Source organism: Salmo salar, chromosome ssa10 (assembly GCF_905237065.1).
Source record: "Salmo salar chromosome ssa10, Ssal_v3.1, whole genome shotgun sequence".
Classification (NCBI taxonomy): domain Eukaryota; kingdom Metazoa; phylum Chordata; class Actinopteri; order Salmoniformes; family Salmonidae; genus Salmo; species Salmo salar.
The window spans coordinates 8,628,180-8,916,537 of record NC_059451.1 but is presented as its reverse complement, the minus strand read 5'-3'; the positions used below and the strand labels follow the sequence as shown (position 1 = coordinate 8,916,537).

At 42.5% G+C, this 288,358-nt stretch overlaps 2 long non-coding RNA genes across 6 annotated transcripts; one reads left to right on the top strand and one right to left on the bottom strand.

The window, feature by feature from the left end:
- Nucleotides 1-142,498: 142,498 nt before the first annotated feature.
- LOC106613479 (uncharacterized) lies at nt 142,499-194,167 on the top strand. 5 transcript variants are annotated; one of them, XR_001330488.2, is made up of 6 exons: nt 142,499-142,732; nt 155,816-155,955; nt 183,888-183,978; nt 186,776-186,864; nt 192,945-193,123; nt 193,603-194,167. It is a non-coding gene; the product is annotated as an uncharacterized lncRNA (long non-coding RNA). The 5 variants fall into 5 exon arrangements; XR_001330487.2 differs by having other exon boundaries at nt 142,502-142,732; nt 183,888-183,967; nt 186,776-186,860; XR_001330484.2 differs by having other exon boundaries at nt 142,503-142,732; nt 183,888-183,967; nt 193,603-194,166.
- On the bottom strand, nt 193,035-256,377 carry LOC123724376 (uncharacterized). The gene is made up of 4 exons (XR_006756888.1): nt 256,234-256,377; nt 229,051-229,122; nt 193,583-193,721; nt 193,035-193,164 (listed from the first exon to the last, which is right to left on the bottom strand). It is a non-coding gene; the product is annotated as an uncharacterized lncRNA (long non-coding RNA).
- Between the last annotated feature and the right edge of the window lie 31,981 nt (nt 256,378-288,358).

Genomic DNA, 288,358 nt, shown 5'->3' with positions numbered 1-288,358 from the left:
ACAAACAAAAAAACACAATCGGTTGGGGGCACGTAAAACGTCTGCCTTCTGCTCCGGCGCCATCTTATGCTCTACAGTATTGGATAACACCACAACTTTTGGGCTAGGGCTCATTAAATATCTTTAATGTAGGGCTCATAAAATGTATTTAATGTATGGCTCATCAGGCTCAGGTAGCATCAGACTTGAATTTTCGATCAAAGCTCTAATTAAATCCTGACATAGGCCTATTTAATATGCTTTATAATGCTTTTGAATGACATTACTGGTTACCCGGGAGAAACGTGATTTATTCTCATGATGGAATATTTGTAAAATACACAACCCTAATGTGGACATGAAACTAGGGTCAGGTTTAGGGTTGAGTTTATAGTTTGTCTGCCTGCCTGCCTGCCTCCCATGTCTATCTGTGAGTTTATACACTGAGTGTATAAAACACCTGTTCTTTCCACAGACTGAACAGGTGAATCCAGGTGAAAGCTATGATCCCTTATTGATGTCACCTGTTATATCCACTTTATTCAGTGTAGATGAAAGGGAGAAGACAGGTTAAAGAAGGAATTCTAACCCTTGGGCCAGCATCCCTGTGGAAAACTTTCAACCCCTGTCACGTCCTGACCAGTATAGAGTATTATTTGTTATGGTAGTTTGGTCAGGACGTGGCAGAGGGTATTAGTTTATGTATTCCGGGGTTTTGGGTTTCTTTTCTATGTTTGTGTTTCTATGGGTTTTCTATCTGTTCTGTTTCTATGTTAGTTAATTGGGGTATGGACTCTCAATTGAAGGCAGGTGTTTTCTAGTTGCCTTTGATTGGGAGTCCTATATATTAGGGTGTGTTTGGGCTTGTTGTTTGTGGGTAGTTGTTTTAGCACTGCTATACGTGTGTAGCCTGCTATACTGTTCCTGTCGGTCATTGTTTTCTTGTTTTGTTCGTGGTGTTCACATTATAATAAATGATGATGAGCACGCAATCCGCTGCATATTGGTCCACCTTTTCTGACAGCGATTTCAACATATCTTCTGATGAAGAGGAACGTGACAACCCCTTTTAGTCCATGCCCTGACGAATTGAAGCAATTCTGAAGGCAATATTAGGAAGGTGTTCCTAATGTTTTGTCAACTTACTATACGTCTGTCTTCCTGTCTGTCTGTCTGTGAGTGGATATGTCTGTCTGTCTGTCTGAATCTTTCACCAATTTACCCATTGCATCTATATACAACCAATACCCTTGATGCATATGTATGCGTCAATATCCTGTCTGTGTACGGGGTTGTAAATTGGCCATGGCTGTCCATTGTACCGCAGGAATGGAACATAAATCGCAGCGGATAGATGTTGTCGTGGCAGCTGCAGAGAAGTACATGGGTGTATGAGATTTTACAGCAGAAGAGTTACAAGATGTTTTGAACGATAGTGTCCCATCCTCCCAGGCTGCTGGCCTGGTGTACGATCAGATAGGGCCAACATAGTGGAATAGTGGTGATGTTCAAATAATGGGTGCAGGGTTAAATGGTAGGGGAAAAAAATTCACAAAGTGTAATGAATTCATACTACAGAATAGTAGGCTGATACACATCCAACACAGTAGATGGCGGCATGCATCTATAACATTTGTTTGCAGACCACCATAATACCGAAGAAGGAACGTGGGAGAGAGAGAGAGAGAGAGGGTGTCATGTCTGATGCCGTTCCCTATGTGTCCATATTGTGATGCATATCTTTCCCCATTGAATGCAATGTATTCACTTAGGCAGCAACACTGACACTCATCTTTACCCATTGACTGCAAATATTGGCATAAGATTCAATTGGTTGAAGCTTATCTTTTCCCGTTGACTACTATGTATTTACATAAGCATCAACTTTGTGACACTCATCTCTTTACATTGACTACAATGTATTGATCTAAACATCAACCCTGTGACACTCATCTTTTCCCATTGACTGCAATGTATTGAGAAAAACATCAACCCCTGTGACAATTCTTTTTCCATGGAAAACAATTGAATCTTATGTCAATATTTGCAGTCAATTGGAAAAGATGAGTGTCACAGGGTTGATGCTTATGTCAATACATAGCAGTCAATGGGAAAAGATAAGCATCAACCAATTGAATTTCATTTAAGCATCAACCAATTTAATATTATGTCAACATTTGCATAAATGTTGACATAATATTCAATTGGTTGATGCTTATCTTTTCCCATTGACTGCAAATATTGACTTAAGATTCAATTGTTTTACACTTATTTTCCCATTGACTGCTATGTATTGACATTAGCATCAACCCTGTGTCACTCATCTTCTCCCATTGACTGCAATGTATAGAGATAAACGTCAACCCTGTGACAAATGTTTTCCCAATGACCGCAACGTACGGCGATAAACATTAACCCTGTGACACTCATATTTTCCTATTGACTGGAATGTATTGAGGAAAACATCTGACTTGTGTGGCATTTTACATTTTTGCAAAAAACGTGCCAGGATGAAGTTTTCAGGCTGATAATGGGATGAACATATGTATTATTGATTGAGAGGGGGAGAAAAACATGTTCAAAATAATTTCACTACATTATTTGTGAAATGTTGTTGTTTTTCTCTGGTGGGATGCTAGCTGCCCTTAGGGGCCCTTGCTGGTGTAAGGGGAGGGCCCGGACATAATGGGAGGTCACGCTTCAGGGTCCAATTATGACAGGGCTCCTTTTCTCCGGATGAGACAGTGGAATTACCCTGAGACAAAAAGAGGTGTAAGGAGGCCCTCTCACTTTCACCACAGGGGCAAGTGGTGGCCGATGGAGGGAGGAGGAAGTACAGCCTGGTTTGAATGCTGAAGGAGATCAATATTCCACAGTGGATGTCCCGAACAGGGCCCATTTGGTCCGCAGGAATTAGTCACACATTATAAAGAAGCGATATTTTCTCTGATAATTTGCATTCTTATTTTTGGAGAGAGCTGTCTGACAATAATTTGATACAGCAGCCTGAATTTGTACCCCTTCTTGATGAAAATAGAATGTTTCACAAATTTTTTAAGATTTGTTCGAATATCGTATTTGTTACATCTAGTCCAATCTTTTCAGTATTTTAAAGATGCACTCCTAAACAATGAATACACCCTTTCATGTAATATGACCTTAGTTTAAATGCATAGTTCAGTGATTTTACAGTCTATGGACAAGGAGGGATCTCAATCCAGACTGGTAAATTAAGATAAGGAATTACATTTCCATTTCCATTTTAGTCGTTATCCAGAGTGACTTACAGTTAGTGCATTCATAGGTGAGAACCACATATCACAGTTGCAGCGAGTAAATAAGTCCTCAATAAAGAAGTTATCAGCAAAGTCAGTGCTAGTAGGAAAAGACAAGTGCACAGTTTTTTTGGCGGCTGGGGGGGGGTGTAAGACTGAGATGTCTTATTTAAAACACTCTTTGAAGAGGTAGGGTTTCAGACATTTTCAGAAGATGGAAGATTCTGTCCTAGCATCAGGGGGAAGCTGGCTCCACCATTGCGGTACCAGGTAAGAGAAAAGCTTTGACTGGACTGAGTGGGAGATGATCTCCTCTAGATGTGGGATGGTGAAGAGATCAGATGTGGCAGAATGGAGTGTTCGATTTGGGATGTAGAGTTTGAGCATAGCCTGAAGGTAGGGAGGGGTAGTTCCCCTTGCTGCTCCGTTGGCAAGCACCATGGTCTTGTAGTGGAATCAGATATGTAAATATGTGAAAATACGAACTATCCACTTTCTAGCTACTACTGAACTATCCCTTGTACCAACTATTGATTGTGGTGGTTGATTCACAACCTTTGTTTAGCTGTCGGAGCATAAGAAAATATATATTTTTTGTGGCACACCTGCTTTGGTATGACGTCATTGGAGGTCAGACTTTCTGCAATGCCTGTGTTGTGTTTTTGATGATGCAGAATGCTGGTAATAATTAGGCTCATGTTAGCGGCTAGCCTGATGCTAAGCTCAGTTGTGGTCGGGAACAGGATGCGGTGGAAATCTGAAAATGTGGGGATATAGGGTCGAAGCTTCCCACCTGTCTCCGAAATGTGACTGGGTGTATTTGAGTGGGGACACTGATGCAAAACAACAGCATGATGTAACAAAGTAGATTATGAGTTTCGATTTTGAGTTTGTTTGGCATTCTGCAGAACCACTGACTTCGAACTTTAGCTTCCATTAGTGACTCATGAAATGACAAATCACTTGTTTTGTGAAGGTTCTACCCAGGTTTGAGCCCTAGAACCAGTAATTAGATTTGTGTTAATGTTTGACCAATTAAGCAAAGATTTTAAAGCCTTATCTTCCAGGAAATAATTGTAAAATGGATCATTGTTTTCAAAAAACATGATTGAGTCCGTTTAAAATTGAGGCATTCAATATGAAGGCAATTGTATCTTCCATGTCCTTGAGTTTCAGAAAGGTGCCTCACAAAACATGTATTACTACAACATAAATGATTCATCCATTTTGAATTTAGAGCGTTAATAGCATCCTCTTCTTCTGCACCTCATGTAGCCAAACAAAGACTGACTTTAACAATGTGGCTGGTATGATTCTCATGCAAAATGGGGAGGCCCTCTTTGAGCTCCATGTGGACGAGGGCTGGTGCGTAATTACAGGCAAGGGGCCTCAATAGCATCGTAATTAGGGGCAACGCCCAGCGCAGAAAGGAACTGTTGGTTCTAAATATGAGAATTTTATGGCTATGAGGTTTCTATCCACTACTCCTCCTCATTCCACAATGGGAGTGGGCCTACAACAGAACCTCTTATTGCGGTTGTGTGTTTGAGTAGGCACCTTGAGGAACAGCGCCTATTTTTTTTCTCTGCTCTCCCCAATGGGAGGAAGTGAGGCGTAGAGATCACTGTCCCTAAACTACAGGAAGTTGTAGTCTATTCAGTGACCCCCTCTGGCCGCAGCGGAGAGTTTAATCAAAGATGATCTATTATATTGACAAGATGGTCAACTGACCGCTCTAACAATGGAAATACATTTCCGCAAAGGTGAAAGGTACGCAGGAGAAGGCGAGATCAGGTGGGAACATTCTAGACAATGATCTTTTGTAGAAAACATCAATAAACTCGTAACAACCTAAGCATTATGAAACTTCTATTCAATCAAATAAGCCTCACCTATAAAAAAAACTGTTCTTGTTTGTATTTTTACCCCCAATTTTGTGATATCCAATTGGCGATGCCATTTTGATCTTGTCTCATAGCTGCAGCTCCAACAGTCTCAGGAGAGGCGAAGGTTGAGTCATGCATCATCCGAAACATAACCCACCAAACCACTCTTCTTAACACCCACCCGTTTAACCCGGAAGCTAGCCACACCAATGTGTCGGAGGAAAACCTGTACAACTGACGACCTGCAGGAGCCATGTAAACCCTCCCCTAACCCAGACGATGCTGGTGGGCAAATTGTGCACCATCCTATGGGACTCCCTGTCACGGCTGGTTGTGACACAGCCCAGAACCGAACCCGGGACTGTAGTGATGCCTCAAGCACTGCGATGCAGTGCCTTAGACCCCTGCGCCACTCGGAAGGCCCAGCAGTTAACTTTTATCTTGACCAAATTCAACACTCTCTCATTGCCCCCATACAAAAACTCATCACTTGGTCTGCTTAATGCTATAAGCGACCTTCTCGTTTTGCCTCCTTCTCTCTGGTTTAATCAGTGTTGGCTCTGTTGCGGTTGGAGTGGGAAGGTGTATTGGAGAGGAAGCATGAGAAGTTGTAGGGGTGTTCGACTAGTCATGGTTAGATATGAAAGCCAAACACACTCCTACGAGGAGGAGGAATAGGACGAGTGCACGTGATTTTTGGAATCCGCATTTGAAATCCTGTCATGTTAACACCATAGCTTGGGATTTTTTCTTGACTTTCATATTGTGTTTAACATGTTTCTCTTGACAGCTTCAACATACTGAGTAGATGAAAGGCAAAAACGACCAGTGTTGTTGACAAATATCTGATATTCAAGAGTAACTAAAACATGAATGATACAGTGGTCAATTTTTTTGTCCGTCATTCGTTCATTTGACCACTAAATTCATTTGAGCACTTGAAAACAAATAATTTCTGTGCGTCTACCCATTGAATTTCTAATACAGAAATAATGAACCCTTTTTGCCTCAGACAACTGCAGTAATGTAACAAATAGTTGTAATGAGTGCCGTCCTAGTTGTTCAACTCATTACTGAGGTCTCTAATGGTTTCATCTGCTAGACTGCTTCTTGTATGACTAAACCCACGTCACGTGACCCGGGTGCTTTGGGGCTTGTGCAATTCAACATCATCCACACAACTCCTGCTCACAACTCCTGCTTATCCATCTCTGTGACATTCATCTTTTCAGAGCCCAGCTGCCTTAATTACAACTGTCTGTGTGAGTCAGTGGTGTGCTCATGAAACCACACACAAACATATAAAAACAAACAGTCATCTTCTCAAAAGGAATAAATAACAGTTAGAAGAATTTGCCTGAAGGCAAACTTTCCTTCCCCCTTTCCCTCTGTGGTAGAGGTACAGTAATAGTGTGGGCCAAGTTATGTGGTTGTCGTGTTCAATCGGTGATGTCACTTGCTCTGAGACCTGGAAGTAGTTGTATCCCTTGCTCTGCAAGGGCTGTGGATTTTGTGGAGTGATAGGTAATAAAGCTTTGTGGGTGACAGTTGTTGTGTTCAGAGGGTCCCTGGTTCAAAACCCAGGTTGGGGCAAGGAAAGGGATGGAGGCAACACCGTTACATTTGCCTAGGCAGAGAGCTCTTGTAAATACTTTATTATTTTTATGTTCTTTATTGCATTTTTTTTTTAATAAACTTTTTATTTTGTTAGCTTAGTTATTATTGATTATTTATATATCGACTCAACATTGTCATAAGACAGGCAAGTTGATATGTTTTGTCAAGATAACCCAGTGGGCTAGCTAGCTAGCTTTTGTTTTTATTTGAAACTGGAGATGGCACTGGCTTGAACAACAACAAGGTTTGTTGTAGTTTTGAGTGGATCTCTCGCTCCAAGGTGGACTATCCAAATAATTTATATGTAATGACTAGTGAGCCTTTGGCGCCCTTCCACAATCTACCATACACCGGCTTCACCCAGGTGGGTGCAACATGTTGTTTGAGGAGTAACTACCCATGGAGTCTGCAGAGAAGCTGTAGGTGACAAGGGGTGGCCTGATGAATGTGACCAATGATTCCCCCCTACTCAAGGCTGCTTCAGGGCATCGAAGGAGCTGAGAATGGTGTGGCGGAGAGTTAAGGCTCTTGACTTTCATGAGACTGAGTTGGATGTGACCTAGATGCATCAGCCTCTGTTAAAGACCTTTGTCCAGCGCAAGAATTACATGTGCTTTTGTTTATTGTCCAGCTTCTCAAGTTCCAGCTCAGTGTGCTTCAATTTACACTGAGTGTACAAAACATTAGGAACATCTGCTATTACCCTGACATAGACTGACCAGGGGAATGCAGGTAAAGCTATGATCCCCTATTGATGTCACTTGTTAAATCCACTTCAATCAGTGAAGATAAAGGGGAGGAGACAGGTTAACCACCTAGAGTTGATGTCCCTGCAGAAATCTAATTAGCCTAATAATAACAAATCCTCATAAAAATCCATCAGTTTGCATTGGAGGCATTTCAATCCACCGCATGTCGCACTTCCACATCTGCGGTGACAGAGCTAGAATGGTGTTTGTCAGACCTTGAGACATCCCGAAAATCTGTCTTCTCATAAAATTTTCTGTACCGTCTGAACGGTTTGACGTACAAACTATTATGAGTAGGCCGAGGCAAATAGAGAGTTATAGGAATAACATGTGCTTCAGTAAGTTTTTTTGTTGGCATTCATGTTTGTCAATTGTACCGCAGGAAAGGAATGTAAATCACAAATGATATATGATGTGGTGGCAGATGCAGAGAAGTACATGGGTGTAGGAAATGTTTCTGCAGAACAATTACAAGATGTATTTAACAATAGCGTCCCGTCCTCCCAGACTGCTGGCCTAGAGTAAGATCAGATAGGGTGGAATAGTGGTGAGGTTTTAATAATGGGTGCAATTTATTTTCTCACAAAGTGTAACGAAATCATACTAAAGAATAGAAGGCTGATACACAGCCAACACAGTAGGTGGCGACATGCACCTATAACATTTGTTTGCAGACCGCCATAATACCAAAGAAGAAGAAAAATCTACCCAAATGTAATTTGTCACATGCGCCGAATACAACAAGTAAAATGATTACTTACAAGCCCAACAATGCAGTTTTATGAAAAAAAGTGTTAAGAAAGTATTTACTAAAATGTGACCTGTTTCAGGGAACTAGGCATATGTCGCAAGTCACGACTTCACAGGAGAGACATTTGAATGTATTTTTTTTATTAATCAAAATGCAGTTTTTTTTTGGCAGAAATGCCTTCTGGAACATGTGAACTTACATGTGGCTTAATAACGAACTTGTATGCCATCTGTAAATATAAATAAGATTGTTACATTTTAAGCCTTGTTGGTTAAGCCACAGAAAAAGTAATACAACCTTCCCACTAGCCATGATTGGCTGAGATAATGAGTGGGATGGACATGCTGAGAGAGGAGTTCGGATTGGTCTGAAATATTGAAAGCTTCTGTCTATTTGAGCTGGTCAGTCTGTGTTGGTAATCCTGTCGAACACGGCTTTTAAAAAAAATATATTGTGTAGTGGAGCTGCATAAGTGTTGCTCTCCACTTTCTGGAGGTTTGGGTTTTGCAATCACTGGAATTAGAGTATGATAGCTAAAGAGATGGAGAAAACACCTGTCTCTGGATTACATCTTCAAACTAAGGGCAACTGTAGCAAGGCATCCGTGACAGGGAGATGCGTCCATCATGCATGATGATGTATATGGGTAAGCTAGTCTAGCTAGCTACCTTTTCAGATATTACACATTTCTAATTTTGACAGAAAGTAGTTTCATTTCAAGCTAAAGTGTACTGCTAGCTAACGTTAGCTGGCTGGCTCCTAGCTAACGTTATGTGTATGACATTATTATTCGTATCCCAGAACCGTAATTTAAACTGAAGTAAGAACATTTAAAAAATATATTATAATAAATAAAAGAGAAGGAAAAAAATTAACAAATAAAAAAAATATATATAATTAAATGAGCAACAATAAAATAACAGTAGCAAGGCTATATAGAGGGGGTACCGGTACAGAGTCAATGTGTGGGGGTAATTGAGGTAATATGTACATGTCGGTAGAAGTAAAGTGACTCTGCATGGATAATACACAGAGAGTAGCAGCAGCGTAAAAATGGGGGGTTGGGTGGGGACAATGCAAATAGTCAGGGTAGCCATTTGATTAACTGTTCTGGAGGCCTTGGCATTTTTTGGGGCGCTCCTCTGACACCGCCTGGTAAAGAGGTCCTGGATGACAGGAAGCTTGGCCCAAATGATATACTGGTCCATATGCATTACCCTCTGTCGTAAAGTTGTATTGATTAATGAGACTTTAATGTTGTTCATCGAATGATTAACTGTTTATAATGACGTGATTCAATTATTAACTCATTAACCTGGGGCACCATGGGAAGGTTTTGGCTTTATTGAGTTTCTATTTCCCAAATTAACTCAAAGAATATCGATTTTACAACAGTCGCTAATTAATTAATTTTCTCTACAGTCTCATTCTGAACATCGCATAATCCGGGAATCTGCACAAACCCGAGTCTCACTAAATAAGTCCGTACCACACCAATTGAGTTGATTATTTATTTACTAACAAGCTAAAATGATATTATAAGATACACAAACACACAGTCTAGGCTATTGATTAGAACTTAGTATACTGAAACAGGTCACTAGCGGGCCAACACAATATGACACATGTTACACAAAATGGGGATTTCAAAAGAGAGAGAAAGAGAGTGCACGAGAGAAAAGCACACTTGCGTACATTAATAAACTATGCTTATTTTAACCCTAACCTTGCCCCGAACTGCCGCTCTTATAATGATGTAATTACAGTGAGGGGAAAAAAGTATTTGATCCCCTGCTGATTTTGTACGTTTGCCCAATGACAAAGAAATGATCAGTCAATAATTTTAATGGTAGGTTTATTTCAACAGTGAGAGACAGAATAACAACAAAAAAATCCAGACAAACGCATGTCAAAAATATTATAAATTGATTTGCATTTTAATGAGGGAAATAAGTATTTGACCCCTCTGCAAAACATGACTTAGTACTTGGTGGCAAAATCCTTGTTGGCAATCACAGAGGTCAGACGATTCTTGTAGTTGGCCACCAGGTTTGCACACATCTCAGGAGGGATTTTGTCCCACTCCTCTTTGCAGATCTTCTCCAAGTCATTAAGGTTTCGAGGCTGACGTGTGGCAACTCAAACCTTCAGCTCCCTCCACAGATTTTCTATGGGATCAAGGTCTGGAGACTGGCTAGGCCACTCCAGGACCTTAATGTGCTTCTTCTTGAGCCACTCCTTTGTTGCCTTGGCCGTGTGTTTTGGGTCATTGTCATGCTGGAATACCCATCCACGACCCATTTTCAATGCCCTGGCTGAGGGAAGGAGGTTCTCACCCAAGATTTGACGGTACATGGCCCCGTCCATTGTCCCTTTGATGCGGTGAAGTTGTCCTGTGTCCTTAGCAGAAAAACACCCCCAAAGCATAATGTTTCCACCTCCATGTCTGACAGTGGGGATGGTGTTCTTGGGGTCACAGGCAGCATTCCTCCTCCTCCAAACATGGCGAGTTGAGTTGATGCCAAAGAGCTCCATTTTGGTCTCATTGGACCACAACACTTTCACCCAGTTGTCCTCTGAATCATTCAGATGTTCATTGGCAAACTTCAGACGGGCATGTATATGTGCTTTCTTGAGCAGGGGGACCTTGCGGGCGCTGCAGGATTTCAGTCCTTCACAGCGTAGTGTGTTTTCTTGGTGACTATGTCCCAGCTGCCTTGAGATCATTGACAAGATCCTCCCGTGTAGTTCTGGGCTGATTCCTTACAGTTCTCATGATCATAGCAACTCCCGAGGTGAGATCTTGCATGGAGCCCGAGGGAGATTGACAGTTCTTTTGTGTTTCTTCCATTTGTGAATAATCGCACCAACTGTTGTCACCTTCTCACCAAGCTGCTTGGCGATGGTCTTGTTGCCCATTCCAGCCTTGTATAGGTCTACAATCTTGTCCCTGACATCCTTGGAGAGCTCTTTGGTCTTGGTTATGTGGAGAGTTTGAAATCTGTTTGATTGCTTCTTTTATACAGGTAACAAGCTGAGATTAGGAGCACTCCCTTTAAGAGTGTGCTCCTAATCTCAGCTCGTTACCTGTTTAAAAGACACCTGGGAGCCAGAAACCTTTCTGATTGAGAGGGGGTCAAATACTTATTTCCCTCATTAAAATGCAAATCAATTTATAATTTTTTTTACTGGTGTTTTTCTAGATTTTTTGTTTGTTGTTATTCTGTCTCTAACTGTTCAAATAAACCTACTATTAAAATGATAGATTGATCATTTCTTTGTCAGTGGGCAAAAATCAGCAGGGGATCAAATACTTTTATTCCCTCACTGTATGTGTCGAAGTTTGACGATGGGGTGTCTCTTCGTGGACCGGGTTAGCCTTCTCCGATGACGGCCCGTCTTCGGTTACAGGATGTAACTCTCTGTTTGTCCTCACGATGTCAGTGTCCTTTCTCTTAGTGGTCTATTTCCTCACCCTTGTTCTGAAAAATGGGTCTTCTGAGGATGGCTAATCAGCCGTGTAGATGGTTCCAGTGTGGGAATGAGAGCAGTGTAGACACATGATTTCTTGGAGAGTGGTAACTGGGTGGTCCTGCTTGAATTCACCCTCTTAGACACAGCTACTCATCCGTAGCATAGATTGTTAAAAAGGTTCCTTTGTCTTCTTCAACCTCGTGTTGCGTTTTGGGTTTACAACTAATTCGAACCTTGGCTGCAGCTCGTGGTCACTTTGTCTGATATGTTAATTCTTAATTCACATGTTTTATACCCTCGGTTCAGAAATGGCCATTTCTGCCTTTAGGGCAAGTTCTTTGGGCGTAACTAGTTATGAGGCAAGGTCTGGATTTAACTCAGATCCAATTTAGACAGCTAACTTCACATTTCATCTTTACAAATACATTCTCTTTGATCTGGACATTTTCCACACAACGTACAGTATGCAAACATCAAGTCCATATTGTGAAAACTCTTCAAGTTACAATGTTTTCGTTATAAGTTCATCATTTAACTTTTAATAACATAACAAAAACAACATTAATTTTCATATTCCATCTATCGTCATTACTACCATTTTGGCTGATGAAATATATTGTCCCAAAGTCCATTTATTGCATGTTACTGTTCAGAGGTAGACTCTCCATAGGCCCATCATACTTTCCATTTCTCCATACTGAGAGGACAAAGGGATTTTGTCTGCTGCTTTAAGATTTACAATGGGCGGGAGGTGTCATAAAACCCCCCACCTACATACCTCTCGATCTCTCCCCCACTGGTGGGTGTGAGAGATATCTCTGTAGGATTAGGGTTCACGGTAACCTGGCCCAATCAGTTGCCATACCAGGCAGTGATGCAACCAGTCAGAATGCTCTCAATGGTGCAGCTGTAGAACTTTTTGAGGATCTGTGGACCCATGCCAAATCTGTTCAGTCTCCTGAGGGGGAAAAGGCGTTGTCACGCCCTCTTCACGACTGTCTTGGTGTGTTTTGACCATGATAGTTTGTTGGTGATGTGGACACCAAGGAACTTAAAGCTCTCAATCTGCACCACTACAGCCTCGACGATGAGAATGGGGGCGTGCTCGGCCCTCCTTTTTCTGTAGTCCACAATCATCTCCTTTGTCTTGATCACGTTGAGGGAGAGGTTGATATCCTGGCACCACACTGCCAGGTCTCTGACCTTGTCCCTATAGGCTGTATCATTGTCAGTGATCAGGCCTACCACTGTTGTGTCGACTGCAAACTTAATGACGGCGCAGTCATGGGTGTACAGGGGCCCCTGTGTTGAGGATGAATGTGGCAAATGTGTTGTTACCTACCCTTACCACGTTGGGGCGGCCCATCAGGAAGTCCAGGATCCAGTTGCAGAGGGAGGTGGTTAGTCCAAGGGTCCTTAGCTTAGTGATGAGCTTTGCATAGCATTCTCACATAGGTATTCCTTTTGTCCAGGTGGGAAAGGGCAGTGTGGAGTGCAATAGAGTTCATGATCTTTGGGGCGGTATGCAAATTGGAGTGGGTCTAGAGTTTCTGGGATAATGGTGTTGATGTGAGCCATGACCAGCCTTGCAAAGCACTTCATGGCTACAAACGTGAGTGCTACGGGTCTTTAGTCATTTAGGCAGGTTACCTTGTTGTTCTTGGACACAGGGACTATGGTGGTCTGCTTGAAACATGTTGGTATTACAGACTCGGTCAGGGACAAGTTGATAATATCAGTGAAGACACTTGCCTGTTGGTCAGCACATGCTTGACAACCGTGTGACACTCATCTTATACTATTGACTGCAATGTATTGACATAAGCACCAAGCCTGTGACACTCATCTTTTCCTATTGACTGCAGTTTATTGAAATACTATTCAATTGGTTGATGCTTATCTTATCCCATTGACTGCAATAAACTGAGAAAAACGTCAACCTTGTGACACTCATCTTTTCCTAGTGATTGCAATTTATTGACAAAAACGTCAACCCTGTGACACAATTTTTTTCCCCCCTTTAACTGCAATGTATTGAGTAAAACGTCAGCTACTGTGACATTTTACCTTTTTGCAAAAACGTGCCAGTGTAACCAACTTCACATAGCCCCCCAGAAGAAAGGCACCCGGACACCCACACTTCAGGTTGACTTGGTTTTTATCTGCAGTAAAAGATATCAAACAGTGATGACAGGCATTGACAAGATGGTCACAGCCACAATTTCACTGGTTAGGTAGGACACAAGATATATTTTAGATAGTAGCAACAGTAATGATACATGCCCTCAATGTCAAGTGATATTAATCCATAAATACAGAGCACAAGTACCACCCTTTTCATATAAACCTTTTAAGGTAGTAAGAAAATAAACATTCAGTTAATATTTTGATAAATCATCTGCTAGCAAATCACCTGCTAGCAATAGCTAGTGTGACATTACATTGCATTGACTGACAGTGCTAGTCAGCTCATCATTAACATGGCAAGCTAAGCCAGCAAAAACTTGGTTAACTTGCCGAAATAGGCCTTAAATACATTAGCGGTAAGATAAATATATACATAGTCACATTCACTATTGAATATAAACATGTTTTCCAAAGACACTATTGTGGCAAACAGTTTAAAACAGTTTTTTATGTACAAAGGAAGGAGACACAAACCTGCTCTTAGACAGAAGAGCAGGCAGACCAACTTTCCAAATAGGGGAGAAACACTCTAAACCCACTAGTTGTTCTTTCAAGGAAAATAATACAATGGACCTCTTGTATTGCCAACCTACAATGGCAGCAAATATTTTGATGAACACATAATGAATGGAAAAATAATTTATATCACACCTTTTCCTGATGTGAATGGTTTCACCACTACTCTTCCTGCGAACTAAGATGTTCTTTGATATCTACATTGCGCGCGAGGTTGATAGAAACTCTACATGTTCACTTTGTCAAACCATGATGAAGTTTTCAGGCTGACAATGGGATAAACATTCACCCCCCTCGAAATGCGACATTTCTTGCTATTTAGCACAAATTAAATTCACCTGAGATACAGTTGCAGTCGGACGTTTACATACACTTAGGTTGGAGTCATTAAAACTTGTTTTTCAACCACTCCACAAATTTCTTGATTTAACAAACTATAGTTTTGGCAAGTCAGTTAGGACATCTACTTTGTACATGACACAAGTCATTTTTCCAACAATTGTCTACAGACAAATTATTTCACTTATAATTCACTGTAACACAATTCCAGTGGGTCAGAAGTTTACATACACTAAGTTGACTGTGCCTTTAAACAGCTTGGAAAATTCCAGAAAATCATGTCATGGCTTTAGAAGCTTCTGATAGGCTAATTGACATAATTTGAGTCAATTGGAGGTGTACCTGTGGATGTATTTCAAGGCTTACCTTCAAACTCAGTGCCTCTTTGCTTGACATCATGGGAAAATGAAAATAAATCAGCCAAGACCTCAGAAAAAAATGGTAGACCTCCACAAGTCTGGTTCATCCTTGGGAGCCATTTCCAAACGCCTGAAGGTACCACGTTCATCTGTACAAACAATAGTACGCAAGTATAAACACCATGGGACCATGCAGCCATCATACCGCTCAGGAAGGAGAGGCTTTCTGTCTCCTAGAGCTGAATGTACTTTGGTGCGAAAAAATTAAATCAATCTCAGAACAACAGTAAAGAACCTTGTGAAGATGCTGGAGGAAACAGGTACAAAAGTATCTATGTCCACAGTAAAACGAGTCCTATATCGACATAACCTGAAAGGTCTCTCAGCAAGGAAGAAGCCACTGCTCCAAATCCGCCATAAAAAAGCCAGACTATGGTTTGCAACTGCACATGGGGACAAAGATCGTACTTTTTGGAGAAATGTCCTCTGGCCTGATAAAACAAAAATAAAACTGTTTGGCCATAATGACCATTGTTATGTTTGGAGGAAAAAGGGGGAAGCTTGCAAGCTGAAGAACACCATCCCAACCGTGAAGCATTGGGGTGGCAGCATCATGTTGTGGGGGTGCTTTCCGGCAGAAGGCACTGGTGCAATTCACAAAATAGATGGCATCATGAGGAGGACAATTATGTGGATATATTGAAGCAACATCTCAAGACATCAGTCAGGAAATTAAAGCCTGATCACAACACCCTGACCTCAATCCTATAGAAAATTTGTGGGCAGAACTGAAAACCGTGTGCGAGCAAGGAGGCCTACAAACCTGACTCAGTTACACCAGCTCTGTCAGGAGGAATGGGCCAAAATTCACCCAACTAATTGTGGGAAGTTTGTGGAAGGCTACCCGAAACGTTTGACCCAAGTTAAACAGTTTAAAGGCAACGCTACCAAATACTAATTGAGTGTATGTAAACTTCTGACCCACTGGGAATGTGATGAAAGAAATAAGAGCTGAAATATATAATTCTCTCAACTCTTATTCTGACATTTGACATTCTTAAAATAAAGTGGTCATTCTAACTGACCTAAGACAGGGAATTTTACTCAGATTAAATGGTCAGGAATTGTGAAAAACTGAGTTTAAATGTATTTGGCTAAGGTGTATGTAAACTTCCGACTTCACCTGTATATAAACAAGAACACCCAGATTTCTATATGTATTATATATTGAGAGAGGGAGAATAACATGCTCCAAATAATTTCCCATATATTTGTTGTTTTTCATTGGTGGGATGCTAGCTGCCCTTAGGGGCCCTTGCTGGTGTAAGGGGAGGGCCCGGACATAATGAGGGGTCACGCTTCAGAGGCCCATTGTGAGAGGGCTCCTTTTCTCCGGACGAGACGATGGAATTAGCCTGAGACAAAAGAGGTGTAGGGAAGCCTTCTCACTTGGTTCTCAATGTCATCTACTTTCACCACAGGGGCAATTGGGGGCCGATGGTGGGAGCAGGAGGTAGGGCCTGGTTTGAACACTGAAGGAGATCGATATTCCACAGTGGATGGACCCAGGAATTAGTCACACGTTATGGAGAAACATATTTTTCTCTGATAATTTGTATTCTTATTCTTTGGAGAGAGCTCTCTGACAATTATTTTTGATACAGCAGCCTGAATTTGTACCCTCTCTTGTGGAAAATAGAATGTTCTTGCACTACCCTATGTTTTCACTAATTTGAAAATATTTGTTACAACTGAATATCTTATTTGTTACATCCAGTCCAATCATTTCAGCATTTCTGGGCGGCAGGTAGCCTAGTGGTTAGTGCGTTGGACTAGTAACCGAAAGGTTGCAAGATCAAATCCCTGAGCTGACAAGGTAAAAATCTGTTCTGGCCCTGAACAAGGCAGTTAACCCACTGTTCCTAGGCTGTCATTGAAAATAAGAATTTGTTCTTAACTCACTTGCCTAGTTAAAAAAAGATCAAATTAAAAAAGTAGTATTTGTTTTTTTAAATATACACTCCAAAACAATGAATACACTCTTTCATGTAATATGACCTAAGTTTAAAGGGCTAATTCAGTGATTTTACAATAAATATTTGTTTCCATTTCTTGGAAGCAGTCTATGGACAAGGAGTGATCTCAATCCAGACTGGTAAAGTAAGGTAAGATAAGGAATTACATTTACATTTGAGTCATTTAGCAGATGCTCTTATAGCAACTTAAATTTAGTGCATTCATCTTAAGATAGCTAGAAGAGACAACCACATGTCACAGGAAGTACATTTTCTTCAATAAAGAAGATATCGGCAAAGTCAGTGCTAGTAGGAAAAGACAAGTGCATAGGTATTTTTTTGGGGGGCGGGGAGTTAAGACTGAAATGTCTTTTTTAAGATACTCTTTGAAGAGTACTTGATTTCAGAAGATGGGCAGGGACTCTGTTGTCCTAGTATCAGGGGGAAGCTGGCTCCACCATTTGGTTACCAGGACAGTTAAACGTTTTGACTGGGCTGAGCGGGAGATGATCTCCTGTAGAAGTGGGATGGCCAAGAGACCAGATGTGGCACAATGGAGTGCTCGGGTTGAGATGTAGAATTTGAGCATAGCCTGAAGGTAGGGAGGGACATTTCCCTTGCTGCTCTGTAGACAAGAACTATGGTCTTGTAGCACAGGAGGTTGGTGGCACTTTAATTGGAGAGGGTGGGCTCGTGGTAATGGCTGGAGTGGAATAAATGGAATGATATCAAATACAGTGCATTTGGAACGTATTCAGACCCCTTGACTCTTTCCACGTTTAGTTACGCTACAGCCTTATTTTTAAATGGATGAAATCGTTTTTTCCTTCATCAATCTACATGGGGGGGACTATCAGTTGTTCCATGTAGGGAATTGATTATTCAATGTATTTGTTTGCGGTAATAGCAGTAAGGCCAAATACCATTTTTTTTATCAACATTTTTTGGGTGATACTTCGAGGGGTCTTAAAATTCAAAATAAAGTAGCAAAATAATCCTTGGTTCGACCTTAAAACAATTCCATATAGTTCAGTAGAACCCCTCCCCCAGCATAGATAGGGTTGAAACTGTAATGGATTAACCCTGTGTGGTGTTCGGGCCTATGGGATCCATTTTCAATGTTTACTCAAATAAATAAAAAATTAAACCTGAGACTCATTGGCCTTGACTTATTTTCTGTGAAGAACATGTAAAATAACACATTTTCATTTAGTGCACACTGTGAACCCCCCTTATATTACACATGCGGTGTTCGGGTCCACTGGACCCGAGAGTAATAAAAGTGTGTGTCTAGGTGAAAACAAGTAAAAGTTAAACAAAAAGGTTTGCTGTTTGCCTTCACTCTGTCTTCTTCATCCCTGGGCCTGCTGTTTCAACATAGCACCAAGAACCTGCCTGTCTCCCACTTTTCTTGCAATCTTTACCCTTTGTAGTGTGTGAAACTACACAATGTCTTGCGGGAAACTGCGCAATGTTATTACAATACATTATTTCGATACATTGTAACAAAATCTGTATTTTCCCACCCAGCCAGGTGCAAATTGGTAGAGGGACACAACAAATAAACAGCTTTGTTTGTGTGGCTCCTTACCACAATCAATCAGTATGGAAAAATAATCTCTGCTCAGAGGGCCTTAGAAATAATTTTTGCAGAGAGAGAATCTAGTGTGGAAGGAGCGTCTTCCACTTTGGAAGATTAAGAATTTTCCGAATTTGAAGATCATGTCTCTGTCAATTCGGAGTCTGACAGTGAGTTGGAAGAAAAGGATGAGATTGACCCTCAGCCAGACCCAGGACCAGCCCGTCAGCAGCCAGCCTCTGGACCTGCCTGTCAGAAACCAGCTCATCAGCAGCCTGCAGGAGGAGAAATATGGATGTCAAAAAATTGTGAAATTGAATGATCTTCTTGCCCAAGGAATGAACCACCCCACATGGCTGCCAATGTGATGAGGATGCATCCAGGGTCGATGCGGATGGTGGTTACTCATGTTCAGAACATAGTCTTCTTTTGAACTGTTCATTCCAGACACCATCCAGAAAATCATTCTGCACTGCACTAATTTGGTGTGTTTTTGGAGAGAGATGGAAGGAGCTGGACCAAACTCATTTACATTTTAGTCATTTAGCAGACACTCTTATCCAGAGCGATTTACAGTAGTGAATGCATACATTTCATACATTTTTTCCCCCATACTGGTCCCCCATGGGAATCAAACCCACAACCCAGGCGTTGCAAACACCATGCTCTACCAAGTGAGCCACACGGGACATTACATGCATACTTTGGGGTTCTTATCCTTGCTGGTGTTTTCAGATCCAATGGGGAATCCACAGAATCCCTGTGGGATGCAGAAAATGGCAGAACTTTTCCGTGCAACAACGTCTCTGGAAAACTTCCACATTATTTCCAGGATTATCCACTTCGATAACCGAGACACCAGACCCAGTCGGCGGCAGAGACAAGCTAGCTGCAATCAGTGGGTCGACCACCTTCCCCTGTATTACAACCCTGGGTCCAATGTTACTGTCGATGAGCAGCTTATGCCATTTAGGAGCTGCTGCTCCATAGAATATGTCACGTGCAGAGAAAACATGAAGAATAAGTGAAAAGTGTAATGTATACATTTAATATGATCAACGGGTGGCCAAAAATAACTTACATAAAGCCACACCCTTACCAAGCCACGCCTCCTCAAAAATAACCAATGGATTACATAAAAAAAGACCCAGCTGCTCAATCAACCCAGCATGAAAATGAATAAAACCCCATCGATGGTTAAATTTACCCATGTTTTGGATGCTGGGGTGAGGAGTCGTGCTGTACTTCGCTCCGCGGGTAATATTACATTTATTACATTTCATTAGATTACAACGGAGCGATTTGATTAGTGTAATGTTAGCTGGTAATGTTAGCTAGCTACATAGCTGTCTTTGCTGTCTTTGCATCAAGGATAGAGGTGTAGCGTTGAGAAACTAACAAGGTTAGCTAGCCAGCTGTACTCGTTCGCAGTGACGCCGTTTTACAAACAAAGCCAACACCACAGCCACTGCTAGCTAGCCAGCTTTACCAACTAGCAGTACAGTAGACACGAAATACATTACAACGGAACATTTTGATTACTGTAATGTTAGCTAGCTACATAGTTGTCTTTGCATCAAAGATAGAGGTGTAGCTTTGAGAAACTAACAAGGTTAGCTAGCCAGCTGTACTCGTTCGCAGCGACGCCGTTTTACAAACAAAGCCAACACCACAGCCACTGCTAGCTTTACCAACTAGAAGTACAGTAGAAACTAAATACATTACAACGGAACAATTTGATTAGTGTAATGTTAGCTAGCTACATAGTTGTCTTTGTATCATAGATAAAGGTGTCATACAGAGTAGCTATCGAGGTTAGCTAGCCAGCTACATTTTCAAACAAAGTCAACAACGCGGCCACTGCTAGCTAGCCAACTCTACCAGCGAGCAGTACTGTATCATTTTAGTCAACAAGATTTTTGCAACGTAAGCTTAACTTTCTGAACATGCAAGATGTGTAGTCCACTTGTGTAGCTAGCAGGACTGACTTTGTGTTAGCTAGCTAACGTTTAATCACTTCTGCGTTATGAAAGGTACTAGACACGGACACGAATGATCCATTGGTAGTTTGTTGTAACCAAGTATTGGTGCTAACTGTGTGTTATTGGATGCTAGCATGCTAGTTAGCTACGGCGTCATAGGATACGGTGCACTGGAAGAAGCTGGAAGAATAATGTACCAAGTTATCTAGCTGGATAAACGAAGTTTGAGCCTATTCCTGGTAACATTGAACCACTGGAGCTTACATCAATTATAATTTCTAAAGTGGAAGTTGGAAAGTTATATTTGAGTGTCATTGAGTGTCATTGAGTGTTCATTCCAATCTCCTTTGCATTAGCGTAGCCTCTCCTGTAGCTTGTCAACCATGTGTCTGCCTATCCCTGTTCTCTCCTCTCTGCAAAGGCCACACAAACACTTCACACCGCGTGGCTGCTGCCACTCTAACCTGGTGGTCCCATTGCGCACGACCCACGTGGAGTTCCAGGTCTCCGGCAGCCTCTGGAACTGCCGGTCTGCGGCCAACAAGGCAGAGTTCATCTCAGCCTATGCTACCCTCCAGTCCCTCGACTTCTTGGCACTGACGGAAACATGGATTACCACAGAAAACACTGCTACTCCTACTGCTCTCTCCTCGTCTGACAAAGGTGTTCTCGCATACCCCGAGAGCATCTTGCCAGCGGGGTGGTGGCACTGGAATCCTCATCTCTCCCAAGTGGACATTCTCTCTTTCTCCCCTGACCCATCTGTCTATCTCCTCATTTGAATTCCATGCTGTCACAGTCACTAGCCCATTCAAGCTTAACATCCTTATAATTTATCGCCCTCCAGGATCCCTTGGAGAGTTCATCAATGAGCTTGACGCCTTGATAAGTTCCTTTCCTGAGGATGGCTCACCCCTCACAGTTCTGGGTGACTTTAACCTCCCTACGTCTACCTTTGACTCATTTCTCTCTGCCTCCTTCTTTCCGTCCTCTTTTGATCTCACCCTCTCACCGTCACCCCTACTCACAAGGCAGGCAATACGCTTGACCTCATCTTCACTAGATGCTGTTCTTCTACTAATCTCACTGCAACTCCCCTCCAAGTCTCCGACCACTACCTTGTATCCTTTTCCCTCTCGCTCTCCTCCAACACTACTCACTCTGCCCTACTCAGATGGTATTGCGCCGTCGCAACCTTCGCTCTCTCTCTCCTGCTACTCTCTCCTCTTCCATCCTATCATCTCTTCCCTCTGCTCAATCCTTCTCCAACCAATCTCCTGATTCTGCTTCCTCAACCCTCCTCTCCTCCCTTTCTGCATCCTTTGACTCTCTATGTCCCCTATGCTCCCGGCCGGCTCGGTCCTCCCCTCCTGCTCCGTGGCTTGACGACTCATTGCGAGCTCACAGAACAGGGCTCCGGGCAGCCGAGCGGAAATGGAGGAAAACTAGCCTCCCTGCGGACCTGGCAGCTTTTCACTCCCTCCTCTCTACATTTTCTTCCTCTGTTTCTGCTGCTAAAGCCACTTTCTACCACTCTAAATTTCAAGCATCTGCCTCTAACCCTAGGAAGCTCTTTGCCACCTTCTCCTCCCTCCTGAACCCTCCTGCCCCCCTCCCTCTCTGCGGATGACTTGGTCAACCATTTTGCAAAGAATGTTGACGACATTCGATCCTCGTTTTTTAAGTCAAACGACACCGCTGGTCCTGCTCACGTTGCCCTACCCTATGCTTTGACCTCTTTCTCCCCTCTCTCTCCAGATTAAATCTTGCAACTTGCGACGGCCGGCCGCCCAACAACCTGACCGCTTGACCCTATCCCCTCCTCTCTTCTCCAGACCATTTCCGGAGACCTTCTCCCCTACCTCACCTCGCTCATCAACTCATCCTTGACCGCTGGCTACGTCCCTTCCATCTTCAAGAGAGCGAGAGTTGCACCCCTTCTCAAAAAATCTACACTCGTTCCTCCGATGTCAACAACTACAGACCAGTATCCCTTCTTTCTTTTCTCTCCAAAACTCTTGATCGTGCCGTCCTTGGCCAGCTCTCTTGCTATCTCTCTCAGAATTACCTTCTTGATCCAAATCAGTCAGGTTTCAAGACTGGCCATTCAACTGAGACCGCTCTTCTCTGTGTCACGGAGGCTCTCCGCACTGCTAAAGCTAACTCTCTCTCCTCTGCTCTCATCCTTCTAGACCTATCTGCTGCCTTTGATACTGTGAACCATCAGATCCTCCTCTCCACCCTCTCCGAGTTGGGCATCTCCGGCGCGGCTCACTCTTGGATTGTGTCCTACCTGACAGGTCGCTCCTACCAGGTGGCGTGGCGAGAATCCGTCTCCGCACCACGTGCTCTCACCACTGGTGTCCCCCAGGGCTCTGTTCTAGGCCCTCTCCTATTCTCGCTATACACCAAGTCACTTGGCTCTGTCATATCCTCACATGTTCTCTCCTATCATTGCTACGCAGACGACACACAATTAATCTTCTCCTTTCCCCCTTCTGATAACCAGGTGGCGAATCGCATCTCTGCATGTCTGGCAGACATATCAGTGTGGATGACGGATCACCACCTCAAGCTGAACCTCGGCAAGACGGAGCTGCTCTTCCTCCCGGGGAAGGACTGCCCGTTCCATGATCTCGCCATCACGGTTGACAACTCCATTGTGTCCTCCTCCCAGAGTGCTAAGAGCCTTGGCGTGATCCTGGACAACACCCTGTCGTTCTCAGCTAACATCAAGGCGGTGACCCGATCCTGTAGGTTCATGCTCTACAACATTCGCAGAGTACGACCCTAACTTACACAGGAAGCAGCACAGGTTCTAATCCAGGCACTTGTCATCTCCCGTCTGGATTACTGCAACTCGCTGCTGGCGGGGCTCCGTGCCTGTGCCATTAACCTGTTTAGGATAGGGGGCAGTATTTTCACGGCCAGATAAAAAATGTACCCGATTTAATCTGGTTATTACTCCTGCCCATAAACTAGAATATGCATATAATTGTTTGACTTGGATAGAAAACACCCTAAAGTTTCTAAAACTGTTTGAATGGTGTCTGTGAGTATAACAGAACTCATATGGCAGGCCAAAACCTGAGAAGATTCTATACAGGAAGTGCCCTCTCTGACCATTTCTTGGCCTTCTATAGTCTCTTTATCGAAAACAGAGGATCTCTGCTGTAACGTGACATTGTCTAAGGCTCCCATAGGCTCTCAGAAGTAGCCAGAACGGGGAATGATGACTCTGCAGTCCCTGAGCGAAAAACAGTAGCGCATTTGGATAATGGTGAATCTGAGAACAATGACATGGGCGCGCGCATGCACGTGAAGAGTCCATTTTACATTTTCAGTCTTTGAACGAAAACAACGTCTCCCGGTTGGAATATTATCGCTATTTTATGAGAAAAATCGCATAAAAATTGATTTTAAACAGCGTTTTCCATGCTTCGAAGTACGGTAATGGAAAATTTTGAATTTTTTGTCACGATATGCGCCGGCGCGTCACCCTTTGGATAGTGTCTTGAACGCACGAACAAAACACCGCTATTTGGATATAACTATGGATTATTTGGAACCAAAACAACATTGGGTGTAAAGTAGAAGTCCTGGGAGTGCATTCTGACGAAGAACAGCAAATGTAATCCAATTTATCTTATAGTAAATCTGAGTTTGGTGAGTGTCAAAATAGCTAGCCATGATGGCCGGGCTATCTACTCAGAGTATTGCAAAATGTGCTTTCACCGAAAAGCTATTTTAAAATCTGACATAGCAATTGCATAAAGGAGTTCTGTATCTATAATTCTTAAAATAATTGTTATGTTTTTTTGTGAACGTTTATCATGAGTAATTTAGTAAATTCACCGGAAGTTTCGGTGGGTATGCTAGTTCTGAACGTCACATGCTAATGTAAAAAGCTGGTTTTTGATATGAACTTGATTGAACAAAACATGCATGTATTGTATAACATAATGTCCTAGGAGTGTCATCTGATGAAGATCATCAAAGGTTAGTGCTGCATTTAGCTGTGGTTTTGGGTGTGTGATTATTTCTGGCTGGGTACTCTCCTGACATAATCTAATGTTTTGCTTTTGTTGTAAAGCCTTTTTGAAATCGGACAGTGTGGTTAGATTAACGAGAGTCTTGTCTTTAAAATGGTGTAAAATAGTCATATGTTTGAGAAATTGAAGTAATAGCATTTCTAAGGTATTTGAATATCGAGCCACAGGATTACACTGGCTGTTGAGTAGGTGGGACACAAGCGTCCCACCTAGCCCATAGAGGTTAAATATCTATAAACTAAAATGTATGAAAACATGTTTTTTATGAAAAAGAAATTAATAAAAAAGTGATATTTAACCTAAATTAGGTTATTGTCATTTAGAGTTATTTGAGATTATTTTTATGTAGAGCAGTGATGCAAATGTGTACTCTTTTGTATAATCGACCGCAGTACTTTTTGTTCTTATTCTTGCCGTTACCAGAGCTTATCATTTGTGATACATGAACATAATTGGCTGTGCCAATTATTCTATGAATCATGCATTTGAAACCTAGCAAGTCAGCTGAAAGGAATGAGTAAACCTCCATTAAGATGTATTAAGTCAGTTGCTTGTCGCTGTCAGGGCAAAACACAACGCAGATCAAACGAGGCTGTGCCATAAAATACCATGTCCATTTCTGCCCTGTGCTGAGGTGACTTTTGAAATGTTTTGCTATTTAATACCACTGGCGCTCTATCAATGCTCTAAGTACTGAGAATGGGATTGACTGACCAGGGTTCAAATCAGCATTTCCTATGTCACAAGGCTGTATTAGTCCTCTAAGCTAAAGCCTAGGCATTTAGCCTAACTAATGCAAACCTCTAGGTTACTCATCAGACAAGGTTATTCATCAGGTGAGCGTGGTTTCGAACTACCTCTGTTACACATACTTAAAGGAAAGGGCATTTTGAAAGGTCAGTGCAGTCAAGCAGAATGACTTTTGATGAGGAAATGTCAATGCTGTCCATCAGTGGTTGGATGTGATTGGATCTGGCATCAGCCTGGCAATACAGTGTGGTTTTCTTTGCCTACTTTATAATGCCATATAGAGAGATGTGTAATATTTGTTGTATATATGCTACAAATATATACATTTGATCCAAACACAGTGCATAGACAACATTGTGTATGTGTGATCATTAAATGCAGGTATTTATATACTGCTAAAAAAAATTAAGGGAACACTAAAATAACACATCCTAGATCTGAATGAATGAAATAATCTTATTAAATACTTTTTTCTTTACATAGTTGAATGTGCTGGCAACAAAATCACACAAAATGTCCTTTATAACAAGTCTAAATGAGTCTCAGTAGTGTGTGTGGCCTCCACGTGCCTGTATGACCTCCCTACAACGCCTGGGCATGCTCCTGATGAGGTGGCGGATGGTCTCCTGAGGGATCTCCTCCCAGACCTGGACTAAAGCATCCGCCAACTCCAGGACAGTCTGTGGTGCAACGTGGCGTTGGTGGATGGAGCGAGACATGATGTCCCAGATGTGCTCAATTGGATTCAGGTCTGGGGAACGGGCGGGCCAGTCCATAGCATCAATGCCTTCCTCTTGCAGGAACTGCTGACACACTCCAGCCACATGAGGTCTAGCATTGTCTTGCATTAGGAGGAACCCAGGGCCAACCGCACCAGCATATGGTCTCACAAGGGGTCTGAGGATCTCATCTCGGTACCTAATGGCAGTCAGGCTACCTCTGGCGAGCACATGGAGGGCTGTACGGCCCCCAAAGAAATTCCACCCCACACCATGACTGACCCACCGCCAAACCGGTCATGCTGGAGGATGTTGCAGGCAGCAGAACGTTCTCCACGGCGTCTCCAGACTCTGTCACGTCTGTCACATGTCCTCAGTGTGAACCTGCTTTCATCTGTGAAGAGCACAATCTTGGTGTTCTCTGGCAAATGCCAAACGTCCTGCACGGTGTTGGGCTGTAAGCACAAACCCCACCTGTGGACGTCGGGCCCTCATACCACCCTCATGGAGTCTGTTTCTGACCGTTTGAGCAGACACATGCACATTTGTGGCCTGCTGGAGGTCATTTTGCAGGGCTCTGGCAGTGCTCCTCCTGCTCCTCCTTGCACAAAGGCGGAGGTAGCGGTCCTGCTGCTGGGTTGTTGCCCCCCTACGGCCTCCTCCACGTCTCCTGATGTACTGGCCTGTCTCCTGGTAGCGCCTCCATGCTCTGGACACTACGCTGACAGACACAGCAAACCTTCTTGCCACAGCTCGCATTGATGTGCCATCCTGGATGAGCTGCGCTACCTGAGCCACTTGTGTGGGTTGTAGACTCTGTCTCATGCTACCACTAGAGTGAAAGCACCGCCAGCATTCAAAAGTGACCAAAACATCAGCCAGGAAGCATAGGAACTGAGAAGTGGTCTGTGGTTACCACCTGCAGAACCACTCCTTTATTGGGGGTGTCTTGCTAATTGCCTATAATTTCCACCTATTGTCTATTCCATTTGCACAACAGCATGTGAAATTTATTGTAAATCATTGTTGCTTCCTAAGTGGACAGTTTGATTTCACAGAAGTGTGATTGACTTGGAGTTACATTGTATTGTTTAAGTGTTCCCTTTATTTTTTTGAGCAGTATATATTTCACAAAAAAAGTGAGATCAACATTGGTTTATTCTTTTGAAATCCTGCACATATTTTGTGGTATTTAATCAGTAGAAAAAAAGGAAAGCAATATCAAGTTTTTTAATGGAAAATACTTGTAATTTATTGATCTTTTGCCAGGTCTGATTTGTGTTTTACTCCTCTCTCAAAAATATGTTGACAGTATGAAAATCCTTGAGTCAAGGCAACTCATTATCACTGAGGAATTTCTCAATGTATTTTAACATGTTGCCATCTCCATCCTGTCTTAAAAAAAGAAGGAATATAATATTGATGTCTAATTGTATCAAAGAAAAAAAAATTGCACTGGTGCTAACAGTTGCTAGGCTAATCATACGTAAGGAGTACTACATGAAAGATCCAAAATAAACAAAAACACAAGCACTATGCAGTTGAATCTTTCAGTGTACAAACACTACATGATGTTTTGCAGCATAAATCTGTGGGGATAAATGACAGTCTAAAGTTGAAGAGTCGCTAGTTTGAGGCTGCATTGCCTCACGCTCGAGTGAGCATGTAGACCATACGCCATGGATGCGCGGTACACCCGAAGGGAGGAGAGCCGAGCTATACACACATCAAGCAGGCTTCACTGCATTCTTGTGACACTGCCTCTGCCTGGGAGAGTTCAAGTCAGCCTGCAATGTACCCAACTGAATAAAAACAGCCCTCATATCGGCACGAATAGCTGCATTTATGAATCTGCTGGTAAGATAAGACGGAGAAGAAACAACACATTTGTGTGAGCCAAATGTGTATTAACTTTCTTTTTAGATTGAACATAATCTATTGTATGTTAATAATAATGTATTGTATACCCTTCTTGTCATTGTTTTTAGCTAATTACAGATTGCACTGGGTAGCAGAATAGTTACAATGTTCTATTTCTTAAATTTTAGATTACTCCGAAAAAAGAATGATTATTAGAGCAGAAGCTGTGTATGAAATGACATATCCCTATGATAAGATTCTAAACCTTACCCTTAGCCATTACCCTTATTCTAAACCTAACCCTAAACATAACCTTGGCAAGCAGTTGCATATCAACAGATAATTTGTTAATAGAATGCTATCTTTAGAGCATCAACAGATGGAAAATCTGGGCTATCCAAATAAAGTGTGGAAAAATAGCATATTTAGTGATGGGAAACTGAGGCTTTTTGAACGCTTCTGAGCTTTCACCAAACTGTGCACAAAAATTGTGCATTATTTGGAGCTTCATTATTGGTTTACAATGCACGTTAGTGACATGCACTGCTCAAAAAAAGAAAGGGAACACTAAAATAACACATCCTAGATCTGAATGAATGAAATAATCTTATTAAATACTTTTTTCTTTACATAGTTGAATGTGCTGGCAACAAAATCACACAAAATGTCCTTTATAACAAGTCTAAATGAGTCTCAGTAGTGTGTGTGGCCTCCACGTGCCTGTATGACCTCCCTACAATGCCTGGGCATGCTCCTGATGAGGTGGCGGATGGTCTCCTGAGGGATCTCCTCCCAGACCTGGACTAAAGCATCCGCCAACTCCTGGACAGTCTGTGGTGCAACGGGTTGGTGGATGGAGCGAGACATGATGTCCCAGATGTGCTCAATTGGATTCAGGTCTGGGGAACGGGCGGGCCAGTCCATAGCATCAATGCCTTCCTCTTGCAGGAACTGCTGACACACTCCAGCCACATGAGGTCTAGCATTGTCTTGCATTAGGAGGAACCCAGGGCCAACCGCACCAGCATATGGTCTCACAAGGGGTCTGAGGATCTCATCTCGGTACCTAATGGCAGTCAGGCTACCTCTGGCGAGCACATGGAGGGCTGTACGGCCCCCCAAAGAAATGCCACCCCACACCATGACTGACCCACCGCCAAACCGGTCATGCTGGAGGATGTTGCAGGCAGCAGAACGTTCTCCACGGCGTCTCCAGACTCTGTCACGTCTGTCACATGTCCTCAGTGTGAACCTGCTTTCATCTGTGAAGAGCACAATCTTGGTGTTCTCTGGCAAATGCCAAACGTCCTGCACGGTGTTGGGCTGTAAGCACAAACCCCACCTGTGGACGTCGGGCCCTCATACCACCCTCATGGAGTCTGTTTCTGACCGTTTGAGCAGACACATGCACATTTGTGGCCTGCTGGAGGTCATTTTGCAGGGCTCTGGCAGTGCTCCTCCTGCTCCTCCTTGCACAAAGGCGGAGGTAGCGGTCCTGCTGCTGGGTTGTTGCCCCCCTACGGCCTCCTCCACGTCTCCTGATGTACTGGCCTGTCTCCTGGTAGCGCCTCCATGCTCTGGACACTACGCTGACAGACACAGCAAACCTTCTTGCCACAGCTCGCATTGATGTGCCATCCTGGATGAGCTGCGCTACCTGAGCCACTTGTGTGGGTTGTAGACTCTGTCTCATGCTACCACTAGAGTGAAAGCACCGCCAGCATTCAAAAGTGACCAAAACATCAGCCAGGAAGCATAGGAACTGAGAAGTGGTCTGTGGTTACCACCTGCAGAACCACTCCTTTATTGGGGGTGTCTTGCTAATTGCCTATAATTTCCACCTATTGTCTATTCCATTTGCACAACAGCATGTGAAATTTATTGTCAATCATTGTTGCTTCCTAAGTGGACAGTTTGATTTCACAGAAGTGTGATTGACTTGGAGTTACATTGTATTGTTTAAGTGTTCCCTTTATTTTTTTGAGCAGTATATATTTCACAAAAAAAGTGAGATCAACATTGGTTTATTCTTTTGAAATCCTGCACATATTTTGTGGTATTTAATCAGTAGAAAAAAAGGAAAGCAATATCAAGTTTTTTAATGGAAAATACTTGTAATTTATTGATCTTTTGCCAGGTCTGATTTGTGTTTTACTCCTCTCTCAAAAATATGTTGACAGTATGAAAATCCTTGAGTCAAGGCAACTCATTATCACTGAGGAATTTCTCAATGTATTTTAACATGTTGCCATCTCCATCCTGTCTTAAAAAAGAAGGAATATAATATTGATGTCTAATTGTATCAAAGAAAAAAAATTGCACTGGTGCTAACAGTTGCTAGGCTAATCATACGTAAGGAGTACTACATGAAAGATCCAAAATAAACAAAAACACAAGCACTATGCAGTTGAATCTTTCAGTGTACAAACACTACATGATGTTTTGCAGCATAAATCTGTGGGGATAAATGACAGTCTAAAGTTGAAGAGTCGCTAGTTTGAGGCTGCATTGCCTCACGCTCGAGTGAGCATGTAGACCATACGCCATGGATGCGCGGTACACCCGAAGGGGAGGAGAGCCGAGCTATACACACATCAAGCAGGCTTCACTGCATTCTTGTGACACTGCCTCTGCCTGGGAGAGTTCAAGTCAGCCTGCAATGTACCCAACTGAATAAAAACAGCCCTCATATCGGCACGAATAGCTGCATTTATGAATCTGCTGGTAAGATAAGACGGAGAAGAAACAACACATTTGTGTGAGCCAAATGTGTATTAACTTTCTTTTTAGATTGAACATAATCTATTGTATGTTAATAATAATGTATTGTATACCCTTCTTGTCATTGTTTTTAGCTAATTACAGATTGCACTGGGTAGCAGAATAGTTACAATGTTCTATTTCTTAAATTTTAGATTACTCCGAAAAAAGAATGATTATTAGAGCAGAAGCTGTGTATGAAATGACATATCCCTATGATAAGATTCTAAACCTTACCCTTAGCCATTACCCTTATTCTAAACCTAACCCTAAACATAACCTTGGCAAGCAGTTGCATATCAACAGATAATTTGTTAATAGAATGCTATCTTTAGAGCATCAACAGATGGAAAATCTGGGCTATCCAAATAAAGTGTGGAAAAATAGCATATTTAGTGATGGGAAACTGAGGCTTTTTGAACGCTTCTGAGCTTTCACCAAACTGTGCACAAAAATTGTGCATTATTTGGAGCTTCATTATTGGTTTACAATGCACGTTAGTGACATGCACTGCTCAAAAAAAGAAAGGGAACACTAAAATAACACATCCTAGATCTGAATGAATGAAATAATCTTATTAAATACTTTTTTCTTTACATAGTTGAATGTGCTGACAACAAAATCACACAAAAACAATCAATGGAAATCCAATTTATCAACCCATGGAGGTCTGGATTTGGAGTCACACTCAAAATTAAAGTGGAAAACGACACTACAGGCTGATCCAACGTTGATGTAATGTCCTTAAAAGAAGTCAAAATTAGGCCCAGTAGTGTGTGTGGCCTCCACGTGCTTGTATGACCTCCCTACAATGCCTGGGCATGCTCCTGATGAGGTGGCGGATGGTCTCCTGAGGGATCTCCTCCCAGACCTGGACTAAAGCATCCGCCAACTCCTGGACAGTCTGTGGTGCGATGGAGCGAGACATGATGTCCCAGATGTGCTCAATTGGATTCAGGTCTGGGGAACGGGCGGGCCAGTCCATAGCATCAATGCCTTCCTCTTGCAGGAACTGCTGACACACTCCAGCCAAATGAGGTCTAGCATTTTGTTGCATTAGGAGGAACCCAGGGCCAACCGCACCAGCATATGGTCTCACAAGGGGTCTGAGGATCTCATCTCGGTACCTAATGGCAGTTAGAATACCAAGTTCGCATCTTACGTCATGCGTTTTTGCCTTCAAGTAAATACTGTGTCTAGTAGAGGTTGGTGTTTGAAAGCAGCTTAGAATCAAAGAGAGCACCAGAACCACGTCAAAATCAGTAGGATCTTGCATTTTACAACACACAGTTTGAAAAAGCATGTGAACGACGTACTTCTGATAAAGTGATACATACATCGGCACAGTGCTTTGAAGTTAGCTGCTTAACGATTTTGACGCATGGCTTGGAGCTCTGGTATCAAACATAACATCAATAGCATAATGTGACTTAAAGGTAGGATTGCAAAAGGATTGCAAATTTCCCAGGTTTTCCAGAAATTCCATTTACTCTAATTTTTCAAGTTACTAGACCCCTACAGGGTCACAGTAACTCTATTGGTTTGAGCAGGGGTGTCAGACTCATTCCATGGAGGGGGTAGTATCTGCTGGTTTTTGGTTTCTACTTTCAATTAAGATCTAGACAACCAGGTGACAACAAGTTCCTAACTAATCAGTGACCTTAATTCTTCAATCAATTACAAGGGAGGAGCGAAAACCCACAGACAGTGGAATAAGTTTTAACTCCATGGAATAATTTTAACACGTGGGTTTGAGTAATGACTACACAATCACTTTGTCAGGGTCTGGTGTTGAATGGCCTTCTGCAATCTGTACAGGAGCCTCTCCATAATGTGCCTCCCCTTCACTTGTGAGGACATATGAAAATTGTAATTTGAAATTATCTCAACTAACCAGCTGGTATCAGGCAAGATATAGGGTCTATGGTTCAGGCATTGTTATGGGAATAGCCAGAGTTTTTGCTGTTTTCTCTCTCATTCTCTCACGCACACATACATCCCCCCCACCCACACACACACACTCTGGGCAAACATACCGATAAACCTTTCACTACAGCTGGCAGTGGCTAGCTGTAAAGGCATGCAGTCTTGCGATTCATTCCATTTGGCTAGCTAGTCCGGCAACTAAGACAGTCAACTAAGCTAACGTACTTCAAAATTGTCACAGGTTAATAATGAACAGATATGAGAAGTGTATCTGTCTAATATATGTAATGACAAACCATGTAACTACACTGAACAAAAATAAAAGATGCCCGAAATGTTCCATATGCACAAAACTCTTATTTCCCTAAAATGTTCACAATTTTGTGTACATCCCTGTTTGTGATCATTTCTCCTATGCCAAGATAGTCCATCCACCCGACAGGTGTGGCATATAAAGAAGCTGATTAAACAGCATGATAATTACATAGGTGCACCTTGTGCTGGGGAAAATAAAAGACCACTCTAAAATGTGCAGTAATGTCCAACAGAGCTGTTGCCAGAGAATTTAATGTACATTCCTCTACCATAAGCTGCCTCCAACATAATTTTAGAGAATTTGGCAGTAAGTCCAACCGGCCTCACAACAGCAGACCACGTGTAACCACGCCAGCCCAGGACCTTCACATCTGGTTTCTTCACCTGTGGGACTGTCTGAGATCAGCCACTTGGACAGCTGATGAAACTATGGGTTTGCACAACCTAATCGTTTTTGCACAAACTGTCAGAAACCGTCTCAGGGAAGCTAATCTGCATGGTCGTCGTCCTCACTAGGGTCATGACTTGATTGCAGTTCGGTGTCGTAACCGCGTTCAATGGGAAATTTTTCACCTTCGATGGCCACTGGCACGCTGGAGAAGTGTGCTCTTCTCAGATGAATCCCGGTTTCAACAGTACCGGGCAGATGGCAGACAGCGTAGCGTGTATGGCGTTGTGTGGGCGAGCGGTTTGCTGATGTCAACGTTGTGAACAGAGTGCCCCATGGTGGGCGTGGGGTTATGGTATGGGCAGGCATAAGCTACGGACAATGAACACAAGTGCATTTTATCTATGGCAATTTGAATGCACAGAGATACCATGACGAGATCCTGAGGCCCAATGTCGTGTCATTCATCCACCGCCATCACCTCATGTTTCAGCATGATAATGCATGGCTCCATGTTGCAAGGATCTGTACACAATTCCTGGAAGCTGAAAATGTCCCAGTTCTTCTATGGCCTGCATACTCACCAGCAAGGGAGCGACATTCGCGGGGGACGGGGGTCATGTCCCCCCCACATTCTGAAATTGCATTTTTGTCCCCCTGTTTTATCATTGCAATCTGATACAAAAAAGTGGCAACGGTGTGCTTTAGGACCATGCGGACACCTCAGAGCAGTCGGCTGGATTGAGGACTGGCGTGGACACCACAGAGCGTGCTGTCAGGCTGTGTGAAGGCAAAGCTTCTGGAAGGCTGGCTTTTTAGTTGTTCAGTTTGTCATTCTTTAGTTTTTTTTATCTTATAAATGTTGTGTAATAAATTCTTCAGCTTTTATATTTGTCTTTTCTATGTATTTTCCTGTGAAGCACATTGCGTTGCATTCCATGTCTAAAATGTGCTGTATAAATAAAGCTTGTTTGCTTAGCACAGGAGAGTTGAGCATAGTTCAGTGTGTGTGTTTCACCAAGTTGTAAAAGCAAGCAGAGCAGAAACTGGCTACTCTTTAGTTGACTGATGTAACTAGCAAGGTAACTGCTGTTTAACTTAACAGAAAAAAACTAAACTAGTGTTTATTCGCAGTGCTGAGCGAATATTGTAACTGACATGTACCATTAGCTAATGTTTCATCCCCTCTTGACTGAGGTGAATTATTTAGCTATGCTTAGGTGGTAGCTACCACAGCCAGGTCAGCTCTAGCCTCTAGCTAGCTATTTGTCAGATAGCGATATGAGGTGGTTATTATTACTACTATCTAACAGCTGTTGTTTGCATGGAAATGTTTTGTAGCCTTTGTTTTGTCCCATTTTAAAGGAAATAAATGAACTTGGCTAGCATTTGCCTGTTGATTTACTTTTAAAGAAAGAGCTGGCAAAATTTGGCTAACGTCAGTTATTACTTTTGTCTCAATCACACTAGACCTGAATCAAATGATGAAGACTGATATTCTGACATTTTTTAAGTGCAATGTAAGTTTTTATTAGCCAGTATGGCATGTACCATTATTGATCTGTCAGTTTCCCTAGCTAATACCCTACTTTTCACACTGACACAGTAATAAACAGCTCTAACGTTACAGGCTTCACTGTCATAGTGCACAGTAAAGATCTGCAAGGAACCTATTTCTTCATACCACTCCCGCCCTCACCTGCAGCTTTTCATACCGCACCCTACCAGCACCAACTGGCTTTCTGTCCGACTTCCACCCGCAACAGTCCCACAAAGTCCCACAATGTGACGCAGCTCACTTGCCAGCCATGATCCCAGCAATTTTTTTGCCCAATAGGCAATATCAAATGCACAAAAATAACTTAAGAATAGGTCAAATTTCCAGAGATTCACACATGGCCATTAAATTAGGCTATCTGTATTACCGGGCTACATCAGCCAATATGCTACAGTATATGTACTTTGAAGAGAGCGGAGTTGGAGAGACTTGCACTTTCTCTTGAGCTATTTTTATAGCTTTTAGGAGTGGGCAGATTTTCAGACGGAGAAATATTGGTGATCATTATTTATTTCCAGGCAATGTAGTAAACTAATCATAGGCCTATTTAGGAAGTACATTTCCTTGGAATGATAACTGCCCCGTGCTTCTCCGCCCATTCATAGGCTATAGCCTACTCTCTTTAATTGAGACCACACCTGCACCTGATAGCAAATATGACTACTGAACTTGAAGCAGCAACGATGATGACAGGGACACTTGTTACGTTTTGATTAGGCCCATAGGATACAGCCTAGCTTTTAGGAGGACAATTTGCAGGAAGAGACAAATAAATGGTTAGTCAATACTTATAGAAAATGAAAAGGCACAACGCTCACTCATCATAGCAGCTGTCACACCCTGACCTTAGAGAGCCGTGTTTTTTCTCTATTTGGTTTGGTCAGGGTGTGGGGTGGGCATTCTATGCATTCTATTTCTTTGTTTTGGCTGAGTATGGTTTCCAATCAGAGGCAGCTGTTTCTCGTTGTCTCTGATTGGGAATCATACTTAGGCAGCCTTTTTCCCACCTGTGTTTGTGGGTAGTTGTTTTCTGTTTTGTATTCGTTACCTGACGGATATGTTTGGCTTTTCATTTATTTTTTTAATTTTTGTTCGAGTGTTTCTTTGTTTAATAAATCATGAGCACTTACCACGCTGTGCTTTGGTCCACTTCTTCAGATGAACGCCGTTACAGCAGCATAACATATGATTACATTTTTTGATTGCACTTTGACTCACATTGGTTAAGCACCCTCCAATTCTTTCCATTATTAAAATTTATTTATAGACACAGTAGTAAACTACAGTCTAATCATATTTAACTTAATGTAATATTTAAATTAACTGCCACGTGATTCTCCGCCCATGTAGGCAGCCTACTCTATTTCAAGAAGACAACACATACTAGCCTCACTTAAACTCTCACGCCCAACTAGCAGAGGTAGGCTACTGAAGTTGAAGCAGCATATTCTGAGGGTATGAATTATGCGAGAACTATGTGCTTTTAATATAATAGGTAGGCTAACGCATACAAAGCAGAAAGAGGACCCTTTCCAAATAATCTGTGGGACAGCAAAATTATTTTCAACCCAAAGTTAGTCTTCCCTGGCTGTCTGACCGCCTGTTCCAACCCGCAGATTGAAAACGATAATCTCTGTCAGGACCCACAGGTCCCACAGGCATCCCACAGGAATGCAGCCCTCTAGTGCACAGTCAGTACACAACACTATGCTCATCATGTCTTAGCAGGATCAGATGGTGTCAGGTGTCCCAGCAGGGTCAGACAGCCAGGGAAGAGTCCAGGTGAATTTTGCAGTATATTAACAATGTCAGTGAATGATACAAAGTTTCATTTTGAATTGATTGGTAGACCTACAGTAGCTACAGGACAGCATCTTAAGCGTAAAGCTACAGTCTGGAATCTGGGAATAATTGTCATTTCAATTATTGAACCACTGATTCTATTCTTCGGTAATATAATGTATAAATGTACACCAAGGTAATTCTGTGTCATGCCTAGGAGGATCAGATGGTGACAGGGGTCTCAGCAGGGTCAGGCAGCCAGGGTAAGCCAGTCTGGTGACAGAGCTGAGGTGAATTTTGCAGATACAACAATTTATTATCTCTGTGCAGCAAACACTGGACAAGCCAGATGCTATTTTAAGGCAGTCTGACAAACCTCCAAAGTTGAGGGTTGATAGAGGCTTTTCCCAATGACACAAAACATGTCAAACAAAAACGTGAGGAAGACCTGGTAGAAGCTATTGATGATGTTGAATGGATACAGATATGTTTGAATGCCCAGTCATGTTCATATCCACTCAGACATAAATTACTGCAGCTTAAGACCATCCATAGAACGTACTATATGCCAGTGAAACTGAATTACATGCACTCAGAAATGTCATTCCTCTGCTGGAGGTGTAAATCACGAAAGGGGACGTTTTTGCATGTGTGACTCAACACCTGGATTCAGTCTTATGTAGCAAAATTTGAAATTGGGTTTTATACATTGGTAAAAAGTAGAGACTCAGAGCTACAAAATGGTATATCATACACTGTTTTTTAGGAACAATGGGAAAGTAATTCTGCTTTAAAAGTTGATAAACTTGTAAACTTACTTTTGAGGAAAGGGCCTTTGAATGTTTTGGTACGTACTGGAGAGCTTTCCTTTGTCTACAGCCATTTAGCATTGTTCACACCCTCTTAAGCCAGCCCCACTCATCTCTTTAAGGATCCACATGTGAGGTCATGTGCTAAACAGTGAGTAGTGTAGTAAAGATTAAGACTAAAAGTGGTAGTAGCCTACAATAAGGAACAATTCCAGGTAAACAGAAAGTGTCCAGATAAAAATATTTTATAAATTTGACTCACCACCTGGATTCGGTCTTATGTAGCAAAATGTGAAATGGTGTTTTTTACAATCGATAAAAGTAGAGACTCAGAGCTACAACATCGTATATCATACACTGCATTTCAGGAACAATGGGAAAGTAATTCTGCTTTGAAAGTTGATCAACATGTAAACTCACTTTTGAGAAGATCGTCTTTGAATATTTTGGTATCTAGTGAAGTGCTCTTCTTTGTCTACACCAATTCAGCATAGTTCACACACTCTTAAGCTTTAGCCCCATCCATCTCGTTTTGCTCTCGGAGCGCACACTTGATGCTCTGGCTGATGATTTGATTACCTCTGGAAAACAGTCTAACCAGCTCTGCTGGCAACAATTTCATTACACTTCTTTGTAGACATTTACTGACACTGGCCATACTCAATGGGTGTTGTACACACGTCACGTAACGTTAGCTAACGAGCCAGCCAGCTAATGTCAGCTAGATAAACAACAATGAACAAAGTGCCAACAATGCCTAACATTAGGCTCTAACTAGAAAAGCAAACAGCTCTGAGAAACGAAAATTAACGTCTGCTAGGGAGCCAGCCAGCTAACGTTAGCTAGCTAGCTAGCTAACACTAGACTTTAGCTTAAAACATACACAGTCGAAGTTGGAAGTTTACGTACACCTTAGCCAAATACATTTAACCTCAGTTTTCACAATTCCTGTCATTTAATCCAGGGGTCTTAGGTCAGTTAGGATCACCACTTTATTTTAAGAATGTGAAATGTCAGAATAATAGTAGAGAGAATGATTCATTTCTGCTCTTATGGCTTTCATCACATTCCCAGTGGGTCAAAAGTTTACATAAAAGTTTGCCTTTAAATAGTTTAATTTGGGTCAAACGTTTCAGGTAGCCTTCCACAAGCTTCCCACAATAAGTTGGGTGAATTTTGGCCCATTCCTCCTGACAGAGCTGGTGTAACTCAGTCAGGTTTGTAGGCCTCCTTGCTCACACACACTTTTTCAGTTCTGACCACAAATTTTCTATGGGATTGAGGTCAGGGCTTTGTGATGGCCACTCCAATACCTTGACTTTGTTGTCCTTAAGCCATTTTTTCCACAACTTTGGAAGTATGCTTGGGGTAATTGTCCATTTGGAAGACCCATTTGCAACCAAGCTTTAACTTCCTGACTGATGTCTTGAGATGTTGCTTCAATATATCCACATAATTGTCCTTCCTCATGAAGCCATCTATTTTGTGAAGTGCACCAGTCCCCCCTGCAGCAAAGCACCACCACAACATGATGCTGCCACCCCCATGCTTCACATTTGGGATGGTGTTCTTCGGCTTGCAAGCCTCCCCATTTTCCTCCAAACATAATGATGGTCATTACGACCAAACAGTTCTATTTTTGTTTCATCAGACCAGAGGACATTTCTCCAAAAAGTATGATCTTTGTCCCCATGTGCAGTTGCAAACCGTAGTCTGGCTTTTTTTATGGCAGTTTTGGAGCAGTGGCTTCTTCCTTGCTGAGCGGCCTTTCAGGTTATGTCGATACAGGACTCGCTTTACTGTGGATATAGATACTTTTGTACCTGTTTCCTCCAGCATCTTCACAAGGTCCTTTGCTGTTGTTCTGGGATTGATTTGCACTTTTGGCACCAAAGTACGTTCATCTCTAGGAGACAGAACGCGTCTCCTTCCTGAGCAGTATGACGGCAGCATGGTACCATGGTGTTTATACTTACGTACTATTGTTTGTACAGATGAACGTGGTGTTTGGAAATTCAGGCATTTGGAAATTGCTCCCAAGGATGAACCAGACGTGTGGAGGTCTTGTCTGATTTCTTTTAATTTTCCCATCATGTCAAGCAAAGAGGCACTGAGTTTGAAGGTAGGCCTTGAAATACATCCACAGGAACACCTCCAATTGACTCAAATTATGTCAATTAGACTACCAGAAGCTTCTAAAGCCATGACATCATTTTATGGAATTTTCCAAGCTGTTTAAAGGCACAGTCAACTTAGTGTATGTAAACTTCTGACCCACTGGAATTGTGATACAGTGAATTATAAGTGAAATAATCTGTTTGTAAAAATTGTTGGAAAAAGTACTTGTGTCATGCACAAAGTAGATGTCCTAACCAACTTGCCAAAACTAAAGTATGTAACAAGAAATTTGTGGAGCGGTTGAGAAACGAGTTTTAATGACTCCAAACTAAATGTATATAAACTTCCGACTTCGACTGTATATTCAACAAGCTTTGGACGCACGACCTTTCACGACCTTTCACCTCCAAAGTTCACTAAAAAAGTAAATAGTTCTGAACTAGGATTGATTTAGTTTTTGTTTTAATTATTAACATTTTGTTAATTGTTGTTTAAACTTCCATTGATTAATCTATTGCTCAGTTAGGATGTTTAAAGGGACAATTACATAAGGTCAAAATCCCCATATTGTTCACATTTCTCTCATGCAAATGTTGTAACTACATAAAATGATTAAACAATTAATTTTGCAAATATCCAGTTTTTGCTATTTTCTTCATTACCATACTGAAGATTTCAAGTTGTATTGGATTTATTTTTATTTGTTAGACATTGAATACATGTTGTTGAGTATATTTAATACATTTCGTATGTTTTTTTTTCCCCCGTGAAGTAAGTTAATTTGGGTTATGTAGATACATTACAATGTTTAAACACACAGTAACCCTAATCCTGATCTAATTTGAATATTTATACTGAGTTTGTAGCAAACAGAATGTTCACCACAAGTTTCCCAGAATTGTTTGCCAGAAGTTCACAAGTTGCCCTAAATTACTGCAACAGTTTGCCACAAAACTAATTTGCATGTGAAAATATGAGCTCGCTGCAAATTGGCCAAAGGTTTGCCACAACTGTTTGCCAGAAGCCTGTTTTTTTTTCTTCAGTAAAGCCAGGCCTGCCAGTTGGGGAACCCTGCCATACAGTGTTTAAACAACACCCAAAAACAAGTTACTGTAACAACACAGGTGTTAATTCCCTAACACTGAGAAAGTGTAACAGCATCAGCTATAATGATTTTAATTTCAGTCGGTATTTGCAGTACCTATGGTGTTAGGGACCCAACACTCTTGAAATGTTAGTTTAAAACACTATTTTGGTGGGTCACATACACACTAAGAAAGTGTTTAGGTTTAACCCTGTGGGTGTTAAAATTATGATCTAAAATGTGCTGTGTAGCGTTGAGGCAGAGGATGCTGGTGGGAGGAGCTTTAGGAGGACGGGCTCATTGTAATGGCTGGAATGGAATAAATAGAATGGAGTCAAACGTGGTTTCCATGTGTTTAATGTGTTTGATACCATTCCATTGATTACATTCCAGCCATTGCAATGAGCCATAGGAGGGCTTTCAATGAGCCAGTCCTCCCACCAGCCTCCACTGCAGGGCAATCATTAGTGTGCTTGGGAAGCAACACTCAACTGTTATTTGTTATTATTCCCACCACTACTCCTCCTACAGCTTTTATGCAAAACATACCATTTAACTTTATAAAGTTGCTTACATTTAAATGTTTGATACTCATCATATTTATATAATAAAAATATAATCACTTAAAAATGTAAATTTTAACATGGAGGTCTATCATGACCAAAATATGACATTTTGGACCCTGCTGTTCATACACACTCCAAACCAACTTTAACCTTTTACTGCAGTGTGCTAAATCAGGGTCACACAGAGTGATTAATGGTAGTCTTAAACAAATCTACTTAAAAAAATATGTCAGATATAGAGCTGAAATGTATTACATTTTGAGTTTGCATCCATATATTACACTTTATACACATCATGGAAGACTGAAATATAACAAAACTGTTTAAAAAAAAAAACGTTATTAATTATGAAAAATACAACATTCCAACCATGAGGCCAAAGAGGGCGCTTTTGGTCATTAACTGCAGGAAAGGGCTACAATGTGCAGAAACTCCAAATTACTAAACCTATAAAAATCATTCTAGCTTTTACAGTATTCAACTTTTTCCTACTCCAAAAACTCCCATTAGTTAACATGGTGTTTCAAAGCTAAACTTAATTGCCTAACAACCCAGCAACCAGTTTCATATGAGCAAGTAACTTGTTTTATAAACTGAATTATGCAAATGTCAAAAATAACACTTGTAAAATCAATACCTGATGTTTCCAATAGTCATACAAATGCATTCTCACTGATAAAATAAGCCATTTAGAAGATAGCCAATTTCACTAATGCTTGCGTCAAAGTAGCTTATGCATCTACTTTAATGTATTTTATTAGTATTTAATCTTTATTTAACTAGGCAAGTCAGTTAAGAACAAATTCTTATTTACAATGATGGCCCACCAAAAGGCAAAAGTCCTCCTGCGGTGATGGGGGCTGGGATTAAAAATCAAAAATATAAAAAATATATAAATATAGAACAAAACACAATTCACGACAAGAGAGACAACCCAACAATAAATAAAGACCTAAGACAACAACATAGCGAGGCAGCAACACATGGCAACACAGCATGGTAGCAACACAACATGACAACAACATGGTAGCAACACAACATGGTAGCGGCACAAAACATGGTACAAACATTATTGGGCAGAGACAACAGCACAAAGGGAAAGAAGATAGAGACACCAATACATCACGCAAAGCTGCCACAACTGTCAGTAAGAGTGTCCATGATTGAGTCTTTGAATGAAGAGATTGAGATAAAACTGTCCAGTTTCAGTGTTTGTTGCAGCTCGTTCCAGTCGCTAGCTGCAGTGAACTGAAAAGAGGAGCGACCCAGGGATGTGTGTGCTTTGGGGACCTTTAACAGAATGTGACTGGCAGAACGGGTGTCGTATGTGGAGAATGAGGGGTGCAGTAGATATCTCAGATAGTGGGGAGTGAGGCCTAAGAGGGTTTTATGAATAAGCATCAACCAGTGGGTCTTGCAATGGGTATGCAGAGATGACCAGTTTACAGGGGTGTTGGTGGCAAATCTGATGGCCGAATGGTAAAGAACATCTAGCCGCTCGAGAGCACTCTTACCTGCCGATCTATAAATTATGTCTCCGTAATCCAGCATGGGTAGGATGGTTATCTGAATCAGGGTTAGTTTGGCAGCTGGGGTTAAAGAGGAGCGAATACGATAGAGGAAACAAAGCCTAGACTTAACTTTAGCCTGCAGCTTTGATATGTGTTGAGAGAAGGACAGTGTACCATCTAGCCATAGTCCCAAGTACTTGTATGAGGTGACTACCTCAAGATCTAAACCCTCAGAGGTAGTAATCCTCTGTAATCATCTGTGGGGAGAGGGGCATTCTTCTTACCAAACCACATTACCTTTGTTCAGAACAAGGTTAAGGGTAGAGAAAGCATTGTTGTAGAGCATTTAACACAAAATCAAGGAGGGGCCAGCTGAGTATAAGACTGTATTATCTGCATATACAGTTGAAGTCTGAAGTTTACATACACTTAGGTTGGAGTCATTAAAAGTCGTTTTTCAACCGCTCCACAAATTTCTTGTTAACAAACTATAGTTTTGGCAAGTCGGTTAGGACATCTACTTGGTGCATGACAAGTAATTTATCCAACAATTGTTTACAGACAGATTATTTCACTTATAATTCACTGTATCACAATTCTAGGGGGTCAGAAGTATACATACACTAAATTGACTGTGTCTTTAAACAGCTTGGAAAATTCCAGAAAATTCTGTCATGGCTTTAGAAGCTTCTGATAGGCTAATTGACATCATTTGAGTCAAATGCAGGTGTACCTGTGTATGTATTTCAAGGCCTACCTTCAAACTCAGTGCCTCTTTGCTTGACATCATGGGAAAATCAAAAGAAATCAGCCAAGACCTCAGAAAAAATAGACCTCCACAAGTCTGGTTCATCCTTGGGAGCAATTTCCAAACACCTGAAGGTACCACGTTCATCTTTACAAACAATATCACGCAAGTATAAACACCATGGTACCATGCAGCCATCATACCGCTAAGGAAGGAGATTAGTTCTGTCTCCTAGAGATGAACGTACGTTGGTGCGAAAAGTGCAAATCAATCCCAGAACAACAGCAAAGGACCCTCTGAAGATGCTGGAGTATCTATACCCACAGTAAAACGAGTCCTATATCGACATAACCTGAAAGGCCGCTCAGCAAGGAAGAAGCCACTGTTCCAAAACCGCCATAAATAAAGCCAGACTACGGTTTGCAACTGCACATGGGGACAAAGATTGTACTTTTTGGAGAAATGTCCTCTGGTCTGAGGAAACAAAAATAGATCTGTTTCCCCATAATGACCATCGTTATGTTTGGAGGGAAATTGGGGGATGCTTGCAAGCCGAAGAACACCAACCCAACCATGAAGTACAGGGGTGGCAGCATCATGTTGTGGGAGTGCTTTGCTGCAGAAGGGACTGGTGCACTTCACAAAATAGATGGCTTCATGAGAGAGCAAAATTATTTGGATATATTAAAGCAATATCTCAAGACATCAGTCAGGAAGTTAAAGCTTGGTCGCAAATGGGTCTTCCAAATGGACAATGACCCCAAGCATACTTCCAAAGTTGCGGCAAAATGGCTTAAGGACAACAAAGTCAAGGTATTGGAATGGCCATCACAAAGCCCTTACCTCAATCTTATAGAACTTGTGAGCTGAACTGAAAAAGTGTGTGTGAGCAAGGAGGCCTACAAACCCAACTCAGTTACACCAGCTCTGTCAGTAGGAATGGGCCAAAATTCACCCAACTTATTGTGGGAAGCTTGTGGAAGGCTACCCGAAATATTTGACCCAAGTTAAACAATTTAAAGGCAACGCTACCAAATACTAATTGAGTGTATGTAAACTTCTGACCCACTGGGAATGTGATGAAAGAAATAAAAGCTTAAATAAATCATACTCTCAACTATTATTCTGACATTTGACATTCTTAAAATAAAGTGGTGATCCTAATTGACCTAAAACAGGGAATTTTTACTAGGATTAAATGTCAGGAATTGTGAAAAACTGAGTTTAAATGTATTTGGCTAAGGTGTATGTAAACTTCCGACTTCAACTGTAAATTGATGAGAGAGCTTCCTACTGCCTGAGCTATGTTGTTGATGTAAATTGAGGCAAGCGTGGGGCCTAGGATTGAGCCTTGGGGTACTCCCTTGGTGACAGGCAGTGGCTGAGACAGCACATGTTCTGATTTTACACACTGCACTCTTTGAGAGAGGTAGATAGCAAACCAGGCCAAAGACCCCTCAGAGACACCAATACTCCTTAGCCGGTCCACAAGAATGGAATGGTCTTCCGTATCAAAAGCTTTGGCCAAGTCAATAAAAATAGCAGGACAAAATGGCTTAGAATCAAGGGCAATGGTGACATCATTGAGGACATTTCAGGTTGCAGTGGCACATCCATAACCTGAGCGGAAACCAGATTGCATACCAGAAAGAATACAACCCCTTTGATAAACAGGGCAAAATAGAAATAGGCCTGTAACAGTTAGGATCAGCTTGATATCCCCCTTTAAATAAAGGATGGACCGTGGCTGCCTTCCAAGGAATGGGAACCTCCCCAGAACTGAGAGACAGGTTAAAAAGTTTGGAGATAGGCTTGGCGATGATAGGGGCAACAACCTGAAAGAAGAAAGGGTCTAAACCATCTACCCAAGATGGTTTATTTGTGTCAAGTTTCAGGACCTCCTTTAGCACCTCGGACTCAGTGACTGCCTGCAGGGAGAAACTTTGTAGCGGTGCATGGGAAAAAGAGGGAGAAGCATCGGGGATAGTCGCATTAGAAGGGGTGGGAGATGAGAACTTTGGATGGGCAAAGAGGCATGGCTGAGTCAAATAGGAATCCTGACTTAATGAAGTGGTGATTAAAGAGCTCAGTCATGTGCTTCTTGTCATTAACAACCACATCATCAACATTCATTTTAAGGGACATGGGCAGCTGTGAGGAGGAGGGTTTATTCTACAGGTCTCTAACCGTTTTCCAGAACTTCTTGGGGTTAGACCCACAGAGAGAGAACTGCTCCTTAAAGTAACTAACGTTGGCCTACCGGATAGCCTGAGTGCACTTATTTCTCATTTGCCTGAACGAGAGCCAGTTAGACTCGTATGCGTGTAGCGAGCCTTTCGCCAAATGCAATTCTTGAGGTGGAGAAACTCTGCAAGATCCCGGTCGAACCAGGGGCTGAACCTATTTTTAATTCAAATTTTATTTATGGGGGCGTGTTTGTTAACAATACCACTGAAAATATACTGCTCAAAAAAATAAAGGGAACACTTAAACAACACAATCTAACTCCAAGTCAATCACACTTCTGTGAAATCAAACTGTCCACTTAGGAAGCAACACTGATTGACAATACATTTCACATGCTGTTGTGCAAATGGAATAGACAACAGGTGGAAATTATAGGCAATTAGCAAGACACCCCCAATAAAGGAGTGGTTCTGCAGGTGGTGACCACAGACCACTTCTCAGTTCCTATGCTTCCTGGCTGATGTTTTGGTCACTTTTGAATGCTGGCGGTGCTTTCACTCTAGTGGTAGCATGAGACGGAGTCTACAACCCACACAAGTGGCTCAGGTAGTGCAGCTCATCCAGGATGGCACATCAATGCGAGCTGTGGCAAGAAGGTTTGCTGTATCTGTCAGCGTAGTGTCCAGAGCATGGAGGCGCTACCAGGAGACAGGCCAGTACATCAGGAGACGTGGAGGAGGCCGTAGGAGGGCAACAACCCAGCAGCAGGACCGCTACCTCCGCCTTTGTGCAAGGAGAAGCGGGAGGAGCACTGCCAGAGCCCTGCAAAATGACCTCCAGCAGGCCACAAATGTGCATGTGTCTGCTCAAACGGTCAGAAACAGACTCCATGAGGGTGGTATGAGGGCCCGACGTCCACAGGTGGGGGTTGTGCTTACAGCCCAACACCGTGCAGGACGTTTGGCATTTGCCAGAGAAAACCAAGATTGGCAAATTCGCCACTGGCACCCTGTGCTCTTCACAGATGAAAGCAGGTTCACACTGAGCACCTGTGACAGACGTGACAGAGTCTGGAGACGCTGTGGAGAACGTTCTGCTGCCTGCAACATCCTCCAGCATGACCGGTTTGGCGGTGGGTCAGTCATTGGTGTGGGGTGTCATTTCTTTGGGGGGCCGCACAGCCCTCCATGTGCTCGCCAGAGGTAGCCTGACTGCCATTAGGTACCGAGATGAGATCCTCAGACCCTTTGTGAGACCATATGCTGGTGCGGTTGGCCCTGGGTTCCTCCTAATGCAAGACAATGCTAGACCTCATGTGGCTGGAGTGTGTCAGCAGTTCCTGCAAGAGGAAGGCATTGATGCTATGGACTGGCCCGCCCGTTCCCCAGACCTGAATCCAATTGAGCACACCTGGGACATCATGTCTCGCTCCATCCACCAACGCCACGTTGCACCACAGACTGTCCAGGAGTTGCTGGATGCTTTAGTCCAGGTCTGGGAGGAGATCCCTCAGGAGACCATCCGCCACCTCATCAGGAGCATGCCCAGGCATTGTAGGGAGGTCATACAGGCACGTGGAGGCCACACACACTACTGAGCCTCATGTTGACTTGTTTTAAGGACATTACATCAAAGTTGGATCAGCCTGTAGTATGGTTTTCCACTTTCATTTTGAGTGTGACTCCAAATCCAGACCTCCATGGGTTGATAAATTGGATTTCCATTGATTATTTTTGTGATTTTGTTGTCAGCACATTCAACTATGTAAAGAAAAAAGTATTTAATGAGATTATTTCATTCATTCAGATCTAGGATGTGTTATTTTAGTGTTCCCTTTATTATTTTGAGCAGTGTATAAAAAATTAAGTTCCAAGCATCTATGACAGAGGGGATCAAGCTGATTCGAATACCATTTCACAAAGGCCAGTTCATGAAGGAATGCTTGCTCATTAAAGTTTTTTTAGCAAGCGTCTATGACAAACCAGGGCAGGTCGTTTCACTGAGCAGCCATTATGAACACAGGCTTTAAAACAGTGATCACTAAGGTCATTACAGAAAACACCAGACTGATACTTATCAGGATTATTTGTGAGGATAACATCAAGGAGCGTTGCCTTTTCTGGGTGTTTGGAGTCATACCTCGTGTGATTGGTAATAGTCTGAAAAAAATGTAGGGAGTCCCATTGCTTTAGGATTTGGTCAGGTGGTTTAAGCATGTCCCAGTTTAGGTCACCTAGCAGGACAAATTCAGACTTAGTGTAAGGGGCCAGGAGAGAGGTAAGGGCAGGTAGGGTACAGGCCGGTGCAGATGGAGGATGATAGCACCCAGCAACAGTCAACAAAGAACTATTTGAAAATGTAATGCTTAAAACCAGCAAATCAAACTGTTTGGGAACAGACTTGGTGTAGACAACCGAGCACTAAAGGTGAAGATTGCCACTCCACCACCTTTGGAAGATCTGTCTTGCCGAAAAAGGTTATAACCAGAAAGGTTAACATCAGTATTCAAAACACTCTTCCATAACCACGTCTCAGTAATGACCAACACATCTGGATTGGAGCTCTGAACCCACACTCGCAATTGATCCATTTTAGGTATTAAGCTTCTAGTGTTAACGTTGCAGAACAACCAGGCTTTTACGGGAGCAGAAATCAGTGAAGCAGATATCAGAGCACGTCAGAATTGGGGCTAGCAACAGTAGATGGGCCAGGGTGTACATGCACATATCCAGATATCATGAACAGTAATACAATCAAGGCACGGCATAGCTAGCTAGCTCTGTCTTTTAATAAAACTACTGACCACAACCACAAACTTCTGACCACAACCAAACTACAGTGCCTTCGCAAAGTATTCAGACCCTTTTACTTTCCACATTTTCTTACGTTACAGCCTTATTCTAAAATTGATTAAGTAAATGTTTTTCCTCAGCAATCTACACACAATACGCCATAAGGACAAAGCAAAAACGGGTTTTTAGAAAAAAAACTAAAACAGAAATATCCAGACCCTTTGCTATGAGACTCGAAATTGACCTCAGGTGCACCCTGTTTCCATTGATCATCCTTGAGATGTTTCTACAACTTGATTGGATTCCACCTGTGGTAAATTCAATTGATTGGACATGATTTGGAAGGGACACACCTGTCGATATAAGGTCCCACAGTTGACAGTGCATGTCAGAGCAAAAACCAAGCCATGAGGTCGAAGGAATTGTCCGTAGAGCTCCGAGCCAGGATTGTGTCGAGGCACAGATCTAGGGAAGAGTACCAAAAAATGCCTGCAGCATTGAAGTTTCCCAATAACACAGTGACCACCATCATTCTTAAATGGAAGAAGTTTGGAACCACCAAGACTCTTCCCAGAGCTGGCTGCCCAGCCAAACTGAGCAATCGGGGGAGAAGGGCCTTGGTCAGGGAAGAACCCGATGGTCACTCTGACAAGCCAAGTTATCTGGTCTGATGAAACCAAGATTGAACTCTTCGGCCTGAATGCCAAGCGTCACGTCTGGAGGAAACCTGGCACCATCCCTACAGTGAAGCATGGTTGTGGCAGCATCATGCTGTGGGAATGTTTTTCAGCGGCAGAAACTGGAAGCCTAGTCAGGATCAAGGCAAAGATGAACAGAGCAAAGTACATAGAGTTCATTCATGAAAACCTGCTCCAGAACGCTCAGGTCATCAGACTGGGGGCAAAAGTTCACCATCCAACAGCACAATGACCCTAAGCACACAGCCAAGACAATGCAGGAGTGGTAGCAGTTGTGGTTGGTCGGTGCGGTGTCCAGGGTTGGTGCTGGTGTTGTGGCTGGGACGTGGAACAACCTGGGTTGGTACTGGTGATGGGGCCAGAACTGGAAGTCATGCTGGGACCAGGACTGGAGGCCAGGGGTTGGTGCTGGAGCCCAGGAAAAGAGGAACCAGGAAACAGGGCTGCTTCAGGTTCTGGGTCTGCAGATGGGAGGAAGGACAACATTAGGAGCAAGCCGACACACACGGGAGCTCCATGCCCAGAGGTCAGTGGTACTACTCACCTGTGGCCAGCCCGCTCCGGGTGAGGATCTGGTCCCTCCTCCATGCCTCGTTTGGTGGTCTGGTGCTTGCAAATGGGATCTGGATTGGTGCTGGGTCTGTTGCTGGATCTGCAGAGGGGAGGAAGGACAACCTGAGGAGCAAGCAGGCACACAAGGGAGTCCTAGACCTGAGGGTAATAAAATGTGTAATGTGCAAAAATATTGAAGGAAAATTCAATTTTGCAGTGTACAAACATAATATCATGAACATGCATGACACAGGTGGCTAAAAATAACTATCTGAAAGCCATGCCCCAAATAGGACATGCCTTTGGATTACCCAAACGTGTTATGTTAACCATCAGTTGTGTTTTTATTCACTCTCATGCTGGGTTGACCCAGAAGATGGGTATTTTCAATGTAATCCATAAATTATTTTCAGGAGCCATGTCTTATTGGTGGTGTGGCTTTCAGATAGGTATTTTTAGCCACCTGTGAGAGTAAATATTATTCCTGTTCATGTTATGTTTGTACACTGTGCTGTAGCGTTGACTATCATTAAATGTGAAGAATGTATATTATCAAATAAATTCTCTGTGTAATTATTCGGTAATTCAACGAATCACGGAATAGTAATTAACTAGGAAGTCGGGGCACCACAGAAAAATGTTGTTCATAGAGTTTCAATTTCCCTATTATAACTCTTCCGATGTTTTATTATCTTATCGATCACAGATTTCTATTAATGTACTATTTATTACCTCATCAGTTTCATTACTGAACGTCGCAAACCCTTGGATATCTGCACAAACCCTAAAATTGAGCAATCGTCAGCGATATACACATTTGCTTAATTATTTACTAACTAACTAAATAATCACACAGATTTACATAAATACACACACAACTAGGTCATGCATTGGTTACTGACATGATACACTGAAAAGTCCCTAGTGGGCTAAGCCGATATGATGGCTTGATAGATAAAGGAAAGGGGTGGGGACACTTCAAGAGCGGGAAACTCAGAGGATTCACTGTAATACAGTTGATAACTATACTCATGAAATGCTAATACTTTTAACATGAAGAGCTGCTCAATAGAAAATAAATTGCAATTTACATATTTACGAGTGTATGCCTTTGTTGTCCTCTCCGCGATCGCCGGTCCGTCTGCTGCATAGTCAGTTGACAGAAAGCCTCTGGTTTGTCCACCAGAGATCAAAGTCTGTCGGAGTTGTAGGTTGTTATAATGGAAACTTCAGAGTACCATTTGGAAATGTTTTTAGATCTGAAGCATTTACCAGACTAAAGTATGTAAACAGCTGCAGCCTGCCATGGTAGTAGTTGGGGGAGTGTAACTCACAGCCGTAGGTGACAGAGGGGATGGGGAAAAGGTCACACACAGATGTGGGAGGGGGGGGCAGCCATGAGTCTCTGCTGCTTTAACTGTTGGAGCAAGGGGGTTGTGCGAATGTGACATTGGGGGGGCCATGGTGACTGCCGGCCCTCCCTGGAAGCTCAGTGTGCCCCCATTTAGGTCTAACTGGCAGCCTGTGCTCCTAAGAAAGTCCAACACCAGGGTACAAGGGTCTTGAACAGCTGCCACCCACACAGGATAACACACAGTCCTGCCCTCTACTGTCAGAGTCATTATTCCCGTTCTCTTTCATGGGTACCAGCTCACCTGTGACTGTGCAGAGCTGAACAGTTGTGGGCTCAAACTGAGTCCATCCTGGCACAATATCCGACCTCACCTGGGTTATTGTGAACGCAGTGTCCACCAGGGCAGAGCAAGCCGCCACCTTCACAGTGTCATGACAAAAGTCCCCAACACAGGTCTGGCCCACCACAACAACAGGCTCCATCTGCTTGCACTCGTCTGCTTCCGGGGGAAGTGGAGCCTTGCTCCTTCGTCTGTGCCGGTGGGCTCCTCCTGGCGATGGTGGTGGTTGGGAAAGAGAACCAGGGACCCACACTGCCCCGTCTATGCGGATCCCAAGCCTTTTCCCTGAGCTCTGGGGGATATGGGGAAATTGCGGCGCAGATGGCTTGGCTGGCCACACCCCCAGCAGACCATGGGACCAGGGCGTGTGTTCCGTGCCACCTGTAGCGACACAGCACGAACGAGTTCAGTCATTTCAGCGACCCATGCAGGATTTTCCGGCTCTGGGCTGCTCTGCACCACAGCCCGCACAGTGGGTGTGTCTCCATGCAGGATGATGCACAGTCCTACCACTACTGTCAGAGTCATTATTCCCATTCCCTTTCATGGATGCCAGCTGGGTATGTATGCGCAGCTCCGTAGGAGAGAGCGCCTGTATGAACTGGTCTTGAGCTAGCTCGCTCTGCACGGAGGTGGGGCATGTGAGCATATGCCCGCTGAGAGAGGCTCTCATTGTTATTAGCTAGCACCCGTAGTGGCTCTCCAGGCTGCCTTCGTCTATTAATCAGTTCAGAGCGCAGCAACCCGGGCTCTACACACTGTCCAAAGCGCCTCCTCAGTGCTCCAACTAAAGCCCCATAATCATGTCTGTCCTCGGGGCTAATCAATATCAAACAGGACAGAGCATCATCAGTGAGGCACAAAGCCAGCTGCAGTGCCCTTTCTTCATTACACCACCCCCCAGCATTAGTTCAAACTAAGGATGTAAAGCTTCCCAATCCGCCTTACCGGAGTACTTCGGGGTCTTCACAGATACGGTTGGCATCGGGGACTGGGCACCGCCATGTTTGTTTACATCCTGAGCTCCAGCGTCGATGTCACCCCTTCGGTCCAACCCCCAGAATCTGTGCAAAGCACAGTCGCCATCCTTCTAACGGTCACCCTCCTGCGGCCTCAGTGCTCCGATGTCCTGGCGATCCTCTTGGCCATGCACATGCACCTCCTTGGCCATAATCGTACCCTGCCTCCTCCTTCAATTTCGGATTCCCTCGAAGAATTTTCAACCTCCGTTCTCCATGTAACGTTTGCTAGCCACGGTAGACAGCTAGCTAGCTGGCTAACTTTTACCTACGTTTTTACTTCTGAAACTAATGTATCGACCTGGCTAGATCATAAATTAACAAACGTCCAGACAGAGGATTGGGTTTATGAATTCCCGGTTTATTAACCAAACTCAACACAGGCTACTGTTTGGCCGTAGCCCATGCCAAATAAACCAAGGAAAACAGTATCAAACAACGGTGACCCATCTCTTGTTAAGACGTAAAGAGCGAGAACAATGGCTAAGCATGGTCTTAAACTTGCGGTGCTCCACCCCCCTTCCAAACCCTCCCACCGCTCCACCAACCACAAGGATGCCCGGCACCGGAACATTCCAGGCATTCCCGTGGTTGGCAGATAGCAGGTTGACTGGCATGTCGGACCCCACGAACACTGGGTACTGGTAAGTATAACAAAACAAACTAAAAGCATAACTCATAACCCACAGCTGTCTTTGCAGGTCGCTACAGTATCCTCTCCCTCAGGTGGAGATTACGCCGTCTGACATGACTAACCAACAGTGAAGGTAATGACCATCGTTAAAAAACTGTTGCTGAAAAATAGTTGGTGAGAGAACGAGGGTAAATTGACATATAAATACGTCCCAAGATTTACGCCCATTGGTTGAGAGAGAGGAAGGTGATAATTGCAAGGGTGAGCCCATAGGTTAAACGGCAAGCCTGAGGAATGTGCATTATTGTGCCATTCTTATACAGATGTGGGATCTTCATTTGAGCCAATTTCTTACAACAGGAAAATAATCCTGCAGCAACAGGACATTTTAATTATGATTATGATTATAATTAATAGACATTTCTGAAGCCTTTTTAACCTCTTACATCTAGACGTTCCGCTAGCGGAACACCTGCTCCAATATCCAATGATAGGCGTGGCGCGAAATACAAATTCCTCAAAAATACAAAAACTTCAATTTTTCAAACATATGACTATTTTACAGCATTTTAAAGACAAGACTCTCCTTTATCTAACCACACTGTCCGATTTCAAAAAGGCTTTTACAGCGAAAGCAAAACATTAGATTATGTCAGCAGAGTACCCAGCCAGAAATAATCAGACAATCATTTTTCAAGCTAGCATATAATGTCACAAAAAACAAAACCACAGCTAAATGCAGCACTAACCTTTGATGATCTTCATCAGATGACACGCCTGGGACATTATGTTATCCTGTTAGGGCTAGGGGGCAGTATTGACACGGCTGGATAAAAAACATACCCGATTTAATCTGGTTACCACTCCTACCCAGTAACTAGAATATGCATATACTTATTACATATGGATAGAAAACACCCTAAAGTTTCTAAAACTGTTTGAATGGTGTCTGTGAGTATAACAGAACTCAAATGGCAGGTCAAAACCTGAGAGATTCCTTTACAGGAAGTGGCCTGTCTGACCATTTCTTGAACTTCTTTTCCATCTCTATCTTTTACTAAGGATCTCTGCTCTAACGTGACACTTCCTACGTCGTCCATAGGCGCTCAGAGCCCGGGAAAAACCTGAATGTCGTCATCCCAGCCCCAGGCTGAAACACATTATCGCCTTTCTCAAGTGGCCGATCAAGGGACTCTGGGCTTAGGCGCGTGACCCGACTGCCCCCGCCTTTGTGATTTTTTCCTCTGTTTGCCGAAAAGGAGATTCCCTGTCGGAATATTATCGCTTTTCTACGAGAAAAATGATTTTAAACAGCGGTTGACATGCTTCGAAGTACGGTAATGGAATATTTAGAATTTTTTGGTCACGAATTGCGCCATGCGCACGACCCTTCTTTACCATTTCGGATAGTGTCTGGAACGCACGAACAAAACGCCGCTATTCGGATATAACGATGGATTATTTTGGACCAAACCAACATTTGTTATTGAAGTAGCAGTCCTGGGAGTGCATTCTGACGAAGACAACAAAAGGTAATCAAACTTTTATAATAGTAAATATGATTATGGTGAGTGCTAAACTTGCCGGGTGTCTAAATAGCTAGCCCGTGATGCCTGGGCTATGTACTTAGAATATTGCAAAATGTGCTTTCACCAAAAAGCTATTTTAAAATCGGACATATCGAGTGCATAGAGGAGGTCTGTATCTATAATTCTTAAAATAATTGTTATGCTTTTTGTGAACGTTTATCGTGAGTAATTTAGTAAAATGTTAGCGAATTCCCCGGAAGTTTGCGGGGGGTATGATAGTTCTGAACGTCACATGCTAATGTAAAAAGCTGGTTTTTGATATAAATATGAACTTGATTGAACAAAACATGCATGTATTGTATAACATAATGTCCTAGGGTTGTCATCTGATGAAGATCATCAAAGGTGAGTGCTGCATTTAGCTGTCTTCTGGGTTTTTGTGACATTATATGCTAGCTTGAAAAATGGGTGTCTGATTATTTCTGGCTTGGTACTCTGCTGACATAATCTAATGTTTTGCTTTCGTTGTAAAGCCTTTTTGAAATCGGACAGTGTGGTTAGATTAACGAGAGTCTTGTCTTTAAATAGCTGTAAAATAGTCATATGTTTGAGAAATTGAAGTAATAGGATTTTTAAGGTTTTGAAAATCGCGCCACAGGCTTCAATTGGCTGTTACGTAGGTGGGACGAATTCGTCCCGCCTAGCCCATAGAGGTTAAACAATACATGCATGTTTTGTTCAATCAAGTTCATATTTAAAACCAGCTTTTTACATTAGCATGTGACGTTCAGAACTAGCATTCCCACCGAACACTTCCGGTGAATTTACTAAATTACTCACGATAAACGTTCACAAAAAAAGATAATAATTATTTTAAGAACTATAGATACAGAACTCCTTTGTGCAATCGAGGTGTCCGATTTTAAAAAGCTTTTCGGTGAAAGCACATTTTGCAATATTCTGAGTAGATAGCCCAGCCATCACGGCTAGATATTTTGACACCAACCAAGTTTGACCCTCACCAAACTCCGATTTATTATTAGAAAAGTTTGATTACCTTTGGTGTTCTTCGTCAGAATGCACTCCCAGGACTGCTACTTCAATAACAAATGTTGGTTTGGTTCAAAATAATCCATAGTTATATCCAAATAGCGGCATTTTGTCCGTGCGTTCAAGACACTATCCAAGGGTGACGAAGGGTTACGCGCCCGATGCGTTTCGTGACAAAAAAATTATAAATATTCCATTACCGTACTTCGAAGCATGTCAACCGCTGTTTAAAATCAATTTTTATGCAATTTTCCTCGTAAAAAAGCGATAATATTCCGACCGGGAGTGGTTGTTTTCGTTCAAAGAGAGAGAAAGTAAACATGGAGTCGACTCGTGCACGAGCCTCAGTCTCATAGTACTCTGACCAGCCACTATTCAAACGCGCTAATGTTTTTCAGCCAGGGCCTGCAAAGCCACGATTCAGCTTTTTGCCGCCTTCTGAGACCCCATGGGAGCCGTAGGAAGTGTCACGTAACAGCAGAGATCCCCTGTTTTGGATAGAGATAATCAAGAAGGCCAAGAAATGGTCAGACAGGGTACTTCCTGTACAGAATCTTCTCAGGTTTTGGCCTGCCAAATGAGTTCTGTTATACTCACAGACACCATTCAAACAGTTTTAGAAACTTTGGAGTGTTTTCTATCCAAAGCTAATAATTATATGCATATTCTAGTTTCTGGGCAGGAGTAATAATCAAACAAGACCCTATGCTGATGATGAAACCTTTGTATTCATTCCCATTATGCCAGTACAATAGGAAACAAAATACATTATTTGATGCTTACTGCATGAAGTTAAATGATCACTCAGACCAGCCTTCCTGATTGAATATTCGTAAACTACGTTTGTTCCAGTGAAACGTTGCACACAGAACTGTGTCAGGGGCATTCAAACTGCTTTTCCACCACAGCTTTCTATATTTTTAGTTCTCTGCCTGAATGTCCGGCAGATTCTTTTTTTTGTGATCTGAGGCACAGATCTGGGGAGTTGGTTCAAATAAAAGTCTACTCTCTCTATTTCTCTCTCTCTCTCTCTTTCTTTTTTTTTCTCTTACTGTATCTACAGTGCCTATGTACCTCTCTCTCTTCCTCCTTCTCTCTCCTATCTTCTATCTGTGCTGGGTGATGAATCTCACACCCGCCCCCCTCCCTAACGACTGTTTCCCACCATCCGCCACAGAGGCCTACACCTTCTCGACCACAGCTTTAACGGTTTCTAACCACTTCCACCTCCTCAGCTCTACGCTCAGCCTTGCTGCCTGGTTGGATAGGGTCTACATGCCTGCAACTTGCAGGTGCCAAGCCAGCAGGCAGAACCGATAGCATCACAAACGAAAAACACACTGCCACTTTTTAGCGTGGAAGGGAGGGAGGAGTGGAAGGAGGTAGGGAGAGGGGTCTGGAGCCAAACATGTGTGTCTCGTGGCTGAAGCGCCAGATGTGTACAAGGCATGGGAACTCTCCAAGAACTCTCCAGTCCTCTCCCCCAAGTGATATCCACTTATGAAGGTCAAAGCACCACTAGCTCAGTCTCCTGTGGCACTTCGGTACAGGATTGATAGCTTGCAATTTATAGCTTTTGTAAGTTAAGGCCTTATGAGGATGAGCGAAACTGGAAGTGAGCTCATGTGTCAAGTCATTTTCACAAAGGAGAGAAGAGATCGAGGTTGGTTAGAAAAACTTCACAGTCTGCACAATTGTAGACTTTTTGAAAGACTGCTAAAATGTATATTTTCACCACTGCTTTTGCCACACCATGATGATACACACTTTAGATTAAAAGAAGGGGAACCCTTTCTTTCAGGTCCAGTGTTTGCACGAAACCTCATGAAAATACTTCTCGATGAAAATATTCAGCCATAGTGATCACATGGATTGGTTTATAGATCTGACATCTCTGTTATTGTCCCAATTAATCCAAATAAGCGAGATGCCTTATCTAAATATCAAAATGTTGCCGTCTGGCGCACAAATCAGCTAATCTACTCTATCAGTGAACTTTGTGTCACCCACCTTCTCACTCCACATCTTTAAAGTGCTGTGGAGTAAATCAGTGCCATCGCCGATCGTTCATGAACGCAGCACAGTTAACTCAGCTCCTTCTTCCTCTAAAATACGATGGCCATCTTGGGAGGCCCACTTCTGTTTCCAAACAATTTAGACACAATAACCTGTGATGGTATTTAGATTTTTTTTTCACATTTATTATAGATATAAAAAACAGAAATACCTTATTTACATAAGTATTCAGACCCTTTGCTATGAGACTCGAAATTGACCACAGGTACATCCTGTTTCCATTGATCATCCTTCAGATGTTTCTACAACTTGATTAGAGTCCACCTGTGGTAAATTCAATTGATTGGACATGATTTGGAAAGGCACACACCTGCCTATATAAGGTCCCAGAGTTGACAGTGCATGTCAGAGCAAAAACAAAGCCATGAGGTCCAAGAAATTGCCTGTAGAGCTCCGAGACAGGCTTGTGTTGAGGCACAGATCTGGGGAAGGGTACCAAAAAATGTTTGCAGCATTGAAGGTCCCCAGGGAACACAGTGGTCTCCATCAAACTGAGCAATCGGGGGAGAAGGGCCTTGGTCAGAGAGGTGACCAAGAACCCGATGGTCACTGACAGAGGACAACCGTCTCTGCAACACTCCACCAATCAGGCCTTTATGGTAGTGGCCAGACGGAAGCCACTCCTCAGTTAAAGGCACATGACAGCCCGCTTGGAGTTTGCCAAAAGGCACCTAAAGACTCTCCGGCCATGAGAAACAAGATTCTCTGGTCTGATGAAACCAAGATTGAACTCTTTGGCCTGAACGCCAAACATCACGTCTAGAGGAAACCTAGCACATCCCTATGGTGAAGCATGGTGGTGGCAGGATCATGCTGTGGGGATGTTTTTCAGCGACTGGGAGACTATTTAGAATCGAGGGAAAGGTGAATGGAGCAAAGAGATCCTTGATGAAAACCTGCTCAGGACCTCAAACTGGGGGCGAAGGTTCACCTTCCAACAGGACAACGACTCTAAGCACACAGCCAACTCAATGCAGGAGTGGCTTTGGGACAAGTCTCTGAATGTCCTTGAGTTGCCCAGCCAGAGCCTGGACTTGAACCCGATCGAACATCTCTGGAAATACCTGAAAATAGCTGTGCAGCTACGCTCCCCATCCAACCTGACAGAGCTTGAGAGGATCTTTTTATTTATTTTATTTATTTCACCTTTATTTAACCAGGTAGGCAAGTTGAGAACAAGTTCTCATTTACAATTGCGACCTGGCCAAGATAAAGTAAAGCAGTTCGACACATACAACAACACAGAGTTACACATGGAGTAAAACAAACATAGAGTCAATAATACAGTAGAAAAATAAGTCTATATACAATGTGAGCAAATGAGGTGAGTTAATAATGGAGGTAAAGGCAAAAAAGGCCATGGTGGCAAAGTAAATACAATATAGCAAGTAAAACACTGGAATGGTAGATTTTCAGTGGAAGAAAGTGCAAAGTAGAAATAGAACTAATGGGGTCTGCAGAGAAGAATGGGAGAAACTCCCCAAATACAGCTGTGCCAAGCTTGTAACGTCATACCCAGGAAGACTTGAGGCTGTAATTGCTGTCAAAGGTTCTTCAACAAAGTACTGAGAAAAGGGTCTGAATTCTTATGTAAATGAGATAATTCAGTTTTTTTCCCTTTATTCTTATAAATTAGCAAACATTTCTAAAAACCTGTTTTTTCTAAAAACCTGTTGTCATCTTGGGGTATTGTGTGTAGATTGATGAGGAAAAAAATGATTTAATACATTTTAGAATAAGGCTGTAACGTCACATTAAAATCTGTAACGTCACAAAGTGTGGAAAAGTCAAGGGGTCTGAATACTTTTGGAAGGTAAAAAGAATGTAATATGAGCAAAACATTTTAATGAACCGATTTTCTGACCAATGCATGCTACATTTGGATCGGTTTGGGGTCCACGGATCGATGTACTCCTATCTTAAACATTTGAATCGGGACCGATGAGTATCGGGGAATCGTTTCATCCCTATTAAATGGCAATGCACTCTGGGTGATTGTAGGCGTAAACAGTAAGTGATAGCGCATACCCCGAAAAAACTTTGGTTTAACAGTACATTACTGTAACCACACATCATTGTGTGATTGGCAACTTGCGACTTTTTCAAATAATTTGAGTAAACCAACCAAACAAGGTATGTACAAAATATCACACTGTAATGAAAAGCTGTGATTTATACTGTACATTTTTACATTTATCAGTAAAATAATGTGAAGCATTATACTGCAACATACTGTAAATTATGGTGTATTGTGGAAAAATGTTGTGGGCAGGGAAAGAATTGCTGTATTTCGAAAAGTGCTGTAATTTTACACCACAGAATACAGTACCTTACCGTATTTTTGGAGCGCCATGGCTGCATGGTATTGTTTCTGGCTCATTAACATATCTTGGCCGAGACTTGTAAGAGGCTACATTTGTGCCCCCTGTTAGTAAGGGGACCAAATTCAGGACAACAGGGTGATTTAGTGGGACAATGTCGCCTACATTAAAAACATTTTTGGCAGCACCGACAAATTTAGCCTATTGAATCTCATTATAGAATATGCATAAAGGTCATCCTCCAATTGAAACGTATGCCTATGATGACACGTATTGTCTCAATAATATTTTAAACTTTAATAACCTCAAACACCAAGTTAGGCATACATAATTTGAAATTAGTCCATCATCACTGTCAATGTGAATGAGAATTATTTACATTTTACCGGTGAAATGTCCAAACTGCATCTGCATGCCAGTCATTTGATCTCAATCAGATTCATGGGAATATTCATTTAGATCATACTGAATTACTGTTTTGTGAACAAATTAGAGCAGATGGTGTGAACAAACTATAGCCTATGTATTTTGTTTCAATCCAAGCACATTCTGCCTAGTGGCGCTCGCGGTTTAGATTTGGGCGAATGAGAAAGAAAGTGTGACTATTCAGCTAACCATCCTAAATATTTCATAAAAGATTAGGTGGTGTTTTGCTGTAACAGTATCGTTATACTATGCAATTATATTTGGTTCTGTTATGTAGAATACAAATGAATCACTATGTGATCATGGATCAGCTTTGATCTAACTTCACTAAACAGACACCATTGTGAGAAGTGACTGAGTGCACCACTACACCTCTGATTCCGCTGCACCTAATGAGCTAGTTGAATCATACCTTGCCTACTCTTTTGCCTTGTGCAAAATTTGTTGATGCAAAATGAGAGACTACATGTGTGACTGTTATATTACAATCTGGAAATATTTGTCCAAGGAAACATTTCTGGTTGGTCTCAGAGAATGTAAAACAGTCAGGTAGGGAGACTTTTAAAATGGAATTGGGTGAAGTAGCAGCAAATACAGTACCAGTCAAAAGTTTGAACACCCCTATTGATTCAAGGGTTTTGCTTTATTTTTACTATTTTCTACATTGTAGAATATTAGTGAAGACGTCAAAACTATGAAATAACACACATGGAATCATGTAGTAAACAAAAAGTGTTAAACAAATATATTTATATGAGATTCTTCAAAGTAGCCACCTATAGCATTGATGACAGTTTTGCACACTCTTGGCATTCTCTAAACCAGCTTTCTTGAAGGAATTCCCACATATGCTGAGAACTTGTTGGCTGCTTTTCCTTCACTCTACGGTCCAAATCATCCCAAACCATATGAATTGGGTTCAGTTTAAAAAATTTTGTATTATTATTTCACCTTTATTTAACCAGGTAGGCCAGTTGAGAAGAAGTTCTCATTTACAACGGAGACCTGGCCAAGATAAAGCAAAGCAGTGCGACAAAAACAACAACAGAGTTACACATCGGATAAACAAACATACAGTCAATAACATAATAGAAAAGTCTATGTACATTGTATGCAAATGGAGTAAGATTAGGGAGGTAAGGCAATAAATAGGCCATAGAGGCGAAATAATTACAATTTAGCATTAACACTGGAGTGATAGATGTGCAGATGATGATGTGCAAGTAGAGATACTGGGGTGCAAAAGAGCAACAAAAGAATAGCAATATGGGGATGAGGTAGTTGGTTGTGCTATTTACAGATGGGCTGTGTACAGGTATAGTGATCGGTAAGCTGCTCTGACAGCTGATGCTTAAAGTTAGAGAGGGAGATATAAGTCTCCAGCTTCAGTGATTTTTGCAATTCGTTCTAGTCATTGGCAGCAGAGAACTGGAAGGAAAGGTGGCCAAAGGGGGTGTTGGCTTTGGGGATGACCAGTGAAATATACCTGCTGGAGCGCGTGTTACGGGTGGGTGTTGCAATGGTGACCAGTGAGCTGAGATAAGGCGGGGCTTTACCTAGCAAAGACATATAGATGACCTGGAGCCAGTGGGTTTGGCGACGAATATGTAGCGAGGCACAGCCAATGCGAGCATACAGGTCGCAGTGGTGGGTAGTATATGGGGCTTTGGTGACAAAATGGATGGCACTGTGATAGAGTGTTGGTGGCTATTTTGTAAATGACTATTTTGTAAATGACATCGCCAGGATAGTCAGTTTTACGAGGGTATGTTTGACAGCATGAGTGAAGGAGGCTTTGTTGCGAAATAGGAAGCTGATTCTAGATTTAATTTTGGATTGAAGATGCTTAATGTGAGTCTGGAAGAAGAGTTTAAAGTCTAACCAGACACCTAGGTATTTCTAGTTGTCCACATATTCTAAGTCAGAACCGTCCAGAGTTGTGATGCTAGTCGGGCGGGCTGGTGCAGGCAGCAATCGGTTGAAGAGCATGCATTTAGTTTTACTATAATTTAAAAGCAGTTGGTGGCCATGGAAGGAGGGTTGTATGGCATTGAAGCTCATTTGGAGGTTTGTTAAAACCTGTTACGGCTAGACGTTCCTCATGTTAATCCAGCCACCGTGTCAGATTTCAAAAAAGCTTTACGGCAAAAGCAAACCATGCGATTATCTGAGGACAGCACCCTACCATACAAACACATGAAAATCATATTTCAACCAAGCAGGTGCGACACGAAAGTCAGAATCCAAGGCTATTGAGTCTGCCGATAAGAATGCGGTGATTGACACAGTCGAAAGCCTTGGCCAGGTCGATGAAGACGGCTGCACAGTACTGTCTTTTATCGATGGCGGTTATGATATAGTTTAGGACCTTGAGCGTGGCTGAGGTGCACCCATGACCAGCTCAGAAACCAGATTGCATAGTGGAGAAGGTTCAGTGGAATTCGAAATGGTCGGTGATCTGTTTGTTAACTTGACTTTCGAAGATTTTAGAAAGGCAGGGCAGGATGGATATAGGTCTATAACAGTTTAGGTCTAGCGTGTCTCCCCCTTTGAAGAGGGGGATGACCGCGGCAGCTTTTCAATCTTTAGGGATCTCAGATGATATGAAAGAAAGGTTGAACAGGTTAGTAATAGGGTTTGCAACATTTTCGGCGGATCATTTTAGAAAGAGAGGGTCCAGATTGTCTAGCCAAGCTGATTTGTAGGGATCCAGATTTTGCAGCTCTTTCAGAACATCAGCTGTCTGGATTTGGGTGAAGGAGAAGTGGGGGGGGGGGCTTGGGCAAGTTTCTGCAGGGGGTAGAGAGCCGTTGGCCGGGGTAGGGGTAGCCAAGTGGAAAGCATAGCAGGCCGTAGAAAAATGCTTATTTAAAAGATCGATTATCGTAGATTTATCGGTGGTGACAGTGTTTCCTAGCCTCAGTGCAGTGGGCAGCTGGGAGGAGGTGCTCTTACTCTCCATGGAATTTACAGTGTCCCAAAACCTTTGGGGATTAGTGCTACAGGATGCACATTTCTGTTTGAAAAAGCTAGCCTTAGCTTTCCTAACTGACTGAATATATTGGTTCCTGACTTCCCTGAAAAGTTGCATATCCCGGGGGCAATTCGATGCTAATGCAATACGCCACAGGATGTTTTTGTGCTGGTCAAGGGCAGTCAAGTCTGGGATGAACCAAGGGCTATATCTGTTCTTAGGTCTACATTTTTTGAATGGGGCATGCTTATTTAACCTGTTAGGGCTAGGGGGCAGTATTGACACGGCCGGATAAAAAACGTACCCGATTTAATCTGGTTACTACTCCTGCCCAGTAACTAGAATATGCATATCATTATTGGCTTTGGATAGAAAACACCATAAAGTTTCTAAAACTGTGTTTGAATGGTGTCTGTGAGTATAACAGAACTCAAATGGCAGGCCAAAACCTGAGAAGATTCCATGCAGGAAGTGGCCTGTCTGAGAAGTTGTGTTTCATCTTGGCTCTTTTTATTGAAGACTGAGGATCTTTGCTCTAATGTGACACTTCCTACGGCTCCCATAGGGTCTCAGAGCCCGGGAAAAAGCTGAACGATATCGAGGCAGCCTCTGGCTGAAACACATTATCGCTTTTGGCAAGTGGCCGATCAGAGTACTATGGGCTTAGGCGCGTGCCCGAGTCGACCGAATGCTTTATTTTCTTTCGTCTGTTTACCTAAATGCAGATTCCCGGTCGGAATATTATCGCTTTTTATGAGAAAAATGGCATAAAAATTGATTTTAAACAGCGGTTGACATGCTTCGAAGTACGGTAATGGAACATTTAGAATTTTTTGTCACGAATTGCGCCATGCTCGTCACCCTTATTTACCCTTTCGGATAGTGTCTTGAACGCACGAACAAAACGCCGCTGTTTGGATATAACTATGGATTATTTTGAACCAAACCAACATTTGTTATTGAAGTAGAAGTCCTGGGAGTGCATTCTGACGAAGACAGCAAAGGTAATAACATTTTTCTTATAGTAAATCTGACTTTGGTGAGTGCTAAATTTGCTGGGTGTCTAAATAGCTAGCCCTGTGATGCCGGGCTATCTACTGAGAATATTGCAAAATGTGCTTTCACCGAAAAGCTATTTTAAAATCGGACATATCGAGTGCATAGAGGAGTTCTGTATCTATAATTCTTAAAATAATTGTTATGCTTTTTGTGAACGTTTATCGTGAGTAATTTAGTAAATTCACCGGCAGTGTTCGGTGGGAATGCTAGTCACATGCTAATGTAAAAAGCTGGTTTTTGATATAAATATGAACTTGATTGAACAAAACATGCATGTGTTGTATAACATAATGTCCTAGGGTTGTCATCTGATGAAGATCATCAAAGGTTAGTGCTGCATTTAGCTGTGGTTTGGGATTATGTGACATTATATGCTAGCTTGAAAAATGGGTGTCTGATTATTTCTGGCTGGGTACTCTGCTGACATAATCTAATGTTTTGCTTTCGTTGTAATGCCTTTTTGAAATCGGACAGTGTGGTTAGATTAACGAGAGTCTTGTCTTTAAAATGGTGTAAAATAGTCATATGTTTGAAAAATTGAAGTTTTTGCATTTTTGAGGTTTTTGAATAACGCGCCACGGGATTACACTGGCTGTTACGTAGGTGGGACGATTTGGTGCCACCTACCCTAGAGAGGTTAAGGTGGTGAAGAAAGCACTTTTTAAAGAGCAACTAGGCATCCCCTACTGATAGGATGAGGGCAATTTCCTTCCAGGATACCCGGACCAGGTCGATTAGAAAGGCCTGCTAGCTGAAGTGTTTAAGGGAGCATTTGACAGTGATGAGGGGTGGTCGTTTGACCGCGGACCCATTGTGGATGCAGGCAATGAGGCAGTGATCGCTGAGATCCTGGTTGAAGACAGCATAGGTGTATTTAGAGGGCAAGTTGGTCAGGATGATATCTAAGAGGGTGCCCATGGTTACAGATTTATGGTTGTACCTGGTAGGTTCCTTGATAATTTGTGTGAGATTGAGGGCATCTAGCTTAGATGGGGGGACAATCAATCCACATATGGTGTCCAGGGCGCAGCTGGGGGCTGAGGGGGGTCTATAACAAGCGGCAACCGTAAGAGACTTATTTCTGGAAAGTTATATTTTTTTAAAGTAGAAGCTCAAATTGTTTTTGCACAGATCTGGATAGTGTGACAGAACTATGCAGACTATCTAACTCGGCCCTCTTTGGCAGTTCTAGCTTGTTGGAAAATGTTGTAGTTGGGGGTGAACATTTCCGAATTTTTGGTGGCCTTCCTAAGCCAGGATTCAGACAAGGTTAGGACATCAGGGTTGGCGGAGTGTGCTAAAGCAGTGAATAAAACAAACTTAGGGAGGAGTCTTCTGATGTTAACATGCATGAAATCAAGGCTTTTACGGTTACAGAAGTCAACCAATGAGAGCGCCTGGGGAATAGGTGGGGTGCTGGGGACTACAGGGCCTGGGTTAACCTCTACATCACCAGAGGAACAAAGGAGGATTAGGGTAAGGGTACGGCTAAAGGCTAGAAGAACTGGTCATCTAGTGCGTTGGGAACAGAGAATTAAAGGAGCAGATTTCTGGGCGTGGTAGAATAGATTCAGGGCATAATATACAGACAAGGGTATGGTAGGATATGAGTACAGTGGAGGTAAACTTAGGCATTGAGTGACGATGAGAGCAGTTGCGTCTCTGGAGGCACCAGTTAAGCCAGGTGAGGTCTCCGCATGTGTGGAGGGTGGGACAAAAGAGCTATCTAAGGCATTTAGGGCGTGGCTGGGGAGTCTACAGTGAAATAAAACAATAATAACTAACCTAAACAGCAGTAGACAAGGCATATTGACATTATGGAGAGGCAGGTGTAGCCGAGTGATCATAGGGTCCAATGTGCAGCAATTGGTGTCAGAGAGCCGTTCGGTAGTCGCTACTATGCTAGGCGAGCTGGAGACACGCGTTTCATGAAGATAGCGGGCCGGGGCCAGCAGATGGGCCTTCAGCGACGTCACAACGGAAAATCCTGTTGAAACCACTTCGGACGATTACGTCGGCAGACCAGTTGTCGGCAATAAAAGGTCCAGGCCAATTGGCAAAATAGGTATTCTTGCTCAAGAATTGGCTGGTAGATCTCTTTGGGTGCAATGGTCCAGAGCTTGCGGTAGGAAATTGGAGATGTGGTAGAGAAAAAGCAGTCCGATATGCTCTGGGTTGATATCACAATGTGCAGACTGGCAGGTATTGACCGAACTGAGGCTGGCTGGTGTCCGAGTTAATGGTGAAGACCGCTAGCAGCGGCTAACTGACTACTAGCTAGTAGCAAGTTAGCTGGCTAGCTTCTGATCGGGGTTCCGGTTCTAAGGTATAAAAAAAGAAGATCCATACCACATTGGGTGAGGCGGGTTGCAGGAGAGTATATTCAGTCCGTAGATGGAAAGTGAGATTAAAATATATATGAAATATATACGAAAAAAAACTATTATTTACACGGACATGACAAACACACGTCTGACTGCGACGCCATCTTCGATAATTGTGGATGATTGTGGAGGCCAGGTCATCTGATGCAGCACTCCATCACTCTACTTCTTGGTCAAAAAACCTTTACACAGCCTGGAGATGTGTTGGGTCATTGTCCTGTTGAAAAACAAATCATAGTCCCACTAAGCGCAAACCAGATGGGATGGCGTATCGCTTCAGAATGCTTTGGTAGCCATGTTGGTTAAGTGTGCCTTGAATTCTAAATAAATCACAGACAGTGTCATCACCCCCACACCATCACACCTCCTCCTTCATGCTTCACGGTGGGAACCACACATGCAGAGATCATCCGTTCACCTACTCTGCATCTCACAAAGACACGGCAGTTCATCAGACCAAGGAATGTCCATTGCTTGTGATTCTTGGTCTAAACAAGTCTCTTCCTTTTATTGGTATCCTTTAGTACTGGTTTCTTTGCAGCAATTCGTCCATGAAGGCCTGATTCACACAGTCTCCTCTGAACAGCTGATGTTGAGATGTGTCTGTTACTTGAACTCTGTGAAGCATTTATTTGGGCTGCAATTTCTGAGGCTGGTAACTTTAATTAACTTATCCTCTGCAGCATAGGTAATAGGTAGGTCTTCATATGCAGCATAGGTCTTCCTTTCTTGTGGCGGTCCTCATTGAGAGCCAGTTTCATCATAGTGCTTGTTACAATATTGAATTGTGATCTCCACCGTCCAATATAAAGTGAATGTGTCCGAACGACACTGACAGCAACTTGAGCTTGTTGTCGTAGCAACATACAAAACGTTTTCAGTTGACTGGCAAAATTGATACTTTGTTGCAAAAACTAAAACAGATGAGTGGAACATTTATTTTGATCTTTTCGACATCATGACTATGGATAAATGGGAAAAAGAGATAGCAATACTACCCAGGCATGCAGATTTGGAGGATACAGCATTGAATGGCCTAGAGAAAAGCCGCAATGAAAAAAACTAAGTTAAGAATACAAACTGGGCTGTGCGTTACTTCAAGGGCTGGCTAGCAGAGAAGAAAAAAGTTGTTGACTTCAAAACTGTCACTAAGGGAGAGTGTAACATCCTTCTCCAACAGTTTTATGGAAATGTACGAAATGAGTAGGGGGAGCAGTACTGTATAAGTAATTACCTGGCACTCTAGCGTGCGCTCAACCGGTTTCTAAATGACCCAACCACCCAACAGCTAAGGCGGCAAGGAAAAGATATCACAAACAGCCACCCTCCCATCACCGAGAAGGACATGGCCCAGCTACAAAATTCCCAGGCTCTGAATTCCGGTACACCAAGGAGTCTGGTCCAGAAAGTGTGGTTCGACCTCCAGTTACAGGAAAAGAGGGGAACAGACAACTAAAGCCCAACTTATTCCTTGTAAAAACAGACTAGAACGGTCTGTTTGTGTTATTTCTAAGTTGCACTATTATAACAACGCAATCTCTCAGATACGTCACTCTCGCATATAACGAGGCCACAAAGAATAATCTGGACTCAAGGGAGAGGGGCAGGGAGTCCAAAAGGGGATTCATGTTCGAGCAGCCAGGGAACCCACTATGCCCAGTGGCATCACTGGAGAAATATCTATCGATATGCTGGGAGAACACCCTTGCATTTTATCTCCCCCAAGGAGAGGAGAGTGTATCGGGGACTTGATCTGGTACACGTCAGAGCCGATGAGCGTGAACTATCTTGCAGCACTTCTACCCAAGATCTGCAGGGCAGCGGGAACAACTACATACACAAATCACAACATCAGGACCACGACAGTCCAGAAACTGGCCAATGCTGGTTTAGAAGCGAGGGAGATTATGTCAGTGGGTGGGCATCGGTGCGAAGCTTCACTCCATAGCTACTGGCGTCCGTGACTGGCAGACAGAAAACGCTGGAGCAACATCCTGGCGGAAAACAAAGAGAACACTGCAGCACCATCAACACCCAAAAGGCTGAAGCAAGGCAGCAGAAGTAGTAGCACAGACTCCGACAGATATTTCAACCAATGCATAATCCAGGGGAATGTACAGATAAATGTGCTATAGCTATGTTAGCTGTGGTTGGTAACTAAAATAATGTATGGTTTAATTTATTGAAATCAGCTTAGATTTATGTCATGAATTGCCCTTTTTTTGTCTGAACAGTGTCCTGACAAGAGAGCAATTTGTTTCTGCCAGGCAAAGTCTCACATCATATGGATGTATCCAAATAAATCTGAACTAGAAAACAACTTAAACATATGCAAAATACTTTGCTATTTTTCTGGCTGCACTTTTTGACATGACTGTAAATTAGCCAAAAGTTGGCTAGCTAGCAAGCAAGGGAAAAGAACGTTGCCAGTCAGTATGGTAATGAAACCTTTAGAACAAACGACTGTGTTGCATCTATAGATACAGAACAAAAACAATGAAAACAATTCGGGCAGGATGAAATAGTATGAATAAATTAATAAAACGCTTTTAAAACCTCTTGAGGATACCCTAGGATAGGGGGCGCCACAGCGCATTTGGAAAAAAAATCGTTCCCATTTTCAACGGCCTACTAATCAAACTCAGAAGCTAGGGCATGCATATACTTATTATATATGGATAGAAAACACCCTAAAGTTTCTAAAACTGTTTGAATGGTGTCTGTGAGTATAACAGAACTCAAATGGCAGTCAAAACCCCGAGACCGATTGAAACAGGAAGTGGAATTCAGAATTGTGGACTCGACTTCTCATCTTTCCCTATAAATCACACCGTTAACCATGGTTCAGTGAGCACTTCCTATTGCTTCCACTAGATGTCGCCAGTCTTTTCACAGTGGTTTGAGCCTTATACAGTCGAAACTCAGTGAATGAGACTCATTGGAAATTGGTCACAGGGGATGGGCCATCACCATTATGACGCCGGCGGCCATGTCTACCCCCACCTTTGGAAACGGTTTGAAAGACAATTAAATCATCCCCCTCGAATCTTATTGGCTCTCTTGGTGTTACAGGCCCTGAAGATTAATGTTTTACAACGTTTGACATGTTTGAACGAACCTACAGGCGGGAGAATCATTTTATCCGAAACTTCAGCCCTGCGCACATCGGAGAATTTGGAGAGAGCCCAAGGACGCGCTACCAACAGCAGGCTAATGGAACGTGAAGTATGGACTTTTTCGGCCGAAAATACATCTGTTGTGGACCTGGGATTCTTTCTGATGAAGACAACTAAAGGTAGGCGATTATTGACAATATTATACAAGATGAGATGTGACATGCGATTGTTCCAAGATGGCGCCGAGCTCTGTATATTAGCTCATTTTCTGAGTATCGCATCTCCTTTTATCGCAAAGTGTGATTACCCAGTAAAGTTCATTTAAAATCTGGTATGACAGGTGTTCTCAAGAGATATTCATCTATAAATGTTAGATTGACAATATAAATTTAAAAAATCGTTATAGGATAGTAATTTAGGGAATTGTAGCATTGTTTCCCGGGACGCATTTGAGGGGAAATTCGTTAGTCAACGTCAGACGCCGATGTAAAATGCTGTTTTTATATATAAATATGACCTTTATTGAACAAAAGAATGCATGCATTGTGTAACATGATGTCTTAGGTGTGTCATCTGATGAAGTTTGTAAAAGGTTAGTGCTGCATTTAGCTGTTTTTTGGTTATATGTGATGCAAGTGGTTGGTCGGAAAATGGCTATGTTGCTGCTTTTTACGATGGACTCATCTAACATAATCTAATGATTTGCTTTTCCTGTAAAACCTTTTTGAAATCGGACGACGTGGGTCGATTCAGGAGAGGTGTATCTATAAAAAAATATATATATATTATTTTTTTAATTTTTTATTATGATTTTTTTTAATGCTAATTGGCGATATGATTTTTCGCTGGATTTTGATCCCGCTGACGGGATGAGACGCTGAAGAGGTTTTAATGAAAAATGTTGATCATTATTGAATATGTTGGTAACCCATTGTATAAAAAGTGATAATGCCCGAGAAGCCGGTGTTTGTTGGATATATTGGTACGGTTTGCCGTGCCAATACAGTGGGGGGGGAAAAGTATTTGATCCCCTGCTGATTTTGTACGTTTGCCCACTGACAAAGAGATGATCAGTCTATAATTTTAATGGTAGGTTTATTTGAACAGTGAGAGACAGAATAACAACAAAGAAATCCAGAAAAACACATGTCAAAAATGTTATAAAATGATTTGCATTTTAATGAGGGAAATAACAATTTGACCCCTCTGCAAAACATGACTTAGTATTTGGTGGCAAAATCCTTGTTGGCAATCACAGAGGTCAGACGTTTCTTGTAGTTGGCCACCAGGTTTGCACACATCTCAGGAGTGATTTTGTCACACTCCTTTCTGCAGATCTTCTCCAAGTCATTAAGGTTTCGAGGCTGACGTTTGGCAACTCGAACCTTCAGCTCGCGCCACAGATTTTCTATGGGATTAAGGTCTGGAGACTGGCTAGGCCACTCCAGGACCTTAATGTGCTTCTTCTTGAGCCACTCCTTTGTTGAATTGGCCGTGTGTTTTGGGTCATTGTCATGCTGGAATACCCATCCACGACCCATTTTCAATGCCCTGGCTGAGGGAAGGAGGTTCTCACCCAAGATTTGATGGTACATGGACCCGTCCATCATCCCTTTGATGCGGTGAAGTTGTCCTGTCCCCTAAGCAGAAAAACACCCCCAAAGCAAAATGTTTCCACCTCCATGTTTGATGGTGGGGATGGAGTTCTTGGGGACATAGGCAGCATTGAGAGATCATTGACAAGATCCTCCCATGTAGTTCTGGGCTGATTCCTCGCCGTTCTCATGATCATTGCAACTCCACGAGGTGAGATCTTGCATGGAGCCCAAGGCCGAGGGAGATTGACAGTTCATTTGTGTTTCTTCCATTTGTGAATAATCGCACCAACTGTTGACACCTTCTCACCAAGCTGCTTGGCGATGGTCTTGTAGCTCATTCCAGCCTTGTGTAGGTCTACAATCTTGTCCCCGTCATCCTTGGAGAGCTCTTTGGTCTTGGCCATGATGGAGAGTATGGAATCTGATTGATTGCTTCTGTGGACAGGTGTCTTTTACACAGGTAACAAGCTGAGATTAGGAGCACTCCCTTTAAGAGTGTGCTCCTAATCTCACCTCGTTACCTGTATAAAAGACACCTGGGATGCAGAAATCTTTCTGATTGAGAGGGGGTCAAATACACTGCTCAAAAAAATAAAGGGAACACTTAAACAACACATCCTAGATCTGAATGAAAGAAATAATTTCATGAAATACTTTTTTCTTTACATAGTTGAATGTGCTGACAACAAAATCACACAAAAATAATCAATGGAAATCCAATTTATCAACCCATGGAGGTCTGGATTTGGAGTCACACTCAAAATGAAAGTGGAAAACCACACTACAGGCTGATCCAACTTTGATGTAATGTCCTTAAACAAGTCAAAATGAGGCTCAGTAGTGTGTGTGGCCTCCACGTGCCTGTATGATCTCCCTACAACGCCTGGGCATGCTCCTGATGAGGTGGCGGATGGTCTCCTGAGGGATCTCCTCCCAGACCTGGACTAAAGCATCCAGCAACTCCTGGACAGTCTGTGGTGCAACGTGGCGTTGATGATGCCCCAGATGTGCTCAATTGGATTCAGGTCTGGGGAACGGGTGGGCCAGTCCATAGCATCAATGCCTTCCTCTTGCAGGAACTGCTGACACACTCCAGCCACATGAGGTCTAGCATTGTCTTGCATTAGGAGGAACCCAGGGCCAACCGCACCAGCATATGGTCTCACAAGGGGTCTGAGGATCTCATCTCGGTACCTAATGGCAGTCAGGCTACCTCTGGCAAGCACATGGAGGGCTGTGCTGCCCCCCAAAGAAATGCCACCCCACACCATGACTGACCCACCGCCAAACCGGTCATGCTGGAGGATGTTGCAGGCAGCAGAACATTCTCCACGGCGTCTCCAGACTCTGTCACGTCTGTCACATTTGCTCACTGTCAACCTGCTTTCATCTGTGAAGAGCACAGGGCGCCAGTGGGAAATTTGCCAATCTTGGTGTTCTCTGGCAAATGCCAAACGTCCTGCATGGTGTTGGGCTGTAAACACAACCCCCACCTGTGGACGTCGGGCCCTCATACCACCCTCATGGAGTCTGTTTCTGATCGTTTGAGCAGACACATGCACATTTGTGGCCTGCTGGAGGTCATTTTGCAGGGCTCTGGCAGTGCTCCTCCTGCTCCTCCTTGCACAAAGGCGGAGGTAGCGGTCCTGCTGCTGGGTTGTTGCCCTCCTACGGCCTCCTCCACGTCTCCTGATGTACTGGCCTGTCTCCTGGTAGCGCCTCCATGCTCTGGACACTACACTGACTGACACAGCAAACCTTCTTGCCACAGCTCGCATTGATGTGCCATCCTGGATGAGCTGCACTACCTGAGCCACTTGTGTGGGTTGTAGACTCCGTCTCATGCTACCACTAGAGTGAAAGCACCACCAGCATTCAAAAGTGACCAAAACATCAGCCAGGAAGCATTGGAACTGAGAAGTGGTCTGTGGTCACCACCTGCAGAACCACTACTTTATTGGGTGTGTCTTGCTTATTGCCTATAATTTCCACCTGTTGTCTATTCCATTTGCACAACAGCATGTGAAATTTATTGTCAATCAGTGTTGCTTCCTAAGTGGACAGTTTGATTTCACAGAAGTGTCATTGACTTGGAGTTAGATTGTGTTGTTTAAGTGTTCCCTTTATTTATTTGAGCAGTGTACTTTTTTCCATCATTAAAATGCAAATCAATTTCTAACTTTTTTTACCTACGTTTTTCTGGATTTTTTTGCAGTTATTCTGTCTCTCACTGTTCAAATAAACCTACCATTAAAATTATAGACTGATCATTTCTTTGTCATTTGGCAAATGTACAAAATCAGCAGGGGATCAAATACTTTTTTCCCTCACTGTACAGGACAAAACAACCTTTTTTTCTAAATTAGTGGTGTTTTCATTTTTTTAATCAAATCAAATCATGTTTATTCATATAGCCCTTCTTACATCAGCTGATATCTCAAGGTGCTTTACAGAAACCCAGCCTAAAACCCCAAACAGCAAGCAATGCAGGTGTAGAAGCACAGTGGCTATGAAAAACTCCCTATAAAGGCCAAAACCTAGGAAGAAATCTAGAGAGGAACCAGGCTATGAGGGGTGGCCAGTCCTCTTCCAGCTGTGCCGGGTGGAGATTATAACAGAACATGGCCAAGATGTTCAAATGTACATAAATGACCAGCATGGTCAAATAATAATAATCACAGTAGTTGTCGAGGGTGCAACAGGTCAGCACCTCAGGAGTAAATGTCAGTTGGCTTTTCATAGCCGATCATTCAGAGTATCTCTACCGCTCCTGCTGTCTCTAGAGAGTTGAAAACAGCAGGTCTGCGACAGGTAGCACATCCGGTGAACAGGTCAGGGTTCCATAGCCGCAGGCAGAACAGTTGAAACTGGAGCAGCAGCACGGCCAGGTGGAATGGGGACAGCAAGGAGTCAACATGCCAGGTAGTCCTGAGGCCTGGTCCTAGGGCTTAGGTCCCCCGAGAGAGATAAAGAAAGAAAGAGAAAAATAATTAGAGAGAGCATACTTAAATTCACACAGGACACTGGAGAAATACTCCAGATATAACAGACTGACGCTAGCCCCCCGACACATAAACTACTGCAGCATAAATACTGGAGGCTGAGACAGGAGGGGTCAGGAGACACTGTTGCCCCATCCGATGATACCCCCGGACAGGGCCAAACAGGAAGGATATAACCCCACCCACTTTGCCAAAGCACAGCCCCCACACCACTAGAGGGATATCTTCAACCACCAACTTACCATCCTGAGACAAGGCCGAGTATAGCCCACAAAGATCTCTGCCACAGCACAACCCAGGGGGGGATGCCAACCCAGACAGGAAGACCACGTCAGTGACTCAACCCACTCAAAAGATGCACCCCTCCTAGGGACGGCATGGAAGAGCACCAGTAAGCCAGTCACTCGGCCCCTGTAATAGGGTCAGAGGCAGAGAATACCAGTGGAGAGAGGGGAACCGGCTAGGCAGAGACAGCAAGGGCGGTTCATTGCTCCAGTGCCTTTCCGTTCACCTTCACACTCCTGGGCCAGACTTCACTCAATCATAGGACCTACTGAAGAGATAAGTCTTCAATAAAGACTTAATGGTGAGACCGAGTCTGCGTCTCTCACATGGGTAGGCAGACCATTCCATAAAAATGGAGCTCTATAGGAGAAAGCCCTGCCTCCAGCTGTTTGCTTAGAAATTCTAGGGATAATTATGAGGCATGCGTCTTGTGACCGTCGCGTACGTGTAGGTATGTACGGCAGGACCAAATCGGAAAGATAGGTAGGAGCAAGCTCATGTAATGCTTTGTAGGTTAGCAGTAAAACCTTGAAATCAGCCCTTAATCAAAATTGTTTGATTGTGGGACGTGAGACAAAGGGACAAAATCCGGACAAAATCCGTAACCCTATCCGTTAGTGAGAGTGCTACACCAATTTCACTGATATGTGGTAGTAGTGACCCAACAAACCTTTAATGGTTGAGAATTTGCCATGTCTATTGGTTTGTTTTGCCCTGCAGTCACTGCCAGTTTGGAAGCCTTTGCTCTAGACGTGCAAGTGATATAAAACATTTTGCATTTTATATCACTTGCAATTCTAGAGGCCTTAACAAAGGCTTCTGAACTCGCATTCATCGATATGCTGTAATATGTAGACACGTGAATTAGCGTCCAACCTGCTTGCACCAACCGCTTGCAATTATGGTAAAAGACAAACTCCATCTCCCCTCCAAAAAAATGTCATTAATTAATTCAGGCATTCATTAATTTGTTACAATTACCGTAATAAGATTACAGTAATGTACAGTAACATCTTACTTGACACCTAGCGTCATAACATGTTATAATATGTCATAACAGCTGACATAATATGGTCATAACACTGTCATGACACAAATATTTAGACCTGTGACATATATTGCATTTTTGTAAGGACCGACGCTGGAGTCGAGAAGCAGGTACGGGGAGTCAAACATTTAATGAGGAACGGACAAGGAACAATAACTCATTAGGAATTTGGTGCACCACGGGAAAAGTTGTTTAACGAGTTACTATCTCCCGACTTGAACTCTATGTCACGTCCTGACCAGCAGAGGGAGCAATTGTATTAGTTTTGGTCAGGACGTGGCAGAGATTTTTGTGTTACGTGTGAGTTGGTTGTTGGACTCCCAATTGAAGGCAGGTGTGTTGAGTTGCCTTTGATTGGGAGTCCTATATAGTAGTGTGTGTTTTTCCTTGTGGTTGTGGGTAATTATTTCTGTTCAGTGTGTTATGCTGTCAGTACTGTTGAGCTGTCGGTGTTTTCTTGTTTTGTAGTGTTCCAGTGTTCTTTTTGAATTAAATCATGAACTCCGCTGCACCTTGGTCTTCTTCTCTCCATGACGACAGCCCTTACACTCTAAAGATATACAGATATCTTTTACATCAATAACAGTCAATTATTACCTCATTAGTCTCATTATGAACCTCGCATAATCCTTGGATCAGCAAGAACCCTAATCCCTTTTGAATATTCCAGGCTTGCTAGGACAGACCAGATACAACTTCAATTAGCACTGAGGTGTGAAGTGAAAGGTGTCAATGTCTTTGGCCCCAACATGTGGTAGGAGTCTTTGAAGCTCCCTCCTGCTGTTCAAAGACCATCCACTGGCATTTTCTACAAGAAATCTGCCTCCAGAAATAAAAGCTTCTCCCAAGTGGGTGTGACACCTACTCCCGTTGCCTGCTGCACTGCTGCTTGGATTCCACCTGGCGATCTGTTCACCGTCTGCCCTGGCCTGTCAACCCCTGTCCGGTAAAGGTACCCCCACCACACACCCCCTCTCTCCTGAGTTTTCGCTCACCTCCAGCTCACATGCACTGTTGGGACTCTGAACTTATTATATATTTTTTTCTTGCGCATTTTGCTATTTGCCTCATGACTCCTGCATGCTTTGTTGACTATGCACTTTCTTTACCCAACTGTGGGACAGACTGTTTGTTGCCACACTCGGGACTCTGACTCTATCGGTTACACTGACTTTTGGCCTCCCATCCTATTCTAACCACCTCTCACCGGCTTTGTATTCATGTTACCTGATGAAATTGCTGTACAACATGATCTTGTTGCCATCTGATGCACATTCCGATGTCATAAATTAGCAATGCACTGCACTGCTCTCCCTGTCCTACGCCGTGCCTTGATTGTATTACTGTTGGTGACATCTAGAAATGTGCATGTACACCCCGGCCCATCTACTGTTGCTAGCCCCAATTCTGACTTCTGTTCTGATATCAGATGACCATCCTACCCATGCTGGATTATGGAGACATCATTTATAGATCGGCAGTTAAGGATGCTCTCAAGCAGCTAGATGTTCTTTACCATTCGGCCATCAGATTTGCCACCAATGCTCCTTATAGGACACATCACTGCACTCTATACTCCTCTGTAAACTGGTCATCTCTGTATACCCGTTGCAAGCCGGGTATGCTTATTTATAAAACCTTCTTAGGCCTTACTCCCCCCTATCTGAGTTATCTACTGCTGCCCTCATCCTCCACATACAACACCCGTTCTGCCAGTCATATTCTGTTAAAGGTCCCCAAAGCACACACATCCCTGGGTCGCTCCCCTTTACAGTTTGCTGCAGCTAGCGACTGGAACGAGCTGCAACAAACACTCAAACTGGACAGCTTTATCGCAATCTCTTCATTCAAAGACTTAATCATGGGCACTCTTACTGACAGTTGTGGCTGCTTTGCGTGATGTTGTGTTGCTACCATGCTGTGTTGTCATGCGTTTCCGCCTTGCTATGTTGTTGTCTTAGGTCTCTCTTTATGTTGTCTCTCGTCGTGATGTGTGTTTTGTCCTATATTTATATTTTATTTATTTATTTTGAATCCCCCGTCCCTGCAGGAGGCCTTTTGCCTTTTGGTAGACCATCATTGTAAATAAGAATTTGTTCTTAACTGACTTGCCTAGTTAAATAAAGGTTAAATAAAATGTATTCTGTACTACTCAAATTGATTTAATCATTGATTTATTAACCTCTACCTACTCAACAGCCAGTTGAATCCTGTGGCACGTTATTCAAATACCTTAGAAATGCTATTACTTCAATTTTTCAAAAATATGACTATTTTACACCATTTTAAAGATAAGACTCTCGTTAATCTAACCACACTGTCCGATTTCAAAAAGGCTTTACAACGAAAGCAAAACATTAGATTATGTCAGCAGAGTACCCAGCCAGAAATAATCAGACACCCATTTTTCAAGCTAGCATATAATGTCACATAAACCCAAACCACAGCTAAATGCAGCACTAACCTTTGATGATCTTCATCAGATGACAACCCTAGGACATTATGTTATACAATACAATACAACTTGTCATTTTTCTCATAAAAAAGCGATAATATTCCGACCGGGAATCTGCGTTTAGGTAAACAGACAAAGGAAAAGAAAGCATTCGGTCGACGCGGGCACGCGCCTAAGCCCATAGTACTCTGAGTGGCCACTTGCCAAAAGCGATAAAGTGTTTCAGCCAGAGCCTGCCTCGATATCGTTCAGCTTTTTCCCGGGCTCTGATAGCCTATGGAAGCCGTAGGAAGTGTCACGTTATTGCACAGATCCTGAGTCTTCAATAAAAAGAGCCAAGATGAAACACTACTTCTCAGACAGGCCACTTCCTGCTTGAAATCTTCTCAGGTTTTGGCCTGCCATATGAGTTCTGTTATACTCACAGACACCATTCAAACAGTTTTAGAAACTTTAGGGTGTTTTCTATCCAAAGCCAATAATTATATGCATATTCTAGTTACTGGGCAGGAGAAGTAACCAGATTAAATCGGGTACGTTTTTTATCCGGATGTGTCAATACTGCCCCCTAGCCCTAACAGGTTAACTAACTAAATAAAAACACAGAATAACCATACGCACTTACATGAGATAAAAGTCCCTAGTGGACTGACACGACATGACAGCTTGTTACATATGTTACATAATGGAAAGGGGATGGGGAAAGATGAGGAGAGGGAGAGACAAAGAGAGTCAACTTATTGTACATACATTTGGAAACTATGCTCACAGTAACCAGAATACTTAGCACCTTAACCACCGCTCGTTTGGATTAGAAATGCAATACATATTTATGTGTGGCTGCCTTTCTCTGTCGTCTCTCTGTTTAAACCAATCGATCCGTCGATGGGGAGTGGCTCGATGTAAGGCTCTGGTTGTCCACCGGCTCGTTCTGTACTTTATATTTTGCCGAGCCTTACCTGTTGTTGGCAGTGTTGGATTATTGTATATTAAACGTGTGTTCACAGACCTCAGTCTCCTTCGCCTGACTTCACCCCTCCTGCTGCTTGGAGTCCCCTGACAGAATCACGCACCCCCCTAATGGAGTCAGCAGGAGCAGAAGCGCCAACCCCATCCATGGAGGAAAGGGTTGCCCAACACTCCACCATCCTCCATCGTCTGGGCACCGCCATGGACCAGGTGTTGGCGCGTCTGGAGAGCTGGGAGAGAAGCGCTCCCTCCCACACTAACGCGGCTGCTCAACAGCCTGCGCCCCTACCAGCGACTGTCTGCCCCCCTCCCTCGGGAGAGGAGAGCGTCAGTGTCCTCGTCTCGTGTCTCACGGGTAGAGCCCTGGACTGGGCCAACGCCATTTGGGACGGTCCAGACTCGGCCAGGGACCACTACCCGGAGTTCACCCGCCGCTTCCGTGCAGTATTCGATCATCCACTGGAGGGTAAAGCGGCGGGTGAGCAATTGTTCCACCTGAGACAGGAGACGAGGAGCGCGCAGGACTTTGCGTTGGAGTTCCGGACGCTGGCCGCTGGAGCGGGGGGGAATGAGAGGGCCCTGATAGATCACTACCGCTGTAGTCTGAGGGAGGACGTCCGCCGGGAGCTAGCATGTCAGCATACCACCATCACCCTGGACCAGCTCATTGATCTGTACATCAGACTGGACAACCTGCTGGCTGCCCTGACGGACCTCAGTCTCCTGCGCCTGACTTCACCCCTCCTGCTGCTTGGAGTTCCCTGACAGAAACTTGTCAGTCTATTCTTGTTCTGAGAAATTAAGGCTATTCCAAGCGAAAAAATTGCCAAGAAACTGAAGATCTCGTACAACGCTGAGCACTACTCCCTTCACAGAACAGCGCAAACTGGCTCTAACCAGAATATAAAGAGGAGTGTGAGGCCTCGGTGAACAACTGAGCAAGAGGACAAGTACATTAGAGTGTCTAGTTTGAGAAACAGATGCCTCACAAGTCCTCAACTGGTAGCTTCATTAAATTGTACCTGCAAAACACCAGTCTCAACGTCAACAGTGAATAGGCGACTCCGGGATGCTGGCCTTTTGGCAGGGTTGCAAAGAAAAAGCCAAATCTCAGACTGGCCAATAAAAAGAAAAGATTAAGATGGGCAAAATAACACAGACACTGGACAGAGGAAGGTTGGAATTTTTTTTATGGACAGACGAATCTAAGTTTGAGGTGTTCAGATCACAAAGAAGAACATTCGTGAGAAGCAGAAAAATGAAAAGATGCTGGAGGAGTGCTTGACGCCATCTGTCAAGCATGGTGGAGGCAATGTGATGGTCTGGGGGTGCTTTGGTGGTGGTTAAGTGGGAGATTTGTACAGGGTAAAAGGGATCTTGAGGAAGGAAGGCTTATCACTCCAATTTGGAATGCCATGCCATACTCTGTGGACAGCGCTTAACCTCTATGGGCTAGGTGGGACGCTCACATAAACCCAAACCACAGCTAAATGCAGCACTAACATTTGATAATCTTCATCAGATGACAACCCTAGGACATTATGTTATACAATACATGCATGTTTTGTTCAATCAAGTTCATATTTATATCAAAAACCAGCTTTTTACATTAGCATGTGACTAGCATTCCCACCGAACACTGCCGGTGAATTTACTAAATTACTCACGATAAACGTTCACAAAAAGCATAACAATTATTTTAAGAATTACAGATACAGAACTCCTCTATGCACTCGATATGTCCGATTTTAAAATAGCTTTTCGGTGAAAGCACATTTTGCAATATTTTCAGTAGATAGCCCGGCATGACAGGGCTAGCTATTTAGACACCCAGCAAGTTTAGCACTCACCAAAGTCAGATTTACTATAAGAAAAATGTTATTACCTTTTTTGTCTTCGTCAGAATGCACTCCCAGGACTTCTACTTCGATAACAAATGTTGGTTTGGTCCCAAATAATCCATTCTTATATCCAAATAGCGGCGTTTTGTTTGTGCGTTAAAGACACTATCCGAAAGGGTAAATAAGGGTGACGAGCATGGCGCATTTCGTGACCAAAAAATTCAAAATATTCCATTACCGTACTTCGAAGCATGTCAAGCGCTGTTTAAAATCAATTTTTATGCCATTTTTCTCGTAAAAAAGCGATAATATTCCGACCGGGAATCTGCGTTTAGGTAAAAAGAGGAAAGAAAATAAAGCACGGGGTCGACTCGTGCACGCGCCTAAGCCCATTGTCCTCTGATCGGCCACTTGCCAAACGCGATAATGTGTTTCAGCCAGAGGCTGCCTCGATATCATTCAGCTTTTTCCCGGGCTCTGAGAGCCTATGGGAGCCGTAGGAAGTGTCACGTTACAGCAAAGATCCTCAGTCTTCAATAAAAAGAGCCAAGATGAACAACAACTTGTCAGACAGGCCACTTCCTGTACAGAATTTTCTCAGGTTTTTGCCTGCCATATGAGTTCTGTTATACTCACAGACACCATTCAAACAGTTTTAGAAACTTTAGGGTGTTTTTTATCCAAAGCCAATAATTATATGCATATTCTAGTTACTGGGCAGGAGTAGTAACCAGATTAAATCGGGTACGTTTTTTATCCGGCCGTGTCAATACTGCCCCCTAGCCCTAACAGGTTAATTGGAGCCAATTTCCTCCTACAACAGGACAATGACCCAAAGCACAGCTCCAAGCTATGCAATAACTATTTAGGGAAGAAGCAGTCAGCTGGTATTCTGTCTATAATGGAGTGGCCAGCACAGTCACCGGATCTCAACCTTATTGAGCTGTTGTGGGAGCATCTTGACCGTATGATACGTAAGAAGTGCCCATCAAGTCAATCCAATTTGTGGGAGGTGCTTCAGGAATTATAGGGTGAAATATCTTCAGATTACCTCAACAAATTAACAACTAGAATGCCAAAGGTCTGCAAGGCTGTAATTGCTGCAAATTGAGGATTCTTTGACGGAAGCAAAGTTTGAAGGACACAATTATTTTTTTCAATTAAAAATCATTATTTATAACCTTGTCAACGTCTTGACTATATTTCCTATTCAGTTTGCAACTCATTTCATGTATGTTTTCATGGAAAACAAGGACATTTCTAAGTGTCCTCAAACTTTTGAACGGTATTGTATCGCATTGCTATCTTATTTAATCATATATTGTTAGGACAGTCGATGGAGATGAGAAGCAAGTACAGGGAGTGAACATTTAACCTCTATGGGCTACGTAACAGCCACTGCCAGCCTGTGGCGCGATTTTCAAAACCTTAAAAATCCTATTACTTCAATTTCTCAAACATATGACTATTTTACAGCCATTTAAAGACAAGACTCTCGTTAATCTAACCACACTGTCCGATTTCAAAAAGGCTTTACAACGAAAGCAAAACAATAGATTATGTCAGCAGAGTACCAAGCCAGAAATAATCAGACACCCATTTTTCAAGCCAGCATATAATGTCACCAAAACCCAGAAGACAGCTAAATGCAGCACTCACCTTTGATGATCTTCATCAGATGACAACCCTAGGACATTATGTTATACAATACATGCATGTTTTGTTCAATCAAGTTCATATTTATATCAAAAACCAGCTTTTTACATTAGCATGTGACGTTCAGAACTACCATACCCCCCGCAAACTTCCGGGGAATTCGCTAACATTTTACTAAATTACTCACGATAAACGTTCACAAAAAGCATAACAATTATTTTAAGAATTATAGATACAGACCTCCTCTATGCACTCGATATGTCCGATTTTAAAATAGCTTTTTGGTGAAAGCACATTTTACAATATTCTAAGTACATAGCCCAGGCATCACGGGCTCGCTATTTAGACACCCGGCAAGTTTAGCACTCACCATAATCATATTTACTATTATAAAAGTTTGATTACCTTTTGTTGTCTTCGTCAGAATGCACACCCAGGACTGCTACTTCAATAACAAATGTTGGTTTGGTCCAAAATAATCCATCGTTATATCCGAATAGCGGCGTTTTGTTCGTGCGTTCCAGACACTATCCGAAATAGTAAAGAAGTGTCACGCGCATGGCGCAATTCGTGACAATAAAATTCTAAATATTCCATTACCGTACTTCGAAGCATGTCAACCGCTGTTTAAAATAAATTTTTACGACATTTTTCTCTTAGAAAAGCGATAATATTCCGACAGGGAATCTCCTTTTCGACAAACAGAGGAAAAAATCCCAAAGGCGGGGACGGTCGGGGTCACGCGCATAAGCCCGTGTCCCTTGATCGGCCACTTGAGAAAGGCGATAATGTGTTTCAGCCTGGGGCTGGAATGACGACATTCTGTTTTTCCCCGGGCTCTGAGCGCCTATGGACGACGTGGGAAGTGTCACGTTAGAGCAGAGATCCTTAGTAAATGATAGAGATGGAAAAGAAGTTCAAGAAATGGTCAGACAGGCCACTTCCTGTAAAGGAATCTCTCAGGTTTTGACCTGCCATTTGAGTTCTGTTATACTCACAGACACCATTCAAACAGTTTTAGAAAATTTAGGGTGTTGTCTATCCATATGTAATAAGTATATGCATATTCTAGTTACTGGGTAGGAGTGGTAACCAGATTAAATCGGGTATGTTTTTTATCCAGCCGTGTCAATACTGCCCCCTAGCCCTAACAGGTTAATGAAACACAGACATTAACAGAATACGGACAGAGTCTGGACAGGGGAAAACAAAACAACAATAATGCTGACACTGGGAGCGAACTGAGGAGCAGACAGATATGGAGGGGTAATCAACAAAGTAAAGGAGTCCAGGTGAGTCCAATGAGCGCTGACGCGGATAATGATGGTGACAGGTGTGCATAATGAAGGGCAGCCTGGTGCCCTCGAGCGCCAGAGATGGAAACTTGATACATAGAACGCATACACTTTCAGAGTTAGAGTTCCTTTGTCATACCATCCTTAATGACATCATGAAATAATAAACCATATGACAGGATTATTCTTTAGATCCCCAGGGACCATTAAGAACATTCCTATCTTATGAATATTGTTCCATAGTTCATTCTCTGGTGGCAAAAGTTTCTCTGTAACAAAGGAGTTTCTGTTTTCCAATACTGCAGGGCAAGAAAGAGAAAGTTTCTGCAAACTATTTATGACTGGCTGTTAAGTCATAAAACCATCTCAACTCCCCCCCCGTGAGAGAGGGGGTTGGGGTCTGGCTATCTGTCAGCCATGTGCCTAGCTGATCTGGCACCTTTGATCCTCACCAAGGAGAGAGAGTCATGACAATCTCAAGTAAAGTGTTACCAAAAGGGTACAGTAACAGTGTTGGATACGGTAGGGTAACATACTGTACCTTTTCTTACAGTAATTTACAGGCAAATGGATTCCTGTAAGTTACCGTAAAACAACAGGAAAGGTTTTACAGTGCAGAGTTACAGCTATGATTATGGGTTAGAGATTAATACAGTATTCTACATTTACTGAAAGAATGGAGGCCTTTCTTCACTGTATACCCCAAAGCCTTGACTTCAAGAGAATATTCAAGTTAACCAAGTGATGTCCCCAAAAGGCCACAGCTTCTATTTTTGACCACTTGTTTACTTTAATGTATTTCAAATGTACAGTCCCTGGCTAACCTCAGTCCCCCGAACTCCACCGATGTCCCCCCTTTCGTACCCTCCCTGTGCCCCCACCCCTGTAAACCCCCGCCCTGCCCTCATTTCTGCTACTGGCTGCCTTGCTGCACACTAGCTCCATTCTTCCAGCCCACGGACTGAGAGGGGCTGATGTGTGTATGTGTGTGTGTATGTATGTGTGAGAGAGTGAGTGAGTGAGATCAAGTGTGTGTGTGTGTGTGTGTGTGTCCATGCATGTGTGCGGGCATGCGTGTGCGTGTGTGTGCGTGCCTCTGTAATAAATGTGCCTGCTGTATTCTAGTGTGTGTGAGGGGCCAGTGATTCAAATACAATTTTATTTGTCGCAAGCTTCGTGAACAACAGGTAGACTGACATTGAAATTCTTACTTATGGGCCCATCGCAAAAATGCAGAGAAAAATATAGAACAAATTATAACACAAGGAATAAATACACCATGAGTAACACAACTTGGCTATATACATAGGATAACAGTACCGATTCGATGTGCAGGGGTACGAGGTAATTGAGGTAGATATGTACATATAGGTGGGGTAAAGTGAATAGGCAATAGATACTAAACAGTAGCAGCAGCATATGTGATGAGTCAAAAGAGTTAGTGCAAAGAGGGTCAATGAAGATAGTCCGGGTAGCTATTTGATTAATTATTTAGTAGTCTTATGGTTTGGGGGTAGAAGAGTGCACCAGTGTATGTGAGAGAGTGTGCCAGGGTGGCGTGTAAGAGCATCCAGCCACCGCCCCCTACCCAGCCCTGCACAGACCGGTACACCATTCTCTAGTGAGAAACTCGGCTGTTATTTCCTGGCACAGAATATTGTTAGGTGGATTTGATTGGTATTTGCTTCAATTACCTGCCTGTCTGTTTTGACATCTGAAAATGGAGGGAAAATGAATAAATAGTAATCTGCCCCCACAGGGCCCTCGTTTTGGGATTTCGTTTTTATGCCCACATGATTAATAATTGTTTATGGATTATTCATATTTCTGACATAGCATTTGTCCTGGAGTAGCCTAAGCAAAGTTTGGTGAGGGAGGCCTTTGCTGTTATGATGTCCTATTATCATTCAACCCTGGTCGAGTTCATTAGGGACTAATTGGAAGAAAATGGACAGAAACTGGGAGTGACTATCTGGACCAATAAGAAGCACTAATTTTCATTGCAAAACATTCATATGTTGCAAACCATTTTCGATTGTGTGCAGGATGTCGCATGATGTGTTCCCTCACTGAACTGCTTACAGAACTGATAGTGATAGCAGATGATAGTGTCAATCACAGAATTCTATATTTATTTTGTGAAGAATGTTTGCCATTTACACTGGGTTTGCATATGAGGGGCTAAATGACCGTGACACAAACAGAATGGTAGCTTCCCTTGTCTGCAGTCTGTCTGTACGTCATCACTTTGTTCAATTTGTCTTCTTATGTTGGCCCAGCTATGATGCCACCAGACGCACAGTCTCTCTCTTTTGCTCTCTCTCTCATATCCACCATCTGTTTTAGCAGGGCACACAGAGGTAAGGGTCTATAGCCCCTCCTTCCACCCTCTTTCCAAATCCTTTATCCTCTCTCCCCAAAAAAAGATAATTTACAGAGAATGAATAGTCCCTCTGCAGCTGAATTTATGAACTCCAACTGTAGTCATGGCAACGACTGGCAACTTTGTATTTGAGCAGGGGGGAGAAAAGGGGAGGGGGAAAAACTATGCAGAGGAAGAACATATGCATTGTAGTATTGGTATTCATGGTGTTACCAAACCAGAAAAGTAAATTGCAGGGTCTTCTGGGGGAAAGAGGGAAATGCTTGTTCTGCAATTGCAGACTGCACTAAACACACACACTGTTTATTACTCAAACCAGTAGTTTTTTGCCACTGAGATAGGGGGTCAATCCAATTTGTAAGGGAAAGAAATTAACCTAGAATCTGGTTAAAGCACCAACAGAAGTATTTGCACTTCTAACATGGAGCTGTTAGCTTTGCATAGCATGACTTACGATACAGAATTCTGCATTAAGATTTAAATGTACCTACCTAACATGCTAATGAATTCCAGTTGCTGTCACTTACACCTGTGACGTGCAAATCCTAGAAGGTTAATGCATGTGATGTGTTTACTGTCTCTGTCTGTCTGCATCCGCTAGCTGTTCACTCTAGTGTGTATATATCTGCTTTCAATCTCTTATCAGTGTCTCACAGTGTTCCCTTTTTAAGGATACACACAAACACACACAGACAGGCTCACCCGCTATACTCAACTCCCTCGGTGGAGAGAAAAAGCCCTGACACCATCAGACTTCACTTCACAGCCTCCTGCAGAAAAAAGCAGCGAGTGCTAAGCCTTCCTCCGGCTGCCGCCTGCAAGGTGGAGATATTATAATTCCCATTTTGGAAAGATGTGAGGATTTCGCCACGGCTATTGCACAACACTAACTGTGCTAGCCTTGTTAGTGTGTAGGCTACTGTTTGCAATTTTTGAAATACCTTGAGTCAGGCCTATTTGATTTAGGAAAGGATAGAAAGGCGCTTTTGCAGTTTTTAAAATGTGATATTTTCATAATTGTCTCTGAGAATTGTGAATGTGGCCCTCGCTGCATCTTTTGGAAGTGTTTAGGCTCAACGTGGTTGTTGAGGTAACATTGAGGTAACGTTTTACCCAGGGAGAGCCGGTTGAAATATTGTGGCGAACAATGGCCGTATACAGGGTTTTTATGGATCCCAAATGGTCAATTTAAACCAGCTGTTAAAGGTTTTGTTATGGTCATATTTCAAGATGCACAGCAGTGTGCTTCTTGAGTTTACATTTCGAGCGGCAGAATTATCTGACCACTATACAAGCCAGGCTTTTCACTATGCTGCAAAACAGTATAGTGTTTTCATAAAACTGTTATGAAATGACAAATGCTTTGAGGGCAACTAAGCCAATGATATTAATTGTATCACCACAATAGCATGCCATTATATAACTAACTAAAACATCCTTCCCCTAAAAGTTCAATATTTACTATGTAAGCACATAAACACATTACATTTAAGGGGTGGCAGGTAGCCTAGTGGTTAGAGCGTTGGGCAAATAACTGAAAGGTTGCTGGATGGCATCCCCGAGCTGACAAGGTAAAAATCTGTCCTTCTGCCTCTGAACAAGGAGGTTAACCCACTTTTCCCCGGTAGGCCGTCATTGTAAATAAGAATTTGTTCTTAACTGACTTGCCTGCTTAAATAAAAAAATCATACTACTGATATAATGTGTGGAGCAATCAATATATTTACCCCTCATCTGACTTGTTAAAAAAATACCCATGAAAAATAAATGTGTATTGTGTAGGTCTACCCACATGAAAATGTAGTATTTACTGTAGAATGTTATAGTAAACTGTAGAATGTAGTGTCCCTCGATCATGTGTAGTACTTATTGTAGAATGTTGTAGTATACTAAGGGGGATGCTTGCAAGCCGAAGAACACCATCCCAACCGTGAAGCATGGGGGTGGCAGCATCATGTTGTGGGGGTGCTTTGCTGCAGGAGGGACTGGGGCACTTCACAAAATAGATGGCATTATGAGGAAGGACAATTATGTGGATATATTGAAGCAACATCTCAAGACATCACTCAGAAAGCTAGAGCTTGGTCACAAATGGGTCTTCCAAATGGACAATGACACCAAGCATACTTCCAAAGTTGTGGAAAAATGGCTTGAGGACAACAAAGTCAAGGTATTGGATTGGCCATCATGAAGCCCTGACCTCAATCCTATAGAAAATGTATGGGAAGAACTGAAAAAGCGTGTGCGAGCAAGGAGGCCTAAAAACCTGACTCAGTTACACCAGCTCTGTCAGGAGGAATGGGCCAAAATTCACCCAACTTATTGTGGGAAGCTTGTGGAAGGCCACCTGAAACATTTGACCCAAGTAAAAAAATGTAAAGGCTATGCTACCAAATACTAATTGAGTGTATGTAAACTTCTGATCCACTGGGAATCATTCTCTTCTACTATTATTCTGACATTTCACATTCTTAAAATAAAGTGGTGATCCTAATTGACCTAAGACAGGCAATTAAATGTCAGGATTTGTGAAAAACTGAGTTTAAATGTATTTGGCAAAAGTGTATGTAAACTTCCGTATTCAACTCTACATGCCAAGTACAGTGTAGACCATATTGTGTTCCCTATAGCTTAAAGAATGTTGTGTTGTGGCTATGAGGTGGGGGTAAGATGGTGGACAGGAAAAAAAGGAGAAAAGTGAAATAGTGATGGGGGAAATGAAGCATTGAGTATTTCCAGCCAATTGTGTTGGAAAATAGGTTCATTACGCGAGGCTTTGATCGACACATTCTAAACTAGTGGCACCTGCTGGTCAAAAAAACTTAGAACAGACAAATTATTATAGATGATGTCGTGCACGCAGTAGCGCGGGGTAACATTTTGTCTTCGACCGAAACCAATACCAAACTAATCAGGTGGTTGTTCAACGAAACAAAGCTTTGGACGTCATTGATCAAGTGCTTCTGATAAAGTGATACCTGCATCGGCACACTGTTCAGTGAATTTTACATAATAACGTGGAACATATTATAAGTAAATATGGAATGGGGGAATGCACAATCCCTCTGGAAGATCTGATGAAGGAGAAGATGGCAGACAGGATTTTCTTATGAAAAGTGGAACATGTTTTAAGTGTATATGGAGTGGTGGATCACACAGAACTTTTGGAAGCTACAGAAGAAAACTGAAGGTGGCGAGAGTGAGGATGAATTAATTACAATGGCAGGTGTGGTGAAGACCGCCAAATTTGAACATCGCCCTGATGTTGACAAAGATGTTTCTGGCCCAGTGAGAGTGAGATATTTGGCAGATCCATATGTGTTGTCAGGTTGAATGGAGAAGAGTTTGGCGAATGTTGGGTCGTTGAAAGTCAAAAAGAAATGGAATCGTGTAGATTTTTTACATTTCTGCCATCCAGAGGTATGGGGACAAGAGCTGTGACTTGCTTTCCTCTCCGGATCAGGGAGCCGTTGAAAGGAGTGATAACTGGAGTGGCGTTAAGTGTTAAGGAGGATCAACAGAAGTTGAAGATTCTCAGTAACTGTTACGCCTGCCAGTAACTGTTACGCCTGCCGTTTGGTGCGACACAGACCCTGTGGAGAGCGTGGTGAAACTGAGAATCAAATCAAATTATATTTGTCTCATGCGCCGAATACAACACGTGTAGACCTTACAGTGAAATGCTTACTTACAAGCCCTTAAACAACAGTGCAGTTAAGAAAAATATCAACAAAAAAAGAAATAAATGTAACAAATAATTAAGGAGCAGCAGTAAAATAACAATAGCGAGGCTATATACAAGGGGTACCTGTACAGAGTTAATCGAGGTAATTGAGGTAATATATACACTACAGTTCAAAAGTTTTGGGTCTCTTAGAAAAGTCCTTGTTTTTGAAAGAAGAAAAGCAAAAAAAATTGTCCATAAAATTGATCAGAAATACAGAGTAGACAATGTTACTGTTGTAAATGACTTGTAAATGGAAACGGCACATTTTTTATGGAATATCTACATAGGCATACAGAGGCCCATTATCAGCAACCATCAAACCTGTGTTCCAATGGCACGTTGTGTTAGCTAATCCAAGTTTATAATTTTAAAAGGCTAATTGTTCATGAGAAAACCCTTTTGAAATTATGTTAGCACAGCTGAAAAAAAAATTCTGATTAAAGAAGCAATAAAACTGGCCTTCTTTAGACTAGTTGAGTATCTGGAGCATCAGCATTTGTGGGTTCGATTACAGGCTCAAAATGGCCAGAAACAAAGAACTTTCTCCTAAAACTCGTCAGTCTATTCTTGTTCTGAGAAATGAAGGCTATTCCATGCGAGAAATTGCCAAGAAACTGAAGATTTCGTACAATGCTGTTTACTACTCCCTTCACAGAACAGCGCAAACTGGCTCTAACCAGAATAGAAAGTGGAGTGGGAGGCCCCGGTGCACAACTGAGCAAGAGGACAAATACATTAGAGTGTCTAGTTTGAGAAACAGACGCCTCACAAGTCCTCAAATGGCAGCTTCATTAAATAGTACGCACAAAACACCAGTCTCAATGTCAACAGTGAATAGGCGACTCCGGGATGCTGGCCTTCTAGGCAGAGTTCCTCTGTCCAGTGTCTGTGTTCTTTTGACCATCTTAAAATATTATTTTTATTTGCCAGTCTGAGATATGGCTTTTTCTTCGCAACTCTACCTAGAAGGCCAGCATCCCGGATTCACCCCTTCAATGTTGACGTTGAGACTGGTGTTTTGTGGGTACTATTTAATGAAGCTGCTAGACAATTTGTAGGGCCTTCCTCTGAAACCACTTGGTATAGAGGTCCTGGATGGCAGGAAGCTTGGCCCCAGTGATGTACTGGATTGTATGCACTACCCTCTGTAGTGCCTTGCGGTCGGAGGCCGAGCAGTTGCCATATCAGGCAGTGATGCAACCCGTCAGGATGCTCTCGATGGTGCAGCTGTAAAACCTTTTGAGGATCCGAGGACCCATGCCACATCTTTTCAGTCTCCTGAGGGGGAATAGGTTTTGTCATGCCCTCTTCACAACTGTCTTTGTGTGCTTGGACCATGTTAGTTTGTTGGTGATGTGGACACCAAGGAACTTGAAACTCTCCACCACAGCCCCATCGATGAGAATGGGGGTATGCTCTGTCCCCCACTTACTGTAGACCACAATCATCTCCTTTGTCTTGATCACCTTGAGGGAGAGGTTGCTGTCCTGGTGGCATCACACAGTCAGGTCTCCTACCTCCTCCATATATGCTGTCTTGTCATTGTTGGTGATCAGGCCTACCACTGTTGTGTCATCGGCAAACTTAATGATGGTGTTGGAGTTGTGCCTGGCCATACAGTCATGAGTGAAAAGGGAGTACAGGAGCACGCACCTCTGAGGGGCATCCGCGTTGAGGATCAGCGTGGTGGATGTGTTGTTACATACCCTTACCACCTGGGGGAGGCCTGTCAGGAAGTCCAGTATCCAGTTGCAGAGGGAGGTGTTTAGTCCCAGGGTCCTTAGCTTAGTAATGAGCTTTGAGGGCACAATGGTGTTGAACGCTGAGCTGTAGTCAATGAATAGCATTCTCACATAGGTGTACCTTTTGTCCAGGTGTGAAATGGCAGTGTGGAGTGCAATAGAGATTGTGGATCTGTTGGGGCGGTATGCAAACTTGAGAGGGTCTAGGGTTTCTGTGATCATGGTGTTGATGTGAGCCATGACCAGACTTTCAAAGCACATCCTGGCTACAGACGTGAGTGCTACAGGTCTATAGTCATTTAGGCAGGTTACCTTAGTGTTCTTGGGCACAGGGTCTATTGTGGTCTGCTTAAAACATGTTGGTATTACAGACTCAGACAGGGAGAGGTTGAAAATGTCAGTGAAGACACTTGCCAGTTGATCAGCGCATGCTTGGAGTACACATCCTGGTAGTCCGTCTGGCCCTGCAGCCTTGTGTATGTTGACCTGTTTAAAGGTCTTACTCACATCGGCAACGAAGAGCGTGATCACACAGTCGTCTGGAACAGCTGATGCTCTCATGCATGTTTCAGTGTTAGTTGCCTCGAAGCGAGCATAGAAGTAATTTAGCTCATCCGGTATGCTCGTGTCACCGGGCAGCTCTCGGCTGTGCTTCCCTTTGTAGTCTGTAATAGTTTGCAAGCCCTGCCACATCCGACGAGCGTCCGAGCCGTTGTAGTATGATTCGATCTTAGTCCTGTATTGACGCTTTGCCTGTTTGATGGTTCATCAGAGGGCATAGCGGGATTTCTTATTAGCTTCTGGGTTAGAGTCCGCTCCTTGGAAGCGGCAGCTCTACCCTTTAGCTCAGTGTGGATGTTGCCTATAATCCTTGGCCTCTGGTTGGGGTATGTACGTACAGTCACTGTGGGGACGACATTATCAATGCGCTTATTGATGAAGCCAGTGACTGATGTGGTGTACTCCTCACTGCCATCGGAAGAATCCCTGAACATATTCCAGTTAGTGCTAGCAAAACAGTCCTGTAGCTTAGCATCTGCTTCATCTGAGAAGACACTGTCTTTGAGAAGTGTCCGGTGAGAAGTTGAGGATGCCAGGATCAGAGTAGTAAAGAAGATGTCATATGCTGAGGCAGTGGCGAGAGTAGTAGAGGAAGATGGGTCCAGGGTGAAGGATCCTGAGAGGATCTCTGTGATTAGAGAGTAGAGAGTGATAGGAATAACATGTGCTTCAGTAAGTTTTTTTGTTGTTGGCATTTATGGCCATGGTTGTCAATTGTACCACAGGAATGGAAGGTAAATCACAGAGGATAGATGTTGTGGTGGCAGCTGCAGAAAAGTACTTGGGTGTACGAGATTTTACAGCAGAAGAGTTAAAATGTTTTGTACGATATTGTCCCATCCTCCCAGTCTGCTGGCCTGGAGTAGGATCAGATAGGGCCAAAGTAGTGGAATAGTGGTGAGGTTTTAATGGGTGCAGGGTTAGATGGTAGGGCAATTTTTGTTCACAAAGTGTAATGAATTCATACTACAGAATATATGTGTGTGTGTGTGTGTGTGTGTGTGTGTGTGTGTGTGTGTGTGTGTGTGTGTGTGTACACAGCTGATGATGAATGTGATGATTTTTGCCGGTATGTGTGTGTGTGCCTCGCATTCCATCCAGGAAGTGAGTGGTCTCCTTTGGGAGAGCCATTGTTTACGCTCTGTTTCTCAACCTTTCTGGGCCAGAGCCTAATGGCAGGGTTTCCATCAACAAGCCAAGGCTACACATTCCTACTGCAACCAACTCATTTTCATTTTCACCCTCACCACCGGATTCGCTCACTCCTGTTGGACTACTGTTGAGAGGGATGGGGTGACTAAGGCCGGAGAGAGGGAGAGAGAGCTAGGTAAGAATGAGGGAGAAAGAAAGATAGAGAATGAGGGAAGTGGGTAGAGAGATAATGTTGATACAAAGAGAGGAGAGGAAGAGACAACAGACAGAGAGACCAGTGGAAGAGAGACCAGTGGAAGAGAGCATGAGGAGAGAATGATAAAGAGATGGAGGGAGGGAAAGAAAAAGTGAGAGGGCAGTCACTGTGAGAGAGAGGCAAGAGACAGCAATGTGGGAGGTTAATAACAGACAGAGAGACAGGGAGAGGGAGAGAAAGATGGATGTAACTGAAGCTCCCGGAGTGAATTCCCAGAGTAGGACACGCATGGCTGAGCTGGACTGGCTGACGCAGCCTGGATCTATCTGGGGTGAGGGGTTCCTGCACATCCAGCTAGAAAGAGAGGGATGTATGGAGGGAGGGAGAGAGACAGAGATAGAGAGAAAGAAAGCGGCCCACTGGCACTGACAGGTGTAGCCTCCTCTACTCCAGCTGAGGCCTCACAGCTGACCTGCATACAGTACATCACTGGTAAACTGATATTGAGCAAAGCGCTCAACTGTGTACGTCGTACGGTTAATACTTTCACAGTTTTTATATTTTTCATATTATGTCACAGCTATTGTGTTATTCAGTGAAATGTTACAATAAGCTAAATGAATTACCTCATTTACTTTTTTATATTACACATAAGCTATCATTTGATGTATAAATCCCCTGTATAACTAACTGTATGGTATACATTCAATTATTTGCCATATAAATTGAACAGTCAGTATAGCATATCATATTTTATTAACTAGAATACACTGTACCCTGAACTATCCATGAGCCCAGAATTTATTTGATTCACCTCACAGGTTCATGTAATAAAGTGACCCTTAACTCCTTTGATTGGTAAATTAAAATGTAGATTATACAAGTGGAATGATAATGAAAGAAAAGCAAAGCGCTTGTTCGCTGAGACAGTAAACTGGCTTGATTAAAATCCTATTAAATAAACACTACATTATTAAATCCAATATTAAATTCAATGAACGAGAATGGCTTGATTTGTTTACAGCAAACGAATTAGCGTTAGTAGAAAACTTAGCAGAAGTGTACTCATGAAGGCTAGTGCATTCGCCGTAAAACATTTTCTCTGTGTAAAAATGGTAATGATATACAGTAGTAGAAGTAGTAGCAGTGCAATGGAGGATGGATTATGGCTTCCTTAATGCGTTATAGTCCTGAGCATTGAGCACAGATTAATTGTAATCTTGTTTTCCTAGGCCTCGTTCTCCTGCAGGTCTTTCCTTACCCCAATGGGGTATTCTGATTAAGGCTTTTCACACCCATGTGGATTATTATCAGCAGTCTTCAGCTGAACCCAAAGGCCTGTCCACCATGCCCCCCAGTCCCCTACTGCCATAGTCAGGGTAGGCTGTCTTTATCTTGGCTACAGGACCTGGTCCTCCCTCCCTCACCCCAGCCGTTGGCTCATGGTTTGGGGACAGATGCCATGCCAGTCCCCAATGTGACTTTGGGGCCAAACCTATAGGTCTTTAAAGCTTAAGGGAGATGCAGTTAGACTTGGTCCACAGTGACCCTCAGTGTGTGGACTACACACAACAGATGTGTGTGTGCGTGTTTCCAGGTCCCTCGGGGCCCTCGTCTGAAGCACAGCATTTGGTGGACTTACTCCTGGCTGGCATTTAAGAAACACAACAATCTGTTTTTAAGATAGAGACAAATCTCATTCTGCTTTAGTCACGTTCATTTTGACCGTTGCAATGTACTGTCAAAAGATGCTCTCTGGCGAGGAATTGATTAAAACTGATTAAAACATTCATATCAACATCGTTTTACTGTGGATTTTCCAAGGTGATTCATGTTTTTCTGCTACATTAATCCAGTTTCTAGGGTGTTGACAAAATAACCTGTCAATACAATGTTTTCATAGAGATTCTCTATATAACTTTAAATAGCAGCAGTGCTTGAAGTGGAATGAAATACATGTGGGTGCTTATTTTAGCTGCAGATACCCATTTTACAGTACGGGTGTTCATATTTTAGAGCCAGTATTCTTTAACAGATGAGTACTGGCTCAACTCATGCACTAAATAGCAGCAGTTTAAATTTAAATTGCTCTCAGGCATACACAAATATTTGGAAAAGAAAAGATTCACTGCTAAGTAGAACCATATAGGGTTTTTTGGTTTGTCCCCATAGGGGAACTTTATTGGGGGCTAGGTCTTTGTATATGTAAGGTTCTTCATAGAACCTCCTGTACGTGGTTCTACCTACAACCATTGTTCTCACTAAAGTGTGCGCAGTTGCACAGTAACCCGAGACTGCCTTGCAGCTCCCCAGGACTGCAGTACATAATAAATATCAGCCCACAGAGAGAAGCACAATATTGAACTTCACTCAACTTTCTAGAGCAGTAGTCAACAACAGGTTGATCACATTCCTAGTCGGTCGCTAATCATTTCTGTAAAAAACCCAATGATAAAGCCTTTTTTTTGTTATTCGTCTTGGTGGTACAGTAGGTGCACCCGATTCAGCTGCCATTTTGAACCATTTCATGTGTCTGAAGGTACAAACTCTGCCTCTGGAGAGTGCACAACAGGCCTACCACTGGCCAAAGCTACTGCAAAATGTATACTTTTTGTAACGTGTGCACTGGGAAGCAAGTTCAGGGAGTGAATCATATAATAAATGAAAACATAATACAAAACAAGAACAACGCACAGACAACAAACAGAAACAATAACACCTGGGGAAGGAACCAAAGCGAGTGACATAAATAAGGCAGGTAATCAAGGAGGTGATGGAGTCCGGTTGAGTGTCATTATGCGCTGATGCATGTAACGATGGTGGCAGGTGTGCGCCATAACGAGCAGCCTGCTGACCTAGAGGCCGGAGCGGGAGCACGAGTGACACTTTTTAAAACCATGACTAGAGAGAAACTGTCAACGAGTGAGTTCATGTTTAAGTTCTTACTCAGCATTGTCAACACTTTGTATTCAATGCTTTTATAAGCCATAAAATGCACGTTCTTCCTATTTCCACTCAGCGCTACAACAAGCACTGCAGCAGTAATGAATGAGTAGGAAAGTAGGCTTGCGATGTTGTTATTATTAGCGGCATATGTCTTTTTTAATATCGAGGAATATTTACATTCTCTGTTCATAAGAGTAACAACATGAATTTGTGCATGAGGCAGAAATAATGCGGTGTGACTTGAGTTTCCCCATCAACTGGAAGATGGTGTCACTTTTTGGTCAGTGTCAGTGAAGGAAAGGGAGAACAGAGGGATGTTGTTGAAATATAATTTCAAAACGTTGCCCAAGCAACAATTCATTGGCAGGGCAATTCAAGCAAAGCCAATATGCGGTGATAATGTATTGGGACTATAGCTTACTGCACAAACCTCATTGCAACAGTACTACTTTTAATTGGTTAATGTTGCAAAGGCTTATGTTTTTAAGTTGTAAAAAAATCTGGGTAGATCTCGGCTTGCAAAATGATCTTCACTCAGGAAAGGCTGGTGACCACTGATCTAGGGTTTTCCGTTAACACTTTACTGTGGCAATTGTGATCGAATCAACGCAATATTAGCCACTTTCAATGCAGCATACCGAAACCAAACTAACTATGGAAGAGATTTTGTTGTATGCAGAAAACATCAGAGTAGGATTCTATTGCATTGACACGCACGACTCAGCGCAAACGCAACACAGACCAGTGCGGCATAAACAATCAGAGCTGTAGTAGGCCTATATGCAAATAGACAATTGCCATATATGGATCTGTGCCATTGAGATTGAACTGGACTGTTTACAACATGAGCAGTCGTGAGTAGATGAGCTTGTTTTGAGATCAAAGCGAGAGCTGCATATAGCCTCGTAAGCACATTTTGTTCATATCCTTTGCTAGTTAGTGAGTTATTAGCCCCGTTATAGATACTTTGTAGTCGGCAATATGGGAGTGATTGCTTCCTACAAGAGCACAAAACGTGTACATTTCTAGACTTCTTTGAAAAGTGAGTTAGGTAAAGAGCGTTTCTTGTTCTTAAAGGGGCATTGTTGTATACTGAGACAGGCTTGGATAAGCTAAGTAGCCAATAGGCAGAAGGTAGCATAATTTGTCTGATTCTCTGTAATAATGGTATGGGAATAATTTATGCATTTTATTTTGAAGTGGTTTCTTGTATCAAACAACACAACATTTTCAGTCATCTTGTCTGAAGCAAACAGGAAAACGCTCATCCAGAGGCAGCACTCCTAGTGGCCGGGGACTTTAATGCAGGGAAACTTAAATCAGTTTTAATTAATTTCTATCAGCATTTCTAAAGGAGGAAGCACCAGTGACTTGGTCTATAAAAAAGTGGTCAGATGAAGCAGACAGTAAACTACAGGACTGCTTTGCTAGCACAGACTGGAATATGTTCCGGGATTCTTCCGATGGCATTGAGTACACCACATCAGTCACTGGCTTTATCAATAAGTGCATCGAGGACGTTGGTCCCACAGTTACTGTACGTACATACCCCAACCAGAAGCCATAGATTACAGACAACATTCGCACTGAGCAAAAGGGTAGAGCTGCCGCTCTCAAGGAGTGGGTCTCTAACCCGGAAGCTTATGAGAAATAGCGGGATTTATAATAAACGGGCCACCCCCAGGTGGTAAGGGTAGGTAACAACACATCCTCCACACACGGGCCCCTCAGGGGTGTGTGCTCAGCCCCCTCCTGTACTCCCTGTTCACTCATGACTGCATGGCCAGGCACAACTCCAACACCATCATTACGTTTGCTGATGACACAACAGTGGTAGGCCTGATCACCGACAACGATGAGACAACCAATAGGGAAGAGGTCAGAGACCTGACCGTGTGATGTAAGGACAACAACCTCTCCCTTAACATGATAAAGACAAAGGAGATGACTGTGGACTACAGGAAAAGAAGGACCGAGCACGCCACCATTCTCATCGATGGGGCTGTAGTGGAGCAGGTTGAGAGCTTCAAGGCTTCAAGGCACGACAAAACCTATTCCCCCTCAGAAGATTTGGCATGGGTCCTCGGATCCTCAAAAGGTTTTACAGCTGCACCATTGAGAGCATCCTGACAGGTTGCATCACTGCCTGGTATGGCAACTGCTCGGCCTCCGACTGCAAGGCACTACAGAGGGTAGTGCGTACGGTCCAGTACATCACTGGGGCCAAGCTTCCTCCCATCCAGGACCTCTATACCAGGCGGTTTCAGAGGAAGGCCCTAAAAATTGTCAGACTCCAGCCACCCTAGTAATAGACTGTTCTCTCTGCTACCGCACGGCAAGCGGTACCGGAGCGCCAAGTCTAGGTCCAAGAGGCTCCTGAATAGCTTCTACCCCAAGCCATAAGACTCCTGAACAGCTAATCAAATGTCTACCCAGACTATTTGCATTAGGTGCCCCCGCACATTGAAATTGACTGTATATAGCCCCGCTATTGTTATTTACTGCTGCTCTTTAATCTTTTGTTATTCTTATCTCTTACTTTTTTGTTATGGTATTTTCTTAAAACTGCATTGTTGGTTAATGGTAAGCATTTCACTGTAAGGTCTACACCTGTTGTATTCTGCGCATGTGACAAATACAATTCTATTCGATGTAGATAAACAGGTTACTGTCAAGCCCTGCATGTTTTTTAATCAAAATTCTCATGGAATGTTGGCCTACAATGAACACCACACATTGGCTGCTACTGTAGGTTGAATGACAGAACAGCTATATTATGCCTACATTGTGATCAAATAGCCACAATAGGGAAAGGGGGATACCTAGTGAGTTGTACAACTGAATGCATTCAACTGAAATGTGTCTTCTGCATTTAACCCAACACCTCTGAACCCCCCCTCAGCCTCAATTAGTCGGGGTATGGACTCTACAAGGTGTCGAAAACGTTCCACAAGGATGCTGGCCCATGTTGATTCCAATGCTTTCCAAAGTTTGGCCTAGTTGGCTGGATGTCCTTTGAGTGGTGGACCATTCTTGAGACACACAGGAAACTGGTGGGTGTGGAAAAACCCAGCAGCATTGCAGTTCTTGACACAAACCACTCTCAATGTCTCAATTGTCTCAAAGCTTAAAAATCTTTCTTTAACCTGTCTCCTCCCCTTCATCTACACTGATTGAAGTGGATTTAACAAGTGACATCAATAAGGGAGCATAGCTTTCATCTGGATTCACCTGGTCAGTCTATGTTATGGAAAGAGCAGGTGTCCTTAATGCTTTGTACACTCGGTGTATAAGAAAGCTATGGAAAACAATTAGTTTTTTGGACACATATTCAAAAAAAAATTTGGCTGGGGGAACAAAACTACCTCCATACTTCCATACATTTTTTAAACCAGTACCGGTTATATTCAGATGAGTCGTGTGACACTTGTGGGGGTCGGAAAATACCATTGTGTCTGTGAGAGTCTCACCTTTCCATAGAGTGGTCATATTAGTTTGTAGGACAAACCGTTTGACACTTCAGACATTTTCGTGACAAAACCCATTTTCGGGATGTCTCATTGTCTGACAAACACCGCTGTAGCTCGGCCACCTTCCACCACAGATGCGGAAGGCCGACATAGGTGAATGCAGTGGATTGAGACACAGCCTATGTATGATACTGTATCTCTAGCTTAAACTCACAGATATTGATTGGAATTTTTGTATTATGTTACTTTGATTGATGCACTGGTGTGTCAATAGACTCTTAAATCGCGGTGTCCGATTTTTAAAATAGCTTTTCGGTGAAAGCACATTTTGCAATATTCTGAGTAGATAGCCCGGCTATTATGGCTAGCTATTTTGACACCCACCAAGTTTGGTACTCACCAAACTCAGATTTACTATAAGAAAAATTTGATTACCTTTGCTGTTCTTCGTCAGAATGCACTCCCAGGACTTCTACTTCAACAACAAATGTTGGTTGGGTTCCAAATAATCCATAGTTATATCCAAATAGCGGCGTTTTGTTCATGCGTTCAAGACACTATCTGAAGGGTAACGAAGGGTGACGAGCGCATGCATTTCGTGACAAAAAAACACTACTTTCTGCTCTAATTGTGTAGCTAGTGCTTCTTTGATAAGATGGCCAGTGGTAAGAGTAAGTTAAAAAAAGGATAACCAGCCAAGTTTGAACCTCCAACAGTGCCTTGGGCATGTTGTTTCACAATAAAAATTAAAGATACTCTCGAGTGCTGTCCTGTTGCCTGGGGTGGAAACAAGCTCAGGAGACCTTGGCTCGGACCAGTTCATGTAACCATTGTCTCCGGCTGGGTTAAACTTTTGGGAGTGTTCAGAGTCTGGATTCCAGGGATGATATACTATCCCTGATTGACTTTGGATGGTTTTCAGAGTGTGAATCTGGTGAAATCATTCTGGGGCAGCCGGAAGCACCAGCGTTGAATTTGGCATGGGAGAGTGAACCATTGATGATTGCGACTTTGATGGCCTTTTCTCCCCCGCAGTGGACTTCCTAAAGGTTTTCGGGAATGTATTTACCTCTTGTTCCTGTAACGGTGAAGCATCGATTACCAGTGTTTAAAGATTCCACTGATGTGTGGCTAGTTACTTATCTCCAAAGGCTAACAAGGGTGCTAATCCTAGCACAGTGATTCTGAATAAGTAATTCTGCTTTTGGGAAGGTGGTAAATGACCTTTTAATGGCGTCAGACCGAGGCTCTGCATCTGTCCTCGTGCTCCTAGACCTTAGTGCTGCTTTTGATACCATCGATCACCACATTCTTTTGGAGATTGGAAACCCAAATTGGTCTACACGGACAAGTTCTGGCCTGTTTTAGATCTCATCTGTCGGGAAGATATGTTTGTCTCTGTGGATGGTTTGTCCTCTGACAAATCAACTGTAAATTTTGGTGTCCTTCAAGGTTCCGTTTTAGGACCACTATTGTTTTCACTATATATTTTACCTCTTGGTGATGTCATTCGGAAACATAATGTTAACATTCACTGCTATGCGGATGACACACAGCTGTACATTTCGATGAAACATGGTGAAGCCCCAAAATTTCCCTCGCTGGAAGCCTGTGTTTCAGACATAAGGAAGTGGATGGCTGCAAATGTTTGATAGAGATCAGAAATATTCTGTCCAAAAATGATGCAGAAAAATGTATCCATGCTTTTGTCACTTCTAGGTTAGACATCTGCAATGCTCTACATTCCGGCTACCCGGATAAACACTAAATAAACTTCAGTTAGTGCTAAACACGGCTGCTAGAATCTTGACTAGAACCAATCAATTTGATCATATTACTCCAGTGCTAGCCTCTCTACACTTGTTTCCTGTTAAGGCAAGGGCTGATTTCAAGGTATTACTGCTAACCTACAAAGCATTACATGGGCTTGTTCCTACTCATCTTTCCGATTTGGCCCTGCCGTACATACCTACACGTACGCTATGGTCACAAGACGCAGGCCTCCTAACTGTCCCTAGAATTTCTAAGCAAACAGCTGGAGGCAGTGCTTTCTCCTATAGAGCTCCATTTTTATGGAATGGTCTGCCTACCCATGTGAGAGACGCAGACTTGGTCTCAACCTTTTAAGTCTTTATTGAAGTATATCTTCAGTAGGTCCTATGATTGAGTGTAGTCTGGCCCAGGAGTGTGAAGGTGAACGGAAAGGCACTGGAGCAACGAACCGCCCTTGCTGTCTCTGCCAAGCCGGTTCCCCTCTCTCCACTGGGATTCTCTGCTTCTGACCCTATTACAGGGGCCGAGTCACTGGCTTACTGGTGCTCTTCCATGCCGTCCCTAGGAGGGGTGCGTCACTTGAGTGGGTTGAGTCACTGACGTGATCTTTCTGTCTGGGTTGGCACCCCCCCTTGGGTTGTGCCGTGGCGGAGATCTTTGTGGGTTATACTCGGCCTTGTCTCAGGATGGTAAGTTGGTGGTTGAAGGTATCCCTCTAGTGATGTGTTGGCAGTGCTTTGGCAAAGTGGGTGGGGTTATATCCTGCCTGTTTGGCTCTGTCCGGGGGTATCGTCGGATGGGGCCACAGTGTCTTCCGACCCCTCCTGTCTCAGCCTCCAGTATTTATGCTGCAGTAGTTTGTGTCGGGGGGCTAGGGTCAGTCTGTCATATCTGGAGTATTTCTCCTGTCTTATCCGGTGTCCTGTGTGAACTTAAGTATTCTCTCTCTCTCTCTCTCTTTCTCTGTCTCTGAGGACCTGAGCCCTAGGACCATGCCTCAGGACTGACTTCCTGGCCTGATGACTCTTTGCTGTCCCCAGTCTACCTGGCCGTGCTGCTGCTCCAGTTTCAACTGTTCTGCCTGCGGCTATGGAACCCTGACATGTTCACCGGATGTGCTACCTGTCCCAGACCTACCGTTTTCAACTCTCTAGAGACAGCAGGAGCGGTAGAGATACTCTGAATGATCGGCTATGAAAAGCCAACTGACATTTACTCCTGAGGTGCTGACCTGTTGCGCCCTCGACAACCTCTGTGATTATTATTATTATTTGACCCTGCTGGTCATCTATGAACATTTGAACATCTTGGCCATGTTCTGTTATAATCTCCACCCTGCACAGCCAGAAGAGGACTGGCCACCCCTCATAGCCTGATTCTTCTCTAGGTTTCTTCCTAGGTTTTGGCCTTTCTAGGGAGTTTTTCCTAGCCACCGTGCTTCTAGACCTGCATTGCTTGCCGTTTGGGGTTTTAGGCTGGGTTTTTGTACAGCACTTTGAGATATCAGCTGATGTAAGAAGGGCTATATAAATACATTTGCTTTGCTTTGAAAGTTGATAAACTTGTAAACTCACTTTTGACAAAATGGCCTTTGAATGTTTTGGTACCTACTGGAGAGCTCTCCTTGTCTACACCCATTCAGCATTGTTCACACCCTCTTAAGCCAGCCCCACCCATCTCTTTACGGATTCACGTGAAGTCATGTGCTAAACAGTGAGCAGTGTACTAAAGATTAAGACTACAAGTGGTAAAAGTAGTAGCCTACAATAAGGAACAATTTCAGGTTAACAAAAAGTTTCCAGATAAAAATATTTTATAAATATTAGATGACACTTACCCAGACACACTTGTCTAAATTGATGGGTCATGTGAAAGAAATGCTATACCACCCAGCCACATCATGCCAAGTCGATTGGTCTCTACAGAAGGTGTAAACAGCACAGCCAAATGGTTACTTGCATAGTAGCAATATCAGAAATAGTGTCAACATAAATAAAATAATATACAGTATGTACAATAACAATATCAGTGATAGATAAGGTAGTTAAATGCATACAATCAGGGGCAAAGTGCCTGAGCAGCAGGATAAAATAAAAATGGTAGCAGCAACGTATGTGTTAGGTATGAGTCATTTGAATAGAGGCATTGCAGATAGTGCTGATGACGTGTCTGTCCGAACCACGCATGAACAAGGGTATCTATATTCGGAGAGCCTGTTTCTGTCCTGCCATTGACTTTGGTGCGTGGCATGTGATGTCCATAGCCTCTTCATCGCAAAACTCCCTGATCTTCTCAAAAACATCAGTTTGTCTAGCTGTGTCCAGTCTAGGTGGTGTTTGTACAGGCAGACCATCTATGGGAGGAAGGATGTCAGTGTTGCGCAGCAACTGAAACCTGGTCCCGGCTGAGTCCAAACGCTCCTTGGCGACAACAACACCAGGCTCCAGAGCATCGAAGCTGTAAAACAGGAAATTAAATACAAATTTGAAGACATTACAATTTGCATAACATCAATTCACCAAGTTTAGATGAGAAGAATAACCTCATACAATACAATGAAAATGATACTCATCTGAAGTGCTGGTACTGCTTGAACTGTGGCAGTGGCCTGAATTACGGAGTCGGGTGTTGTTGCCAGCCATAGCTTTCCACCAGGGCTGTACCATCCTCCAGTCCAATCAGCTGTGGGATGTCGACCCCTGTCACAGTGTCCTTCACAACACCAGCAATCTCAGACAAAGAGTTCACTCTGGTCTTTCTGAAGCGCTGCTTGATGAGGCCGAAGCACCAGTCAGGGGCAAACTTGGTGTGGCCTGTGATCAGGAAGTGAAGGTCAAGACTGGTGGAGCTTGTGCATGGTCCGCTAGGCACAGTACCAGTGCACAAACTTGTTCTTGTTTTAGCCACTGCAGTTGCGAGGAGTTAGTAAGTAGATGGGACCTGGCTGCATAGAGTCAGAAGGAAAGTGCACCTGCAAACAACAAAATAACCTTAAGATAAGTTAATGAAAATAAAATGTAATGTAAAACGTAATATCATTTTTTAATGCCTCATTATCAGGTAAGTTTCAATTACCTATAAATGTGCAGAGCAGCAGCACTGTATACAGAAACATCATCTTGGAAACTGGAAGTTAAAATGATAACACAAAGCCCGACTACATGTACCTCTGGAAAATACAGAAATAATGTGAGATCAATAAAAGTATTGCCAATCATGTTGGTCAATTAAATAATCAAAATGTGTTGTTTATGCTTTACATACCAAGTGTTGTCATCGATTCCTTGTAGGAATGCCACACTGCTGCTTTTGTCACATGGCATGGCAGCAGCTTTCCACCAAAGTGTTTGTGTCTTGGGTGTGTCCTGGTAATACTATTGCATTATCCTCTGCGTAGTTGTTGATGAAGTTCACCACTCACTGCAAGTCCTCATGCTTCAGGTGTAACCTGTGCTTGCTTGGACCAGATCTCTTTTTGGTGGGAGGCATTAGACCATTCTCCTCATATGACTGGTGGAGGAGAGTCAGGCATGTTCTACTGATGCTGAAAGACTTCCAGATACAAATATTTTGGCTTTATTATACAATAGATAGCCGTAATCACCGTCAGACACACCTGGCTAAGTTGATGGGTCATGTAATCATCTGGCGAAGTGAAGTCTTGTTTATACATGCTAGCTAAAGAATGAACCATAATCCTAATTCATAGAGTACTAGCAATACAAACTGATTGTCATAGCTAGCTAAAGTTAATAAAATAGGTTCAATGTTAGCTAATTAACTAGCTAACATTAGGCTATAACTAGCAATGTGAAATGGCATTCTGAGATAACATTACTACACACAGATCATAAACGTAATGTTAGCTAGCGAGCCAGCCATCTATCATCAGCTAGCTAAAAGTAAGCTTCAACTTGGGGTCTTTCGTTTATACATGGAGCTAGCTAGCTAGCTAAACAAGGAACCATAATCCCAATCCATAGAGTACTAGCAATACAAACCGATTGTCATAGCTAGCTAAAGTTTACCAAATAGGTTCAATGTTAGCTAACAGTTAGCTTGACATGAAAACAACTTTCTGACAAAATTAGAAACGTATAATATCTGAAACTGTAGCTAGACTCTTACCTTTATACATGGACGAATGCTTCAAGGCAGACTGCATCCCCTTTCATTAAATAAGACGTCTTGTGTCATTTCCGTTTTGTATGTACAGCTTGCTTGGCCCATTGTTGTGTCAAGTCACTCGGGTTCACACTGACCGTGTGCAATTCCATAAGAATCATCTTAAGCTTTAGCCCCCACCCAAACTCTAACCATTTTACTCACCCTAGCAGAGCTGGTTAGGCTGTTTTCATGTTATCCAGAGCGTTGGTAACTGTAACTGTGCTCTTGGCAACAATTTAATTACACTTTTTTGCTGACGTTTACTGACACCGGCCATATTCAACCGGTGTTAAGCATTTGTAAATTCATCCATTATTTTTCACTCTGGTACACTCAGACGTGAGTGCTCTGAAACAGTCGCTGCAGGGACGTTCTATTGAAATGGATACTTGCATACTGAAGTCTTTTTAATACGCGAAACATTTATTTTTAAAAGCAGCATTAGACAGGATTACCCTACACATGCTAACCAGTGCAAATCGACAGAAGCGTGCTATATGGCAGACCAATCCAAACTCATCTCTCGGGATGTCCACCCCACTCATTATCTCAGCCAATCATGGCTAGCTGGAAGGATGCTCTCTTTTTCTGTGGCTTAACCAACTAGGCTCGTAATTTAACAGTTTTATTTTATTCGTATTTACAGATGGCATGCGACTTTGTTATTAAAGCACATGAAAGTTCACATGTTCGAGAAGGCATTTCTGCCCAAAAAACTATTTTGATTAAAAAAAAGTTTATGTTCAAACGGCTCTACTGTGAAGTAGCGACCCGCGACATACGTCAGCTTAGTTAGTAAATTTCATTTCCTTATGGTATAAAATACATTTCACCCAAAAAATAAGAACCTTCAGTTTCTGAGGTGCTCAGTGCAGTATTTCTCTAACAAATCATCAACATTAGGCCTATATACAAAATTGATTTTGTGACGTAATTCATGCTACAACAAAGCACCAAGCACTGTTGACAGTGGTCCCACTTCCTCTCAACTTTTGGAGATTTTTGTAACAGTGGACCTCTTTTAACCTCTCTGGGACATGTGGGACGCTAGCATCCCACCCGCGGGACACATTGCCAACAGCCAGTGAAATAGCAGGGCGGCAAATTCAAATCAACAAAAATCGCATAATTCAGATTTCTCAAACATACAACTATTAGATCCCATTTTAAAGATAATATTCTCGTTAATCCAACCACATTGTCCGATTTCAAGAAGGCTTTACGGCGAAAGCATAGCATTAGATTATGTTAGGACAGCGCCAAAACAAGAAAAACCACACGGCCATTTTCCAAGCAAGGAGAGGCGTCACAAAAACCAGAAATACAGCTAAAATGAATCACTAACCTTTCACGATCTTCATCAGATGACACTCCCAGGACTCCCATGTTTTGTTAGATAAAGTTCATATTTATATCCCAAAAAAAACATTTTACATTGGCTCGTGATGTTCAGAAAATGTTTTGCCTCCAAAACATCCGGTGAATGAGCACATCAATATACAAAAATACTCATCATAAACGTTGATAAAATTTACAACAGTTATTGAAAGAATTATAGATACACTTCTCCTTAATGCAACCGCTGTGTCAGATTTCAAAACAGCTTTACGGCGTAAGCACATTGTTCAATATTCTGAGTACAGAGCTCAGCCATCAAAGCAAGCTATACAGTTACCCACCAAGTTCTGGAGTCAACAAAACTCAGAAATAGTATTATAAATCTTCACTTACCTTTGCTGATCTTCGTCGGAATGCACTCCCAGGACTCCCACTTCCACAAGAAATGTTTGTTTTGTTCGATAAACTCCATATTTATGTCCAAATACCTCCTTTTGTTCGCGCATTCAGATCACTATTCCAAAGGCAAAATGCGCAAGCGTAAAACCCGAGACGAAAACTCAAAAAGTTCCATTACCGTTCGTAGAAACAAGTCAAATTATGTTTACAATCAATCCTTAGGGTCTTTTTATCATAAATCTTCAATAATATTCCAACCGGACAATAGCGTATTCATTACAGAGGAAAAAGAAGGAACGGCGCCCCTGTGCGCAGTAAACAACTCATTGGCCTCAGGCAGTCCACTTGTTGAGTCAGCTCTTATTCTCTCCCCAGTCACAGTAGAAGCAGCATGAAACAAGGTTCTAAAGACTGTTGACATCTAGTGGAAGCCTTAGGAAGTGCAAAATGACCCCACAGACACTGTAGTTTGTATAGGCAATCACTTGAAAAACTACAAACCTCATTTTTCCCACTTACTGGTTGGATTTTTCCCAGGTTTTTGCCTGCCACATGAGTTCTGTTATACTCACAGACATCATTCAGAGTGTTTTATATCCAAATCCACTAATAATATGCAAATATTTGATTCTGGGCTTTTCATCCGAACGTGAAAATACTGCCCAATGTCCCAAACAGGTTTTAAGGTTTCGAGGCTGACGTTTGGCAACTCGAACCTTCAGCTCCATCCACAGATTTTCTATGGGATTAAGGTCTGGAGACTGGCTAGGCCACTCCAGGACCTTAATATGCTTCTTCTTGAGCCACTCCTTTGTTGCCTTGGCCGTGTGTTTTGGGTCATTGTCATGCTGGAATACCCATTCATGACCCACTTTCAATGCCCTGGCTGAGGGAAGGAGGTTCTCAACCAAGATTTGACGGTACATGGCCCCGTCCTTCGTCCCTTTGATGCGGTGAAGTTATCCTGTCCCCTTAGCAGAAAAACACCCCCAAAGCATAATGTTTCCACCTTCATGTTTGACGGTGGGGATGGTGTTCTTGGGGTCATAGGCAGCATTCCTCCTCCTCCAAACACGGCGAGTTGAGCTGATGCCAAAGAGCTCAATTTTGGTCTCATCTGACCACAATACTTTCACCCAGTTGTCCTCTGAATCATTCAGATGTTCATTGGCAAACTTCAGATGGGCATGTATATGTGCTTTCTTCAGCAGGGGGACCTTGCGGGCGCTGCAGGATTCAGTCCTTCACGGCGTAGTGTGTTAGCAATTGTTTTCTTGGTGACTATGGTCCCAGCTGCCTTGAGATCATTGACAAGATCCTCCTGTGTAGTTCTGGGCTGATTTCTTACTGTTCTCATGATCATTGCAACTCCACGAGGTGAGATCTTGCATGGAGCCCCAGGCCGAGGGAGATTGACAGTTCTTTTGTGTTTCTTCCAACTGTTGTCACCTTCTCACCAAGCTGCTTGGCGATGGTCTTGTAGCCCATTCCAGCCTTGTGTAGGTCTACAATCTTGTCCCTGACATCCTTGGAGAGCTCTTTGGTCTTGGCCATGGTGGAGAGTTTGGAATCTGATTGATTGATTGCTTCTGTGGACAGGTGCCTTTTTATACAGGTAACAAACTGAGATTAGGAGCAGTCCCTTTAAGAGTGTGCTCCTAATCTCAGCTCGTTACCTGTATAAAAGACACCTGGGAGCCAGAACTCTTTCTGATTGTGAGGGGGTCAAATACTTATTTCCCTCATTAAAATGCAAATCAATTTATAACATTTTTGACATGCGTTTTTCTGGATTTTTTTGTTGTTATTCTGTCTCTCACTGTTCAAATAAACCTACCATTAAAATTATAAACTAATAATTTCTTTGTCAGTGGGCAAACGTACAAAATCAGCAGGGAATCAAATACTTTTTTCCCTCACTGTAGTTATAGGATAGCCTATACGTCCTAATCAATTATAAATATTGCTTTACAATTGCTTTCCAATTTTTGAATTTAAACATAATATAAGAACAAGCCTAAATGTATAGGTTATAGTTTTATGACTTACAATGAACCCCATGCTTGTCACAAAGCTTAGGCTACAAATTGTCTTGTTTCCGAGAAGCATCTTTCACCCTTAGCGACCACTTTTTATCTCGCACCTCTGTTGATTTTGTTCCCAAAATATTACCAATTCTACAGGGGGAAACAACTATCGGATACGATTTTGACCATTTGTTTTCTGAGATGATTATCTACACAGTGAACATATTCCCAAACCCCTTGGTCAAAAATGTTGTTTTTGATTGGACACCATACTTTTTACATTGAATATGATCTGCGATTGCCAGCGACCCTAAGTCGGCATTCAGTAATAATACAGTCATGCCGCATTTACAGAGAAGAAACGTGTAAGGGAAATGATATAACGAAATACATATAGCCTAGGCAACTGTAAGACTACATCAATGTGGCAGGTAGGCCTAATTGTGGTTATGACTGGGGAAAGTCTATTTATTTAGCTGATACAAAGGATAAAAACATGAGAAAAGTCATGACAGCTTCATTAAAGTGTTACAGAGCTTGTAGACTAGCAGGTTGAATTTGTTGCCACTGTAGGCATATCGAGTGGTTAGATTATGTAATCGTACACACTTCAGCTTGGGGTTAAATCCGTTGCATACAGCTGTGTAAGTATGGTCATTTTATTTGTAAAAAAAAACAAAACAATAATCCATCATTCACAAAATCCTGATTGGCGAGGACAATGGACATCTTCATGTCAGTAGCGTAGCCAGGAGTTTGTATGTGGGTGGGACTATGGAAAATTGGGCTGGCCTGAACTGAAGCACTTCAAATAATACACGCTTTAAAATGCAAATTGTGCATGATGATACATAGACTACTGTACCCGAATGCATCGCCTACACAACACACAGCCAAACGCAATCTTCATTGTGGTCAGTAGTTGTGTGGTTGTGGTCAGTAAGTGACTGTGTGGTTCACTAGATGTGGTAAGTAGTTGTGTGGTTCAGTAGTTGTGGTCAGTAGTTGTATTGTGGTGGTCAGTAGCTGTGGTCAGTAATGTGTCAGTGGTTGTGTGGTTCTGTAGCTGTGGTCAGTAGTTGTGGTATGGTTGTGGCCAGTAGCTATGGTTGGTAATTGTGTGGTTGTGGTTAGTAGTTGTGGTCAATAGTTGTGTGGTTCAGTAGTTGTGGTCGGTAGTTGTGTGGACAGTAGTTGTGTGGTTGTGGTCACCAGTTGTGTGGTTGGGGGCAGTAGTTATGGTAGGTAGTTATGTTGGTGTGGTCAGTAGTTGTGTGGCCAGAAGCTGTGTGGTTGTTGTCAGTAATTGTGTGGTTGTGGTCAGTAGTTTTGTGGTCAGTAGTGTAATCAGTAGTGGTCAGTAGTTTTCTTAACCTCTCTGGGCTAGGTGGCACAAAATCGTCCCACCTACGTAACAGCCAGTTGAATCCTGTGGCGCGATTTTCAAATACCTTAGAAATGCTATTACTTCAATTTCTCAAACATATGACTATTTTACAGCTATTTAAAGACAAGACTCTCGTTAACCTGTTGAGGGTAGGGGGCAGTATTGACACGGCTGGATAAAAAACGTACCCGATTTAATCTGGTTACTACTCCTGCCCAGTAACTAGAATATGCATATAATTATTGGCTTTGGATAGAAAACACTCCAAAGTTTCTAAAACTGTTTGAATGGTGTCTGTGAGTATAACAGAACTCAAATGGCAGGTCAAAACCTGACAGATTCCTTTACAGGAAGTGGCCTGTCTGACCATTTATTGTCTTTCTTTGACATCTCTTTCAAAAACTTAGGATCTCTGCGGTAACGTGACACTTCCCACGGCTCCAATAGGCTCTCAGAGCCCGGGAAAAACCTGAATGTCGTCATTCCAGCCCCAGGTTGAAACACATTATTGCCTTTCTCAAGTGGCCGATCAAGGGACTGTGGGCTTAGGCGCGTGCACTGGCCGCCCCCGTCTTTGTGTTTTTTCCTCTGTTTGCCGAAAAGGAGATTCCCGTTCGGAATATTATCGCTTTTTTACGAGATAAATTGCATAAAAATTGATTTTAAACAGCGGTTGACATGCTTCGAAGTACGGTAATGGAATATTTAGACATTTTTTGTCACGAATTGCGCCATGCGCGTGACCCTGATTTACCATTTCGGATAGTGTCTGGAACGCACGAACAAAACGCCGCTATTTGGATATAACGATGGATTATTTGGGACCAAACCAACATTTGTTATTGAAGTAGAAGTCCTGGGAGTGCATTCTGACGAAGACAACAAAGGTAATAAAATTTTTGTTATAGTAAATCTGATTTTGGTGAAGGCTAAACTTGCCGGGTTTCTAAATAGCTAGCCCGTGATGGCTGGGCTATGTACTTAGAATATTGCAAAATGTGCTTTCACCAAAAAGCTATTTTGATTTTGTGGTATAGAGAAAGTCAAGATATCAGACAGGGGAGGTGAAATTAATAATACTCTGAGCAAAAGAGAATTTTGGGGGATTTTCACCCTCCAGACATTATTTCCTAAAGGACTTAATGATGAAATGCCTATGTATGTTATGTTGTGAATTTAAAATATGTTCCTATTCAAGATTACTTTGTTTTTTCGTGTGATGTACCCAATGATTAATGAAAACTTGCTATGTCCTCGTTGTGATTTTATGGACGTGTTCGGTGCGTCTTGTCTATACACTTTTGTAATATTTGTGAAATGCATATTGTTATGTTTGGTAGCACTTATTTATTTATTTTTCCTTTGCCTCCAACCCCTTTCCATACGTAGAACGGATGTGGGTGGGGCTAGGTCTACAGAGAGGTGCTGTTTTCAGAAAATTCACAAAAGCTCTGACGAAGGCCGTTAGGCCGATACGTAAGCTTATTAAATATCAGTGATACTATCAAGAACAGTGTGCGGTTTCCTTTTTTTCCTTCACCAAAAAACATTGTGTTTACTTGATAGCTACCTACACAAATAGCTAGCTAGAACAAAGTGTTAATAAGATTAAAATTCATTAAAAAGATTTAAGAGCAATACAAATAAGGATGGATTAGACTGGCTGTTGCGTAGGTGGGACGAATTCGTCCCGCCTAGCCCAGAGAGGTTAAAAGCAGTGGTTCGCGCTTTCAGTTTTGCGCGAATGCTGCCATCAATCCACGGTTTCTGGTTGGGGAAGGTTTTAATTATCGCCATGGGTACAACATCACCGATGCACTTGCTAATAAACTCGCTCACCGAGTCAGCGTATACATCAATGTTGTTGTTCGACGCTATCCGGGAACCTATCCCAGTCCACGTGATCGAAGTAATCTTGAAGCGTGGAATCCGATTGGTCGGACCAGCGTTGAACAGACCTGAGCACGGGCGTTTCCTGTTTTAGTTTCTGTCTAAAGGCTGAGAGCATCAAAATGGGGTCGTGGTCAGATTTGCCGAAAGGAGGGCGAGGGAGGGCTTTGTATGCATTGCGGAAGTTAGAGTAACAATGATCCAGAATTTTTCCAGCCCGGGTCGCGCATTCGATATGCTGATAAAATTTAGGGAGCATTGTTTTCAGATTAGCCTTGTTAAAATCCCCAGCTACAATAAATGCAGCCTCAGGATATGTGGTTTCCAGTTTACATAGAGTCCAATGAAGTTCTTTCAGGGCCGTCGAGGTGTCTGCTTGGGGGGATGTACACGACTTTGATTATAATCGAAGAGAATTCTCTTGGTAGATAATGTGGTCGGCATTTGATTGTAAGGAATTTTAGGTCAGATGAACAAAAGGACTTCAGTTCCTGTATGATGTTATGATCACACCACGACTCGTTACTCATAAGGCATACACCCCCGTCCTTCTTCTTACCAGAGAGATGTTTGTTTCTGTCGGCACGGTGCGTGAAGAAACCAGGTGGCTGTACCGACTCTGATAACGTATCCCTAGTGAGCCATGTTTCCGTGAAACAGAGAATGTTACAATCTCTGATGTCTCTCTGGAAGGCAACCCTTGCTCAGATTTTGTCTACCTTGTTGTCAAGAGACTGGACATTGGCTAGTAGTATACTCTGGAGTGGTGGGCGATGTGCCCGTCTACGGAGCCTGACCAGAAGAACGCGCCGTCTGCCCCTTCAGCGGCGCTGTTGTTTTGGGTCGCCTGCTGGGATCCGATCCATTGTCTTGGGTGGGGGACCAAACAGAGGATTCGCTTCGGGAAAGTCGTATTCCTGGTCTTGATGTTGGTCTTATGTCCAATAGTTTCTCCCGGCTGTATGTAATAAGACTTATCTTAGTCTATGCCGCTCTGACATAGCTCGTCCATATATTTATATATTCTTAATTACATTCCTTTACTTAGATTTGTGTGTATTGGGCATATGTTCTGAAATTGTTAGATATTACTGCACTGCTGGGGCTAGTAACACAAGCACTTCGCTACACCTGCAAACACATCTGCTAAAGATGTATATGTGACCAATAAAATTTGATTCAATTTAATCTTAATGGGAGAGAACAGGCTGGTGTTAATGACTGGAGCGGAATAAGTGGAATGATATCAAATACATCAAACACATGGTTTCCAGGTGTTTGATTCCATTCCATTTGCTCCGTTCTGGCCATTATTATGAGCCAATCTCCCCTCAGCAGCCTTCTGTGAGCTAGAGACATAAGAAACTTACTAGCTAGCTAGGTACTTTTTCACTAGCACATGTCACGTCCTGACCAGTATAGGGGTTATTTGTTATTGTAGTTGTCAGGACGTGGCAGAGGGTATTTGTTTTATGTGGTTCAGGGTGGTGGTTTGTTTAGAAGGGTGTTTGATTTATTATTTCCGGGTTTTGGGTTATGTTCTATGTTTTTGTATTTCTATGTTCTTTCTAGTTTAGTATTTCTATGTTTAGGTATTGGGTGTTGGACTCTCAATTGGAGGCAGGTGTTTCCTAGTTGCCTCTGATTGAGAGTCCTATAATTAGGTATGTGTTTGTGTTTGGAGTTGGTGAGAGAATGTTCTGTGTATAGCCTTGTGCCTTACCAGACTGTTATTCGTCGTTGTGTCTTTTTGTGTACGTGTTTATTTTGTTTTTTCCTTCTTTGTCCTATTAATAAAGAAGATGAGTACACATTTCCCCGCTGCGTCTTGGTCCACTTTATCCGACGACAACCGTGACAGAATCTCCCACCCACCAAGGACCAAGCAGCGGGGTAAGGAGCAACGGGAGAATAATATGGACTATCGGGAAAAGTGGACGTGGGAGGAGATTATGGCCAGAGAGGGTCCATGGAGAAAGTGGAGCGAAGACCGGGAATGCTACAGGGGAACACGACTGGCGTTTAAGCCGGAGAGGCACCCCCAATAAAAAAAAATTGGGGGGGGGCACACGGGTACTGTGGCTGGGCCAGGCAGTAGACCTAAGCCAGCTCCCCGTGCTTTTTATGGGAAGCGTTTGGAGTGGAGAGCGCCGAGGTATGCGGAAGTGCTCACGATCTCGCCCATACGCACGCACAGTCCGGTGCGAGTGATCCCAGCCCCTTGCAAGTGCCGTGCTAGAGTGGGCATCCAGCCTGGTAGGAGGATGCCTGCGCAGCGCATCTGGTCACCGGTGTGCCTCCTAGGTCCAGGCTACCCTACGCCCGCTCTACGCACGGCAACCATCAGGCCCCTGCACAGCCCAGTTCGCCCTGTACGGGCACTCCGCTCATACAGGGCTACTAGTTCCATCCAGCCAGGACGGGTTGTGCAGGAGGTGTGATCGAGACCTCCAGTGCGCCTCCACGGCCCGATACCTCCAGTACCAGCACCATGCATCAGGCTTCCAGTGCGTCAGCCCAGTCCAACTCAGCCCGTTCCTGCTCCCCACACTAGCCCTGAAATGCGTGTCCCCAAACTGGCACATCCTGTACCAGCACCACGCATCAGGCTTCCAGTGTGTCAGTCCAGTCCCTAGGTTCCGACAACAGTACTCAGTCCAGAGTATCCGGCAACAGTGTCCAGTCCAGAGTATCCGGCAACAGTGTCCAGTCCAGAGTATCCGGCAACAGTGTCCAGTCCAGAGTATCCGGCAACAGTGTCCAGTCCAGAGTATCCGGCAACAGTGTCCAGTCCGGAACCGAGCGAGTCTGCCTACAGTCTGGAACTGAGCGAGTCTACCTACAGTCCGGAACCGAGCGAGTCTGCCTACAGTCCGGAACCGAGCGAGTCTGCCTATAGTCTGGAGCTAGAGTCGGCATACAGTCCAGAGCCCCCAGAGACGTTATACAGCCCTGAGCATTATGCAGGGGTGGACAGGTTGGGTGGGGGTTGTAGACCGGAACCTGAGCCACCTCCAGTATTAGGTGGGTTGGGGAGGGGGGGTGTTGCACGAGTGCCGTCGATGACGGCAGCCACCCTCCCTTTAGTTTAGGGGGATTATTTTGTTTATTCATGTGAGGTGAATCCGGGGTCTGCACCTTTGGGGGGGGTACTGTCACATCCTGACCAGTATAGGGGTTATTTGTTATTGTAGTTTGGTCAGGACGTGGCAGAGGGTATTTGTTTTATGTGGTTCGGGTTGGTGGTTTGTTTAGAAGGGTGTTTGATTTATTATTTCCGGGTTTTGGGTTATGTTCTATGTTTTTGTATTTCTATGTTCTTTCTAGTTTTGTATTTCTATGTTTAGGTATTGGGTGTTGGACTCTCAATTGGAGGCAGGTGTTGCCTCTGATTGAGAGTCCTATAATTAGGTATGTGTTTGTGTTTGGAGTTGGTGGGAGATTGTTCTGTGTATAGCCTTGTGCCTTACCAGACTGTTATTTGTCGTTGTGTCTTTTTGTGTACGTGTTTTTGGTTTTTCCTTCTTTGTCCTATTAATAAAGAAGATGAGTGCACATTTCCCCGCTGCGTCTTGGTCCACTTTATCCGACGACAACCGTGACAGCACAAATTATTTTGGCTACTTTCTAAATTGATTATTTTATCAGTGAAAAAGCATTTGTAGGACAAAAGGAAACATCAGGAATTGAATTTGCAAGTGTTATTTTGACAAGATTTGCATAATTTATCTTTTAGAATGGGTTACTTGTTCATATAAAACTGGTTGCTGGGTTGCAAGGAAATTTAATTTAATTTTGAAACACAATGTTAACTTATGGGAGTTTTTGGAGTTACAAAAAGTTGAATATTGTGAAAGGTGTAATAGTTATCATAATTATATTTTAGGGTTTGGAATTCTGCACATTTTGAAGTGTTTTTGGGGTTTGTCTCTTAAAAGGTGTGAACAGCTGTCGTAAGGATTGGACCAAGGCGCAGCGGGTAAAGTGCTCATTTTCTTAATTTATTTAAAGAAAACACTTAAACAAAATAAAGAAACGACGAAAAAACAGTTCCATAAGGCTCCCAGGCTATACAGAAAATAACCACCCACCAAACACAAGTGAAACAAACCTCAACTAAATGTGGCCTCCAATTAGAGGCAACGACAACCAGCTGTCTCTAATTGAAGGTCCTACCAAAAACCCAACATAGAAATAGAAAACTAGATTTAAACATAGAACCAAAAACACCGAAACACACAAAACAAACACCCCCTGCCACGCCCTGACCAAACTACAATGACAAATAACCCCTTTTACTGGTCAGGACGTGACAACGGCAGTGTTTCAAAAATATCATATTCTGGTCACCATAGACCTCCATGTCAAAATTAGTATTTTTTGCAAGTTAGACCTCTGCAGGTTATAAAGTGAAAATTGTATGTTTTGCATAAATGCTGTAGGAGGAGTAGAGGTGGGAATAGTAATAAGTAATTGAAGTATGACGAATAACTGTAATGTGTTGCTTCACAATCACACAAATAAGTCAGAAGTATGTTAAAAATGTAAAGTGAGGATTTAAAATGCTTCGCAAGCCCCACTAATAAGAAACATGTCTAATATTTAAAATGGGAACTCTTGCTTCGTGAGCCCCATTAATAAAATGTTATATTTCCTGTAAATACAACCCTTTAAAAAAAAAATGATCTTGCTCCAAGATTATTTTTCACTTTAGAACTACCTATCCAAATTACTTCAACTGGGTTACAAGCAATTACATCAATTCCACGTCAATCAAAATTTTAGGTTAAATGCAATATAACATTTCCTGTAAATTCAACCCATTCTTATTTTGTGCCAAGTAGATTTTAACTTTGGAATTACCTAGAATTTACAGTGCTTCAATGACATGAAACATTCACTCCAAACTGATCTTCACTTAATGTTTTCACATTTATAGCCCACAATAAAGCCAAATAGTGATTTCTCAATGACAGCCTTGACCTGGTTTCTAAATAACACATGCACTTGTGCTAGTGATGGTCGTCCGCGAATGAGTCGGCTCTAAGAGCCGGCTCTTGTAGGTGAACGTTGGGAGCCTGCTCGCATATCAGAAGAGCCGAATCTATTTATAAAAATATAAACAAATTAAGATATGAATATAATTAACAAATTCAAAGAATGAAAAATATATATGAAATAATATAGGCTGCTCAGTCTAACAGCCTCGCCTGTTGTTCCTGTCAATCAGACACGCAGTGTCAACCAATGAACCAAAGATGCGTGAGGGAGGGCCGAGCCAACTCACTCACAGTCATACACTTAGCAGCCGAGGAGAGAGAGGAAGGACAGCTGTGAAAACAACAGCTGGAAAATTAGTTGGAAGCACAGTAGCATTTGGATGCCTTTTAATAATGTAGACAATGTTAGAGCACAGTGTAGAATTTGCCAAAACAAAATCTCATAAAGCCGGTTCTACGCACAACCTACACCAACATATGCGAACTGTGCACCCAACTGTGAAGCTAGCTGTAGCAGAGCTTCGAGAAACTAGCGGGCCTGCTAGTGATAGTGGTGGAGCCAGCACCTCCACACATGGAGATGTATCCACTCAGTCAAGTAGGCCTACTCCGCGACCCACAGCAACGCAGTCTTCTATGGACCAGTTTATGCCAAAGTCTATGTCTGTACCAAAACAAGGCCAAATTGATATTGCATTGGGTAAAATGATTGCCACCGATTTCTAGCCATTTTTGATCGTGGAGGACAGAGGTTTTAGAAATCATAGCAATAGTCTAAATCCAATGTACACAATTCGAAGCAGGAAAACCCTTTCAAAATCACTTATTCCACAACTGTACGAGAGCACACAGGCTTCAGTGCGGGAAGAGTCCAAAAAGCTACTGCAGTTTGCCTTACCACTGACTGCTGGAAATCAAGGGTAACCACTTCTTCCATGTCTGTTACATGTCACTTAATTGAAGATTTTTCGATGTCTAGTTGTCTTCTGGACTGCTTTGAGTTCAGCGACAGACACACCTCAGAAAACTTGGCAGAGTAACTGTTGAGAGTGGCCAGAGAATGGCAAGTAGATGGAAAAGTGGTCTGTTGTGTTAGCGACAACACAGCATGAAAAATGGACCCATCATCCATGTCTTGCCCACACAATCAACCTGATTGTAAGCGATGCTCTGAAGCTGATGAAGCCCACTGTGGACAAAGTGAAAGCAGCTGTGGAATACTTCCACAGGAGCACAATAGGTGCTGAAAAACTAAAGTCTACACAACGCCAGATGGGGATGCCTGAGCTGAGGCCTAAACAAGACTGCACTAGAAGGTGGAATTCAACATTTTATATGTTGAAGTGGTTTCTTGAGTCAAAGGATGCCATCATCTCTACCCTGGCCATTGTCAATGCAGCTGTTGATGCTCTGACCCAAGAGGAATGGGAGGTGGTGGAGGAGGTGTGCAGAGTCCAGGCACCCTTTGAGCAGGTCACTGTGGAGATCAGTGGAGAGAGGTACAGTAAGCAGTTATTACTACATCATTATTTAATCCAGTATTATATATGTATATGAGCAGTAGATGAGAATGTAGTATCAGTAGACAAAACATGAACCTGAACTAATAAGTTACTGTTCTCTCTTTTCAGCTATGTGACAGCCTCAAAAATGATAAGGGTCTGCAGCGAATCACAGCCAGCCGCCAGAGAAAAGCAAATGTAACCACAGGACATGTGACAGAGTTGATGGAAACCCTATGTTCATCAATGGACAGAAAGTTCCACAGAATGGAATATAATCACGTGTAATCAGAAACCGCTGCACTTGACCCCAGGTTTAAGAAGTTAGCCTTCAGTGATGCCAGAGCGATTGATGAGGCTTTTCAAAGAATAACCTCAGCAGCAGGGAGGGACAGCCCCAGAAGTCAGCTGGCTCAGGCACCAGGGCAACAGGAAGAAGAGGGATCAGATGGAGCAGAAGCACCAGCAGTAGTGCCACAGACATCTGCTGCTTGGATGCTGTTTGACGAGAAAGCAATTGGGGATGCAGCACGAAGGAATACCTCAGCAGATGCCATAACGGAGGTCCGATCCTATTTTGGAGGAGTCCCTCCAAAGATCTGCAGATCCTCTGAGCTGGTGGAAGAATAAGGCCTCTGTCTACCCACGGCTTACTAAAGTCATGACAGGGAGACTCTGCATAGTGGCCACATCCGTACCCTCTGAGAGCGTCTTCTCGAAAACGGGACAAATAATTACTGAGAGAAGAAACCACATCAGCCCCTCGAAAGTGAGGCAGCTTGCATTTCTGAATGCAAATCTCTCATAAAAGCAAAATATGGTTAGCATTGCTGTGCGCTGCTGGTTATAACATGGCAATAAATAAGAGAGACAAAAGAGGGACCAGTTTAATGTTTTAAGTGGGATGCTGCAGTTTTGCACATTGTTATTTATTTATCTTTGATATGGTGCAATATTCTATTGTTATATTGGTCAGATTGTATTCGTTTTGAATTGTTACATTTATATGCACTTTGTTTACATACATTAAAAAAGTTATACTTTAAATGCACATGTGTAATAGCATCCTGCTTTTTTACATTTATTTCAATTTGTGGGATGCTGCAGTTTTGCAATTTGTTATTTATTTTTCTTTGATATGGTGCAATATTCTATTATGCTGTTCAGATTGTATTCGATTTGAATGGTTAGATTTATATGCACCTTGTTTATATACATTAAAAAGTTATACTTTAAATGCAAATGTTTAATAGCATTCTTTTTCATAACAAACCAATGCATTTTTAAATACATTGTGGTTAAGGTAGAGTATGATTTCATTTAATAATTTAATTAGAATTGTTTTAACACCAATCATAGTCAAACTATCGCAAACTATTTGACTTGAAAAAATACGAAACATATTTTTTAAAGAGCCGTTTTGGAGCCAAAAGAGCCGTCTCTTTTTGGTGAGCTGAGCCGAACGAGCCGGCTCACTGAAAAGAGCCGGAATGCCCATCACTAACTTATGCAAGTATCATTAGAGATTCAGTGTGTGTAGTATACAAGTAAGAGTCTATGAAAAGAATACCACAGAACATATTCATTTCAATGACATTCACTGTGATGGGTGACTAAAAATAACAACCTTAAAGGCACAGCCCAAATAAGCCACACCTCCATTTCTGATAGGCTGCCACTGCTACACTGCCCCACCACTATGCAATGCGCATTTACTTGTGTTGAAAGCAATTTAGAAACTTCAATTCAGTTAAAAAACACATTGATCTATCAACTTTTTTATTTGATTACAGATAAAATGAATAGAATAGGTTGAACAAACCAAAGCCTCTACAAGTCAGTAAAAACACTTAAGATGTAGAACAGTGCCAACGCGCATTTACACTTTGTCACATGTATTTATGCAAGTATTGAGCAAGTGCAGATACTGGCGGTGTATAAGGTTACGTTTAAATGTTGACAACAATAGACCAAATTAACTAGACTGACGTTCAGTCTGTCGAGTGGGCAAAAAAAACAACCTGAAAGCCACGTCCCCAATAAGCCACGCCTCCAACTCTTATGATAGGCTGCCACCGCTACATCGCACCCACCGATATTGCGTATGCACATGAGGTGTCTAAAGCAATTTAGAAGTTTTAATTAAATTTGAAAACTCACATTGATCTGTCTGATTTGTCATTTGATTTCAGACAAATTAACTAGAAAAGGTTTAACGGACCAAAACGTACTTTTCAATCATTCCAATCAGTAAAAGCACTTTAGATGAACAACAGCATCATCCCACTTTTTACAGTGTAATACAGGTCCTCTTTTCCAATAATCCTTATTTTTCACCCACAGTGTCACGATAGGTTCCCCTTTCCTGCACTTTTGGATGAGCAGAAGAAGCCACTGGCCACCGTCATGTTGGTCTTTCTAATGGTTTGTGAAGTGAGCATGCGACAGTAGTATTTACCAGAAACCAGCATAGCACTTCCTTTCAAGATTTAAGCCATGTCGCACTGCATCATCTAAATGTATGACACTGGTAAGCACAGCCTGCGCACACACACAAATGCAAAAGCATCATTATGAAAGCTAAATTCTGTCTCTGCAAAAATAGGTCATACATCACTGTATCTCAAAGAATGTACCTCTGTATGTCTAGTCATAATGACACTTTGTGTGTGCTTGCGCATATATTACCCCTAAATTCTGATGTCACGCCAGTTTTGCTTTTTACCTAGAGTAAAGGTCAATTTAGGGGCCAGGGCAAACTGGTTCTAGGCCTGCGCTTACCCAACCCCCACATCCAACTTAATATATTTAAGTAACATCTCAGTTTGGATAACACACCCACAAACAGCAAACCACTGCCAGCCGGTGTGGAGACAAAACCAATACCTCTCACAGAGCAAGATGAGAGAAAAACAGTCTTACCGGCAGATCACAGAATAAACTAATCTGCTCTTTGTTATTTCTCCTATATTTAGACTGACAGTTCAGAACATTTAGCATAATTGGCTGATAGGAAATAAGCCTTTGAGAGCCTAGTTAACTTTGATGGTGTTAATGCTCAGTTAGCTTCAGACGCCGGTACTCTGGAAACACCTGTTGTCAGCAATATGAAAGTGCACTCTTAAAAAAAAGGGTTCCCAAAGGGTTATTTGCAGAGGGGTAGGGTTCTACCAAGAAGCATTTTCATTCCTTATTTACTTAAGTAGTCAGACCCTTTGCTATGAGACTCGAAATTGAGCTCAGGTGCATCCTGTTTCCATTGATCATCCTTCAGACGTTTCTACATCTTGATTGAAGTCCACCTGTGGTAAATTCAATAGATTGGACATGATTTGGAAAAGCACACATCTGTCTATATAAGGTAGCACAGTTGACAGTGTATGTCAGTTGACAGTGTATGGAAAAAAGGGTTCTTAGATTATTCTTTGGAAAGCAAGAAGGATTCTTTGGAAGGCAAGAAGGAATCTAGATAAATGTTTTTCTTTAAAATAGTGCCTTGAGCATTAGTGTTTACCTCAGTGTTTAAAATGTAACCTTGCGCGCACACACACGCATGAAGATGTCATGCTCAGTTTAAAAAGATAGGTATGAGAATGTTTTAACTGTAGTTATATGATAATATTTGTTTTTCAGTGTAACAAAGAGGTAAATTAACACTCAGCTGGTCAGGTGTTCAGCAGGCGTTTAGGACACTGTGTGCTAGCTAGCTAAGACTTTGGTACATAGCAGGCGGGCTAGGTAGCTAGCTAGCTAACAATAGCTAGGACACCGGTAGACAGTGTACTTCACCCCTGCCTGTTGGGTACTGCTTTCCCACAGTTCTCTTAATGACAGCGACGGCAGGCAGGAGCGAAGGACACTGTGTGCTAGCTAGTTAGGAGGACTCTACCAGTACACAGCAGGCGGGAGGTGGGGGAGTCAATACTTCGGAAAGTATTCAGACCCCTTGACTTTTTCCACATTTTATTACGTTACAGCCTTATTCTAAAATGTATTAAATCATTTTTTCCCCTCGTCAATCTACACACAATACCCCATAATGACAAGGCAAAAACAGTGATTTAGAAAATTGTGCTAAAAAAACAACAACAACTGAAATATAACATTTACATAAGAATTCAGACCCTTTACTGGGTTCTTTGTTGAAGCACCTTTGGCAGCGATTACAGCCGCGAGTCTTCTTGGGTATGATGATACAAGCTTGGCACACCTGTATTTGGGGAGTTTTTCCCCATTCGTCTCTGCAGATCCTGTCAAGCTCTGTCAGGTTGAATAGGGAGGGTAGCTGCACAGCTGTTTTCAGGTCTCTCCAGAGATGTTTGATCGGGTTCAAGTCCAGGCTCTGGACTCAAGGACATTCAGAGACTTGTCCCGAAGCCACTCCTGTGTTGTCTTGGCTGTGTACTTAGGGTTGTTGTCTTGTTGGAAGGTTGAACCTTCGCCTCAGTCTGAGGTCCTGAGCGCTCTGGAGCAGGTTTTCATCAAGGATCTCTCTGTACTTTGATCCATTCATCTTTCCCTCGATCCTGACGAGTCTCCCAGTCCCTGCCGCTGAAAAACATCCCCACAGCATGATGCTGCCACCATCATGCTTCACCGTAAAAATGGTGCCAGGTTTTCTCCAGATGTGACACTTGGCATTCAAGCAAAAGAGTTTAATCTTGGTTTCATCAGACAAGGGAATCGTGTTTCTCATGGTCTGAGAGTCTTTAGGTGCCTTTTGGCAAACTCCAAGCGGGCTGTCATGTGCCTTTTACTGATGAGTGGCTTCCGTCTGGCCACTCTAACATAAAGGTCTGATAAAGGCCCTGACCTGTTCACCGGACATGCTACCTGCTGTTTTCAACTCTCTAGAGACAGCAGGAGCAGTAGAGATACTCTCAATGATCGGCTATGAAAAGCCAACTGACATTTACTCCTGAGGTGCTGACCTGTTGCACCCTCGACAACTACTGTGATTATTATTATTTGACTATGCTGGTCATTTATGAACATTTGAATTTCCTGGCCATGTTCTGTTATAATCTCCACCCGGCACAGCGAGAAGAGGACTGGCCACCCCTCATAGCCTGGTTCCTCTCTAGGTTTCTTCCTAGGTTTTGGCCTTTCTAGGGAGTTTTTCCAAGCCACCGTGCTTCTACACCTGCATTGCTTGCTGTTTGGGGTTTTAGGCTGGGTTTCTGTACAGCACTTTGAGATATCAGCTGATGTAAGAAGGGCTATATAAATACATTTCATTTGATTGGTGGAGTGCTGCAGAGATGGTTGTCCTTCTGGAAGATTCTCCCATTTCCACACAGGAACTCTGGAGCTCTGTCAGAGTGACCATTGCATTCTTGATCACCTCCCTGACCAAGGCCCTTCTCCCCTCAGTTTGGCCATGCGGACAGCTCTAGGAAGAGTCTTGGGGTTTCCAAACTTCTTCCATTTAAGAATGATAGAGGCCACTGTATTCTTGGGGACCTTCAATGCTGCAGAAATGTTTTGGTACCCTTCCCCAGGTCTGTTCCTTGACACAATCCTGTTTCGGAGCTCTACGGACAATTCCTTCGACCTCATGACTTGGTTTTTGCTCTGACATACACTGTCAACTGTGCTACCTTATATAGACAGATGTGTGCTTTTCCAAATCATGTCCAATCTATTGAATTTACCACAGGTGGACTTCAATCAAGATGTAGAAACGTCTGAAGGATGATCAATGGAAACAGGATGCACCTGAGCTCAATTTCGAGTCTCATAGCAAAGGGTCTGACTACTTAAGTAAATAAGGTATTTCTGTTTTTTAATTTTAGTTAATTTGCTAAAATCTCCTAAAACCTATTGTGTGTAGATTGATGTGGGGAATAAAAAAAAAAATCTATTTTAGAATAAGGCTTTAACGTAACAAAATGTGGAAAAAGTCAAGGGGTTTGAATACTTTCCAAATGCACTGTATATTTATCAGCATTGCTTTAAAAAGTAAAGTAAAATGTTTTAAACTTTTTCCACTACCACAAAAATAGTTTTAAAGACTTAAAGTAAGCCCCACAACTTCATGTAAAGTTACCATCTAGTTCAACTTAATATTTCGATTTACATGGAATTGATGTAATTGCTTGTAACCCAGTTGTGGTAAATTGGATAGGTATTTTCATAGTAAAAAATATAAATGGAGTAAGAAAAAAATAGTTGTGTTTACAGGAAATATTTGGTTGTATTTGTTATTCATTAGAAAGGGAAATTAAGTTAAGTGTTGGGAGAAATAGGTTGCACCAACTGGAAATAGTATTATAGGTTCTCTAATAATCAAATAAAACAGCTGGCATTGAATCCTATGTTTGGTTTCAACAAATGTAGTATTTTCCCTTGAGAAAACCTAACTAATTTACTTGTAACCAGATGTAATTTTAGATTGATCCAAAGACACATTTTTTTAAGTGTAGGTTATATTTCATAATATCCCAAAAAGGGTTCAAAGGCTGGCTTAAGGCTCCCATACTGTCCTCAAAAACCATGATATGTTTAACAACCGTGTGATGCAATAATGACAACGTTTTGTGTTGTGATAACACGTATTTCTCATGACTGCTCTGAGGATGCGGGCAGGGGCGAAAATCTGATATCAACTTTGGAGGGGACAATTACATGAAATTTTCTCAAGAGCAATTCCTGAGGGGGACACCAAAAGTAGTGCTGTAACACATAGCCTACATTGTAATATGGTAAATGTATATTGAGGAACCAAAGAAATAAGGTGTTTGCCGTACTCCTAACTACCGGTACCCAAAACTACACAACTAATCACAACAGCAATACCATTGCCTTTAACAAATCTTAGTTCAGTCACCAGTTTAAGTTGAGAGTGGGGGTATCCATGGCATTTTCCAATTATGTTCCTATTTTACAAGTAAAAAAAATTGAGAACCTTTCATAATGTTGCCAAACAAAGACTCAACAAACTTACCTGAGACTCCCTGTCTCTGCCAGTCTGTCCCTGCATATCTGTCCCCAACTCTGCTGTCTGTGTGCCATCTGTTGCCTGCTCTGCCTAATGACATTATTGTGAAACATTTCCATTAGAATTTAATTTCTTTCTTATGAACATTTTATCAACTAGTCTTTGAGATATTAGGCTACTAGGGTTCTTACTATGCGTTTTGGTGTATTGAAAAATACTCTGATGTCCGTCTTTTATTTTTCTGCCATTTTTCTACCTGGCTGGCTGGCTGGCTACACACACAGTGTGTAGGTTATTTACAGTAGGAGATGGGCTTCTATCATCTTCTATCATTCTATTTGGGCTTCGATCTAAAAGGTAGCTAACAAATGTGAAACGGATTAAAATGACAAGAGTTGACAGCTGTATGAGTTCACCATTTACACAACATATGCTGCAACCTTTTGTAATTTTAATAGTTTGTTTCATATTGGCTGGCTTCCAACAATAGCCGAATTTGCAAAGCTAGCGAGCACCAATTCAGTTTCAGTGGTGTTTGCTATAATCTTTGCTACCCGGGTTAAATAAAGGTGAAATAAAATAAATAAATAAATAAAACTTCACTTGCGACAATTTAGCTTTTGCAACGAGACCATTAAATATATTTAAGACAATGGTAGAAGAGAGTGTAGTTCTGTTCAGTTTGGATTTCAGTTTATCGCTAACCTTATCACAGGGACTTTGAAGCACTAACTTACATCATCTGCATGCTGATTCCATTTTTGACGAGGCCACATAAATGGAATAGGTACTAGCTAGCTTAATAGTTAATATTTGCGCGCTAGCTCTGCATATTCAGCTAGTGTGTGTGCGCGATTGACTAGATTAACCTCACGTCAGTTACGTGCATTGAGTGCCTTTCAGACAGTAGATACGACCTCTACATTACCTAGCAAGCTAAGGAACTGGCAGTGGATCAAACCATTGTGAGGCAAAGGGTGGGGGGGGGTTGCAATCTTTTGAAACTTAAAAACGCGCAATTAAGTGTCTATAATCAGCACAATTGCTTTCATTGCGTATTATTAATATTATTTAAATTACATAGTTATGTTTCAGTAATATATTGGGGGGGACAAATCATATTTTTCCCAGGATGGGGGGGTCGAAAAGAGAGACTGGAAAATGCATGCATCATCTCAAGTGGAAAGTCAAGCTATAGGACAGGGGTAGGCAACCCTGGTCCTGGAGTGCCACAGGCAGGGGTGCAACTATGGTTTTAGAAGTAGGGGACATAATTCTTATTGTTATATATTTTTTTTTTATCCAGTCAGATAAACACTCCAAACAACCTATCCAACCACTCGGAGGCGTCCGCATGGTCTTAAAGCACACCGTTGCCTCGTTTGTTTCACATTCCAATGATAAAACTGGGGGTAACAGAGGGCCCCCTGAGTGGCGCTGCGGTCTAAGGCACTGCATCACAGTGCTAGAGGCGTCACTACAGACCTGGGTTCAGTCCCAGGCTGTATCACAACCGGCCGTGATCGGGAGTCCCATAGGGTGGTCCATAATTGGCCCAGCAATGTCTGGGTTAGAGGAGGGTTTGGCCGGGGGGGACTTTACTTGGCTCATCGCGCTCTAGCGACTCCTTGTGGTAGGACAGGCGCCTGCAGGCGGACCTCGGTTGTCAGTTGAACAATGTTTCCTCTGACACATTGGTGCGGCTGGCTTCCAGGTTAAGCAGGCGGGTGTTAAATCTTCTTACATCTAGCGGTTCCGCTAGCGGAACGCCTCGCCAATATCCAATGGAAGAACGTGGCGCGAAATACAAATACCTCAAAAATGCAATAATTTCAATTTTTCAAACATACGACTATTTTACACCATTTTAAAGACAAGACTCTCGTTAATCTAACCACATTGTCCGATTTAAAAAAGGCTTTACAGCGAAAGCAAAACATTAGATTATGTTAGGAGAGTACATAGCCAAAAACAATCACACAGCCATTTTCCAAGCAAGCATATCTTTTACAAAAACCCAAAACACAGCTAAATGAAGCACTAACCTTTGATGATCTTCATCAGATGACCCTCCTAGGACATTATGTTATACAATACATGTTTTGTTCAATCAAGTTCATATTTATATCCAAAAACAGCTTTTTACACTGGCATGTGATGTTCAAAACATGCATTCCCACCCAAAACTTACGGTGAATTTACTAAATTACTCATCATAAACGTTGACAAAATACAGAACAATTATTTTAAGAATTATAGATGCAGAACTCCTTTATGCAATTGCTATGTCAGATTTTAAAATAGCTTTTCGGCGAAAGCACATTTTGCAATATTCTGAGTACATAGCTCAGCCATCATGGCTAGCTATTTTGACACCCGCCAAGTTCGGGGCTCACTAAACTCAGAATTAGTATTAGAAAAACTGTATTACCTTTGCTGACCTTCGTCAGAATGCACTCCCAGGACTGCTACTTCCACAAGAAATGTTGTTTTTGCTCCTAATAATCCATAGTTATGTCCAAATACCTCTGTTTTGTTCATGTGTTCAGGTCACTAGCCAAAGGGTAACGCGCGAGCACATTTCAAGACAAAAAAAATCAAAATGTTCTATTACATTACGTACTTAGAAGCATGTCAAACGCTGTTTAAAATCAATTTTTATGTTTTTTTTCTCGTAAAATAGCGATAATATTCCAACCGGACAATAGTGTATTCATTCAAAGAGGAAAAAAAAATAGCATGGTCGCGTGAAACGCGCATATCCAATCTCTTTGTCAGCAGGCAGACCACTGACAAACTGAGCTACTATACTCTGCCCAGAGACAGAAGACGCCTCAATCTGCTTTCTGAAGGCTTTAGAGAGCCAATGGAAGCCTTAGAAAGTGCCACGTAACCCCACAGATACAGTAGTTTCGAAAGGGACTAGAAAGAAGAACTACAAATTCTTAGACAGGCCACTTCCTGCTTGGTGTCTTCTCAGGTTTTTGCCTGCCATATGAGTTCTGTTATTCTCACAGACACCATTCAAACTGTTTTAGAAACGTCACAATGTTTTCTATCCAAATCTATTAATAATATGCATATTCTCGTTTCTGGGCAAGAGTAGTAACCAGTTTAAATCGGGTACGTTTTTTCCATCCGGCCGTAAAAATACTGCCCCCTATCCCAAACAGGTTATTAAGAAGAATAGTTTGGCAGGTCATGTTTCGGAGGATGCTTGACCTTCGACCTTCACCTCCAGAGCCCATTGGGGAGTTGGAGCATTGAGAAAAGATCGAAAAAGGGGGTAAAAAAATGCTACTTCAGAATGTGGGGGGATATGCCCCCCATGTCCCCAGTGAAAGTTGTGCCTCTGGCTGCAGGCACTTCAACTGGAAGAGCAGTTGTGTTGAATTTAGACAATCAGCTGGAACAAAATCCTGCAGAACCTGCGGCACTCCAGGAACAGGATTCTCTACCCCTGCCATAGGATATCAAATCTGCCTGAAATAAAGAAATAACAACAAAGAAAAGAGGAAAGCATAAATCAATACAGTATTGTGCTGCAGCATATGAGGTTTGTATCCAAAACATTATACACTGCTCAAAAAAATAAAGGGAACACTTAATTAAACAACACAATGTAACTCCAAGTCAATCACACTTCTGTGAAATCAAACTTTCCACTTAGGAAGCAACACTGATTGACAATACATTTCACATGCTGTTGTGCAAATGGAATAGACAACAGGTGGAAATTATAGGCAATAAGGAAGACACCCCCAATAAAGTAGTGGTTCTGCAGGTGGTGACCACAGACAACTTCTCAGTTCATATGCTTCCTGGCTGATGTTTTGGTCACTTTTGAATGCTGGCGGTGCTTTCACTCTAGTGGTAGCATGAGACGGAGTCTACAACCCACACAAGTGGCTCAGGTAGTGCAGCTCATCCAGGATGGCACATCAACGCGAGCTGTGGCAAGAAGGTTTGCTGTGTCAATCAGCGTAGTGTCCAGAGCATGGAGGCGCTACCAGGAGACAGGCCAGTACATCAGGAGACGTGGAGGAGGCCGTAGGAAGGCAACAACCCAGCAGCAGGACCGCTACCTCCACCTTTGTGCAAGGAGGAGCAGGAGAAGCACTGCCAGAGACCTGCAAAATGACCTCCAGCAGGCCACAAATGTGCATGTGTCTGCTCAAACGGTCAGAAACAGACTCCATGAGGGTGGTATGAGGGCCCGACGTCCACAGGTGGGGGTTGTGCTTACAGCCCAACACCGTGCAGGACGTTTGGCATTTGCCAGAGAACACCAAGATTGGCAAATTCGCCACTGGCGCCCTGTGCTCTTCACAGATGAAAGCAGGTTCACACTGAGTACGTGACAGATGTGACAGAGTCTGGAGACGCCGTGGAGAACGTTCTGCTGCCTGCAACATCCTCCAGCATGACCGGTTTGGCGGTGGGTCAGTCATGGTTTGGGGTGGCATTTCTTTGGGGGGCCGCACAACCCTCCATGTGCTCGCCAGAGGTAGCCTGACTGCCATTAGGTACCGAGATGAGATCCTCAGACCCCTTGTGAGACCATATGCTGGTGCGGTTGGCCCTGGGTTCCTCCAATGCAAGACAATGCTAGACCTCATGTGGCTGGAGTGTGTCAGCAGTTCCTGCAAGAGGAAGGCATTGATGCTATGGACTGGCCCGCCCGTTCCCCAGACCTGAATCCAATTGAGCACATCTGGGACATCATGTCTCACTCCATCCACCAACACCACGTTGCACCACAGACTGTCCAGGAGTTGGCGGATGCTTTAGTCCAGGTCTGGGAGGAGATCCTTCAGGAGACCATCCGCCACCTCATCAGGAGCATGCACAGGCGTTGTAGGGAGGTCATACAGGCACGTGGAGGCCACACACACTACTGAGCCTCATTTTGACTTGTTTTAAGGACTTTTCATCAAAGTTGGATCAGCCTGTAGTGTGGTTTTCCACTTTAATTTTGAGTGTGACTCCAAATCCAGACCTCCATGGGTTGATAAATTGGATTTCCATTGATTATTTTTGTGTGATTTTGTTGTCAGCACATTCAACTATGTAAAGACAAAAGTATTTAATAAGATTATTTCTTTCATTCAGATCTAGGATGTGTTGTTTAAGTGTTCCCTTTATTTTTTTGAGCAGTATGTATACATTTTCAGAAATGTTGTAAAGTAGCTTTTATTGTTTAAATAACTTATGAAAGAGATTGGTGTATTTGTTCACTATCTAATCAAGGCATGTGGTTATTCAATGACATACATGTAGAGTATTTCTTTTGCACCGTCAAAAATATATTTTTACCCTCCTTTTTCGTGACATCCAATTGCAATCGATTACGATCTTGTCTCATCGCTGCAACTTCCCAACAGGCTTGGGAGAGGCGAAAGTCAAGTCATGCGTCCTCCGAAACATGACATGCAAAACGGTACCTCTTAACCCGGAATCCAGCCGCACCAATGTGTCAGAGGAAATGCTGTTCAACTGACAACGGAAGTCAGCCTGCAGGCGCCCGGCTCGCCACAATGAGTCGCTAGAGCACGATGAGCCAAGTAAAGGCCCCCTGCCAAACCCTTCCCTAACCCAGACGACGCTGGGCCAATTCTGCCCCGCCCTATGGGACCCCCAGTCATGGACGGTTGTGACACAGCCTGGAGTCAAACCCAGGTCTGTGGTGACACCAAAAGCACTGTGATGCAGTGCCTTAGACCACTGCGCCACTCAGGAGGCCAAGTTGAAAACTTTAAGAGTTGAATGGGGTACATTGAAACCACCTAGCCATCAGAAGCTAACCAGCTAATTAGCTACAAGCTATTTAGTCATTGTTAGCCACTGCTAGCGGCCTTTACCTTCTGCACAGATACCAGCCCTTTTTTTAGCCTGGATAATACTCGCCAGCCTACCAGTATCGGACTGTCTCTCCACTACAACGCCGGATTCCTGCCGTAATCCCAGGACTCCTGATCTTCACAGCTAGCTAGCACCCACCGAGTTACCTAGTACTGAAGCTATCCCTGAGGCCCACCTCCCGGCCTACTCAGTTGTTCACCCGGACTCCACCCAAACACGGCTAGAACCCACTACTCCACCGGATCCTCCCCGTAAGCTCTGGAACTTGGCAACAGATCACCGCTGCTACCGAGTGGCTATAGTGGCTAATTCCCCTGCCCCGAAGCTAGCACCAGTTATCGGTTGAAAAACATGCATTTAGTTTTACTAGCGTTTAAGAGCAACTGGAGGCCATGGAAGGAGTGTTGTATGGCATTGAAGCTAGTTTGGAGGTTTGTTAACACAGTGTCCAAAGAAGGGCCAGATGTATACAGATATACGGTTATGATATCGTTTAATACCTTGAGCGTGGCTGCGGTGCACCCGTGACCGGCTCGGAAACCGGATTGCATAGCGGAGAAGGTACGGTGGGATTCGAAATGGTCAGTGATCTGTTTATTAACTTGGCTTTTGAAGACTTTAGATAGACAGGGCAGGATGGATATAGGTCTGTAACAGTTTGGGTCTAGAGTGTTACCCCCTTTAAAGAGGGGGATGACCGCGGCAGCTTTCCAATCTTTAGGGATCTCAGACGATACGAAAGAGAGGTTGAACAGACTGGTAATAGGGGTTGCAACAATGGCGGCGGATAATTTTAGAAAGAGAGGGTCCAGATTGTCTAGCCCAGCTGATTTGTACGGGTCCAGATTTTGCAGCTCTTTCAGAACATCTGGTATCTGGATTTGGGTGAAGGAGAAGCTGGGGAGGCTTGGGCAAGTAGCTGCTGTGGGTGCAGAGCTGTTGGTCGGGGTTGGGGTAGACAGGAGGAAAGCATTGCCAGCCGTAGAGAAATGCTTATTGAAATGTTCAATTATCATGGATTTATCGGTGGTGACCGTGTCGCCTTGCCTCAGTGCAGTGGGCAGCTGGGAGGAGGTGCTCTTATTCTCCATGGACTTTACAGTGTCCCAAAACTTTTTGGAGTTAGAGCTACAGGATGCAAATTTCTGTTTGAAAAGGCTAACCTTTGCTTTCCTGACTGACTGTGTGTATTGGTTCCTGACTTCCCTGAAAAGTTGCATATCACGGGGACTATTAGATGCTAGTGCAGTCCGCCACAGGATGTTTTTGTGCTGGTCGAGGGCAGTCAGGTCTGGAGTGAACCAAGGGCTATATCTGTTCTTAGTTCTACATTTTTTGAAAGGGGCTTTCGTATTTAAGGTGGTGAGGAAATTACTTTTAAAGAACGACCAGGCATCCTCCACTGACGGGATGAGGTCAATATCCTTCCAGGATACCCGGGCCAGGTCGCAGAAGTGTTTTAGGGAGCATTTGACAGTGATGAGGGGTGGTCGTTTGACCGCAGATCCATAGCGGATGCAGGCAATGAGGCAATCGCTGAGATCCTGATTGAAAACAGCAGAGGTGTATTTGGAGAGCAAGTTGGTCAGGATAATATATATGAGGGTGCCAATGTTTATGGATTTAGGGTAGTGTCTGGTGGGTTCCTTGATAATTTGTGTGAGATTGAGGGCATCTAGCTTAGATTGTAGGACTGCAGGGGTGTTAAGCATATCCCAGTTTAAGTCACCTAACAGAACGAACTCTCAAGATAGATGGGGGGCAATCAATTCACATATGGTGTCCAGCCACAGCTGGGAGCTGTGGGGGTCTATAACATGTGGCAACAGTGAGAGACTTATTTCTGGAGAGATTAATTTTTAAAATTAGAAGCTCAAACTGGGCATAGACCTGGAAAGTATGACAGAACTGTGCAGGCTATCTCTGCAGTAGATTGCAACTCCTCCCCCTTTGGCAGTTCTACTTGACGGAACGTGTTGTAGTTTGGGATGGAAATCTCAGACTTTTTGGTGGCCTTCCTAAGCCAGGATTCAGACACAGCAAGGACATCAGGGTTGGCGGAGTGTGCTAAAGCAGTCAGTGAAACAAACTTAGGGACTAGGCTTCTGATGTTAACATGCATGAAACCAAGGCTTTTACGGTTACAGAAGTCAAGAAATGAGAGCGCCTGGGGACACGCAGGGCCTGGGTTAACCTCCACATCACCCAAGAAACAGAGGAGGAGTAGGATGAGGGTACGGCTAAAGGCTATCAAAACTGGTCGTCTAGTTCGTTGGGGACAAAGAATAAAAGGAGCAGATTTCTGGGTATGGTAGGGTGTGGATACAGTGGAGCTAAACCTAGGCATTGAGTGACGATAAGAGAGGTTGCATCTCTGGACGCACTAGTTATGCTGGGTGAGGTCACCGCATGTGTGGGAGGTGGGACAAAAGAGGTATCTGAGGCATGTTGAGTGAGACTAGGGGCTCCACAGTAAACTAAAACAATTATAACTATCCTAAACAACAGTATACAAGGCATATTGACATTAGAGAGAGACATAAAGTGAGGCATAAAGCAATCACAGGTATTGATTGGGAGAGCTAGCTAAGACAACACCGGGTAAGACAACAACAGCTATTCAGCTAAGACAACAACAACAGGTATAATGGCGATGAATGGGCAGAGAGGATCAGTTAACTACACACAGTGCCTGAGTTCGAGGCTGGGGCCGACAGATAAACAAAAATAAACAAAATGCAGTACCGTGATTAATAAACAGTCCAGCAGGCATCAGCTATGTAGTCAAGTGATCATAGGGTCCAGTGAACAGCAATAGATGAAACAGGGACGCTGCTGGATAGTTGTTACTACACTAACAAGCGGGAGACATAGCGTTAAAAATATATATATAATTTGCAGGGCGGGGCGAGTAGAAGCGTCTGCTCCGACGTCCGGCAAAGGCTGGTTGAGGGCATAACGGATGGAATTACGTTATGCAGATGAGTCGTAATGGAACGGTGGTGCTCCGTGTCGACAAAGGGTGCAAAGGTCCAGAGCTTACGGCAAGAATCCGGTGGAATAGTGGATTCTAGTCGTGTTAGTGAAGAGTCCGGGAGGCATCAGCTATGTAGCCGAGTGATCACTGAGCAGGCCGGGAGGTGGGTCTGGCTCAAAGCTAGCTAGCTAGCTGTGATGATCAGGAGTAATGGTCCAGGGCTTACGGTAGGAATCCAGTGCTGTAGTGGAGAAAACAGTCCGATACTGGCAGGCTGGCAAGTATTATCTAGGCTAAAAGCGTCTTGGTCTGTGCAAAAGGTAAAGGCCGTTAGTAGTGGCAAACAATGACTAAATAGCTAGTAGCTAATTAGCTGGTTAGCTTCTGATGGCTAGCTTCTGATTGAGGTTCTGGCTATAAGGTCTAAAAATAGCCGATCCGTATCACATTGGCTTAGGCGGGTTGCCGGAAGGTATATTTAATTTAAAAATGGAAAAAGAGATTGAAATAAATAAAAAAATAAAAAAATGTACACGGGAGAACGACAAACAACGGTAACCTGACTAAATGACTACCGACCCGTAGCACTCACGTCTGTAGCCAGGAAGGGCTTTGAAAGGCTGGTCACATCAGCACCATTATCCCAGAAACCCTAGACACACTCCAATTTGCAATCTCTATTGCACTCCACACAGGTAACAACACATCTGCCACGCTGATCCTCAACACGAGGGCCCCTCAGGGGTGCGAGCTCAGTGCCCTCCTGTACTCTCTGTTCACCCATGACTGCATGGCCAAGCACGACTCCAGTACCATTATTAAGTTTCCTGACGACACAACAGTGGTAGGCCTGATCACCAACAACGATGAGACAGCCTAAAGGGAGGAGGTCAGAGACCTGGCAGTGTGATGCCAGGATAACAACCTCTCCCTCAACGTGATCAAGGCAAAGGAGATGATTGTGGACTACAGAAAAAGGCGTACTGAGCACGCCCCCATTCTCATCCCCAGGTCTTTAGTGGAGCAGGTTGAGAGCTTCAAGTTCCTTGGTGTCCACATCACCAACAAACTATCATGGTCAAAACACACCAAGACAGTCGTGAAGAGGGCATGACAATGCCTATTCCCCCTCAGTAGAGATTTGGCATGGGTCCTCAGACTTGGCATGTGTCTTCAGATCCTCAAAAAGGTCTACAGATGCACCATCGAGAGCATCCTGACTGGTTGCATCACCACCTGGTATGGCAACTGCTCTGCCTCTGACTGGCAAGGCACTACAGACGATAGTGTGCACGGCCCAGTACGTCACTAGGGCCAAGCTTCATGCAATCCAGGACCTCTATACCAGGCGGTTTCAGAGAAAGGCCCAATAAATTGCCAAAGACTCCATCCACCCTAGTCATAGACTGTTCTCTCTGCTACCCCATGGCAAGCAGTACCGGAGTGCCAAGTCTAGGTCCAAAATAGTTCTTAACAGCTTCTACCCCCAAGCCATAAGACTCCTGAACAGCTAATTAAATGGCTACCCAGACTATTTGCATTGTCCCCCCACCCCCATTTTTACGCTGCTGCTACTGTCTGTTTAGTCGCTTTACCTCTACGTACATGTACATACTACCTCAATTTCCTCGACTAACCTGTGCCCCCACACATTGACTCTGTACCGGTACCCCCTGTATATAGCCTCGCTACTATTTTATTGTTATTTATTTTATTTTTATTTTATATTTTTTACTTTAGTTTATTTATTTTTTACTTTAATTTATTTTAGTAAATACTTTCTTAACACTTTTTTTTGTTAAGGGTTTGTAAGTAGGCATTTTACTGTAAGGTCTACACCTGTATTCGGCGCATGTGACAAATACAATTTGATTTGATTTTATGCAGATGTTGCAAAGGTGCATTTTTCACTGGCTGTCCACTGGTTTCAATAACAATGATTGATAGGCAGCTTAAACTTCTTCAATTCAACCATTATTGGGTTAAAATACACATTTAGATTTGTGAACAGCCATCCACAACAACCACAATCCGTAACTCGCAAATAGCTAAATGAGAGAGCAGTAGTATGATTCACATCAATGCACTATGTAAATGTCAATAATAAGTGATATCCGTATCGTCGTAGACTACACCACTTCTGTCATCCTTACCTCCAAGCGTTTATTGAAGTAGATGATCTTTGGATTCCGACAGCAGTCGCACCATTGGAAGACATAGCTTGGACTGTAGACTACAAAAGCCTATTCCTGCTCTTTTCCTGCGATCAATCAAACACATTTGGTGTGTCATCATACTAGTCTCTGACTTGTGGTCAGACCCGCTCAGGTGGAACCACCTTAAACCTTCGCCTTTTTCAATGCTGATTTGAATGTCATTGAGAAAACCAATAATTGTGAAAGATTTTTTTCGCGACATCCTTTCTGAATTTAAAAGTAATCCTTGAAGTAATGATCTATTTTTTCAAAAGTATCTGTAATCTGATTATAATATTTTAGCTGGTAACGTAACGAATTACATTTACCGTTTTTTTTGTGATCCCTTACATGCCCATTTCGCCAGTACCTAAATCCGCTACTGATTTATATTAGTCCATAAATAAATCTCTTTGCCAAAATGTGTCATCTCTCTCATGTCTTATTCGACTACTATTTTTGAAAGTGTAAGGATAATATTTCAGCCATAGTTGTTTGAAATGTTTATTGCTTGCTAACATTTTACTCCCTCCTCTATGTTTAATATAACACACATACATTAATTATTCATTTTGGTTGCCTATCCTGACATGAAGTTTATTCTTTAGAAAGAATTTTACTCTGATGTGTGCCACATAAAGTATTTGACTCTAGCCACAAAATTAAGGAAATTAGAAGGGGGAGAGAATTCTGGCAGTGGGGAGATTTTCGGCACAACACCTGTCAATGTTGACTTTTGCCAGGTATTACCAACCAGAATGAATCCTATCTTTGAACCACCCGATCCTCCTGGGGTAGTTGGAAAGGTGGTTGTACTTGGCTGGCAAACCTTAAAAAGCGGTCTCATGTTTTCAAGGTTCGACATGACTTATTCGTTTGTTGGTGATGATGATTGACAAAGTTTTTCATATAGCTGGCTTCACATGCGCCTTATTTGTGATTGGCCAATATTTGCATATAGTTTGCATATTGTTATTTGATGCGTCAAATAGTGCTATTTGATGCGTTGTTAGGTAACATTAGCGTTATATTATGTAGCTACTTTTTTTGCAGCTGTTACACCACTCACTCTCAACAGCTACTTTAGCTACCTAGCTAACATGAAGTTAACATTACCTGGCTATTGATGGTTGAAGTCCATCTCTTCTGTCCGTGAGCAGCAGTCTGGTGCAACCAGAGCTGGTAGAGTTACATTTTTCGAGAAATTGTGCATCCATTGTTAACTAGCTAGATAATTTTACCTCAGAAGAACAGTTAGCTAACTTTACCTCAGAAGAACAGAAAGTTGAGTTATCGTTTTTCATCAGTACCTGAGAATTGGGCGGAGTCCAAACGGCCTTTATGCAAATGAGGATAATCAGTGACAAAACCTATGACTCATAGCATACGTATAGGTGAATCGCTGTGACATATAACACATGAGAGTGTAATAAATGTGTAATAACTACATAAAAAATGTATGAACATGTTAAATTATTATGTGACGTGCAGTCATATTCAGGTCCTGATTGGTCAACAAGCTTATTTGATGCGTCAAATAGTGTTAATTGTGTATATTTTTTTGACAAATAAAGACCCGAACGGCGTTCCATAATTTTTAACCCTTATGCCAAGAGGTCTGTATCTTTTGACAAGGTTGCTTAGTGTTGGCTTAAGGACATTACACAATTATTTACAACTATTTATTGTCACAAGGTCTTATGTAAGCATTTACAAGGACTTCAGAACTCTCAGCAGACATTCTACATTTTTAAAATAATATATAGCAATAATAATTAAGACCACCTAAACAACAGTTCCACTCACAGGTGGCCAAACATAACTACCTGAAAATATATAATTTCCCAGTGTGCCTTGCCTTTTCAAGTGAATTGTAGCTTTACCACCCATGACAATATTTGTTAGTGACAGAGACATTATTATTGAAATACAGTATTTCCTTGAAAAAGGTCTGTGGTGGTCCTAAAGTCAGTACATAGACAAATGTGATTGGAATTAAATTCCATAACAATACATACACTACAGATCAAAAGTTTGGGGTGACTTAGAAATGTCCTTGTTTTGTGAAAGAAAGCACATTTTTTGTCCAATAAAATGACATCAAATTGATCAGAAATACAGAGTAGACATTGTTAATGTTGTAAACTATTGTAGCTGGAAACGGCAGATTTTTTTTATGTAATATCTACATAGGCGTACAGAGGCCCATTATCAGCAACCATCACTCCCGTGTTCCAATGGCACGCTGTGTTAGCTAATCCAAGTTTATCATATTAAAAGGCTAATTGGTCATTAGAAAACCCTTTTGCAATTATGTTAGCACAGCTGAAAACTGTTGTGCTGATTTAAGGAAGCAATAAAACTGGCCTTCTTTAGACTAGTCGGGTATCTGGAGCATCAGCATTTGTGGGTTCAATTACAGGCTCAAAATGGCTAGAAACAAAGATCTTTCTTCTGAAACTCGTCAGTCTATTCTTGTTCTGAGAAATGAAGGCTATTCCATGCGAGAAATTGCAAAGAAACGGAAGATCTCGTACAACACTGTTTACTACTCCCTTCACAGAGCAGCACAAACTGGCTCTAACCAGAATAGAAAGAGGAGTGGGAGGCCCCGGTGCACAACTGAGCAAGAGGACAAGTGTCTAGTTTGAGAAACAGACGCCTCACAAGTCCTCAACTGGCAGCTTCATTAAATAGTACTCACAAAACACCAGTCTCAACGTCAACAGTGAAGATGCGACTCCGGGATGCTGGCCTTCTAGGCAGCATCCCGGAGTCAGAACAACAGTTTTCAGCTGTGCACAAGGGTTTTCTAATGATCAATTAGCCTTTTAAAATTATAAACTTCGATTAGCTAACGCAACGTGCCATTGGAACACAGGAGTGATGGTTGCTGATAATGGGCCTCTGTACGCCTATGTAGATATTTCATAAAAAAATCTGCTGTTTCCAGCTACAATAGTCATTTACAACATTAACAATGTCTACACTATATTTCTGATCAATTTGATGTTATTTTAAAAGACAAAAAATTTGCTTTCTTTCAAAAACAAGGACATTTCTAAGTGACCCCAAACTTTTGAACTGTAGTGTATATCGCAAGGCCTTACTCTGATGGCCTAGTTTTACCCTAATACAGTGGCCTAAAACTCATGGTTTACAGGCCACTTCAGGCCTGCTAGTCACATTATGCTGGCTTGCAAAGTGATGTGTAATTGCTATTGGAATCTTGCTAGAGTTAAAAGTCCTGAACAGTCATTCTGAAAAGTACTTTTTCTCTCATGGCTAACTACCAGGAAGTTTGATAAGTGGCTGAGTGGGCGGGGAGCTTATATTCATGAGCTCGCCTTGACTGGCAGCACTTTTAAACGCCTATGTCAAGCAACTTGGATGCAGTGAGCAGTAAAATCATCTGAAGCAAATTTGGTGATACCTCAAGCAAATTAAACATTGAAATTGTATCAATGATATAATTTGGTATGTCTCTTGTGATGCAGTTCACAGCAGCACTGACATGTGTTGACTTTACAACTGCGTCAGAGTTTTGAATGACCCCCCCCCCAAAAAAAACATAGACATGAAAAACAATCCTTCAAAAATCTACCTGCAGTAGAGCATGCTGGGAAATATTTTAATGATGGGCATGGTTTGATGGAAATGTTTTACTCTCCACAGAGTAAAACTGACAATCACTCTCACGCTCAACACTGGTTGTTAACACCAACAGTGGGGTTCTTTAACACCATTGAGTGTTAATATCACTCTTAAAGCGCTCACACACGGGCTGCGGTAAACAACAATTGAACAGCAAGAAAATCTGTTTACCATGTGTAGAGACCACCGGTCCTGGTTATTGTCAGCTAATTTCATCTTTTGCTGCTTTGGGTGCTGAAGCTGCTCATAGGAGCGAACACCCAGAACTGCGGGGCTTGCAAAACTGTTTGCATTTTGCTGCCTGCCGCCCTACTCCCATTGAAGTCTGAGACCTTTGCAGCTTATCGTGGCCTGTCTGTAAGTGCCTTTACATAGTTAATTTATCTCCTGAATCAACACTAGAATTGTTATACTGAAAAATCTCTACTAGGTAACACTGGCCAATTTGCTGTGTACATTTGTGTTGGCCTATTTCATCTATCGTGCTTTTGTCTTTCTCTGAGATGACTTGTTTCTCAAAATTAGTAGTAGCATAATATTAGACTATTATTTGTCATTCCATTATTTCAGCAATGTGTTACTTTTCCTCTGCTGGAAATTGTGAACACTGCACACATTAAGTGCTATTCGGAATCATTGGGACGTCTCTACCCTAAACCCTTGCCTTAACTCCTACCCTTACACTAACCGTAACTCTTACCTTTAAACCATTTAAATGTCAATAGGGGTATGTATGTCCTAAGGATACCAGATAGCAGATACCCACTGCACAATGCACACACATTCTTGCACACAGACCAACCTCGCGCAGGAGGTGCCTCTCAGTTCTCGTGCTAGTCCAATGGAACAAAGACCAGCCTTATCAATTTATGCTTGCCTAGCCAATGGCGCGAGTCCTCATAGCTCACATGATGGCTTTCTCTCATGCCTTCCCACACAGTGTACAATCGCGGGATTGTGGCATCACTGAAGATCTGAAACCGGCGGGGTAGGACGTCAACAACAGCCAACAAATTACTAGAAATTCAGACAATTTGTAAAATGAAGTTTTTCAGGTTCCTGGCCACATATATTCTCATGTATTTTCGAATGGACTTTCTCTGACTGTTGACCGCGGAAATCCCTGAACGGTAGGTGACTATGCATCATGTTAAAATACTAAAATGAACCGTCAATATTGTTGTTACTTAATTCAGATGGATTTTTTTTATCAGATGCGCGTTTATCAATGGTGGTTCATTTTTTTTCTCCACACCTTGCATCACACGTCCTGTATTTGCACGCTGTGAGTTCAAATGTCTTTATCAAATTGTATTATTGAGGCTTGTACTTGTGAGTTTCACGCATATAGGTGTAGGTCTACCTCCCCTTGGATTTGTTATCAACTGTTGGTAAAAGGTAGCCAATATTCTGTTTTTGATTGGATAGCATATGTGATGTGCAGGGCATGACATACAGCCTAAATAAAGGCACTGCAAACTCGCTGACCCTAAGTGTGTGCAGACACGGCTGAGTGAGGGCTGTTAACCCAACAAGAGGGCTGGAGCACTTGAGGTGCAAAGCTAAGCAACATGGATGGGGGGGGTGGATCATCCATCCTCCCATCTCATTTATTTCATTTCCATGCAAAATGTTTTGACACAGTAGACTAATATGTCACGTGTCTCAATTATAAGAAAATAAGACTGAAGTCAGCAGTAGGCTATCTTACAAGAAAGTCTCTCTCACTACCAAACATGCCTTTGCTTGAGACAGATCACCTTCCAATTAATTTGACAGACACTGTATGAGGTCATGTCATTCTTTTCACCCTATATTGATTACCACAATAATATTTTGCGTCACATTGAAAGGGCTGCTTTTCTTGATTTTAAGCGCAATCAGAAAATAACTGGCCCGGCTGATTTGAAAGGCTTCACATGGTTTTAATTAGGACCTATAAAATCTTTCTGTCCCATTCTCTGGAAAAAAAAAGAAAGTGGGGGGAGAGCAAAAACAACCCAACACAGAAAGTCTTTATTTTTTTTTATTACCCCCAATTTTTTTCTCCCTGTTTGATTCTGGTGGTATGCTCTTTTTTTCTTTGTCTGGCTCCTCTGTTATCTAAACCTCCCCCAACTGGCGCTGGCTGCCGCCCTAGACACCTGAAGGCTAGACATAATGATCAACAGAGTTCCAGTCAGTTTGGAGCACAGCCAGTTGTTTTATTTTATTCTCCCCCCTGCTTCTACCTGCCTGCCTGCCTCTCCTTCCTCCATCCACAATCAAGGAGCCAGCATGCTATGTTTGCATGGGGCCAGTTCCGCTGCCGCTATGTATAGATATGGAGTCTGGCACACGCGCACACACGCACACACACACACACACACACACACACACACACACACACACACACACACACACACACACACACACACACACACACACACACACACACACACACACACACACGAGGAAGGAAACATGAAAGACAACACTGTTCCTGTCGAGTGCGTGCGGGTTTATATGTGTGTGTGTGTTTTCTGCCATGCTATTTTAGCAAGGCTCTGAAAAATTGTTAAATAGCACCTAGTGTTTTCGTCCAAACAGCGCGAGGGCTTATTCACACACAGTATGGCTCATTTTGAAAGCCAGAAGTTTTTTGTTGACTTGGATTATTAGCCTGTATATTCGCTTTTATTCATTCTACAGTACAAAAGTCTGGCATTATTTACCTTTCCGCCTCATGCGGTTGCCTCAGTGAATTGATCATGTTGTTTTAATTGGAACCTGCCCCTGTTTCAGCACCACATTGGTGGTAATGTTCAGGCCTTTGAAGATTTTCTACATGCAGGTTCCTAATGGGAGACATGAACAAAAAGCTGACTTACCTAGGTCTCATTAGGACTAGCGATTTAATGAAAATGCTTCAATAATAAAGATTGTCTTTGGGTGAAAGCAGCTTTTGTGGAGCTAGCCTCAAATACAGACATTTCTTACAAATTCAATTCATCCTGGTTTAATCTGATAATAACAAACCTTTATCTATAATATAAAATATTTTTTCCTCTCGTGGTCAAGTCTTTCTTCGTGGGTCGCCTCAATGCCTTTATTGAGCTGTTTGCAGATTGTACCTCACATACCTCATTTTATAAGGAACAATCTTTGAATTTTTTTTATTTAACCTTTATTTAACTAGGAAAGGCAGTTAAGAACACATTATTATTTACAATGACGGCCTACCCCGGCCAAACCCTTACATGGACGACACTGGGCCAATTGTACGCCGTCCTATGGGACTCCCAATCACAGCCGGTTGTGATACAGCCTGGAGTCGAACCAGGGTCTGTAATGACGCCTCTAGCACTGAGATGCAGTGCCTTAGACTGCTGCGCCACTCGGGAGCCCCTTACATTGATCAAATTGACACTTTTTATGATTTATTCATAATACAATCAAGTTCCATATTCAAACATTTAGCTGATGTATAAGAGTATGTATAATTTATGTGAATTATGTTGATATGTGTTCATCAAATTGTCAAAGTAATGAACATGTCTAATGCATGTAAAATGTGAAGGCAGCTCTAGATGAAAACAACTTGTTCGTTTTTTCAGAGCCTACTTTGAGTAGCATGACATTTAAGAACACACCTAGATCTCTCCTTGGATGCTTCCCAAATGACACCCTAGCCCCCATATAGAGCACTACTTTTGACCAGATTCCTATGGGCCCTGGTCAAAAGCAGTGCACTATATAGGAAATAGGGTGCAATTTGAGATGTAATGATCCTTTGAAGGGGGCCATAAAATAGTGAATGGAAGCCACAAGCTGTTTTTTCCCTCCTGCACTTTGAAGCATTCTACCTGGAGATGAATAGGAGGCCCTCTAAAACGAAGGAGAGAGAAAAGCGTTTATTGAAGGCTAAAGAGGGGGGATGCTACATGGCTTATAGTCATGTTATACTCACAGACTAGATAGTTTTGGTGCAACCAGTAGGCAATGTACCATGTGTGGTAGGTAAGCCATTGAGCTATCGTTCTGTTTGCGCTCACTGTTGAGGAAAATACATTGATTTGCTGTATTAGATGTTCAGTTTATTTGAATTACCTTGTTTGAATTTAGCAAAATGGCAATGAGTAGTGCTTTTTTTTTTGTTTCTTTTGCAAATGTATGTTGCACACTGGATTTTTTTGCCTCACCTTTTCATTTAGCATTCGTCTTAACACAAAATTGCATTAGGGATATTTTTGCCTATAGTTATTTGGGAATGATATGAAAAGTTTTTTAACTCTATCAATAGTTCATAAATCTGTACTGAAATAAATTGCTATCTTATTACACGATAATATAAAACACATGCTGCTAATGTCATTGGACAATCACAGAGCAACAATTTAGGATTTTTGTAGCAAGATTTAAGTGGACTGAAGTCACGGTCAAGAATGTAAATGTAGGATTCATTCAGTTACCAATGTGTTATTTCCTGGGAAAACTCTGCGGCCATGAAGAGGTTAATTGTTTTAGAATTTCCATCCGAGGGGAGAAAATGGGCGAAGGGGAGGATAATTGAGCTGCCGGTTGTTGAGTGTGTTATGGATTACTGCGCTTCTCCAAAGGAGAAAAGAACAAGGAGAGGGGGATCAAGAGAGAAAAAAATGCCTATGTTGTGCAATGGGCACAACATGGGCCAGAAAACCCCGCCGCAGGGGTTTTCTGGCCTTCTCAGGAGAGTGAGCAAGTCCTTTTTAGCCCCCTGACCTCTTGCATGCTCCTCCCTGCTCCAGGTGCAAGCCCTCTCCGCCGGAGCTCACACACACCATTTATTCTTCACACACACTGGAGAACCTGGGGAAAACGCTGTGTGAAAACACGGATCCTTTTCACATTGCTTTTCTCCCTTTTGTGCCATTGTTTTGTCTCGGGGTAAAGATTCAAAGCAGAGAGGGGGAAGCAAAACTCAGATGGTATGACATGGTGTAATAATCACGAGCATAAAATCAAAGGCTTGTCATGTATAATTATTACACTGTTTGATAATGCCAGAGCAAATCAGCCCTGGGCCATAGTGAAGGCTTCCTGATGCTATTAATGTGCTTTATCATAGAACACTAAAGCCCTGATGGACTGAACAGGGAGGGAGTTGATCTTGTAGATCAATCAGACTTTTGGCTTCGTTAAGGTGAAATGTTTCGATATATGAACTTTTGAAATCAACCGTCTGGCAGTTGTCATTCGCTAGCGGTCATAGATATGTGCAGAGGCGTAGATCTACCGTAGGTCATTTTGAACCATCAAACCCATCGTTGCTGGGATTTAAATTGCCAGTCAGTGGCATGTGCCATTGTTCTTTGTGAAGGCACCACTTAAGTGTGGATTACGCCAAAACCTTTCCAAAAGGAGGGGTCTGCTTACCCTTGGGCTATCTGAAACTCAACAGAACCAATGCATCAAAGAAATTCACCACGGAGAGAGAAAAATAAGAATTAGTGTCCAGTCCACTTATGTGTCGCCCCTCATCTTGGAGCTCATGTTACAAATAGATCATTCCCGGTGTTCCTGGTGCGAGGATAGACAAAGTGAAGCCTGCCGGCGATCAATAAGGGGAGCGCAGAGCAGAGGGATGTGCTTTAAGAATCAAAGAGGGCGGGCTATTGGCATGGCCAGTATTGTTCCCCGTCTGCTGGAATCAGATAACGCAGCCGGGGCATTGCAGAAAGGTCCTCCGTGGCCTCGAGCAGCACTATCAGACGGATATCCTTCCGACCGGCAGTATTAGAAGATTGGATCTGCGAGATGGGCAACCCAAAACGTGTTTGGGTTCGGGGGCCCCACTGTGCTCAGTTTTAGACGTGGCAGACCTAAAAGAGTCTTGGTACAGGCGGATGGATGGAGGGGTAGATGGAAGGATCGGGGGGTGAAGGTGGGGTAATCAATGGTGGTAGGCCTACAGAAAAAAGCCCCACTGTGTGCATCGAGAGGATGCGTGGGGTTCGATATCCCACCCTCCCTTTCCCTGTGTCCTCTGGGGAAATGAGGGCCCTGTTCCCTCGCTCTCCTCTTTTACGTGCTAAATAAAATCACCCTGTTTTGAACTTGACAACATTTCAGTTGGCATGAGTGTTTGTCCCAGATTAGCTCCCTGTGCTGTGAGGAGAGGGGGGTAAGAAAATGCAACAATGCCACCACCATCTGAGATGTAAGAAAATGATTTGCACAATTTTATATGAAAGTGGTATTTGTCCTGTTGGGTGGCTCTATCAAAGCAGAACAGCTACCGAGGTACATGATTTAAATGCCGGTTAATTCTTAACTGGACGCTTTCCAGGTAAATGCTGATCATGGCCACTCAACTTCCTCTCTTTTCAAACAAGTCTAATTTCTACAGACGTTTCCGGTCTATAACCCCAACTACTAAAGTTACTTTTCTCCAAATGCAGCGTGTATCACCGTGGCAAAGATTAAAGTTCTGTGGCTGTTACTGTAGTTGAGTGTTGTTCAAATTCAACCTTGAAAGATAGAAAAGAAACCATGGATTTGTTCTCCGTTTGGCCTCTCAAACAGTCATTGACAGATGACTTGACCTCCTGCAGCGAAAAGAGAGATGATTGTGTCACATTTCCTGTAGTGCTGGGCAATACCTACTATAGACCCATGTTCAACTTTTCACACCTTGTCAAAAGAGACAGCAGAGTTTGTGAAGGAAACACTGCCACACTACAGAAGAAAGGAAAGGTGGAGAGGAGAAGAGGAAGTTGGGAAAAGTATGAATTGGTGAAGACATGAGAAAATTCAAGAAAGAGATGTCCAGGTGAGCTCCACACACGCTTATTTACGGCCCAAAATGGGTAATACATTCTACATCACACCCACGGGGGAACACATTCCACATTCCGCTTAGACATAATTTTATCACCTGAAATCTAACACTTTTTCACTTCACCCCTCCCTTCCTCAAACCCTCACTGTTTGCATGTGATACAGTGGCAGTGTAATAAAACAGTTGCGTCTTCTATCAAGCATTGAGAAGAGCCATTACGTGTAATGAAGTCGGGATTCTCAGTGGGACTTCGCCAGATTCGTGATTAGAAACGTTTGTCTCGGCATCTCGCCTTAGCTGTCTAACTCTCTTAATTGCAAATCATATAATGGGACAATGCAGCTGTTTCGGCCATTCCACACTGCTTTATGGTACTTGGTGACGCAGTATAATGGAACGTGCCCGTCCATTACGGTGAAGAGATCAGCACGGCCTCTTGTGTGAGTACGGCTGCTTGTTCAATTTAGAGGAGAGGATGGACAATTAAACTACAGCTCCCAGGAGGCCATTCATTTGGTTAGTGGCCCCCTCTTAAACGCCCCTGGATGTGTCGAGTTGGCTAGGGAAGGAGGGATCTCTGAAGGGTTGTGTGGGCTGATTAGGAGTGTTGAGAGGGTGGAACGGGGCGCGTGGGGGGGGGACTCCCTCGGTGCTTGCCCCAGTCACCTCTCTAATGCGTTCTGAATAAGTCCCCCTCCAAATACATTTGTTCTCGAAGATTACATCTGGCCGCGTTTAAGCTGCGTTTGTCATTTGCCCCCCCCCCCCCGGAAACCCATGCCGCCTCCTTTGTCTTTGTCTGGGCCGTATGGGTTTGTAGCATGTCAGCACAATGTGCCCATGCAATCAGGGCATCTCGGCTAGGGAATTTACATATCTATTAACTTTTTGAGATTTGAGGGGTATACTACAATTTGAAGCTAGATCTATTCAGGATTTTCTAAAGCTAGCCAGCTTCAGTTAACTTCACATTCCAGCTCAGGCTTCATCCGTACTATGATGGTGGATATTGCTCATCTGCCTGCCACTAACTCTAGCAGGCTTGTAACTGCGCGTGCATGTCGCTTGTGGCAAGTCGAACACCAAACTCTTCATTGAGACAATGCTAAAACATCAATCAATGGGCGAGTCAGTGCCACATTTTCATTTGTGCTGAAATCAAAATGAAAGAAAAGAAAATGGGAAATTTAGCAGGCTATGGTGTGAAATAGGCTTGTTGATGTGCCGTCTTTAATTTATTACTTTTCGTTAATGCCATCTTTGCTGTGCTTATCAATGCACAAGCACCTTTTTCCCCACTTCTATCGATAAAATAATTGTATTAAGTCATGCAAGTTTTACTGTGCATGAAGTTTCAAATGCATTCTGTTATTGCTAAATGTGTAATGTGATAGATATTTTGATGAATATGTGTGTGTGTGTGTGTGTGTGTGTGTGTGTGTGTGTGTGTGTGTGTGTGTGTGTGTGTGTATGTATATATAAAACATGAATTAATAAAATATTTAATCAGTCTTCTCCTCAAATGAAGGGCATGATGATGCAATCTTTGCAAGAGGGAGGGAATCTGATTTCATTCACTGGTCCTCAACTCGGCGGCTCAGACACTTCATTCAGGATAAATGGTGTTAACGTTGCATTAGCCTGCGTGGGAGCAGGTTAGTTCTGAAGTATTCATTGCCATAAAAATTTACCTGGCTCAAAGGTGAGCTACTTTCTTGGTACCGGTTATCCTGAGTTAAGTTGGCCAAAGTTACTTAACTAACTCCTCAAACCCTGCATGTAGTATAGGGCTCTGGTGTTGCAAACACTATAGAAAGTCTATGTTGGGTTGTTTATTCTCATCTCTGAACATTTACTGGCAATATCGTTTGTAAATATGATGGTGATGATTGGCTCATTCACTGGACATACAGTCATGTTAAGTCCTGTTTAGTAGAAGAATTGGGACCCTCAAGTTTGAAAGAAAGATATATTACAAACAAAAAGAACATTGATAAATGTTACCAACTAAATTATAAACTTTTTAAACATGCACATAGAAATGAGTAGTCCCCAACTTGGATGTATAAGAGTTCTAAAAGGTGACTACTGAAGAATTGGCCTCTGTGCTGTCGCATCGATTCATGTTGAAGTTGGAATACGAGGAAATGACAATAAAATCAAATTCAAGCTGTGGTAGCGAGATCAGTTGTAGAAGATAAGGGAGTGCACTGTTCCTGCTGCTGAGAAAATCCTTTTAAAAAACATTAACTGGAAATGAAATTATGAGACAGCAATTTTTTTTAAACAACACACTGTAGTCTACCTACTGGAATGAATGGTACTGCACATCTCAACCAAATGCTAATAAAAATATTTCTACAAGAAAAAGTATATTGTTATAAATAACTTGTTGTGTCTAGAATAGATATTACTCATGTTTTTCAGATGGTTTAAGTCATTTTAAAGATAAACACGAGTAATGTTTTCAAGCTCCCTAAGGGGATTACCTTCTGCATACACAGATGAGCAAATATGACAGTCAGATGAGTAATTGTTTTGATGAATCACTTCCGGACGCTTCTTTGTTCTCGGAACAACGTGGCAGTTGAGTCAGGAGAACCCTAAACTCCTCCCCCTTCACACAACGACTCCCTGTTCTGAGATTGACAGTTTGAGGAATCTCAGGCGTTCATGGGAGGCGCCTCCGAATCACCTGTGTACACATTGGCTCGGGTCCTGATCACTAGTTTCTGTCAGAGATGTGGTGTGAGCCTATGAAGAGTAACATGTTACCGACTGAGCAGTCTCAATTTGCTCTCTACCCCTTCCCTGCCCCAGTGGCGATTTTAGCATGTAAAACTTGCACTATAATGGTAACAAACAGTGCCCACAAACTGTTAGGGTCCACATAAAGCTGCCCCAACAGCAGAGTCCCAACTGCAGTCTCAACACCTTACCACTGCTATACCTGGCTATCAGCGGAGCCATGTCTGGCAGCGAAACAGTAAATGCAGCCTCATTGACTGCCTTTTTAGAAAAACATAGCTGATATGTCTGACTTGTTTAAGCAAATGTGGTTTCCACTGAGATGTACAAACTATGGCATAAGGGAAAGACGAGCAGATAAGGGGCAATACATACTTTTGATTAAGACATTAATGAGCGAGCTAGGACAGACATTGTCAATATAACTATTTGTTCTGCACTTTTGAAATTCAGAACATGGGCCGTTCTTACAGTATTCTCCCTGTACACCAAGTCAGAACCGTAGGATAAATAACGAGGCCATATAAGCAAACAATGAAAGCTCTTACAATATTTGATGATTACATTTCTCTAAAACAGGCTATAGGCTACATGTGCACCACCAAGTCAGAACAGTAGGCTAAAGAGGGGGAAAGTTATTTGTGTGAGGCACATGGGCTACTATCAGCTTACTACACAACATACACTTAGTATGACTTTCTTAGCTGCAGTATACATCTCTCCCTGGCATTTTACACTATTTATGCAGTAGCATACAGTACATTTTTGGACTCACCTTGTTCGTGCTGTGCTCACTTCCTTCCAAACCACTCATTGTTGTATTTGTGATTTCCAACTTGTGTAATTTTTATGGCTGATGAGCGCCGATGAGCAGTTGTTTCAGAGTCTCGCAATAAGAGCTAAGACGCTAATGTTCTCTGGGTGTCACTGAGTAGACTGATAGCATGATCTATTCAATTCTGGCATAATTATACTGTTTGTATTCATTAGCATCACTGTCAATTACATTCTTTAATTTTGAAGGCTAACTGCAAAGTCCACTATTGTGGCTAATCCTTATTGTGGCTAGTTTCACATAGATGGGACCGACCACCATTAATCAAATAAGAATTGCCTTATAAATTAGGGTTATTTTAGATGATGGCACCAAACTATATAGTTAGCTAGCCAACTATAGCTACTGGAACAGATTGTCGTTTTGCTATGTTTTTGGGGAAGACCATTGTTTGCATCCATGATGCTGGCTAGCTCTTTTTTATGACCAGCACTGTAGGTGCGCGAAACAACTTTACCAGCATCATAGCATACGTATCGATGAATCGTTCTGACATATGAAATACGAGTGATAGTGTAATAACAACATTAAAAAAATAATGATCGTGTTAAATTATTATGTGAAGTGCAGTCATATTCAGATCCTGAACACGCAAAGACCCAAACAGCGTTCCATAGAAATCCTGGTCTAGAATGAAATGACTGAACAACGGAACAGCACAGCAAGTAAGTGAAAGGAATAGGTTTTGACTATGTTTTACTGGTAATGGGGACATACGTAAATGCCAAACAAAGTAACTTTTTGGTGTGTGTGTGTGTGTGTGTGTGTGTGTGTGTGTGTGTGTGTGTGTGTGTGTGTGTGTGTGTGTGTGTGTGTGTGTGTGTGTGTGTGTGTAACCTTTATATAACTAGGCAAGTCAGTTATGAACAAATTCTTATTTAAAATGACGGCCTACCCCGGCCAATCCCGGACGATGCTGGGCCAATTGTGCGCCACCCTATGGGACTCCCAGTCATGACTGTAGTGACGCCTCTTGCACTGAGATGCAGTGCCTTAGACCGCTGCGTCCATGTGTGTGTTAACTATTTAACTGTACTATAATGATTAATAGGCCGCTAAAATGTTTAATATTGGTTATCGGTATCGTTTTTTTTTGGCAAGGAAAATATTGGATATCGGTATCGGCCAAAAATGTCATATCGGTGCATCACTAGTACTCAGTAATGTGTTGTATTGGATTTGCCCCAAACATACACTTTTTGAACTAAACAGAAGGTGCTACATTTTTTGCAGTATTACTTCAGTGCCTTTTTGCAAACAGGATGGATGTTTTGAAATATTTTTATTCTGTATAGGCTCCATTATTTTCACTCTGTCAATTAGGTTCGTATTGTGGAGTATCTACAATGTTGTTGATCCATCCTCAGTTTTCTCTTATTACTGTATATCCATTCAACTCTAACTGCTTTAAAGTTGGCCTCAAGGTGAAATCCCTAAGCGGTTTTCTTCCTCTCCGGCAACTGAGTTAGGAAGGACCTCGGTATCTGTAGTGACTGGGTGTATTGATACACCATCCAAAGTGTAATTAATAAATTCACCATGCTCAAAGGGATATTCAATGTCTGATAAACAAATGTTTTTCCCATCTACCAATAGGTGCCCTTCTTTGCGAAGCGTTGGAAAACCTCCCTGGTCTTTGTGGTTGAATCAGTGTTTGAAATTCAATGCTCAACTGAGGAACCTTACAGATCGTTGTATGTGTGGGGAACAACACAAAATTATATTAAACACTTATTGAACACAGAGTGAGTCATTGCGACTTGAGCATATTTTTACTCCTGATCTTATTTAAGGCTTGCCATAACAAAGGGATTGAATACTTATTGACTCAAGACATTTCAGCTTTTCAGTTTTTATTAATTTGTAAAAAATTCAAATAACATAATTCCACTTTGACATTATGGTGTATTGTGTGTAGGCTAGTGACACATCTAAATGTTATCAATTTTAAATTCAGGTTTTAACACAACAAAATGTTGAAAAAGTCAAGGGGTGTGACTATACAAATGCGTGTGCGCACACTCGCATGTGTACACTCCATCTCACACACACATAGTGAGTCTCGCACGCTCATATCCTCCAAGTGAATTAGAAAGGCACTTTGGCTGTGCACAGGGCTTAAGCCTCTGAAAGCGTTTTTCTAAACATAATGTTTGTAGATTAGCTGAGGTTAATGATCCGATTGCCTGGGAGGCTAGGCGGCTCTTTAAAGTGAGGTAGGGAAAACAAGTTGTGCTTGGCTGTCCCGTCTCCCTTACTACCACCAGACACATACAGTACTGCAGGCAAAATATAGCATAGAAATAGAATAGCAAAACCTTGACTTGAATGGAAATATCCATTCTAGAAATTGTATTTCTATGATGGCAACACTATTTATGCTATGCAGGCACCATATGGCATAGAAATTATATTACAGAATGTCAACTTGAATGGGAATGACTGTTCCAGTAATTCTATTTCTTCATTTATACTATTTAGAAATCGGTTTGCTAACTGTTTTAAGAGTTGCTAAGAAAATGAACAGTCTAAAATTGTCACACTGACCTCAATGGGCAGACTATTTCCTTTGCGTAAAGGAGAAATTACAAGACGGCACAGAATATCATGCCACATTATTTCTGTGAAAATAAAACATTTTAAGGTAAACGCCAAAACTAGAAACTTTTGTTGTTTTTCTTTTTAAGCCACAGAGCTTCTGTTTATTGTTCTCCCGCTCTCTCCTCATTGTTTAGTTTGAGTTTCTTTATGTTCTTCTATAAAGTCTTTTGAAGAAATAGGGCCCATCTATGAGGTCTGGGTGGCTCGTGATCCTCAGTGGTAGATCATCGTGGTCGGATGACCTACCGCTGCCCCCCTCTCTCAAGAAAAGTGGAGGAATGGGCGAGAGAGAGACTGAAATTATTGTGAGACCCCTCCTCGCCCCTCTTCTGCCTCCCTGGTTCCCCCTCCCTGTGCCTGTCGTGGCATGCCTCCCCTCGCAACTGACGTGAACACAGACAGAGGGCAAGAGGAGAGGTGGGCGAACAAAGAGGCACTGTCACACTGGGGTTTTTGGGGAGGGTTGGCTGGACTGGCGGGGTAAGAGAGGGAGGGTAGTGGGGGGGGTTAGAATAGAGATTAAAATATGGAGAGGGGGACTATTGAGAGAGATAAAGACTACAAGCAGTGAGTTTCTCTCACACACACAAAACAGTAGGGCTCTCTTGCCCGTGTCTCCCGAAGTGAGGCGCGAAGAGTGGAAGGTCCGCTCTGTTTACTCTTCATTGTGCAGTATTTGCTTAACCCTCTTTGCTTTATCTGTGCAGCTGTACATTTGAAAAAAAAGGCTGGGGAGGGGAGGGGGTCTAGCTGGCTGAATGGGAGCACAGCTGTTAGTGATTTCTTGAGTACAATTATAACAGCCATGGATTCCTCTCTAGCTGAACCCCCCTCCCTCTCCACACAAGTTCTCCTTGAGGTATGCGTTGCCGTTTGGCCCAAGCTCAGTTAAGTATTCTGGCTTTGCTGCTTTGCTCACTTTTGAAAACTATGCCTTTTGGGCTTTTAGACACCATCTTGCTCTGGAGTAGAAGTAGGTGCCACTGAAAATATGCTCTCATCCACCGTGGTATTCTGTTACAGGACTTCCTATTACTGTACATCTACATTTTGAAAGATAACCAAATTGCTGATGTTATGAGTGGAGCCAGCAACCTGGGCACGTCTCTCTCGCTCTACTAATTTCGTTTTTAATGGAATGTTCCCTGCCCTCTGCTTCGCCTTGCGAAGACGAGTCCATATACTGGAACAGTTTCTTTATCGTTTTGCCTCTGTCCTTTTACATTTCAGAGGTTATCAGAAAGCTGCGATAAGAGAGGAAAACGGAGAAGAAGAGAAGCAGCCCGACGCGGTGTGAAGGAATGGAATAAACCCCAGAGCAGAACCAGAGGAAGGAGGGATGACTGCCGTGAGATGAAAGAGGGATAGAGGTAAGAGCCCTGAGGTCAAACGGCGCCTTGTGTTAGAGGGGTGGGAGAGGGTGAGGTGTCCTCATTTAACTCCCTTCCACCTGGATGCCTGAGTCACCTGCACACGGGGTGGGGGATAGGTGTGTGTGTGTGAGAGAGTCCTCCTGAGCCCTCTTGTAGTGGAGTGGGTCGAGAGCTTCAAGTTCCTCGTGTCCACATCACTAAGGAATTAACATGGTTCACACACACCATCACAGTCGTGAAGAAGGCATGATAATGCCTATTCCCCCTCAGGAGTCTGATAAGATTTGGAATGGGCCCTCAGATCCTCAAAGTTCTACAGCTGCAGCATTGAGAACATCTTGACTGGCTGCATCACTGCTTGGTATGACAACTTCTTCCACATCTGCAAGGTGTCAGAGGAAGGCCATAAAAATTGTCAGACTCCAGCCACCCAAGTCAGACTGTTTTCTCTGCTATCGCTTGGTAAGCGGTAGCGATGCACCAAGTCTGGAACCAACAGGATAGAGCCCTTCACGGGCACGAATTTTAAGCTTGAGCCCTACCCATGCCCCCGACGATCAGGCCCAACATCCGAAATCAGAAATAACTTTCTCCGTTAGTAAATCCATTAACCTGTTTGGGCTAGGGGGCAGTATTGAGAATTTTGGAAAAAATATGTGCCCATTTTTAACTGCCTCCTACACCAACTCAGAAGCTAGAATATGCATATTATTGTTCAGGTTTGGATAGAAAACACCCTAAAGTTTCTAAAACTGTTTGAATGGTGTCTGTGAGTATAACAGAACTCCTATGGCAGGCAAAAACCTGACAAGGTTTCATGCAGGAAGTGGCCTGTCTGACAAGGAGTCGTGCGTCTTGCATCTGTTTATTGAAGAGTAAGGATCTTAGCTGTAACGTGACAATTCCTAGGGCTCCAATAGGCTCTCAGAACCCGGGAAAAACCTGAACGATGACGAGGCGGCCTCTGGCTGTTTCAGATTATCCCCTTTTCCAAGAGGCCGATCAGAGGACCATTGAATGAGGCGCATGCACGATTCGCCCCCGTGGAGAAATTTCATTCGGCTGTTTAGGCTCATTGCAGATTCCCGGTCGGAATATTATCGCTTTTCTACGAGATAAATGGCATAAAAATTGGTTTTAAACAGCGGTTGACATGCTTCGAAGTACGGTAATGGAATATTTAGACATTATTTGTCACGCCATGCGCCATTAATAACGCACGACCGTTATTTACCATTCGCATAGTGTCTAGAACGCACGAACAAAACAGAGGATATTTGGATATAACGATGGATTATTTGGGACCAAACCTACATTTGTTATTGAAGTAGAAGTCCTGGGAGTGCATTCTGACAAAGAACAGGAAAGGTAAGAACATTTTTCTTATAGGAAATATGATTTTGGTGAAGGCTAATCTTGCCGGGTGTCTAAATAGCTAGCCGTGATGGCTGGGCTATGTACTTAGAATATTGCAAAATGTGCTTCATCCGAAAAGCTATTTTAAAATCGGACATATCGAGTGCATAGAGGAGTAATGTATCTATAATTCTTAAAATAATTGTTATGCTTTTTGTGAACGTTTATCGTGAGTAATTTAGCAAACTGTTAGTAAATTCCCCGGAAGTTTGCTTTTTCTGAACGTCACATGCTAATGTAAAAAGCTGTTTTTTTTATATAAATATGAACTTGATTGAACAGACATGCATGTATTGTATAACATAATGTCCTAGGTGTGTCATCTGATGAAGATCATAAAAGGTTAGTGCTGCATTTAGCTGTGGTTTGGGTTTTTGTGACATTATATGCTAGCTTGAAAAATGGGTGTCTGATTATTTCTGGCTGGGCACTCTCCTGACATAATCTAATGTTTTGCTTTCGTTGTAAAGCCTTTTTGAAATCGGACAGTGTGGTTAGATTAAGGAGAGTCTTGTCTTTAAATAGCTGTAAAATAGTCATATGTTTGAGAAATTGAAGTAATAGTATTTCAAACGATTCAAAAATCGCGCCACTGAATTCAGGTGGCTGTTACGTAGGTGGGACGAATTCGTCCCACCTGCGCCAGAGAGGTTAATTGCTACTCTCTCTGTCACTCGCTCCCTGCACACGGCTTGCTCTGCTCATTGTGGCTCTGAGACTGTGAGTATCCATAGTTTCGCTAGGGCTGCTCTGCTCAATGAAGAGACATGAGAGAGCAGTTACCTGTTAGCTACGTTTCGTCAATATAAACTCAGACAAAACTCAAAACATACATTTCTGTGAAATAATCTCTCCTGTGTTATATTTGATGAGGTTGAAACACTTCTGACACCTTGTTATGCTCTTAGTCACATATGACTGTACTGCGCAGCAGAGCACGAGCAAATGGCTCCACTTCAAAATGTTAGAGATCAATTTAGTGATACCTGAGACCTGCCTGTACCCTAGTTATTGATGAAAAAACAGGCCCTACCTGGCCCTAATCCGATGTATAATGTTGGGGCCCGTCGGGCTTGGGTCGGGTAGCAGAGCTCTACAACAGGACCCTGAACAGCTTCTACCCCCAAGCCATAAGACTGCTAAGTAGTCCAGATAGCTATTTGGTTCTTTATTATCCCCCCTTTTCACTAACTCTTTTAACTCATCACATACACTGCTTCTACTGCTTATTATCTATCCTGTTGCCTAGTCCTTTTACACGGTCCTATATATACATATCTACCTCAATTACCTCATACCCCTCCCTGCACATTGACTCGGTACTAGTACTGTTTGTATATAACTAAGTTATCATAACTCCTTGTGTATTTATTTATTGTGTTATTATCTTTCTATTATTTTTTTATTTTTCTCTGCATTGTTGGGAAGGGCCCATAAGTAAGCATTTCTACACGTGTTGTTTATGAAGCATATGACAAATACGATTTCATTTGTGCGTTCTGAATGTGTCTTTTTGCAAGTGTTTTTGTCTGTCTTCTGAATGTGTTTTTGTGTGTACGGTCGTGCGTGACAGGCACTGAGCCATACGAGGCCAGGTGAGGAACCTTCCGTTCTCTCTCCCAGCACCTGCCTCATCCCTGACTCCTCAACTCCTCCTTTGTCTCCCTCTCTCATCTCACTTTCTTTCCCTCTCTCATCTCTCTATCCCTGATTCAGAGTTAAAAGTCCAGAGTTAATCTGTCCTTCACGTGTTAATTAAGAGGTGTTTCACGTGAAATGCTTTTTTCTTGACTCCAGCCATCAATTGGGCTCAAAGTATCATCCTTTTTTTGCCTTTTAAGTCCAGTTTTACCCATTTAAAAATATGTTTTTGAATCCTAAGATCTGTTATCACATATAGTGCCAGTCAAAATGTTGGACGCCCACTCATTCAAGGGTTTTCTTTACTCTTACTATTTTCTACATTGTAGAATAATAGTGAAGACATCAAACATATATATTTTAATTTAACACTTTTCTGGTTACTACATGATTCCATATGTGTTATTTCATGGTTTTGATGTCTTCACTTTTATTCTACAATGTAGAAAATAGTAAAAATAAATAAAAACCCTTGAATGAGTAGGTGTGTCCAAACTTTTGACTGGTACTGTATATTATGTATCGCCATCTTATCTATCTTCTCTCATGCTATGGTAGTTTTGTACTGAATAATAAGGGGTCTTGATCCAGTATTTGGTCACAGATTGAACCAAGTTTATTTGGATGTTGAACCTTACCTTTCTTAACGATAACACAATTGAATATAAGAAAATTTCTCTCTCAGGGTCTTATATTTCCAAAACAACATATACAGTGCCTTCAGAATGTATTCACATGCTTTGACTTTTTCCAAATGTTTTGTTTTACAGCCTGAATTTAAAATGGATTAAATTGAGATTTGTGACTGCCATACATTGAGATTTGTGACTGCCATACACACACAATATCCCGTAATGTCAAAGGGGAATTATGTTTTCATACATTTTTACAAATTAATTAAAAATGAAAAACTAAAATGTCTTGAGTAAATAAGTATTCAACCCCTTTGTTATGGCAAGCCTAAATAGATCAGGAGTAAAAATCTTCTTAACAAGTTACATAATAAGTTGCATGGAATATGTGTGCAATACTAGTGTTTAACATTATTTTTTTATTGGCTACCTGATCTCTGTACCAAACAAATACAATTATCTGTAAGGTCCCTCTGTCAAGCATTGAATTTAATTGTCTGCTTCTTTTTCTTTCTTGTTTTACACGTTATTAATTACACTTTGGATGGCTTATCAATACACCCCGTCACTATGAATATACAGGTGTCCTGCCTAACTCAGTTGCCGAGAGTAAGGAAACCACTCAGGGATTTCACAATGAGGGGAGTGGTGACATTTAAACAGTTGCAAAGTGTTGTGATAGGAGGAAACTGATGATGGATCCACAATGTTGTAGTTACTCCACAATACTAACCTAATTGACTGAGTGAAAACAATGAAGCCTGTACAGAATAAAAAATATTCAGAAACATGCATCCTGTTTGCAACAAGACAATGAAGTAATACTGCAATTAACTTTTTGTCCTGAATAAAAGTGTTGTTTGGGGCAAGTCCAATAGAACACATTACCGAGTACCACTCTCCATATTTTCAAGTATAGTGGTAGCTGCTTGGAATCGTTAAGGACTGGAGTTTTACAGGATTAAAAAAGTAACGGAATGGAGCTAAGCACAGGCAAAATCCTAGAGGAAAACCTGGTTCAGTCTGCTTTCCACCAGACACTGGGAGATAAATTCATATTTCAGCACGACAATAGCCTAAGACACAATGACAAATCTACACTAGAGTTGCTTACCAAGAAGACAGTGAATGTTCCTGACTGTCCGAGTTACGGATTTGACTTAAATCTGTTTGAAAATGGTTGCCTAGCAATGATCAACAACCAATTTGACAGATCTTGAAGAATTTTGAAAATAATAATGGCCAATTGTTGCACAATCCAGGTGTGGAAAGCTCTTAAGAGACTTACCCAGAAAGACTCACAGCTGTAATTGCTGCCAAAGGTCATTCTAACATGTATTGACTCAGGGGGTTGAAAACTTATCTAATCAAGATACATTTAGTGTTTTAATGTATTATTTTTTTTTACAAATGTTAGAATTTTTCTTCTACTTTGACATTACAGAGTATTTGGTGTAGATTGTTGACAAAAAAATGACAATTCAATCCATTTGAATCCCACTTTGTAATACATTACATTTACATTTACATTACATTTAAGTCATTTAGCAGACGCTCTTATCCAGAGCGACTTACAAATTGGTGCATTCACCTTATGATATCCAGTGGAACAACCACTTTACAATAGTGCATCGAAATCTTTTAAGGGGGGGGGTTAGAAGGATTACTTTATCCTATCCTAGGTATTCCTTAAAGAGGTGGGGTTTCAGGTGTCTCCGGAAGGTGGTGATTGACTCCGCTGTCCTGGCGTCGTGAGGGAGCTTGTTCCACCATTGGGGTGCCAGAGCAGCGAACAGTTTTGACTGGGCTGAGCGGGAATTGTGCTTCCTCAGAGGTAGGGGGGCCAGCAGGCCAGAGGTGGATGAACGCAGTGCCCTTGTTTGGGTGTAGGGCCTGATCAGAGCCTGAAGGTATGGAGGTGCCGTTCCCTTCACAGCTCCGTAGGCAATCACCATGGTCTTGTAGCGGATGCGAGCTTCAACTGGAAGCCAGTGGAGAGAGCGGAGGAGCGGGGTGACGTGAGAGAACTTGGGAAGGTTGAACACCAGGCGGCGTTTTGGATGAGTTGTAGGGGTTTAATGGCACAGGCAGGGAGCCCAGCCAACAGCGAGTTGCAGTAATCCAGACGGGAGATGACAAGTGCCTGGATTAGGACCTGCGCCGCTTCCTGTGTGAGGCAGGGTCGTACTCTGCGAATGTTGTAGAGCATGAACCTACAGGATCGGGTCACCGCCTTGATGTTAGTGGAGAACGACAAGGTGTTGTCCAGGATCACGCCAAGGTTCTTACGGCAATACAGTATTGTTTCTTATCGATGGCGGTTACGATATCGTTTAGGACCTTGAGCGAGGCTGAGGTGCACCCATGACCAGCTCTGAAACCAGATTGCATAGCGGAGAAGGTGCGGTGGGATTCGAAATGGTCGATAATTTGTTTGTTGACTTGGCTTTCGAAGACCTTAGAAAGGCAGGGTAGGATAGATATGTCTGTAGCAGTTTGGGTCAAGAGTGTCCCATCCTTTGAAGAGGGGGATGACAGCAGCTGCTTTCCAATCTTTGGGAATCTCAGACGACACGAAAGAGAGGTTGAACAGGCTAGTAATAGGGGTTGCAACAATTTCGGCAGATAATTTTAGAAAGAAAGGGTCCAGATTGTCTAGCCCGGCTGATTTGTAGGGGTCCAGATTTTGCAGCTCTTTCAGAACATCAGCTGACTGGATTTGGGAAAAGGATAAATGGGGAAGGCTTGGGCGAGTAGCTGTGCTGTTGACCGCGGTAGGGGTAGCCAGGTGGAAAGCATGGCCACCCGTAGAAAAATGCTCATTGAAATTCTCAATTATAGTGGATTTATCGGAGGTGACAGAGTTTCCTATCCTCAGTGCAGTGGGCAGCTGGGAGGAGGTGTTCTTATTCTCTATGGACTTTACAGTGTCCCAGAACTTTTTTGAGTTTGTGTTGCAGGAAGCAAATTTCTGCTTGAAAAGTTCTAACTGCCTGTGTATATAGGTTTCTAACTTCCCTGAAAAGTTGCATATCATGGGGGCTACAATACAACAAAATGTGGACAAATTCAAGGGGTGTGAATATTTTCTGAAGGCACCGTATATGGAAGGGTCATTGTCAGGGCAAAAAGACGAAACACACCTAGAGAACAAACAGATACTGCAATGTGTTGCTGTGTTTTAGTGTTCCCAAGCCAATGTCTGAGCCACTTAGTCTAAGAGCATTCTGTCTTTCCCTCTCCTGGGCTAAAAGCTACAGTAAATCAAATGCTAGTCTGTAGCGTGGTCAGACTGACTGGGGCTCTAAGATTATAGGTTACGCCAAGATATAAAGAGAATGCCGGAAAGCTGTAATTTCTTCCCTCTCTTCTTCTCTTTGCCTGTCTTCTACCACTCTGAGAGCGAGAGAGAGCAAGAGAGAGCAAGAGAGAGAGAGAGAGAGAGAGAGAGAGAGAGAGAGAGAGAGAGATCAAAAGGTGGTAGGAGGTTGAAAAGGTTGACACTAGCTTCCAGCTAGCTGTTGTGGTAGCTTAGTTGCTGTAGCCTTCTTCTGGGAAATATTTTTTCCTAGTCCCTCCCTATCCACAATCACATTAGTGTTCCCCTTGTCTCACTCACTCATTCACTCACACACACATTCCTCAGTTTCATCCTACCAGTCCAACAAAGGCCTCTTGTTTTAAAGGCAGGTGGCGATTAAAAAGTTTAAGGGGATATAGAGAGTAGCTCCTTATTTTTTTTTTTTTTACATTAGGAAACCTGTGAGTGTTTCCAAGCAAACAACCCCCACTTTGCTTTTCCTCCTCCTATTCATTAGGGCAAAACATTTTTCAACTGAAAACAAAACCAAGTTTATTCGACAAGCTCAGGTGTTGCCTTCTGTCTCAAAGCCTGGTTTCAAAGCCAGGATGTCACCTGACTGTTCTTACAATATGACTCGCTGTGATGCCCCCTTGAATAAGGGCTCACGCTGACGGCACAGTGCATTTCAGTTCTTTCTGTATCATTTTAGGACTGCAGAACTACCCATAACTGTCCTGCGTTAGCATGAGGATAGCACTTTACATTCCAGCTCGGTAATAACTTGGTAATAAGATGGTAATCTATGTATTTATTTATTCTTTATTGAAGTACAATAAAGTATAAAGTAAAACACCCTGGTGTTGTTTTACTTTAGCTAACTAAAGAGCAATGTTAAATTGTGTTTTTACACAATACCATGTCATTACCTTTAGTTCGCTAGCTAATATCACAACAACATTAGCAAAGGCTTGATGAAATGTTCATGGAAATTAGTGTTCTATTTTAAACATTTTTTTTTTAACATTATAGCTATCTTGCTAAGTACCTGTTCACAGAAAGCATTCAAAAGAGCAGACTGAGGAGACTGGTAGAGAGACTGTTCATCTGACATTCCTGTAGACCAAATCAATCCATCACAGAGCAATTGTCAACCACAAAAGCCAATGCAGGCATGAAAAATAACAAAGAGCAACGGAAAGGGAATTTTGGTGAACTTCAAGAGGGGTGAATACAACAAATGTAATAATATTGTACTATTGTATTTCACCAAAATCCCTTTTCGATGCTCTTTATTTTTCATGTCTGTTGCTCTGTGACTATGTCAAATGCGTGCATGCACTCTCCATTCTTTCTCCACTGCAGCAAAGATGATATATTATATTGACAAGATAGTCGAGTGACCACTCAAACAATAGCATTATACAGTGCATTCGGAAAGCATTCAGACCCCTTCACTTTTTAGACATTTTGTTACAGTACAGTCTTATTCTAAAATATATTAAATCGTTTTTTTCCATCATCGATCTACACACAATACCCCATAATGACAAAGCAAAAACAATTAAAACATTTTTTTTTGCAAATTTATAAAAAAGATTTAAACAGAAACAGCACATTTTCATAAGTATTCAGACCCTTTACTCAGTACTTTGTTGAAGCACCTTTGGCAGTGATTACAGCCTTGAGTCTTCTTTCGTTTGACGCTATAAGCTTAACAGACATGTATTTGGGGAGTTTCTCCCATTATTCTCTGCAGATCCACTCAAGCTCTGTCAGGTTGGATGGGGAACGTCACTGCACAACTATTTTCTGGTCTCCCCAGAGATGTTCGATCGGGTTTAAGTCTGGGCCCCAGCTGGACCACTCAAGGACATTCAGAGACTTGTCCCGAAGCCACTCCTGCGTTGTCTTGGCAGTGTGCTTAGGGTCGTTGTCCTATTGGAAGGTGAAGCTTTGCCCTAGTCTGAGGTCCTGAGCGCTCTGGAGCAGGTTTTCATCAAGGATCTCTATGTACTTTACTCCGTTCATCTTTCCCTCGATCCTGACGAGTCTCCCAGTACTTGCCGCTGAAAAACATCCCCACAGCATGACGCCATGCTTCACCGTAGGGATGGTGCCAGGTTTCCACCAGATTCTCATGGTCTGAGTCCTTTAGGTGCCTTTTGGCAAACTCCAAGCGGGCTGTCATGTGACTTGAGGAGTGGCTTCCGTCTGGAAGGTTCTCCCATCTCCACAGTCACCTCTCCCCCGATTGCTCAGTTTGGCTGGGTAGCCAGCTCTAGGAAGAGTCTTGGTGGTTCCAAACTTCTTCCATTTAAGAATGATGGAGGCCACTGGGTTGCTGGGGACCTTCAATGCTGCAGACATGTTTTGGTACTCTTCCCCAAATCTGTGCCTCGACGCAATCCTGTCTCGGAGCTCTACGGACAATTCCTTCAACCTAATGGCTTGGTTTTTGCTCTGACATGCACTGTCAACTTTGGGACCTTATATAGACAGGTGTGTTCCTTTCAAAATCATGTCCAACCAATTGAATTTACCACAGGTGGACTCCAATGAAGTTGTAGAAACATCTCAAGGATGATCAATGGAAGCAGAATGCATCTGAGCATTTTTTTTTTTTCTCAAAGCAATTTCGAGTCTCATAGCAAAGAGTCTTAAACATTTTTGTAAAGATTTCTGAAACATGTTTTTGCTTTGTAATTATGGGGTATTGAGTGCAGATTGAGAAAAATAAAATCAATTTTAGAATAAGGCTGTAATGTCACAAAATGTGGAAAAAAATGAAGGGGTCTGAATATTTTTTATTTTTTTGTCTTCAAAGATGGAAGGCAGGCGGGAGGATGCGAGATCAGGTGGGACGTTTTAGCTAAACTCAGCAAAAAAAGAAACGTCCCTTTTTCAGGACCCTGTCTTTCAAAGATAATTCGTAAAAAGCCAAATAACTTCACAGATCTTCATTGTAAAGTGTTTAAACACTGTTTCCCATGCTTGTTCAATGAACCATAAACAATTAATGAACATGCACCTGTGGAGCGGTTGTTAAGATACTAAAAGCATACAGACCGTAGGCAATTAAGGTCACAGTTATGAAAACATAGGACACTAAAGAGCCTTTCTACTGACACTGAAAAACACCAAAAGAAAGATGCCCAGGGTCCCTGCTCATCTGCGTGATCGTGCCTTAGGCATGCTGCAAGGAGGCATGAGGACCGCAGATGTGGCGAGGGCAATCATTTGCAATGTCAGTACTGTGAGACGCCTAAGACAGCGCTACAGGGAGACAGGATGGACAGCTGATCATCCTCGCAGTGGCAGACCACGTGTAACAGCGCCTGCACAGGATCGGTACATCCGAACATCACACCTGCACGACAGGCAACAACAACTGCCCGAGTTACACCAGGAATGCATAATCCCTCCATCAGTGGTCAGACTGTCCGCAATAGGCTGAGAGAGGCTGGACTGAGGGCTTGTAGGCCTGTTGTAAGGCAGGTCCTCACCAGACATCACCGACAACAACCTCGCCTATGGGCACAAAATCACCGTTGCTGGACCAGACAGGACTGGCAAAAAGTGCTCTTCACTGACGAGTCGCGGTTTTGTCTTACCAGGAGTGATGGTTGGATTCGTGTTTATCGTCAAAGGAATGAGCATTACACCGAGGCCTGTACTCTAGAGCAGGATCGATTTGGTCTGGGGTGGTGTGTCACAGCATCATCGGACTGAGCTTGTTGTCATGACAGGCAATCTCAACGCTGTGCGTTACAGGGAAGACCTCCTCCTCCCTCATGTGGTACCCTCCCTGCAGCCTCATCCTGACATGACCCTCCAGCATGACAATGCCACCAGCCATACTGCTCGTTCTGTGCGTGATTTCCTGCAAGACAGGAATGTCAGTGTTCTGCCATGGCCAGCGAACAGCCCGGATCTCAATCCGGGCTAGGGCCATTCCCCACAGAAATGTCTGGGAACTTACAGGTGCCTTGGTGGAAGAGTGGGGTAACATCTCTCAGCAAGAACTGGCAAACCTGGTGCAGTCCATGAGGAGGAGATGCACTGCAGTACTTAATGCAGCTGGTGGCAACACCAGATACTGACTGTTAATTTTGATTTTGACCCCCCAGGGACACATTATTCAATTTCTGTTAGTCACATGTCTGTGGAACTTGTTCAGTTTATTTCTCAGTTGTTGAATCTTATGTTCATACAAATATTTACACATGTTAAGTTTGCTGAAATGAACACAGTTGACAGTGAGAGGACATTTATTTTTTTTACTGAGTTTGAGGGGGCAGAAACAGAGGACTCATCTTCGTATCCGTGCCATTATAGTGTCTGTGACAGAATGGCCAGCGCCATTGAGGTTATCTTTTTTTTCTTAATTTAACCTTTATTTAACTAGGCAAGTCAGTTAAGTACAAATTCTTATTTACAATGACGGCCTAACTCGAACAACGCTGGGCCAATTGTGCGCCGCCCTATGGGACTCCCAATCACGGCCGGTTGTGATACAACCTGGAATCGAACCATTGTCTGTAATGACGCGTTGAAATGCAGTGCCTTAGACTGCTGTGCCATTCGGGAGCCCATAAAAGTAGTACATGATATTCTTCTTCATTGGCTGATTGCTCCCAATTCATAGGAATCCCCACCTAGTTGACTACTTTAAAATGGTGGAACCCATTAAACAACATAACTACTAATTGTAACTAATGGTGATTACTTGCTAATTACCGAGTAAATACATATTTATTACCATCTTATTACCCGGTTATTACCCAGCTTGAATGTAAAGTGGTACCAGCATAAGTTCTTTAGGGCTAATGGTTGCCTTTAGCCTTTTACCCTTTGGCTAAAGACAGACGGCTATCCATCAGCCACAGTTTTGAGCTGCAACTCATTATGGTTGGGAGCCCATGTGGTCTTGTTCTGGAGCGAGAGAGCAAGGTAAAAATATACAAAGAGATAGGGAGGAGCTGTGGACAAGGTCTGTCTTTATATAAGGTCATAAAGTTGTGCGTTTCCTGGCCTTTCTCTGATTGTAGTGTGTGTGCTTGTGCGTGGTATAATAATGCATTCATGTTTGAATGGTCTTCAACAATCATTGAGTAGGCTATATCTGTGCCCAGATTATCCATGCACAGGTTAATACAAGGCAATGCGCAATGAGCAGGTCAAGTCAGAACCATGAATAAATAATTAGGCCTAGGCTACACTTTGTTGTATTTGGACAGTAAACAAAATAACATCAAGTAGACAGCAGTCTACAAAATAAGCAGCAGGCACATACATTTAATATTTCTTTCTGTAGTCAAGCACAAGGAACTGAATCCCATGTGCCTATTAGGCTATAGTTCAACCTAATAATCTAATATAGAACAGACTACTTTTGCTTTCAGATGCCATTTCAAAACAAGTTACAGGGAAGAACACTATAGTAAGCTAATACTCACCAAACAGATGTGTTATGTTGTTGGGTAAAAGTGATACGTAATCATGTAATGGGCAGTGTTAAATATTATTTTCTACTTTGTTATACATTTTATATTGTTACTATAAAATAAGTGGGTCTTCACTGTGATAAGGGCAGGGGAATATAACAGTGTGTTTTCTGCAAAATTAACAAACAATGCTATGCCATTGCAATTGCATATAGCCATAATCACCAGCAGCCAACCAGCAGCACAGCGCCAGTCCCACTCAAGGGGGCCCCTGAATGGGGTATAGCAACAGACACAGCTGTACATTGCTTTATAAAATAAGAAGCACCAGCTCAGGTGTGTGTGTGTGTGTGTGTGTGTGTGTGTGTGTGTGTGTGTGTGTGTGTGTGTGTGTGTGTGTGCGCACACACACTTGAAGTCGGAAGTTTACATACACTTAGGTTGGAGTCATTAAAACTCGTTTTTCAACCACTCCACAAATTTCTTGTTAACAAACTACTGTTTTGGCAAGTCAGTTAGGACATCTACTTTGTGCATGACACAAGTCATTTTTCCAACAATTGTTTACAGACAGATTATTTCACTTATAATTCACTGTATCACAATTCCAGTGGGTCAGAAGTTTACATACACTAAGTTGACTTTGCCTTTAAACAGCATGGACAATTCCAGAAAATTATGTAATGGCTTTAGAAGCTTCTGATAGGCTAATTGACATCATTTGAGTCAATTGGAGGTGTACCTGTGGATGTATTTAAAGGCCTACCTTCAAACTCAGTGCGTCTTTGCTTGACATCATGGGAAAACCAAAAGAAATCAGCCAAGACCTCAGGAAAAAAATTCTGTCTCCTAGAGATGAATGTACTTTGGTGTGAAAACTGCAAATCAATCCCAGAACAACAGCAAAGGACCTTGTGAAGATGCTGGAGGAAACCGGTACAAAAGTATCTATATCCACAGTAAAATGAGTCCTATATCGACATAACCTGAAAGGCCGCTCAGAAAGGAAGAAGCCGCTACTCCAAAACCGCCATAAAATAGCCAGACTACGGTTTGCAGCTGCACATGAGGACAAAGATCGTACTTTTTGGAGAAATGTCCTCTGGTTTGACGAAACAAAAATAGAACTGTTTGGCCATAATGACCATTGTTATGTTTGGAGGAAAAAGGGGGAGGCTTGCAAGCTAAAGAACACCATCCCAACTGTGAAGCACAGGGGTGGCAACATCATGTTGTGGGGCTGCTTTGCTGCAGGAGGGACTGGTGCACTTTACAAAATAGATGGCGTCATGAGGAAGGACAATTATGTGGATATATTGAAGCAACATCTCAAGACATCAGTCAGGAAGTTAAAGCTTGGTCGCAAATGGGTCTTCTAGATGGACAATGACTTCAAGCATACTTCCAAAGTTGGGGCAAAATGGCTTAAGGACAACAAAGTCAAGGTATTGGAATGGCAATCACAAAGCCCTGACCTCAAACCCATAGAATATTTGTGGGCAGATCTGAAAAAGCCTGTGCGAGAAAGGAGTCCTACAAACCTGACTCTGTTACACTAGCTCTGTCAGGAGGAATGGGCCAAAATTCACCCAACTTATTGTGGGAAGTTTGTGGAAGGCTACCTGAAACGTTTGACCCAAATTAAACAATTTAAAGGCAATGCTACCAAATACTAATTGAGTGTATGTAAACTTCTAACCCCCATGGAATGTGATGAAAGAAATAAAAGCTAAAATAAATCATTCTCTCTACGATTAATCTGACATTTCACATTCTTAAAAAAAAGTGGTGATCCTAACTGACCTGAGACAGGGAATTTTTACTCTGATTAAATGTCAGGAATTGTGAAAACTGAGCTTAAATGTACTTGGCTAAGGTGTATGTAAACTTCCGACTTCAAGTGTGTGTGTGTGTGTGTGTGTGTGTGTGTGTGTGTGTGTGTGTGTGTGTGTGTGTGTGTGTGTGTGTGTTTGGAGTCACTTAGAAATGTCCTTGTTTTTGAAAGAAAATCAAATTTTTTGTCCATTTAAAATAACATAAAATGAATCAGAAATACAGTGTTGACATTATTAATGTTGTTAATGATTATTGTAGCTGGAAACGGCTGATTTTTTAAAATGGAATATCTACATAGGCGTACAGAGGCTCATTATCAGCAACCATCACTCCTGTGTTCCAATGGCACGTTGTGTTAGCTAATCCAAGTTTATTATTTTAAAAGTCTAATGGATCATTAGAAAACCCTTTTGCAGTTATGTTAGCACAGCTGAAAACTGTTGTGCTGAGTAGAGCATAAACTATCAAAAAAAGAGAGTCACACACTCCATATATAAACTCCCAGTAATTGATTTGGTATTTACCAATCATTCGGCATCACTGTGCTGCCTTCTTCAGGGTAATGTCATGAATAGTTGAACCAGATTATGTAGACAAACAGTGCAATTAGTGCAACCAATGACAATGGTGAGGGGTGTGTCATAATGATTAAGTTAATTACAATGAATTAGTAAAACTGTTAAAGAATAGTATATGGTGTTTTTAATATATTAGGCTATTGTTATCATATAGAAACATAATTGAATGTTGTGCATAATATTAGCATCAACATAGGGGTCAATGTTTTTAGATAGGATATCCAGTAAGCCTCCCTTTTGTAGAAGTAGGATCTGAATGTTACCTCCTCTCCTTGGTAGAGCAACATGCTCAATGCCTGTGTATTTGAGGGAGGAGATTGAATGGTTAGCTTCAACAAAGTAGGCTGCTACGGGATAGTCAATGTTCTTACACCTGATTGAGCTGCGGTGTTCAGCTATGCGTTGTTTCAATTGTCTTTTTGTTTGTCCTACATAGGCTTTTCCACATGCACAGGTGATGAGAGAGATTACTCCCTTGGTCTTGCTTGAGATGATACCCCTAACAGGGATTTTTAGACCTGTATGTGGGTGTCTGAAGAAAGATGTTTTTATGGTGCTATTGCACTGTGTGCATGAACCACATTTGTAGTTCCCATTTTGGAATGGGTGTCAGGAGTGTCTGAGTGGGCTCAGGGGGCATGTCAGATCTCACCAAGCTATCTCCAATATTGCGACCACGCTTATAGACCACCAGTGGGGATTAAAGAAGCAATACAACTGGCCTTTAGACTAGTTGAGTGTCTGGAGCATCAGCATTTTGGGGTTTGATTACAGGCTGAAAATGTCCAGAAACAAAGAACTTTCTTCTGAAACTCATCAGTTTATTCTTGTTCTGAGAAATGAAAGCCATTCCATGCGAGAAATTGCCAAGAAACTGAACATCTCGTACAACGCTGTTTACTACTCCCTTCACAGAACAGCGCAAACTGGCTCTAACCAGAATAGAAAGAGGAATGGGAGGCCCCGGTGCACAACTGAGCAAGAGGACAAGTACAGTATTGTGTAGTTTGAGAAACAGACGCCTCACAAGTCCTCAACTGGTAGCTTCATTAAATAGTACGCGCAAAACACCTGTCTCAATGTCAACAGGGATGCTGGCCCTCAAGGCAGAGTTCCTCTGTAGAGTGTCTGTGCTCTTTTGCCCATCTTAATCTTTTCTTTTTATTGGCCAGTCTGAGACATGGCTTTTTCTTTGCAACTCTGTCTAGAAGGCCAGCATCTTCACTGTTGATGTTGAGATTGGTGTTTTGCAGGTACTATTTAATGAAGCTGTCAGTTGTCTTGTGAGGTGTATGGAATCATGTAGCAACCAAAAAATATATTTTATATTTGCCATTCTTTAAAGTAGCCACCCTTTCCCTTGATGACAGCTTTGCACACTCTTGGCATTCTCTCAACCAGCTTCATGAGGTAGCGACCTGGAATGCATTTCAATTAACATGTGTGCCTTCTTAAAAGTTAATTTGTGGAATTTCTTTCCTTCTTAATGCGTTTGAGCTAATCAGTTGTGTTGTGACAAGGTGGGGGTGGGAGGGGGGTAAAAGACAAAGTCCATATTAGTGCAAGAACAGCTCAAATAAGTAAAGAGAAACAACAGTCTTTTCAAGTGTAGTCGCAAAACCATCAAGTGCGATGATGAAATTGGCTCTCATGAGGACCGCCACAGGAAAGGAAGACCCAGAGTTACCTTTGCTGCAGATGATACGTTCATTAGAGTTAACTGCACCTCAGATTGCAGCCCAAATAAATGCTTCACAGAGTTCAAGTAACAGACACATCTCAACATCAACTGTTCAGAGGAGACTGCGTGAATCAGGCCTTCATGGTCGAGTTGCTGCAAAGAAACTACTAAATGACACCAATAAGAAGAAGAGACTTGCTTGGTTCAAGAAACATGAGCAATGGGCATTAGACTGGTGGAAATCCGTCCTTTGCTCTGATGAGTCCAAATTTAAAAATGTTGGTTCCAACCACAGTCTTTGTGAGACACACATTAGGTGAACAGGTGATCTCTGCATATGGACATTTCTGCAGTCAGCATGCTAATTGTACGCACCCTCAACTTGAGACATCTGTGGCATTGTTGGGTGACAACATTTTAGAATGGCCTTTTATTGTCCCCAGCACGAGGTGCACATGTGTAATGATTGTGCTGTTTCATCAGTGTCTTGATATACCATCCACCTTACAGGTGTGGCATATCTTGACAAAGGAGAAATGCTCACTAACAGAGATGTAAACAAATTTGTGCACCAAATTTGAGAGAAATAAGGTTTTTGTGTGCATTAAAAATATCTGGGACCGTTTGTTTCAGCTCATGAAATGTGGGACTAACACTTTACATGTTGCGTTCACATTTTTGTTCAGTGTATAATAGACTACGAAATATGCTCCCGAAAGTCTCTTTAGACCCTTGTTTACAATTAGCACCATTTTGTGAGACCGTTTTATATATTTTTCATAGAAACAATACTCCATATTTTCTCTTTGGCTCATGAACTTCCTCAGCTTTCAAAGAGCTACAGTGCTTGGAGTTGACATTGTATGGTGGCTCAACCTCTTCATTGAAATGTCCCAATAATCTCTCCTTTCTCCCGAATTATGCACTTGTTCCCCCCTTGGATTTGAAAGGAAATAACAGATATATAGAAACTTTTTCCAGCCAATGCCTATACCAATCCAATAATTGTACATTTGTGGGGAGAATTGAATAAGTGCACAGTTCAGGAGGAATGAGAGATTATTGGGACTGAATGTAGTTGTGAGATTTTAGTTATGAGGTTTTGCATATCAGCTGGTAAATCAAAGGAAGGCCTTAAGGTGTCCATAATGCCCAAGACTGCAGACAAAGGCTTGTATTCACTGCTGGGTGTCAGAGGTAGCATTATGCTGCCCTTGGAAGCATTATTCCCCCCCCCCCAACACACACACACACACACACATACACACATTCAGTTCCCTGAAGCTGAAATGGCCATCTCCCCCACTGTGTATGAGGATAAGTATCTCTGGGAATGAATGCCTGAGTCATGTTCATTAGGCATCAAACAAAAGAAAACCAACTGAAACGGGGAGGGACCACCTGAACTTGTCCAATAAGAAACGCTTATTTTCATTTTCCATTGCAGAACGTTTTGCTACTGTGTGCTCTAATGGACCTGGGACTAACTGGATGATGTAGCCCCCTCCCACCGGGAATGTATTAGGTTACTTACCTTCTCTTTTCCCGCGGCCTAGGAACTGCTAGCATTGGTTAGGGGTCATTAGCCAAGCTGCCTAGAATAAACAGCCTTTGATAGCATCGGCGCTAACCTCTGACAGAAACAGATTAATACCTCAGGGTTGGAAATTTCTGAACATTTTGGTGCCGAGGAGAAGGAAAGCCGGGAGGGGAACTTCTCTCTCTTATGCTCTCTTGGTTTCCATTTCTGTTCTTTTGTTTTCCCCAGAGTCTTTTTCGGGCACTGTTTAGCGCATCGGAATGTCACCGTACTTTAGCAAAGCATCTAAACTATTTGTTTAGAAACAAAACATTCTGAGCGAGGTGGGCAGATGATCAAAGGGTTTTTGCAGAGAGGCATTGCTACGGGTCCTGCCTACCCCTTGACTCGGCTGCCCCTGATATTAAAATGACAAACCTCTGAAAGGAAATCTAGCAGTGTATTCATAACACTGACACGCCGTTATTACAATGTTTGGGTTCTTTCTGTTCCTTTCCTTCTCTCCTTTCCGGGTCTTCCTCTGTCTGTCTGGCACGGCTTGATATAGAGGTATTTTTTTAAGTCGCGTCTTTCAAGTCAAAAGGATTCGCGAGCAATGTGTTTTCTCAAGTCTGACTACCGCTGTACACTGAGCAGTTAAACTCCAGCAGAGGTTCTGTATTAACGTTGTCGTCAATGGGTAACGTTTACAAGACTTGTTGTTTAGGAGACTTATACAGTCTTATACAGTGCAATTTAAATGGATAATTAGTGCATGCAAAGCTGCATCAATAAGCATGCAAAAGAACAGATTTCTTACTATAATTGGGGACTTGAGTTTTTCCTTACCATATGAATTGACCAGGGAAAACTCTTTTGTACTATTTTAGGCATAAATATATATATTGCTTAAAGCCCTAAAATTCTCCCATGGCTGATGTTTTGTTTGAGGATTGCTGTGGGGCTAGTTTTAGTTTAGATGTGTTGGAAGTAGAAAGGCCCTACCAGAGGATGGAGACAATTAGGACTTGTGAGAGGAGGGGGATTGTTTGGATGACTGCTCTGGGTGGTCTACAGCTAGACAGGCATGTCTCTACTGGTTGCTTTACTGCAGACGCTGTGGTAAAACCATGCATAGACATTTCTATACACACCCTACGGTAAAACCATGCAGAGGGGTTATGGTATGGGGAGGCATAAGCTACGGACAACGAATACAATTGCATTTTATCGATGGCAATTTGAATGCACAGCAATACCGTGATGATCCCGAGGCCCATTTTTTTTTTGAAGTATCTGTGACCAATATCTGTCTGTCATCCCAGTCATGTGAAATCCATAGATTTAGAGTCTAATAAATGTATTTCAATTGACTGATTTCCTCATATGAACTGTAACTCAGGAAAAATCTTAGAAAATTAACTAGATATTTTTAAAAACATGTTTTCACTTTGTCATTATGGGGTATTGTTTGTAGATAGGTAAGATATTAGAATTGTTTCATCCATTTTGAATTTAGCCTGTAACACAACAAAATGTGGAATAAGTCAAGGGGTGTGAATACATTCTGAAGGCACTGTATATTACGCTGTTTTCTTCTGGTGAACATGTACAAAAGTTGCGTTTCCTTGAATGTCCCCCCGTTTTTATTCGTGTGAATTCCCTCGTTTAGTCACCAGAGAGCAGCTCTTTTATTGTGCGTAGTTGTTTGAGAGGGCATAAACGTGTGGGTGGTCCCCATGTTTCTACTGTAGTGAGCAGCACATATATCTGCTAATGAAGGAATAAATTGGCGAGTCGTGCCATATCTGTCCTAATGAAGAATGCCCTTCTTGGTTTTAGCAAGAGGGAGAGAGAGAGATTCAGTCACTGGAATAAAGGCCTAATTTTTCTTTCTGCTCTCAGCTACAGCAGCACTGCCAAACGCATCCCAGTAATATTTAACATCAAAGTGAGGTATTAACAATCAAGGTCAATCATTGCTCCTTCTCTGAGAATGTAGATGCATTGAAATAGTTCAGGTGCTGTATTTCACCATCAAATCCATATTTAGCAGATCACTTTTGGGATGGCCATTTTTTGTCCTTCCGTTTCTACATTTTTATTTAAAAAAAAACATGATTGAAAGAAAGGTTTTGCTGATTTATTCCACCACGTCTATTTTGGATATGGCATAGTTATTCAATAGGCTGTTCTTTACCCTCCATGGTCTACATTAAGGTGGAAAGACATTCTACAGTTAGTATTAGAACCAGCACGGGAAATTAGTGACTGGGGTGCATTTAAAATGTACATCTGGATATTTAACCAGGGGAAAATCTCAGGGGCCACAGTGGTGACCGGTTGGCCTGGCTGGTATTTGCGCTATGGCAGGCACGTGGACATCTCACAGGAAGGGACTGAGTGCTCCCAGCTGCAGCTGGGATCTATTCAGCAAGCCTAGAAATTTCATGAATAGAGCTGACACAGTTCCTTTATGAATAGAGCTGACACGTTTCCCTATTCTACATGACAGACAATCATATCTGTTCTACACAATACATTTCTATCTGAACAGGCTGAAAAGGCCCCTGGGTTCTACTGTGGGCCGACTGGCCAGAGCAATCTCAGTATTTACTATGTACAATAATCACAGATATGACTCCTTGCAATGAGACATACCCCATAGTTCGTAAATCAGGTTTATATATTTTTTTGTTCTCTTTGTCTAACTCTAACAACTGTGTGTGTGTGTGTGCGTGCGTTTGTATCTGTGTGTGTGACTAGTTAGTGACACTGTGTACAGTACACCTGAGTGTATCTCCTTGTTTCTCCTCTGTTTGGTGGCTGTTTGGAGAAATGTCATGATAGCTGCTATCCGGAGAAATGGATAGAGGTCGCACCTCTGATCTTTGCCATTGATTGCTTCTGTGATAGCAAAGCCTATATAGGTCTTTCCCGTCTAATGGCAAGTGTGCCCTCTGCATCTCTATGGGTCCGTGTACATGCAGTCTATAACCAGAAATGGCGGCACGAGAAAGATTTTTAATGAAATGATAGGTATTCTGTATATATGGCTAATTAAGCAGCTCACATACAGTACCAGTCAAAAGTTTGGACACACCTACTCATTAAGGGTTTTTTCTTTATTTGACTACTTTCCACATTGTAGAATAACAGTGACGACATCAACACAATGAAATAACACATATGGAATCATGGGGCGGCACGGTAGCCTAGTGGTTAGAGTGTTGGACTAGTAACCAAAAGGTTGCAAGTTCAAATCCCCGAGCTGACAAGGCACAAATCTGTCGTTCTGCCCCTGAACAGGCAGTTAACCCACTGTTCCAAGGCCGTCATTGAAAATAAGAATTTGTTCTTAACTGACTTGCCTAGTTAAATAAAGGTCAAATAAAAAATAAATTAAATGTAGTAACCAAAAAAGTGTTAAACAAATCAAAATATATTTATATTTCAGATTCTTCAAAGTAGCCACCCTTTGCCCTGATGACAGCTTTGCACACTTTTGGCATTCTCTCATCCAGCTTCACTTGGAATGCTTTTCCAGCAGTTTTGAAGGAGTTCCCACGCTGAGCACTTGTCCAGTTCATCCCAAACCATCTCAATTGGGTTGAGGTCGGGTGATTGTGGAAGGCCGGGTCATCAGATGCAGCACTCATCACGCTCCTTCTTTGGTCATATTGTCCTGTTGAAAAACAAATGACAGTCCCCCTAAGCGCAAACCAGATGGGATGGCGTATCGTTGCAGAATGCTGTGGTAGCCATGTTGGTTAAGTGTGCCTTGAATTATAAATAAATCACAGACCGTGTCACCAGCAAAGCACCCCCATACCATCACACCACCTCCCACCATGCTTCACGGTGGGAACCACGCATGCGGAGATCATCCGTTCACCTACTCTGAATCCCACAAAGACACGGCGGTTGGAATCAAAAATCTCACATTAGGACTCATCAGACCAAAGGACAGATTTCCACGGGTCTAATGTCCGTTGCTTGTGTTTCTTGGTCCAAGCAAGTCTCTTCTTCTTGTTGATGTAGTTGTGGTTTAGTTGTGGTTTCTTTGCAGCAATTCGACCATGAAGGCCTGATTCACACAGTCTCCTCTGAACAGTTGCTGTTGAGATGTATCTGTTACTTGAACTTAGTGAAGCATTTATTTGGGCTGCAATTTCTGAGGCTGGTACCTCTAAAGAACTTATCCTCTGCAGTAGAGTTAACTCTGGGTCTTCCTTTCCTGTGGCCGTCCTCATGAGAGTCAGTTTCATCATAGTGCTTGTTGGTTTTTGCGACTGCACTAGAATAAACTTTCAAAGTTCTTGAAATTTTCCAAATTGACTGACCTTCATGTCATAAAGTAATGATGGTCTGTTGTTTCTCTTTGCTTATTTGAGCTGTTCTTGCCATAATATGGACTTTGTCTTTTACCAAATAGGGCTTTCTTCTGTATGCCACCCCTACCATGTCACAACACAACTGATTGGCTGAAACACATTAAGAAGGAAAGAAATTCCACAAAAATGTACTTTTAATAAGGCACAACTGTTGATTGAAATGCATTCCAGGTGACTTCCTCATGAAGCTGGTTGAGAGAATGCCAATAGTGTGCAAAGCTGTCATCAAGGCAAAGGGTGGCTACTTTGAAGAATCAACAGATCATGTGAATAGAAAGGCCTCATGCGTACATTCAGGTGCTTATTGTGCAGCAAATTTTCTTCACAAGAGACACAGGCCCATTCTGTTTAGAACAACCCAGGGTATGATGCCATATCTTCTTGTGACTGTACATCAAACATAGTGATCATTAACGTTGTCGCTGAATATGACATGACTTTTATGATAGGGGAATGTGAAGTGCACATGTTGGACTCACGGGTGTTTGGCTTGCTTGTGTGACATCAAAGCGGTATTTATTATAATCCTCAACGTCTCATCTTTCAAAATAAATAGAGTCCTCTTAATTTACAGAATTTCTCTCTCTCACAAAACAATCAATTTGCAAATGTTGCCCAATTAGCGGGTGGAATGGGGGTAACCTCTTGTGGCGTGCTGAAGTTCAGAATGGCTGTCAGTCAAAACCCATACGGCACTGTGAATCGCAGAGCCTGAGCTCTGATGTCATTTAGAACATGTTACTGTACAGCCACTGCGTTCCATTTTAGGTGCTTATCAGTGCCCAAATCTGCAATTTTCCACCCATATACGGGTACGAGTATAAAGGGCTACTGTTGCATATTAGTGAATGCAAGTACTTTACAGTAAGAACTTTGTGTGTGTTGCTCCCCTCATACTGGCCTGTGCATCCTCTCTGTCTGACTCTAATGAAACCCTAAGACCCTGATGGCCTTTTACACACAGAGAAGGCAACTGTTACATTTACCCACTATGGAAACATCCCTACTCCACTTACTAACAAGACCAAACACCGGAGCGCTGGGATCAAGGAATGCCACCCTAGGCCTAGTTACTATGGGAAAGCCTCTCTCTTTCTGCCACCCTCCTCCCATCCCTTCTCCTCTTTCTCCCTCTCCAGGGATCTCAATATCTGGTTCCCATTTGAGTCCCAGTCGGATCTTTTTTTATTTTACCTTTATTTAACTAGGCAAGAACAAAGGGGGGAGTCAAAATTAAAAGTCTGTATCTGGTGTGGCCACCAGCTGCGTTAGGTACCGCAGGGCATCTCCTCCTCATGGATTGCACCAGATTTGCCAGTTCTTGCTGAGAGATGTTACCCCACTCTTCCAGCAAGGCACCTGTAAGTTCCTGGACATTTCTGTGGGGAATAGCCCTAGCCCGCACCCTCCAATCCAACAGGTCCCAGACGTGCTCAATGGGATTGAGATCCGGGCTTTTCGCTGGCCATGGCAGAACACTGACATTCCTGTCTTGCAGGAAATCACGCACAGTATGAGCAGTATGGCTGGTGGCATTGTCATGCTGGAGGGTCATGTCAGGATGAGCCTGCAGGAAGGGTACCACGTGAGGGAGGAGGATGTCTTCCCTGTAACGCACAGCATTGAGATTGCCTGCAATGACAACAAGCTCAGTCCGATGATGCTGTGACACACTGCCTCAGACCATGACGAACACTCCACCTCCAAATCGATCACATCTAGAGTACAGGCCTTGGTGTAACGCTCATTCCTTTGATGATAAACGCGAATCCGACCATCACTCCTTGTGAGACAAAACCGCAACTCGTTAGTGAAGAGCACATTTTCCCTGTCCTGTCTGGTCCAGCGACGGTGGGTTTGTGCACATAGGCGGCGTTGTTGTCGGTGATGTCTGGTGAGGACCTGCCTTACAACAGGCCTACAAGCCCTCAGTCCAGCCTCTCTCAGCCTATTGCGGACAGTCTGAACACTGATGGAGGGATTGTGCGTTCCTGGTGTAACTCGGGCAGTTGTTGTTGCCATCCTGTACCTGTCCCGCAGGTGTGATGTTCGGATGTACCGATCCTGTGCAGGTGTTATTACACGTGGTCTGCCACTGCTAGGACAATCAGCTGTCTGTCCTGTCTCCCTGTAGCACTGTCTTAGGCGTCTCTCAGTACGGACATTGCAATTTATTGCCCTCGCCACATCTGCAGTTCTCATGCCTCCTTGCAGCATGCCTAAGGCACGATCATGCAGATGAGCAGGGACCCTGGGCATCTTTCTTTTGGTGTTTTTCAGAGTCAGTAGAAAGGCCTCTTTAGTGTCCTAAGTTTTCATAACTGTGATCTTAATTGCCTACTGTCTGTAAGCTGTTAGTGTCTTAACAACCGTTCCACAGGTGCATGTTCATTAATTGTTCATGGTTCATTGAACAAGCATGGGAAACGGTGTTTAAACCCTTTACAATTAAGATCTGTGAAGTTATTTGGATTTTTACAAATTATTTTTGAAAGACAGGGTCCTGAAAAAGGGATGTTTCTTTTTTTGCTGAGTTTAGCTTCAACATTGACTATGAAAAGCTTGAACTGTATATGTGTCCTATACGTCTTGTTGCAGATTCAGAAATCACAGGAATGTGGTGTATGGACTCTGTTAGCTGGTTAGATGAGCATGGTGTGAACACATACAGACACACATACACACACACAAACAGTGTCGCTATTAAGACCTTCAGAATGAGAGCAGAGAGAGGACGGCACGGCTAATGGATGACTATTGATGTTTTCATCAGCCAATGTAAGGGATACTGGAGTGATTGTGGTTATTATTCACTATTTAACTCTCCACCTATCTTTTTTTCTTTCTCTCTCTGTCTCTGGCGTTCTCTCCCTCTTCATTTCTATCTCAGTCCTCTCTCTCCCTCTCTTCCCTCTCTCCATTTCTATCTCAGTCTCTCTCTTCTCTCTCTGGATTTCTGTGTCCATCCATCTCTCTTTCTCTCAGTTTCTGTCTCTGGCTTTCTATCTCTTTCAGGTTTTCCATCTCTGCTCTCTCTCTCTTTCTGTCATCTCTCTCTCTCTCTTTCTTTCATCTCTCTCTCTCTAACACACACACACGCACGCACAGTGGTGGCTGGTGGGAGGAGCTATAGGAGGACAGGCTCATTGTAATGGCTGGAGTGGAATTAATGGAATGGTATCAAACTCCATTCCATTCATTCCATCCATTTACAATGAGCCCGTCCTCCTACAGCTCCTCCTACCAGCCTGCACTGACACACACACACAAACACTTGGCCTGTCCTGTAGTCAGGTGGGACCCAAATGTACTACCTCATGGTTGTATTCGTTAGGCACCTTTATGAAGAACAAAAACTGGAATTACCTAGACTTGCCCATTTTCAGTTGCATGCCCTAAAGAGCGCAACACAGATCTCTCTCACTGACATGCACGTCAGTGGGCTGACCAGGAGTGGAGATGTGGCCTAGCTGGCCTGACATGTTCTTATCACCTGTGGTCAATCTAATGACTGGCTCCAACGTCCACCCAGTCCACATAACCAAAGGATCAGTGTGCATAGTTGTTGTGTAGAGAAACATCATGTGGTTTAGAAAGAACAGAAAACTGCCCTATTATCCAAATTTATGTGTGGAACACTAAACATTTTATCATGTTTTATATTGGCTTTTGTCAAAGTATTAATGGATTATGTGAATAGGTCGGTAACAAAGGATTAAATAGGGGGCAATAGACGAGGGAATAAGGGCAACCACTAACTTTTGAGTTTAACAGGCCAATTCCTTATTGTAGGCATGAATAAGGCACTATGAAAGTTTGTGTGACCACTACGCTCAGAACAGGTGTGTCGACCAAAATGTAATAGAATTCCAAAATTGTGTAGCTGGTCCATACTCAAAAAGGAGATTCAAGGTTTATTTTTGTATTTTATTTTTAGTATATATTTCATTCAGGGGTAGGTAGATAGACAAAGGTTTCGGCCTAAGCCTTCTTCAGTGTCATGACAATTTAGGAGTGAATAAGGGAACATTTGTTTGCCACTGTCTTGTTGCACGTTATACTTAAAGTGTAGTGCCTTTTGAACAATGGATGAGCAATGGCTTTAATGTGTAGATGGGTTAATGTGTAGCCATAAAGGCACTCTATGAAATACATGGTATTGCGGTGTGTGTGTGTGTGTGTGTGTGTGTGTGTGTGTGTGTGTGTGTGTGTGTGTGTGTGTGTGTGTGTGTGTGTGTGTGCGTGTGAGCTCACCCGTGTTTTGAGAGAGGGAGAGAGCCCAGCGCCCAGTCCTGTCAGCTGTGATCCGGCTGTGTGATAAATATGCCTACAGTCTGCTAGGCTACAGGTCTGCCGGTCTTTCTAGTTAGCAGTAGCGGCAGATTAGCAGCCCAGAGCCCAAATGGAGGATTGCTTTCTTTGTGTGCTATTCACACGAGGCCTGATGCTGGGAAACTGCTGCCATTTTGGTTTTGTCTGAGTAGGGCTTTGGTCTGAGCGAGTCTGTGGTTTGTTCAGTGCTCAGTGGCTGGGCGTCAATACGGTGTCACAACCTGTCCTCTCGTATGTGTGTGTGTGTCCTCACCACTCCATAATGGCCTTCCTGCCACAGGATCACACACACACACACACACACACACACACACACACACACACACACACACACACACACACACACACACACACACACACACACACACACATACTGTAATCAACCCCATCAAACACAGCCTGTCACATGGAGGGTGTGTGTGTTTGAGTGCAGCGAGAGGGTGTGAGGCTTTGTTGTGGTATACTTTGTGTGCTCTTATAATTGTTCTTCAAAAGTAAGTATTTTTCTGGGATTTTTATGCAATTGAAATCCTTGGGCTGGTCCAAAACTTTTTTATTATTAATAATTTTTGTGATGGAAAAATGCTTTCAGTTTAAACTTAAATGACTAAAATCAGATATACAGTATGTAGAAAAGATAATGGACCTATTTTTTTTATTATTATTTAATCTTTGAGAACTAACAATCACCAAAATAAAAGCTAGACAGTCAGGGAGAATAAAAAATAAAATTATTTTATTCATATTGATTTTGTTATTATGTTTAAGCAGAAGAATACTGCATTAGCCATGGCAAAATTAATAGAATTGCAGGAAATTAGCTCTAAAACTGCAACATTTTCTTTCTGCTCCATAGCAAAGTGTGTAGAATTGCAGGAAATGTGCTTTAAAGCAGCAAAGAAATATCTCAGCTCCATAAAGAAATGTGTAGAATTGCAGGAAATTGGCCTAAAATGTTTTACATTTCTCTACACCGCCAAGATGGTGTATAGAGACCATTCAGCTCTATAATTTTCAAGGAAATTATGCTGCGCCAACGGGCAAGGCATGCCCACCCCCCAAGCCCCTTTTTTTGATCCAGAAAAATGGCAAATGTCAAAATAGTAAGTGTATTTTATATATTTTTTGTGTGTGTCCGTGCACGCATGACAGCAGGTCACAGAACAACTCGAGAGACCATTCAGCTGTGAAGAGACAGAAGAAGCCAGAAGATCACACAAACACACCCAAAGGTGAGATGCAGGTGAGCATTAAGATGGAGGTAAACAGATCACATAGTGTGTGAGAGAGAGCTGCAGACGGGCTGAGCTAACCAGTCTGTACCTGCTGGCAGCTTGTAAATCTAACCAAAAAAACAGGAAGGAATTTCCTCCTCAGATAGACAACCTGTCTGCAATGCATTACTTTACCCTAATGCCATTATGTAGATACAACATATAACTACTTTGGTAGCCAGAATGTAACTCCTGCAGATAAGTATGAAAACGTTTTATTATAGTGTAGCCTAATAAAAAATAAACTTACCAAATTCTCTGTTAAATTCCTAACTAGTGTAGTTACAATATAGTCACATGTAACTAATTACACCAAAAGATTCCAAGTTCCCATAACTACAGTGTATGAAGTGTGTCCACTGCCCAACCAGTCTCATATGTCAGTAACACCAAAAAGGGTCATGTTCATTTGGCACCAAATGGATGAAAACAGCCTGAAACTGGGAGGGACTACCTGGACTTGTCCAATTAGAAACTCTCATTTTTGTTGTCCAATCGCTTCCCTAATGAACATGACCCAGTAGCCTGCTGCCCTGCGGGGAACCAGTCTGTCCTGTATTGTATTGTATTGTGTTGCCTGGCTGTCCCTAACCAGTTGTCATAAAATATTCCCTGTGTCATCGCTGCACCCCCTCATGTCTGAAAGGAGCTCTCTGAGTTGTAAAATAGTCTAAAATTCACACACAGCTCCCATTGTTATTTTTACGTAATTTGATTGCGCCAAACGATTTGTCACTGGAGTTTCTGTTGTTTTTAGATAGGGGTCCCAATACAGTGCTTGTAATTTGGCTATCTCTTATGTCTTCTCTTTCTCATTCATCCAAAAATAGATAAAATCGTCTCCATTTCAGCAATGGATACATTTGTAGAGAAGGTTATGTACAACCTTGTTCTGTATGCTTTGGCTATAGGGGAAATCACTTCTAACACAAAACCTTTACATTGAGTCGCACATTCACAGTGGTCTCCAACCGACCATCGTCTTACAACAATGAAGTGGTCAAATGTCAGAGCTGCTCATACCATTAAGACCAGCTTGTCTGAGTAAAAAAGACTACCCCCTCCTCCCCCCCTAGCCCCATATACTGTAGACTTCCTCCTTCCCCACCACCCACCCCGGCCCGTCGGCGGTGATGCCCAGACCCGTCACTCCGATTTGGGCTTGGACGTCAGCTCAGGGTCCATCTCTGTTTCTCTCTGACTCCTGGCCTAACCAGTCTGAGTCATGCTCGTCCTCTGGACATAGAAGACCTTGGAGTACACTGCCACTACCTCTGCTGATCTGCTTCTGTCAATTCGCACAATGTCAATCCAATGGCTTAATAAGTGGCCAGGGGTCAGGGAGTTTGATGTGGCCCTCGAGCAAGGACTGGCTGTACTTTTGGTCATGTTTCTGGAGCAAGCCAATAAAGGCCTGGTTAGGAATTTGTACATTTTTTGCAGTACGAAATAGACAAGAGAATTTAGCTAATGAAGAAGGGTCAACATATAGATAGTCTCCTGTTCACTTTCAGTCCACCCGTGAGAAAAAAACGTCCTTGAAAGACAGTTACATTCTGTTCATTATTACATTTAGATTAAATTAAATGACTGAACACATTTTATTATTACTCACATAAATTATTGAAGAAGCGACACACACATTCCATGAGAGTGCATGCACCGATTTTTGGCGTGGTCACAAATGCAGATGACTGTCTTGCCTTTGAAAGGCCCCCACATCATAGTGAAACTTCAGATGCTATCAATTAGCATGACTCAGCAGGTTGTGTTGATGCTAAGGCCTCTCAGTTGAGGTAGCTAGCAACACATGCCGATAGACTACAACAGAAACCACCCCTAGCGCTCTCACGGTGCGCTGTTTACCAAGACTCAAATGAGTCAGGACTTTCAAGATGACTAAAGCCTCAACCGCTACCGAGAGTGAAAACAAATGTGTTTTCCTGCTCCGCGTACAGTTTAACAAAAAGTGAAGTACATAACCTTGCATTAAATTTGTCTAAGACAAATAAGCAGCTGAACTGAAGGTTAAACTCAGAGCAAAACGATAATGTGTGAAGTGCTTTGAATAATTAATTATATTAGTATTAAAAATATTATATTAGAACATTGTATTATATTATAATACCCCCCCACCCCCACTTTCCTTTTGCCCTCAAAACAGCCTCAATTCGTTGGGGCATGGACTCTACAATGTGTCGAAAGCGTTCCACAGGGATGCTGACCCATTTTGACTCCAATGCTTCCCACAGTTGTATCAAGTTGGCTGGATGTCCCAGCAGCGTTGTAGTTCTTGACACAAACTGGTGCACCTGGCACCTACTTACCATACCCCGTTCAAAGGCACTTAAATATTTTGTCTTGCCTATTCACCCTTCGGAATTGCACACACACACAATCCTTGTCTCAATTGTCTCAAGGCTTAAAAAAATCCTTCTTTAACCTGTCTCCTCCCCTTCATCTACACTGATTTGAAGTGGATTTAACAAGTGACATCAATAAGGGATCACAGCTTTCACCTGTATTCACCTGGTCAGTCTGTGTCATGGAAAGAGAAGGTGTTCATAATGTTTTGTACACTATACATTATAGGGAAAGGGGGTGCCACTCAGTATACAATTGACAATCAGGACATTGAACGGTCTGTGAAACAAATGGGGCTTTATTGGAAATGGACGTGTTAATAAATTCAGGTTTATTAACCCAACCGAAGTGCATATTTGAATTCTTAATGCCTCCCTGTCTTTCTCTCCCTTGCTTTCGCAGCTATGCCAGAGGACGAGACCAAGAGTAAGCAGAGAAGATGTCTGCATTAATATCCAAGCGTTCAGTCTCGCTACATACATTTCAAGTGGGTGAGCAATATGAGATGGTTTCAGTCATTTAAGTAGAATAAAACACTCAAAGTTAAATAGCCATCCTCTTATAACAACGGGTAAATGGAGGCGTCTGAAAAGTGACTTAAGACATGAGGGACAATGGCCATGTCTTTGTGGTGTCATTCTAGCTCTGAGAGAGGGAGAATACAAGAGGGATGAGAGAGGGAGAATAAAAGAGGGACGAGAGAGGGAGAATAAAAGAGGGACGAGAGAGGGAGAATAAAAGAGGGACGAGAGAGGGAGAATAAAAGAGGGACGAGAGAGGGAGAATAAAAGAGGGACGAGAGAGGGAGAATAAAAATGGGACGAGAGAGGGAGAATAAAAATGGGACGAGAGAGGGAGAATAAAAATGGGACGAGAGAGGGAGAATAAAAGAGGGACGAGAGAGGGAGAATAAAAGAGGGACGGGAGAGGGAGAATAAAAGAGGGACGAGAAAGGGAGAATAAAAGAGGGATGAGATGGAGGGATGGAGAGAGAATAAATGAGGGATGAGAGAGAAAGAGGGAGAATAAAAGAGGGATGGAGAGGGAGCAATAGAGAGACCCAGCTGCTCATTGCCATGGCCGGACTACCACGTTTGGGGCCCGGGGCACCGACCTCCAGGCGGGTCTGTTTTGAGAAATTGCATTTCAACACATTTTGTGTTGAAGAAAGGGCAGTTTTGTAATATTATTCTACACATTTCTCTACACAGGAGAAAATGTTAGTTTTTCTGTTTTTATAGCTCATCTCATGCTATTGTTCATATTTTGTCATGAGGCTGAGAGAAAGTTTTGCAGTTTTATAGCTAATTTCCTGCAATTCTACACATTTTGCTATCATATGCTCTCTGGGGGGCCCCCGACCTCCATTCGGTAATCCAGCCCTGCCTATTGCTCTCCTCATCTTTCCTCAACTCGAAGCAGCAAACTGTCAGCCCGACTCACCATCAGGCCCTGTTTTCCCCGGTGAACATTCAACGCTGTCGGTGAGTTTGAGCTAAATTGACAAAAACCATCGACCGTTGAGTGTACCCTGTGGCCAGCCCTTGTCGCTTGACGTACAATGCACACAGCTACTGACTCTCAGTGTGACCAGAGGAAGAAGGAAGATGAACACCATGGTCCTATCTGCCTCTCCACCCCTCTGCATCTACCCCCCTCCTAAACACACACACACACACACACACACACACACACACACACACACACACACACACACACACACACACACACACACACACACACACACACACACACACACACACACACACACACACACACACACACACACACACACACAAACCAATCGTCCAGCCTCGAACCACAGCAAAGGTCACAATCAACATTCATTGCTGTCGGTGGGTTTAACTAAGTGGAAAAGCTCGCTGAACAATGAATGCTACTGTGTCCCAGATTTCCACGCCAACCAAACGACAGAGGGGATATCGTCCGGATTTGCTGCTTATTATGTATATATATTATGTATTTCCCCCACAGGCTTGTATGGAGAATGTAAGTAGACAAAGCATCATATCAAATCTTGATCATGCTTGTTGGAGCTTTCTTATGTGACTATGGGAGAAGGGGGAATAAAATTGATATATCCAACCATCCATATGATTCTGTGGGTAATTCTTTTTGGACTGAGGGTCATAAGGATTTTGAAAGGCATATATTATAGGTCTTGCTTGCTAAATATATATATTTTTAAACTCAATGAGACAAATAATAGCGAAATATACCATAGACAGTTATTGCCAAGGTTTAAAGATGTGAATTTTCCTCTATAGTTTACATAACTTTAACTGAAAATCTGAAGACACGTTTTAGCCCCTCACTCCTTCACAATATGGGCGACTGTCATATTTAGCTCACATGCACATACTGTAAAATTATAGCACTAAGTTTGACAGATCGAGGACAGAATATGTCCTGAAGGCAATAGCCCCACTAATTGTCTTGGAGAAACAGTAAGTGCATCCTAACCCACCCTTAGTGATTACGGTATTTAGTAGGCATTATATAATAAATGTATACACTAAAATATACAGTGAAAACAAAGGAGGAAGGCAGGTCATAGGAATTCTGCCTGGAATTTGATTACTTGAAGTACATTTTATACATTTGTGATTTGTTACAAAGTGTTCTCATACTTTATACATTTCTCCGGTCATTGCAGTATTTTCCATGAAATAACACTTGAATAATATAATCACAGAGGAATTTGTGACCCATTATGCTGTTATGTTTCCATTAGCAATAGTACCAGTGGAGGCTGCTGAAGGGAGGGCGACTCATAATAATGGCTGGAATGGAATGGCATCAAACACATAGAAACGATGTGTTTGATTTATTTGATACCATTCATTTCGCTCCAGCCATTACCACGAGCCCATCCTCCCCAATTAAGGTGAAACCAACCTCCTGTGAATAGTACAATAGATAACCCTCAATTGACTACGGTGGAAGGGTTAGCACGCTGGCACAAACCCTTAGCCTGGGGGCAGTCTGTTTCTGCCATAGAGATCCAATGGGCCAGATTCAATCAAATCCTCTATAGCCGACATCTGCATAGCTGATGTTTTAACTGTCGGAGGTGGAACTGTGTTAAAGCTGTCAAATCCACAAGGCTCCTGGCATTTAACCTAACGTAACAGGTGTTGAAAGACGCTTGAGCTGAGTTCCCACTTCCATTTTACAGGGGAAACTGAAGTTCAGTTGAAAATACTGTACCCTGAAAACCAGATCTTAGCGTTTTCTGGGGACCCCGCATAGGCTACCCGCCATTATGCCTAAAGCGGACGTTGCCATTGGCTGCACAGAGTCACATAAAGATAGCCCAATGGCCGGCAGATGGCAATATTGAGTTGTTTCATCTTACTGTCCAAAGGGAATCTATGCAGCTAGCTTAACACTTGTATCCTCCGTGGACCGGTTCGTACATAAAACATTCTCCATTCAGGCTGCAAAGGTGTCAATTTCTTCCTTAACTCGATTTAATGTCGAGAAGGTGGGAAAAAAAACAGGAAAATATCCATATTTTCTTTATGAAACAAACACCTTTTCCACCACCACCAGTGGCTAATGCTCGTCCCGGATGTTGTGTATCGCATTCAGCTAATCAGACCAGGGTTGAAAAAACATACTGCTGCAACCTGACTGGTGTTTCATAAAAATAGTATGCATATTTCCCCCGCTTTTTTTCTGCTTCCTCACCATTAAATCGCAAAGAGCAACTATTTTGGATTAAAAAAAGAAAAAGCATACACTGAATATCACTTTGAGTATGGTGAATTTATTAATTATGCTTTGGGTGGTGTATCAATACACCCAATCACTATAAAGATACAGGTGTCCTGAACTCAGTTGCTGGCAAGGAAGGGAAGTGCTCAGGGATTTCACCGTGAGGCTAATGGTGACTTTAAAACAGTTACAGAATTTAATGGCTGTTGTAGGAGCAAACAGGATGGATCAACAACATTGTAGTTACTCCACAAGACTAACTAAATGACAGAGTAAAATGTACAGAATATGCAGCATGTTTGCAATAAGGCACTAAAATTATACTAAAAAAAAAATGTGGCAGAGAAATTAACTTTTGCGCCAAAGCATTATGTTTGGTCAAAATCCAACACATCACTGATTACCATTTTTCATATTTTCAAGCATGGTCGTGTCTGCATCATTATAGATGCGCTCGTCATCGGCAAGGACTATGGATATTTTGGGGTGGATAAAAAGAAACTGAATAGAGCTAAGCATAGGTAAAATCCTAGAGGAAAACCTGGTTCAGTCTGCTTTCCAACAGACACTGGGAGACAAATTCACCTTTCAGCAGGACAATAACCTAAAACTCAAGGCCAAATATACACAGTTGCTTACCAAGACAACATTGAATGTTCCCGAGTGGCCTAGTTGAAATTTTGACTTAAATCTGCCTAAAAATCTATGGCAAGACTTGAAAGTGTCTGTCTAGCAATAATCAACAACCTACTTGACAGAGCTTGAAAAGTTAAAAGAATAATAATGGGCAAATATTGTTCAATTTAGGTGTGCAAAGCTCTTAGACTTACTCAAACAGCTGTAACTGCTGCCAAAGGTGATTGTAACATGTATTGAATCAGGAGTTTGAATACTTATCTAATCAAGATTAGTGTTATTTTTCATTAATCTTTAAAAAAATATACAATTTCTTCCACATATTTACCCATATCTGGATGGCTTTGTGACATTTTGGTTTGGGGTAGTTAAACGACAAATGCCTGATGATGATGATGATAATAATAATAATAATAATAATAATAACAATTATGACTCGGGATGGAACAAAGGAAAAAAAATCTTACACTGCCATTTTTCCCATTAAAACGATAAGAACAATTCTTAAAATTCCACGTGCACAGTGGAGAATATGCTCCTATTGGGTATGCCCGCTAGGGGGCAATGAAGTTACATTTACATTTACATTTTAGTCATTTAGCAGACGCTCTTATCCAGAGCGACTTACAGTAGTGAATGCATACATTTCAGTACGGGAAAAAGTTCTATCTACTGCAGTCATAGGCTGAATCTCAAACATTTAAACATTTAACCTGTCTTTTACTGCAGTGGGCCTAAATCAGGGTCACACAGAGTGATTATTAGTAGTCTTAAACAAATCTACTTTGAAACAAATGTATACAACTCATACAGATGGTTATGGGCTTAAAAAAGGATGACACCTGTACCATGCCAGATATAGAGTTGAAATATATTACATTTTGAGTTTGCATCCCAATATTACACTTTATACACATCACAGAAGACTGAAATATAACAAAACTGTTTGACATAGAAACCCCGGATTTTGGTCTGTTTAAATAAATGTTTTATAAATTCTGAAAAATATTAATAACATTCCACCCATGAGGCAAAAGAGGGCGTTTTTGGTCATTAACTGCAGGAAAGGGCTACACATTCACACCCCTAATTACAACTATTATAATAAGAATTATTATTAGTTGTCAGAATCATTATTTTCATCCAAATCTAGCACACCCAGAACTAAAATATCAAATCAAATGTTACTGGTTACATACACATATTAAGTAGATGTTATTGCAGGTGTAGCTAAATGTTTGTGTTTTTTGCTCCAACAGTGCAGTAGTATCTAACTATTCACAACATTACACACATCTAAAAGTAAAGAATGGAATTGAGAAAAATATAAATATTAGGATGAGCAATGACTAAAATACAGTATGTTAACATTATTAAAGTGACTAGTGTACATAGGGCAGCAGCCTCTAAGGGCTAGGGTTGAGTAACTGGGTGGTAGCCAGATGGTAATGGCTATTTAACAGTCTGATGGCTTTGAGATCTGGATGATAGCGGGGTGAACAGGCCGTGGCTCGGGTAGTTGATGCCCTTGATGATCTTTTTGGCCTACCAGTGACAAATATTGCGTATTGCGCCAGATACTCAATTAAGTTCTGGGGGAGACGTGTTTGAAAAGATACTAACTAGACTAGCAAAGTCTCCACCCCTCTAAACAGAAACTCTCGGACAGTTTTGGGTAAGTCTATGGGCCAAATGTCCCCTCCCCTTCCGAAATGTTAAAGATGCGAGCACCTGCGAAATCTTGATTTGTCCAAATGATGTGTCGAAAAATCTGCGTATCGGAACAAAGTTCTTCGTTAGTCGTTGCGTCCCAGTCTGTCGTCAGACACTACTACCGTTTATGTTACGTGCGTCTGCCTAACAGAGATTATCATCATCCATATCATCGCCCAGTAGTGGAGGACAAACCCAGTGTGAGCAGGCTTTTGTTCCAACCCTGCACTAACACACCTATTAAACTCACATACCGTCTTCAATTTAGACACATTTTTGTATAAACAAGTGTATTAAAGATGGACTGGAACAAAAGCCTGTCCAATCCCTGCCATAAAGTCTCTCCCTTCTTGTTTGCAGGTCGTGTTCACTAGTCACGAAACAAAATAAAACAATCCCAAACTAAATGAAACGGGGATGTGCTATCTTGACCTTGTCCAATAAGCAAACATATTTGTCATTTTCTGTTGCATGTTTTAAGATGCAGTACCCAACTCTCACCTCTGGGGGTCACTACTGTCCCGCCTTGATATCAGGAGGCCTGAGCTGCCTTTCCCCTCGGCCAGGATCTGCACGGCCCTGTAGAGCAGGTGTACCTCCAGCCCCCCTTCCTCTTCACCTGCCACATGGTCATCACCCTGTACTTTCCTTTCACTTCTGGTTGGTGAGATTTTGAGCCATGTGTTGGATTATGTTTCCCACTGATATTGGAAATGAAATGCGAGAATTTAATTTAAAAAACAGTTGATTAAAATACCTCTAAATTAGATTTTTTTTAAATGATAAATGAGAGATTAAACACTTAAATTGCAATGTACTTGGGATATTATCTGCATGCTTTTGGTGATTATCACAAGACATCTATCTTAAAACATGGACGTACAACCAGGCTGCATCTCGGTAGTCTAAACTGGTTTCCTCTCCTTGTCTCCCTTTCTCAATCTGCACTGACAGTTAAGAACTACACATGTTAAATAATACTCCCGAAAGCCATCCTTCATATTAATTTGTTTGTGGCCTGTATTTTCATATCAGTAAAAATGAAGGCTAGGAGATAAGGAGAGAATGCCACTTTAGACTATTGAAATGGACCCCAAATATAGTAAAATGGCCACTCACCTATGGCGTCCACCATGCAGGCCTCGCACGTGTATGCCTCCGCCTCCACGGGGATGGCGTTCTGGAAGCAGTGTAAAGAGATGACGCCCTCCTCGGCCTTCCACTCCTGGAAGATGTACTGCACCTTGGAGCACAGTCTCTGTCGCAAAATGGTGGGAAAGACATGGACATACACTTGCTATTGTAATATATTTTATTTGCACATTCATAGTCATTGTCCTTTGCAATACAATACAATAATACAACTTAATTTGTCAACTTAAGGCAATGAGTGTAAGGGCTGCAGTGGTTTATCATATAAACACACAGACAGAAGAAATTATGTAAACATAAATAACAACAGTGTTGTCACAGTGTGATTAGGTTATTTGACTGTCAATTGAGTAAAGACAGTAAAAAACTATTAATCCAACCTCAAACGTCTTATCCCGAATACAGTGGTGATTTTGGCATGTAAATCTTGGTGGGGCAAAAAATATACTGTCACGTCCTGACCAGTATAGGGGTTATTGGTTATGGTAGTTTGGTCAGGACGTGGCAGAGGGTATTTGTTTTATATGGTTCGGGGGTTATGTGTATGTCGAGGGGTATTGTATTTATGTGTTCCGGCGGGTTTTGGTGTATGTTCTTGTTTTGGATTTCTAGGTTTTGTATTTCTTTGTTGGCCTGGTGTGGCTCTCAATCAGGAACAGCTGTACATCGTTGTTCCTGATTGGGAGTCATACTTAGGGAGCTTGTTTTCACCTGTCTCTTTGTGGGTAGTTGTATTTTGCACTGCTGTTATTATTAGCCTGTGAAACTGTCGGTCTTTGTTTATTGTTTTCGTGTTCACTTTAATATAAATAAAATAATGATGAGCACGCAACCCGCTGCGCCTTGGTCCCCTTCTCTCTTCAACGACACCCGTGACAGAATCTCACACCAACCAAGGACCAAACAGCGGGGTAAGGAGCAACGGAACACTAATATGGAGTTTTGGACATGGGAGCAGAATCTGGCTGGAGAGGGCCCATGGAGGAAGTCTGGTGAAGACCGGGAACGCTACCGGGGAACACGGCTGGCAAGAAAGCCGGAGAGGCAACCCCAATAAAAAAATGTTTTTTTTGGGGGGGGGGCACACGGGTAGTTTGGCTGGGCCAAGGGTGAGCCCTAAGCCAGCTCCCCGTGCTTTTTGGGAAGAACGTATGGAGTGGATGGCGCCGAGGTATGCGGAAGTGCGCATGATCTCGTCCATACGCACGCACAGTCCAGTGCGAGTGATCCCAGCCCCTCGCAAGTGCCGTGCTAGAGTGGGTATCCAACCTGGTAGGAGGATGCCTGCGCAGCGCATCTGGTCACCGGTGCGCCTCCTAGGTCCAGGCTACTCTACGCCCGCTCTACGCACGGCAACCATCAGGCCCCTGCACAGCCCAGTTCGCCCTGTGCCAGCACTTCGCTTGTGCAGGGCTACTAGTTCCATCCAGCCAGGACGGGTTGTGCAGGAGGTGCGATCGAGACCGCCAATGCTTCTCCACGGCCCGGTATATCCAGTACCAACACCACGCACCAGGCCTCCAATACGTCAGCCCAGTCCAACTCAGCCTGTTCCCGCTCCTCACACTAGCCTTAAAGTGTGCGTCTCCAGTCTGGTAGCTCCACTACCAGCCCCACGCATTAGGCTTCCAGTGCATCGGCTATGTCCAGAGTGTCCGGCAACAGTGTCCAGTCCGCCTACGGCCCGGCACCGAGTGAGTCGTCCTACAGTCCAGGGTTCAGGGTCATCAATGAATGGCCTCAGGCAGAGGATTTCAGTGGGGGTGGATGGGTCAGGTAGGGGACTGAGGCCTGAGCCGGAGCCACCTCCATTGTAGGAGGTTTGGGGAGGGGGGGTGTAGCACAGGAGCCTTCGTAGGACGGCAGCCACCCTCCCTTCCCTCCCTTTAGATAGGGGTTTATTATTTTAATTTTTTTGTTGAGCTGCATACGGGGTCTGCACCTTTGGGGTGGTACTGTCACGTCCTGACCGGTAATAGGGGTTATTTGTTATTGTAGTTTGGTCAGGACGTGGCAGAGGGTATTTGTTTTATGTGGTTCGGGGTGGTTGGTTGTTTAGAAGGGTGTTTGATTTATTATTTACGGGTTTTGGGCTATGTTATATGTTTTGTATTTCTATGTTCATTCTAGTATTAGTATTTCTTTGTTTAGGTCATTGGGTGTTGGACTCTCAATTGGAGGCAGGTGTTTCCTAGTTGCCTCTGATTGAGAGTCCTATATATAGGTATGTGTTGGTAGTTTGTGGGAGATTGTGATAGGTATAGCTTGTTTGCCTTACCGGCCTGTTATCAGTAGTTGTGTACGTGTTTATTTTGGTTTACCTTTTCCGTTTAAATAAAAAGATGAGTACACATTTCCCCGCTGCGTATTGGTCCGACAATGATTTCTCTTTATCAGACTAAGAAGAATGTGACATAGTTGAAGTTTGCATACACCTTAGCCAAATACATTTTAAATCAGTTTTTCACAATTCCTGACTTTTAATCTGAGTAAAAATGCCCTGTTTTAGGTCAGTTAGGATTAACACTTTATTTTAAGAATGTGAAATGTCAGAATAATAGTAGAGAGAATTATTTATTTCAGCTTTTATTTCTTTCATCACATTCCCAGTGTGTCAGAAGTTTACAGACACTCGATTAGTATTTGGTAGCATGGCCTTTAAATTGTTTAACTTGGGTCAAACATTTTGGGTAGCCTTCCACAAGCTTCCCACAATAAGTTGGGTGAATTTTGGCCCATTCCTCCTGACAGAGCTGGTGTAACTGAGGCAGCTTTGTGGGCCTCAAATGGAAGACCCATTTGTGACCACGCTTTAACTTCCTGACTGATGTCTTGAGATGTTGCTTCAACTTATCCACATAATTGTCCTTCCTCATGATGCCATCTATTTTGTGAAGTGCACTAGTCCCCTTCTGCAGCAAAGCTCCCCCGTGCTTCACAGTTGCGATGGTGCTTGCAAGCCTCCCCCTTTTTCCTCCAAACATAACGATGGTCATTATGGCCAAACAGTTTGTTTCATCAGACCAGAGGACATTTCTCAAAAAGTACGATCTTTGTCTCCATGTGCAGTTGCAAACCGTAATCTGGCTTTTTTTATGGCGGCTTTGGAGCAGTGGCTTCTTCCTTGCTAAGCGGCCTTTCAGGTTATGTCGATATAGGACTCATTTTACTGTGGATATAGATACTGTCATGACGTTGGCCTCTTTGGGTACAGGAAGGACAGTTGACCCCCTCCCCTTCGTACCATCACCCAACCTACCTTCCCCCCCAACCCAGGGTTGTAAAAAACCCTCTGAGGAGAATCTCCTACCCCATGTTTCATAGAGAGACAAAGGAAATTCTTCCAACTCATAGAATTGGAGAACCGAGCGACATGTGTGTGCTGGAGAAGGTATGGAAGATTGTTGAAGAATCCAGCTACGAACTCATCCGCTTGGTACAATTTTGTGATACTCAGAAGAGACAATATTACCATAAAACTGTTTATATAATAGACTCAGTTTAAGACTTGCCTCATATGGGTGTATGGAATGTATTGATAAGGATAAAGGTTTTGTAAGACATTGAGATGCTATGTACTGATGTAATGTGATAGAATTGTATTTCTGTAACCAAATCTAACTCAGTCATAGGCACGCCCCAGGGACATATACAGGACCAGGCGTCATTTGACCAGCCTGTTCGATGGGCACTATAAAACACTCCCTGATTTACATTTCTCGAGACCAGGCCTACACTCCGTTGGCCAAATAGGTTCTACCATCTAATTCCTCTACTGAAAGTGAACCATACCACGTTAACTTTTAGACTATCGATACTGACAGAATAAGAACAAGTCTTTGATATTAATTATTAGTCTGCAGCTAAGTAAATTATATCATTGAACGCGAAGACCAACGAAGCAACCATTCGATGACGACATTAATGAAGGTCGCTCTGAAAGATCCATTCTAACCAAGAGAGAGAGAGAGAACGCGGACAAAACTCCCCAACAGAACTACTCTCCAACAAGAATCAGAACGACACACTGAGTGTAAATATATATATATTGATTGCAATTGTTCCCGAATGAGTGAGCCTTCAATTGTCAATTGTTAATGAACTCTGTGTAAACTTCTCAGCTGACCATTTATGACCCATTGTTCAACAGGCCGACCAGCCTGTTTAGCCCACAAGGGCACATTCCGATACCAATCCTTTGTTGACGATAATTACTGTTTGTATGTTTTTCTGTTAATTACTTAGTGTAGTAAATAAATGATTTTAAGACAATTGATGTATGGATGATTTTAGTAAAGACTGGGTTCGTGCAGATACAACAATTTACGACGTTTTGGTATGAGACTGGACTAGAGGTAAATCCACCATTTAAACTTAGAAGATAATCGACCTATACTATAATATAATATAATATTATAGTACAGGAAAGTTATATTAGGAAAATTATAGCTTTGTAATCTGAATATTCTCCTTGGTGCCCCGACCTCCTAGTTAATTACAACTAAACGATTAATCAGTTTAATTGCGTGATAATAATTACAGGGAGCTAATTGATAAACATATCTTCTGTTTAATGGTACCCCCAAAGACACGACAATACTTTTGTACCTGTTTCCTCCAGCATCTTCATAAAGTCCTTTGGTGTTCTGGGATTGATTTGCACTTTTCGCACCAAGTACGTTCATCTCTAGGAGACAGAATGCGTCTCCTTCCCGAGCGGTATGAAGGCTGCATGGTCCCATGGTGTTTATACTTGCATACTATTGTTTATACAGATGAACGTGGTAACTTCAGGCGTTTGGAAATTGTTCCCAAGGATGAACCAGACTTGTGGAGGTCTACCATTATTTTTTCGGAGGTCTTGGCTGATTTCTTTTGATTTTCCCATGATGTCAAGCAAAGAGGCACTGAGTTTGAAGGTAGGCCTTGAAATACATCCACAGGTACACTTCCAATTGACTCAAATTAAGTTCTCTGCTGCCAATGACTGGAACGAACTGCAAAAATCTCTGAAGCTGGAGACTCTTACCCCCCTCACTAGCTTTAAGCACCAGCTGTCAGAGCAGCTCACATATCACTGCACTTGTATATAGCTCATCGGTAAATAGCACATCCAAGCTACCTCATCCCCATACTGTTATTTATTTATTTATGTATCTTGCTCCTTTACACCCCAGTATCTCAACTTGCACATTCATCCTCTGCACATCCTACCATTCCAGTGTTTAATTGCTATATTGTAATTACTTTGCCACTCTGGCCTATTTATTGCCTTACCTCTCTTATCCTACCTCATTTGCACATGCTTTATATAGATTTTCCTACTGTATTATTGATTGTATGTTTGTTTATTCCATGTGTAACTCTGTGTTGTTGTATGTGTCGAACTGCTTTGCTTTATCTTGGCCAGGTCGCAGTTGCAAATGAGAACTTGTTCTCAACTAGCCTACCTGGTTAAGTAAAGGTGAAATAGGCTCATTTTTATTTTTTACTTATCAGAAGCCATGACATTTTCTGAAATTATCCAAGCTGTTTAAAGGCACAGTCAACTTAGTGTATGTAAACTTCTGACCCACTGGAATTGTGATACAGTGAATTATAAGTGCAATAATCTGTCTGTAAACAATTGTTGGAAAAATGACTTGTGTCATGCACAAAGTAGATGTCCTAACCAACTTGCCAAAACTATAGTTTGTTAACAAGAAATTAGTGGAGTGGTTGAAAAACGAGTTTTAATGACTCCGACCTAAGTGTATGTAAACTTCCGACTTCAACTGTATGCTGATGATTCAACCATATATGCATCAGCAACCACAGCTAATGAAGCCACTGAAACCCTTATTAACAAAGAGTTGCAGTCTGTTTTGGAATGGGTGGCCAGTAATAAACTGGTCCTGAACATCTCTAAAACTAAGAGCATTGTACAGTGGGGGGAAAAAAGTATTTGATCCCCTGCTGATTTTGTACATTTGCCCACTTACAAAGAAATTATCAGTCTATCATTTTAATAGTAGGTTTATTTGAACAGTGAGAGACAGAATAGCAACAAAAAAAAACAGAAAAACGCATGTCAAAAATGTTATAAAATGATTTGCATTTTAATGAGGGAAATAAGTATTTGACCCCTCTGCAAAACATGACTTAGTACTTGGTGGCAAAACCCTTGTTGGCAATCACAGAGGTCAGACTTTTCTTGTAGTTGGCCACCAGGTTTGCACACATCTCAGGAGGGATTTTGTCCCACTCCTCTTTGCAGATCTTCTCCAAGTCATTAACCTCTCTAGGTTCGGCGGGACGAAATCGTCCCACCTACGTAACAGCCAGTGGAATCCTGTAGCGCGTTATTCAAATACCTTAGAAATGCTATTACTTCAATTTCTCAAACATATGACTATTTTACACCATTTTAAAGACAAGACTCTCGTTAATCTAACCACACTGTCCGATTTCAAAAAGGCTTTACAACGAAAGCAAAACATTAGATTATGTCAGCAGAGTACCCAGCCAGAAATAATCAGACACCCATTTTTCAAGCTAGCATATAATGTCACAAAAACCCAGAAGACAGCTAAATGCAGCACTAACCTTTGATGATCTTCATCAGATGACACACCTAGGACATTATGTTATACAATACATGCATGTTTTGTTCAATCAAGTTCATATTTATATCAAAAACCAGCTTTTTACATTAGCATGTGACATTCAGAACTAGCATACTAGCAAACTTCCGGTGAATTTACAAAAAATTTACTAAATTACTCACGATAAACGTTCACAAAAAGCATAACAATTATTTTAAGAATTATAGATACAGAACTCCTCTATGCACTCGAAATGTCCGATTTTAAAATAGATTTTCGGTGAAAGCACATTTTGCAATATTCTAAGTAGATAGCCCGGCATCACAGGGCTAGCTATTTAGACACCCAGCAAATTTAGCACTCACCAAAGTCAGATTTACTATAAGAAAAATGTTATTACCTTTGGTGTTCTTCGTCAGAATGCATTCCCAGGACTTCTACTTCAATAACAAATGTTGGTTTGGTCCCAAATAATCCATAGTTATATCCAAACAGCGGCGTTTTGTTCGTGCGTTCAAGACACTATCCAAAAGGGTAAAGAAGGGTGACGAGCACGACGCATTTCGTGACAAAAGAATTCTAAATATTCCATTACCGTACTTCGAAGCATGTCAACCGCTGTTTAAAATCAATTTCTTATGCCATTTTTCTCGTAAAAAAGCGCTAATATTCCGACCGGGAATCTGCGTTTAGGTAAACAGACAAAAGAAAATAAAGCATGGGGTCGACTCGTGCACGCGCCTAAGCCCATTGTCCTCTGATCGGCTACTTGCCAAAGGCGATAATGTGTTTCAGCCAGAGGCTGCCTCGATATCATTCAGCTTTTTCCTGGGCTCTGAGAGCCTATGGGAGGCGTAGGAAGTGTCACGTTACAGCAAAGATCCTCAGTCTTCAATAAACAGAGACAAGAAGAACAAGATCTTGTCAGAGAGGGTACTTCCTGTAAGGAATCTTCTCAGGTTTTTGCCTGCCATATGACTTCTGTTATACTCACAGACACCATTCAAACAGTTTTAGAAACTTTAGGGTGTTTTCTATCCAAAGCCAATAATTATATGCATATTCTAGTTACTGGGCAGGAGTAGTAACCAGATTAAATCGGGTACGTTTTTTATCCGGCCGTGTCAATACTGCCCCCTGTCCCCAACAGGTTAAGGTTTCGAGGCTGACGTTTGGCAACTCGAACCTTCAGCTCCCTCCACAGATTTTCTATGGGATTAAGGTCTGGAGACTGGCTAGGCCACTCCAGGACCTTAATGTGCTTCTTCTTGAGCCACTCCTTTGTTGCCTTGTCCATGTGATTTAGGTCATTGTCATGCTGGAATACCCATCCGCGACCCATTTTCAATGCCCTGGCTGAGGGAAGGAGGTTCTCACCCAAGATTTGACGGTACATGGCCCCGTCCATCGTCCCTTTGATGCGGTGAAGTTGTCATGTCCCCTTAGCAGAAAAACACCCCCAAAGCATAATGTTTCCACCTCCATGTTTGACGGTGGAGATGGTGTTCTTGGGGTCATAGGCAGCATTCCTCCTCCTCCAAACACGGCGAGTTGAGTTTATGTCAAAGAGCTCCATTTTGGTATCATCTGACCACAACATTTTCACCAGTTGTACTCTGAGTCATTCAGATGTTCATTGGAAAACTTCAGACAGGCATGTATATGTATTCTTGAGCAGGGGGACCTTGCGGGCGCTGCAGGATTTAAGTCTTTCACGGCGTAGTGTGTTACCAATTATTTTTCTTGGTGACTATGGTCGCAGCTGCCTTGAGATCATTGACAAGATCCTCCCGTGTAGTTCTGGGCTGATTCCTCACTGTTCTCATGATCATTGCAACTCCACGAGGTGAGATCTTGCATGGAGCCCCAGGCCGAGGGATATTGACAGTTCTTTTGTGTATCTTCCATTTGCGAATAATCACACCAAATGTTGTCATCTTCTCACCAAGTTGCTTGGCGATTGGTCTTGTAGCCCATTCCAGCCTTGTGTAGGTCTACAATCTTGTCTCTGACAACCTTGGAGAGCTCTTTGGTCTTGGCCATGGTGGAGAGTTAGGAATCTGATTGATTGCTTCTGTGGACAGGTGTCTTTTTTACAGGTAACAAGCTGCGGTTAGGAGCACTCCATTTAAGAGTGTGCTCCTAATCTCAGCTCGTTACCTGTATAAAAGACTCCTGGGAGCCAGAAATCTTTCTGATTGAGAGGGGGTCAAATACTTATTTCCCTCATTAAAATGCAAATCAATTTATAACATTTCTGACATGCGTTTTTCTGTTTTTTTTGTTATTCTGTCTCTCACTGTTCAAATAAACCTACCATTAAAATGATAGACTGATTATTTCTTTGTCAGTGGGCGAACGTACAAAATCAGCAGGGGAACAAATACTTTTTTCCCCCACTGTATATGGTAGACCTCAGCTGAATTTGGTAATGAATGGTATGGCTGTTTAAATTACTTGGCGTTACCTTAGATTGTAAACTGGTGTAAAGATGGGGAGAGGTCTGGCTGTAATAAAGAGATGCTCTGCTTTTTTGACACCACACTCCAAAAAGCAAGTTCTGTAGGCTATTGTTTTGTCTAATCTTGATTATTGTCCAGTCATGTGGTCCAGTGCTGCAAGGAAATACCTAGTTAACCTGTTGGGGCTAGGGGGCAGTATTTTCACGGCTGGATAAAAAAACGTACCCGATTTAATCTGGTTACTAATCCTACCCAGTAACTAGAATATGCATATACTTATTATATATGGATAGAAAACACCCTAAAGTTTCTAAAACTGTTTGAATGGTGTCTGTGAGTATAACAGAACTCATTTGGCAGGCAAAACCCTGAGACATTTTCTGACAGGAAGTGGATACCTGATGTGTTGAATTACCTTTAAGCCTATGCCATTGAAACACACAGGGGTTGATTAATGTTTTGGCACTTCCTATTGCTTCCACTAGATGTCACCAGCCTTTACAAAGTGTTTTGAGTCTTTTACTGTGAGATCTGACCGAACAAGAGCCATGGAACGGTGATGGCCGATTAGACTCTGGCGCGCGAGTTCATGTTGGGTACCCTCGTTCCAATACGTTATAAAAGAGAATGCATTCGTCCACCTTGAATATTATTCATGTTCTGGTTAAAAAAGGCACTAATGATTTATGCTATACAACGTTTGACATGTTTGAACGAACGTAAATATATTTTTTCCCCTCGTTCATGACGAGAAGTCCTGCTGGCTTAGATCATGTGCTAACAACACGGATCTTTTTGGATATAATGATGAGCTTTTTTGAACAAAACTACATTCGTTATGGACCTGGGAATCCGGGAAGTGACATCTGATGAAGAGAATCAAAGGTAATGGATTATTAACATAGTATTTTCGATTTTAGATCTCTCCAACATGGCAGTTTGTCTGTATAGCAAAGCATATTTTTCTGGGCGCAGTGCTCAGATTATTGCAAAGTGTGATTTCCCAGTAAGGTTATTTTTAAATCTGGCAAGTTGATTGCGTTCAAGAGATGTAAATCTATAATTCTTTAAATGACAATATAATATTTTACCAATGTTTTCTAATTTTAATTATTTAATTTGTGGTGCTGACTTGACTGCCGGTTATTGGAGGGAAACGATTTCCTCAACATCAATGCCAAAGTAAAACGCTGTTTTTGGACATAAATATGAACTTGATAGAACTAAAAATGCGTGCATTGTCTAACATAATGTCCTAGGAGTGTCATCTGATGGAGATTGTAAAAGGTTAGTGCATCATTTTAGCTGGTTTTATGGTTTTGGTGACCCTGTCTTTGAATTGACAAAACATTACACACAGCTATTGTCAATGTACTCTCCTAACATAATCTAACTTTATGCTTTCGCCGTAAAACCTTTTTGAAATCGGACAACGTGGTTAGATTAAGGAGATGTTTATCTTTCAAAGGGTGTAAGATAGTTGTATGTTTGAAAAATTTGAATTTTGACATTTATTTGGTTTCAAATTTGCCGCTCTTGAAATGCACCTGCTGTTGATAGGGTGCACCACGGGTGGCACGCTAGCGTCCCACATAGCCCCAAGAAGTTAAGCTGATGCTGGCCCAGAACAGAGCGGCACATACTGCTCTTCATTGTAATCAGAGGGCTGATATAAATACTATGCATGCCAGTCTCTCTTGGCTAAGAGTTGAGGAGAGACTGACTGCATTACTACTTTTTATAAGAAACATTAATGTGTTGAAAATACCAAATTGTTGCATAGTCAACTTACACACAGATATGACACACACTTATCCCATCAGACATGCCACCAGGGGTCTTTTCACAGTCCCCAAATCCAGAACAAATTCAAGAAAGCGTACAGTATTATATGGAGCCCCTATTGCATGGAACTTCCTTCCATCTCATATTGCTCAAATAAACAGCAAACCTGGTTTAAAAAAACAGTTAACCTCTATGGGCTAGGTGGGACGCTAGCGTGCCACCCGTGGTGCACTCCATCAACAGCAGGTGCATTTCAAGAGCGGCAAATTTGAATCCAAATAAATGTCAAAATTCAAATTTTTCAAACATACAACTATTTTACACCCTTTGAAAGATAAACATCTCCTTAATCTAACCACGTTTTACGATTTCAAAAAGGTTTTACGGCGAAAGCATAAATTTAGAGTATGTTAGGACAGTACATTTACAAGAGTTGTGTGTAATGTTTTGTCAAGTCAAAGACAGGGTCACCAAAACCATAAAACCAGCTAAAATGATGCACTAACCTTTTACAATCTCCATCAGATGACACTCCTAGGACATTATGTTAGACAATGCATGCATTTTTAGTTCTATCAAGTTCATATTTATATCCAAAAACAGCGTTTTACTATGGCATTGATGTTGAGGAAATCGTTTCCCTCCAATAACCGGCAGTCAAGTCAGCGTCACAAATTAAATAATTAAAATTAGAAAACATTGGTAAAATATTATATTGTCATTTAAAGAATTATAGATTTACATCTCTTGAACGCAATCAACTTGCCAGATTTAAAAATAACCTTACTGGGAAATCACACTTTGCAATAATCTGAGCACTGCGCCCAGAAAAATACGCGTTGCGATACAGACTAGACGTCATGTTGGGGAGATCTAAAATCGAAAATACTATGTAAATAATCCATTACCTTTGATTCTCTTCATCAGATGTCACTTCCAGGTATCACAGGTCCATAACGAATGTAGTTTTGTTCAAAAAAGCTCATCATTTATGTCCAAAAATCTCCGTCTTGTTAGCACATGATCTAAGCCAGCCGGACTTCTCGTCATGAACGAGGGGAAAAAATATATTTACGTTCGTTCAAACATGTCAAACGTTGTATAGCATAAATCATTAGGGCCTTTTTTAACCAGAACATGAATAATATTCAAGGTGGACGAATGCATACTCTTTTATAACGTATTGGAACGAGGGTACCCAACATGAACTCGCACGCCAGGTGTCTAATGGGACATCATCGTTCCATGGCTCTTGTTCGGTCAGATCTCCCTCCAGAAGACTCAAAACACTTTGTAAAGGCTGGTGACATCTAGTGGAAGCAATAGGAAGTGCCAAAATATTCCTCAGCCCCTGTGTTTTTCAATGGGATAGGTTTAAAGGTAATACAACACATCAGGTATCCACTTCCTGTCAGAAAATGTCTCAGGGTTTTGCCTGCCAAATGAGTTCTGTTATACTCACAGACACCATTCAAACAGTTTTAGAAACTTTAGAGTGTTTTCTATCCATATATAATAAGTATATGCATATTCTAGTTACTGGGTAGGATTAGTAACCAGATTAAATCGGGTACATTTTTTTATCCAGACGTGCAAATGCTGCCCCCTAGCCCTAACAGGTTAAAGCAATGTCTCTCCCCTATTGGACCTAGATAGTTTGTGTGTATGCCATGATATGTAGGCTACGTGTGCCTTTCATTTTTTTATGTAGTTCTGTCCTTGAGCTGTTCCTGTCTATTGATGTTGTGTATTATGTCATTCTGTATTACGTTTCATGTTTTGTGTGGAGCCCAGGAAAAGAAGCTGCCGCTTTTGCAACAGCTAATGGGGATCCAAATAAAATACAAAAAAATCATTGCTGTCGGTGATCATCAAACTTAATGATGGTGTTGGAGTCGTGTTTGGCCACACAGTCGTGGGTGAACAGGGAGTACAGGAGGGACCTAAACATGCACCGCTGAACAATTGTCAAAGACTCCAGGCACCCTAGACATAGACTGTTCTCTCTGCTACCACACGGCAAGCGGTACCGAGCGCCAAGAGGCTTCTAAACAGCTTATACCCCAAGCCATAAGAATCCTGAACATCTAATCAAATCGCTACCCAGACTATTTGCGACACCAGTGCCCCGACACATTGACTCTGTACCGGTACCCCCTGTATATAGCCCCGCTATTGTTATTTTACTGCTGCTCTTTAATTATTTGTTATTTACATCTCTTAATTTTTTAGGTATGTTCTTAAAACTGCATTGTTGGATAAGGGCTTGTAGGTAAACATTTCACTATAAGGTCTACACCTGTTGTATTTGGCACATGTGACAAATACAATTTGATTTGTAGTTGATGATCAGCGTGGCAGACGTGTTGTTGCCTACCCGTACCACCTGCCCCGTCAGGAAGTCCAAGATCCAGTTGCAGAGGGAGGTGTTTAGTCCCAGGGTCCTTAGCTTAGTGATGAGCTTTGTGGGCACTATGGTGTTGAACGCTGAGGTGTAGTCAATGAACAGCATTCTCACATAGGTGTTCCTTTTGTCCAGGTAAGAAAGGGCAGTGTGGAGTGTGATTGAGATTGCGTCATCTGTGGATCTGTGTCTAGGGTACCCGGGATGATGCTGTTGATGTGAGCCATGACCAGCCTTTCAAGCACTTCATGGCTACAGACATGAATGCTATGGGCGGTAATCATTTAGGCAGGTTACCTTCGCTTCCTTGGGCACAGGGACTATGGTGGTCTGCTTGAAACGTGTAGGTATTACAGACACGCTGAGGGAGAAGTTGAAAATGTCAGTGAAGACACTTGCCAGTTGGTCGGCGCGTGCTTTGAGTACACATCCTGGTAATCCAGCCTTGTGAATGTTGACCTGTTTAACCTCTTGACGTTCGCCTAGGATAGGGGGCGCCACAGCGCATTTTGAAAAAAATGTGTGCCCATTTTAAACGGCCTACTACTCAAACTCAGAAGCTAGGATATGCATATAATTAATACTTGTGGATAGAAAACACCCTAAAGTTTCTAAAACTGTTTGAATGGTGTCTGAGTATAACAGAACTCATATGGCAGTCAAAACCCCAAGACAGATCGAAACAGGAAGTGGAATTCTGAATTGCGAACTCAACTTCATCACGTTGCCTATTAATCACACCGTGAGCTATGGTTCATTGAGCACTTCCTATTCCTTCCACTAGATGTCCCCAGTCTATACAAAGTCGTTTGAGCCTTCTACTGTGAAAACTGAATGAATGAGACGCTGTTGAAATTGGTCAAATGAGGAGGGCCATCACCATTATGACGCCGGCGGCCCTGGCTTCTCTCCCCTTTCGAAACGTTTTGAAAGATAATGCAATCATCCTCCTTGAATCTTATTGGCTCTCTTGTTGAAAAACGCCCTGAAGATTTGTTATACAACGTTTGACATGTTTGAACGAACCTAAATGGAAAAAAATGCATATTCTCAATGGCTGTCCTGCGGCCGACGGAGCATTTGGATCAGCCTTCAGACGCGCTAACAAGAACAAGCTCTTGGAACATAAAGGAGTAATTTTTTCGAACTAAAATACATTTGTTGTGGATCTGGGATTCCTGGAAGTGCTTTTTGATGAAGACAACCAAAGGTAAGGGATTATTGACAATAGTATACAAGAATTAGTTAAGATTTTACATTACATGGGCTTGCTCCTACCTATCTCTACGATTTGGTCCTGCCGTACATACCTACACGTACGCTACGGTCACAAGACGCAGGCCTGCATAGTGAACCTAGAATTTCTAAGCAAACAGCTGGAGGCAGGACTTTCTCCTATAGAGCTCAATTTTTATGGAATTGTCTACCTATCCATGTGAGAGACGCAGACTCGGCCTCGATCTTTAAGTCTTTAATGAAGAGTCATCTCTTCAGTAGGTCCTATGATTGAGTTTATTCTGGCCCAGTGGTGTGAAGGTGAACGGCAAGGCACTTTGCTGTCTCTGCCTGGCCGACTCCCCTCTCTCCACTGGGATTATCTGCCTCTGACCCTATTACGGGGTCTGAGTCACTGGCTTACTAGTGCTCTTCCATGCCTTCTCTAGGAGGGGTGCATCAAATAGTAACAGGATTTTTCCGCTATACTCAACTTGAGTGGGTTGAGTCACAGACGTGATCTTCCTGTCCGGTTTTGCGCCCCCTCTGTCTCGTGAGGTGGAGGCGATCTTCATGTACTATACAATAGTCTATGTGCCGGGGGGCTAGGGTCAGTCTGTTTTATCTGGTGTAATTCTTCTGTCTTATCTGGTGTCTTGTGTGAATTTAAGTATGATCTCTCTAATTATCTCTCCCTCTCCCTCCCAGAGGACCTGAGCCCTAGGATCATGCCTCAGGACTACATGGCCTGATGACTCCTGGCTGTCCCAGTCCACCTGGTCATGCTGTTGCTCCAGTTTTAACTGTTCTGCCTGCGGCTATGCAACCCAGACCTGTTCACCATAGGTGCTACCTTGTCCCGGACCTGCTGTTTTCGACTCTCTCTCTCTTTACCGCACCTGCTGTCTCGACCTCTGAATGCTCGGCTATGAAAAGCCAACTGACATTTACTCCTGAGGTACTGACCTGTTTCACCCCCTACAACCACTGTGATTATTATTTGACCCTGCTGGTCATCTATGAACGTTTGAACATCTTGAAGAACAATCTGGCCTTAATGGCCATGTACTCTTATAATCTCCACCCGGCACAGCCAGAAGAGGAACGGCCACCCCTCAGAGCCAGGTTCCCCTCTAGGTTTCTTCCTAGGTTCCGGCCTTTCTAGGGAGATTTTCCTAGCCACCGTGCTTCTACATCTGTATTGCTTGCTGTTTGGGGTTTTAGTCTGGGTTTCTTTATAGCACTTTGTGACATTTGCTGATTGATTAATTGATTGATTGATTGATTGGACTGGAGGTACTGCCAAATTCTCTAAAATTATGTTGGAGGCGGCTTATGGTAGAGAAATTAACATTCAATTATCTGGCAACAGCTCCAGTGGACATTCCTGCAGTCAGCATGCCAAATCCACGCTCTGTCAAAACTTGAGACATCTGTAGGATTGTGTTGTGTGACAAAACAGAACATTGTAGAATGGCCTTTCATTGTCCCCAGTACAAGGTGCACCTGTCTAATGATAATGCTGCTTAATCAGCATCTTGATATGCCACACCTGTCAGGTGGATGGATTGTCTTGGCAAAGGAGAAATGCTCACTAAAAGGGATGTAAACAAATGTGTGCACAACATTTGAGAGAAATAAGCATTTTGTGCATATGAAAACACTTTACATGTTGCATTTATATTTTTGTTCAGTATAAGTTAGGAGCGTTGAACCCTTACTGAAAAAACTGGCTTCTGGCTAACAGTTGTGGTAAATATTTGTAATAATTAACAACAAAAACTAACACCTGAAACCCCACCTCTTTAAGGAATATCTAGGATAGGATAAAGTAATCCTTCTAACCCCCCCCCCCCCCCCTTAAAATATTTAGATGCACTATTGTAAAGTGGTTGTTCCACTGGACATCATAAGGTGAATTCACCAATTTGTAAGTCGCTCTGGATAAGAGCGTCTGCTAAATGACTTAAATGTAAATGTAAAATGTAAATCCAACCCAGTTCAGAACTATTGCCTTTTTGAGTGAACTTTGGAAGTTGTAAGTCCTTCGTCCAAAGCTTGTTGAATGCATGCACTGAAACAATCAGAAAACAAAAAAAAGGTAGAAATTGAGTTATTTCTCACAATTTGAAAGATAAACATCTCCTAAATCCAACCACATTGTCCGATTTCAAAGAGGCTTTACGGCGAAAGCATAAAGTTAGGTTATGTTAGGAGAGTACATTGAAAATAGCTGTGTGTAATGTTTTGTCAATTCAAAGACAGGCGTCACCAAAAGCGGATAACCAGCTAGAATTATGCACCAACCTTTGACAATCTTCCTCAGATGACACTCCTAAGACATTATGTTACACAATACATGCATTTTTTGTTCCATCAAGTTCATATTTATATCCAAAAACAGCATTTTACCGAAGCGGTGAAAATCTGATTTTTTTTTTCTCTCAAATGCTTCCGGTGAACAACGTTACAAATCACAAAATTACTATTCGATAACATTGGTAAATTATAATATTGTCATTCAAATATTCATAGTTTAACATTTCGTAAATGCTACTGCATTGCCAGATTTCAAAATAACTTTACTGGGAAATCACAATTTGCAATAAACCGGGTGCTGTGCTAAGAACAATAGGCTAGGCTATACAGCTTAGCACCATCTTGTAACCATGTAATATCAAAATTACTATTGTCAATATTCCCTTACCTTTGATTATCTTCATCCATTGGCACTTCCAGGAATCCCAGGTTCACTACAAATGCGGTTTCTTTCAACAAAGTTCATAATTGATGTCCAAATAACTCCAAGTTGTTAGCGCTTCGGTAGGCTACTAAAAAGTAGCGCGGGGGGGGGGAAGTCACGGCGAAAAGTAAAAAAAATAATCTATTTACGTTTGTTCAAACATGTCAAACGTTGTTTAGCATCAATCTTTAGAGCCATTTTTAACGTGAAACATCAGTAATGTTTCAACCCGACCTCTCCTGTGTCTTGAAAAACGTCTTTGAAAAATGTATCGCATCACATGATTACGCAGGTGCAGCCAATAATGAAGTGACGACATCCCAGGGAGGTCAACTTCTCTTCCTTGTCATCCGGTCTCTGTTCATCATAGACACTTCAAACAACTTTATAAAGATCGTTGACATCTAGTGGAAGCCGTAGGAGTTGCGAAATGAATCCTTTCTCACTGTGGTATCTAATAACAATGACAAAAAAAAATAGTACAGCCACAAAATTATTATTTTTTCTCAGGTTTTTGCCTGCCATATGAGTTTTGTTATACTTACAGACACCATTCAAACAGTTTTAGAAAATTCAGAGTGTTTTCTATCCAAATCTGGTAATAATATGCATATCCTAGCTTCTGAGTTGGTGTAGGAGGCAGTTAAAAATGGGCACATATTTTTTTCAAAATTCTCAATACTGCCCCCTAGCCCCAACAGGTTAATATGGCAATTCATATAATTTTTCCCAAATAAATTGTTACTACCAAAAAATGCTGGGTTAAAAATAAGCCAATTTGGGTCATTTAGATCAATATTGGACAAACTCAGCATTGGGTTAATTCAACCCAGTGGGTTTGGGTTTTGCTTCTTACCCAGTGCATTGGGTGAGCCCTTTACCCAACTGCTGGGAAAATTAGACTATATTGCTGGGTTAAAACAACCCAGTGTGTTGGGTTGAGACATAAAACCATCACATTGGGTTGGGAGATAATTTTTTTATGTAATACTTCGGTGTCATCCTGCTTGCATATTTTTGCCTTCTCTACCATCCCTTCCCTTTCCTACTGTACACACACAATCAAGACACAATGTTGAACTACAAATAATAAATTATTATTGCCTGCATTTCAGAACATGGCGCCGACAGACATGGAAGCTCTGCTTCTAGCGGCTAAACAATTTAGCAGTATTTTGTTTTTGTGTGTGTTATTGCTTACAGTATTAGCCCAGAACATTTTTTGTTTTGTTACATACAGCCGGAAATAACTTTTGGATATCAGAGCAGCGGTAACTCATCAGCATACCGACCAGAAATACGACTTTCCTGAATTGGGTCCTTTGTTCGTACCCCGCAAGGCAATTGAATTTATCCCAGAGGCTGCTCCAAGACGAATCCGGCGGAGAAGAGGTATTCAGAGTGGACATCTCCGACTCAGGAGGCGTGCACACCATCCACCACTTCTGAGTATATTACTGCTAACGTTCAGTCCCCGGACAATAATGTAGACAAGTTCAGTGCAAGGATCTAGTTCCAGAAAGACATCAGGGACTGTAACACACTCTTGTTTCATGGAATCATGGCTCTCTCCGGATATACTGTCCCCGTCCATACAGACAGGAATAAAGAACTCTTCGGGAAGAAGAAAGGCAGTGGTGGATGTTCCATGACTCATGGTGTGATTTGTGATAATGTACAGGAACTCAAGTACTTTTGTTCACCCGACCTAGAATACCTCACAATCAAATGCCAACGTATTACCTCCAACATAATTCTCTATGGTTTTAGTCACAGCCATTTGTATTCCCCCTCAAGCCGATACCACAACGGCCCTCAAGGAACTACAGTGGACTTTATGCAAACTGGAAACTATATATCCAGAAGCCACATTTACTGTAGCTTGGGACTTTAACAAAGTAAATTTGAGGAAAACGCTACCAAAGTTCTATCATCACATTGCCTGTAGTACTCGCACTTCAAAAAATCTCAAACATTGTTTCTCTCCCTTCCGGGATGGCTACAAGGCCCTTCTCCGCCCTCCCTTTGGCAAATCAGATCATGACTCCATTCTGCTCCTCCCTTCCTATAGGCAGAAACTCTAAGAGGAGGTACCTGTGCTAAGGTCTATTCAACGCTGGTCTGGCCAATTGGAGTCTATGCTTCAAGATTGGTTTGATCATGCAGACTGGGACATGTTCCGGGTTGCCTCTAAGAATAACATTGATGTATACATGGACACGGTGCCTGAGTTCAGGAAGTGTATAGGGGATGTTGTTCCCACTGTGACTATTATAACCTACCCAAACCAAAAACCGTGGATAGATGGAAGCATTAGCGCAAAATTGAAAGCGCGAACCACTGCATTTGGGGTGGCAGGTAGCCTAGTGGTTAGAGCATTGGACTAGTAACCAAAAGGTTGCTAGATCAGTCCCCAAGCTGACAAGGTAAAAATCTGTCGTTCTGCCCCTGAACAAGGAAGTCAACCCACTGTTCCTAGGCTGTCATTGTAAATAAGAATTTGTTCTTAACTGACTTGCCTAGTTAAATAAAGGTTAAAAAAGAAGAAAAAAAGGAGCATGCACAGACCAGCTGGCTGGAGTGTTTACAGGCATATTAAATCTCTCCTTATCCCAGTCTGCTGTCCCCACTTGGTTCAAGATCAAATCAAATTGTATTTGTTACATGAGCCAAATACAACCGGTGTAGACATTACCGTGAAATGCTTACTTTCAAGCCGTTAACCAACAATTCAGTTTTAAGAAAATAGAGTTAAGAAAATATTTACTAAATAAACTAAAGTAAAAACTAAAAGAAAAAATAACAATAAAATAACAATAACGAGGCTATATACAGGGGGTACCGGTACCGAGTAAATGTACAGGGGTACAGGTTAGTCGAAGAAATTTGTACATGTAGGTAGGGGTAAAGTGACTATGCATAGTTAATAAACAGTGAGTAGCAGCAGTGTAAAAACAAAGGGGGCTGTCAATGCAAATAGTCCGGCTGGCCAATTGATTAATTGTTCAGCAGTCTTATGGCTTGGGGCTAGAAGCTGTTAAGGAGACTTTTGGACCTAGACTTGGCGCTCCGGTACTGCTTACCATGTGGTAGCTCATAGAACAGTCTATGACTTGGGTGTCTAGAGTCTTTGAAAAGATTTGAGGTCTTCCTCGGACACAGCCTAGTATATAGGTCCTGGATGGCTGGAAGCTTGGCCCCAGTGATATACAGGGCCATACGCACTGGCCTATGTAGCACCTTATGGTTGGATGCCGAGCAATTGCCGTATCAGGCGGTGATGCAACCAGTCAGGATGCTCTCGATGGTGCAGCTGTTGAACTTTTTGAGTATCTGGTGACCCATACTAAATCTTTTCAGTTTCCTGAGGGGGAAAAGGCATTGTCATGCCCTCTCCATGACTGTCTTGATGTGTTTTGACCATAATAGTTTGTTGGTGATGTGGACCGCAAGAAACTTGAAACACTCGACCCGCTCCACTATAGCCTTGTCGACGTGAATGGGGGTGTGTTCGGCCCTCCTTTTCCTCTAGATCATGATCAGCTCCTTTGTCTTGCTCAAGGTGAGGGAAAGGTTGTTGTCCTGGCACCACACTGATAGGTCTCTGACCTCCTCTCTATAGGCTGTCTCGTCGTCGGTGATCAGGCCTATCACTGTTGTGTTGTCAGCAAACTTAAGGGCGAGGGAGAGCTTTTTACATGTCTCTGTGTGTGGAGTACAGGTGATCTAGAATTTTATAAGACAACTGCTGGGTCTGCCCAGGGAGAACTTCTGATTGAGTTGGTTGGAACCTCTCCAGTGTGCTGACAATAAACAATGACTCATTTAAGATTGACTTCAAGTGTCCCTGTGTCGAACGCGACTTTGAAAAAAAAAAATATCTCGTAGTAAAACGTACTGTTAGCTTGCTAACGTTAGCTGGCTGGTTCGCTAGCTAACGTTATGTGTATGCTCTCCACTTTCTGGAGGACCGAGTTTTGAAATTAGTGGAATTCGAGTATGAGATCTAAGGAGATGGAGAATACACCAATCTAGATTACATCGTCAAACTAAGGAACCATGCATGGCAACCATGATGTATACTGATAAGATTTTCTAATTTTGACAGAAAGTGGTTTCATTTCAACTGTACTGTTAGCTAGCTAACGTTAGCTGGCTGGGTTTCTAGCTAACGTTATGTGTATGATCTTATTCTTTGTATCTCAGACACATAGCGCTACTTCCGGCGACGACAGAGATGGCCGCCTCGCTTCGCGTTCCTAGGAAACTGCAGTATTTCTTTTTATGTGTTATTTCTTACATTGTTACCCCAGGAAATCTTAAGTTTTATTACATACAGTCGGGAGAAACTATTGGATATAAGAGCAACGTCAACTCACCAACATTATGACCAAGAATACGACTTTCCCAAAGCGGATCCTCGGTTTGGTCCACCACCCAGGACAATGGATCGGATCCCAGCTGGCGACCCAAAACAATGGCGCCGCAGAGGGGCAGATGGAGTAGTCTTCTGGTCAGGCTCCGTAGACGGGCACATCGCGCACCGCTCCCGAGCATAGTACTCGCCGATGTCCAGTCTCTTGACAACAAGGTAGACGAAATCCGAGCAAGGGTTGCCTTCCAGAGAGACATCAGAGATTGTAACATTCTTTGTTTCACAGAAACATGGATCACTCAGAATACATCATCAGAGTCGGTACAGCCACCTGGTTTCTTCACGCATCGCGCCAACAGAAACAAACATCTCTCTGGTAAGAAGAAGGGCGGGGGTGTATGCCTTATGATTAATGAGACATGGTGTGATCATAACAACATACAGGAACTCAAAGCCCTTTGTTCACCTGACCTAGAATTCCTTACAATCAAATCTCGACCGCATTATCAAGAGAATTCTCTTCGATCATAATCACAGTCATGTATATCCCCCCCAAGCAGACACATCAACGGCCCTGAAATAACTTAATGTGACTCTATGTAAACTGGTAACCACATATCCTGAGGCTGCATTTAGTGTAGCTGGGGATTTTAACTGGGCTAATCTGAAAACAAGGCTCCCTAAATTTTAACAGTATATCGAATGCGCGACCCGGCTGGCAAAACCCTGGATCATTGTCATTCTAACTTCTGCGACACATACAAAGCCCTCCCCCGCCCTCCTTTCGGAAAATCTGTTCACGACTCCATTTTTTTGCTCTCAGCCTATAGACAGAAACTAAAACAGGACGCTCCCGTGCTCAGGTCTGTTCAACGCTGGTCCGACCAATCGGATTCCACGCTTCAAGATTGCTTCAATCACGTGGACTGGGATATGTTCCGCATAGTGTCGGACAATAACATTGATGAATATGCTGATTCGATGAGCGAGTTTATTAGCAAGCGCATCGGTGATGTACCCACAGCGTCTATTAAAACCTTCCCCAACCAGAAACCATGGATTGATGGCAGCATTCGCACAAAACTGAAAGCGCGAACCACTGCTTTTAATCAGGGAAAGGTGACCGGAAACATGACCGGCCCAGATAGCATCCCCAGCCGCGTCCTCAGAGCATGCGCAGACCAGCTGGCTGGTGTGTTTACGGACATATTCAATCAATCCTTATCCCAGTCTGCTGTTCCCACATGCTTCAAGAGGGCCACCATTGTTCCTGTTCCCAAAAAAGCTAAGGTAACTGAGCTAAATGACTATCGCCCCGTAGCACTCACTTCCGTCATCATGAAGTGCTTTGAGAGACTAGTCAAGGAACATATCACCTCCACCCTACCTGACACCCTAGACCCACTCCAATTTGCTTACCGCCCCAATAGGTCCACAGACGACGCAATCATCATCACACTGCACACTGCCCTAACCCATCTGGACAAGAGGAATACCTATGTAAGAATGCTGTTAATCGACTACAGCTCAGCATTTAACACCATAGTACCCTCCATACTTGTCATTAAGCTCGAGACCCTGGGCATTAAGCTCGAGACCCTGGGTCTCGACCCCGCCCTGTGCAACTGGGTCCTGGACTTCCTGACGGGCCGCCCCCAGGTGGTGAGTGTAGGAAACAACATCTCCACCATGCTGATCCTCAACACTGGGGCCCCACAAGGGTGCGTTCTCAGCCCTCTCCTGTACTCCCTGTTCACCCATGACTGTGTGGCCATGCACGCCTCCAACTCAATCATCAAGTTTGCAGACGACACTACAGTGGTATGCTTGATTACCAACAACGACAAGACGGCCTACAGGGAGGAGGTGAGGGCCCTCGGAGTGTGGCATCAGGAAAATAACCTCACACTCAATGTCAACAAAACAAAGGAGAGGATCGTGGACTTCAGGAAACAGCAGAGGGAGCAGCCCCCTATCCACATCGACGGAACAGTAGTGGAGAAGGTGTAAAGTTTTAAACATTCCTTGGGGTGTACAGTGTAGGGGAGTAAGAGGGCAAGGGGAAATGTGGTGGAGAAAAGTCTTTAAACTGAATTGATTCAGCATAATCCAGCCTTAAGTATATGCAATTGTCTGTAATTGATGAGTTAGTTAGTGTGTGTGTTTGTGTGCGTGCGTGCATGTTTTTGTGTGTGTGCACATGTCCTTGTCGCAGGGAGTACCAGAAGCTGGTTTGTCACTAACTGTAGGCACATGGGGCCCACCGAGTCGGCGTCACAGACAGGATGAGAGCACGTCTGGGGACCTCACATCTGTCAACACTTTCTATCTGCCTGTCTGACACTGCCTTTAATTAACCCCTCACAGAGACCACAGCTCTGGCTTTACTGGAAATACAGCTAATTGATTGGCTTTGAAGCGTCATGAGGAGCTCTTGTGGCGCTCTCTGGTGTTGCTATGAAGATGTTTCAGATTTATCCTATATCCTTTTCATATTTCAGTACAGAACACTACATTACTACATGTTGCTATACAGTCAGAACTCAGGCTGAATTAAATATTTTGACAGATTCATAGGCTTAAATCCAAAGCATTCCAATTTGCAAATGCATTATATTAAGTCTTTGGACCCTTAGCTGACTAAATTGAGTTATTGTCCTTTCAAAAAGGTAGCTTTATGTCTGTTAAATGTGAATATAGCCAGCAGGGTTGGGATCAATTCCATTTAAATTCCAGTTAATTCAAACACTAAACCAAGTTCAATTCCAAGTGTTCCTCATTGAAAAGAATTGAAGAGATTTGGAATTGGAATATCAGTGTACTTCCTGAATTGACTGGAATTTAAATGGAATTGACCCCAACCCTGATACCCAATATATAATTTAAACAACCTTTAACTGGATATCATAAGGTGAATGCACCAATTTGTAAGTCGCTCTGGATAAGAGCACCTGCTAAATGACGTAAATATAAATGTAACTTCAGTCCCAATTGATTCAACAGACTTGAATGCCACCTAGTGGAACACACATGAACATATACACTAAGTGAACAAAACATTAAGAACACCTTCCTCCAAACGCTTCCCACAGTTGTGTCAAGTTGGTTGGATGTCCTTTGGGTGGTGGACCAGTTAAAAACCCAGCTGCATTGCAGTTCTTGACGCAAACTGGTGCGCCTGGCACCTACTACCATACCCCCATTCAAAGCCACTTAAATCTTTTGTCTTGCCCATTCACCCTCTGAATGGCTCACATACACAATCCATGTCTCAATTGTCTCATGGCTTAACCTGTCTCCTCCCCTTCATCTATACTGATTGACCAGGTGAAAGCTTTGATCCCTTATTGATGTCACTTGCTAAATCCACTTCAGTCTATAAACCTATTCACACGGGACTAGAATTACTATAGAACGTTGGTAATGTAATTGTTACCCAAGCATGTCCATTTTTCCAGTGGAAGATCCAGACGGGATTAGTTTTACCAAACTGGCCAAGCAATTCATTTTTTTCATCATTCAAAATTGACCGTTATGACGAAAGCCTGGAGGCCCTTCTAGCTGTGAAAGTCAAAATAATAATGCATATCAATAAGAACCATGAACTGAAACCTTTTCAGACATTTAATTTCCTGATATATTTGGCAATTTATTAATTCATTGGCACAATATCATCCACTTCATCTTCTAAAAGAGAAGTATGGCACTAGGAAAGTTGAAATGTGACAAAATAGTTAATTAATCTGTAGCCTACGTGCATATCACTTTGTTTTAAGAATTAATTTGTTCCTGTATTCTAACCCAAACTGGGTGCAAAGAAGGGGTGATGATATGTACAGGATACGTATTATCACAGGACCTGGAAGTTTGCTGAAAAACAGTAGGTTTTTAGGGCTGGGATAATAACCTTCCTACCAAGTAAAAATTACTGATATGGCGGATTTGGACGGGAGTAATGTGGTGATTTGTGTGCGTGCACATAATTACATTATTACATTACTTGAGCTCCCCCAGTAAAACTTATCCTGTCCAAATAGGGTTTATGTTATGGAAAGAGTAGATATTCTTAATGTTTTTTACACTCAGTATAAGTAACTTCATGTATTGCCAAAAGCAGCTGCACCAATGATCTCTATAAGGATTCTAAAGTATAGACTTACTTGTGGGGGGAAATCACCTCACTTGGAAGACTATTACAAAACTGTTTGACAACTATATCTTGAGTGTGAGATGGAAAATAATTATGAACAGTTACAACAGTAGTTGGCACGGTTTATAAATGGCACAGTCAACTGTGTCAAAAATCAATCTCTCTTAGTAAATGTGCTGGAGAATTTAATAAACAGAGAGAGAGGAACGCATATCACGTCTGCACATACGCACACACACACACACACACACACACACACACGCACACACACAAACATTCAGTCCTCTGGGGAACATGCTAAAGGAATGCTACAGGGAAGAAGAGGCAAGCCAGCCAGGATGCTTTTCCCTCCAAATGTCTTAGATGCCTCATCTAGGAGAAAAAGCAGCACTGGGTGACAAAGTCTCAATCACTGACAGGCATGGAGCTGAGGGCCACAGAAGCCTCTTAAGGTAATCCCACTGTGGGCTGACTGGGCTGTGCTGACTCATTTCCTCTGGGAACAAGAGCTCGTGGCCCAGGCAGGCGCCGACAGGCCTCTGCACTCTGCAAGCCGAAGGGTAGGCAGGGGAAGCCGCACGAGCCATCAACTTAATTATCCTCTCCCATCCAACTAGTGCCTCCACACAGTCAGCACCCATTTACCTGGAGGAACCCGAAGCCTACGTGTCTGTGCCAAAATGTCTTGCATCTGAATCCTGCTTGGCAAAACAAAACTTCTAGCGTCAGACAAGGTGTTAATTCATTAACCCCTGGTGCTTTGTTCAAGCCTATCTCTGTGACAGCTGTTTACAATTGCACCATATATTTTAATTTGCTCGTGTAGGCTTCGGTCTATAAACAACAGCAGCATCCTGACAGATATATATATATATATGACTGGCAATAACAACGCTGAATTATGACATGGCATATCCCGCTAGCATCCAGGCTCTGAGATGGTCCAGGGCAGGATTTGTCAAACTACACAGTGCTCACTCCCTCTGACTGATTAACTGAAGACATTGCCAGTCCGGTGAGAGCAGAGAATAGATGATGAATGACGTACATTGTCAAACAGAAAACAACTCCGGATCAATTAAGGTGACAGAACATAATACAGCACCAGTTCTTTACCGTTACAACAGCACAGACAACAACTAGAGTCTTGAAAGTGAACTTCGCCAACTTTGTGAAAAGAACAGCCAAAAATAAGAAATTAACTCTGAAGGGTGCTGTGGCGTGCAGTCACAGTGAGGAAAACATATTCCATTTGCATATGGCGACAAATGTTTGTCTATTTCATCAGCTCATTGGTTTTACTAGGCTCTTTGGGCTGCATTGTTAAGTGGAGAGAATGGGTTTGATTTAAATGAGAATGAGACTATTAAATTCATCATGGATGCTTTAATGCTGCTGGGATGCTGATTCGGCCCCTTCTTTCCCATTCTGAAGCTGTGAGGCATGTTGAGTGATCTCCCAGGTACCCCTAAGCTCTGTGATAAAGTTTCCTCTAGGTACAGATCTCGAATCAACTTCCCCTCCCCCAATTCTTATCTTAACCATTAGTCGGGAAAATGATAAACTGACCCAAGATCAGTGTCTAGGGTCAACTACTCCTACTCATGACAGAAATCACCATGGGAAAACAAAATGGCTACCCAGCAATTATATCTCCTTGAGGCAGCACTCTAACCTCTCAGCTGTCCAAAGGAAATGGCAGGCTCATAATAATCCTTGACATCTATGCTTGCTACCTTCAAAGAGTAGGGAAAAAAACACTGCATTTGTGTGGGAACAACCGAAGATGTGAGGCCGGTGCCGTTTTGTGTCCATAACTGCTGTCTAAATATTATTTCAGAAGCTGCCCCTGGGCCGTGCATCTTGGAGCATGTTGCTCACTCCAAATACTTTTAGCTAAGGTACAGACGAGAGGCTATACATTTGCTACTAATTTAGGTCCTACGGCTTGAGTGTAAGCCTGGTCTTCCTCTCTAGCTCCAAAATGAGCTCATACCACAACAAATGACCTCCAGAACAAACAGTAGTTGAGCCGAATGACCCCTATAATCAAAACGGACAAAATAATGAATAAATAGAATACAGGGACTGTGTTCAACATTCTCACAAATCCTGCAGGGAGGAAGGAGAGGGGAAACGAGGTGGGTCTTTCCCTCTGTTCTTTGAACTGTTCATTGTTTTCTTGTCAACCTTTTAGATAGGTCTATTGTTACCGTGACTGGTGTTCTGGATTCCCATTCAAAACGGAGCTTGTTCACATAAACCTTGAGGTTTGAGGGTTCGTTGAGCCGACTGGGTGGCTTTCACGAGAGAATAAGCGCAGGGTCGCGTTGGACAGGGACCAGTAGCCGCTCTCTAACCTGCGTTGGCCGGGACCTAGACTCGGTGGTGAGGACTTCTTTCCTGGCAATGGAACATGGGTCAGTACAGTACCCAGGATGTCTCTTAGATTTCCATCATACATACTTATAAGGCATTGGATGTCGTATCAGTAGATATCCCTTCAAATGTGCCACTTTGCTAAAATTAAGTTAAGAAAGGTTATTTTCTCAGCATACAGTCCAATATTTAAGACCTGATATCTGTTTTTATAACCAAACCAAATCCAGCTATTGTAACCACATAAGCAATATCATGATATCACATCCTGAGACATCATTATCATGATCAAGTGGGTTATTTGAATGAAACATTACAAATGTGTTTCGGCTTTCATGGCCTCAATCCACTTAGCAGACACAGTGGAAAAGCTGTAGACTACATAGAACATCCTCACTTTTAATAGCTTTGCTTACAAAACACCATGTCATCCTCTGGCTTATTCAACCACACTAGTCTGATGTTGCGTCAGTTTGTGAGCTTTTAAACGACAATATAAGTAAATAGTTCTAATGTGGCGTCACCCCTGAAGCATTTAGCTGCTGCGCTCCCGACATGACGATGCCGCCGTGGTCTCTTTTGTGACAGGGATGAGACCAGACTGGAGCTGGAGCTTGTCTGAAGCGGCTGCCAACTTTCCCACCCACAGAGCTGCAGGCACAACCTGACTAACATGCAACGTTCTCCTAACCCTCGTCTCCATAACAGCAGACTTAATTGGATACTGCTGCAACGTTGCGTTCATGATTAAGGGGTGATAAGTGGGTGGTCTGGGTAGTGTAAAGAGAGTGACTCGCTAGTGGCTATCTTATCCATAACCACCCAGAGCTCTTTTCACACACACACACACACACACACACACACACACACACACACACACACACACACACACACACACACACACACACACACACACACACACACACACACACACACACACACACACACACACACACACAAACAATTAAGGCTTATGTCCACCTCTTCCCCATCCTTCTCTTCATAACATGATGGACCTTCACCCGGTGCTCCAGAAGATGGCAGGAGTGGCACTAGAGTGTCCTTGGAAAAAGTATTAGACACCAGAGCATCAGGTTGTCAGTAACCTCTGTTCTTCCTGGGCCTTCGTATTGCCATAGACGCCTGCTGCAAAAACTTCTGCTGTCTTGTGAAGAGCCAGATCTGACAACAAAACACATGTGGCTTTTGATGGGAGGCCCAAAATGTCCACCATGGTGTCATCTCCATGTATAGCACATCTGGTCATCTTAATAAGTGTTCTTTCCACACAGAGGGATGTTTTATGGATGCTTTCTTCTGATGGAGGCGTTGTCATCCTTTTATTGTAAATCCACTAAACAGAGCCAAGGAGTTTAACATCGCTTTGAAATGACCGAAAGGTCTATTTTTGAATGTTCTCGTCATGTCAGACCCTAAACAATGCCTCATACTGACGATTACAACAATAAAACAGAATAGAGAGGCTCCCTGAACATTGGCCTCAAATCCACAATCTGCTGTTCATTTTTTCACCCAAACGGTAGCCTTCACCGCCTTTTCTGTTATACAGCAGTAACTATTCCACTATTACACCTTTGAGCACCATTTTGCGGATACGGTTATGAACCCGAGTTGCCTTTGAATTCCATCCAGATTCCACCTCTTGGCTGAGAATAGCAGAGCGACCCCCAGTGGTGTGATTGCATAAACATAGGATTAGTACTCTTATACCTGCCAACTTTTTTACGCTCCCCTAGTTTTTAATGGGCCAGGGAGGTGTTCTCTATTATGGTGGTGTAAAATGGAGAAAGAGGGGAGTTCCACTCCTGTGGCTTTCATTGCCACAACACTGAGTGGACTCACTAATGAGAAATAGACAAAGACATGGTGAAAGAAGAGGAGGAAAAACCTCTCTCTCTCAAACGTAAACAAATACAATGACTAGCACAAGAGTAACATTTACAAATGGAAAAAGCTAACCATTAATTTCAAGGTAAAGGGCTTGGGATATCTACACCTATTAGAGCAGCATATTATTGTCAATCTCTGTAGGCTTTCATGGGCATACTAAATGGTTTATTTTTAAGTGCAGTATCTTGCCCATAAAGTGTCTACTATTTCCAAGGCAAAAACGTACAGGCAAATGTAATTGTCTAGGTAGTAGGGCCTGTGCAAGGTATAAATAGAGGGAGAGAAAGACAAAGAGTGTGTGTGTGTGCGTGTGTGTTCGTGTACAGTACATGTGTGTGTCCTGAGTTTGCTGACACACTACAAAGCTACTGTAGCACTGCGGCCAGTGCCAGAGCATAAAAATCCTTTGCTTTCATTTCATGTAGAACATCACCATATGTTAATGCAGGTAGTCTATTACCCATTAGCCCAGTTAATAGAATGCAGAATGTCAGCTGAGCCATTGTATTTGTGTATTTTTAAATGATGCATTCATTGAGCCCAAATCAAGAGGCTTTGGGCTTTATCACCACAAGCCAGAGGTTGTCATTTTAGTAAACAGACTTCTACGCTCTTTGGGATGTCACGTCTGTTCTTTTCTGGACAAAGAAAATACTTTCAAATACTTCACAAATACCAGGTTGTATCTAATATTATTAGGAGAGGATATTCCAGGCATTAATTTGAATCCTTTTTCTATTTCAGACACACACAGACAGAGACAGCAGACACACGCATGCACACACAATGGCCATGTCAGTATAAGTTGCATAAAAAGCGGAAATTAGCGAATCAGCCTACTTCTCTGTATTATATAGCTCCGTTGGGGCATTTGCTCCGTTTCCCTGTGTTTTATTATCCTTGTGCGGTTTGTAATTGCTAATAAATGCTCTCACTGGCCTTTTCTCAGGTCAGGCCTAGTGTATTGTCATTTTTCATTCACAACTTCAAACGCTTCAATCGTTAAAATCTGTACAGGAACAAAGCCACAGAGATGGTGGTAACTGGAGATGTTTTTACAGTGGTTCCCTTTGGGTTTGCGTTACCGCACCAGCCAAGCATGGGAACGAGAGACGGAGACCGACTTGGAGGGTTGAACTTACATCAGACGAAACAGGTTTTACTCCCCTAGGTTTAATATTGGGACACAGAGGCAAACCACCTCTGATCCCATACAGAAATAACACTATGGCTGGTGCTGCAAAAGTTGGTTGTGTTTTACTGTAAAGTAAACCCTTTTATGTATACATCCTTAAAGCCTTTATAACAGCTACATAAGACATTATAAAAGGTCCACCATCTATGTTTAAGTATAGGTAGGTTCGCGGTGTCCACACATGTCCTATGAGCAATGCGTCATAAAATAACAAGCAGTTAAGTGAAATGAGTTTTATCATCCAGACCCTCAAAAGACCCTCATTCAGGTCTCATAAAGTTGTTTACACACTAATTGAACAGCCTTGTTCAACTGAAACAGCTCAGGAATTGAGATAATACCTTTGTGCATTGACTTCATCCTCCACTAACCCCCACCCCCTCCCTTCCTCCAACCTCCAGACTAGTACAGGTGCACATACAGTATGTCATATAAGGCCATCGGATGATCCTAAATTCATTAACCAATACAATTGTGTTGCCTCAATACAATCCTAAACCAAAGATGCACTGTGTCAAAGGTCAGAGTTGAGACAGCAGAATCCAACCAAAGACAGTACAGTATGAAGATAGGCAGAAACTGCATCTTCAATAGAAATCCCCGATCATACTTGTAGGCGATGTCATGGCAACCGTTGGCTTGCTAAGATCATGCGTAGAAACACGTCATCAGGTGTAACGGTCGTCTCGCGCCGAACTGCGCATGTGCAATCCGTCAGCACAAAGGCACTCCTTCAATATAAAGTTGTTTGTGATGAAAATGAATGTCAAAATGTCACTTTCACAAGGTTGGAGTAATGTCATGTACGAGGACTGTCTCGAATCTAGGTTGTCCTTTTAGATTTCAAGAACATTTTAAACTAAGGCAGATTTTTTTCACTTCACTCACTAACTTCCCAAACCCCGGCCTGGTCTGTTTGGTCTGTTTCACAAGTATTCCCGGAAGTTTTGCGATGTTACGCATCTGGGTTTAGAAACTCTGTGATCCAGCTGTACACAAAAGCCTTATAAAAGCCTTACTGGCAACAGCAAGTTTCTGTGGGAATGGGGGTCTATGACCTCTTACAGTAGTCTGTCCTTGGATCCTGAGGGTCATATGAATTAGGTAAAGGGGATACTTAGTCATCAAGTATCAACCATACATTTATGAAGGCCAGGACACATCCTTACGTCTGTGACAGGACAAATCAGGTTAAACATTACAAGACACATGACCCCATTACTGTACCTTTTACTGGCATACTTTTCTTTTTGTATGGAAATACACATCTCGTAGAAGATGTAGCTGTATTTAGATTTAAATTTTAAACAACAGGTTTGAACAAAGTCTAAAGACACGTTGCAATGAAGAGAGTGGTTAGTGATCTGCATCAACAGCCTATATCAGCAAATTGTAATGTGCTGTATCTTCAACCCCTGTATCCTTTCCACGAGCTGTAAAATGCATGACTTCCGGTAAATTTTGCACTTATTTAATCCCAAAAGAGAAACAATATGTTGGCCTTTCCTCTAAACTACTTAATTTACATGTCCAGAGTTGTTTTAATGGATCCCTGACAGTTTGTGGCTTTCCAAAGTGGCTTTTGCAGAGGCTTGGGGATTGGGAGGGCTTGTACTGCAGGTATCAAGAACAAAAACGCTCAAAGAACTGTCTAATCATACACACACACACATACACACACACACACACACACACACACACACACGGATATGTATTCTGTAATCCTTTCGTAAACTGACAAAAGTTCTATGAAAGGAAAGGACGTATATAAAGTTTATAAAAAGAGCAGACAGAGACATCCAGATAAGTGATCTGACCGATTCCCAGTCAGGTCCTGACGCTCTGAACTTCACAGCATCTCATAATATGGCTACTAAGTAACTGCAGAGATGAGACAAAATTACCAGTGGTGAGAGAATAGTCACAGTATCGCACTGGGTAAAGTAAAAACATCACAAACTTGATAATTTTGTCATAACATCAGATCCTATAATAAGAAACATCAATACATGGGATACTCATATTAGATAGAAATATGCATTTTTTACTATGTAGTAAGTAAGGGATTTTGTTGCATATTCAACACCGGCTTTCCATGTTTCAGAATGCTCTGGAATTACAACTTCCAGAATCATATCCAGAGGTCTTAGCATTTCTGGTGGGTTTAAAATAAAATTTCTGGGATCTGTTACAGCAGGAATTGGTGAGTTCTGGGTACTTGGGCAATAATAGTGATTGCTGTTTCATATCATTCCAAGTAGGGCAATGTAGAATACAATTTCTCTCCACAACTTTAGTATATTTTCCCCAGAAAACTTTTTTAAAGTTCCTCATTCTATAATAAAACTTTGGTCAAAGCTTTGTTTGAGAATCAGAAATACACATCAGAAGCTGCATTTGTGACATGCACAAATGCAAGCTATCGGCTTTTATGAGGGTGTTTCAACATAACTTGTGTCCCAAATTGTATCTGCCCAATCAAGAAAATGCAAAATTTCACCTTTGGAACATCAAAGAAGCATTGAGTGTATTTTATGAGCACTGGTTTCCTCTTTCAGATTCAGTAATATAAACTATGAATCCTTATCTATGTCAGCTTATCTAATGATATCGTACCATGATGTATCATATTTCAGTACATGCTTGCTGTTAGTTTCAAGGTACATCTACTAATAAACAGTAAGTAAGCCATCAACAAGTTTCTGGCCATTTTGCTGAGTTATTTGCAGTGGTGAAAAAAGGACCCAAATTGACATACTTGAGTAAAAATATAGATACCTTAATAGAAAATTACTCAAGTAAAAGTCAAAGTCACCCAGTAAAATACTACTTGAGTAAAAGTATTTGCTTCTAAATATACTTAAGTATCAAAAGTAAATGTAATTGCTTAAATATACTTAAGTACCAAAAGTAGAAGTATGAATCATTTCAAATTCCTTCTATTAAGCAAAGCAGATGGCACCATGTTCTTGTTTTTTAAATGTACGGATAGCCAGGCGTACACTCCAACACTCAGACATTTTCAAACGATGCATTTGTGTTTAGTTAGTCTGCCAGATCAGAGGCAGTAGGGATGACCACGTGTTCTCTTGATAAATGCATGAATTGGACCATTTCCCTGTCCTGCTAAGCCCTCAACATGTAATGACTACTTTTGGGTGTCAGGGAGTGTAATGAAGTAAAAGTTATCAAAAACATAAATATTAAAATGAAGTGCAGATACTCCAAAAATAACTACTTAAGTAGTACTTTAAAGTATTTTTACTTAAGTACTTTACACCACTGGTTATTTGAAAAACGTTAGAAGTGTAAGTGGGAAGTGCTGCCATATTTACTGTATGCTCTATTAAGAAGTCAAAATATCCACTTCAACGTGCCAAGTTTTTTCTTTCTTTCTTTTTTCTTGGGGGCAATTTGATGAAAACTGCTGTGAATAGAACACAGTTCAAAATCCCTTTAGATTAAATAACTTCTAACTTTCTTTTTCGCATGTAACCTGTCTGTAACGCCCTGGCCATAGAGAGGGGTTTTTTGTTCTTTATTTTGGTTAGGCCAGGGTGTTACATTGGGTGGGCGTTCTATGAGCATTTTTCTATGTTGGTTTGCTTCGTTGATTTTGGCCGTGTGGCTTCCAATCAGGCACAGCTGTAGAGTGTTGTTGCTGATTGGGAGTCACACATAAATGCCTGTTTTTCCGTTGGGGTTTTGTGGGTAATTGTTTCTGTTTAGATCATTTCCGAACAGGACTGTTTTGCTGTTGGTTATTTTGTATAGTGTTCTGACATTAATTAAATACAATCATGATGAACACTAACTCCACTGCGCCTTGGTCTACTCTCTCTCCCGACAGCCGTTGTCACAGGATCCAACGAAAGTGGCGCCCCTCCTCGGTCGGGCGGCGCTCGGCGGTCGTCGTCGCCGGGCCTATTAGCTGCCACCGATCGTTGTTTCTATGTCGTTTAGTTTTGTCTGTCTGTTCCGCACCTGTTTTGTGTATGTCATTAGTGGGGACTTATTTAATGTGTGTTTTCAGTTGGGATTTTGTGCGGGATTGTTTATTGTCCACGTTGTGTGATCGACAGTTTTTTTTTGTAGGATTTACCGGGCTGCGCTCCTTGCCTTAGGAATTATATTTTGTGCTGTACGGGCGCAGTTAACAAGTACTGGAACTTTGTATAGCGCCCTGTGCTTTTCGGCGTGTGTGTGAGTAAGGATTATTAAAAGACACTCACCTCCAGCACCTCTGTCTCCTGCACTTGATTCCACCTATCAGCCAGTCCAAGTCCGACGTGACAGCCGTTACACTGTCAAGAAAAATAATAACAAAAGTATCATATTATAAGATAAACCATTGAGGCATTAAAGACATCCCCACACCTGAGGTCATTCTAATATTACTCTTTGTTTGAGGTAATCAGAATTAAAGGGATCACACAAAAGTTTAACATGTTTATGCAGGAACTGAAATGAGATGCTTATGAAAAGTCAATTATTCAGGAGGAGACTAGCCTCCAGGTTTGGAAGCCCATTTTCCATGAGAGTGGAGGGTACAAGGCAGATTTTGAGTGGGAGAATGAGCCTGTTGGTTTTATTTTTTATACAGCCGTGAGCCGAAAGAAGTCTCATTCTGGGTGGGGGTAAAATGGTGGTGGGGAGAGGCTTTTGTGTGTGAGACTATAGGGGTGCTCTGGGGTGAATTTACAACAAAGGGGTAGTTAAAGCAATGTTATTGTACATCTCTTTCATTTGGATGAACATGCACAAGGATTCGTTTCACTGAAGCAACAGGGATTTATTTTGAATCAGCTATACCAAAGAAAGCATGAATTGAGTGAAGCAAGAGGTGTGTTTTTACTGAGTTGCAAAGGGACAGTTTAAGTTAGGGGCAGACCAGGGTTCAACTCGTATATGTTTTCTTTAAAATACTTTAGCTGCACTTCAACTTCCCTGACTATTCAACATCCAATGGAATAGTCCCATAATTGCAAACCCAGAAATCTAGCGCTCCTGGCAGGCTTAATCAAACAGTCAAAAGTATTTTAAACAAAATGAATACTAGTTGATCCCTGGATGTCTGGTTAGGGGGAGATGCTGGGTGGTAGCCTGGAGCCATGACAGGGCTGTGTCAGGTGCAGAGGAGAGGTGCACTATGGGAAGCCCATTCACCAGACCAGGGTGGGCCTGGTCCTGGGAGGCTGTGTTGTGCTGTTTTGATTTATCTGTGCAGAAGATTGTCATGGCCTGGGAGAGAAGCGTGTTGGGACCTGCGGCATCCACTGGCCAATTACATAATTGGGAAAGGTGGCGCGCAAGTCCAAAACACTGTCTGCTTTCTTTCCCTGGGAAAGTCAGAACGTCAGCGAGGGACTGACCGAAGCAGTCTAACTTGACACTGGCCAATAATTCTTTATTGGGTTTAGGGCACCGTTTGGCAATAGTCCAAAATACTGTGCTTTTGACTTGCAATGGCAAATTTGTCTGATGTCTAAATGGCACCACGACATTGGATGTCTATCTTGACAAACATACAGTATTACATTTTGCTATCTGTGTGTTCTCATTTGTGACCTTTGGTTCAAACCCAATGAAATACACCAAAACAGACTGCTGCAAAAAGTATACTCCACCCCTTTATGGGTACTGTAGTCTGAAGTCAATCTGAAGCTTACTCTGTTAAATCTTTCTTGAAAGCAGAAAACTGGGGCACTTCTTGTTCTCCATGGTCAAGCTACTTTCTTTTCAAGCCTTATCAACTGCACTTACCTTTTTAGAACATTGGTTTGATGCCGAGCAGGGGCAAAACAGCTGCTGGTTTACATCATCTCTATTTACATTACAAACGGAAAGGATTCTCCCTCTCCTCTATTGCCATGTCTCCATCAATTGTGACCCTCTACCCATGTACAAGGAAGCGTGAGAAATTGGGAAAAGAGGGGAGTGGAAGGTAGGTAGGAGGATGGGGGTAATGTATGTCTGGTGTAGTTAGGGAGGGTTTTGTGTTCTTTCCCTTCATGACGGTTGCTGTGGCACTGTGGTACTGTGTCGGCCTTTACCCTGCTGGGCTGGCATTGTAGAGGAGGTTGATGCCTCAGCGCTGGCACAGCAAGCTCTGATAGTCACTGCCGAGTCGGCCTCGCTACAACGCACTCCATTCCTCCTCCGGTTGAGGCTTGCCCTTTAGAGCACATTAGATAAAGAGTCAAAGGAAAATAAAATAGTGACATTGGACAGCCTTATTGCGTTATTTGTCAAGGGGGAGAATTGGGAAATGCAGATCTGTCTATTGAGCAGACTTTGCGGTTTCAAAAGGTTATTCTCTCTAGGTAATCGTATATCGAAGCGCTGGACACGCTTTTGTTTGTAGAAAATGGTGTGTTATTTTCCCTCTTCCTCTGGTGATCAAACCACCAAACCTTTTGAGTTTGTGATGTCACAGGTGGTTTCTCTTACGGAAACTGTATCATCTCTGACGATTGAATCATGCCGCTAGTATTTCATTTACTTTCACAGATGGATACCTGAACCAAACAATTATAGCTGCCTCCTACAAGGCACCAGTTTAATTAATCTAAGTGAATTTCAAAAGGGCTGAGTTGAGACAATTTGCCCTGTAAAGCAACTGAAAAAAGAGAGAATGAGAGCCCAGGTTACTCTACCCTTTGACAGGGTAAAGATCCACGATCTTTAATCTCAGCATCCAGTAGGCCACGGATACGACTGTCACCTCCTATTAAATCAGTTGTAAACAAAAAGATACAGAGGGTGTGATTATCTAGAAGGGATTAGTGCCTACGTCACGGAATTAAATACAGTCTCCTGTTAGTCAAAAACATAATGTGACAGCTTCTGTGTAAATAGGTGATATGACGACTTTGACGTGAATGAGGCCCACGTGTGCCAGGCTCTGCACTCTTGCAGGGGGAGAAAGTTCTCAGCCTCCCGTCTTCTTCACAGTCAGTCTTTCCCATGAGCAGGACATTCCCAATTCGCATGACGATACTCCCTGTTCACCCCGCTTCTCTTGTCTGACCTGAACGGAAGTGAACGTTTACAGGAATTTCTTCCCCTGTACTGACCTGTACCGACTCCCACCCATAAAACACTCGCTATGGTGCTACAGGGTGTGAGGGGAGGTCAATGGCAGTCCTTGGTTGGTCCATTGGGTGGGCTAGCTCTAACTCCAGAGGACATTTGCGTGTGAACCGCCATGCATATAGGAAATAAAGGGCCACAACCACCGACTTGTGCCAAGACAATTCAGTCACGCGGAGGTCGTTTCTCCTGACCCTGCACCAAGGACGAGTTGGAGAACAGAGTGGACTAAAAGCGAAACAGGGATGAATATGTTCAAAACAATGGGGTCTCAAAGGGAGGAGATGGCAGCTGGCTGTACTTTGACATCAACACGGGGTCAAAAGGCCCATTGAGGACCACCTAACATTAACACACAAAACAAACACTAGAGGAACAAGACAAATCTAGGATTTGCTACTGTAGTGGGAGAGAGGAAGAGCTGCAGTGGGCACTCAAATGTGGCCCTACGGTATAGAGGCGAACATCTAACAGACCTTGCCACAGTACAATGCTCAAATGTGCCATGTTTTGCCTCACACCCTACTTGTTTTTTTCTCTCTAATAAAATTATTGTGACATAGTAATATCAAGATACTGTAGTTTAGGCAGAGATGTATTCAGATAGCTGTTGGATTTTTAGGATTCAGTGGAGTACCAGTGCGAGGACAGCACTGTAGCTGAGTAGTGACTGTCTGCTGCCATAATCACACACTATAAACTGGCCAAAATGTCCACGAAAAGTGAAACAAATACAACAAATTGCTTAGTCATGGAATTACATTCATTGAGTGAATATAAGGGACAAACTCAAATAGTTTTTGCCCTTTCGTTAGATTGCTGACGCTCACACGCAAACATGCGCATGCACACACATATAAACAACACACACTCTGAGGTGGGGTCATGGTCCTTTTACATCTAACTGGGGCGTGGCCAAACCAAGACCAGCGGCTCCCCTCGTTTGTGAAAGCAGGAGTTTTAATGAATATTTTGGAAGCCATTTTCACACAGGGTTATGCTCTCTAATTTGCTTTCCTGGAAGGCTGATTCTTTTAGGTGTTTTCAATTTGTATACAAGAGATTTACTGATTGTGCTCCCGGCACAACTTTCAGACAGGCGTTCTCATCAACGTCAAGTAAACATATTACAAATTATAGACATTCACGAAAGACTGTGTTTGTGTGTCATGCCAAGATGACCAATTTTGTGACATAATCTCCCACTTTATCCTTTAAACATGCTGAAACTCATGGTATACCTTGTTTCATAGGAGGCACGGTCTCTCAAGCAGAAAGTGATGATCACACTGCTATTATATCACATAACAAGTGTGAAAGCCTGAAAGTAGCTTGTGTGGGTTGATTCTAAATCGTACAGCTGAATGGTGTAGTGATAGGCAGGCCAGCCAAGCACGTGCTATTTATTAAGGGGTAAGCAGATTCCCAAATGGGCTTGAAGATAACCACAATAAATCCCTATCCTCTCAATCGCAGTTTGGGGGCACCCCTGGCTTTATCCCAAACCCCCCTCTCTATTCTCAGAGTCTTCCAAACTGTTGAATTGCTGATCTTGGTGGAATCCAATGATACAACATCTGAGCATCGACAACGTATTTAAAATCTGCTGGATATTTGGAGGTGGAAGGTACTGGGTTTGAGCAGAGGCAAACAATACTCATATCCTATCTATAATTAATTTTCAACAATAACTTAGAAAAGACATTCAAAAAAATGTAATGCGACATTCTCAATTAAATCCGTCTTAAATCTGTCTGATAATTAACCGTGGGATGGGGATTAAGGAGAGACCTTATCTCCTGTTGAGAATGTCCATGCCAATCAAGGATTTCCATCCTGAGGGAGGTGAATTTGATGTGCCTGTGGAACCTCCCTGTGACATCTGACATCTTTCCCATTTGCCTCCCCCTCGGACAAGTTTGAGGGTGACAAGGAAAGGGTCCCGTGTTTGACTTCGCAGTGTGACAGATACTGTCCTACCATACCTGTTAAGGGTTCACCAGCTAATTATAGCTCTCTATTACCCATCTGCCCATCATCAAGAGGGGATGCGTGATTCCCCAGTGCTTTCCCGTCATTAAGAGCTGGGATTTTTAAAATTTATTTTTTATTAATGTATTTCACCTTTATTTAATCAGGTAGGCTAGTTGAGGACAAGTTCTCATTTACAACTGCGACCTGGCCAAGAATAAAGCAAAGCAGTTCCACACATACAACAACACAGAGTTACACATGGAATAAACAAACATACAGTCAATAATACAGTAGAAAAAGTCTATATACAAGGCAATATATAGGCCATGGTGGCGAAGTAACTACAATATACCAATTAAACACTGGAGTGATTGATGTGCAGAAGATGAATGTGCAAGTAGAGATACTGGGGCGCAAAGGAGCAAGATAAATAAATAAATACAGTATGGGGATGAGGTAGATTGAATGGGCTATTTACAGATGGGCTATGTACAGGTGCAGTGATCTGTGAGCTGCTCTGACAGCTGGTGCTTAAAGCTAGTGAGGGAGATATGAGTCTCCAGCTTCAGTGATTTTTGCAGTTCGTTCCAGTCATTGGCAGCAGAGAACTGGAAGGAAAGGCGGCCAAAGGAGGAATTGGCTTTGGGGGTGACTAGTGATATATACCTGCTGGAGCACCTGCTACGGGTGGGTGCTGCTATAGTGACCAGTGAGCTGAGATAAGGTGGGGCTTTACCTAGCAGAGACTTGTAGATGACCTGGAGCCAGTGGGTTTGGCGATGAGTATGATGCGAGGGCCAGCCAACGAGAGCGCACAGGTCGCAATGGTGGGTAGTATATGGGGCTTTGGTGACAAAACGGATGGCACTGTGATAGACTGCATCCAATTTGTTGAGTAGAGTGTTGGAGGCTATTTTGTAAATGACATCGCCAAAGTCGAGGATAGGTAGGATGGTCAGTTTTACGAGGGTATGTTTGGCAGCATGAGTGAAGGATGCTTTGTTGTGAAATAGGAAGTCGATTCTAGATTTAATTTTGGATTGGAGATGCTTAATGTGAGTCTGGAAGGAGAGTTTACAGTCTAACCAGACACCTAGTGTCACGTTCTGACCAGTAAAGGGGTTATTTGTTATTGTAGTTTGGTCAGGACGTGGCAGGGGGGGGGTATTTGTTTTATGTGGTTCGGGGTTTGTTAGTATATGTGTTTATGTAGAGATGTGTTTGGTTAGAGTATTTCAGGGTTATGTTCTTTATTTCGTATTTCTATGCTCCGTCTATGTTGTGTATTTCTTTGTTGGCCTGGTATGGCTCTCAATCAGGAACAGCTGTACATCGTTGTTGCTGATTGAGAGTTATACTCAGGTAGCCTGTTTTCACCTGTCCCTTTGTGGGAAGTTGTTGTTGCATAGCTGTGTGTTTAGCCTGCAATCCTGTTCGTTCGATTGTTTTCTTGTTTTGTTTGTTACGTGTTCAAATAAAGTCACTATGAGCACTCAACCCGCTGCGCCTTGGTCCACTACGTACGACGACCGTTACACCTAGGTATTTGTAGTTGTCCACGTATTCTAAGTCAGAACCTTCCAGAGTAGTGATGCTGGACGGGTAGGCAGGTGCGTGCAGCGATCGGTTGAAGAGCATGCATTTAACCTGTCTGGGCCAGTGGGACGCTTGCGTCCCACCCTAATCAACAGCCAGTGGAATCGCGTCGCGCTAAATGCAAAACCTCATAAATGCTATAACTTCAATTTCTCAAACATATGACTATTTTACACCGTTTTATAGATACACCTCTCCTAAATCGAACCACGTTGTCCGATTTCAAAAAGGCTTTACTGCAAAAGCAAAACATTAGATTATGTCAGCAGAGTACCCAGCCAGAAATAATCACACAGCCATTTTCAAAGCAACTAGCATGCATCACAAATACCCAAAACACAGCTAAATGCAGCACTAACCTTTGACAACCTTCATCAGATGACACTCCTAGGACATCATGTTACACAACACATGCATTTTTTGTTAGATAAAGTTCATATTTATATATAAAAACAACATTTTACATCGGTGCATGACGTTCAGAAAAAACTTTTCCCTCAAATGCTTCCGATGATCAGCGCTACAATTTACAAAATTACTATTCGAAAACATTGTTAAAATGTAATATTGTCATTCAAAGACTTATAGATTAACATGTCTTGAATGCCATCTCTTTGCCAGATTTAAAAATAACTTTACTGGGAAATCACACTTTGCAATAAACGACATGGTATGCCCAGAAAAAAAGTCTAGGCTATAAAATGTTGGAGCCATCTTGGAACGATCAACCATCAAAAATACTATTGTAAATAATCCCATACCTTTGATTATCTTTATCAGAAGGCACTTCTAGGAATCCCAGGTCCATAACAAATGTAGTTTTGTTCAAAAAAGTTAATAATTTATGTCCCAATAGTGTTGGCGCGCTCCGAAGGCTAGTGGAAATGTACCGTGTGCGTCTGACTTGTCGTCAGGAATGAGCAAAAAAAATATATTTAAGTTCGTTCAAACATGTCAAACGTTGTATAACATAAATCTTTAGGGGCTTTTTCAACCAGGGCTTCAATAATATTCCATTGGGACGGTTGCATTGTCTTTCAAAACGTTTCGAAAAGGGAGAGTACCCATGGGCGCCGACGTCACAATGGTAATGGCCCATCCCCTGTGACCAAGGTAAACATCCTCTCTTTCAGTCACTTTTGATAGTAGGAGGCTCAAACCACTTTGTAAAGACTGGGGACATCTAATGGAAGCCATAGGAAGTGCTAAATGAATCGCAAGCCCCTGTGTGTTTCAATGGCAAATGTTTGAAGTGATATCCACACATCAGATTTCTGTTTCCTGTCAGGATTTGTCTCAGGGTTTTGACTGCCATATGAGTTCTGTTATACTCACAGACACCATTCAAACAGTTCTAGAAACTTTTTAGATATGCATATTCTAGTTACTGGGCAGGAGTAGTAACCAGATTAAACCTCTTACATCTAGACGTTCCGCTAGCGGAACACCTGCTCCAATATCGAATGATGGGCGTGGCGCGAAATACAAACTCCTCTAAAATCCGAAAACTTCCATTTTTCAAACATATGACTATTTTACAGCATTTTAAAGACAAGACTCTCGTTAATCTAACCACACTGTCCGATTTCAAAAAGGCTTTACAACGAAAGCAAAACATTAGATTATGTCAGCAGAGTACCCAGCCAGAAATAATCAGACACCCATTTTTCAAGCTAGCATATAATGTCACAAAAACCCAGAAGACAGCTAAATGCAGCACTAACCTTTGATGATCTTCATCAGATGACACACCTAGGACATTATGTTATACAATACATGCATGTTTTGTTCAATCAAGTTCATATTTATATCAAAAACCAGCTTTTTACATTAGCATGTGATGTTCAGAACTAGCATACCCCCCGCAAACTTCCGGGGAATTTACTAAATTACTCACGATAAACGTTCACAAAAAACATAACAATTATTTTAAGAATTATAGATACAGAACTCCTTTGTGCAATCGAGGTGTCCGATTTTAAAATAGCTTTTCGGTGAAAGCACATTTTGCAATATTCTGAGTACATAGCCCGGCCATCATGGCTAGCTAATTTGACACCCACCAAGTTTGGCCCTCACCAAACTCAGATTTACTATAAGAAATATTGGATTACCTTCGCTGTTCTTCGTCAGAATGCACTCCCAGGACTGCTACTTCAACAACAAATGTTGTTTTGGTTCCAAATAATCCATAGTTATATCCAAATAGCTCCGTTTTGTTTGTGCGTTCAAGTCACTATCCGAAGAGTGACGCGCCGGCGCATTTCGTGACAAAAAAATTCTAAATATTCCATCACCGTACTTAGAAGCATGTCAAACGCTGTTTAAAATAAATTGTTATGCTATTTTTCTCGTAAAATAGCGATAATATTCCAACCGGGCGACGTTGTATTCGTTCAAACACTGAAAGAAAAAAATGGAGTCGTCTCATGCACGCGTGCTCCAGTGTCATTGTTCTCAGCAGGACCACTCACAAAAACTCCTGCTGTTTTTTGCACAGAGACTGGAGAGCTCTCATTCCACTCTGGCACCTTCTGAGAGCCTATGGGTTACAGCAGAGATAATGTATTTTTGATAGAGATGCCCTAGAAGGAGAACAAATTGTCAGACAGGGCACTTCCTGTAAGGAATCTTCTCAGGTTTTTGCCTGCCATATGAGTTCTGCTATACTCACAGACACCATTCAAACAGTTTTAGAAACTTTGGAGTGTTTTCTAACCAAATCTACTAATTATATGCATATTCTAGTTTCTGGGCAGGAGTAGTAAACAGATTAAATCGGGTACATTTTTTATCCGGCCGTGTAAATACTGCCCCCTATCCCCAACAGGTTAAGCAATGAGGGGAACTGACATACTTCCAGTGGCGAGCAATTGAACATCTAGCTTGTGATAGACAGAGGTCAACCATTTTCTTTTCTCTCCTATGTAAAGAGATATTCTCTCGGTACAGATTTAGGATGCAAAATGTAGGAATTAGTGGTATTGGGGTAGAGGTAATCTTAGAGATATAACAGTACTGACCTCAAACTTTTGTATCTCAGCACACTCCCACAGGCAGTGATACACGGTGCCTAGATGTGTGTTACATTTAACATACAGGTCTGGGATATTAGGGTCAGATTTGTGAAGCTAAACAGGGCTGATATATGTTCTCATTATCCAATTGTATTGCAACAATCTCAGGTGGGAGTTTATTGTCTGTATCTGAGCTCTAGAGCATATCATACCCCAGTCCTCTGCTGAAATATCTTCCTGCATATGTTTTAATTTATTTTTATTTCACCTTTATTTAACAAGGTAGGCCAATTGAGAACAAGTTCTCATTTACAACTGCGACCTGGCCAAGATAAAGCAAAGCAGTGCGACACAAACAACAACACAGAGTTACACATGGAATAAACAAACATACAGTCAATAACACAATTCCTTCCAGTCATTGGCAGCAGAGAACTGGAACGAAAGGTGGCCAAACGAGAAATAAGCTATGGGGGTGACCAGTGACCATATCTTGTATCCACTTGTATCCAATTCTTTTACTATCAGAGTTGTCTTTAAGAGTAGCTACAGTGCCATTTTCCCTTATAGTGACGTAATTAGACATTTCCCATTACACATTAACCGAGAGCATTTCTAAAGTGGTCAAAGGAGGTTGTAGGGAAGATCGTTTTTGACTGGAAAAAATAAAGCTTCTCAATTGTAAGTATTTGGAAAAAATGCTTTTTCTGGTAAGTTACATTTTCTCTTCAGTTCTTCAAATGACATGAGCCCTTTTTCATTGTATAAGTCCATTACTCTAACAATACCTTTTCTTGCCCATTCTTTAAACCCCAAGTAATTTTTTCCCAGGTGTGAAATTGTCATTGCGCCAAATTCGATAAAACTGGATAATGTTGGGGATTCACACAGATATTGCTATACTTTGTGCCATATAGTTAGGATGTTTTAACAGAGGGATTAGCAGTATTCTTCTTTCGTTCAAAAGTTAAGCATTTTATGGACAATATTTCAGTCTGCAGCCAGGGTAAGTATGGTTTCTTGAGAACCAAAACATTCAAGCCCTCAGGTGTGCAGCCCAGTAATACCACTGTAGGTTTGTAAGTTGCAACCTCCCTCTGTCATAGGGCAAATAAAGAAGAAATAGTCTAAGCCTTGGTTTTCTGTTGCTCCACATAACATTTGAGTATCTTTCTGATCTTTGGGAAAAATAAAGGTGGTGGAGCCAGAGGAATTGATTGAAATAGATAAAAAAAATTGGACAGAATATTCATTTTATTTATATTTATTCTACCAATAATAGACATAGGCGATAATGTGCATCTGTTGATGGATTCTGTTACAATTGTTACCATGGGTTCATAATTTGTTGAACTCAAGGAGCTAATTTCTGATGTAATTTTAATATCAAGATATGTGAAACCTTGTTCTGTATTCACAAATGGATGCTGTACAATTAGATTCAGTATCTGTTTAGGAAAAGGATGGAAGATTTGATTTTACTAACTTTAAACCCAGAAAACTGACCAGTTATTAATTAAATTGGAGAGGGAATAGAGAATTCTTTAGATCTGTTAGGAATAAGAGGGTGTCATCGGCATACAGGGCCACTCGATGTTGAAAATCTGATGTTTTAGTTCCACTAATTGACGGATGGGCCCTTACTGCAATGGCAAAGGGTTCTATCCAGAGTCCTGGATTGGCCGGAAATCCTTGTCTCGTGCCCCGAAAAAGTTGAAAAGTGTGTGAAATTAAGTTGTTAGTGACAACTTCTGTAGTGGGGTCGGTATATAATATCTTAATCGATTTACAGAAGTAGTTCCCAAACCAAATTTAAGCACTTCAAATAAATAAGACCACTCAACTCCTTCAAATGCCTTCTCTGCATCAAATGAGAGTATGGCAGTATCAGGGGACCCTTCACACATGTGCACTATGTTTAGTACTCTCCTCACCACAGGAGGCTGCTGAGTAAAAATAATGGCCAGACGGAGAAAATGGAATAGCATCAAACACCTCAAAACTGAGTTTGTGTTTGATATCATTCCAATGATTCTGCTCCAGTCATTACCACGAGCTCGTTCTCCCCAATGAAGGTGCCGCCAACCTCCTATGCTCCTCACATTGAAATCCTTGATGGTTTTTCACAAAGTAATTTTGGTCTTTGTGTATTAGATATGGGAGCACTCTATCCAAATGCCTGGCTAAGGCTTTAGTAATACTTTTTGGGTCGGAGTTCAGAAGAGATATCAGTCTGTAACTTTCACATTGTGTTGGGGATTTATCAGGCTTCAGAATAAGAGTGATTTAAGGGGGGGGGGGGGGCGACAACTGTGCTGAAAGGAATCAGCATACATCCAAAAAGTTTGTCCTTAAAAACGTATTCGTGATTGGTGTCCCTTCCACGGGACAGTTGAGCTAATGTAGGCTAATGTGATTAGCATGAAGTTGTAAGAAACAAGAACATTTCCCAGGACATAGCATATCTGATATTGGCAGAAAGCTTACATTCTTGTTAACCTAACTGCACTGTCCAATTTACAGCAGCTATTACAGTGAAAGAATACCATGCTATTGTTTGAGGAGAGTGCACAATTTGGAAGACATACAAGACCACTGATAATCTCCCTCGATCTGGGGCTCCACGCAAGATCTCACCCCGTGGGGTCAAAATGATCACAAGAACGGTGAGCAAAAATCCCAGAACCACACGGGGGGACCTAGTGAATGACCTGCAGAGAGCTGGGACCAAAGTAACAAAGCCTACCATCAGCAAGGGATTGAAGATGAAACGTGGCTGGGTCTTTCAGCATGACAATGATCCCAAACACACCGCCCGGGCAACGAAGGAGTGGCTTCGTAAGAAGCATTTCAAGGTCCTGGAGTGGCCTAGCCAGTCTCCAGATCTCAACCCCATAGAAAATCTTTGGAGGGAGTTGAAAGTCTGTGTTGCCCAGCGACAGCCCCAAAACATCACTGCTCTAGAGGAGATCTGCATGGAGGAATGGGCCAAAATACCAGCAACAGTTTGTGAAAACCTTGTGAAGACTTACAGAAAACTTTTGACCTGTGTCATTGCCAACAAAGGGTGTATAACAAAGTATTGAGCTAAACTTTTGTTATTGACCAAATACTTATTTTCCACCATCATTTGCAAATAAATTAATTAAAAATCCTACAATGTGATTTTCTGGATTTTTTTTCTTCTCATTTTGTCTGTCATAGTTGAAGTGTACCTATGATGAAAATTACAGGCCTCTCTCATCTTTTTAAGTGGGAGAACTTGCACAATTAGTGCCTGACTAAATACTTTTTGCCCCACTGTATGTTGGCTGTGACATGCTGTGGTTTTTGAGTGTCTTATTGCCTATTGGTCCACATATTTCATTATAGTGATTATGTTCCCCATACTCTGTATAATATATGTTTATAGATATGTGTTGTCATCCGTAAAGTATTGATGCAGGGTTCACCCCTGCTAAAATAAAGGATAAATAAGTAATAGTAAACTTGAGTTCTAACTGAATTTGTTTTAATCCTCAGATTACCTCTGGGAGCCAACTCCAAAGAGACCACATTCAAGTCTACTCCTACTGCTCTCTCTTCGTCTGCCCACGTGTTCTCGCATACCCCTAGAGCATCGAGCCAGCGGGGTGGTGGCACTGGAATCCTCATCTCTCCCAAGTGGACATTCTTTCTTTCTCCTCTGACCCATTTGTCTATCTCCTCATTTGAATTCCATGCTGTCACAGTTACCAGCCCTTTCAAGCTTAACATCCTTATCATTTATCGCCCACCAGGTTCCCTTGGAGAGTTCATCAATGAGCTTGACGCCTTGATAAGTTCCTTTCCTGAGGATGGCTCACCTCTCACAGTTCTGGGTGACTTTAATCTCCCCACGTCTACCTCCTCTCTGCCTCCTTCTTTCCACTCCTCTCCTCTTTTGACCTCACCCTCTCACCTTCCCCCCCTACTCACAAGGCAGGCAATACGCTTGACCTCATCTTTACTAGATGCTGTTCTTCCACTAATCTCATTGCAACTCCCCTCCAAATCTCCGACCACTACCTTGTATCCTTTTCCCTCTTGCTCTCATCCAACACTTCTCACTCTGCCCCTACTCGGATGGTATTGCGCCGTCCCAACCTTCGCTCTCTCTGTCCCGCTACTCTCTCCTCTTCCATCCTATCATCTCTTCCCTCTGCTCAAACCTTCTCCAACCTATCTCCTGATTCTGCCTCCTCAACCCTCCTCTCCTCCCTTTCTGCATCCTTTGATTTTCTCTGTCCCCTATCCTCCAGGCCGGCTCGGTCCTCCCCTCCTGCTCCGTGGCTCGACGACTCACTACGAGCTCACAGAACAGGGCTCCGGGCAGCCGAGCGGAAATGGAGGAAAACTCGCCTCCCTGCGGACCTGGCATCCTTTCACTCCCTCCTCTCTACATTCTCCTCTTCTGTCTCTGCTGCTAAAGCCACTTTCTACCACTCTAAATTCCAAGCATCTGCCTCTAACCCTAGGAAGCTCTTTGCTACCTTCTCCTCCCTCCTGAATCCTCCTCCCCCTCCCCCCTCCTCCCTCTCTGCGGATGACTTCGTCAACCATTTTGAAAAGAAGGTTGACGATATCCGATCCTCGTTTGCTAAGTCAAACGACACCGCTGGTCCTGCTCACACTGCCCTACCCTGTGCTTTGACCTCTTTCTCCCCTCTCTCTCCAGATGAAATCTCGCGTCTTGTGACGGCCGGCCGCCCAACAACCTGCCCACTTGACCCTATCCCCTCCTCTCTTCTCCAGACCATTACCGGAGACCTTCTCCCCTTCCTCACCTCGCTCATCAACTCATCCTTGACCGCTGGCTACGTCCCTTCCGTCTTCAAGAGAGCGAGAGTTGCACCCCTTCTGAAAAAACCTACACTCGATCCCTCCGATGTCAACAACTACAGACCAGTATCCCTTCTTTCTTTTCTCTCCAAAACTCTTGAACGTGCCGTCCTTGGCCAGCTCTCCTGCTATCTCTCTCAGAATGACCTTCTTGATCCTAATCAGTCAGGTTTCAAGACTGGGCATTCAACTGAGACTGCTCTTCTCTGTGTCACGGAGGCTCTCCGCACTGCTAAAGCTAACTCTCTCTCCTCTGCTCTCATCCTTCTAGACCTATCTGCTGCCTTTGATACTGTGAACCATCAGATCCTCCTCTCCACCCTCTCCGAGTTGGGCATCTCCGGCGTGGCCCACGCTTGGATTGCGTCCTACCTGACAGGTCGCTCCTACCAGATGGCGTGGCGAGAATCTGTCTCCGCACCATGCGCTCTCACCACTGGTGTCCCCCAGGGCTCTGTTCTAGGCCCTCTCCTATTCTCGCTATACACCAAGTCACTTGGCTCTGTCATATCTTCACATGGTCTCTCCTATCATTGCTATGCAGACGACACACAATTAATCTTCTCCTTTCCCCCTTCTGATAACCAGGCGGCGAATCGCATCTCTGCATGTCTGTCAGACATATCAGTGTGGATGACAGATCACCAGCTCAAGCTAAACCTCGGCAAGACGGAGCTGCTCTTCCTCCCGGGGAAGGACTGCCCGTTCCATGATCTCGCCATCACGGTTGACAACTCCCTTGTGTCCTCCTCCCAGAGTGCTAAGAACCTTGGCGTGATCCTGGACAACACCCTGTCATTCTCCACTAACATCAAGGCGGTGACCCGATCCTGTAGGTTCATGCTCTACAACATTCGCAGAGTACGACCCTGCCTCACACAGGAAGCGGCGCAGGTCCTAATCCAGGCACTTGTCATCTCCCGTCTGGATTACTGCAACTCGCTGTTGGCTGGGCTCCCTGCCTGTGCCATTAAACCCCTACAACTCATCCAGAACGCCACAGCCCGTCTGGTGTTCAACCTTCCCAAGTTCTCTCACGTCACCCCGCTCCTCCGCTTTCTCCACTGGCTTCCAGTTGAAGCTCGCATCCGCTACAAGACCATGGTGATTGCCTACGGAGCTGTGAAGGGAACGGCACCTCCATACCTTCAGGCTCTGATCAGGCCCTACACCCAAACAAGGGCACTGCGTTCATCCACCTCTGGCCTGCTGGCCCCCCTACCTCTGAGGAAGCACAGTTCCCGCTCAGCCCAGTCAAAACTGTTCGCTGCTCAGGCACCCCAATGGTGGAACAAGCTCCCTCACGACGCCAGGACAGCGGAGTCAGTCACCACCTTCCAGAGACACCTGAAACCCCACCTCTTTAAGGAATACCTAGGATAGGATAAAGTAATCCTTCTAACCCCCCCCTTAAAAGATTTAGATGCACTATTGTAAAGTGGTTGTTCCACTGGATATCATAAGGTGAATGCACCAATTTGTAAGTCGCTCTGGATAAGAGCATCTGCTAAATGACTTAAATGTAAATGTAAATGTAAGTCCTCCATCCCCTACTCATTCAAACGTAGGAACTGGTTCCTCCAGTCTGACCCCTGCTGCTGTCTCTGGCTCCACACCAACCCCAGCCAGGCCAAAATACTGCAGACCTGAATGTGCCTCAGGGAAAAAAAGAGCACAGCAGGGAGGCGTCGTTATACTCTGTGCCACAAGAAATCTCCCATCACCTGCACTTCTTGTGCTGTTACCCTCTGCTTCACAGCAGAAAGAAACTGCTATGGGACTTGGCATCAGCAGCACAATCTTGTGTAGAGGACTGTGGGTGTTCTAAATACTCTAATTACGAATAGTGTGTAAATTGTTCGTTTTTTTCACTCTGTGTGTGGTTTGTTGTGTGTGCAGTTATGACATTAGATCAGTGTTGGCTGCTAACTTGGCCCTTAAATAGTTCACTTCTGTGTTGGGAGGCATTGGATCAGCGTCTACAGTATGTACCTTTTATGTAGGGAAGCTAATGATCCATCATGTATGACATTCCTGGAAGTGTGTAAACTTAAACGTTTTATTACCATAGCATTTTGGTATGTTCTCTATAGTTATGTACTTGAAAATGTATCAATTGACCAATTCGACCACTTGGAAGCCACTTGGGTATTTTTGGGCAAACTCATGAGGGACACCTGGGAGACTTCATACTAAATATTATGTAGCTCTCTCATTCTTGAATGTATCAGCCCTGTTGTGGACAACATCTAAATTATCCCCAGCTTCCTATCTCAAAATAAAAATAAAAAACCACATGTTTTTTTGTTTGTTTTATCTTTTACCCGATCTATTGTGTTATATTCTCCTACATTAATTTCACATCTCCACAAACTTCAAAGTGTTTCCTTTCAAATGCATGTCCTTGCTTCATGTCCTGAGCTACAGGCAGTTAGATTTGGGTATGTCATTTTAGTCAGAAATTGAGATGAAGGGTCATTTCCAAAAGAGGTTTTAAACATCCGAAGGCCAACATCCCCATAGTGTTCACATTGTAGCTACATAAAATGACTAATGAATTTATTTGGGAAATTTCCCATCTTGTTGTTTTGCTCATTTCCTTATTACCATGCGGATGATTTCAAGTTGTAATGGATTTATTTTTATCTGTGAAAGACAAAATTCATGCTGCTTAGTATATTTACTACATTTAGTACGTTTAGTTTTTATCTCTGTGAAGTAAGTTATTTTAACCTGTTGGGGATAGGGGGCAGTATTTGCACGGCCGGATAAAAAACGTACCCGATTTAATCTGGTTACTACTCCTGCCCAGTAACTAGAATATGCATATAATTATTGGCTTTGGATAGAAAACACTCTAAAGTTTCTAAAACTGTTTGAATGGTGTCTGTGAGTATAACAGAACTCATATGGCAGGCAAAAACCTGAGAAGATTCCTTACAGGAAGTGGCCTGTCTGACAAGTTCTTGTTCTTCTTGGCTCTGTTTATTGAAGACTGAGGATCATTGCTGTAACGTGACACTTCCTACGGCTCCCATAGGCTCTATGAACCCGGGAAAAAGCTGAATGATATCGAGGCAGCCCCTGGCTGAAAAACATTAGCGCGTTTGGATAGTGGCCTGTCAGAGGACCATCAGACTGGGGCTCGTGCACGAGGAATATTATCGCTTTTTTCCGAGAAAAATGGCATAAAAATAGATTTTAAACAGCGGTTGACATGCTTCGAAGTACGGTAATGGAATATTTAGAATTTTTTTGTCACGAAACGCGTCGGGCGCGTGACCCTTATTTACCCTTCAGATAGTGTCTTGAACGCACGAACAAAACGGCGCTATTTGGATATAACTATGGATTATTTGGGACCAAACCAACATTTGTTATTGAAGTAGAAGTCCTGGGAGTGCATTCTGATGAAGAACAGCAAAGGTAATAACATTTTTCTTATAGTAAATCTGACTTTGGTGAGTGCTAAACTTGCTGGGTGTCTAAATAGCTAGCCCTGTGATGCCGGGCTATCTACTGAGAATATTGCAAAATGTGCTTTCACCGAAAAGCTATTTTAAAATCGGACATAGCGAGTGCATAGAGCAGTTCTGTATCTATAATTCTTAAAATAACCTGTTGGGTCTAGGGGGCAGCATTTGCACGTCTGGATAAAAAAATGTACCCGATTTAATCTGGTTACTAATCCTACCCAGTAACTAGAATATGCATATACTTATTATATATGGATAGAAAACACTCTAAAGTTTCTAAAACTGTTTGAATGGTGTCTGTGAGTATAACAGAACTCATTTGGCAGGCAAAACCCTGAGACATTTTCTGACAGGAAGTGGATACCTGATGTGTTGTATTGACTTTAAACCTATCCCATTGAAAAACACAGGGGCTTAGGAATATTTTGGCACTTCCTATTGCTTCCACTAGATGTCACCAGCCTTTACAAAGTGTTTTGAGTCTTCTGGAGGGAGATCTGACCAAACAAGAGCCATGGAACGATGATGTCCCATTAGACACCTGGCGCGCGAGTTCATGTTGGGTACCCTCGTTCCAATACGTTATAAAAGAGTATGCATTCGTCCACCTTGAATATTATTCATGTTCTGGTTAAAAAAGGCCCTAATGATTTATGCTATACAACGTTTGACATGTTTGAACGAACGGAAATATATTTTTTCCCCTCGTTCATGACGAGAAGTCCGGCTGGCTTACATCATGTGCTAACGAGACGGAGATTTTTGGACATAAATGATGAGCTTTTTTGAACAAAACTACATTCGTTATGGACCTGTGATACCTGGAAGTGACATCTGATGAAGAGAATCAAAGGTAATGGATTATTTACATAGTATTTTCGATTTTAGATCTCCCCAACATGACGTCTAGTCTGTATCGCAACGCGTATTTTTCTGGGCGCAGTGCTCAGATTATTGCAAAGTGTGATTTCCCAGTAAGGTTATTTTTAAATCTGGCAAGTTGATTGAGTTCAAGAGATGTAAATCTATAATTCTTTAAATGACAATATAATATTTTACCAATGTTTTCTAATTTTAATTATTTAATTTGTGACGCTGACTTGACTGCCGGTTATTGGAGGGAAACGATTTCCTCAACATCAATGCCATAGTAAAACGCTATTTTTGTATATTCATATGAACTTGATAGAACTAAAAATGCATGCATTGTCTAACATAATGTCCTAGGAGTGTCATCTGATGGAGATTGTAAAAGGTTAGTGCATCATTTTAGCTGGTTTTATGGTTTTGGTGACCCTGTCTTTGACTTGACAAAACATTACACACAACTCTTGTAAATGTACTGTCCTAACATACTCTAAATTTATGCTTTCGCCGTAAAACCTTTTTGAAATCGTAAAACGTGGTTAGATTAAGGAGATGTTTATCTTTCAAAGGGTGTAAAATAGTTGTATGTTTGAAAAATTTGAATTTTGACATTTATTTGGATTCAAATTTGCCGCTCTTGAAATGCACCTGCTGTTGATGGAGTGCACCACGGGTGGCACGCTAGCGTCCCACCTAGCCCCAAGAGGATAATTGTTATGTTTTTTGTGAACGTTTATCGTGAGTAATTTAGTAAATTCACCGGAAGTGTTCGGTGGGAATGCTAGTCACATGCTAGTCACATGCTAATGTAAAAAGCTGTTTTTTGATATAAATATGAACTTGATTGAACAAAACATGCATGTATTGTATAACATAATGTCCTAGGATTGTCATCTGATGAAGATCAAAGGTTAGTGCTGCATTTAGCTGTGGTTTGGGTTTATGTGACATTATATGCTAGCTTGAAAAATGGGTGTCTGATTATTTCTGGCTGGGTACTCTGCTGACATAATCTAATGTTTTGCTGTCGTTGTAAAGCCTTTTTGAAATCGGACAGTGTGGTTAGATTAACGAGAGTCTTGTCTTTAAAATGGTGTAAAATAGTCAAATGTTTGAGAAATTGAAGTAATAGCATTTCTAAGGTATTAAAATATCGCGCCACGGGATTACACTGGCTGTTGAGTAGGCAAGCGTCCCACCTAGCCCATAGAGGTTAAAGTGATGTGATATGCTTTATGTAGATACAACATTGAAAAGTTGTTAACACACGTCGTGACTTTACTTTCATTAATCTGATGACTTATTTATTTAATCAACTACGGTCCCGTGTGGCTCAGTTGGTAGAGCATGGTGTTTGCAACGCCAGGCTTGTGGGTTTGATTCCCACGGAGGACCAGTACGGAACAAAAAAATGTATGAAATGTATGCATTCACTACTGTAAGTCGCTCTGGATAAGAGCGTCTGCTAAATGACTAAAATGTAACTAACTATGTTTAATTGTTACCCGATTAAATGAATCATGCAACAATTAACTCATTAGGATTTGGGGCACCACAGAAGAGGTTGTTTAACCTCTATGGGCTAGGTGGGACGCAAGCGTCCCACCCGCGGTGCACTCCATCAACAGCAGGTGCATTTCAAGAGCGGCAAATTTGAATCCAAATAAATGTCAAAATTCAAATTTTTCAAACATACAACTATTTTACACCCTTTGAAAGATAAACATCTCCTTAATCTAACCACGTTTTACGATTTCAAAAAGGTTTTACGGCGAAAGCATAAATTTAGAGTATGTTAGGACAGTACATTTACAAGAGTTGTGTGTAATGTTTTGTCAAGTCAAAGACAGGGTCACCAAAACCATAAAACCAGCTAAAATGATGCACTAACCTTTTACAATCTCCATCAGATGACACTCCTAGGACATTATGTTAGACAATGCATGCATTTTTAGTTCTATCAAGTTCATATTTATATCCAAAAACAGCGTTTTACTATGGCATTGATGTTGAGGAAATCGTTTCCTCCAATAACCGGCAGTCAAGTCAGCGTCACAAATTAAATAATTAAAATTAGAAAACATTGGTAAAATATTATATTGTCATTTAAAGAATTATAGATTTACATCTCTTGAACGCAATCAACTTGCCAGATTTAAAAATAACCTTACTGGGAAATCACACTTTGCAATAATCGGAGCACTGCGCCCAGAAAAATACGCGTTGCGATACAGACTAGACGTCATGTTGGGGAGATCTAAAATCGAAAATACTATGTAAATAATCCATTACCTTTGATTCTCTTCATCAGATGTCACTTCCAGGTATCACAGGTCCATAACGAATGTAGTTTTGTTCAAAAAAAGCTCATCATTTATGTACAAAAATCTCCGTCTTGTTAGCACATGATCTAAGCCAGCCGGACTTCTCGTCATGAACGAGGGGAAAAAAATATATTTACGTTCGTTCAAACATGTCAAACGTTGTATAGCATAAATCATTAGGGCCTTTTTAACCAGAACATGAATAATATTCAAGGTGGACGAATGCATACTCTTTTATAACGTATTGGAACGAGGGTACCCAACATGAACTCGCGCCAGGTGTCTAATGGGACATCATCGTTCCATGGCTCTTGTTCGGTCAGATCTCCCTCCAGAAGACTCAAAACACTTTGTAAAGGCTGGTGACATCTAGTGGAAGCAATAGGAAGTGCCAAAATATTCCTCAGCCCCTGTGTTTTTCAATGGGATAGGTTTAAAGTCAATACAACACATCAGGTATCCACTTCCTGTCAGAAAATGTCTCAGGGTTTTGCCTGCCAAATGAGTTCTGTTATACTCACAGACACCATTCAAACAGTTTTAGAAACTTTAGAGTGTTTTCTATCCATATATAATAAGTATATGCATATTCTAGTTACTGGGTAGGATTAGTAACCAGATTAAATCGGGTACATTTTTTTTATCCAGACGTGCAAATGCTGCCCCCTAGCCCTAACAGGTTAAGAGGGAAAACTGTATGTGAAACAAAGACTGCCTCCTTCTCCTGTAATTTACAACAGGATGTGAACTGTCAGACCGGCCCAGTTCCCTCCTCCCCTTTTCTGTGGGTGAGAGAAGGTTCTGGTTATTGTCAATCATTGCCAAGCTGATCTGACCCATTGTGATCCTCACAGGGCAGTCATGACACACAGTAACCAAAAACCTGATCTAATTTGCATATTCACACTGAGTTTGCAGCAAACAGAAAGTTCACCACAAGTTTCCCAGAATTGATTGCCAGAAGTTCACAAGTTGCTGCAAATTTACCACAGCAGTTTGCCACAAAACTAATTTGCATGTGAAAATATGAGCTTGCCACAACTTTGCATCAAATTGGCCATAGGTTTGCCACAACTGTTTGCCAGAAGCCTGTTATTTTTGGTAAGGGGAGCTCTATATATGATTTAGCTGATGGGTTTCAGAGTTCAATACAGGACTGTAACATTGAACTAAGTAAGTTATCTAGCTAGCTATCTAGGCTAGCATGCTAGCTAACGTTACCTCTAATTGAGAATCTTCCGGGGGGTCCAGCAACATTAACCTCTTACATCTAGACGTTCCGCTAGCGGAACACCTGCTCCAATATCCAATGATAGGCGTGGCGCGAATTACAAATTCCTCAAAAATACAAAAACTTCAATTTTTCAAACATATGACTATTTTACAGCATTTTAAAGACAAGACTCTCCTTTATCTAACCACACTGTCCGATTTCAAAAAGGCTTTACAGCGAAAGCAAAACATTAGATTATGTCAGCAGAGTACCCAGCCAGAAATAATCAGACACCCATTTTTCAACCTAGCATATAATGTCACAAAAAACAAAACCACAGCTAAATGCAGCACTAACCTTTGATGATCTTCATCAGATGACACGCCTAGGACATTATGATATACAATACATGCATGTTTTGTTCAATCAAGTTCATATTTATATCAAAAAACAGCTTTTTACATTAGCATGTGACGTTCAGAACTAGCATTCCCACCGAACACTTCCGGTGAATTTACTAAATTACTCACGATAAACGTTCACAAAAAACAACAATTATTTTAAGAATTATAGATACAGAACTCCTTTGTGCAATCGAGGTGTCCGATTTTAAAATAGCTTTTCGGTGAAAGCACATTTTGCAATATTCTGAGTAGATAGCCCAGCCATCACGGCTAGCTATTTTGACACCCACCAAGTTTAGTCCTGACCAAACTCCGATTTACTATTAGAAAAGTTTGATTACCTTTGGTGTTCTTCGACAGAATGCACTCCCAGGACTTCTACCTCAATAACAAATGTTGGTTTGGTTCAAAATATCCATAGTTATATCCAAATAGCGGCGTTTTGTTCGTGCGTTCAAGACACTATCCAAGGGTGACGAAGGGTCACGCGCACAACGCATTTCGTGACAAAAATGTCTAAATATTCCATTACCGTACTTCGAAGCATGTCAACCGCTGTTTAAAATCAATTTTTATGCCATTTTTCTCGTAAAAAAGCGATAATATTCCGACCGGGAGTGGTGGTTTTCATTCAAAGACGAAAGAATAAAAACATGGAGTCGACTCGTACACGAGCCTGAGTCTCATAGTACTGTGACCGGCCACTATCCAAACGCGCTAATGTTTTTCAGCCAGAGCCTGCAAAGCCACGATTCAGCTTTTTGCCGCCTTCTGAGAGCCCATGGGAGCCGTAGAAAGTGTCACGTAACAGCAGAGATCCCCTGTATTGGATAGAGATAATCAAAAAGGCGCAAGAAATGGTCAGACAGGGTACTTCCTGTACAGAATCTTCTCAGGTTTTGGCCTGCCAAATGAGTTCTGTTATACTCACAGACACCATTCAAACAGTTTTAGAAACTTTGGAGTGTTTCATATCCAAAGCTAAAAATTATATGCATATTCTAGTTTCTGGGCAGGAGTAATAATCAGATTAAATCGGGTACGTTTTTTATCCGGCCGTGAAAATACTGCCCCCTAGCCATAACAGGTTCAGGCAGTTATATACAATTTAAAATATGACATGACATTACATTTCATAACACTTTACCCAATACATTTAGTGTGGTCCCTCAGGCCACTACTCCGCTATCACATATTTACAGTACAACATCAATGTGTACGTGTGTAGAGTGCATGTCTTATGTGTGTCTGTGCCTGTGTGTGTGTGTGTGTGTGTCTCTTCACAGTCCCCGCTGTTCCATAAGATGTATTTTTATCCGTTTTTTTATGATTCTACTGCTTGCATCAGTTACCTGATGTGGAATAGAGTTCCATTTTAGCTACTCTTGTATAAACATATTTTGACCATGACAGTTTACAATCCAGGGGTACTCCAAGCAGTTTAGTCACCTGAACTTGCTCAATTTCCACATTATTTATTACAAGATTTAGTTTAGGGTTTAGTGAATGGTTTTTCCCAAATACATTGTTTTTAGTTTTGAAATATTTAGGACTAATTTATTCCTTGCCACCCATTCTGAAACTAACTACAGGTCTTTGTTAAGTGTTGCAGTGATTTCACTCGTTGTAGAAGCTGACTTGTATAGTGTTGAGTTATATGCATACATAGATACACAGGCTTTACTCAAGGCCAGTGGCATGACATTAGTAAAGATTTAAAAAAGTAAGGGGCCTAGACAGTAGACAGCTGCCCTGTGGAATTATTAATCCTACCTGGATTAAGTTGGAGAGGCTTCCATTGAGCTAGTAGTAAAAAGTCCAAGGCCAAATTCAATATTTTATAAAATAGGTATGACCATCTTGAAGCTTTCCTCGCTCTAAGCTTTTTATGATTCATTCAAATAATCCTAGGGGAAATCAACTTCAGTCATCCCCTGAAGTTTGGTTTGTTCACGTTGGTATGACTTGTAGACTTCTGCAGGCTATGCCATTTGGTTGGTTCCGATATCAATTGAAAAATATTTAGCTGTACTTTTTCAATGATCTTCCCAGCTTTAATTAAATACTTATTATATTTGGCCAGTCATATTGCCAAACTAACTGCTTTTATGACAATTGTTCTGATCTAATGATATTTTTTATATGCACATGCACCCCTCTAATAACAACAAAATAGCTATGCCTCACCCACATTTCACACGGTTAGATATGCATGCCGTTGCTGGTTTAGTGATCTGGGTCATGTTCATTAGGGCACACTAACAAAACATTTCTTATTGGACAAATTCAGATAGTACCACCCAGTTTCCCTGACCCTGATCTCTGCCCTTGATGCTTTATGGACCAATCTATCACCTGCGGATGGACCAATTCCTGGCCTTCCCTTGCCCAGTTGTGGCCTGGGTTCTTGTGAAAATCTATACAACATTTTGGCTGTTCCTTAGGCCTTTCTAGCCTCTGCTGCTCTAGCCTCTCAGCTACAGTGTGAAAGCTCCAGCTGGGCCCCATCCTGATGGCATCACTCCAAAATGTTCACTAAACCTTCCAGATCCCTGGGATCTCCCATTATAATAACCAGAGCCTAGTGTATCCCTCGGATCTACCTAAGACTCATGCTCATTTTCATCAGGTATAACCCCCAAAAAGCCCTATTTTACTTATATTTTTACACTTTTTTTCTTTCTCCAATGTACAAAATCTGAAACAACATGAATTCTAGCATGAAAAATCAAATGCCCTAATGTTCTCAGAACCCAGGCGCTTCCACTATTCAGTGTTTGTGTGTGGATTGAATTATGTGATGAGGTGACAGTTGTCTTTGCCAACTTACTGTATGAAAAACCATGGATGCATACAAAGGGATCAGTTATGCACCAACCATCCACCCCAGATGCACAAACACAGAATCAGTAACATTATCACGTTTTCCCCGCTATGCAGCATAATGCCCATAAATAATTTCCTACTCTGTGTTTTTGACAACTTACAGCAATAATAGCGTATCTCTACTATTCACATCCTGTTCTATTCACGATGAGCCCTTGGAAAGCACCACGGGTGTTAAGATTTCAGTCACATTTGCTTTTCTGTTGCAGACTTACCTTTTTTTAGACCTAAATTTGATCATGTGTTTCTGTGGGTTACCTGCATCTGAGCTCTACGTAATAATATTTTGGATCGATCGTGTTGACTGCTGGTAGGGCATGAAGACTGCTTGTACAATAATATTGCCACCGTCACATCTAATAGATATCCTGATTATGTATGTGTCATTTGGTGCTGGGATTTCCATTATTGTTACGTCTATAGTTGGAGGTGTCGCTTTGGAGAGTAATGTGATGTATTTCCTTTTTCTCAGGTGTGTGAGGTCATATTTTTGGGTGTGGTATGGACACTTATGTTAGGGTTCAGATTCCCTAACTGTTGCTGGTCACACAGCACTCTGGTTCAGCTCATGTCCTCACGTTCAATCTCTTTGAGAACCCTGTTACACTGACTACCTCAGACTGTGATCATGCTATTTGACACTGTTAGCTCACATTTACACCAATTAGGCAGTGTCCAATTAGCTATGAAGTGTTATGGTTATATGTCACGTCTGCTCCTGCTCCTCCCCTCCGGTGTACCACGTCGCCAGAGTACTAGCCATAAGTCCTGGGATTCATCATTACGCACACCTGGCACATCATTACGCGCACCTGTGAATCATTATGATTCACACCTGGACTCCATTACCTTCATCATTTCCTCCTCTTTATACGTCACTCTCCCAGGGTCACTCACCAGTTGGTATTGTTCTTGTGTATCGGCATTCTGCCTTATGTTAGTCTAGTGTTCTTGGTTTTGTTGTTTTATTAAAATGTTTCACATGCTTCCGACTCACCGCCCCATCGTTACATTATTTTTGTGATGTTTGATTTACAAATGTGTTTGAAACTAGTGAAAGCACTATATTCCTACTAAAATGTTATCTTTTCAAATATTTTATAATAAAGCCAGCTTGTTTTGTCCTCTGATATAAATGTTGGCTAGATAATGAACAAGGTCACATCAAAGCTAACAATGGCTTTAAGCGTAAATACACATTTCAGTTAAATGACCCAGTTCACTGGTTGAAGCACTTTAACAAATTCATATTTTTAAGAAACAGTCCCTGTGTGTTTGAAAATCAAATGTTATGAGGCACAGCTTAGAGTTTGGCCTTTGCCACAGTTTTACTCAGCCATATAACTCAGCGTTATTGTATTTACTTACACATTTGAAATAACAAGCTATATTTTTTTCCCATAAGCAAGCTAAGACACCAAAAACCCTACACGAGTTCTGCTCTGCCTTGTGAATAAACACTGAACAGCTGTTGAAAGGCTTTGCATGCATAGGTCGACAACGCCGCACGTCACGGTCACTCGCTAAAACACCCAGACGTAGGAACAAAACCCAATTTTGAAATTTTACTCCATTTTGTTTATTTTTCTGCACGCTTGACCACACGAAATGCAAAATTCAGAGTGGCTCGACAGAACTAAAGGAACAGTGCAGACAAAGGACACAAGAGTGGAACATGGTTCTCAAAGCAGGGAGAGACACCGTACCTTTCTCTCTGGTTGCTATATCTGTGAGCTTCCTTTGAGCTGGCTTTGAGTTTTCCAGCAGCAGCGTGACAAGTGACATTTTTGGGGATACCTGTCTTGTCAAGCATCCAAACCACTTCCTTCCTGCTGTCACCGGTGGGGAGAAGCTGCTGTAGACTAAAGGAAAGATGTGGTGAGCATTAATATCGGATAACCTTATCCCTGGGTGGAAAGTCCATCAGGGTTCATCCTATTAATGACTGACATAACCGAGATACTACCGTAATTTCCGGACTATAAACCGCTACTTTTTTCCCACGCTTTGAACCTCGCGGCTTAAACAATGACGCGGCTAATATATGGATTTTTCCCGCTTTAAAAAAAAATAATTAAAAAAACACATTCTGTGACGTGCTCAGTTTTTTGGCGGCATGAAGCTTTCATTAGACCAATAAAATTGCCGAACGGGTTAAGGTCAAACAACTTTTTTGTTTACTGTTTAGATTAAATCGAGCGCCCTCAAACTTCCCATCATTCTGATTACGGTAGTTATTTTGTCACCCTCATCATGGCAAAGACACAGAGAAATGCATATGATGCAGCTTTCAAGTTGAAGGCGATTGATCTGGCTGTTGGAAAAGGAAATAGAGCTGCTGCATGGGAGCTTGGTCTGGAGCCATGACTTTCTTGGTAGGCTACTGTTTACTGCTAATTTTTTATTTTTTGTTACAAGCCGTGTTTCATTAAAGCCTATTTATTTTTGTTACAAGCCGCGTTTCGTTAAAGCCTGTGTAAAGTTCATTTGTTTCAATGTACTGGTAGGCACCTGCGGCTTATAGACATGTGCGGCTTATTTATGTTCAAAATAATACTTTTTTTAAAATTCAGTGGGTGCGGCTTATATTCAGGTGCGCTCAATAGTCCGGAAATTACGGTAACTGCACACTCATATCCCATGATGCACCTACCAAACAGGGCTCCTTTGGGTTCCTTCTCACGGACAGGGATGAATGTTTTTAATGTCAGATGGTGATGTATTGTTTTGCTTTCCCTTGTCATCTGGAGATATTGGTCCATATAAACAGACGACTTCAAAACCGGGGCCCCTGACTCACCGTTTTATAATGACAAGGCCATAATAGGAGGTGTGGGGGAGTGGACACACATGCTGCTAAATCAACAGAGCGGCTCACCGACATGTTAAAGATCACTCTGGTAGTTTCCAAGGTGCCCGGCTTTCTCTTTCCCCCTTTATCAGCTTTCTGTGTCCGCAAAGCATTTGTAGAGGGCTTTCCAAGGGGAAGTGGAGTGCGGATAAGCATGTAGAGAGGGAGTGCCAGAGCTACACCCATGCACCAGTCTGGCCGGGACATCTAAACCATGGGAAATTGTCAGATCTCAGACTTAGTCTTTTGCATGTTACAGTACAAGCTGTAGAACACCTCCCTCATCTGGGTTTGATTATCGAATGCTTCTTACAAAGTCAGGGCTTATTAAAAGACTGAAAAAGAGCAGTTGGGTTATTTTGAAAAGAGATCTCATTAGGTTTGTGAGTGTGTGTGCGCGAGTACGTTCTGTTCAGTCAGTGGCAGTATGGGTGCATGCTCTGACTAAACCAACAAATCAACATTTTATTGGTTGCATACAGTACACATATTTCGCAGACGTTATTGCAGATGCAGCGAAATGCTTATGATTCTAGCTCTAACAGTGCAGTACCGAACAATACAAAAAAAGATACAAAATAAATCAAGAAATATCAGTCCAGAATATTTTTCATACCTTAATTTAACTAGGCAAGTCAGTTAAGAGCAAATTCTTGTTCAGGGGCAGAAAGACAGATTTTTCTACCTTGTCAGCTCGGGGATTCGAACTTGCAACCTTGCGGTTACTAGTCCAGCACTCTATCCACTAGGCGACCTGCCGCCCCAATATAAATAATAACAGGACCAGTCAAAAGTTTAGACACACATTCAAGGGTTTTTCTTTATTTTTCCTAATTTATACATTGTAGAATAATAGTGAAGATATCAACACTATGAAATAACACACATGGAATCATGAAGTAACCAAAAAAGTGTTCAAAATATTTTATATTTTGTATTCTTCAAAGTAGCCACACCTTGCCTCGATGACAGCTTTGCACACTCTTGGCATTCTCTCAACCAGCTTCAAGAGATGACCTAGGGCTCCCGAGTGGTGCAGCGGTCTAAGGCACTGCATCTCAGTGCTCGAGGCATCATTACAGACCCTGATTTGATTCCAGGCTGTATCACCACCGGCCGTGATTGGGAGTCCCGTAGGGCGACGCACAATACCCCATAATGAAAAAGTGAAAACAGGTTTGTTATACATTTTTGCAAATGTATAAAAATATTATACAGAAATACCTTATTTGCATAAGTATTCAGACCCTTTGTTATGAGACTCAAAATTGAGCTCAGGTGCATCGTTATTCCATTTATCATCCTTAAGATGTTTCTACAACTTCACTGGAGTCCACCTGTGGTAAATTCAATTGATTGGACATGATTTGGAAAGGCACACACCTGTCTATATAAGGACCCACAGTTGACTGTGTGTGTCAGAGAAAAGGAAAGAATTGTCCTTAGAGCTCAGAGACAGGATTGTGTCTGGGGAAGGGTACCGAAACATTTCTGAAGCATTGAAGGTCCCCAAGAACACACTGGCCTCCATCATTCTTAAATGTAAGAAGTTTGGAACCGCCAAGACTCTTCCTAAAGCTGGCCGCCCGGCCAAACTGAGCAATCGGGGGAGAAGTGCCTTGGTCAGGGAGGTGACCAAGAACCCGATGGTCACTCTGACAGAGCATCAGAGGTCCTCTTTCCATCTCTGCAGCGCTCCACCAATCAGGCCTTTATGGTAGAGTGGCCAGACGGAAGCCACTCCTCAGTAAAAGGCACATGGCAGCCCACTTGGAGTTTGCCAAAAGGGACCTAAATTACTCTCAGACCATGAGAAAAAATATTCTCTGGTCTGAAGAAACCAAGATCGAACTCTTTGCCCTGAATGCCAAGCGTCAAGTCTGGACGAAACCTGGCACCATCTCTACAATGAAGCATGGTGGTGGCAGCATCATGCTGTGGGGATGTTTTTCAGCAGCATGTACTGGGAGACTAGTCAGGATCGAGGGAAAGATGAACGGAGCAAAGTACAGAGAGATTCTTGATGATAACCTGCTCCAGAGTGCTCAAGACCTCAGACTCGGTCAAAGGTTCACCTTCCAAAAGGACAACGACCCTAAGCACACAGCCAAGACAACGCAGGAGTGGCTTCAGGACAAGTCTCTGAATGTCCTTGAGTGTCCCAGCCAGAGCCCGGAATGGAACCCAATCAAACATCTCTGTAGAGACCTGAAAATGGCTGTGCAGCGACGCTCCACATCCAACCTGACAGGATCTGCAGAGAACTGGAGAAACTCCCCAAATACAGGTGTGCCAACCTTTTAGCGCCATACCCAAGAAGACTTAAGGTTGTAATCACTGCTAAATGTGCTTCAACAAAGTACTGAGTAAAGGGTCTGAATACTTATGTAAATGTGATATTTCCATTTTTTTGTTTAGAATAAATTTGATAACATTTCGAAAAACTTGTTATTGCTTTATAATCCCCTCCCTGGATTTTGTGTTAAAAGCTCTACCACAAAGCTTCACTAGTGTCCAACAAGCTTTCTCTACCCTTAACCTTGTTCTGAACAACTCCAAAACAAAAGATAAATGTGGTTTGGTAAGAAGAATGCCCCTCTCCCCACAGGTGTGATTACTAACTCTGAGAGTTTTAGACCTTGAGATAGTCTCAAGTACTTGGGAGTACAGTATGGCTAGATGGTACACTGTCCTTCTCTCAGCCCATAGCAAAGCTGCAGGCTAAAGTTAAATCTAGACTTGGCTTCCTCTTTCGAAATTGCTCCTCCTCCACCCCAGCTGCCAAACTAACCCTGATTCAGATGACCATCCTACCCATGCTAGATTACAGATACATCATTTATAGATAGGCAGGCAAGGGTGCTCTCAAGCGACTAGATGTCCTTTACCATTCGGCCATCAGATTTGCCACCAATGCTCCTTATAGGACACATCACTGCACTCTATACTCCTTTGCGTGATGTATTGTTGTCTCTACTTTCTTGCCCTTTGTGCTGTTGTCTGTGCCCACTAATGTTTGTCCCATGTTTTGTGCTGCTACCACGTTGTGCTGCTACCATGTTGTTGTCATGTTGTGTTGCTACCATGCTGTGTTATGTGTTGCTGCCTCGCTATGCTGTTGTCTTAGGTCTCTCTTTATGTAGTGTTGTGTTGTCTCTCTTGTTGTGATGTGTGTTTTGTCATATTTTTTTTTTCTTCATCCAAGCCCCTGTCCCCGCAGGAGGCCTTTTGCCTTTTGGTTAACCTGTTAGGGCTAGGGGGCAGCATTTGCACGGCTGGATAAAAAAATGTACCCGATTTAATCTGGTTACTAATCCTACCCAGTAACTAGAATATGCATATAATTATTATATATGGATAGAAAACACTCTAAAGTTTCTAAAACTGTTTGAATGGTGTCTGTGAGTATAACAGAACTCATTTGGCAGGCAAAACCCTGAGACATTTTCTGACAGGAAGTGGATACCTGATGTGTTGTATTACCTTTAAACCTATGCCATTGAAAAACACAGGGGCTGAGGAATATTTTGGCACTTCCTATTGCTTCCACTAGATGTCACCAGCCTTTACAAAGTGTTTTGAGTCTTCTGGAGGGAGATCTGACCGAACAAGAGCCATGGAACGATGATGGCCCATTAGACACCTGGCGCGTGAGTTCATGTTGGGTACCCTCGTTCCAATACGTTATAAAAGAGAATGCATTCGTCCACCTTGAATATTATTCATGTTCTGGTTAAAAAGGCCCTAATGATTTATGCTATACAACGTTTGACATGTTTGAACGAACGTAAATATATTTTTTCCCCTCGTTCATGACGAGAAGTCCGGCTGGCTTAGATCATGTGCTAACAAGACGGAGATTTTTGGACATAAATGATGAGCTTTTTTGAACAAAACTACATTCGTTATGGACCTGTGATACCTGGAAGTGACATCTGATGAAGAGAATCAAAGGTAATGGATTATTTACATAGTATTTTCGATTTTAGATCTCCCCAACATGACGGCTAGTCTGTATCGCAACGCGTATTTTTCTGGGCGCAGTGCTCAGATTATTGCAAAGTGTGATTTCCCAGTAAGGTTATTTTTAAATCTGGCAAGTTGATTGCGTTCAAGAGATGTAAATCTATAATTCTTTTAATGACAATATAATATTTTACCAATGTTTTCTAATTTTAATTATTTAATTTGTGGTGCTGACTTGACTGCCGGTTATTGGAGGGAAACGATTTCCTTAACATCAATGCCATAGTAAAACGCTGTTTTTGGATATAAATATGAACTTGATAGAACTAAAAATGCATGCATTGTCTAACATAATGTCCTAGGAGTGTCATCTGATGGAGATTGTAAAAGGTTAGTGCATCATTTTAGCTGGTTTTATGGTTTTGGTGACCCTGTCTTTGAATTGACAAAACATTACACACAACTCTTGTAAATGTACTGTCCTAACATACTCTAAATTTATGCTTTCGCCGTAAAACCTTTTTGAAATCGTAAAACGTGGTTAGATTAAGGAGATGTTTATCTTTCAAAGGGTGTAAAATAGTTGTATGTTTGAAAAATTTGAATTTTGACATTTATTTGGATTCAAATTTGCCGCTCTTGAAATGCACCTGCTGTTGATGGAGTGCACCACGGGTGGCACGCTTGCGTCCCACCTAGCCCATAGAGGTTAAATAAAGGTTAAATACAATTATGGGCTATTGTGTGTAGATTGAGGGAAAAAAACTATTTGATCCATTTTAGAATAAGGCTGTAATGTAACATATCCCGACATGATCAAAGCACTCTTGAAGCATAGATTCCGATTGGTCAGATCAACGTTGAACAGTCCTTTCCATAGGTACTTCCTGTTTAGTTTCTGCCTATAGGAGGGGAGGAGCAAAAATGGAGGCATGATTTGATTTGCTGAAAGGAGGGCCTTTCTCCCCAGCTACAATAAATGCGGCTTCAGGATATGCGGTTTCCAGTTTGCGCAAAGTCCAGTGTAGTTCCTTGAGAGCCGTCTCAGTAACGGCTTGGGGGAAGGAATATACTCGGCCGTGATGATGACGGAAGAGAATTATCTCGGGAGGTAATGCGGTCGGCATTTGATGGTGAGGTTTTACAGATCGGGAGAACAAAAGGACGTAAGTTCCTGTACGTTACCACAATCACAGTAGTTAATCATGAAACATACACAGCCACCTGTCTTTTTCCCGGAGAGTTCTTTCTTCCTGTCCATGCGATGGACGGAGAACCCCTCTGGCTGAATGGACGGTGACAGTATATCCGTTTGCGAGCCATGATTCTGTGAAACAGAGTATGTTACAGTCCCTGGTGTCTCTCTGGAAGGAGATCCTCTGCCTTAGCTCGTCTTCTTTATTGTCCAAGGACTGAACGTTAGCAAGTAATATACTCATAAGTGGTGGATGGCATGCACACCTCATGAGTTTGACTAAAAGCCCACTTCTGATTCCACTTCTCCGGCGATGGTGTCTTGGAGCAGCCCCTGGGATGAGTGTAATTGCCTTGGAAAGTTCAAACAAAGGTTCCATTTCTGGTCAAAATGTTGGTGAGTGACCTTAGATCTAATATCCCAAAGTTATTTCCGGCTGTAGGTAATAATGCAAGAAACATTGTGAGTAGATAAGAAATAACACACACACAAAAAATAGTGTAAAGTTTGCTGGGAGCAGGGTGACCATGCCATTCGGCGCCATTGTTCACCAGTGTGAATATGACGATCTGACCACTTTTGACCTGCACTCTAGTTGTGTGTGTTTCTTTACCTGTGTTTATGCATCTCTGTTAATGTCCCTATATCTGTGATGACATAAGAAGCTAACAATACCACCTGCCAAGATGTGTATGTGTATTTGTGTGTGTTTTCTCCAGACAATGGCCCAGTGATCTCACTATATGGCACTTTCAGCAGTGTGGGTATACTGTATGTCTTTGAGGATGTGTTATTCTTACCCTAACGCATTTATAACATCTACGTCTGCAATGACTTCAGAGCAAACTCAGCCAAGGTTTCTCTCTCGCTATAGAAAATGAATGGGTGCGTTCAAAATGGCACCCTATTCCCTATATAGTGCAGTACTTTTACTACTACAAAAGTAGTGCACCCTATAGGGAATAGAGTGCCAATTGGGATAGGCCCTTAGTACAGTGTGAGGTTAACCTGTTAGGGCTAGGGGGCAGTATTGACACAGCCGGATAAAAAACGTACCCGATTTAATCTGGTTACTACTCCTGCCCAGTAACTAGAATATGCATATAATTATTGGCTTTGGATAGAAAACACCCTAAAGTTTCTAAAACTGTTTGAATGGTGTCTGTGAGTATAACAGAACTCATATGGCAGGCCAAAACCTGAGAAGATTTCATGCAGGAAGTGGCCTGTCTGAGAAGTAGTGTTGTTCATCTTGGCTCTGTTTATTGAAGACTGAGGATCTGTGCAATAACGTGACACTTCCTACGGCTCCCATAGGCTCTAAGAGCCCGGGAAAAAGCTGAATGATATCGAGGCAGGCCCTGGCTGAAACACTTTATCGCTTTTGGAAAGTGGCCACTCAGAGGACTATCAGACTGGGGCTCGTGCCTTGCAGACCGGAATATTATCGCTTTTTTACGAGAAAAATGGCATAAAAATAGATTTTAAACAGCGGTTGACATGCTTCGAAGTACGGTAATGGAATATTTAGAATTTTTTGTCACGAATTGCACCGTGCTGCGCGACCCTTATTTACCCTTTAGGATAGTGTCTTGAACGCACGAACAAAACGCCGCTGTTTGGATATAACGATGGATTATTTTGGACCAAACCAACATTTGTTATTGAAGTAGAAGTCCTGGGAGTGCATTCTGACGAAGAACAGAAAAGGTAATAACATTTTTCTTATAGTAAATCTGACTTTGGTGAGTGCTAAACTTGCTGGGTGTCTAAATAGCTAGCCCTGTGATGCCGGGCTATCTACTGAGAATATTGCAAAATGTGCTTTCACCGAAAAGCTATTTTAAAATCGGACATAGCGAGTGCATAGAGCAGTTCTGTATCTATAATTCTTAAAATAATTGTTATGCTTTTTGTGAACGTTTATCGTGAGTAATTTAGTAAATTCACCGGCAGTGTTCGGTGGAATGCTAGTCACATGCTAGTCACTTTCAAATGTAAAAAGCTGGTTTTTGATATAAATATGAACTTGATTGAACAAAACATGCATGTATTGTATAACATAATGTCCTAGGGTTGTCATCTGATGAAGATCATCAAAGGTTAGTGCTACATTTAGCTGTGGTTTGGGTTTATGTGACATTATATGCTAGCTTGAAAAATGGGTGTCTGATTATTTCTGGCTGGGTACTCTGCTGACATAATCTAATGTTTTGCTTTCGTTGTAAAGCCTTTTTGAAATCGGACAGTGTGGTTAGATTAACGAGAGTCTTATCTTTAAAATGGTGTAAAATAGTCATATTTTTGAAAAATTGAAGTAATAGCATTTCTAAGGTATTTGAATAATGCGCAAGCGTCCCACCTAGCCCATAGAGGTTAATCTGTTAGGGCTAGGGGGCAGCATTTGCACGTCTGTATAAAAAAAATGTACCCGATTTAATCTGGTTACTAATCCTACCCAGTAACTATAATATGCATATACTTATTATATATGGATAGAAAACACTCTAAAGTTTCTAAAACTGTTTGAATGGTGTCTGTGAGTATAACAGAACTCATTTGGCAGGTAAAACCCTGAGACATTTTCTGACAGGAAGTGGATACCTGATGTGTTGTATTACCTTTAAACCTATCCCATTGAAAAACACAGGGGCTGAGGAATATTTTGGCACTTCCTATTGCTTCCACTAGATGTCACCAGCCTTTACAAAGTGTTTTGAGTCTTCTGGAGGGAGATCTGACCGAACAAGAGCCATGGAACGATGATGTCCCATTAGACACCTGGCGCGCGAGTTCATGTTGGGTACCCTCGTTCCAATACGTTATAAAAGAGTATGCATTCGTCCACCTTGAATATTATTCATGTTCTGGTTAAAAAGGCCCTAATGATTTATGCTATACAACGTTTGACATGTTTGAACGAACGTAAATATATTTTTTCCCCTAGTTCATGACGAGAAGTCCGGCTGGCTTAGATCATGTGCTAACAAGACGGAGATTTTTGGACATAAATGATGAGCTTTTTTGAACAAAACTACATTCGTTATGGACCTGTGATACCTGGAAGTGACATCTGATGAAGAGAATCAAAGGTAATGGATTATTTACATAGTATTTTCGATTTTAGATCTCCCCAACATGACGTCTAGTCTGTATCGCAATGCGTATTTTTCTGGGCGCAGTGCTCAGATTATTGCAAAGTGTGATTTCCCAGTAAGGTTATTTTTAAATCTGGCAAGTTGATTGCGTTCAAGAGATGTAAATCTATAATTCTTTAGATGACAATATAATATTTTACCAATGTTTTCTAATTTTAATTATTTAATTTGTGACGCTGACTTGACTGCCGGTTATTGGAGGGAAACGATTTCCTCAACATCAATGCCATAGTAAAACGCTGTTTTTGGATATAAATATGAACTTGATAGAACTAAAAATGCATGCATTGTCTAACATAATGTCCTAGGAGTGTCATCTGATGGAGATTGTAAAAGGTTAGTGCATCATTTTAGCTGGTTTTATGGTTTTGGTGACCCTGTCTTTGAATTGACAAAACATTACACACAACTCTTGTAAATGTACTGTCCTAACATACTCTAAATTTATGCTTTCGCCGTAAAACCTTTTTGAAATCGTAAAACGTGGTTAGATTAAGGAGATGTTTATCTTTCAAAGGGTGTAAAATAGTTGTATGTTTGAAAAATTTGAATTTTGACATTTATTTGGATTCAAATTTGCCGCTCTTGAAATGCACCTGCTGTTGATGGAGTGCACCATGGGTGGCACGCTAGCGTCCCACCTAGCCCATAGAGGTTAAAATAGCTTTTTGGTGAAAGCACATTTTGCAATATTCTAAGTACATAGCCCAGGCATCACGGGCTAGCTATTTAGACACCCGGCAAGTTTAGCACTCACCATAATCATATTTAGTATTATAAAAGTTTGATTACCTTTTGTTGTCTTCGCCAGAATGCTCTCCCAGGACTGCTACTTCAATAACAAATGTTGGTTTGGTCCAAAATAATCCATCGTTATATCCGAATAGCGGCGTTTTGTTCGTGCGTTCCAGACACTATCCGAAATGGTAAAGAAGGGTCGTGCGCATGGCGCAATTCGTGACAAAAAAATTCTAAATATTCCATTACCGTACTTCGAAGCATGTCAACCGCTGTTTAAAATCAATTTTTACGCCATTTTTCTCGTAGAAAAGCGATAATATTCCGACCGGGAATCTCCTTTTCGGCAAACAGAGGAAAAAATCACAAAGGCGGGGGCGGTCGGGTCACGCGCCTAAGCCCAGAGTCCCTTGATCGGCCACTTGAGAAAGGCGATAATGTGTTTCAGCCTGGGGCTGGGATGACGACATTCTGTTTTTTCCCGGGCTCTGAGCGCCTATGGATGACGTAGGAAGTGTCACGTTAGAGCAGAGATCCTTAGTAAAAGATAGAGATGGAAAAGAAGTTCAAGAAATGGTCAGACAGGCCACTTCCTGTAAAGGAATCTCTCAGGTTTTGACCTTCCATTTGAGTTCTGTTATACTCACAGACACCATTCAAACAGTTTTAGGAACTTTAGGGTGTTTTCTATCCATATGTAATAAGTATATGCATATTCTAGTTACTGGGTAGGAGTGGTAACCAGATTAAATCGGGTATGTTTTTTATCCAGCCGTGTCAATACTGCCCCCTAGCCCTAACAGGTTAAAAGGTCATTTACCACCTTCACAAGTGCAGTCTCAGTGCTATTATGGGGTTTAAAACCAGACTGAAGCGTTTCGTATACATTGTTTGTCTTCAGGAAGGCAGTGAGTTGCTGTGCAACAGCTTTTTCAAAAAATTTTGAGAGGAATGGAAGATTCGATATAGGCCGATAGTTTTTTATAATTTCTGGATCAAGATTCGGCTTTTTCAAGAGAGGCTTTATTACTGCCAGTTTTAGTGAGCTTGGTACACTTCCGGTGGATAGAGAGCCGTTTATTATGTTCAACATAGGAGGGCCAAGCACAGGAAGCAGCTCTTTCAGTAGTTTAGTTGGAATAGGGTCCAGTATGCAGCTTGAGGGTTTGGAGGCCATGATTATTTTCATCATTGTGTCAAGAGATATAGTACTAAAACACTTTAGTATCTCCCTTGATCCTAGGTCCTGGCAGAGTTGTGTAGACTCAGGACAATGGAGCTTTGGAGGAATACCCAGATTTAAAGAGGAGTCTGTAATTTGCTTTCTAATGATCATGATCTTTTCCTCAAAGAAGTTCATACATTTATTACTGCTGAAGTGAAAGCCATCCTCCATTTGCGAAGGCTGCTTTTTAGTTAGCTTTGCGACAGTATCAAAAAGAAATTTCGGATTGTTCTTATTTTCCTCAATTAAGTTGGAAAAATAGGATGATCGAGCAGCAGTGAGGGCTCTTCGATACTGCACGGTACTGTCTTTCCAAGCTAGTCGGAAGACTTCCAGTTTGGTGTGGCGCCATTTCCGTTCTAATTTTCTGGAAGCTTGCTTCAGAGCTCGTGTATTTTCTGTATACCAGGGAGCTAGTTTCTTATGACAGATGTTTTTAGTTTTTAGGGGTGCAACTGCATCTAGGGTATTGCGCAAGGTTAAATTGAGTTCCTCGGTTAGGTGGTTAACTGATTTTTGTCCTCTGACGTCCTTGGGTAGGCAGAGGCAGTCTGGAAGGGCATCAAGGAATCTTTGGGTTGTCTGAGAATTTATAGCACGACTTTTAATGCTCCTTGGTTGGGGTCTGAGCAGATTATTTGTTGCGATTGCAAACGTAATAAAATGGTGGTCCGATAGTCCAGGATTATGAGGAAAAACATTAAGATCCACAACATTTATTCCATGGGACAAAACTAGGTCCAGAGTATGACTGTGGCAGTGAGTAGGTCCAGAGACATGTTGGACAAAACCCACTGAGTCGATGATGGCTCCGAAAGCCTTTTGGAGTGGGTCTGTGGACTTTTCCATGTGAATGTTAAAGTCACCAAAAATTAGAATATTATCTGCTATGACTACAAGATCCGATAGGAATTCAGGGAACTCAGTGAGGAACACTGCATATGGCCCAGGAGGCCTGTAAACAGTAGCTATAAAAAGTGGGTGAGTAGGCTGCATAGATTTCATGACTAGAAGCTCAAAAGACGAAAACGTCATTGTTTTTTTTTTTGTAAATTGAAATTTGCTCCGCCTTTGCCGGATGCACGGGGGGTATGGTCACTAGTGTAACCAGGGGGTGAGGCCTCATTTAACACAGTAAATTCATCAGGCTTAAGCCATGTTTCAGTCAGGCCAATCACATCAAGATTATTATCAGTGATTAGTTCATTGACTATAACTGCCTTGGAAGTGAGGGATCTAACATTAAGTAACCCAATTTTGAGATGTGAGGTATCACAATCTCTTTCAATAATGGCAGGAATGGAGGAGGTCTTTATACTAGTGAGATTGCTAAAGCGAACACCGCCATTTTTAATTTTGCCCAACCTAGATCGAGGCACAGACACGGTCTCAATGGGGAAAGCTGAGCTGACTACGCTGACTGTGCTAGTGGCAGACTCCACTAAGCTGGCAGGCTGGCTAACAGCCTGCTGCCTGGCCTGCACCCTATTTCATTGTGGAGCTAGAGGAGTTAGAGCCCTGTCTATGTTCGTAGATAAGATGAGAGCACCCCTCCAGCTAGGATGGAGTCCGTCACTCCTCAACAGGCCAGGCTTGGGTTAATTGGTATTGTAGTTAGGTCAGGACGTGGCAGAGGGTATTTGTTTTATGTGGTTAGGGGTGGTGTGTTTGTTGTAGGGCAGTTGATTTAGGTATTCCGTGTTTTTTGGGCACTGTTTGATTTTCATGTATTCTATGTTTAGTCTAGTGTGTCTGTTTCTATGTTTGGGTTCATTGGGGTTGGGACTCTCAATTGAAGGCAGGTGTTGTCTATTTGCCTTTGATTGAGAGTCCCATATATGAGGGTGTGTTTGTTTGTCTTTTGTGGGAGATTGTTGTGTGCACTGCGTTTGTTTGAGCCTGCCACACTGTTGCCGTTGAGAGTATTGTTTGTTGTTTAGTTTTTTTCTCAAGTGGATACCTTACATGTTTTTATCAGTAATAAACATGAGTGTCCACAATCCCGCTGCATTTTGGTCCTCCTTTCCTCAACACGAGACAACGGGTTCTGACAAAGACCAGTCGGAGAGCAGACAATACATCGGTTTTAAAGTCTCTGCACTGGCTGCCTGTGAGTTTTAGAATACATTTAGTTATTATGCCCCCAGTCTCTGGAATTGCCTGCCAGAGAACCTGAATGAGGCTGAAACTGTGGACCTATTTAAAAGAGATCTTAAAACACATAATTAAGCTTTGCTTTTCCTCAGGGTGCTTTTTAGTTGTTCAGTTTGTGTCATTCTTTAGTTTTTTTAATCTTATGCTTGTTGTGTAATAAATATTTCAGCTTTTATTTTCATTGTTATATATTAGTTTTTTCCTGTAAAGCACATTTTGCTTTGCATTCCATGTCTGAATTGTGCTGTATAAATAAAGCTTGATTTGATTACATTGTAATTTCATTCCTGTGATACAAATGGTGTAAGTATGTGTAATAACATGCCTATAAACTAATATTGTGTCTTGTATGAGTGGACAGTTTGTCTGTTGATATTATGTTAATTACATAAAATAATCCTATTTTATGTAAAGTCCCCTAAAGAGGGGACTAAGGTGGTACTGGTACCGGTTCCGACCATCATTTTTGCATACAAATCGATCTGTGGACAGTGACACTGTAGATTGAAATAGCTTGCATTCAGCAATAGCCCTAATTCACATTGACTCTGGAGTATATCTCTACCGCCTGTGTGATGCTGTGAAATCTGACACCACTTCAAGCTGGGATGTCCCACCTACCATGTAATTCACTCATCTGACTGTCCATCAACTCCTGACTGAACATCACAGCCACTGACAAAACACATGCCTGCAATCCTTACAAGCAAACCACAACAGGCCACGTTGCAGGCAAGAGCTTCGCAAAATAAATGTACACATGCAAGTTATTCAATCATTTCACCCCCACCGCTTGTGCACGTGAACGAGCGTCTCCGTAGCCAAGCGCTAAAATAGAACTTGGTTCTATTTAAAGATGCTCCACATACTGCAAGTCTCCACCTTATTGGATATCAGGAAGATACAACCCTACGTGGATCCTTGAAAGACAAATGAGGAGAGATTAAAGATAACTAACAAAAAATTAAGAATCAGAATTCTACAAAGAACCAGTTAAAAGAGGACCATATGTATGTCATGTTAAATAATAACCCAATGTTCATCTCACAGGACAAACTAGCTAAATATCCATGAAAGTTTTATGTGTTTCAACCTGCCCCAAAATTAATATAATTGATTCACAGAAGATTTTTGTATTTTATCCTGCGTGACATGATCATGTCTGACACAGACATAATCAACATGCGCACGATATGGCGCACACGGACACACCCACGTGGCCAGTGTAGTCAGCATGATAAATCCTAGCGCTACAGGGGAGAGTGGTTTTGTCACTCTAGTATATTCAGAGACTGATTTATAGTCAACTTTATCAAAATAATCTAAAATAATTCAAAGATTTTAAACAAAATGTTTATTCTGTTTGTTATAGATGGTCACGATTAACATTAGATGAAAGGTCAGTTGCTAACGAGTTCAGGAGGCCAAACTAGAGCCCTGTTTAGGTGGGGGGCATAAGCTTTCATCAAGAGAGACCTTTAGAAAATATGCTAATTTTTTCTAACACTAAACACACATATGTATTTTACAGTTATAATGAAGGTGAAATTTTATAGTTATATTTTACTGTATCTCATATAAGTAATTTCATGCATTATACATTCAGTTTTGTTGAATAGTAAATACATAAAATGTTTCATATTTGTACTTTGTATTTGAGCTTGTGTCCTCAAAAGTGACTACACCTCAGCAATTTCTAACTAATTTTACCAGGAAGGTGAGATTCGAATCTTTCTGGCAGTATAAGCATTACTAGGTTTTGTTTATGCCCTCTCATGATAAATAATTAATTTTGGGTGTGCCTATTTTGCCGAAAATCTACAATTTGGCATTACATTTAATGCAACTTCATCAAAAGTGTTACCCAAATAATTTATGAACTCTTTTATATACACTACATGACCAAAAGTATGTGGACACCTGCTTGTCAAATATCTCATTCCAAAATCATGGGCATTTATATAGAGTTGGTCCTCCCTTTGCTGCTATAACTCGATGTTGGAACATTGCTGCGGGGACATGCTTCCATTCAGCCACAAGAGCATTAGTGAGGTCAAGCACTCGCAGTAGTTCCAATTCATCCCAAGGGTGTTCGATGGGGTTGAAGACAGGGCTCTGTGCTGCCCAGTCAAGTTTTTCCACACCAATCTCGACAAATCATTTCTGTATGGACCTCGCTTTGTGCACGAGAGCATTGTCGTACTGAAACAGGAAAGGGCCTTCTCCAAAATGTTTACACAAAGTTGTAAGCACAGAATGGTCTAGAATGTCATTGTATGCTGTAGCGTTAAGATTTCCCTTCACTGGAACTAAAGGGCCTACCCTGAACCATGGAAAACAGCCCCAGACCATTATTCCTCTTCCACCAAACTTTACAATTGGCACTATGCATTTGGGCAGGTAGCGTTCTCCTGGCATCCGCCAAACCCAGATTCGTCCGTTGGACTGTCAGATGGTGAAGCGTGATTCATCACTCCAGAGAGCACGTTTCGACTGCTCCAGAGTCAAATGATGGTGAGCTTTACACCACTCCCTCCGACGCATGGCATTGTGCATGGTGATCTTAGGCTTGTGTGCAGCTGCTCGGCCATGGAAACCTATTTCATGAAGCTCCTGACGAAGAGTTCTTGTGCTGACGTTGATTCCAGAGGCAGTTTAGAACTCGGTAGTGAGTGTTGCAACTGAGGACAGACGGTTTTTACGTGCTACATGCTTTCAGCACTCGACAGTCCCGTTCTGTAAACTTGTGTGTCCTACCACTTCGCGGCTGAGCCGTTGTTGCTCCTAGATGGTTCCACTTCACAATAACAGCATTTACAGTTGACCGGGGCAGCTCTAGCAGTGCAGAAATTAGACAAACTGACTTGTTGGAAAGGTAGCATCCTATGCCACGTTAAAGTCACTGAGCTCTTCAGTACGAGCCATTCTACTGCCAATGTTTGTCTATGGCCGTGTGCTTGATTATATACAACTGTCAGCAACGGATGTGGCTGAAATAGCCGAATCCACTAACTTGAAGGGGTGTCTACATATTTTTGTATATATAGTATATTTCAAAACCCAAATCAGAGTACAGACATGCAGTTGCAATGTTTATGATAGTTAATAGTTTGTTGAGCATGTATAAATGGACAATCCAGAGTTAGACCATCCATGCATCCCTCACTAGCTTTAAGCACCAGCTGTCAGAGCAGCTCACAGATCACTGCACCTGTACATAGCCCATCTATAATTTAGCCCAAACAACTACCGCTTCCCCTACTGTATTTATTTATTTTATTTATTTTATTTTGCTCCTTTGCACCCCATTATCTCTATTTCAAATCTACCATTCCAGTGTTTTACTTGCTATATTGTATTTACTTTGCCACCATGGACTTTTTTGCATTTACCTCCCTTATCTCACCTCATTTGCTCACATCGTACATAGACTTATTTTTCTACTGTATTATTGACTGTATATTTGTTTTACTCCATGTGTCACTCTGTGTTGTTGTATGTTTGTAACGCCCTGGCCATGGAGAGGGGTTTTTGTTCTTTATTTTGGTTAGGCCAGGGTGTTACATTGGGTGGGCGTTCTATGTGCATTTTTCTATGTTGGTTTGTTTCGTTGATTTTGGCCGTGTGGCTTCTAATCAGGCACAGCTGTAGAGTGTTGTTGCTGATTGGGAGTCACACATGCCTGTTTTTCCGTTGGGGTTTTGTGGGTAATTGTTTCTGTTTAGTGTTTTGCACCTGACAGGACTGTTTGGCTGTTGGTTTTTTTGTTTTGTTTTGTTTTGTGTTCTTTAGTAAATTAAACTTGAATGATGAACACAAACTCCGCTGCGTATTGGTCCACTTTCTCAGACGATGACTTCTCTGTTTCGTCTGACGACGAAGACAGCCGTTACAATGTTGGCGAACTGCTTTGCTTTATCTTGGCCAGGTCGCAATTGTAAATGAGAACTTGTTCTCAACTTGCCTACCTGGTTAAATAAAGGTGAAATAAAAAATAAATAAAAAAATGCTATGGTTCAGATTTGTGATATTCCTGCTATTCAACTGGAATGGTTTGAAAATAAGTGCTCCCTGGCATGAAAGCTGTCTCGGTTGTGCTTGACTTCTGATTGAAGGGTTTGAGGGAGGGATGGATAGATGTGTATGTTCTCTCTCTGAGGACTGAAGGTGACATAGTGTTTAACCTGTTATGGCTAGGGGGCAGTATTTTCACGGCTGGATAAAAAACGTACCCGATTTAATCTGGTTACCACTCCTACCCAGTAACTAGAATATGCATATACTTATTACATATGGATAGAAAACACCCTAAAGTTTCTAAAACTGTTTGAATGTTGTCTGTGAGTATAACAGAACTCATTTGGCAGACAAAAACCTGACAAGGTTTCAGGCAGGAAGTGGCCTGTCTGACAAGGTGTCGTTCTTCTTGTCTCTGTTTATTGAAGAGTGAGGATCTTAGCTGTCCCGTGACACTTCCTACGGCTGCCATAGGGTCTCGGAAGGCGGTAAAAAGCTGAATCGTGGCTTTGCAGGCTCTGGCTGAAAAAAAGTAGCGCGTTTGGGTAGTGGCTGGTTACAGTACTGTGAGACTCAGGCTCGTGCCCGCGTCGACCGAAAGGTTTGTTTACTTTCCTCTGTTTAGCTAAAAGGAGATTCCCGGTCGGAATATTATCGCTTTTTTACGAGAAAAATGGCATAAAAATGGATTTTAAACAGCGGTTGACATGCTTCGAAGTACGGTAATGGAATATTTAGATTTTTTTTTCACGAATTGCGCCATGCGCGCGACCCTGATTTACCATTTCAGATAGTGTCTGGGACGCATGAACAAAACGCCGCTATTCGGATATAACGATGGATTATTTTGGACCAAACCAACATTTGTTATTGAAGTAGCAGTCCTGGGAGTGCATTCTGACGAAGACAACAAAAGGTAATCAAACTTTTATAATAGTAAAGCTGATATTGGTGAGTGCTAAACTTGCCGGGTGTCTAAATAGCTAGCCCGTGATGCCTGGGCTATGTACTTAGAATATTGCAAAATGTGCTTTCACCAAAAAGCTATTTTAAAATCGGACATATCGAGTGCATAGAGGAGTTCTGTATCTATAATTCTTAAAATAATTGTTATGCTTTTTGTGAACGTTTATCGTGAGTAATTTAGTCAATTCTTAGTGAATTCGCCGGAAGTTTGCGGGGGGTATGCTAGTTCTGAACGTCACATGCTAATGTAAAAAGCTGGTTTTTGATATAAATATGAACTTGATTGAACAAAACATGCATGTATTGTATAACATAATGTCCTAGGGTTGTCATCTGATGAAGATCATCAAAGGTTAGTGCTGCATTTAGCTGTCTTCTGGGTTTTTGTGACATTATATACTAGCTTGAAAAATGGGTGTCTGATTATTTCTGGCTTGGTACTCTGCTGACATAATCTAATGTTTTGCTTTCGTTGTAAAGCCTTTTTGAAATCGGACAGTGTGGTTAGATAAAGGAGAGTCTTATCTTTAAAATGCTGTGAAATAGTCATATGTTTGAAAAATTGAAGTTTTTGTATTTTTGAGGAATTTGTAATTCGCGCCACGCCTATCATTGGATATTGGAGCAGGTGTTCCGCTAGCGGAACGTCTAGATGTAAGAGGTTAATGAGCCCCATTCAATCCTTTTGTTTGCACGGTCGTTGGGGTGATTACTTTGATAAAAGTCTTCCCAAATGTACTCTGAATCGACACAGATCTCATATACCTTTATCAGATTGTGGCAAACTAATCTAGATAGTATGAATGCCTAGTGCCTATTTATCGACTTTAGCAGATCATTTACTGAGCAAGGCTAGTCAATGAGAATCTACCAGTTAAATGCACTCTGTCTGCCAACTGCTAAGTCACAACTTCCCTGATGGACAAACTTCAAAGACATTCCCTGTGCCCTTCTGAAGTGTAATGCTATTGCCAAGGTAGCCAGAGAGGAATGTTGCTTTGGCCCACTGATGACGTTGTCTTGGGAAAGGACCCTCATTAGTTAAAGGGAGAGAGAGCAATTAGTTGGCGCAATTAACCTTTAAAAAGGCCATCAATCTGGGATGAGCGAGAATGAATGATAGTGAAGCCACTAATATAAATCCAAGGCATTGACCCCCTTTGGCACTTCCAGGAGATCACAGTCAAGATGGATGCAAGGACATGGCAAAAAACTGGGTGAGTCAGTGGCAGAAGACATCACCAACTCACATGTAGAGGTTGGTCGGACGTTTGTCAGTCTAAGGAGGGAATAGTCAATGGAAGCTGTTTGGCAGCTGAGTTGTTTGCAGTCTACCGAAGATAAAAGGAATTGTTGCAAGACAGAATTAACCTGGTTGTCTTCTGGGGCCAGACCATTTAGTCACTGTAGCCTACAATTTCTCTGCCGTGACATTTTTCGAACATGGTACATGGTGATACCGGAATCAGAGCTCCACGATAAGTGTTGCGAACATTCTATTGAACTGCAGACTAATCAATCAACAGATGACCGACAGACTGTCACTGTTTATGTGATATTAGCAAGATATGTTGTGAGTGAAAACATAAATCACTCCCACGATGCCTTGCATTGAAACACAGTGGGATTTGGTCACAGTGACATCTGCAGGGACAATGGTGTGACAGGGCCCATGGGGCTCCTGGAGGGGTCAGTGTGTGTCTCTGGATGATTTGGGTCCAAGTGCATTACAGGTCATTGACACTATTGTCTTCCAACCTCACACCAACCCAAATCAGCCTCCACCACACCACCCACATTTCTGGGATGAGGGAATGAGTGGGGAATTGCAATTCTTCTGACAGTGCAGTATGAGCAAAGTGGGGTGGTTTGAAATGGCTCTGTTTTTGTGTGTGTGTACAGTTGAAGTCGAACATTTACATACACTTAGGTTGGAGTCATTAAAATTCGTTTTTCAATCACTCTACAAATTTCTTGTTAACCTGTTATGGCTAGGGGGCAGTATTTTCACGGCTGGATAAAAAACATACCCGATTTAATCTGGTTACCACTCCTACCCAGTAACTAGAATATGCATATACTTATTACATATGGATAGAAAACACCCTAAAGTTTCTAAAACTGTTTGAATGGTGTCTGTGAGTATAACAGAACTCATTTGGCAGGCAAAAACCTGACAAGGTTTCAGGCAGGAAGTGGCCTGTCTGACAAGGTGTCGTTCTTCTTGTCTCTGTTTATTGAAGAGTGAGGATCTTAGCTGTCCCGTGACACTTCCTACGGCTGCCATAGGGTCTCAGAAGGCGGTAAAAAGCTGAATCGTGGCTTTGCAGGCTCTGGCTGAAACAAAGTAGCGCGTTTGGGTAGTGGCTGGTTACAGTACTGTGAGACTCAGGCGCGTGCCCGCGTCGACCGAAAGCTTTGTTTACTTTCCTCAGTTTAGCTAAAAGGAGATTCCCGGTCGGAATATTTTCGCTTTTCTACGAGAAAAATGGCATAAAAATGGATTTTAAACAGCGGTTGACATGCTTCGAAGTACGGTAATGGAATATTTAGATTTTTTTTGTCACGAATTGCGCTATGCGCGCGACCCTGATTTACCATTTCAGATAGTGTCTGGGACGCACAAACAAAACGCCGCTATTCGGATATAACGATGGATTATTTTGGACCAAACCAACATTTGTTATTGAAGTAGCAGTCCTGGGAGTGCATTCTGACGAAGACAACAAAAGGTAATGAAACTTTTATAATAGTAAAGCTGATATTGGTGAGTGCTAAACTTGCCGGGTGTCTAAATAGCTAGCCCGTGATGCCTGGGCTATGTACTTAGAATATTGCAAAATGTGCTTTCACCAAAAAGCTATTTTAAAATCGGACATATCGAGTGCATAGAGGAGGTCTGTATCTATAATTCTTAAAATAATTGTTATGCTTTTTGTGAACGTTTATCGTGAGTAATTTAGTAAAATGTTAGCGAATTCCCCGGAAGTTTGCGGGGGGTATGCTAGTTCTGAACGTCACATGCTAATGTAAAAAGCTGGTTTTTGATATAAATATGAACTTGATTGAACAAAACATGCATGTATTGTATAACATAATGTCCTAGTGTTGTCATCTGATGAAGATCATAAAAGGTTAGTGCTGCATTTAGCTGTCTTCTGGGTTTTTGTGACATTATATGCTAGCTTGAAAAATGGGTGTCTGATTATTTCTGGCTTGGTACTCTGCTGACATAATCTAATGTTTTGCTTTCGTTGTAAAGACTTTTTGAAATCGGACAGTGTGGTTAGATAAAGGAGAGTCTTATCTTTAAAATGCTGTGAAATAGTCATATGTTTGAAAAATTGAAGTTTTTGTATTTTAGAGGAGTTTGTATTTCGCGCCACACCCATCATTGGATATTGGAGCAGGTGTTCCGCTAGCGGAACGTCTAGATGTAAGAGGTCAACAAACTATAGTTTTGGCAAGTCGGTTAGGACATCTAATTTGCGCATGACACAAGTCATTTTTCCCAAAATTGTTTACAGACAGATTATTTCACTTATAATTGTAACGTCTTGTCTGTAGTGTGGCGGAAAAAAGCGCAGGAAGCAGCGAACACTGTGTGGTAATTTTAATAAAACCACCTGCACAAAATAAAAGGTCTCCCAACAACAGGGAGAAATACAATTGACAAGCACAGTCGAACAAACGCAGTCGACACACAGAAAAACAATCCCGCACAATAGGGTGCGGGCCAGCTGAACTAAATAGCCCTCTTAATTGCCTAACTCAGGGCAGGTGAGAAAACATAAAAAAAGGGAAAAACAAAAAGGGAATCGGTGGTAGCTAATAGGCCGGTGACGACGACCGCCGAGCGCCACCCGAGCAGGAGGGGGCGCCACCGTCGGTAGGAATCGTGACAGTACCCCCCTCCTGACGCGCGGCCCCTGCAGCGCGCCGACACCGGCCTCGAGGCCGACCCGGAGGACGAGGCGCAGGGCGATCCGGACGGAGGCGGTGGAACTCCTTCAACATGGATGGGTCCAAGACGTCCTCCGCCGGCACCCAGCACCTCTCCTCCGGACCGTACCCCTCCCAGTCCACGAGGTACTGCAGGCCCCCCGCCCGGTGTCTCGAGTCCAGAATGGCCCTTACGCTGTACGCCGGGGACCCCCCGATGTCCAGGGGGGGTGGAGGGACCTCCGGCACCTCATCTTCTTGTAGGGGACCAGCCACCACCGGCCTGAGGAGAGACACATGAAACGAGGGGTTAATACGGTAATAGGAAGGGAGTTGTCCTCCTCAGGACTTTGAAGGGCCCCACACACTGCGGCCCCAGCTTCCGGCAGGGCACGCGGAGAGACAGGTTCCGGGTCGAGAGCCAGACCCTGTCACCCGGTGCGAACACCGGCGCCTCACTGCGGTGGCGGTCAGCACTCCTTTTTTGCCTAGCACTGGCCTCCTTCAGTGAGTCCTGTACTGCTTTCCAGGTCTCCTTGGAGTGCTGAACCCAGTCCTCCACCGCAGGAGCCTTGGTCTGGCTCTGGTGCCATGGGGCCAGGACCGGCTGGTACCCTAGCACACACTGGAAGGGTGACATGTTAGTAGAGGAGTGGCGAAGTGAGTTCTGGGCTAACTCTGCCCAAGGAATATACCTCGCCCACTCCCCTGGCCGGTCCCGGCAATACGACCTCAGGAACCTGCCCACCTCCTGGTTCACCCTCTCCGCCTGCCCATTGCTCTCGGGGTGATAACCGGAGGTTAAACTGACCGAGACCCCCAGCCGCTCCATAAACGCCTTCCAGACCCTGGATGTGAACTGGGAACCCCGATCAAAGACAATATCCTCCGGCACCCCGTAGTGCCGGAAGACGTGGGTAAATAGGGCCTCCGCAGTCTGCAGGGCCGTAGGGAGACCGGGCAAGGGGAGGAGACGGCAGGACTTAGAAAACCGATCCACAACCACCAGAATCGCAGTGTTCCCCTGAGAGGGGGGAAGATCTGTCAGGAAGTCGATAGACAGGTGCGACCATGGCCGTTGCGGAACGGGGAGGGGCTGTAACTTCCCTCTCGGTAAATGCCTAGGAGCCTTACTCTGGGCACACACCGAACAGGAAGAGACATATGACCTCACGTCCTTAGCCAAGGTGGGCCACCAATACTTCCCCCTTAGACTCCGCACTGTCCTCTCGGTGGGCGCACACCGGTAGCGTGTGCGCCCACCGAATCAACCGATCGCGAACATCGAGCGGCACATACATGCGCACCACGGGCACCTGCGCAGGCGCAGGTTCCAACACCAGTGCCCGCTCAATGTCCGCGTCCACCTCCCACACCACTGGTGCCACCAGCCTAGACGCTGGAATGATGGCAGTTGGATCGATGGGGCGGTCATCCGTGTCATACAGACGGGACAGCGCGTCGGCTTTAGTATTAAGGGAACCCGGTCTATATGAGATGGTAAACCTAAACCGGGCGAAAAACATGGCCCACCTTGCCTGACGTGGATTCAGTCTCCTCGCTGCCCGGATGTACTCCAGGTTTCGGTGGTCGGTCCAGATGAGAAAGGGGTGCTTAGCCCCCTCAAGCCAGTGTCGCCACACCCTCAAGGCTTTGACTACCGCTAGCAACTCCCTGTCCCCCACATCGTAGTTATGCTCCGCCGAACTGAGCTTCCCTGAGAAGAAAGCGCAGGGGCGGAGTTTCGGTGGCGCACCCGAGCGCTGTGATAGCACGGCACCCACCCCAGCCTCGGATGCGTCCACCTCTACTACGAACGCTAAAGACGGGTCCGGGTGCGCCAACACGGGCGCGTCGGTGAACAGTGTCTTCAACTTCTTGAAGGCTCCGTCCGCCTCCGTCGACCATCTCAAACGCGCCGGCCCCCCTTCAGCAGTGAGGTAATGGGAGCCGCTACCTGGCCAAACCCCGGATAAACCTCCGGTAGTAGTTGGCAAAGCCCAAGAACCGCTGCACTTCCTTCACCGTGGTTGGAGTCGGCCAATTACGCACGGCCTTAACGCGGTCACACTCCATCACCACCCCCGTGGTGGAAATGCGATAACCCAGAAAGGAGACGGCTCGTTTGAAAAACTCACACTTCTCAGCCTTAACGTATAGGTCATGCTCCAGCAGTCTACCAAGCACCTTGAGCACCAGGGACACATGCGCGGAGCGGGTGGCGGAATATATCAGAATGTCATCGATATAGACAATCACGCCCTGCCCGTGCAGGTCCCTGAGAATCTCGTCAACAAAGGATTGAAAGACGGCTGGAGCATTTTTCAACCCATACGGCATGACGAGGTACTCATAATGGCCTGATGTGGTACTAAAGGCGGTTTTCCACTCATCTCCCTTCTTGATACACACCAGGTTATACGCGCTCCTGAGATCCAATTTTGTGAAGAACTGTGCTCCGTGAAATGATTCCACCGCCGTAGCGATAAGAGGTAGTGGGTAACTAAACCCCACCGTGATCGCGTTTAGACCTCTATAATCAATGCACGGACGCAGACCTCCCTCCTTTTTCTTCACAAAAAAGAAACTCGAGGAAGCGGGTGAGATGGAGGGCCGAATGTACCCCTGTCCCAAGGATTCCGTGACGTATGTCTCCATAGCCGCCGTCTCCTCTTGTGACAATGGGTACACGTGACTCCTGGGAAGCGCAGCGTTAACCTGGAGATCTATCGCACAATCCCCTTGTCGATGAGGTGGTAATTTAGTCGCTCTCTTTTTACAAAAAGCGATCGCCAAATCGCCGTATTCAGGGGGAATGCGCACGGTGGACACCTGGTCTGGACTCTCCACCGACGTGGCACCTATGGAAACTCCTAGACACTTCCCTGAACACTCCTCCGACCACCCCTGGAGAACCCCCTGTTTCCATGAAATGAGAGGATTGTGACCAGCCAGCCAGGGACCCCCAGCACCACCGGAAACGCAGGTGAATCAATAAGAAAAAAGTTCATGCTTTCCTTATGATTCCCCAGCGTTACCATGTCCAGCGGCACCGTAGACTCCCTGACTAGCCCTGACCCTAATGGTCGGCTATCTAAGGAGTGCACGGGGAAGGGGGAATCTATCGGCACCCGTGGAATGCCCAGCTTAATGCCAAGTCCACGGTCCATAAAGTTCCCAGCTGTGCCTGAATCGACTAGCGCCCTATGCTGGGAAGAGGGAAAACATTTAGAAAATGAAACAGGCAAAAACACATGACCAACAGGGGGTTCTGGGCGAATCTGGTGCTGACTCACCTGAGGTGACCGAGAAGTGTTCTGCCTGCCTTCTCGACTCCCAGACTGGCTCCTCCAGCACCGGTCGGCCGTGTGTCCTCTCCGACCACAGCTGGTGCAGGAGGAGCCACCTCCTCCGGTGCCCCTTGGCACGGCCCCCCCCTACCTCCATAGGGGTAGGGGCGGGGGTGCACGGGGGTGGAATGGGCAGGACCCTCTCCGAACGCCCGCGGGCAGCCAGCAAATTGTCCAACAGTATGGACATATCAATGAGTTCGTCCAGGGATAGATTGGTGTCCCTACAGGCCAGCTCCCTGCGGAGGTCCGCCCGGAGACTACACCGGTAGTGGTCTATGAGGGCCCTGTCATTCCACCCCGCTCCAGCAGCCAAGGTCCTAAACTCCAGCGCGAAGTCTTGAGCGCTCCTCGTCTCCTGCCTGAGGTGGAACAGCCGTTCACCCGCCGCTCTACCTTCGGGGGGGTGGTCGAAAACAGCCCGAAAGCGGCGGGTGAACTCTGGGTAGTGGTCGCTCGCCGAGTCTGGAGCGTTCCAGACCGCATTAGCCCACTCCAGAGCTCGGCCCGTCATGCAGGAAACGAGGGCACTCACGCTCTCCTCTCCTGTAGGAGCAGGTCTGACGGTGGCCAGGTACAACTCTAACTGGAGAAGAAACCCCTTCCACCCAGCCGCCGTCCCATCGTACTCCCTCGGGAGTGCCAGGCGAAGCGCGCCAGAGCCAGACGTCGTAGGAGGAGGAGATGGTTGTATCGGGGGGGGTGTAGTTGGAGAGAGGATACCACTCCTCTCCCATCGGTCCATCCTCTCCATCATCTGGTCCATGGCGGATCCGATGCGATGCAGGACCGATGTATTATGCAGGACACGTTCCTCCATCGAGGGTAGTGGAGTGCCCGCTGCTCCCGCTGATTCCATGCTCCTTGTGGTGCGGGATTCTGTAACGTCTTGTCTGTAGTGTGGCGGAAAGAAGCGCAGGAAGCAGCGAACACTGTGTGGTAATTTTAATAAAACCACCTGTACAAAATAAAAGGTCTCCCAACAACAGGGAAAAATACAATTGACAAGCACAGTCGAACAAACGCAGTCGACACACAGAAAAACAATCCCGCACAATAGGGTGCGGGCCAGCTGAACTAAATAGCCCTCTTAATTGCCTAACTCAGGGCAGGTGAGAAAACATAAAAAAAGGGAAAAACAAAAAGGGAATCGGTGGTAGCTAATAGGCCGGTGACGACGACCGCCGAGCGCCACCCGAGCAGGAGGGGGCGCCACCGTCGGTAGGAATCGTGACAATAATTCACTGTATCACAATTCCAGTGGGTCAGAAGTTTACATACACTAGTTGACTGTGCCTTTAAACAGCTTGGAAAATTCCAGAAAATGATGTCATGGCTTTAGAAGCTTCTGATAGGCTAATTGACATAATTTGAGTCAATTGGAGGTGTACCTGTGGATTTATTTCAAGGCCTACCTTAAAACTTAGTGCCTCTTTGCTTGACAGCAAAATAAATTAAACTAGACCTCCACAAGTCTGGTTCATCCTTGGGAGCAATTTCCAAACGCCTGAAGGTACCACGTTCATCTGTACAAACAATAGTACGCAAGTATAAACACCATGGGACCACGCAGCCGTCATACCGCTCAGGAAGGAGACGCGTTCTGTCTCCTAGAGATGAACGTACTTTGGTGTGTAAAGTGAAAATCAATCCCAGAACAACAGCAAAGGACCTTGTGAAGATGCTGGAGGAAACACGTACAAAAGTATCTATATTCACAGTAAAACGAGTCCTATATCGACATAACCTTAAACGCTGCTCAGCAAGGAATAAGCCACTGCTCCAAAACCGCCATAAAAAAGCCAGACTACGGTTTGCAACTGCAGATGGGGACAAAGATCGTACTTTTTAGAGAAATGTCCTCTGGTCTGATGAAACAAAAATAGAACTGTTTGGCCATAATGACCATCGTTATGTTTGGAGGAAAAAGGGGGAGGCTTGCAAGCTGAAAAACACCATCCCAACTGTGAAGCACGGAGGTGGCAGCATCATGTTGTGGGTGTGCTTTGCTGCTGGAGGGACTGGTGCACTTCACAAAATAGATGGCATCATGAGGAAAGAAAATTATTTGGATATATTGATGCAACATCTCAAGGCATCAGTCAGGAAGTTAAAGCTTGGTCGCAAATGGGTCTTCTAAATGGACAACAACCCCCAAGCATACTTCCAAAGTTGTGGCAAAATGGCTTAAAGACAACAAAGTCAAGGTATTGGAGTGGCCATCACAAAGCCCTGACCTCAACCCTATAGAAAATTTGTGGGCAGAACTGAAAAAGCGTGTGTGAGCAAGGAGGCTGACAAACCTGACTCAGTTACATCAGCTCTGTCAGGAGGAATGGGCCAAAATTCACCCAACTTATTGTGGGAAGGTTGTGGAGGCTACACGAAACGTTTGACCCGAGTTAAACAATTTAAAGTCAATGCTACCAAATACTAATTCAGTGTATGTAAACGTCTGACCCACTGGGAATGTGATGAAAGAAATAAAAGCTGAAATAAATCATTCTCTTTACTATTATTCTGACATTTCACATACTTAAAATAAATGGTGATCCTAACTGACCTAAGACAGGGAATTTGTACTTGGATTAAATGTCAGGAATTTTGAAAATTGAATTTAAATGTATTTGGCTAAGGTGTATGTAAACTTCCGACTTCAATTGTATGTGCGTGTGTGCTCATGCTTGTGGGTATGTCCATGTGTGAGGTGTCGCTCTCTCACTCTTGGTAGCATTTCTCAATAACCAGGTGGAAATGATCATGCTTCTTTGCATTTTGAGGGGTTAAAAAACAGAAAATAATCATTCCCATTATCCTTGTTGATTGGTTTTGCATTCATAGGCATCCATCCACTCGCCTGAGCCATTATATCTACTTAAGAACAGGCATACACACAGAAACCTATTTGGAAGGATACAATGTGCAGCCTTGGCAGTGGTCCTTCTAACCCCTACTGTATAATCAGAAATGAGCAGTATTTCAATTACTTTTGAGTATTTAGTCATTTATATTTTACTGGGCTGAACAATGCAATGTATTTTGTAACAAGAAAATGTTGAGACCTCTCATTTTTTATTTTGTGTGTAGAATACAACAATATTTTACCATTTAAAAAATAATAATTGTAGAGGATCACAATTTTGTGGCCGCCTTTCACCCTGCAATAGTACCAGAAGTCTGAGGGTATTATGATGTGATAAGAGTGTCTGGTGAATGTAAAAATGAACACTTGCAAAGCAATGTGGGCATTATTCTAACGAGTTCTGCCCCCAAAACAGGCACGTTTTACGTCAACTTTTACATTTTGCTCATTTTGCAGACACTCTTACAGACATTGCATTCAAATGAGGTAGATAAACAACCACATACAGTGAGGGAAAAAAGTATTTCATCTCCTGCTGATTTTGTACGTTTGCCCACTGACAAAGAAATGATCAGTCTATAATTTTAATGGTAAGTTTATTTTAACAGTGAGAGACAGAATAACAACAAAAAAATCCAGAAAAACACATGTCAAAAATGTTATTAATTGATTTGCTTTTTAATGTGGGAAATAAGTATTCGACCCCCTCTCAATCAGAAAGATTTCTGGCTCCCAGGTGTCTTTTATACAGGTAACGAGATGAGATTAGGAGCACACTCTTAATTGGATTGAGGTTTGGGCTTTGACTAGGCCATTCCAAGACATTTAAATGTTTCTCCTTAAACCACTCAAGTGTTGCTTTAGCAGTATGCTTAGGGTCATTGTCCTGCTGGAAGGTGAACCTCTGTCCCAGTCTCAAATCTCTGGAAGACTGAAACAGGTTTCCCTCACGAATTTCCCTGTATTTAGCACCATCGATCATTCCTTCAATTCTGAACAGTTTCCTAGTCCCTGCCGATGAAAAACATCCCCACAGCATGATTCTGCCACCACCATGGGGATGATGTTCTCGGGGTGGTGAGGTGTTGGGTTTGTGCCAGACATAGTGTTTTACTTGATTACCAAAAGCTCAATTTTAGTCTCATCTGACCAGAGTACCTTCTTCTATATGTTTGGGGAGTCTCCCACATGCGTTCAAATCAAAAAAAAAAAAAAATGTATTTGTCACATACACATGGTTAGCAGGTGTTAATGCAAGTGTAGCGAAATGCTTGTGCTTCTAGTTCCGACCATGCAGTAATATCTAACAAGTAATCCACTAATTCCACAACAACTACCTTGTACACACAAGTGTAAAGGAATGAATACGAATATGTACATAAAAATATATAAATGAGTGATGGCCGAACGGCATAGGCAAGATGTAATAGATGGTATGGAGTACAGTATATACTTATGCATAGTTTCCTAGGAACGCGAAGCGAGGCGGCCATCTTTGTCGGCGCTGGAAGTCTTTGGTGAACACCGAACGTGTTTGCTTATTGTTGCTTTTTTCTGGCCACTCTCCGTAAAGCCCAGCTCTGTGGAGTGTACGGCTTAAAGTGGTCCTATGGACAGATACTCCAATCTCCACTGGGGAGCTTTGCAGCTCCTTCAGGGTTATCTTTGGTCTCTTTGTTACCTCTCTGATTAATGCCCTCCTTGCCTGGTCTGTGAGTTTTTGTGGGTTTGTTGTGGTGCCATATTCTTTCCATTTTTTTATAATGGATTTAATGGTGCTCAATGGGATCTTCAAAGTTTCAGATATTTTTTTATAACCCAACCCTGATCTGTACTTCTCCACAACTTTGTTCCTGACCTGTTTGGAGAGCTCCTTGGTCTTCATGGTGCCACTTGCTTGGGGGTGCCACTTGTTTAGTGGTGTTGCAGACTCTGGGGCCTTTCGGAACAGGTATATATACTGAGATCATGTGACACTTAGATTGCACACAGGTGGACTTTATTTAACTAATTATGTGACTCCTGAAGGTAATTGGTTGCACCAGATCTTATTTAGGGGCTTTATAGCAGTGGGTGAATACATATGCATGCACCACTTTTCCATATTTTTTATTTTTATTTTTTTAAACAAGTTATTTTTTTCATTTCACTTCACCAATTTGGACGTCCATCACATGAAATCCAAATAAAAAATCAATTTAAATTACAGGTTGTAATACAACAAAATAGGAAAAACGCCAAGAGGGATGAATACTTTTGCAAGGCACTGTAACCAGCTAATGTTTGCTGGCTGGCTCGTTACCTAACATTACGTGACGTGTGTACAACACCCGTTGAATATGGCCAGTGTCAGTAAACTTCTGCAAAAAAGCGTAATGAAATTGTTGCCAGCAGAGCTGGTTACGGTGTTTTCATGTTATCCAGAGGTAAACAAATCATCAGCCAGAGCATCAAGTGTGTGCTCTGACTGCTCTGAGAGTGAAATGAGATGGGTGGGGCAAAAGCTTAAGAGGGTGTGAACGAAGCTGAAAGGGTGTAGAAATAGAGGAGCTCTTCACTCGATACCAAAACATTCAAAGGCGATTTTCTCAAAAGTGAGTTTACAAGTTGAACAACTTTCAAAGAAGAATTACTTTCCCATTGTTCCTCAAATGTAGCGTTTGATATACAATTTTTCAGCTCTGAGTCTCTACTTTTATCCAATGTAAAAAACACCCTGTCACATTTTGCTACGTAAGACCGAATCCAGGTTGTGAGTCACAAATTAAGAACAAGTATTTTTTACAAAAAAACAATTTACAGTACAAATTACAATATGTACAGCTGACATTTACAGTACATCTACTGTCACTCTGAACAGGTTGAAGTTCACCCTCTGATTACATTAGTCACTGATGTTTTCTGTTTTGTTTTGAAGTCACCTCAGCCAGATGCTAGCCATTTGGGGCACAATTGTACACTGATTACCCTCCTTCCAAACAGCATTAGGCTTGTGAAATGACCAGATCAGGACGACTACGACACAGTCCAAACACATTACACACAAGCCACATGTGCCCCTACTCCTGGCCCGTTAATAATAGTCAACGTAATCAAAAGACCTGCACTTATCAGAAACAGGTTGGTGCACTGAACGAGAACTGCAAGCCAGGGCCGATTAGTCCCGCTTGGTTCCAGGATTAAAACCCATGGGGATAAACACGCAACATTGTCCCTCCAACGCATAGGTCACTTATGTCATCTTATCGTAGTTTTGATTGGACTCTGTTGTTGCCTCATTGTATATCATGATGAGTCCCACCATGAAGCAACCAATGGCACCCACATGCAGTGATAAAAGAATGTGGACATTTTGAAAGAGCAGGTTCCTTACCAGGTTTCTGAATAGGAATATCTTTGACTAGAA